Consider the following 288,358-nt stretch of genomic DNA (forward strand, 5'->3'; position numbering starts at 1 on the left):
TTATTTTATATATGTCAGGCAGCTGGTTAATTTGGGTATTGGCAATATAATTTAAGGACCTTACTCTAAATTTAGTAGTGTTTATCGGCTCCACATGTATTTTGTTATGTCCTCGTGTATTATGATTATGAATTTCTTTGTTAAAAATCAATATGGTGTTGCTGTGAGTCGTTTTAAACATTAATTGAAGTTTATGTATTAATTTTAAATCAAACACAGATTTTTTGAGTCTACTAACTTTGAAGTATTGTAGTTGTAATCTCATAAGTTGGTGGAATGTTAAAAGGTATTATGTTAGTGCTCACATAAATGTCTTTTACATGAGTGGTGCACGGTAGACGAAATATATTTCTAATAGCTCTATTTTGTATAAATTGTATTTCGGAAATTCTCTTCTTAGTTGTAAAACCCCATATACAGCAAAGGTATGACAGGTGGGAATGTATCATGGCAAAATATATTGATTGAAGCATCGATAAAGAGAGAATACCCTGCAATCGATATAATACTCCTGTTATCGGGACAATTTTTCTTTTAACATGATTAATGTGTTCCGACCATGAGAGCTGAGAGTCTACTACTAAACCCAAATATTTCGTCACATTTTTTTTGCTCTCGGCGATCATTTCCGATGTTTACATTTAAAGATATATTATTATGAAAGATATATTATTAATGTTGAATTGTCATATCTGGGAAAAAGTCCGTTTGTGGACTTCGACTTCGTTCCATAGTTATCATGAAATACCGTTTCACATAAATGCGACGTAGTAAATTAAAATAAAACGTGGGAGACCAAACAGATAATTTATCAAATAAGAATTTCAAACATGTTTGGCTTATAAGGCCAAACATGTTTGAAATTCTTTTAGAACATATAAAACCACTCCAGCTTTTCGCGAAACATCTATCAACTTTCCGCGAAACATATTTTCAGAAGTCCTGCCTTATACCTATGTTTTAACCTTACCATTTTGTATATCGCATGTTTGCTGCCTATGATGTTCAGTAGGAACACATTTTTTTTTCAATATGAACATATACCTAAGACTAGGGTCATAAAAAACTAAAATTGAACTTAGGATATATATGATGTAATCAATTATGTAAACAAAAAATTACTTTTTGTTGCACGATGTTTTCCAAGTTAAAATTAATCGTATTAATTATTATTTATTGTAACTGCATACAGTTGGTAGAATTCCATTTTAAATTTTTGGGTAACATATCCAAAATTAAATAAGGTTATTTCTTTGACTTCTACTTTTCTTAACAAATATGTGATAATATGTGACGCTTTTCATCTTTTTAAATCTTTATCAAACACCCAATTACGGGCGGTATTGATAATTTAATAATTAGTTTATTAAAACGAAACGTGCCAAATATTATTATATTTAAATATGTATATTTATATATATATATATATATATATATATATATATATATATATATATATATATATATATATATATATATATATATATATATATATATATATATATATATATATATATATATATATATATATATTATATATTTATATATTTATATATATATATATATATATATATATATATATATATATATATATATATATATATAATACATATATATTATAATTAAATCCAATAACCTTGCTTGATTTTGGATATATTACCTAAAAATTTAATCGTATTAAGTTGGGTTCAAAAAATTTCGAGTATCTTTTAAAAGTCGTCAACCATTTCTGACATGGTTTTGTATTGTACAAACGAAAGCTCATCTTATTCCGATTACCGTAGCTTTTTGGCTCCAATATTTCATAGCTTTCTTGGGATATAATTTGGTATCGCTTATTGTGTCGTATATTTTGGTTATCGCCAGGTTCCGCCCGTAATTGGACAGAATTCCCGAAAACATTTTCCCTTGGATGTCGCAATCGGCGAAGTTATCGCAACACGCGCGGAACTTTGCCAAACTTGGTCCTTTGAGGAAAACTGAGCAATTAGACCGAAAGCAATTGAGTTTATTTTTATTTTCTTTTTCGAACATTTTCTCATCAAAGAACCTGTCAATACTTCGGTGACGCTAGATTTCAGTTCGCAACACTGGCCAACTAAGTCCAATGAAGTGACTTTTCTTTAAAAAGGAATGAATGCTATGTATAGATAGGAGGGTAATGGATGCAAAGAAAAAAATATCTATTAAAATCAATAAAATAATGAATCGGGCTCTAAATCATTCTTAACCCTTATAACTCAACATTTGTCTGGCGGGCAACGCAATTAAAAACGTGGAACTTAATCAAAAGTATTTATTAACCTGTCCGGGAGTATGGGACGTAAATGAGCGTCAGTACAATTTTTTCTCAAAGGAGTATCGACGTTTATGAATGTCGAAGTCCGTCTGTCAGTAAGTATGGTGTAACTTGTATAGCAATGATATCTGTGGATATTTGGGTATAATTTTGTCATAATTGAAAAATATTTCGAATAGGTGTTTTTTTATTAAATTATTTTAACATAATTTCTATCTTCATAATACATCAATTTAATGAAAAAAATATTTATGTAAAAGAACCCACTACTCAATTTTTGTACTCCCGGAAAGGTTTAAAATAGGAACCGGTTACATGGCACTTATGTTTGGTTTATTAGGAATGAATATAAGAGACATTTAACAATAAATCACTGTTCCGCACAGCTACCATATATGTCAATATTGTGCGATCCACAAATGGCATTGTATCTACAAATATAGTTTAGTTATCTAGAGTTAATATTAATTTTGGTTTTTTTATCTTAAAACATCATTTTTGTCTCTAACGCCATATCTTAATAGCGGTTTCTTTTAATTACATATAAAAAATTTATACGTCATTCGCTTTTCAATAAAATATTCGAGTTTATTTTAAAATGTATTAAAATACCCCAAACTATACGCAGAACTCAGTGCGCCTATGCATGCTCTGGATTTCATTTGTAATTGTCGAGGTAACATTTCATGCTGAAAACAGATTTTGCTTATATGTGTCAGTCAAAACATTTGAACAAAATCGTATTCACATAAAAGGTCGACCAAAATTTAATTACTTTTTTGTCACCGTAAGCGCCATAATTCATACGTTAATCGGGTTATTATTTTTATGGATTTTAGGAATACACACTGTGATTATTTTTAAACAATCATAATACCGTAATCCACAGTCGTGTAATAGTTCGAACTACTAACTATCGAGCTGAAGATCTTGGGTTCGATTTCCAGTTAAAATATAGCCATTTTTTAACTTATATTTATTGATTTTTAATCAATTAATTTTCATCATTTGTGTTGAGTTGTGTTGCCGTGGGGAATCTTTTTAAAGTGTCAGAGTTTCTCGGTTCGAACCCACTCTACCACAATTTAATACCCATTTCTAATAATATTTGTGTTAATATTAAAAACTCAAATATTTATCCTTTACAATAAAAAAATTAAAATCACCCCTTTATGGATACCTTAGCGTAAGACTGATCACCATGCTTTAATGAAATCAACAATCATGATAAGACTGTGTAGATACTATGCAGTGTCTTATGCACCATATAGTGCGGATAAATAAGAGGACATATCGATAGTCCGGTTTTGACTTCCAAAATAACGTATAATGTATCCGGTTACCGTACCTGTCACACGTCACAATCTTTATTCAGAGTACCTGTCCTTCGAACTTCCGTTGTTAATGCAAATTAAAAAAATTGAAAAAGGATTAGAAGAAGAAGAATAATATATTTGGAATAGATTTATACATGCAAGACACTTCTTATACTTAAATATGTACAAACGCATAACTACAATGTATCATTAGTAAAAAATAAATTATATTTTTTATTGAGAAAAGTAAATACATTAAAATAAACTAACGTATTAGGCACAAACCTTCAGGGTTGCCTACGCAATCAAATGAAGGTACAATTAACAAAACGCTCGCGGCAACTTTTCTTTTGATGCGAGGAAATTTCACAAAAGCAAAAGTACCTCTCGTAGCCGGCTATACGTTTATACCGCTAAGTATATGACTACATGAGCATTATAAAGGACCTTTGATATAAACTTGTATAAGTCTCTTTTAATCGTTGACTTTCATAAACCTTTCAGACCTGTCCATTGAATTCTCAAGCTTAGGTCATAAAAAATATATTTGGGTCAAATATTATATTTTAGCCGTTTAACTTTGTGTTTCATTTTTTTTCATTGATCTTTATGCGAAATATTACCCTCCAATATACTTTTTCTTCTTCTTTTTATAGATACTCAGGATCTGTCAATGCCGCCACCTGTCGCTCTTGGGATGTTGACTGCCAGCTATCTCTCTTTTTGGAGTTCTGCTTAGGGGTCTACGTTCTACAGGGTTTCCTTGAAAGGCTAACTAACTAACTAACTAACCATCACGCCGCTTCCCCGCAGGGGTAGGCAGAGAGAATAGAGCGCCACACCACTCTGTCCTTGCAAACATTCTTCGCCTCTTCCGCGTTCATGCATCTCCTCATACATACCCGCCGATTGTTACGACTCCTAACCTGACCACTTTCAAGTATTTGGCATACCTGATCGTGCCATGTTTTTCTCGGTCTTCCTCTGTTTCTTTTCCCGCTAACATTCGCCTCATAAATTTGTTTTACCGTTCTTTCCTCACTCATTCGTTCTACATGTCCAAACCATCTCAACACACCTTTCTTAATGTTATCGATAATGCTTATCTCAGCTTTGCATTCCTTCCTTATTTCACTATTCGCACATCTATCATACATCGTTTTGTTAAACATTCTTCTGAGAGATCGCATTTCGACTGCATTCAGTCTGCTTTCATCCTTCTTTTGCCAACTCCATGTTGGAGTTGAAAGGCAATACTAGGAATTTTGTCTTCTGACATTCTGTTTACATGCTTATTCCAGTATTGCCTTCGTTGTCGTCCCCATCTCACGATATCTTCCGTCTTACACATGCTCCGGATATCAGTGTTTCTTACGCGGTCTCGCAACGTGTTTCCGGTTATAGATCGGAGAATTTTCATCTCAGAGATTCGAAGTCGAGATTTTGTTCTGGAAGTATCTGCTCTTGCCTCAATCCCATAAGTGGCTATTGGTCAAACACATGTTTTGTATATTTTCATTTTACTTTCTATTCTCATGTGTTTGTTCCTCCACACCGAGTTTCTGAGGCATCCGGATATAGCTACAGCCTTGTTGATTAGTTTTAGAGTCTCACCATAGAGATCACCGTTTACTCAAATATACGAGTGCAATTACAGTTAAAATAACCATACTGACATAAAATAACCATGAATCGTTCAAAACATACAAACACTATCGTTTGTTGTTTAAGTATCATCTACAGATATACAGGGTGGCACAAAATCAATCATCCTATCGCAAGACGTTATAATTTTTGCTAATGGATTCGTACTTCAATCATATTTGACATTAGTGAACTAGACAGCTGCAGTATTCAAACAGATTGATAAAATGGGCACAAATTTGTATCAACACTGGCAGCAGCTACTTGATGGATATCATCTTTTCCACTAAACAAAAAAAATGTATGGATCCAAATAAAGATTTCTACTACTCAATATTTATTTAGAAAAAAAGGTAATTCGAAAACAAAATTGGATGGATGATTTCGCACCACTCTGAATTTGTTTGTATACTGCATCTGTCTAGCTCACAAATTTCAAATATGGTAGACGTGCGATGCCATTTGCAAAATTTATAACATCTTTCGATAGGGTGATTAATTTCTGGCCACCCTGTACTAAACATCTAATTATAATATTTGTAGAATTTAAGTAAATATAACGCAAACATGGGTTAATATTATTTTTGGAAAATATAGATACGGTTTTGCGAAGAAACATCATATTCCTGAAGTCCTTGGGATGTTTTATTATGATGTTGCTAATAATATAGCTAATAATACATGTTCAATTTGTTCATAAAAACGATCGCAAAACTACCCTCGGGGAGAGACGTTATGTTTATAAAGCACATCTTATTGTATGTTGTAATAATAAAACATTTAGAATCTAAATATAATTGGCTTCACTTCAAGGGCATAGAATATTGCGGAAAAGTTTTAATGTATTGAAGAAATTGGACCAAAATGAAGCGTTTCAACTCAAATTACAAATTATATTCATAAGGAGAATAAAATTACATTTTGTGTACTAAAAGCATTGTACACATTGTGATATGGTAATATAACACACTCCTAGTCATCCACCGTTCACTTTGTGTAATACCACTTAAAAAACACTTCTTCGTGACTACCGGATTCGGAATAACTATTCCATTATCAGGTCAAATGTAGTCTACATTAGACCTTATGATGTTTTTTTTTAATATTTAATTTTTTTTTAATACTGTTCAAAAAACATGTTTTCATTTTTGATGAACATCTCACTAGACAGAACCTGTGACGAGACGTTTATTTACATTATAAAAAAATATTATTGTGAAATTACAAATAGTATAAGATTAATTATTAAATAAATTTATGTTAACAAAAAAGTACAGTTTAGTTCAGTGAGAAATTTATAAGTATGCAACAATAATTAAATGATTCGCTGAATTTTTTTAGATGGAGTGACCAATTTTATGTTTTTTTTATATAACCATTACATGATCGATGCAAGATTCACTGTCTTTGTATTTATATCATTATATGATGGATGGTTAATCCGAAAACCGTCATAAAGAAGTGTTTTTAAGTTGTATTACACAAAGTGAATGATGAATAATAAGGAGAATGTTAGAATAAAATTAGTTATATTTCTTGAAATACACAATGTAACACTATCTCATTATAAAACATTATGAATTTGTATTTGAATCGCTTTTAAGTATACAGGATAAAGTTGGATGGTAATTTTTTTAATGGATAAGGGTAGGATACATCAAAAGCATTCACCATATTTAAGGATTTGATGCAGAAGCTCTAGGCTTCCTAACGACCACTCTTGTAAAAAAATATGAACTTAGCAGCAAAAATTGTTTAAAAAAAACCTTTTAAAATTTAACTCGATTTTACTGTAAATTTACATTTAATACAACATTTTGAGTGTGTCCAAATACTTGTTCACAAATCTGGATTATCTCCAATTATAGAAGTATTTTTCGTATTATTTAACATAATCATTTTTTCTAAACCAGCCCATGACGGTCGTCAGCCCCGTAAATGCCCAGACTTCCATATTCTTCTTCATCTTCGATGAGATGTCAAAAAATAATATTACGTTTAATAGTTTTCAATGTCCCTGTCACTGTCGATCTAAATAAATACAAAATTGTAAAACTATCACCCAGTTTCGAGAAGTGCTCCAGTGTTGGCAGTGATAGGGATTAGTTGTTAGTTAATTCAGATTGTCATCCAGCTCTGAGTTTTAACCCAACGGTATTTGTACACAGATGCCTCCACAACCCCATATAGAGTAATGATAATTATTTTTTTTTGTGGCTTTTTAATTTTTATTACACGCCCAAGCCGTCAACATAATCACTGCATACCGCTAACACAAAGGTTTTAAAAATCAACTGATTTTTATTATTTTTTGACATCTCTACAAAGGTGAAGAAAATAGAAGTCTGGGCATTTACGGGGCTAAAGACTATCTAGGCTGGTTTAAGTGATCACTTTACACACGTGTAACATTCACCAAGTCTCCCCATGATTGACAACCACACTACCAAAATTCTTGGAACTTCTATATACATATATACGAGTTTTGATCGAAATTCGTAACATAGTATTTAAATTCACTAGAGACATATATGGTGAGATGAAAAAAGCTTTTTAATGAGCAGAAACTTTTTCATATGTATGTGAGGTCCGAATCCTGAATTATAATCACGTACTGAAACGCTAGAAAATATCCTTGTCATTTTATATTTATTTTAGCTTATAATTTGACTAGTAGAACACATTTCAAATGTTTTAAATTAATTGATTTCTTGTCAGTGTTATGCAAATATGTATGTTTTATAAATAGAAATCTCGTTTGTACGATTTACGCCCTACATATTGAAAATACAATATAATCGATTTGTTAGTTGTTATCGCACGATTCGTGTATTCGAATATTTACAGTATTACTTGAAGACGCCTTGACGTAAGGACCTTCGCACACAGCATCTTCAGAAATGTCTGAGAGCGAGAAGAGTGAAGCATGAATAAGGTTTTATCTTTAAATGTCTGAATTTAGAAACTGTTTTATTATATGATCTCAGCGAATAATATTATTTCAAATTGAGAACGGAGTGAATCCTTTAATGTTTTATAGTATCACGTGATTCTTTAAAGCAAACATTTTTTTATTTTATTTCGAGAACTAAAAATACTTTGTGTTTTGATCCACTCACATTTTTACTAACCAACTAGTTTCGGCAACAACCTGTTGCCCTCTTCAGGGTTTAATTAATGACTTTTTTTTAGTTTATTAAGATTTAACTCATATTCTTTGAAAGCATTTTGAGGCTTTCTAACTAATGCCATTGATTTTTTTTTCTTGAACGTTTTTCGCAGATACTTTGTGGCACATTTTATACACTTTGTAAAATGAAACTACTTTGTTTTAACCACTTTTTTTATTATAAGCACACTTTAACCTACCGGTTTCGACAAGAACCTTGTCATCATCAGGGTTTTTTAAATTCTAAAACATTAAAATACTCAATTTTAATTAATTACATTCCCTTACCAAAAAATTTACAAAAATGTCATTGATATTAGTTTTAAAATGCCATAACTAGGCAAAACAACCGTCACAATTTTTTTATATGTTTTTAATAATAAAATACAATATCTTATTTTTCAAACCCTTATCCGCACCCGATGGAGCATAGGGCACTGCATCCTATAAACGCAGTATTATCTTGATTGTTAACACATGAAAGAAAGGTGATAGCCAAGGAATGGTGAAAGGACACAGCCTTCCGCTTAGTATTGAATAAATATTAGAGTAAAAAAATCCCTTTTATTTATTTGACCCCATGAAAATTATTTTTAAAAAAATATATTCTTAATTTTTCCTTTTTTGTGTGTAGATTCAAATGGTTAAAAAAAAATTAAAAAAATATTCAAAAAGAACTCCACTGACAAGACACACAAGGTGGTTTGGTGGGTCTCTGGAAAAAAAATATGTTTCAAATTGTGATTTAAATAAATGCATCCAAATTATGTTATAAAAAGTAAAAGTTATGGCATTTTCAAACAAATGTTTGAAACTTCTTAAAATAAAAATGTTAGTTGCCTTCTCCGTGCTTTATAAGGTGGAATAAATAACAAAATGGTCGCAATAATTGTGAGTACGACGAATTTCTCAGAAGTTGGCATGCGCGTTAGAGTGGATGTGTGTAGTGAGTGGTGAGTGGTGAGTAGTGAGAAGGTACTACGTAGGGCAAAGTTTTTCCAGATCCTATCGGGGTTGGGGTAGTCGGCCGCTTTTCTCAGTAATTTCCTTATTTCATGCTGAAACTTGCGTTCCAATGGCAGCATAATAGTTTCCTATCCTACAGGATCGGCGGCTGATATATTTATCAAAACGCCGCCCAAAAATGTGTACTTCGGCTTATATAAAAACGATAAAGTAGCCATTATATCGTTCTAGGCAAACAAACTTACATAATTTATTTATCTTATTGATTAATTTGGCAGTCATTTCGTTGTAATATTTTAAATTTTACTGGTTTGAAGTTATTTAAATATAGCTTCAAAAATCAATTATTATGAAATTGATTTTTGATGCTAAATTTAAATAACTTCACGCCTTCACTTCATTCCCTCATCCACACCCGATGGTGCATAGGGCACTGTATCATATGAACGCTGTGTTATCTTGATTGTTACTAACACACGAAGGAAAGGTGATCACCCTCCGCTTCAGGTACCAGTCCAGGGTAATATTGAATAATCTAAAATCTTTATTTCGGCTTATATTCAAATAGAAAGTTGTTATTTCATCTTACTAGACAGTCAAACTTACATATTTAATTCTTCTTCTTCTATATCTTCTTCTTTTTTTAGGACTATGTCCTGTTATTCTCCGGTCCGGAAGTAGAAGACCAGCTATCCCTCCATCGTTTAGGTGGTCTTTCTGGGGGTCTGATCCTGCTTATGCTGCTGTCCGCTGCTATCCTCACCACTCGATCCAAACTCGCTCTTCCCTATTAAATTAATTTCATTAATGGATTCAACAGTCATTTTGTGGTTATATTATAATTTTCACTATGGAAACGGATTTTTGTAGGTGTTTTAAATAATGAACGGATAAATGTGGAACCATTGGTTGACAACTCCTCTTATCGGATAATTAAAACCTGGTCAATGGTCAAATATAATAAAAGTGGAAAAAACTTATACTTTAGAAATCAAGTTTTTAGTTGTAAAAGGAAAACCCGCAAAGCTTATTTTAGAGGAGTGCAACGTGGTTTCCTCCCAGCAATGAGCAAATGCTGAGAATTTCCTGTTTGGCCCACACTAGATTATCCCTCCTGTTCCCAACACAGATTCAAATAAAACATATTGAATTAGCTAGAAGAAACAAAAATCCACTAAATGATCTATAAGCCTTGTACATAATAAGCAAGGCAAATAATAGATTCATTCACAGATTCAGCAATTCCCATCTAAATAAAAAAATGCTTCTTCACCAGGACTGATTACTTGATAAAGAAACGGTTATCTTCGATACCGGTAGACATTACAATTAAGTTATTATAAAATATTTAGAGTGATTTTAAAACAAAGCTACATTTTTATTACATTTTTTTTTCTTTTTTAATTCGATCATTTCTGTAGAGTGATGGAGCGTGGTCGGCCGCGGCCCTGCGTTCGCGTGCCAAGTAAGCCTACAGAGGCTACCAAGCCCTAGAACAATTTGCGCTGATCACGAACCCCGAACCCCGAGTAGCGCCCACAACATTACACTTAATACGGCCGCACGCTGAACTCACCATTAACTCAAGCGATTTAATTACTTCCAGATAACTCGATTGAGCCGACGTTTATTGTTATTATTAGTACCTACTTTTGAAGCCTTCTTCATCTAATTGGCAAGCACGACTCTCGGCGTGTTACAAATGTGTACCAAAGGCATATATTTCGCTCACTCCTTTCAACAACGTCGTATATCAAAAATCGTCAATTTTCAGTTGTGCATGTTTTCGGAATGTACAGAAAATGTTCTATATCCCAGCAAAAGTGGCATATTTTTAACTTAATATTTACCCGCTATAGGGCAGAAAGTGTTGTTTTTGCATTTTGAAGAGGTATTGTATATATTTTTTTAATAAACTTAATATTTTTCAAATGGAGAAAAAACAGGTTTTACCTCAAAAGATATGTTGCACAGTTGAAAGTTCAATAAGTGGCTTGATATTTATTTTTAATACAATGTAATATATTTTTAAACTTTAAAAACGATCTACTGAAACAACAAGTTTTTTTTTATAAATGACGTTGTTGAAAGGAGTGAGTGATTTGTAATACACCGATACTCACTAATAGATGTCTCTAGTGAAATTCTAGTGATTCAAGTACTATGTTTCGAAATTGAACCAAATATATGGAAGCTCCAAGAATTTGAGTGATGTGGTTGTCAATCATGGGTAGATTTTTCTTAAAAGGAAAAACCCGCAAAGCGTCTATTTTAGATGCTTGTCGATGCACGGCGCCTGTCGCATTTGTGAATGTTACCTGTGTAAAGTGATCACTTAAACCAACCTATGACGGTCGTAAGTACCTTAATGCCCAGACCTCCATATTCTTTTTCATCTTTGTGGAGGTGTCAAAAAATAATATACCAAAGGTAATAGGTATAGAGGTTTTTACGCTTTTCTTAATTTTATCGATAATGCGTTACCACCATACAATTAACCATCAAGATAATACTACTTCAAAACGATACAGTACCTTATGCACCATTAAGTGCAGATAAGGGTTGGAAGAAGAGAAGAGAATTTTACATGTGTTTGTTGGTTTTGAACCCTTGGTTTTCATTATTATATTTTAGTATTTTTATTGCGGATTTTTATTACTATATTTAATTATTATATTATATCCCACTCATCACATGTTTGTGTAACAATATTGTTTAATCTGATAGAAAATAATTTCTAATAATCATAAGATGAAGATGGAATCTTTCTCAGAATTTCTGTTTTAAATGTGTCACTCTTCCAAGGAACTATTATACGAGTTCCATTCAAACTTTTCTTTAATTACAATTTATCATTTTCGTGTATTCTTCGTTGGAATAAAATTCTAAGAACTATCCTCTGATTTCTCATACTTACTACTTGCGTCTCGGGATATTATCATAAACTGTTATATTAACTCCCATCCCACACGCAGTCATATGATCTGACATTAATCACAGTTCTAGAAGACTGTCACCATTTAAATAATTACTTCAAACGGTTCGCAAAGATAATTTTTCATATAAGTAACGGAGATAAATGAAAATTCACATTCTGTAATAAAAAAATATATATTCTCAATATTATTCATATTTAAAGCATTAACCTTGTGGTCAGGCATTTTTACTTATTAAGTTAGTAATATTAGTATATTACTAACTTAATAAGTCAAACTTCACTACCATGGCACTATTTACATACTTAAAACTACACAAAACGTTTAGCTCGGTCTTCCTTTGCTTCTATTTTTAACTACATTCACATATTTTATCATTTTTTCTTCACTCATTCGTTCCACATATTCAATCCATCTAATCACACCTTTTTTATTATTGATAATGCATTATTTCCTCATTTTGCCACAAGAACATCTATAATACATCTTTTTGACGTAGATCCGTCCGAAAGATCGCATTTCAACTCCATTCAGACTACTTCTATCCTTCGTTTTCCAATTCCATGGTTTCTCTTTCACACAATATAACAAACTTTTTGAATAGCAGTTTAGACACTTTAGTCTCTAAGAGAAAAAAAAAAGACGCAAACCAATTATGATTAAAATAGAAATGGTGTCAGCTTTATATATGAAATACATAAATATTAAATATGATGAATAATCTTATTTGTACTTTTTAATAATAACACAAAATCAGTCTCTTAATGTTACTTTAATGCCGATGTCACGGGTATTTTTATAGCTGGTAATTTCTAGCTTTAGCTAAGATCCACGTCGTATCAGTCCCTGAAAATTTCCTCATTAGTTTTAATACTGAATCCGAAATGGTTTTCGTGAAAATACGCAATTACTTAAAAATTTCGTATTATCAATTAATGACGTATAATATCAACGTCGGTTCCTTTAATATCTTCCGTTTTTGATTAGTTAAATACAGAAAATTCCATCAATAAGTTCGACAGTAATTTTGTGGTAATATCTTTTTATTTTTTATTCAAATTTCACCTCGTTGATACCACTTTTTCTTAAAATCTAATACGACAACACGCGTTTTGATGTATTCCGTACCATTTGCATTTTTGAAAATGATGCGGAACGTATTGAAACACGTATCACAATAAATTTTAAGAGTAAGTGGTATTTACCAAGTTAAATTTAAATTAAAAAAGACTTAGAAAAGGCACGATCAGATCAATCAGAACCTGAAATCTGGTGGTGTCGAAAGTCTGCGCAATCGTCGGGCATGTATGACTAGTTGCATGGATGTGAAATAAGCGAGGAGTGTATCTCAGAGCAGAAGAGTGTGGCGTTCCATCCTCTCTGCCTACCCTTGCTGAGAAACAGTGTGATGGTAGTATTAATCATATTTTATTTTTATATTTAAAATATCATCTAGTTATATTTTTGTCGTACTTTTTGTTATTGATATTTGAGAAGTTTATTTCCATTCCATTAAGAAAAAATATTTATTTTAGTATATAATTATGTTAACCATATTTCCTTTTATCTCCCCAACAAAAACCTGTTCCTTATTATTTTCAACTCGCTACATGTTGGCAAATTCGGCTTTTTATGGAAATTCAATTTACAAGATCTGCCGACGCGATTCAAGACAGACTTAAACGCCGCAAATTAGTTTACAGGGCGGTGTTTTCATGTCTAGTAAATTTAATAAACATCAAAGTAGTCAGAGTATCGATCTAGAATAATGTAATTCTTCGGAAAACGCAAAAAATGGCCTAAAGGCGCAGCGTTATTTCATTATAAACTACATCAAAAGTACCTAACCACCTACCCTGTTTAATACACAATCAGTATAATTCGATCGACCTCCATCCGACCGCTGGGCTAGCTATATTCTCGATTTCAACTCCCCGCTGACTTTTATTAAAAATGTTTTTTATCGTTTTAATGAACCCAAACAAAATACATATTAAATGTTAAAATCAAATTCTTATTTTTTATGTCATCAAGTATACTTTTATTATATTGATACAAAACACATAACGCTTACTCCTTTCGAGAACGTCATAAATAAAAAAAACTTGATTTTTCAGGAGAAAGTTTTTAAATTTTAAAACTATAATACAATGTGTTAAAAATAAATATCAAGCTACTTATTAAACTTTTTTCTGTGCAACAGATCTTTTTAGGTAAAACCTGAAGGTTTTTTCTTCATTTGAAAAATATTTATTTTATTTATAAAAATAATTTAACAATACGTTTTCTTCAAAATGCTAAACACTTTCTGCCCTGTAGCGGGTAAATATTAAGTTAAAAATGTGCCTCTTTTGCTGGGATATAGTACATTGTCTGGGCATTCCGAAAACATGCACAACTGAAATTTGTCGATTTTTGATTTATGACGTTCTTGAAAGGAGTGAGCGATAAGTCAAATTTTCATTTGACATTCGTTTGAAAGTGCCATAACTGGGCAAAACAATTGTCGCAATTTTTTTATGTTTTTAAACAGTAAAATACAACTTAGTAGACTCAAAAAATTTGTGTTTGATTTTAACATTTTAAATATAAATTAAAAAGGAGTTTTACATATTACACGCCAAATCTTTATATAAAAGAACCCAAAAAACACAAAATCATTAAATAGATTACAATCTAATTGTTGGGTAATATATACAAAATTAACCACGGTTAATGGATTGAATTCTACTTTATGTATATATATGATATGTGACGCGTTTCGTCTTATTAAGACATTATCAAACACAGTGTTTGTATCATATCATTATTCATACCGTTTTTTGTTTTTTTTCGTATATTACTTTATTTTATAATATATCATCCCTCCTGTTCCCAACACAGATTCAAATAAAAACATATTTAATTAGCTAGAAGAAACAAAAATCCACTAAATGATAAACCTTGTACATATAAGCAAGGTAAATAATGAATGCTATTCCCATCTTAAAAAAATATAAAATATATTATCTTTTTTACATCGAAATCTGTGTTTGCTGTGAACGTTTCTATTACTTTATTCTAAATTCTTTTTCATTTCACAATATATTAAAATTACAAATACTAAAAATATTAAATATTAATACAAAAAAAGATCCCACAAAGGCATGTCCTGTGTGTGGGTAAACATTATATTTAAGATTATAATAAAGGGCTCTAGCAAGAACACAATAGATATTATCATAAATAAATTTGAATTAAAGTGCCAATATACACTACAAATATTTGATTTTAACAGAAAATTAAAAAATCAAATATATGAGAATAAAAAAATACACACATAAATGAATAAATCATCATGCATAATTAAGTGAGTAATCAAAGCTCTTTAAAACTCTGCTAAAATATCTGGAGAGGATTTACTTACTATTTTATATAAATTGCTCTGTTGCTTCAATCAAAGAGCAATCAGTATACATTATCTTTTAACGATTTCATCTCTTTCATTAATGTTACCAATTTGGTAGAAATTCAGCAAATTTACAGTTCGAGGAAAGCACCGAGCAAGGGAAGAGTATCATAATTTATTAATTTCTTAATAATTAGTGTATCAATTAAGAGAGATGAGAAGCTGCGGAAAGGCTGGAGGTTTATAAATAAATACTGGTAAAATGTGTAAAGGTTTACAAACCCTGGCGACCTTCGTGGGATGCCCTGGCAGCTGGCGGGAAGGAGAGAGAACCCACCCTCATATTTTGTTCATCACCTCGGGGCATAAAGTCGGGATGGTTTGTGTTACTGAGGTATTACTTTACATTACCAACGTTTTTACATCAGCGTTTCTTTTCAACCCTTGAGATCCTGCACCATAAAAAGACGAAATTTGAAGGCGGGCGCGTATTTTGATTAGGCAAAGCGAATACATAAAGATGGAACTCTTATTTATTTTCTATTTTTGGGGATATATGTAAGTCAGTGGTCAAGGGTTGTATGGAATTTCTCGAAGAAGCAAAAATCATGGTAGTGTACATTATAAAATTTGATTGATATTTCATTATAAATGAAGTTCATACATAACGACATATGGAAGCTTGGATATTTAAAAGTACCCAGACGCCCTCTCAATATCCAAATTTCCATATTTGCATCTCGATAATTTCTGTTGAGATATCAATAAAAATCTCGTTAATAACCTATGAGTGATGTAAAATTTACTTTCTCTTGACAAAAGTTTGGGAACACCAGAAATATATGAACGTTATTGTATAAAATTATTGTAAAAAGTATTTTTTGCAATTGCTCAAAAGACAGCCGAAATTTCGACTCCAATTTTTTTACAGTTACAATTTATTTAAAACGGATTAAAAATTTATATAATATCATAATAAAGACACTGTAATCAAATACAGATATTGTTATTATATCGTGCAAAAAATGTTAATAAATTGTATTAAACGTTAGCATGTGAGTATTTTGGCTCAACACAGGCTATGCCTAAACAGCAGATAAATTATACATAAATTACATTTGTATTTAAGAAATTTAAAAAAAAGACTTTAGAGAGACTGTACTTAAGTTTTACGCACAAATCTAGCGATATGATTTCTGCATTAAATGTCAGAAATACACATTTTTGGGTTAAGATTACACTAACCATCTGAAATATATGTTTCTAAATTACTACATAGATACTGAATCGTTGGGTTTTTACAGACTAAAAGCGAAAGTATAAAGAAAGTGTCACACCGCATACTCGTAGAAAGAAATGCCAGACCACATGTGGCCCACTGACCGTATATTTACCAGACCTGATCCACAGAGTGTATCTACTAGTTAAAGTGAGATGATACTGCTGAATCAAAGTTCAAATTCATGACAATAATACAAATTCCAACCGTGTATTTGGGAAATTTCGTCACAAACAAACATGGAAAACCCACTTCGTAGCGCAACATTACATTCTCGTATTACGTGTAACGAAAATATGTCATTAAAACTCGCAAACATTGTATCCTTTGTGACACGCGTAATTCACAACTGTCGTAACTACAGATATTTCCGGCCTATCTTACTGACATTTTAAAGGATTCAAGTAATATCGTCCGACATTCGCCGGGTGGACTATATGGGCGTTTGTGCACTACATGGCATTATACGGAATTTTACCGTCTGGCACGTCAGTTAGCGTTTTAAAACGATGATTGGCTTGTGTTTTTGTCCATCTTTCTTCGGATCGGTGCTCTTGACCGGTGCGTGAACACGTTGCGCGTAAATTCGACACCAATCCGAAAAAAGATGGACAACAGCACAAGCCAATTCAAGCCAATCGTCGATTTAAAACGCTAACTGACGTGTCAGACGGTAAAATTCCGTGTAATTCCGTGTAGTGGGCAAACCCCCTATCTCTGTAAATTCCTTAGGGGTGGGCATAACGCCGGTTGCGATACTGTAGCATTTCGTATTTAGTTATATTTTGCCTTACAACACATAACATTACATAATGTAAATAATCGATTTATATCTTAATACCGAATAAATAGTAAAATAACGAAATTGATAGTAATTTACATTAAATTAAGTACTATTTTCATATAGTATATGTTTTCCTTGTAATTTAGTTTTTACAAATGATCAAAAGTACAGGAAGACCGAGGAACATTTGGTATGATCAAGTATTTCAAATACTTGAAACTGGTCGGATCAAGAGTCAGAATATTCGGCGTGTATGAAGGTATGAAAAATTATGAATGTGGAAGAGCCGAAGGTTGTATGCAAAGGCAGATTGGTGTGCCGTTTTATTCTCTCTGCCTACCCCTGCGGATAAGTGGCTTGATTTTTAGTTAGTTAGTTAATGTACATTTTTACGTGTGGTATATTTTTAAATGTTCATTTTCATTTTTAACTTTATTGAAAGTATTTCAATGTGTTTTTAAATAATCACTTTAAGACTAAGTTGTAGTACGTGAAATTAAGGCAAATAATTTTAAAAATATATTCGAAACCATTTATAAAATACAAGCAAAAAAAAGTTTTGTTAATGGCTTGCTTCGAACAACGTTGCTAACTATAAAATATGAATGCCGACGTTAGTAAAAATGAAAAATTAGGGTCTAGAAACGTTTACAAAAGGAATAATAAGAACATCTATGAACGAAAATGTAAACGTCTCATAGAACCATTCAAAGTTCCATGTCTTCAAGCAAAATGCAATCGTTCTTCAGTAAACAAGTCTTCGGTATTTCAAATAAGGAATGAATTTTAGTACACAAGTTTTCCGCTAGAGTGCGGCGCATACAAGTAAAACCTTAAGAACACTTTTAAGGGGTAATATTGTATTTTTTATTTGATTTATCAAAGCTTTTTTAGTATGGGTATGTTAAGAATATATGTTTTATATGATATGGTATAATATTTATGCATATTTAAATGTGTATAAATATTATATTTTGTGTTGAATGAATGATTTTTATAAAATTTATATGGATAGTGAGTAATATAATAAAATTATATTTTCTTTAATAACAGATAGTGAATTTTGTAAAAAAATTATTTAAACAAATAAATCAACATGTAACATAAAAATCATTATTATATTTCATTTTTTACGTTTTAGAAAAAAAAAATTAAAATAAAAAACATTTATTGAAATTTCAGTAAAATATACAATTTTTTTAATTAATGTTCGGGTAAAACCAATCACCGTCTAGTATTACACAATAATTAAACTTAAATTTTCTGAAAACGTTGGACCACAAAGTTCAAGATTTAAATATTGAAAATATTTATCGTATTTAAATTATAGTTTAATCTGAAATGAGTTTCGAAGCGATCTAAAAATTATTTATATAATTTTATTTCATATGAAACAGTTGTATGTACTATTTATAATATGTTTTTTTTTATTATTTTTTACGATTGCGAAGTGTTCATGAAAGTCATATGCATATTTTCTTGTTTTTCTTGACATTTTTTACAGCACTTGTGATTGTTTAGTTTCTGTTGCAACCTTTTTATTTTCTGAAAATATACAAGAAAATCTAATAATTTTAAACTAAAAGAAAAAGCATTTTTGGAATGAAATTTCATTGGACTTTAAAAATTAGCACCTGAATCCAAGTATTTTAAGCAAAAATTCTACAACCAACAAAAAAGCACAATCAAGAGGTACCGATTTAATAATATTAAAATATTGTTAAAAATGGTAATAAACCTAAGATATAAACTAGTTTCTTTACCAATTATATAATAGCCTATGATACAACATTTTTTTTTATTTATCTTAAATTCTTTTGCATTATACAAACATGACATAAAATTCAAATACAAAAAATATAAATATAGTATAAATGCAAAAAAAGATCCTACAAAGGCATGGCCTGTGTGTGGGTATACACTATAATTTAGGTCATAGTAAAGGGTATAAGGGTAAAGGCATTATAAGTAGAACTAGAATAATAGTGTTAATAAATTGAAATTAAATTTTACTTTGATATTAGTAAAAGAATTTTCATAACATAGAGTATATATTAACTGCTTTTATATTTGAAAAAATATTAATCTTCTCTGCTTTTCACTTATAAATCTAAACTAAGGCAACCCAACCTGACAAATGCTATTCTTATATACGTCCAATCATTATTTTTTTCATCTTAATTGAAGTCTGTTCCTTACCAATAATATCAATTCTTGAGACTTCTCCTGTTCCCCATCTATATCCTCATCAAACCTTCTTACATTCCTTTTGTGTATCTCCCCCATCACCAACGATGTCAGCTTCTTCAGCCTCTTCCTTCGTCTCCTGATGCACCTGCATTTCCTTGGCTTGATGGTGGACAGCATTGCGTCCACAGCAGAAGTGAGGACTATCTCTGGATTCTTGGGATAGGAAAGGTGGGAAGTTATAAAATGCAACAGTAATACACATTTTTTTTCTAAAATCTTATTTTTATTCCATAAAATATGTATAGATGTTTTCGTACGCAAAGAGTTATTTGCCTCTTTTATTTGCCAGCGATTTTGTCAACTTATGTTGCTTTTATCTGCCAACTCCGCACAAGGTGGTCAACGTTGGTCAACATTAAAATTGCGTCAAAAAAATATAACACTCTCCGTATCATTCATCATTCACAAAGTAAAAGATAAATGATAAGGAGAGTGTTGTTTTGCTTTTAATATACAAAAAATTAGAGTATACATACAACACATCGCTCACTCCTTTCAAGAACGTCATTAATCAAAAAACCTGATTTTTCAGGAGAACGTTTTTAAAGTTTAAAAATATTATACAATGTATTAAAAATAAATATCAAGCCACTTTTAGAACATTTTACTGTGCAACAGATCTTTTTAGGTAAAACCTGAAGGTTTTTTCCCCATTTGAAAAAGATTTAGTACATTTAAAAAAAAAAAACATTTTCTTTCAAACCTTTTCTTCAAAATGCAAAAAACAACACTTTCCGCCATGTAGCGGGTAAATATTAAGTTAAAATGTGCCTCTTTTGCTGGGATGTAGTATATTTTCTGGGCATTCCAAAAACACGCACAACTGAAAATGGACGATTTTTGATTTACGAGTGAGCGTCATGTCCATCTGATATAAAAACTTTTGAAAACTCATAAAAAAAAAAATTAGCATTGAAACAAGATAAAAATAAAAGCCCCTTCTATTTTTTTTTATATTTAATAACATGCTCGGCTAGTGTTTTATTTGCTTATGGAACTTCTTGTACATTATAAATCCAATGAGTTTTAAAATATAAAGCAATATCGTTCAACCAACCAAAAACAAGACGAGTGTTACAGGTCAAAATATCTTATAAAGCTGTTTATTGAGTTGCAGTATGAATGACTGAGTAGTTAAAATATTTCATTCACCGCCACCGTACAAAATCTTTGACATTAGATTCTACAAAGTTGTCTATTAAATATTTTATTAATTATTTTTAAATTTAGCTTGTTTTCACCACCCAATTTCCTTCCACTCGCCGATCCTTGACCCTATTTTGCAAACACCCTTCGTTGGTCTTCGGTCCGACTTATAGCGCATGTGATATTTATTTTTGTTGATGCTATTGTATGTAAATGTTGTCGTGGTTGTGTTGCTTACATCCTGTTGTAGTAATTGTCCAAAGCAAGAGACTGATAGGTCACGAAACCAATAGATACATTATATATCTCTGTTAATGGTTATGGAATACAGTAACATTACTAAGAAATTATTAAGATTTGCTCGTGAAGTTGATACTGTATTTATTTAAATATTTGTATTACTGTACAAAATCAATTCATTATAGACATTAATATTTTGTATCTTATTTTAGCGGTGGGATTTTTTTAACATCAAAAATATATCATATTTTCGAATATAAATCTTAATCTTTATTTTTTGACACATTTTACAATATTATTATTTAATACCTATCTATATACATAAAGTGCAAAAGGCACCGGATTAAATTAATGCAGTGGTAACTTGATCTTAAATATATAAACGCAATGTCATCAGACTTGCACTAAAGATTTTGAGAAATAGGAGTAAGATGTTTTTAAAGGAATACATATGTGAGTGAAGGAGCTCAAGGTTTAATAAATTACTGAATATAATGAAAGATATGAAAAATTAAGAAGGAATAGTAGACAAGAAACGGAGAGTATCATAATTTTCAAGTGTAGGTACTACAGATTGTATTCCTGTACTTGTATTAAGATATGCACACGTTTGACTTGTACAAGTTCTTGTACAAAATCGGGTTGTGGTCCCGTGGTTAGTGTCGCGGACTCTTGAGTCAGAGTTTCTCGGTTCGAACCGACTCTACCACAATTCGACACCTATTTTTAATAATGATCCGCTTAGACTCACAGAAATAGTATGAAATTGAATTATTTTTATAAATAATAAAAACACAAGTATTTATTTTTATTTAAAAAAATAATAAAAGTTCATTGATGAAAAATTCCATAATGCATTGTCTTCGTCGTCTAATGTTGAAAAGTCACAGCGCGTCCACAACGCTGTCTAGGTACCGCGCGACGCTCAGGTCGTAGGCGCTCTCGACGTCGAGCGCCGGCGTGGAGACGCGCAGCGGCAGCGCGGCGCCAGCGCGCCCCCGGCGGCGCGGCAGGCGCAGCGGCGCCGGGGCGGGCGCGCGGCGCGCCGCGGCCGCGGCCAGGCGCCACCACAGGCGCGCGCGCGGGCCCGCCGGCGCGTGGTGGCGCGAGCACGCGCCGCAGTCCTGCGGGCAACCGGCGCCGCCCGGCCCGTGCGGCGGCGGCCGGCAGCCGCCCACGCGCAGCGCCCACGCGTGCGTCGGCGCGGCTATGCGCTCGATCTGCCCACACAGGGTGACAGGGTTTTTTTTTCAGTTAGGAAATGCATTGTTTACTTTGCTTATTATATACAAGGTTTATAGATCACTAAGCGGATTTTTGTTTCTTGTAAATAATTCCATATGTTTTTATTTGAATCTGTGTTGGGAACAGGAGGGATAATCTACTGTGGGCCAATCAGGAACTTCTCAGCTTTTGCTCATTGCTGGGAGGAAATCACGTTGCACTCCTCAGGAGAAGGAGGACTGTTGACTGTCATTAGTGGACCTTCTGTTCCACTAGAAGAGGGTTCGGGTGACAGAGTGACAGGGTAACAGGGTGACGATCCAAATATGGGAAAGATTCAAATTATGGAAATAGGGACTTTGGCATCATTCACACACAAGATTCATAGATATGGGGCTGGCATATGCTTGATGGAATACAGATAATGTAAATGAAAGAGTACAAAATTGCCATTTGGGAAAAGAAATTAAAGAGAAATAATAGATACTATCGTAAAGATATGAGAGAATTTCAATGGCTAGGACACTGGAAATTGCGTAAAAATGTGAATCAGCCTGATTAAAATCTAAAAAAGATTAACTTGCCATATTATTTAACAGAAAATAGAATTAAAATGGCTGGCATGATATAAATATAAATTAAGCATCTACATTGAGCTTGCACAGTTCCCACGGGAAATTATAGAGGAGTTTAAATGTTTCAGACTTTAGTAATTTGGGATATTAATCTTATTCTGTGTGGTGGTACGAGTACAATGCAAATTTTGAAATAAATGGCAACCTGCGAGGGAGACAGCTTCCTTGTGACCTTCTTCTCCTTTTCCTCTTTGGGCGCCTTGGCTCTGGTCAGGACCGGACGACGCGGCGCCGGGGTGTTCCCCCCAAACAGGCCTCGAGCTTCTGCCATCTTGATCATGTACTTGGCATTCAGGCGAATCATCTCCTGCAACAGGCGAGCAATGCGACTCAAAATAGATCATACACATGCTTCATGACCTAGAATGATCGCAAACTTCTTAGCCAAAAAGCCAAATATGCACATTTCAAAGATCAAAAAAAATCTTAAAAGCTAAATCTGTGTAATTCTTGTACAGCTTTGGTTTAATTTAAGACCTTTGTTTAATTACGGGTTTACCCAATAAATAAGATTTCACACTTAATTAAGGATTCCGTTCATTGATAAAAAATATTTGTTTTTAAAGTAAGGTATCCAAAAGAACTACTTTTTGCGAATAATGTCCTTGCATCTTCTTTGAAAGTTAGATCAAGTCAGGTTTGTATGTCGTTATTTTTGGTACGTTTCCAGGTTCTCGTTAATAAGATTGTTTCTTTTTGAGTGTTTGAAAGATTGTTTTTAATAAGGTTCATGCATCAAAAAAAATATTTTTATGAATACGTTAAGTCGAAAAGCTATCTTGTGGATTTTTGTACCTTTGCCACAAAGCACATTTTGCTGACCTAGAATCATAGAAGGATCAAATACCTTTCTTTTTATCAGGGCTAAATAACAGCCTTCACGTTCTTGAACTGTCAATCCTGCTAGGGGAGATGGGCAAGCCTCTTCAAACAAATCGCAGTCTGGAACCTATAAAGGTATTAAAATATCAGATGGAGGTATGGGTCTATTTGGAATAACCTGCTAAAAAAATATTTACCCTTATATCTGCAAACTCTGAATCAGGATTGACGGGAGCGGAAGATGGATGATCTACAGGCGGTAAATCACTCACAGTGGAATCAATTGTTCTATCAGTTTGGTCTCCTCTCGACATGGCATCGTCCATAATTTTTACACACTTTCCTGGACCACCTTTATCTTCTGTTCCCTTTATCACTTTCTTTGATGTCGGATCCTTTTGAATTCTGGGGGACTCTTTATCTTTCGATACGCTGTTTTCCGTAGACTTGGGTGATTTTTTTTTAGTTTTTGTCGTTTTGCTTTCCGAATCGCTAGATTTATTTTCACCCTTGGGGTTCTTTTCTTTCTTCGACTTTGATTTCTTTTTCAATTTACAATCGTCAGCCGGCTTCTCCGCACCATCTGAATCGACATATCTATCTTTTCCATTTTTCATTCTACCTTTTTCATTTGCTAAAACATTATCCACTTCTTCATCTTCTTCGCAAGAGGAATCACTATCGGCAGACTGGAAAAAAGTAAAAGAAATATAATTGAAAAATATAACTCGAATGGTGAAGTATAAATAACTAAATTTAACCGAATAAATAATATCCCGTCACGTCAACTTTTAGAAATACTTCGTGTCATTTTGGGTTATTGTACACAAAACTTTTACACGACAAAATAAGTTTTTAAATAAACAACAGTTATGGTATTATTTTGAATGGTCTTATCAAAACGACATCTCAAACTTTGTCAATTTAATACTCACGCAAGCTCAGTAACGTGCAACACCGCCTAGTCGGGAAATGGACATCGAACCTAGTTAGACGAATTTATTATCTATCCAAGGTCATAATATAATAGGAAAAGGTCATAGTAGTAAACGTTCATTATGTTTCATTACTTTACAAACCTAAAGGTTTTTTTTCCCGTTATATTTTCACTGAAAAGGAAATTAGGAACATGTTTTTGTATGAAAATGCTAAAAATGATGTGGGAAAATACCCTAGTATCATATAATATCGTGTAGATAAGTAAAAACTCCCTGATTTTCATTTGTTTGTGCAAAAAACGTAAATGCGCGTAAAGTTTACGTATTCAAATAATATTCTAAATGTGATGAAATCATTTTAAGGATACAAATTATTTTAGATGTCTCAGAAAGATGTTGAGAAGAAAAATTTGAAAAGATTTTTTTGGTAATTTACAAGCTTACGACCTGACAGAGGCGTACTTGAGTATACACTTGTGCAATGTTTACCATTCTTACCATGTTTTTCGATACCCAAACCACTTTTATTTGGAAGTTGTATATATACATACAATACAATATCGAAGCGAACCTTCATGCGGCAGTATAAAACAGATTTTAGAAAAACTCCTATGGAGTAATTACCAATTTCGTCTTTCCAAATTGTAAACACATACTAAGAGACCTTTCCATAGTTCTTATTGCTTTCCAAACGTTTAGTCTCAGTAAGTTATCTTTAATATTATTTATTGTATAAAAAATAAAATATTAAAAACTGTTTTATAAAATTTTTGGTATATACTTATATTACATACGTATATTACGAACCTATTTATAAAACGAACTTAGGATAAAATTACAAACTTTCCTTTAAAACGTTAATTTTGTTTTCATATATGTAATTCCGAATCACGTGAAACGTCAAATGAAATAATCGCCGGAGCTTCGTAAAATCGTTTTTTATTATTAATTTATTGTGTTGGGTGTCCAAAAGCATATAAAAAACTTCTTCATATTGCGGATAAAAGTTAGAACTGATTTATTTTACTCGCAACAAAAACGCTTAACGTTGATTTTATGATAACCGTCAAAAATCTCGCGTCATGTATTTCATCGACTTTTTGCTGTTTTTTGTTTTGTTCGAAACAATTACTGGTATTAATGGTCACGATAACAAAAACTGGTTTACAATGCAGTAGGGTATTTGAGGCCGAAAAAGTAAATTAAATTTTATTCCTCAATTATATATCTGCATCTTTTTCTCGTCCCTAAGGGACTCTTTAAATGACAACTTGACCGTTAATTATATTCGTATAATGGCAAGGTGATCAATTATGCACCCCATATTCTTGATCTAGGAGTGGAATTTAATTTTTTCAATAATGATTAATATGTATAAATGCATTATAAACTAACATTTAAAGCGTATACCTACATCAAAAATATAAATTAAATAAAGTAAGGAATGTATTTGAAGGTATACGTATGACGTAAGCAAAGGAACATAGGTTGGAGGACTTTGCTGATTTATGGGAAAAGAAGTGAGGAAGAATAGTAAGTACTGTTAATTATCGAGAGGAAGGGGGGAATAGAAGAAATGAAAAGAACTCTTGAAGTTGAAAAAGCATGTGTAGTTACACAAGTTTCGACTGTGTTTATGAATCCCTTAACCGTTTGAGTCGAAAATGTTTTTTTTTTCAAATTAAAAAAATCAGTTTTTTACCTACCAGATATCATATTTACGACATAAATCACAAAAAAATCCTTAAATAAATGTCACACACTTAAATTTTAAAGGTTTAAATAGTACATGTATTTAAACCTTTAAAAACAGTAATCGTACACTTCCCTATAACTTGATTCTCCCTTACAATTTAAAAATATTAAGCTCATAAGCTTAAATATTAAGCTTCCACGTATCGCCCTTCAAGGAAACCATGAAGGACGCAGCCCCCAGGCAGACCTCCAAAAAGGTGGAAAAATAGCAAAGAGTCAACATCCCAAGAGCCAAAGGCGGAGGCACAAACAGATTCTAAGGATCTACAAAAAGAAGAAGAAGAAGCTCCTATAACTTTCCCCCTAACGCGGAACCTATCTCAACGTTATAGGGGGCTTACTGAATTTATATATTTTTATCTGCTCGTGGAACATATTGTCACAACTTGTTTCTTACTCCGACGCCCCCAAAACAGGTTGATGTGCATTATTACCCGCGCCGGTTGAGTGGCAGGTGCGTTGGGCGCGGCGCCCGGGCCGGGCGCGGGTCCGGCGCCCGCCGCGGCGCACTTGGGCGCGCGCGCTACGCCCTCGCGCGCGCGCTGCTTGCGCACCGCGTGCAGCTCCCTCACGGCCCGGTTGGCCTCGGAGATGGCGCGCTTCACCATCTCGCTGTTCTCCGCGCTCAGCACGCTGTGCGTCTCGTACACTATCATCTGGATCTGAAATTCACACAGAAGGCTAAAAAAAAAACAATTCTGAAAAACAAATAATGTAAAATCTCATTTAAATTTCTTTTTCGTATTATTTATGCTTTTCACAATATTGCTTCATCAAAAGATTGTAAATTTTACGAAATTTACAAATGTATAGTATCAAATTTGAACTCAAAGGTATCATCTATCCATTCTGGCCATCTCAATGTAATAATGTCACCTTAATTTCACCTTTTTATTACAAAACACAATTAATATTTTAATAATGGGTCAAAATATTATTTCTAATTTAGTAAAAAACTAAATTCATAGTTATAATTTAAGGATTTATTATATCGAAATATTTATTTCCTTCGAAATATTAATTTCCTTCTTAGTTACTCATTGGTTTAATGGAAATGATTGGCTCGACTTGACAGATTCTTGTTTCTATTTATGTTTTATAACATACTTGTTTTTCATTTTAACTTACTTGGGGTTTCGACATGCAGAGACGTAAAACTTTCTTTTGCTCCTCCAATATTTTCATAACTCTTAGTTTTCCTTCCAAGCTTATCTCTGACTCTGTCAAAACCTTTAAAAAATATATTATTAGAAAGATGGACGTGTAAAACCGATCGCTACATATGAGATAGAGACCAGAGATCTCTTCTTATAACTTCATAAATAAGGACATTGACCTGCATAACCGGAAAAACGTTAAGAGACTGAATAAGGAACATGGAAATTCGGAAAATGTGTAGTACGGAGCATATAGTCAGATGGGGAAGACAGCGAAGGCGATTCTGGAAAGCCCATATCAATAAAATGCAAGAAAAAAGACGGTCTCGAATTTCTCTTCAAGAGAACCCAGACGAAAAAAGACCTCCAAAACGATGGCGTGACAGCTAACAGTGCACATCACAATATAAAATAATTAATGGGATAATTTTCAAAAAATAATAACATGACAAATTGGATTTTATCACAAAGCCTGTGTTAAAATTTTTAGTATTTTAGTAAATGAACCTAATAATTAAAAGTGGGGCCTGTTTAGGCCCTCAAAAATCCTAACTCGTCCCTGGAAAAATATTAGGCCTGTTTAATTTTATTGTAGCTGTTGGTAGGACTTGCCTCCAGGGTGCCCAGGTCCCCTCCCCTGCTGCAGACCAGGTCGATGGGGTCCAGCACGGCGGAGTAGGAGTTGGGGGGCGCCGCCAGCGCAGCCACGGCCCCCGCCCACACAGAGCCCCCCGCCTCCCCCGCCGCCTCGGAGAAGATACGCGCGTTGTTGACCCCCAAAGAGCGGAGAACGTTTTCGTATTCCGATTTCCTGGAAAACAAATCAAACAAGTAGTCTTAAATGTTATATTTTTCTACTGCCCCAATTACTACGCTTGGTATAATATTATTAATATTCAAAGTTAGTACTTTGTGGTCAGGCATTTCGACAAAATGTTTGTTAGATTAACGTATAACCCCTCACCGAGAAGTAGCCGTCTCTTCGTTAATATAGTCATAACACTAGCGTGCATACAACACTACGATACCACTAATTACACACTTACACCTACATAAAATATTAATCGCATGCGTTATTGGTCGAACCGAAACCAGTGCATTTGACAAACCGGTATATTAACATCTCGGTGAGTGTTAGTTTACTATTTTTGGTAATCAACGCTCAAGTTGACAGTGTAAACCATAAAATCATAACGACAAACATGAGGTGTTGTTAATGATAATTATTTCCATCGCAATTTACACAAAGGCAATGTATGCACTATTTGGTGTGGTTGGGGGTGTAGAGGTATTGTTTTTTTTGGGAATTGCATTTACTCTTTACCTTACTAATATGTACAACAATTTCGGATCATCAAGGGGAATTTTGTTTCTTCTAACTTTTTTATCAGTGTTGGGAACATGAGGTATAATTTAGTGTGGGCCAATCAGTAACTTCACAGCATCTGCTTATTACTGAGAAGAAACCACGAAAAACTCCTCAGAAGCAGCCGGCTTGTTGACTGTCGTAAACGGGCTATTTTTTCCACTAGAAAAGAGTTCGGCATTTTGTGTCCTAGCTTGGTTTATGGTCCCAAGTCCTCTATATATGATACCGGCTCTCGTGACAATTTCCTGTGAACTATCACGGATGGCGAGGTTGACTGTTAGGGCCTGTCGGGCTACCTGTCTCCGGCCCCGAAGACGAGCAGGCCGCCCGTGTCCTCGCCCTGGTCGCGCAGCTGCGAGGCCAGGTAGGCGGCGGCGCGCGGCGACGCGCTGTGCGTCTGCACCACGTCCCCGCGCAGGTGCGCCGCGCGCAGCGCCCGGCACAGCGCCGCGGCGCCCAGGCAGAACTCCCGCTCCTGCAACGCGGACCGATCTACTGTCATTGTCATCTCCACATGGATGAACAACAAATAGAAGTCTGGCCATATACAGTATTTAGCAGTATTTAGCTTTATTTACTAGTATTTAGCAGTATTTAGCTTTATTTACTAGTATTTAGCTTTTAAACATTAATTCTCTCACAATTCGGCTGTCCAAACTCAAAACACAGCAAGGGACATTTTTTTTGTTGTACGTTTTTTTTTGCATTTTTGGACTAAGTAGATTCTACTTAGTCCAGAAATGCAAAAAAAGATGTACCACAAAAAAATGTCCCTTTGTTTTGAGTTTTAAGTCACTAGATTCTTCCTTTCCCAGAAAATAAATATAAGTGTACGTACCTACATGCCCCATTAACAATTTTTGTCTCCCATAATTTATTCGAGGTCAGCACGCTCGGCTACCGTTCTGGAGGTCCCGGGTTCGATTCCCAAGGGGGGTAAAATAAAATATAAGTGATTTTTTCACTGTAATATTTAGTCAATATTACCATGGACTGGTACCCGAAGCGGAGGGCTGATCACCTTTCCTTCATGTGTAAACGATCAAGATAACACTGCGTTTATATGACACAGTGCCCTATGCACCATTGGGGTGCGGATAAGGGTTTTATTATTATTATTATTATAATTTATTACGCACATGTTAAATCCATTACTCAATTACCTAGAATTTTATAGCTTTATAAGGACTGTCAGTTCATTTAATGTTCAAATTCGTTTGAAAATGCCATAACTTGGAGAAACAATTGTCACAATATTAATTTTTATATGTTTTATAACAATAAAATATAACTTTGTTGACTCAAAAAATCTGTTTGATTTAACAATTAATACATAAACGACCACATAAATACCCAAACTTCCATATTCTTCTTCATCTATGTCGAGATGTATTATAAATAAAGATTTGGATGCACTGAAAGTATTGTGATATTTATTTATCTATTTTATAATTTTGCTTCAAAATAGGATATTTTATAATAAATTACTAAAATCGTGCGATTGATGAAATAATATTAATACTTAAATCGAGATATCTGATTAATAGATCCTTTCCCGTTTTCTTTTTAAAGCACACGAAGAATTGTAATGGCATTTACCTGCAGTACAATAATACTATCAGTCACCAGAGAACTGGATATAAAAGTAGACCTCCTTGGGGGACGCAAGGATATGAACTTAGGACAATGAGTGTCCAAGTGAAATTGGTTCATTTCCAGACACCGAGTACTGGAGTAACTGAATCCCATCTCATTTAATCTCTGTAGCAAGTCTGATATATTCCTGCGGAACAAATACAAATCAAATCAATAAAATGAAGAAATTGCGTCGATATTTTTTGTCACAATGCTGCAAAGGATCGTGTCCTACCTAGACTTGAAAACATTCACCCATCCAGTGATTACTTCGCGTTCTAGTGACGCTGTCATTCGTTCATCTCTCAGATGCTCCGGAAGTAATTCTGATAATCTGCAATCAAAAATCATAATTCAGTCAATAGTAATTTATATCAATCATATTATACAAAATGTTGTCATCAAATTAAACAAAACAAAATTTTAAAAAAAAACTCACGTAAGGGCCTGATTTCTTATTCGAATTTTTGCAATAGCCGCAGAAATCCGTACACGGTGGTCGTACAATGCATTATCCAAAGTTTTTAGTTCTGCTCCTATTTCCCCCGCTACCTCAACCATTATCTTCTGAATGTCGAGGCGGGACATGTCTCCGAGATTAAGATTTGAATCAGACTTTTCGGCTAATGTGATAGAGGAATCGGGTAATGTCACCGACGAACTAGGCTTTGTCGATGTCTTGGCAAATATTTCTCCAACTTTGATGGATCCCCTTCGGAGAGTGTTAGAAGGATTATCCCTGATATCCACGCTATTGCTAGATATTAAAGGTTTCTGGTTCTCTTTACTCTGTAGTCTTCTTAAATCAGGATGAGTTCCGACATTCGCGTCGGATTTGGGAATTTTGTTATGTTCGTCTTCCGAAAGTGGGGTTTCGTGTATTTTCTTAATGTCCAAGGAGTTTTTTCTCGGTTTGTTGAATATTTCCCCAGTTTCTTGCGATAGCTGTCTGATAGCTCTGCTCTTCGGTTTAATATTTGTTCTGTGGAACGTCGCTTCTTCAGATTCTTCTATTATCGAGGAATGGCGAGAGCTCGGATAGTATACCACGGAGTCTCCGAGTGTGCACGACGATGAGTTAGATGTGCCGGAACACGTTGAAAACTTTCTCTGCGCCGAGAATGAATCTTCGCTTTGTTCTAATGTTTGGAATGAACTTTTGCTAGTTTCTCTTTTAGCCCATCTTCGTCTTTGTTGATCGAGCAGGAGGAGCCACGCAATGTTTTTATGCTTGAAAGCCTGAAACGTTAGTAGTTTCATAATAGTAGGTAATGTCAATTTGGAACTACATTATCGATCGCAACATTCAGCTATCTCCGGAAAACACATTAAATCGACTATATCATTAACTTTTATTTTTTGCAAATGTTGTTGACCTTCATTAAGTCATATTGAAAAGAATTCTATCCATTCGGAGTATAATATGGGAAAATTTAATACAAGTTGATCACGCGATATGAGAAAGAATTCAGATATCGAATTCATGTAAATATAAAAAGATCGACATCAGTACTAGACAAGACGGAACAAAATGATTGACGACTAATAAAAATGGTATAAAATACAATACAGAGCTATCATAAAATGGATAAGGAATAGGGAACGTCTGTATTAAACTTCGATTCGAGAGTCGTCAAAGAGGTCATTTGCGTTAGTAATATTCATTCTAAGGCATTTCTGCAGGGATTCCGTATTTTTTATATCCTTTTAAAAGTCAAGGCCGAGCCAAATTGCCTGACAGTTTTCCTAATATATACAACGTCAATTTAAATATGGGCACAATCAATTTTCTCGTAGGCCTGTGTATTACATACCTTTGCGTCGGAAGGCTTCCATTCAGGCAAATTTTATGATCAAAGGTTATTTTTTTTAGAAAAGCCTTTGAATAAAAATGACAGTTTATTTCTATAATATCGTTCAAGCTCAGAAATATTTCCGATTTGTAACATATAGTATAACAATTGCATCATATTTTAAAATAATTTCAGAAGCATATCGATCTTTTTTCGTCAAAACGACATATTTTCAAACATATCAACATGAAGTTATACGCAATTCAAAGATATTACAATATATCCTTAACCTGGCAAAATTTCGTTTTGAAATAATCAAATATAAAGAGAATCTTACAAAATCCTTTTATACGTGAAGTGAGCTAAATCTGATGTTCCTACCGAGTGCAAAATATGGTTAGCGGTAATCGACCCCGCAATTCTAGCGCTAGTTTCAATGTCAATACCCAACTCAGTCGCGGTGTCGACATTAAGTTTTTATGTATATCATCAAAATAATTCTAATGTTTGCAGTGAACTAAATAACTATACACTGAATTCCCTTTTTACACGATTTCCAAATAGTACACAAAAAAGAGGAAGCAGAAATCATTCATTTAACAATGCGTGACAATTATTTGGAATTTCCTACATCCCTCTCGTGTACTCACTACTCAGTACTATGTGCAGAGAGGTATGCGGGTTCGTCTACTGTCTTATAGTGATATGAGAGAATGATAATATTGGCTACATTTGATTTTTGAAATAAAATTAAGAGAATAACAAAAATATTATTTTGGTATCCTGAATTGATTTCTTTGCAAGGAAACTCATCCCTCTATTTTATTCAATTTTAATATACAGTAATCCCCCTATAACGCTGAGATAGGTACCGGGTTATCGGAGGGAACGTCATAGAGAAATTAATGTTTAAAATTTGTATTTCAATTTTAAATTACTAATTTTCAGTAATTTCCGCTAGTTTAAATGTAAAAATACATTTTAAAATATTAACCCCTAATAAAATTCCCCAAGATAAAGGCGTACCTACCTAGGTCAACGTTGTAAGGGGATTTACTGTACTATTTTTACATAGTATCACGTGGAGCTGCCGTGTAAGCGGGGAGTTCATTGTAAAACAATTGTTTTTGATGTTGCACTATAAAATAATTTCCCTACTCATCTAAGACACACTAATCATTCCCCTTAATTTTACATTTACTATCGCCAACACTGTTTACTGCGAAGATACAGTTTGATTTTGATTTATGAGTTGGAAACTTTTCTAATTACACCATCGAAGAGATAAGATCAACTTAGAGCTTAACTGAAGCGTGAGATTCGAAAATAAATTAAATAGTTACTATAATTTACGAGAGGTAAATACTTTGTGAGAAGTGACTATTTACGATTTTGTCATTAATTTTTCAACAATACATTTATTCTATGATTATAGCTAAATTATAAATTCAATATTTTGTTTTTATTTCTTCTACTTTCTTACCTTATTCATATTTTTCTGTTCCTATAAGAAAAATCATGTGTCGTTAAATTATTTGAAAAAGTATTTAGCTAATTTGTTGTGAGAATGAATTATTTAAATTCAAATACGACTTCGAGTTTTGTTGGAAAGATTTTTTACATTCATACACAAGTCATCCCCAAACATCAATTTTAAGATGCAGTTTTGTAATGCAGTTTTACTATTACGTTTTCCGCGTTTATTAAGATTTTTCTAGAATACAACGCCTCTGTTCACATATAAGAGTTAATCGGTATTTTTTATTAAATCATATTTTTATTTAATCATATGTTTTTAAATGGAGCACAATATGAGTTTTCACAGAGGAGGCGGTTACATAAAACTGTTGATGATAGTTTAAAAAATATAACTTTTAAAATTTTAACTACGTTGAAAGCGAATGAAATTGTTAAAAGAAAAAAAATAAGCGGACACTAATCATGATTTTTAGCGTATACTTTGACTCTATATATTTCTTCTTCTAACCCTTACTCGCGCCCAATGTGCATAGGGCACTGCATCATATTGACGTATTGTTATTTTGATCGTTACTTACATGAAGGCAAATTGATCACTCCGCGCTTCAGGGACCAGTCCAGGGAGTGTAAAATCACTTATATTTATTTTTATCCCCCCCCTAGGAATCGAACCCGGGACCTCCAGAACGGTAGCTAAACATGCTTACCATTACACCACGGAGGCGGAGGTGTGTCTTAATGTTTAGGCGTTCATTTATATTTTTCCGACTAAAGATTCTAAGGCAAAACACTATTGTTATGAAATTTTCTCAGATGTATCAGATTTTAATTTTTAATAAACACAAGTAATTATTTACAACGATTTTCTACAAAAATATCGAATAAAAATTTTAATTCATCAATATTTTGCAAATTATCGTACGAATATGTTGCCTGTGATTTAATTTACCACAGTGGCATTGATATATCAGTACCATCCTTATTGTTTGGTGTTGATAAAATTAGATACTTTGTACATTTAAGATTTGAAAAGAAAATATTTCAAAAGGATATTAACTAAATATGAACAGTATTTTTTTTAAATTTCACACAAATCACACTTACGCTTTAAGACTTTAAATAATCAAAATTCTGAAAAAACAGTCTATTATAAATACAAAAAAGGTAAAATTAATCGATTAAAATAGTTCAATCCAAAAGGCAGACGAGTTAAAACACTAATACTTATTTACATATATACAATATACATTTGTATAATTTACATATACACAATAAACATATATACATATTTACACAAAATGAATAAATGCAACTCTCGTGGATAAATCTTACCTCATAAGAGATACCGTAGAATCCAACTTCCACCAACGCCTCTTCTAAAATGCTCTTATCTGAAAATAAAACTCCGAAATAAATCAAGTTTATTTGTTATTTCTTTTTTTTCATTATTTTTAGTACATTTTTATTACTTTGTTTACGTTCTAATCTTATATATTTAAGCCTTCTGTTATCCGTATTCACAAAATTCTGTTAAAATTTTACCGTATTACAAAAACGTCATACATTGAAAAACGGATAGGCCAGTCCTTACCCCAGTATATGTACATATGTTGTAGGTATATATGTGTATCCATTTTGTATTTCTTATCGATTAATAAATAATGTGTGTTGTTTTGCGTTTTACTGAACTAAAACATCGTAGTCAACATTTCCGCCTCCCTACCTCGTTCGACTACAGTTCTGAAGGTCCCGGGTTCGATTCCCAGGGGGGGCGGGGTCAAATATTAGTGATTTTTTCACACCAATATTTATTCAATATTACCCTAGACTGGAACCCGAAGCGGAGGGCTGATCTCTTTCCTTCATGTGTTAACGATCAAGATTACATTGCGTTTATATGATGTGGTGCCCTATGCACCATTGAGGTGCGGATAAGGGTTTGAAAAAGGAGTCAACATTTATTTGGTGAATAAGTCTTTCAAATTACAGTAATTATATATTTGCTAGCTAATGCAACAAAATCACCCATTCAGTTTAAATCGTTTCGGAATGACGCTATTTTTATGCCAAAGTAAAATTTGATATCAAGATTTAGAGTTATTTAAAATTCAATCCGTTTAAAAATATATGAATAAAATGTATCGATGCTTATTTTCGGTTCTACAAAAGGCTAATGGATTTAATATCACAATAGTAAAAATTTATGTTCGTCAAATCACTCATACGGTTATTTTATGGATCCGCCATATCGCTATCAAGTCAACAATGCGATAAATTGTATACCATTTTCCAAGACGAATGTCGTAAACAATGGCAACTAACTATGTAGCCTTCAGAGAAATAAATGTATACGATTGGAGACGTATTTGGTGGAAATAAAAATACGAAATGAATTGTATATTATACAATATGAAACGTCTCATAAAGTTACATGTAAAATGGCATCGATAACATAGAACAATCATACGAGTAGGATAATATTATTTTTGTAACATATTTTTTTAGTAAAAAGATATTGGTATCAATAAATACCAACTTCTAATATTTGTATGACATATCTCTTAACTAACCACCTAACTTATCATCACGCCATTTCACGTAACGGTAGGCAGAGAGAATTGAACGCCACACCACTCTTTGTCTTTGCAAACATTCATCGCCTCGTCCACATTCATGCATCTCCTCATACACACCTGACGATCATTCCAACTCCTGACCCGGCCGCTTTTAAGTATGTGACATACATGATTGTGCCAAGTTTTCCTCGGTCTTCCTCTGCTTCTATCACCGACCACATTCGAGTCATAAATTTGTTTCACTATCATTTCTTTACTCATTCGTTACACATGCCTAAACCATCTCAACACACCTTTCTTAATTTTATTGATAATGCTTATCTCAACCTTGCAATCTTTCCTTATTTCACCATTCGAACATCTATCATACATCGATTTGCCGCATATTAACCTTTTTTGTTAAGAAATACAGTCGAGTGTTTGTTAATTATTAATTTTTAATTGTACAAAAAAAAACAAAATATTTTTTTTATTCTCGGTAAAAAGAATGCGGTGTTAATCAATTTGCCTAACCTCAAAAAGGCATATTAGAATAAGAATTATTAAAATAGATAACCAATTTACGGGCTCCAGTTTTAAATTCCGTTGAAAATTTTTACTTAAAAATATTTTATGTGAATTTTATTCAAATATTTTCACCCCAGTAAATAAATTCTCTAAATAATAATGTTAATTCGAAGATAATGAAAACGACGCCATTATTTCCCTCCAACACGAAACTTCACATATATTTCGTGCCCTCTCTAGAAACTATTACGTTTTCGATTTAATTTGCATGCAAAATGTATTGAGACACGTCACAAACTCCTATCGGTGTGACGTGAAGCTCCCCCCCCCCTCCAGGGAAACCTCATGGGAACTATTATTTGCTGTTCGTTGTGTAAGTTTAACCTCAAGACTGAGTATTGAAGTTGCAACCGACGAAGTTCAAACATACTCAGACTATGTAACTTCAAGAAGTTGCACGTTCAAATATGATATAACAAGAGCTTTTGATTAAAACTTTAATTTCTTAACAAAATAATAGCATTATGAAAAACAAAATTAAACAAGTCCATTTACTACTTAAGGAGTAACCCATTAAATTTCTGCTTTAAGATATGACAGCATGTACCTACATATGTCGCTCACCTCACTCCTTTCAACAACTTTAAATATCCGTCAATTTTCAGTAGTGCATGTTTTCGGAATGTCCAGAAAATGTACTGTATCCCAGCAAAAGCGGCATATTTTTAACTTAATATTTACCCGCTACAGGGCAGAAAGTGTTGTTTTTGCATTTTGAAGAAAAGGTATTTCTTAATTATTTGTTTAAATATACTTAATGTTTTTCAAATGGAGAAAAAATATTCAGGCTTTACCTAAAAAGATCTGTTGCACAATCAAAAGTCCAATAAGTGACTTGATATTTATTTTTAATATATTTTTAAACTTTGAAAACGATCTCCTGAAAAATCAAGTTTTTTTATATATGACGTTGTTAAGGAGTGAGCGATATTTTAAAAAATATTAAGGCCCAGATCTCGAACGTTCAAATCAGAATGCACTCAGCCACGCCTAGTGCTCTCACACTCATTTTTTTTTATATAAGTATATTGAATATGTTTTAATTTTTTTAGAATAAATAGAAAAAAATCCTTACCTTTCAAGTACTCTTTTCTTTTCAAAACCATTTCATCATTTCAAAGAAAAACTTATTTTTCCATACAAATACGGTGTTTTAGTAAAAAAATTAATTACGTAAAATGTTACCTGGACATGGAGAAAATTAAGTTGCAACTTAACAAATACTTGGCCTTAATTCAATAAACATACATATTTTCAATTTATTATTCCGTAAACAACGTAAAAATTAATTTAAATTATTTACCTATGTTTGTATACTAACATCCTTATGTAACTATTTTATCGAATATGTTCGTTATATTTCCTTTCTTATCGCTGAATTTATCGACAGCACGCAACAAACGCCAATCAAGTTCTACGATAATAATTGATTTTGAACAATTCTAACTTTACACAGTAGTAACACCTATCCAAGTCTATCGATTTCAATATTAAAAGGAACTTAATCCCCTTGATAGTACGCTAATTTTCTATTCTTAATTAGAGTCAATCGATATTCGTATTCAAGCTGATATTCAATATTCATAGCTCAATTTGATATTTTCACCAAGGACATACAGGACCACACTTTATTCTGTTCTAAGTTTACTCCGCGAACTGCGCTAGTAACAAAAGGTTTGGCGAGTTGCCTGTAAGAACGATGGGCCTCCTTGCTCCGCTGGGCTCCTGATACCAGATTCAGGTTACTTTCCGGAAGATTTGGTGCTACGTCATAATAATCATATGGTCTTTCAATATAACCATATGTATTAGAAAACCAACAACATGCTTCATTATTCTTTTTTCTTTAATCCCTTATCCGCACCCCAATGGTGTATAGGGCACTGCATCATATAAACAGTGTTATCTTTATCGTTAACATATGGAGAAAAGATGATCAGCCCTCCGCTTCAGATACCAGTCCAGGGTAGTATTGAATAAATATTAAAGTGAAAAAATCATTTAAATTTATGTGACCCCCCCCCCTGGGAATCGAACCCGGGACCTCCAGAACGGTAACCGAGCATGCTGACCATTACACTACGGAGGCGGACAAACATGCTTCACCCGCTTTTTTATAGTAAAAAAAACGACGAAAACTGTTTTTTTCATATGTTTGTGTTAATATCCCCACAGGATCAAGGGAAAATACGACAATCCTGATTATTAATTCAAACATAAATTGCCACCTTATAAAAAGACGAATAAACTTTTACATTATTCCTTCTATGACATACGACATAGATACAAGAGCCGACACTACGAGAACGAAAAGCCTTCTTAAAATCACCAAAATGAAGACTCTACGACCCATTGCAGGTCTAGCACTTCGCGACAGAATAAGAAGAATCTGTGATTTCGAAGATGTTGTGCGATGGAGAAGAGTAAGAAGACGTTTCTGGAGAGATCATATGGGATGAGCGAGTTCGGATCGAGTGGTGAGGAGGTAACAGACCCCTAGAATAACAGCTGGTTTTCCACCTCCCAGGAACGGACTCCGAGAATTACAGGACACAGTCCTAGCCAAAGAAGAAGAAAAGGAAGAAGATAATTCCTTCATAAAAAAGCAACTATGGAGAACCCCTATTACCTTATTGGAAAGTAATTCTTACTAAAATCTTTTTTTCTTTCATTTTGTTCTCTCTTTCTACTAAAACCTTTTCTCATTCTGAAAAGTTCATTTTAATAATAAATATTGATACGAGAAGCTGTTTTGAACACGCTGAACCTTGTTAGCCTTTATTCACTTGCTAAACAATTTTCATTGCTGAAATGTTCCACATATTTCAGCTACTGAAACTAAATTACCAAAATAGGTGTACATGAACCATTTAGCAGTCAACTATGCGACTAAATCGTCCATTTATCTACCCACAAACATAAAATTAACTACATAAGTATGTACTTATCCCACAAAACAAGCATATAGGCAATTGAAATCTAACTATTATTTCTCATTTTATTATACCAAAAACCGTACTTAAAATGTTTTGGAATTCATTAAAAATAATGTGCGAACAAAGATAACCTACAATAAAATAAATAGTTTATGTAGTTTAATTAGTATAATTTATATTTGAAGCACTAACTTTGTGGTTTTCCACATTTTATTTAGTTAGATTCATTAGTTTAAGTAGTTTATGTAGTTTAAGTGGTTTAAGTAGTTTTAGTAGATTTAGTTGTTTATATACTTTATGCAGTTTAAGTAGTTTACGTAGTTTACGTAGTTTAAGTAATAGATTTATATTATCCACTGACACTTCGTGATGGAATTGCATTTTTAATTTATTATTAGATTAAAACCAATATTTTTAGCTTTTCCACTTTTTTATTTGACCAGCGACCGGGTTTCGTCGTTACCGACATCATCAGACTGGTGAGAGGCTTTACAAATTTGTATGTTATATATAAAAGAAGGCAGGAGTTGATAACCATGATTTGATATAATTTTATGAGAAATTAATTTAATTTTAGTGCAGTTAAGTATTGTATGATATTTTAAATATTTTTTTATAAAGGTTTTTTGTATTGAAAGCACGATTTTATATAAAGTTAAAATAGATTTGTATTTTTTGTAAATGAATTTAAATTATGTAACGAGGTATCAGGAAATGCTGGTTGACGGCTCCTTCCACTAAGCTGTGGTTGTCCGGGGGGAGTCCGAAGTTCTCTGAAATGTAAATTTCCCGGCAGTCATTTCTTATCGACAAGACATTAAGGCATCTATTGTTTCTTTTCTAATGGGTAAAGTAAGGGAGAATGAATGTGTGTTACTTGATCATTTAATATGTCTTTATTATGACAATTTTTTAATCTATTTATTTCCAAAATTTCGAGCCTATCTAATTTTTTACCTTTACTACATTTGTGTAAGATTTTTACATTAAAATTTTTATCGAAATCATGATTTGACTCTATCAAGTGGTTTGCAAAAGTGGAGTTTTCTTTTTTATTTCTCCAACTTTGGACATGTTCGTTTATTCTTATTTTAAACGATCGTCCTGTTTGCCCCACGTATTCAGCACTGCATGATCCACAACTTAATAAATATGAGCCTGAATTTGTTTCTTTTTCCCTTTTATCTTTATTATTAATTAGTATCTTCCCCAGATTTGAATTATTATAAAAGGCTATGGAACATTCATCTTTGTTCGCTAGTTTTCCGATTCTGTTGCTACTATCCCCTATAAAAGATAATTTAGCCCATTTTTTAACTACTTTTGAAGTCTCTGTAATGAGAGCTTTATTTAATTGAGATGTTGCAAGTCTCTTTTGTTTTTTCCTAATTAATTGATCAATTAAACCACATTCATAACCGTTATTGGAGGCTATCGTCTTTATGATATTAAGTTCAGAGTTGTAATTATCATTATTTAATGGGACATACAACAGCCTATGAATTAAACTATGAAATACAGCGAGTTTATGGGAAATATGATGCTTAGATTTGTTATGAATGATGTTATCGCTGTATGTGGGTTTTCTGTAAATCGCAAATTCTAATTTATTGTTTTCGATGCTAATTTTTAAATCAAGGAAATTTATTACTTTACCGCCCAGTTCCATAGTGAATTGAATTGATTTATTAATTTTATTTATTTCTGTTAGGAAAATGTCTAATTGTCTTTGGCTTCCTGACCATACAATTAGTATATCATCGACGTAGCGGCGATAAAATTTAACGTTTTTGAAAGATTTTAATTTTGTAATGGATTTTTCCATATGATCCATGAATATTTCAGCAAGGATCGGTGAAATGGGGCTTCCCATAGCTAAACCTGATTTTTGTACATAATATTTATTATCGAATTGAAAGTAGTTTTGATCTATACAGGTTTTAATTAAGTTACTAATATCTTTTTTCATTATTGGATTTTTTCCTTTTACATCCATAATATCATTAATTACTACTTTAAGTTCATCTGTTGGAACATTAGTGAATAAACTAACAACATCAAAAGACACGAGGGTAAGATTTTCTGAAATTGCTACGTTTTTAAGGTTATCTATTAATTCTAATGAATTTTGGATTCCATAACTAGGTTTAAATTTCAAAATATTTTTGATGACGTGGTTTCCAAATTTGGCTAATTTATAAGCAGGTGCTGAAGTATATGACACTACAGGTCTTACCGGCATATCTTTTTTGTGAACTTTCGGTTGTCCATAAAGGCGTGGACATTGAGGGTTCATGGCCGTGAGTCTACGGGCATGAAAATCATCTTTTATGAGCGTTATACAAGTTTTTAAGATAAATTTAACATCAGAGTTAAATTTTGGGGTTGGATCTTTACTACAAGGTATAGAATTGCTGGAATTTATAATTAATTGTACTTTTTGTAAGTAATCTTGTTTGTTTAAGATTACTGTTGAATTGCCTTTATCAGCTTTGGAAATAATAAGGTTATGTTCAGAAATTTTGGATTTTAACGACTTTATTGTATAAGAATCTAACGTATTAAAATTAGTTTTTTCTTTTTCGTGGTATTTTTTTAATAATTTTTGAACATTCATATTTTACCGCCATGTTTTTCGATATTGCTATGTCCGCATCAATAGCTAAGTTTTCAAAGTCTTTTGTTTTTAAAGGTACGTTTGGACAGTATTTTAACCCCTTTTCTAAGAGTTCAATCTCTTGATTGTTAAATTTCACTTTAGTCGTATTAATAACTTTATCATAAAAAGTTTTTTGCGGTATTGGGCATGAGTTTAATGTTTTTGTTTTTTGTTGTTGGGACCAAATTAAAAGTTTTTTACTCTGTTTTTTGTACGTTGCGTGGATTTTATTTTTAACTATATCCTGTGTATCTCGATGTAAAATATCAAATTCGATTTTATGTAACTGGTTGGTAAGTAACGTGTGAATGTGAAATAAGTATGTACTCACGTTATCTCGTATCGCGTACCATTTCTTCATTTCCATAGTGACCCATGTTTTGCAGGCCACTATGATGGCTCTCCTCGCTGCTGCAGAGTCCGCCTTTGTCCGGATGCTGACGTATCTCGGCACCAGGTTCCTCTTCTTACACTCCTTGTTGAACCACAAATGTTGGGTTGCCATTTGCCGTTTACAACATAACTTTATGTAAAGCTTTGTCAGTTGCACTACGCTAGCACTTTTTAATAGATTTATATTATCCACTGACACTTCGTGATGGAATTGCATTTTTAATTTATTATTAGATTAAAACCAATATTTTTAGCTTTTCCACTTTTTTATTTGACCAGCGACCGGGTTTCGTCGTTACCGACATCATCAGACTGGTGAGAGGCTTTACAAATTTGTATGTTATATATAAAAGAAGGCAGGAGTTGATAACCATGATTTGATATAATTTTATGAGAAATTAATTTAATTTTAGTGAATTTAAGTATTGTATGATATTTTAAATATTTTTTTATAAAGGTTTTTTGTATTGAAAGCACGATTTTATATAAAGTTAAAATAGATTTGTATTTTTTGTAAATGAATTTAAATTATGTAACGAGGTATCAGGAAATGCTGGTTGACGGCTCCTTCCACTAAGCTGTGGTTGTCCGGGGGGAGTCCGAAGTTCTCTGAAATGTAAATTTCCCGGCAGTCATTTCTTATCGACAAGACATTAAGGCATCTATTGTTTCTTTTCTAATGGGTAAAGTAAGGGAGAATGAATGTGTGTTACTTGATCATTTAATATGTCTTTATTATGACAATTTTTTAATCTATTTATTTCCAAAATTTCGAGCCTATCTAATTTTTTACCTTTACTACATTTGTGTAAGATTTTTACATTAAAATTTTTATCGAAATCATGATTTGACTCTATCAAGTGGTTTGCAAAAGTGGAGTTTTCTTTTTTATTTCTCCAACTTTGGACATGTTCGTTTATTCTTATTTTAAACGATCGTCCTGTTTGCCCCACGTATTCAGCACTGCATGATCCACAAGTCTCTTTTGTTTTTTCCTAATTAATTGATCAATTAAACCACATTCATAACCGTTATTGGAGGCTATCGTCTTTATGATATTAAGTTCAGAGTTGTAATTATCATTATTTAATGGGACATACAACAGCCTATGAATTAAACTATGAAATACAGCGAGTTTATGGGAAATATGATGCTTAGATTTGTTATGAATGATGTTATCGCTGTATGTGGGTTTTCTGTAAATCGCAAATTCTAATTTATTGTTTTCGATGCTAATTTTTAAATCAAGGAAATTTATTACTTTACCGCCCAGTTCCATAGTGAATTGAATTGATTTATTAATTTTATTTATTTCTGTTAGGAAAATGTCTAATTGTCTTTGGCTTCCTGACCATACAATTAGTATATCATCGACGTAGCGGCGATAAAATTTAACGTTTTTGAAAGATTTTAATTTTGTAATGGATTTTTCCATATGATCCTCATCCATATGAGGCTCATATTTATTAAGTTGTGGATCATGCAGTGCTGAATACGTGGGGCAAACAGGACGATCGTTTAAAATAAGAATAAACGAACATGTCCAAAGTTGGAGAAATAAAAAAGAAAACTCCACTTTTGCAAACCACTTGATAGAGTCAAATCATGATTTCGATAAAAATTTTAATGTAAAAATCTTACACAAATGTAGTAAAGGTAAAAAATTAGATAGGCTCGAAATTTTGGAAATAAATAGATTAAAAAATTGTCATAATAAAGACATATTAAATGATCAAGTAACACACATTCATTCTCCCTTACTTTACCCATTAGAAAAGAAACAATAGATGCCTTAATGTCTTGTCGATAAGAAATGACTGCCGGGAAATTTACATTTCAGAGAACTTCGGACTCCCCCCGGACAACCACAGCTTAGTGGAAGGAGCCGTCAACCAGCATTTCCTGATACCTCGTTACATAATTTAAATTCATTTACAAAAAATACAAATCTATTTTAACTTTATATAAAATCGTGCTTTCAATACAAAAAACCTTTATAAAAAAATATTTAAAATATCATACAATACTTAAATTCACTAAAATTAAATTAATTTCTCATAAAATTATATCAAATCATGGTTATCAACTCCTGCCTTCTTTTATATATAACATACAAATTTGTAAAGCCTCTCACCAGTCTGATGATGTCGGTAACGACGAAACCCGGTCGCTGGTCAAATAAAAAAGTGGAAAAGCTAAAAATATTGGTTTTAATCTAATAATAAATTAAAAATGCAATTCCATCACGAAGTGTCAGTGGATAATATAAATCTATTAAAAAGTGCTAGCGTAGTGCAACTGACAAAGCTTTACATAAAGTTATGTTGTAAACGGCAAATGGCAACCCAACATTTGTGGTTCAACAAGGAGTGTAAGAAGAGGAACCTGGTGCCGAGATACGTCAGCATCCGGACAAAGGCGGACTCTGCAGCAGCGAGGAGAGCCATCATAGTGGCCTGCAAAACATGGGTCACTATGGAAATGAAGAAATGGTACGCGATACGAGATAACGTGAGTACATACTTATTTCACATTCACACGTTACTTACCAACCAGTTACATAAAATCGAATTTGATATTTTACATCGAGATACACAGGATATAGTTAAAAATAAAATCCACGCAACGTACAAAAAACAGAGTAAAAAACTTTTAATTTGGTCCCAACAACAAAAAACAAAAACATTAAACTCATGCCCAATACCGCAAAAAACTTTTTATGATAAAGTTATTAATACGACTAAAGTGAAATTTAACAATCAAGAGATTGAACTCTTAGAAAAGGGGTTAAAATACTGTCCAAATGTACCTTTAAAAACAAAAGACTTTGAAAACTTAGCTATTGATGCGGACATAGCAATATCGAAAAACATGGCGGTAAAATATGAATGTTCAAAAATTATTAAAAAAATACCACGAAAAAGAAAAAACTAATTTTAATACGTTAGATTCTTATACAATAAAGTCGTTAAAATCCAAAATTTCTGAACATAACCTTATTATTTCCAAAGCTGATAAAGGCAATTCAACAGTAATCTTAAACAAACAAGATTACTTACAAAAAGTACAATTAATTATAAATTCCAGCAATTCTATACCTTGTAGTAAAGATCCAACCCCAAAATTTAACTCTGATGTTAAATTTATCTTAAAAACTTGTATAACGCTCATAAAAGATGATTTTCATGCCCGTAGACTCACGGCCATGAACCCTCAATGTCCACGCCTTTATGGACAACCGAAAGTTCACAAAAAAGATATGCCGGTAAGACCTGTAGTGTCATATACTTCAGCACCTGCTTATAAATTAGCCAAATTTGGAAACCACGTCATCAAAAATATTTTGAAATTTAAACCTAGTTATGGAATCCAAAATTCATTAGAATTAATAGATAACCTTAAAAACGTAGCAATTTCAGAAAATCTTACCCTCGTGTCTTTTGATGTTGTTAGTTTATTCACTAATGTTCCAACAGATGAACTTAAAGTAGTAATTAATGATATTATGGATGTAAAAGGAAAAAATCCAATAATGAAAAAAGATATTAGTAACTTAATTAAAACCTGTATAGATCAAAACTACTTTCAATTCGATAATAAATATTATGTACAAAAATCAGGTTTAGCTATGGGAAGCCCCATTTCACCGATCCTTGCTGAAATATTCATGGATCATATGGAAAAATCCATTACAAAATTAAAATCTTTCAAAAACGTTAAATTTTATCGCCGCTACGTCGATGATATACTAATTGTATGGTCAGGAAGCCAAAGACAATTAGACATTTTCCTAACAGAAATAAATAAAATTAATAAATCAATTCAATTCACTATGGAACTGGGCGGTAAAGTAATAAATTTCCTTGATTTAAAAATTAGCATCGAAAACAATAAATTAGAATTTGCGATTTACAGAAAACCCACATACAGCGATAACATCATTCATAACAAATCTAAGCATCATATTTCCCATAAACTCGCTGTATTTCATAGTTTAATTCATAGGCTGTTGTATGTCCCATTAAATAATGATAATTACAACTCTGAACTTAATATCATAAAGACGATAGCCTCCAATAACGGTTATGAATGTGGTTTAATTGATCAATTAATTAGGAAAAAACAAAAGAGACTTGCAACATCTCAATTAAATAAAGCTCTCATTACAGAGACTTCAAAAGTAGTTAAAAAATGGGCTAAATTATCTTTTATAGGGGATAGTAGCAACAGAATCGGAAAACTAGCGAACAAAGATGAATGTTCCATAGCCTTTTATAATAATTCAAATCTGGGGAAGATACTAATTAATAATAAAGATAAAAGGGAAAAAGAAACAAATTCAGGCTCATATTTATTAAGTTGTGGATCATGCAGTGCTGAATACGTGGGGCAAACAGGACGATCGTTTAAAATAAGAATAAACGAACATGTCCAAAGTTGGAGAAATAAAAAAGAAAACTCCACTTTTGCAAACCACTTGATAGAGTCAAATCATGATTTCGATAAAAATTTTAATGTAAAAATCTTACACAAATGTAGTAAAGGTAAAAAATTAGATAGGCTCGAAATTTTGGAAATAAATAGATTAAAAAATTGTCATAATAAAGACATATTAAATGATCAAGTAACACACATTCATTCTCCCTTACTTTACCCATTAGAAAAGAAACAATAGATGCCTTAATGTCTTGTCGATAAGAAATGACTGCCGGGAAATTTACATTTCAGAGAACTTCGGACTCCCCCCGGACAACCACAGCTTAGTGGAAGGAGCCGTCAACCAGCATTTCCTGATACCTCGTTACATAATTTAAATTCATTTACAAAAAATACAAATCTATTTTAACTTTATATAAAATCGTGCTTTCAATACAAAAAACCTTTATAAAAAAATATTTAAAATATCATACAATACTTAAATTCACTAAAATTAAATTAATTTCTCATAAAATTATATCAAATCATGGTTATCAACTCCTGCCTTCTTTTATATATAACATACAAATTTGTAAAGCCTCTCACCAGTCTGATGATGTCGGTAACGACGAAACCCGGTCGCTGGTCAAATAAAAAAGTGGAAAAGCTAAAAATATTGGTTTTAATCTAATAATAAATTAAAAAAGTAGTTTAAGTAGTTTAGGCAGATAAAGTAGTTTAAGTATTACAGTTTATCCAGTTATAAAAAATAATGTTTTTTTTCTCATTTTAATATTTATTCTATATTGTCTTTAACTAGTACCTGAAGTGTAGGCTTAATCACCTTGGGTACATGTAATAAATGATCAAATTAATATCGCATCGATTTCATGCAGTATTCTATGCACGGGTTAATAGTAATAGTGAGTAAACTAGATATATAATTTCCTCTGTATTAGAACAATTCAATAGATGCATGAAATGCATAAATGAAGACTCTAAGGAGTATATCTGGCAAGAGTCTACAAGATAGAATAAGGAACATTAGTATAAAAGAAATATGCGAAATCGAAGATGTCATTAGGTGGAGAAGGCAACAAAGAAGGCAATGGTATGAGCATATGAGTAGAATGAAACCATCCAGACTCCCCCACATTGCACACGGTCAACCATTAGGTAGACGACTCTCGGACAGACCACCAAAGAGGTGATTTTACAACTGGGAATTCAAATCGCAGGAAGTTGATCCCTCTTAAAAACAGGCCACAGAAGAAGAAGAAGAAGAGTTAAATGAAAAGAAAACACGCTGAACGCGATGTAAAACATTCTGTTTTTATATTCTCTTCTATTCCCGTGACAAATGAAAATAATACCGCTTGTTTTATAAGAGTGTTGTTTATTTTTTCAAATGTTCATGTTTCAATATTTGCAATCGCAATATTGCCATGCCCATGGTTGGGTTGGTCGAAAATGGAATTTAAAAATCGTATTTTACATTTTGCGTACAAATGAAGCTTTTTTCGTTTTCCACGTTTTATTTCATAGTGCCAACCTGTACCGCCTACTAATAAATTAAAATATATTATTGACATGGACATCCATGAGTAGGTACAATAGAATATGATTACAAACTTCGTCATAAAAAAAATTGTCTTTTGTAATATTTATTCATTATTTAAATATTGTCCGCCTCCGTAGTGTAATGGTCAGCACCCTTGGCTCCCGTACTACAGTTCCGGGTTTGATTCCCAGAAGGGAGGGGTTCAAATAAATATAAGTGATTTTTTCACTCTAAAATTTATTCAATACGACCCTGGACTGGTACCTGCAACGGAAAGCTGATCCTTTTCCTTCATGTGTTAACGATCAAGATAACACACCTTTTATATGATGCAGTGTCCTATGTGGATAAGAGTTTAAATATGAATATATGTTAGTATACATATATATATATATATATATATATATATATATATATATATATATATATATATATATATATATATATATATATATATATATATATATATATATATATATATATATATATATATATATACATATATAAATATATATATATAACATATTGTAGAAACTACTATATTCACATTTCCTTACCAGTAATAACAAAATGTAATACTATATTTCACATATCGGACGCAGCAATTTCGGAATGGATTCCTCCCGGGGTTTGAACATTCTAACCGACTGACTGGCTGAATAGAATGCAAAAAGCTTTTGTGATAAAGTTGGGTCAAAGTTGCCACAAAAATGGGCCCACAATGGGCTCTGTCGGCGAGTGGTTGCAATTATAATGAACGCATTATCCTTACCACATTTTGTGCGCCACAAACGAGCTTCAATGTGAAATTATAGCACAATGGATATTATTACCTTGATTTGTGAGTCGCGAAATTTATTTTATAATCAATTTCGTTCGAAAATAATATGAATGAACTTTGACAAAAGTCGTATTACGTTATACGAGTATTACTGGTAAAAATCAATATTTCATTTTACAATTGTACTGTATTATTTTTCTTATTAACAAAAAACCTTTATTTTAAACCGAACTTGAGACCTTTGCATGTAAGCCAAGAAGGCAGACCATTAATAAACTGCCAAAACACAAATAATGCCATTTTTTATAATATCTATCAATTTTTAATTTAAGTTTTACATAAATACCTACCGCTATTTCTTTAAACCCATTGTGACACGTGAACGGTGTTTGAAAATGGTGCGAAATACATCGAAACACGTGTCACAATATATTCTATATACCGGATTCAAGACGTACCCGTCTCTTCGTTATGACAATCGCTACTCCAGTATGCATTAAGACTATACGTCACTACCATGGCACTATTCACACACTTACAACCAGAAAAATTACCGTTTTTAAGCGTTTTTAGTCGACCCGAGGACCAACATGCACTAAGGATCGCAGAATTCTATTCAATTTCAATTCAATTTATTTATTTTAATTAATATATACATTACAAACTATAAAAAATTTAAATCGTATACATTAAAATAAAATATATGCAAGAACTATTGCTAAATGTGTAGAAGAATCCCGCTTAGGAAAACAACATGCACTGAAGGTCGAGGTCTGACATGCACTTTTTGTGCCGGTTTATATTAAGTGTCCTGACGAAGAGACAGGTACGTATTTAAACCGATAAATTGAAGTCTCGGTGATTGGTTATCAAAAAAAAAAGAATGAAAATTTTTCAAAATTCCCTCACATCTGAAGACGTCGTAGATGAGCGCGTACACCCTCCTCATCTCGTGGTCGTCGTCGAAGGCGACGCTGAGCGCCGGGCGCTCGAGCAGGCGCGCCGCCTTGGCGAGCTCGCGCGGGCCCCACGGAGGGCCGGCGCCCGCGGGCACGCGCGGCGAGGGCGCCGCCCCGGCGCCGGGCAGCGCGCGCGAGCCGCGCCGCGACGCGCCCGCCGCCTGGTTGAGCGCTGCCCACGGGTCCGTCGTGCTGTCCGCGCGCGACCAGCGCCGCACGGACTTGAGCTTGTCCAGGGCGGACACCTCGGCCTCCGTAGGCTGGCTGAAAGATAACAAAACATTTTTTGTTTCTTTTATCTTAAGAATTCTTTATTTACAGCCGTAGCCAATTTGTTCATAATTTTATTTTTATTTAAATATAAATGATAATATGTTATGCGTTTCGTCTTATTAAGACATTATCATACACACTAATGTCTTGGTAAGAGTAAACGCGTCACAAAGTATCATGTATATGTGAATAAAAGTAGAATTCAATCAAATAACCTTGTTTAATTATGGATATATTACTTTTTAAAAAAATATTCTGTTCCACATGTATGCATCTCCTCAAACAAACACGACGATTATTTCGACTATAAAAAACTATTTAACCTTTTATGTATCAAATATGAAATCAAAAACTGATTTTTTGAGTTTGCTAAGTTGTATTTTATTGTATAAAAAACACATAAATATCGTTTTTTACTATTATTTCGCCCAGTTGTGGCAAATACCATGACATAACATGATCTCTTTTTACATTTTGGGCATTACATTTAGGTGGTCAAACATACGAACAATTAGATACATAAAATTGACATCGTCAAGGTGTCTACTTCTAGAATTTTTCAGCTTTTTTATTAATTAAATCGAGTGTTTACTCACTTCAATATTACCATAATTCAAAACAAATTTCCAAAACGATATGCCACAATATTATCGTGAAAACTTTGCATAATTTTGATTGGATATCATTTCCATGAAAATCTTCGTAATCTTTTACATTTTATTGTTTTAAAACACTATTAATTTTCATTTCGCGTTCTCCAAATTCAAGACATTACAAGCAGAAACATCTCATGCCATTTTGACGTAAAAAGATATTGTTTATTACTTTTGTTTCGGTTTTGGCACTTAATGTTATTAATTTGAAATTAACTTTCGTAGGTACCTAGTGTTGCCATTTATATTTTTATATCATTTTCGCATGAAAGTTTCGATTCTTCCAAGTAGGTACCACTACCATGACCGTAAAATCGCAAATCGCAGTGTTTATTTTCAAAACTTACTATTTTTCGTATAAAATAATAAGGGAAACTAAATAATATCCTGAAGATAAATAAATCGACTTGTGCCTTTGAATCTCGTGTTTTCGTAACATTCTCTTAAAAGTATAAAACGAAAGAGTTCTAATAATTCCATCCGCTATAAAATTGTTCGTCATAGAATCACTGGCAGTTTACTGCGGTTAACATACAAATTCGCCGTAATATTTTTATTTGTTTTTGTAAGATATATATCTAAACGGTTATGTATGTGGCCCATGAAAAACATTTGTTCTGAGCATTACGCTATTTATCTCCGTGTTAAAGGGTTTTTCTACTATCTGCAGAGTAATATTATGAATTCATGCACCCCATTGCAGAGACAGGGTGAAACGTTCGGTATTTGCCTTTATCGGAAAGGGGAATAGTTGTTGATCACGAGAGAGCGTAGATAAAATACCCCAATAGACTTCGTGCTGCGTTCAAATTGCATATTCTGACATAGGAGGTCATGGACAAATATAAAACGTCAAAGTAAACCCTAGAACCACCTAGAACGACAAAGCTTACAGCCTAAAAAGATCTGTTGTACAGTAAAAAGTTCAATAAGTGGCTTGATATTTATTTTTAAAACATTGTGTTTTATTTTTAAACTTTAAAAACGTTCTCCTGAAAAATCAAGTTTTTTGATTTATGACGTTCTTGAAAGAAGTGAGCGATATGTTACCCAGAGAATTTGTCATTTTTCGTAAAATCGACTTACATGGATCTGGCAGATTTTGAAAGTAGGCGACACATATATAAAATAGAACCCAATCAAGGATCCAAAATAAATAAACTGAAAAAATACTTTATGGAAAGATACATGTGTTAGTGATAAGTTCTATTTTCTCGTGATTTTAACAATGTCATATATTTTATTCGTCTCATATCTTCGTTCGCTCATATATTTTCCTCCAGTACGGTAGCAGAGCGTGCTGACCATTACACTATGGAGGCGGACAAGACAAAATTTTAGAGTGAAAAAACACATATTTAATTATTTTGACCCTGTTTTGGGAATCGAACCCCGGACACCGTACTGAAAATCATACCAATACTTATAAATAACAATTTTACCATCGCGCATACTTTCCTTTTCCCGGTATGAGAGTAGTTCGGCTTATTATTGCATCAAAGTAAACAAGTTGTTTAGGGAACTTACATTTAATAATATAATAGTTACTGCCTTGGTAATGTTTTGTCCTAGTTACGAAGTCATGCTATCGAACATGAAACATGTAACCAAAATAATTCAAATTTTAACCTGATTATTGAAGTTAGAAACATCTGTTTTTAACTTCAATAATCATGTTGAAAACATCTGTTATTACAGGCTACAGTAGTGATATTATTCATTAGCCAAAAAAAACATAATTTTTGTCTAATAAAAAAAATAAACACTAAAATATTGTTAAATATTAAATAATAATCTACACCTAGGTATTTAGCTAAAACTTATGACGTCACAAAAAGTCTACCCTGACAAGGTTTCTCCCTCGGGCCATTCGTCTTTATTTATCTCGGTCATCCTGACAAGCTTGCTCCGCAGGAATACCGCATAATAAATTAAACACATAAATATTGTTAAATAATAAATAATAATCAATTATGTAACAATAACGTGCATACTATTGACGAAGGAAAGCAAAAAGTACCTAGATACGATACTATTTTGCAATAACGACAAAAATTTAACCGTAAATATCCTATTAATATTTTATATTAAAATTTCTTGATGAAGCCCCATTGTAATCCAGTATTTTCATTTAAAACACCGTTTTTTTTAGTATTCTAAATATATTTAAACAATTTTTACCTATAAAATCAATAATTCAGTGCCATTTCGTCAACTGGGTTTACTTTGCATCAAATAATAAGCAGTTTGAAAAAAGTCTGTTACTTAGATGTTTACTGATAAAATAAAATAGGAATAGATAGATCCATTTCAGATCCATTGACATTGAAAATAAATCTTTCTCGAATTCATTTTGCAATTGGCAGGAATCGAACCCGTGACGCCAATTTCCCAGTCGAGCGTCTAACCAACTACGCCACGGCGTGAGTGTGTTAAAAGGTGGGTGTGTGTAAAAGGTGGCTTTTTTTAAGTAAATTTACTCTATATTTCGTACATACTTTTCATCGTGATATTTATTATAATATTTTCATGAATTATTTTTAGCATCGTTATAAACCTCTTTCAACTGAACTTGTTATAGCATTTATGCAATATCACTTTTATCATTAGACTAGTTGGGTCCTAAAGCACCTATATTTATAAGAATACTTTTTAATAGGTCTTCCGGCAGTTTTCACGGACTTTCCAAGTTACAACATAAAACTTTTTTAGTTTTCTTCCTCGCGAGGTTTTAATGATATTCCCGTAGAGTAATGATGAACATAGGTTAAGTCAATTATTAGGTTATTAAAAATGATAACCCAAACTTTACTTTAAACTATAGGGTCGTTTATCAAATAGGTAATTATTATCGTAAATTATAGCTGTGTAGTTTTATACCGAAATCGACTAAAATGACAGGAGTAAAATAAGATGATGAAAAAAGTTTTTATTTATATACTTATTATTTTACCGCGTACGCGCATTATAGGGACCGTTTTATATAAGGTAATCATGTTTGTATGTAGTAAGTTGTTAAGGCGAGAACAAAATGAAAAGTTCAGTCTGCTTTTTTTTAGGTATCAGTTCCTATAACCAACGCATTTTGTCAAATTTACGTTTTTAAAGATACTTTATTTTTTAAATAAAACAAACATATCGGTATGCATAATAATTATGTTTAATAATAAAAATAATCGTGAAGAGTTAATTTATTTTTTTTTCAGTTATATAGGAATTTGGATTTCATTAGAAGCGGATGAAATTTATTATAGATGGCTCAACTTGGCATGAAATAACTATCGCTCCAGTTTATATGAAAAAAAAAACATAATAATCTGAGCATCTCAAGGCTTACGACCTGGCATTTGGTTGGCTTAAGCGATCATATAACGTTATACACCTGTGTAAAGTTCACTTTTCTGCCCATTATTGAAATATACGAAATCATCTACCCGTTCCAAAATTTCCCCATTTACTACTATTTTACATTCAGATCTTCATTAATCTATTTCGAAAACCATGACTTTCGATTTTTCAACATCAATTCTAGAAATTATTTCTAGAATTATTTTTTTATTATTTTAGGTCCCGTAGCTAGTATCACAGACTCTTGAGTCAGTTTCTGGGTTCGAACCCACTCTACCACAATTTGATACCTATTTTTAATAAAGAGAGCCGCTTAGGCTCAAAGAAATAGTATAAAATTGTATTTCATACTTTTTCTTTGAGCCTAAGCCTATATAAAAAAGAATTTTTGTATATTATAAATACACAAATATTTATATATTGTAACACCAGATAGTAAAATTCCATTTAAAATTTTCGGGTAATACATCCAAAATTAAACAAGGTTATTGGATTGAATTCTACTTTTATTATAATATACACAATGATGTATATTGTGACATGTTTCGTCTTATCAAGACATTATTAACTGCTATTTGAGAACGTCTTGATAAGACGAATCGCGTCACAATATATTATACATCATTGCGTTTATTTAAATAAAAGTAGAATTCAATCAAATAACCTTGTTTAATTTTGGACATGTTCCCCAAAAACACATATTTATATTTCTTTTTGAATACACCTTGGACACCATTGACGCGGTTTTGAGGTATTAAAAATAATGACAAGTTAATAGGGGTGAAAGTATGTGGTGGAACGGTAATATGGCACATTACCCTAGTTTAGTTTACTTACAACTGCCATGCTAAGTGGTTCTGTATACTGGTAATAGGTTGAGCTCACGCACGGCGTGAAGCTCACACTCCATCCATCACGCACGCCTGGAAACTGGAAACTTCGCGCAACTGTCAACTATTCACGGGATGGAAAATGCCTTCACGTGCCGATATTCGTGAAAAACTTGTAAAACTCGCAGGAGTTCGATTGAAAGTTTTGAATTTTTTCCGAAGGAATTTCGCCTTTGCCAACACGCCATAATCATGTTTAATTTCGACTGGCCAACGTCAAAAGTAAAAAGTTAAAGTAAAGAGAAAAACTCTAAAATTCTATCAGTCACTTGAAAGGTTATGAAAAGATTGCAATGGATAATCATATCTAAAAAAATCAACAGAATTTAGAAAATAAAGTGAATCATTTAATAGAAAATGCTAGGTTTGGATCATACCAAATAAGAAATTCATTCAAACCCTTTTCCGCACCCCAATGGTGCATAGGGCACTGCATTATAAACACAGTGTTATCTTGATCGTTAACACACGAAGGAAAGGTGATCAGCCTTCCGCTTCAGGTACCAGTCCAGGGTAATATTGAATAAATATTAGAGTGAAAAAATCACTTATATTCATTTGACCCCCCCCTGTGAATCGAACCCGGGACCTCCAGAACGGCAGAACGGAATTTACAGAGCTCTTTTTTTTAAATACTTATTTTAATTAAATTGATTTTATTGTAAATAATTTACCTACAAGTTCTCTTTCTAAAGATAAGACTCATAACTTGTATTGGTGCATATTAAACGAACCTAAATCTAGTATCGGTTTGTAATCTTGTATTTTTGTTCTGTTTGCAATCGTGTTTTAACTACAGCAACCATTATTTGCAAAGTTTGATATTTTCTAAAAAGAAAGTGAAGCTGAAAATGTGCATATTTTGTTTTAAATGGATTTATTTTTGCAAAACAAATAGATTTAATTGCTTTATTTATTCATATTCTTTTTTGACTTCTCAACATAGATGAAGAAGAATATGGAAGTCTAGATATTTTCGGGATTTACGACCGTCATACGCTGGTTTAAGTGATTACTTTACACACGTGTAACATTCACCGATTCTACCCATGATTGAGAAGTACACTATTCAAATTCTTGTAAGTTCTATATGATATATATGGTTCAATTTCGAATCACAATGCATGAATCAATAGAGTTTCACTAGATACACCTATTGGTGAGATGAAAAAAGCTTTTTTATTGAACAGAAACTCTTTCATTTGTATGTGAGGTATTTGGACACAATCAAAATGTTGTAAATGCTTTATTTGTAGAGGACAGGTCCGTTTGAAATGCGCCGACACACGATTTTCTAATTACTTATTAATTTCTGATATATCAAAAAATTGTTTCTTATGGACCTTACGAGTGTACTTAAATGCTTTAAAAACATTACTTAATACAATTAAAATATAACTTTGTTTTAAAATCACTATAAAAGATAATAGTAATTTTTAAATAATGTTACATTTTAATTATAAAATGGAAAATCATAAAGTTAGTGCTTCAAATAAAAATTATATTACTTTATCTGTCATAAATATAGAGCCTTACTCGTCCATCTCCCTCTGTTTTTCCACCAGCCTGAAGTAAATCTTGAGCCTGAACTCCATGTCACTGGGCAGCACCAGCGTGTCCAATTCCGGACGCTGCTCGTCTTCCCTCAGCAGTTCCTCCTGGCGGAAGATCTCCTCCAGGATCCTGGGATATATGGCGAATATATTCCCGTCTGCCAGCCCGCTCAGGTGGACCCAAAGCTGGTTGGTCTCGTCGCATGACTTCTCATTCATCGCCATTTTAATCGGACTTTACACCATTCACGCACTAACGTTTATAAATCGCTAATAATTGAGACTGTTAGTCATTTGAATTGTTTATCTACATATTTGTTATAATACACTGCCCAAATGATATTTTTCATTTCTATCCTAAAAACAGAACACAAAGAATTAAGCGCCTCAAAAAATGCGTAAAATATCGTTTTAAAACTTTTCTGCTTGAATTCCTAATAGGTAATTAAACTGTCCGCCTCCGTAATGTAATGGTCTGGAGATCCAGGGTTCGATTCCCTGGGGGGGTCAAATAAATATAAGTGATATCTTTACTTTCATTTTTTATATTATCCTGGATTGGTACCTCAAGTGGAGGGCTAATCACCTTTCATGCATGTGTTAACAATCAAGATAACACTGCTTTGATGCAGTGTCCTATGCACCATCGGAGTGCTAAAAGATTTGATGAATAAGAAATAAATTGAAAGAAAATTTTAAAAAATAAGGGGATCGTATATCACAAGTCGTTTTATAAAACAATGTAACAACAACTAAAAAAAACAGAAATTTCCCAGAATAATTATTTATTTATTCATATATTATAAATATTGGTTACTCGACACATTTACAGTTCATCGGTAGAAAATTACAATATCCAAATCACTATTTTTTTCCGTATAAACTGTTTACTGTATAAATATATTTCAATACTCCATTTCCATGGTAAGTGAGCCATTATTCTATTTTAGATAATATATTCGGACCATTACGATTTAGCATAATAATATGTACCTAATTATAAACGATAAAATAACCGTAAAAATGAATCATAGTCTGTGACAAGCCTCATAATAAAAATAGAACATATTTAATTCGTAATCAAGGGTAGGTATCTCAAAAGCAGCATTTATTCCATAGCTACAAGAAAAGCTAAAAAAAGTAATCTTATACTAGAGAAAGTCTTTTTGTTTTAATTAAAATACCAATCTAAATGTGTTTTCCTAAGTAAATAGTATAACATGTATTGTATGTTTTAATTCTATAATGTGTGTAGTTTTTTTTTCAATGCGATTAATGTAAATTAACTGTAAGTTCATCTAACCCTTATCCACACCCAATGGTGTATAGGGCACTGCATCGTATCGGCGTAATGTTATCTTGATCGAAACTTACATGAAGGCAAACTGATCAATCATGAGCCTTAGATTAAATAAAAACTGTACATTAGATAAAAAAACGATTGGAAAAATACGACTGATAAAAAAACAACCCCAAGGAGGTAATTATCAAACAAAACAAAAGAAAAACGTGGGCCGAAAAAAATTTTTTGAATTCTTGCAAAAATAATTTCTTCTAATTTTTTCTAAATTTTAAATAATTTTCTTCCGAAAAAGGCAATTTTTGGTTAACTATGTTCTAATTTCGATTTAAAAAATGCAATTTTGAGGCTCCATCGGTCTAATACTGAATTTGACAAAATTCAAAAGTTAAAATTTCAAATTTGATTATATCACATGCTAAAAAAAATGTATTACGATGAATTAAAGTCCTGGCATAAGCTTTGAAAATTTACATGAATAAAGAATAAAACTAATTCGATTTTTGAGAACGGTAATCACGGTAATATTATATAGAAAATATCATTGTCCACTCCCAAAAACGTGGCAAACTTTACGATGTTATTTCGTACGTAACGGCGGATCGCGAAGAAAATTCAAACTGATATCGATGAGAGAAATATCCCAACCCTTTCCTTGGAAAGTTTTCATAATACTAATCCCTCGGAAGTTCCTCGACTGCCTTTTCCTTATTTCATCTCAAAACAACAGGTGGGCGGTTAGCACAACAATGCAATTATGCATGTGTGTGGGTATTCGGCGCGCGCAATTCGTCCCAGAACATCAGTTTTTTTGTGCAGAGCGATTGCTAACGTGGGCTTACGTCCAAGTGACTCTGAAATCTAGCTGCAGCTTATGCAACACCCCTTATCATGGCCCTACTCAGGTATAAACTTTTTAAGTTTTATAGCCTCGTGACTGGATTTACTCTTTATTTTTATACTCGTAGTTACTATAATTTCATGTAATTTGTGAGTGAAAATTCTAGGCAAAAACACTCGCTATCTCTCTAGAGACATGAGTTTATACAATTGAGTGATTCTTAGTAAGCTAGTAGTGAAGTTACTTAGGTATACATATGATTTTAGTTCTATGGTAAGAGGGAGATCAACAGCCTATCTTCTCCTTCATTAAGGGGATATTCGCAAACACAGAATTTACTTCACCCCGGGCCGCATCGATGACCTAAAATTTTCCCAAGGGCCGCATACAGGCATTAGACGTTTTTTATAACAATGAATTTTATACTTAATGATTTTTTTGTTATGTATTAAAAATAATTTGAATGCAGCGGTCATCAGAAAGTACAATCAGGGTAATTGTAAACGAAAAAATATTACTACGCCCAGATGTGAGAAGAAAACACAAAACAACAACGAAAAATATATTCGTACAGTAATCGACATTTTGAAAAATTTTAACAACCAAAATTATTAATTATGACACATAAATCAAACAATATTACTAATTTTATTTTTAATGAAACTAATTTATCAATGGCCACTCAGTGCGAGATTTTAGTTTCTTTCTGCTTACTTAATTTTTCTAAATCTATTTCAATTGTTGAAGTTGCATACCTTAACTGGTTTTCGAGATTTTTTGAGATTGCCCCAAATTGGCGATTTCATTAATTGATTCGGCAGTCACTTTGTGGTAAAATCTATCCATTTTTAATTAATGTTTTACTTAGTAAATACTGTTTGAAAATGATGCGAAATGCATTGAAACACGTGTCACAGTAGATTTTAAGAAATAGTGGTATTTACTAAGTAAAACATTAATTAAAAATGGCTAAATTGGCGATGCTGAAGAGCGTGCAAACGGATTTAGTTCACTGTTTTTATAACATGCATGACCTTGGCTCATAGATAATACTTGAGCGCATTAATTTTGTTGATGTATCACATTTTTCAAGAACGTCATAAATCAAAAATCGTCAATTTTCACTTTTGGAATGCCCAGAAAATGTGCTATATCCCAGCAAAAAAGGCATAACTTAATATTTACCCGCTACAGGGCAGAAAGTGTTGTTTTTGCATTTTGAAGAAAAGGTTTTGTTTGATTATTTTTTTAAAATAAAATAGTTATTTTTCAAATGGAGAAAAAACCTTCAGGTTTAACCTAAAAAGATCTGTTGCACAGTAAAAAGTTTAATAAGTGGCTTGATATTTATTTTTAATAAATTGTATTATATTTATTAACTTTGAAAATGTTCTCCTGAAAAATTAACTTTTTTGATTTATGACATTCTTGAAAGAAGTGAGCGATATTTCACTGGTTTAAAAATATATTTGTCATACATGACCGCGGGACGCACGTAAGAGCGCCGTAGGTTGGCCACAGTTGCTTTAAAATGATGTTTAATAATACGAAGAAAAACAATAAAGCTGTATTTTTTTTTGATATGGGAATCTTATTTTATGATTGACCCTTGTATAAAAATTAAAAAATTATCAATCAAGACGTTAGATTCTGGAATTTATACAAAATTTCATTTATTATTCATCCAATTCATTGCAGATCAAATTACAGAATTTAACTGTAATAAGAATTTAAATATGGAGAGCACTTAATAAAACCAAATATTATTCATACAATTAATTTTTTTATTATCAAATTATTAAATAAAAATATATTACATGACACAGTAATAATTATTATCTAACGTTTCATCCGATTTCTGGAAACCGCTGGTTCTGTTTCATATTCTATCTCCACTCGTGGTTTCTTCAAGGTCCTCTTCTCCTTACTCTTTGTGAATTTAGTCGATGTTTCCTGCAATTGCAATAAAACAAAGTCCAGTAAAAAAAGTTACCGCAAATTTTCTAATCAATTCTGTATTCCAAAATTTGTAAAAATAAAAAATCTAAAATATTTGCATTCCTTGCCTCAATATACGTTTAATAAAAATTCTGGTTCAACAAATTACTTTATTTACAACATTTTGAGTGTATCCAAATACTTGTTCACAAAATCTGGATTATCTTTTCATTTCACCAATAGATATCTCTAGTGAAGTTATAGTGATTCAAGAACAATGTTTCACAATTGGTTAATATATATAGAACTTTCAAGAATTTGAGTAGTGTGGTTGTCAATAATGGGTAGAATTGGTAAATGTTACACGTGTGCAAAGTGATCACTTAAACCAGCCGATGACGGTCGTCAGCCCTGTAAATGCCTAGACTTCGATATTCTTCTTCATCTTTGATGAGATGTCAATAAAAACAACAAAAAAATAATAATAATATGTCCAAATACTTGTTCACAAATCTGGATTATCTCCAATAAGGAGTTATTTTTTACGTTAAGTTGTAAATAAATTATTTTAGCAAATGCAATGAATAAAGCATGGTCAACACCGAGATTTGAGGCTAAGAATTGATGTGAAAATCTTTTGTCTTTGGACCAATCGGATTTTACATATTTTCTACAAACCTCAATATCTGAAGTCTCAGATTCAAAGTCACTGGACACAGAAGCGGCTTCTTTCTTTCCAGAATCACTCTCCTGCAAATAAGTAAAAATTGTTAATAATGAATAAAAAATATATTCTAGTAAATTATATTTACGGGATAAAAATGTTTATTATTTTATTGATGTATCCAAAATAAAATATACAAACCTCGTCAGTTTCAATGTCACTATCAGCTTCAACAAACTCATTAACATCTCCCTTTCTCCTGAGTTCCCTTTCCAATTCTGGTTCCAACTCCTTTTCTTCTTCCTTTTCTGATTCATCCTCATCATCTTCGCTTTCACCGGATATTTCCTCCGCTTGCAAGGCGCTGTCGAATGCCATTTGCGGGAAGTTGTAAATATCATTATACTGCAACAAAAAGACAAAAATAGTATGAAAGTGTCGCTTAACTAAGTTCATTACATTTTTCAGCATTGACGTTATTGAAATATGTTTTTTTTTGTTGTGTTTTAAATGCAGTAGAAAAGGACAGAGTTTAAAACAACAATCTTTATTTTAACTAAATTAAACTAAAAAGCAGTCACTCTCCACAGACATCCAATCTCATATACCGCTCACTCCTTTCAAGAACGTCATAAATAAAAAATCGTCAATTTTCAGTTATGCATGTTTTTGGAATGCCCATAAAATCTACTAAATCCCAGCAAAAGAGGCATATTTTTAACTTAATATTTACCCGCTACAGGGCAGAAAGTGTTGTTTTTGCATTTTGAAGAAAAGGTATTGTTCAATTTTTTTTTTAAATACTTTTAATATTTTTCAAATGGAGAAAAACCCTTCAGGTTTTACCTAAAAAGATCTGTTTGCACAGTAAAGAGTTCAATAAGTGGCTTGATATTTATTTTAAATACATTGTTTTATATTTTAACACTTTAAAAACGTTCTCCTGAAAAATCAAGTTTTTTTATTTATGATGTTCTTGAAAGGAGTGAGCGATATGTGTCACAAGCATGTGTCATAGGTAAGTGAAGTTTTTCATTATAGCATTTGTAATAGTTATATGGATTTTTCATTTTACAGACCATCTTATAATTACTGCGGATAATAGACATTCTACTTTACATAATACTAAACATTGTAATTTGTGAAAAACATTATACTTACTGTTCCCTTTTTCAATCTGTCCAAGAGTTGTTTTTCAATAGCATTATCAATCCTCGCAGCGACAAGGGCCTTCTCTTCTCTACGCCTTTCTCTCCTTTCTATTTTGCGTTGTATTGGTATAATTTCCTTACTGCGAAAAAAAACAATACAATTGAATACATGGATTAACCTGTTCGTTGCCACAAGCGCGTTAACGCGCTCTCCAATTCTGTGCTCGCTAGGCCGGCCATACAAAATGAGAGTGTAAACGCTCTCATGTTTGAGCTTGTCGCAAGCCAATATCAAATCCAATTGCAATATTTTTTTTTCAGAATATATAGAAACATCTATTAGAAAGATCAAGAAATACTGAAATATTACAATTTACCGATATTATCAAAGTTAGTAATCTTTTTAAAAGCTTTAAAAATTTTGTTGAAAAAATCACGGCCTGCTGGGTATGGCCATATTAATACCTTCTGGCATCGAAAGGGTTAAACTACTTTTGTTGTTTGCTAGTCATTTTTTACATTCTGAAAAATACAAAAGTACAATACTTACACTCTTCTAAGTTTTATTTTCCTCATTCGTATCAAATACTGTGTTATTTTGAGAAGCCTCTGTTTACATTTGGATCTTATGAAACCAGGCCAGAAAAGAAGGTTCTCGTTTATTTGATGAATCGCTTTTTCAAAGTTACGTGATAATTTCACTTTCTCCCATGATTTTCCAGGAAACATGGACCTAAAAAATATGAAAATTTTCTAAATTCTGTCTGACAATTTAGAATTAGCTTCACATACGGTGTTTGAAAATGAAGGGGAATGCATCGAAACACATGTCACAATAGATTTTATGAATTAGTGGTATTTACTAAGTAAAACTTAAATTAAAAATTTATTTATTTTAATTATTGAAGAAATTACATAAATTTACACATACTTTTACTCGTGAATGTATGTAATCACATATTTATATATCGTAGTCATACTAGAGAAAGTGACCAACTGCATTGTTTTACAAAAACGTGATCATTGACTATTGGATGTCTTACTAGCTTAATATTGCCCTGAAAAAATCCCAAAGGATTTTAAACTTGGGAGTATATGTTGACTTGTTAAAAATGACTAACTGCATTTGTGTTTATTTTCTTTCCAAGCAGAAGTGACTTAAATCGCCCTCCTGAACATTTCACGTTTTGGTAGTTGGTCACTTTCTCCTGTACGACTACGATATGTAAGTAGTTATATGTCTATGAATGTTTATGCGGTATGCATTTATATTTATATGCATGGATAATTTTGGCTCTGTCTTGGAATGGATAAAAGCCTATTTCTCAGAAGCAGAAACTCCTATTTAAAATTGTATATTATATGTAAAAAATTAATAGTATGTATGTTACCTAAATTAATAAAAATTGGTTTCATTATTTTTTGTGTGTTATGGTAGGGACTGACTTCCACATTTCGTCATAACGTAATGTCGTAAAGGTGGAGACTGACCAGAGCATTTCGTCGTAACATCACTCGCGGCGAGCATCAGCGAGTATCCGAAACAATGGATGGAGCGTTCCGCTCGCTGTACTGACTACACGAATGCTCGCATCGTAACGTGTTACATTACGACGAAATGTTCCGGTCGTCTCCACCTTAACATAGCTCGCTGCGAGCGCTCTGACTATGGATGGAGCGCTCGGCTCGCTGTACTGACTATACGAATGCTCGCATAGTAACTTGTTACGTCACAACGAAATAGCTCCGGTCAGTCCCCACCATTATAAGACATGGTATTGTAACAAGCTATGCCTAAAAGTTCTCTCTTCCGAGCTATACACAAATAAGTGCATGATTAGACCTCGGCTCTTAATGCATGTTTGTGCTGCAACTCCTAGTGCATGTTGGTCTTCGGGTCGACCAAAATTGCATGTGTTAAACATTTTGTATAGTTTTAAGTGTGTAAATAAACATTTTTGTAAAACTAATATAAAAGTAAAAATGACTAACCACAAAGTAAATGCTTTAAATATTAATCATAATGAGAATAACAAACAAATGTTCCATTCACTTTACCTTTCTGCAGTCTTCATGTAAAGGTAAATGATTCCATTTTCTTCGCGAACAGTGGCGTACTTACTGTTTGCCAATGGACATGATGCCCTGTTGCATAGACCTGTCAAACTGTATTCATTTCGACAGAACTTTTGAGTTTTCGTGCTAAAAATAAAAAAAATATTTATAACTTATAAAGAGCCAGTACTAGGTTGATTGCTATTTATATAAATAAAAAAGGAAGACCTAGAAAAACTTGGCACGATCAGGCATGCCAAATACTTGCAAGCGGTCAGGTTAGGAGTCGAAACAATCGGCGGGTATGTAAGAGGAGATGCATGAACGTGGAAGAGGCAAAGAATGTTTGCAAAGACAGAGTGGTGTGGCGTTCTATTCTCTTTGCATACCCCTGCGGAGAAGCGGCGTGATGGTTAGTTAGTTAGTTAAAATCTAAACGTTCATGTGTTCGAAATATCCAAATATTATGTACCGGAATATGAATGGTATCATATCGGTTTTGGTTCATAAAAGTGCTAATCCATGTAAATATGACATAAAACATATTCAAGAAGCAAGAAATAATGATAACAAATCCATTGCCTGCACCATACTACAATATGTTCACAAATGAAGATGTAATGCACTTCTGTGTTCAGTTCAGATCCAAATATTTACTTTGGTTAGTCAAAAACATGAAAAGCTATCAAATTAGATGACAAGATCACAGAACTTTTGAATAATAAATTTTAAAAATAAATGTGAAGAGTGAGTTACAAGCAGTTAACCAATGTAAATTTAAGAATTTATCCTTCAGTTACAGTAATATGAATTTCCTATTCAAATATGCATTTTTTGGTAAGGGAATTTGTGACGCCTAAACGTAGTGCCTACTCGGCTCACTTATCGAGGACATCATAATAATAATAATTTTTGATAACTCATATAAGGCCATTTTCGTAAAATAACATCTGAGAAACGCTTTACGGTGGTTTCTCTGCACCACAAATTCAAAAAAAAAATGATATCTCTTCATTTGTCCCACCTAACAGCATCGTGGCCTAATTGTAAAGTAATAAAGAAATGACAATACTTACTTTACTTTGTGGGAACAAAATGTATTGTTAATAATACTCCAAACCACCTAGAACACAAGATGTATACAAAGTTAAAATTCCTGCTTTTATACTTAAACTTTATATTGATTTTATATTAAAATATTGCTTTGACACTTAAAAGTGAGTACGATTATACTAACGTCGTCGTGCTGCATTTTATTTTCTTTTCTTTGCAATCTAAGTATACAAAACGATACCAATCGTTTGACAACCGGAATTCCGCGTAACCATGCGCCACCAGAACATAACCACAATCTCCAACTTCCACTATACGTATTTCATTCCCTTTCTAGACCACAGATCAACTTCATACTTGTTAATACTGTCAAACTTAGCAGATAAGCCAACTTAACAGTTTTTAAACCTCAACGGTTAGAAACCATTGATAAATTAGGAGTTCTTATCTAGTTTCTTTTTTAAACAGCTTTTTATGTACGAACTAATATTCTCAGTTAAGTTTCTGGTAAATCGGAAATATTACTATAATATTTTAGCTCTTTATTCTGTTTTTCCAGTGCAATATTAACATTTTGTAATTTTATCAAAGAATGGTAAACATATTATATTTACCCATCAGCCATAAAAAAAGTTAGATTGTTTATTTTTAGATCATTAAGTTACATGCTTGATTTTCAAATTTCTAAAAATCGGCGTTCCCGTTGTTTTTCGTTTCTCAACCTCTCTTTCGGAGATTGAGTATCGCGAGCGATTCTTTTGAAAAGTGGGTAGAGAAAATATTTAATCGGCATGTAACATTTAAATGAATCTAAACGACGACTAATAGGGTAATTTACGAAAATGGCTGATAATATTAAAGTGGTAATCAAGGTGCGTCCGTTAATAAAACGTGAAATCGATGACAACCTTAAGAAACAATGGACTGTTTCTGAAAATACAATTTCTCAAATTGAACAATCTGGAAGAGAGGGAACGTTTACATTCGGTGGGTTTTGTTTATTTACGTAATTTTTGTTTTCTTGTGCTGTAAGTATTCCCTATAATCGTTACGTCTTATTGCAGATCATGTTTTTGACGATACGAGTCTTACACAAGACGTATATGAGAAGGTGGCTCGACCCATCGTTGAAGCTGCAGTCGATGGAATGAATGGCACCATATTTGCTTATGGACAGACGTCTTCGGGAAAAACATATACCATGATGGGAGATGCAGCTTCTCCTGGCATAATTCCTTTGGCCGTATCAAACGTATTCCAAACTATCGAATCGAAAGTTGACAGAGATTTTCTTCTGAGGTTTGTGTTTTTCATTCTTTAAGTGAATACAATATATATTGTGAGCCGCTCAAACCGGCTAAGTCGGCCTGCATTCTTCAATTTTATTAAATGTTACATCATGTTAATGTGTTAAAAATGTTGTAATTGCGACCCGTTTTACTTGCTGTAATTGTGTCCAATATTTTTTTTTAGAGTCTCGTACATAGAAATTTATAATGAAAAAATAAGAGATCTGTTGGATGTGAATAATATGGATTTGAAGATACATGAAGATTATAATGGACAAGTTATTGTCAAGTGTAAAGAAGAAGTAACAAGTAAACCAAACCAAGTTCTTGATCTAATGAAGAAGGTAATTGAATATCATTATTGGCCATTTAATCAGTTGAACCCATATGATTGTGTTTCCTAAATAACGAATGTGTTAATTACTACACATGTAAAAATTTATCTTATATCTGGTGTTTTTATCGTCATTTTTTTAAATGATGATGTTAACCTTTCTGGGAGTATGGACATAAATGAATGTCGGTGTGAATTTTCCTCAAAGGAGTATTGTCATTAATGAATGTTTTTTTTAATTACCTAACATCCAAGTGACTCTGAAATCTAGCTACGGCTTATGCAACACCGTTTATCATGTCCCTACTCAGGCTTCAACTTTATAAGTTTCATAGCCTATTCCTACTCGTGAGTGGATTTACTCTTTATGTTTAAAGTTACTATAATTTCATGTAATTCATGGGTGAAAATTCTATGCAAAAACACTCGCTATTAATGAACGTCGAAGTCTGTCTATCAGTTGGTATGATGTAACTTGTATAGCAATGACATCTGTGGTATTTGTATGTAACTTTGTCATCATTTAAAAATATTTCGAAGAAGTTTATGATTATATTTATTATTTATGCATAATTTAATTTTTTAAATTTAATCTTATGATACATACATTGATTTGGTGGATTTTTTTTTCAAATTCATTTAAAAAGAACCCACACCCCAGGGAAAGTCGAACATCAATTAATTTACTCCCGGAAAGGTTAAGAAATAGTGGTATTTTACCTAGTAAAACTTAAATTAAAAATTACTTTCATGTCTAAGCTACCTGACTGATAAAATAAACATGTTACATATTCACATAATTTCATTGATTATAGGGTAACCGCAATAGAAGTACAGGAGAGACACAGATGAATGAGATGAGTAGCCGATCGCATACTATTTTCATAATTGTAAGTATTTGCTTAAAAGTAATCAATCAATTTAATATTCACCAGAGAATTCAAAATGAAATTGTTTTTCCAAAATAAGTATTTAGTATGGAGTAAACTGTATAGCTCTAAAGATAAAATATCTAACCTATCTGAAAAACAGCAATCTAAAAATCTGATTATACAGCTTTTTTGTTTGTTTATCTTATTATAATATCGTGGGTATACTGGCTTTTCCGCATTTAACAGTATGAAGGCTGTCCGGAGATCGGATTTATACTCGGTGAAGATCAAATGCCGCCTGTACAATGCCTGCATTGCTCTTATATGGCTGTGAAACATTACACCTTACAAGGGCCCAGAGCAGCCGTGTACTAAGCTTTGAGAATAAGTGTCTGCGGAGAATTTTAGGCGTGCGGTAGTTTGACTGTGAGGAATGAAGAGATAAGGCGTAGGACGCAGCAAATTTTGGTCACAACTGTCGTCAAGAAAAGACGATTCAGTTGGCTTGGCCATGTACTCCGCATGCCTCCTGAGAGCCTTAATCAAGCTTGCCTCTTTTACAAGGCATCAGGTTCGCGCCGCCCAGGATGACCACTGCTGACAATTCGTCGGCAGTTCTCATTAGAACTTCGGGACCCAGATCTGACTTGGAAAGATGCAAGGGAGCTGGCATCCGACAGAAAAGTCTGGAGACAGTTTGTGGACTCCATATGCTCCACTTAGGGAGCGGATATGGTTTAGTAAAATAATAATACTAGCAAAAATCCTTTATTCTAAATTCCCTGTTTTAAGAATCCATTATTTAAAGCTTTTAGCTTGAATAAAATACCCGCAATTAAACTTAAAGTTGAATTTACTTTTAAAACCACATAAATATGACATTTCAAACTACTTAGTGTATATATTATTAGATTAAAACCAATATTTTTAGCTTTTCCACTTAATTTTTATTTGACCAGCGACCGGGTTTCGTCGTTACCGACATCATCAGACTGGTCACCAGTCACCAGTCTGATGATGTCGGTAACGACGAAACCCGGTCGCTGGTCAAATAAAAATAAAGTGGAAAAGCTAAAAATATTGGTTTTAATGTAATAAAATATTAAAAATGCAATTCAATCACGAAGTGTCAGTGGATAATATAAATCTACTTAGTGTATTGTGCCAGTTTATAGAACGTTGAAAACTTTATAATTTGCATTCATTAAGTCAAAATTGCATATTTTCGAGTTAACGTTTTAGGCCAATATACCCACCATATGTAATCAGGTTGATGAGAAGCACTTCAATACTACTTGCTTATGGAAACTAATGCAGATACGCTATTCCGAATCGTATTAAATATCATTATATTATCAGATAATTGAATCCCGCCGCCACGTATCGGAAGGAGAGGCGGAGGAGAACAGCGTGAATGTCTCTCAGCTGAACCTTGTAGACCTGGCGGGCTCGGAGCGAGCAGGGCAGACTGGGGCCACCCGCCAGAGGCTGCGGGAAGGGGGGCAGATAAACAAGTCCCTCTCCACCTTGGGGAATGTCATCCGCCAACTGGCTGATGCTCAGGGAGACACTACCAGGTAAACTTTAATATCTGTATAAAAAAATCTCACTAAAACTTTTTTCCATGTGGTAGTGTAGTTGAAGTTTTATAATTGAGAATGGGATTTAAAGATGGTCATGCTATTTATTGAATTATTTGTTTGACAAGTCGAATAGAGTATAGTAAAATGTTTACAAATATGTATACAATTTTACTAAAAGTACTGTAAATCATCAAAGGGAAGTATGCATTTCAACCATTCAATAATGTGCATCTAATTAACTTGATCTTCTTCTTCTTCTAACCCTTATCCGCACCCAATGTTGCATAGGGCACCGCATCATATTGACGCGGTGTTTTCTTGATCGTTACTTACACGAAGGCAAGGTGATCACTCCTGTGCTTCAGGGACCAGACTAGGGTAATATTAAATAAACATCACAGTGTAAAATCACCAATATTTATTTTCACCCCCCCCCCCCCCGGGAATCAAACCCAGAATCTCCAGCACGGTAGCTAAACACGCTAACCATTACACCACGGTGGCGGACAATAACTTGATAATGCATACAATTAACTTGATAATGCCATGTAATAAGTCCATCTAAGGTAGGTAATGACGGAACACCTGTATAAACAATTTCCACATATGTACAGCAAGAAGACACATTCATATTTGGACACTACCTTGTTGCTTTAGAGCAACAACATACTATCTGGTGAAACCAAAACATTTTCAAATAACCAATTTAAATATTTTATTTATTGTTTCGGCATTTACTTTGTGGTAAGACATGTCAAAATGATTAAGGAAACATTGTTTTTATACCACTTGAGTATAAAAACCAGTGTTACCTTAAACATTTTAACCAATATAAAATTGTACAAAATAAAAATTTTAATGAAATTATTACTTTGCAATATAAATTGCAATTTTAATGTAATCTTACTTGGTAAATATTTTTTTTCCTTTATTTTATTAATGCATTTTCTTACTTGTTCAATTTAGTTAGGAGAATGTTGTTGCATTCAATTTGTACTGAATTTATTATATAAATAATATTCTATTTCATTTATTATTTATTGAACAATATGATTCGCATCATGAGATGGATTTTATAGTTTTTCAATGATAATGAAGTATTTACTTAACCAAAATATTTTCCTCTCAATTCCTCTGAAAGAAAGAACTGTTATAAAATGCAAAACACATGGAGACACACAAAAATTAATAAAAACTACTCGGAACTTAAATATCTCAAAAACTAAATCAGTTTTTTTACATACATATTTAAATGCGAATGTGTAAAAAAAAATTGGAGAACAGTTTCTCATCAAAAAGTGATTTAGTGAAAAACATGCAGATAGGATGTTGTTGCCTCTGTCTTATGAATGTTTATCCAAAACTATATCCATGTACAACAATAGTTAGGCTTTAATTGGAACAGTTTCCAGTTAAGTTTACAGTAAGGAACATTGTTAGTAGATTGTGCCCGTCAGAGCAAGAAGCTTTAGATAAAATGATGTTAATAATGGTTATCTTTTGGTATTTTCATCATGAAAATCACTTGTTTAGTTTTATGTGAAGGTATTTATAATTATCGACTTTTTTATCATTTCATTTATACATATGTAATTTTTTCCCCTCCCTTCGTTTTGCACGTTTTAAGTAACCATTTTAACAATTTCATTCTTTAAAATGGTTTAATTGTTATTTTTGTTTTATGCAGATTGTGTTCATTTCTCTTTTGTTTGTCTTAATTTGTGCAATAGATTCAATACAGTTTGCACTAAATATTTTTATCCATTTTATGTTAACCAACTATATTTTGAAGGTTATATAGTGAATTTATATTATGTTGAAATACATATTTTTAGATTTATCAGTTTTCGAGACAGCAAACTCACTAGAATATTACAAACTTCCCTGGGTGGAAACGCTAAAACTGGAATCATATGCGCTGTCACACCCGCAGTTTTGGATGAAACAATTTCTACACTATCGTAAGTATATATGGAAACATTCTGTCTTTTCAAGGAAACTAAATAAGCTCACGTTTACTAAAGTGTTGTGTTGCCCTGTTCAGGTTTGCTTCGTGCGCTAAGACTATAGAAAACAAGCCCAAAGTAAATGCCGTGATGAGTGACGCAACGCAGATCAAGAGGCTGACCAGGGAGATGAAATCCTTGCAGGAAGAACTCGAATCTAAGAAACATGTGGAGGTTTGCAATAATCCATTTTGCATTAATAGATTTGGCGCTTAATTTGTAGAATTACTTTTTTAATTTATATATTTAAAGTTCAGTATAAAAATCAAACACTGATTTTTACAGTCTACTAAAATGTATTTTATTGATAAAAATAACTTAACTTAACTTAAAAATAGCGTAAATTATTACTGCACATGTTAAAACTATTTCTTAAGTACCTATAATTTTAAAACTATAGAAGGACTATCAGTCCATTTAATCTTCACATTGAAAATGCCATAACAAGGCGAAACAATTTTCACAAATTATATTATGTTGTAGGTGGACAATATGCGTCTGCAAGAAAAGCTTGCCATTCTGCAAGACAAGATCCTGATGGGGAACAGCGAAGAGAGCTCTGTGCAGCGGGCCGCAGCCTTGCGCAGGCGTACCTGGTGCGCCCCGCAGCGATCCACCCTCCCGCCCATCCTCGAGAACTCCACCCGCCCCGACTCGCAGTGGAATAGGTACCCATTCACTCAATATACAATAACCAATTTATTCTACAAATGTGGAGGTCCTCACCAAAAAGTCACATTTCCAATATTGCACGAATAATCCTTTAAATGCAAATCTGTTCTGTTTACTGTATTCTATCAATATCTTAAATAAAGTTGCGAGAAAACATGACCAATGCTGTGTTAAACCAATAAGAAATCATTAAATCGCACCAAAACCTAACAATTTTACAAGCTAGAATTCTTGTAATAATCGTCAGGTATGTATGAGGAGATGCATAAATGTAGAAGAGGCAAAGAATGTTTGCAAAGACAGAGTGGTGTGGTGTTCGATTATCTCTGCCTACCCCTGTGGGGAAGCGACGTGATGGCTAGATAGTTAGAATTCCTAATTGCTTAAAATCATTTATAATGGAAATGTAGTGTTTTGGTGAGCACTTCTTCGAATCATCAATTGTAAAAAAATTGGTTGATTGATTCTAGAATTGAATTGTAGAATCATTGATTTCTCTTGTTATTCTAGCATTTGGAGAATCCCAGAATAATTTCAGGATATGAATTTTTAACGAGTATTTCATTTTTTTTAGGAACAAATTGAAATTTGATAGACTATCAAACGTAACGGAGAGAGATGACGACAGCACCGTTGGAAGTCGAGATTCAACTTCGAGTCGAAGAGTGTCAGATACTCCTCATGGTTGGAAAGCGCAACGAGACAATGTCATATCCTTAGGTAAGAATCAAATAAACTCTGGCGTAGTGAGTTTTAAAATATTATTTGAAAAAAAAAAACTTAAAGCTTTTCACTGCTGATGAAGTAATCATGAATTGTGTATTGTAGATGATTCTGATGAGCTTGCTTCTGCGCTTTGCAAGACACCCCCCGCCTGTTCTCCAGATCATAAGTGTTTTGGTAAGCTATTTTTTGTTAAACCTCTGAATTAATCAATAATAACCTACAATATTTTGAGTGTGTCCAAATACTTGTTCACAAATCTGGATTATCTCCGATCATAGGAGTTCTTTTTCATATTATTTTTTTAAGCTAAAATAATAAAAATGAAAACGATATTTTCAGGCGTTTCTCAAGTATGTGATTCTGACCACATACATGAGGAAAGCCAGGATTCTGACCTCACATACTAATAAAAGAGTTTCTGCTCAATAAAAAGCTTTTTTTCATCTCACAAATAGATGTCTCTAGTGATTCAATAACAATGTATAAAAATTGGTTCATATATATATAGAATTTCCAAGAATTAGAGTAGTGTGGTTGTCAATAATGGGTAGAATTGGTGAATGTTACACGTGTGTATAGTGGTCGTCAGCCCCGTAAATGCCCAGACTTCCATATTCTTCTTCAACTTTGATGAGATGTCAAAAAATAATATGAAACAATAATGTAATAAAATCCTAGATACCAATGTAATTCCATAAATATTGTCTATTTATAAATTCTGATTTCGCAATCTTCTTACTGGCTACATCCCAACTTATCATCTTTGTAGACTGCTGGGGTCTGTTCTCCTCGTCCTCAGGTTGTAGGTCTGTCTGTCATGGACAACGTCACCTAGGCCATGTCATCGACCAAGTTCTCTCTTTGCAGCGTCCATGAATTTTTTAGTCTTCCTCTAGATATCTTTTGAGGAAGATCCATTGCTATTGACTAGTTTATGACACGCTCGGGTTCTCTGCGTCCTTTATGCCCATACCATCTCAATTGTCTTTTCTCTACCTTCCTACATATTTATATTACGCCCAGGCTTCCACGAATGCGTGAGCTCTTTATTCTGTCTCTGAGGGACACTTTCACTGACCATTTAAGCATTCGTATTTCAGCGGATTTTAGTTGCCTAGAAAAGGTGCTATACATCGTCCAGCATTCGGAGCCAAATAGAAGTGCGGGTCGGACAATTGATTGGACTTTCCCTTTTATTTGGATCGCAAAGAACTCCCGCCGCAATGTGTGTGAAAATTTAGGATTTTAACCTTGCAATTGATTCACTTTTCTGTCGCGATGTTTCAGATTATTGTTATTTGAAACATTAATTGTATCCAGTTTTTACAAAGGATTATAGTCATGTTTACCACATAAATATATAGTAAAATAACCCTTTTTTCATTTTACCTGTGACCAGGTTTCGTCATTACCGACATCATCAGACCGGTGTGAGGCTAAATAAAATGCTATGTTGTTTACACTTCAAGGCAGGGGTTGAAAACCCTGATTTTATATAATTCAACACACCAGTCTGATGATGTCGGTAATGACGAAATCCGGTCACTGGTCAAACAAAATATATGTGGAAAAAACTATAGAGTTGTTATTTTACTATATAAAGTTAAGTTCCGCCAATAAATGTCAGTACAAAACTTTAAAAATATAAATGGGTTTTGTTTTCAGATATTCATAATACTCCTCCTTGTGTGTTGCGCTACCGGGCACAGAATGCAGAAAAAGAAAGAAAAGAGATCGAAGAGCTAACTACTCTTGAAAATATGTACGCTCCTAATGAGGTAATATATGCATTGAACTATTATAGTGACTACTTTTTTCTTCTCTGTATCCCTAATATCTGCCCACTGTTCTCGCTTTTAAAATAAACCATAAAAAATACACTTTAGACACCATATTAATGTTATGGACTATCAATTGAATTTTACAAAACAATAGAATATTAATCATCTTTTTTTTATAGTTCAATTTTGACAAAAGTAAGTTTGTTATTTTAGAATAAAAATTTGATAAAACTATGGACATTTCACATTTTCTCTTACCAGCCTAGCCACCTTTACTGGGGCCTTCTTCAGGGGTCTGTGTATTAATGTAAAAGATCTACATTCATATTTAAATTTAATTTGTGAATGTTTTCAGGTGGAATTGATTACACATTTTAACTTCTTAAGGACACGACAGTTAGAGACACAATCTGAAAAGGAAGAAGCCGAGGAAAAATGCATTCAGTATAAGAAAAAAATAGAAGAACTTCAAGATAATCTTGGAATATCCAATAAGGAGCGAGATGAAGCTTTATCCCTTCAGGTATTTTTTCAATGATTTTCAACAAATTTTATCATATTTTGTGTTTTATAAAATCTTTAATATTGATGAACATTTTCAGAAAAAAATGCAAGAACAAGTTAATTCAATAAATAACATAAATACAGATTTGGAGTGGCAATTGGAGAATATAAAAATCCGAAACGAAAATAGAGAAAAGGAGCTATTGGCCTCATTAATGGAAGCTCGAGGTGAGAAAGAGAAGCAACACGGGACCCGGAGGAATTCCTCAGTTCTTCCATTCCTCAACATGTCGCGGGATATTTCTCTTCTGAGTAGCAGCAGCATCGGCGGAAATGATTCTGAAGAAAGTATGGTGAAACTGCACTCTATTATTTCGCAAAAAGATGTAATTATAGCCGATCTACAGGAAGCCCTCAAGAGGAACGCCCTAGAAATGGAATCCTTGAAATCAGAACTGGAAGGAAAGATCAGTTTAATCGAGGCTATGGAATTAAAAGCTATCGAGAAGTGTGACGTATTCTGCGAACAGACCAAACGGTATTCCGAGTTGGAATCTCAGTTTATCAAAGTATCTAATGAACTGGACGTGGCTACTGCTAAATTACTTCAATCAACGGAAGAAAATAAATGTTTGCCAAACTATCTAGAGGAAATCAGCGGATTAAAAGACCAGATTACCAAAACGGAACAAAAGATTATTGATTTACAATCAACCGAACATCCGACTGATTCCAACAAGTTAAGAGATCTGGAAACATCAAATGCCGATCTGAAAAATCAATTATCAAACTACCAACAGCAAGTTTCTGATAAAGATTTGCATATTCAGAGAGAATTTAAATTGAGATCATTGTCTGAAGGAGAAAACCTAAACCTTAAGGATGAGATTATCCAACTTAAAAAATCTTTGCTCATTTTAGAATCTGATAAAACGGAACTCCTCAATTGCTCCGCGTCACAAAAAACCCAAATTGACAAATTGACAACCGACCTCTCTGATTCCATTATTCAATTCTCTTCTATCTCCCAGATAAATGAACAATTACAGAAAAGTTTCGATGAGGTCGCTTCGGAAAAGATTTCTCTTATAGAGAGTTTGCAACTGAAGATCGCTCGGTTAGAAACTGAATTAAAGGATTCTCACGATATCTGTAATGATGTTCAATGTAAAATTGAGACTGAAAAATTACATTTTGAGACTATTATTAATGAAAAGGATTTTGAAATCACTCGTTTGAATGGAGGCTTAATGGACTTACAGAAAACTATAGACACGATGGAAGCTACAGTAGAGAGTCACAAAAACTGCAATGAAATTGCTATTCAAAATGCTGACAGAAATAAACTCGAGGCTGAGTTGCAACAAGCCAATTCAAATTACGCGGCTCTCTCTCATGAAAATGAAAAATTAGTAGCGGTGTTAGATGAAATGAAAGCTGAAAATGTCAATTTATCTCGAAATATTCAAGACTTGCAAAGGGATATGAAATTACAATTAGAAGAAATTGTTAAATCATCCGAGGAAATATCCCTTTTAAAAGGCGAATTAAAATCTCATTTAGTTGAATTGAATACAGTTACGTTGGAAAAAGCCAATTTGTCCGAAAATATTCTGCAACTTGAAGATGATTTAAAGTCTGAATTTGAAAAAACTAGTAAACTGTCTGAAGAAATATTGTGTCTAAAATCACAATCAACCTCTCCGATAAATGAATTAGTTAATGTGAAAGCGGAAAATGTTAGTTTAAATGAAAAAATTCTTCAATTACAAAACGACCTAACAGCAAAGGTGTCTGCAATCACCAAAATAATGGAAGATTTCAACTGTTTAAAAGACCAATTTGATTCATCTAAAGTAGAAGTGAGTAGATTGAGCGTGGAAAATGAGGCACTAACTCAGCAAAATTTACAGTTGGATGAAAAATATTCTTCAAAAGTAAGTGAAGTAGACCAACTTTTTGTTGAAATAAATTCATTTAAAAATCAACTGAACTCGTCTATTACTGATTTGGCTTCTGTCAAATTGGAAAATATTGCTTTATCAGAAAACATTGTGCAATTAAAAGACAATTTACAAAAGAATGGGGATGAAATTGGTCATCTAACATCCGAATTGACCTCTCTCAAGTCAGAAAATGTTGTATTATCGGACAGCCATTTTACTTTGAATCACAACTTGACAAATGCGGAAAATGAAAAATCCAAATTATTGGAAGAAATTAATTCTTTAAAAATTGAATTAAACTCTGCGGTATCCGAGCTGAGCGCTGTCAGCGCAGAAAAGACTTCATTATCGGAAAACATTATTCACCTGGAAGCCAATTTGAATGCAAAATTAGAAGATGTCCGTAAATTAACAGAAGTTATTACCTCTCTTGAGAGCCAAGTAGAATACGATCTCGGTAATGTTCAGAGTTTGGAGACACAACTAGAGGAAGCATTATCGGAAAATAGGATCATCAATAACAATATTCAGAGATTACTACTCCAAATCTCAAAAGTTGCCTCATTTTTAAAAGATGATGAGCAATTCAGTATTTACTACTCTGAAAATGGAGACTCAAACCCGGATTATATTATTGTTGAAAGTGAAAACACGGATATCAACTATATTAGTAATGTTTTATTGTCGTTGAAAACTCATTTATCCGAAATGGAAAGTTTAAACCCAGCACATTCCTCTCATAAAGATTTTGAAGCTGCAAATTTGGAATTATACAAGTCAGAGTTATCTAAATTAAAAAATATTATCGAAGCACAAAAACAAGATGTAGAAAAATATAACTCTCTGCAAAAAGAGTACGAAGACCTTCAGCGTCTTAATAAAGATCCTTTCGACAACAAAGAAAATATCAATAGCACATTGGATGCAGTTACTCCGCTGAGAAGGAAAAAAGATGAATCGCAGTTATCTACTTCTACTTTCTCTTTTACTCCGATCACCCGAGATACACCTAAACTGAAGGACACTCCCAAAACTGGGAAATGTAAACCGTCCCCTTGCAAAATAAAAAATGTTGTCAAAAACATATTCGAGGTCATAATAAATGAAGTTAATTCTACTGAATCTAACAGCATCATTAACGTAGATATTCCTGAGCTCAAAGTTATCTTGGAAAAACTCAGAGACTTGAAAATGGCACTTAAAGTCTCTCTGGAAACAAACAGTTCACTTAAAGAAAAAATCTTAAACTTAGAAAATGCTAATAATGAGCTGAAAACGCTATTACAAAATACATTTGTCAGCGTTAGTAAATTAGAAGAAATTAATTGCGAAAAATATTCCTGCGGAGACATGACATTATCTGGTGGTGTAATGGAAAATTACATGGATGGTCTGAAAACCGCTATAAACGATATTGTCTCTTTTAAATATATTTTACAGCAAAATATGGGTTGTGCGATGAATAAAGACATCAGTTTCAGCATTGATGACACTTCTGTAATTGAAATGAAACCCGTATTAGAGAGGGCCGAAATGAAAAATGAGGTATTGTCCTTATCAGATGAAGACATTTGTATTGAATACGAAGCACCTTCCGCACCTGTCCTCCAAAATATGGAATATTTAATAACGCGTTTAGAAAGTAACATGTCCGAAGCTTACTTGCTGCTGGAGATGCCGACCGACTTCACTCCCGATATTCTTGCGACTGATACGGACTGCTTGGAAACTAAATTATTAAAAGTAATTAATACCCAAAACTTAATGAACAATAGTCTTCAAAACTTCATATGTTCCAAAAATACTCTTTGCGACAAACTGAGTAATGAAAATGCATCATTAATAGCCGAGATGCAACAAAATGAAATGGATGTTAGAGAGTTAGTGAGGGAAGCGGAAGAACTGCAGAAGAGAGTTTTATGTGTAAGGAGTGAAAATAAAGTCAATCACGCAGAATACAGTTTGCTGAACTCTCAGTACACGGCCATCCAACATTATCATTCCAATCTTCGTACTTCCTGCGTTTCTACCGCAAACTACATGAAACTGCAGCTTGCGCATCTTCAATCGCTTCTCGAAAACCCCGAGAATACAGGGAGAGAAGATACGGAAACTTCTTTTTATGATGTATACACTCCAAAAAAATCATCAGGTAAAACCCTTTCTTTTGTTGATCTTCAAGAAACTCCCGAAAGACCGAGTACAAGTCCGATGTCAACAGTAGTAGATAGAGCTGAATGCTTTGATTCCAACAATGTCCTCCAAAATCCTGAAATGGCAGTGAGTTTTAGTGAAGTTTCAATGGTAGATCTATCACAATGCACGGAGCAAAGTGAAATTATTTATAAGGAAACTCAAACATCCAAATTTGAAAATCCTCTGGCGATTGATAAATCTCAATTCATAGATTTTAGTGAAAATGAAGAAATTGACCGACTCAAACTGACTTGTGAGAATCTGCATTCTGATTTAACTGTAAAATGTTCAGAAATCAAACGCCTATCAGATCTACTTGCGGAACATGAATCCATAAAGCATCACTACCACAAACTGCAGAAGGAATATGACTCTGTTTCGAATGAGCTGATCGATTCTCTCGAGGAGACGGATAATGTCAAAGAAAAATATAAATGTCTTCAAAATGAAATGCATGTTGTAAGTGAAAGCATCAGTTTAATCAAGCAAACCCTTTGCTCTAAAGGAGAAGTTATTCCGGAGAAGGAATGCAATTTACTGGATTTGCTTAAACTTTTTATTGATTCTTTTGAAAAACAATTACAAAATACCAACGGTGAATTAACCATTATGGCAGAATCTATGAAGAGGTTAGAATCTGAAATAGCTATCAAACAAAAGGTATTAGATGACTACGAGTTGAAAACATCTGCCCCTAATATTACAGAATTACAAAAAGAACTGGAGGGTAAGCGCTATGAAATTTCTGTTCTGCATTCTGAACAGCTAAGATTCAAGGCGGACCTTGAAGATATATCGCAAAATCTTCAGGATTCTAATAAACAAAATCAAAAGTATTTATTGGACATTGAAAGATTAGAAAAAGACATTTGTAATTTTGTCAATAATACTGAAAAATTGCAAAATTCAGAATCGTTACTTACCTCTGAAATAAAACAATTGGCTGAAGAAAAAGATCAACTGCGGTCATGTATCGTTACCCATGAAAATGAAAACCTAATTTTACTAGACAGAGTAACTAATTTAGAGAAAAAGTGTAGTGATAGCGATTTTGAATATTCGGGTAAGCTTTCTTCGCTCCAAAATCTGGTGGATGTTCAAGTATCAGAGATTGAATCGTTGAAAGATTGTATCAATAATAAACAAAACAGTTTAAACACGTTGACTGAAAAATATGAATGTCTCTGTGAGACCTTATCTAACAAAACTATGGATACAGAAATGCAGCGAAAACTTGCTAGTGACAATTTATCTCTCACGCAAACAATTGCCGAAAATTCAGAACAACTTCTACTTGTAAACCAACAAGTCGCCAATCATCTAGAAACGATAAATCAGCTCAATGAAAATGTATTATTGAAATCAAAGGAGATAGATAGTTTACTAGAGCAAAAGAGAGATCTGATCGCTAAAGAAGCAAAACTCTCCGGATCTTTGGACGAGTTGAATAAAAAATACCACCAACAAGAGAATGACATTCAAAATATGAATTGTACTGTTTCTGAACTGCAGTCCCAACTTGTTAGCGTTTTAAATGAGAAAAGTAGCCTCTGTAATGAAATCAAATCTCTTCAAAATGAAATACAAACATCCAGTTTACAAATTCAGAAATACAAAGACGAATCTGAAATTGCAAAGGAACATGCGAAGGTATTACTAGAAAGTAATGAAGCTTTTAAACTGACCACAACTGAATTCGAAGAAGCGTTGGATAAGGCAAAAAAAGATTTTAGCGAATTTAATGTTGATTCTCAAAACAGGGAAAAATGTCTAAAAGAGGAAATTGCTCATCTTTATGAGCAACTGAAATCCAATCAAGACATCATTAAAGGATGTGAAATGAAAATATCTGCTGTAGATCTTCTTGCAAAGCAAAAAGAAGAATTATTGGATAATGTTTCCCAAAAATACGAAGACGAGAAAAAGAAATTCGCCTTACAGCTGACATCTCTAGAAGAAGAAGTCGGTAACCTGAATGTTGAGAAAAAGCTTAATGAAGAAGAGCGGTGTTCGCTGGTCTCCAATATAGACCAGCTGTCCTGTTTGTTAAATGAAAAGGATCAAGAAATTCAAGACATGGCCCGAGAAATAAGCAAGTTAAGGGCAATGTCGAGATCTTCCACCAGGTATGCAGCCCAAATATATTATGTTGCCTCTGATATTACTTATGTGTGTAACATGTCCGCCCCCGTAGTGTAATGGTCAGCACGCTCGGCTACCGTTCTGGAGGTCCCGGGTTCGATTCCCAAGGGGGGTAAAATAAATAAAAGTGATTTTTTCACTGTCATATTTATTCAATATTACCCTGGACTGGTACCTGAAGCGGAGGGCTGATCACCTTTCCTTCATGTGTAAACGATCAAGATAACACTGCGTTTATATGACGCAGTGCCCTATGCACCATTGGGTGAGGATAAGGGTTTTATTATATTATTATTATTAGTAACATGTAGACAATTTGTGTATTCTTTTTTTCTAGTCTCGATTTTGAGAACCAGAGATTAATCAAGGAATCGCATGACCAAAAGGAATCCATAAAAAGTCTTCAGACGAAATTTGAAGACATGGCGACAACAGGAAAAGAGTTGAAAAATCGCCTTCAGGAACTAGAATCAATCAATTCCCAACTGTCATCGACCAACTTTATTTTAGAGGTATATATAACATGTTGCTTAAATATTTAGAAAGGAATGCATATTATAGAAATAAAGAGTAAACTCAATTAATATTTTCTAGCCTTTATTCTAAAGGAGAAAAATTAAAGAATCACTGAGTCAAACTAAAGAATCAATAATACATGGGGTAATTGTATCTGCCTCCGTGGTGTAATGCTAAGTGTGTTTAGCTACCGTGCTGGAGGTCCTGGGTTCGATTCCCAGAGGTGGGGATAATAATAAACATTAGTGATTTCACACTCTTTTATTTAATATTATCCTGGTCCCTGAAGCGCAGGAGTGATCACCTTGCATTCACGTAAATAACAGTCAAGATAACACTGCGTCAATATGATGCAGTGCCCTATGCACCATTGGGTGCGGATAAGGGTTAGAAGAAGAATTTTGAAGCAACCGTCATATATTCTTAGATTATAACCCTATTTATGAGTCATATATTAGTCAGGAATAAAAAAAGGGTTTATAAATAATCCCATCAAACATTTTTTTAATCATGGTAAATAGCATTATACCGTATATTAAATCATAACCTTACATTTTGACTATTTGTATAAACTCCAATAACATAAAGCTCTTGCCAGTGTGATGTTTATAATTAAATTGACTAATAGAAAAGCAAATACACCAGAAACAATTCTTGAAATATTGCACAGGTAAGTACTGACATACATTTTCATTTAAAATCTCATTTTGATTGACGACCAGGGTTACGTCCGCTTTGGTGTTTTAGACACATGGGTCCTAAGCACCGGTAATTTACCAAAGAATTTGATGATTAAACTAATTAAACCCAGATGAGATTTTTCGGGTCATCGGTACAGAGGTTTACTGATCTTGAATCCGATATTAGTGACTCGCAAAATAATTCTATTATCTCCTTAATAACTCCTGATACACAAAATTTTAAATTATCTATCATACCCAAACATGTGACTTTTTTCCTGTGTGTAAAGGTAACTTAGTTTAAGATAACGAAAAACATTATGGTAATATTCATATAGTTACCAAGATATTAACTATTTAAGTACTATATTGGCTACATCACGGCTACTGGCGGGTTATTCAAACGATTATTTATTTTGAAATGCGTACACTGAAAAATATGCTTAATTGACAGGTTTCTCAACTGTATACATTAAGAAAAAATATTTGTCTTTTCAGAATCGAGTTTCTGACCTCCAAATGGAATTGGACTCCCTGTTAAAATCCAGTCCCAAGATTAGAAATGATTTGCATGTTAGAAGACAAAGTTTACACGATTTGCAGAGAAATTTGGCAGGGAAAATCACCCATAGAATTGTCGAAGGTCAGTACTTACATATGTTTTGCTTTTGAAACTACTACATATCTGTATAAATATAATTAAATGTGTGTGCTTTTTTTAAAAATATCTTCACAAACAATATCAACAACATTCCTGTAGTTATGATTTTTACATTCAATGGAAAAACTAATTAATTTGAACAACAGCAATTTGGCAAAATAAATCTCCATAATTCAAAACAAATTTTAAAAAAATTATTCCTTTTACTTTTTTTTTAGAATTATTTTCATAATTAAAAAATTTATAAAGTATTTAAAAAAACATATTACCCTCCATTTTTATTGTTTTTTTTTCATTCATTGAAATGATCATTTATGTTATTTTATCAACAAAATTTAAACGCTGCGCCTAGAAAATGAGTTCATTTTTTCAATATGCTAATAAATAAAATAAAATAATTGAGATGATTGGTTCCTTCTGTTTAAATAATTGACCTTTAACAATTTACACCGTGTTCATGTTTTATGATCTTTAATAATTAAAGTTTTCGACAGATAATAACGATATATCTATGGAAGACTGCTCTAATTCAAACAAAGGTGCGGAATACCTAGATAAAATGAAATCATTGGAATCTCAGATCCAATTCGCCGAAGAGAGGAGCAGACAACTGGAGCAAGCACTCGCCATCAGCGAACAAAGGTTTCAACAAAAGACCGATGAATATTCACAAGTCATGGTGGCATATGAAAAGTTGCATAAAATGGAGGTAAATTGAAACATAAACAATATACATGATGCATTGTAATTGAAAGTATCAGCTCACCTTTTTTATTTCATTCATTATATAAAAGATTCTCATTTTTTTATGAAAAAATAAATCTACATAAATGTATTTCCAGGCTCACAGCAAGCCCAAACAAGATGCATCTACTAATACTAATCCAGGTAAAGAATCCATTTTTTTTTTAGTCTTTACCAACACGACTCAACTGACTGTATGAAGCGATTTCTAAAATCAATCTGCTTGATGTAAATATTAAAAATAAAAGTAAATGTATTGTGGCATAAATAATTTGTAGAATAAAAAAACAATAATCTAGTACGAGGCATTGATTTTCAATCGAACATCTTTGCAATCAATTATTTTACAGAAGTTTTTCTTCATCACCCGCAACACCCGTGCCGGAAGGTACCAAATGCTTTTGGCAGGTTTTTTATAATGTTTTCGTACATACATATTTCATTCACATGTTATTACATAACAATCATGAACATTATGGTGGCCACCCCCTGAAAGACTATTTCTTTATTGAAGGGGCAGCATTACCTTACCAAATTACATTTAAATTATAGAAAATGTCCTTTTCATGACGATTTTTAGACCACGCCCCACCCTGTGTACACAAAATGACATCGCTAACACTCTTCTTTGCACCCCCACGAGAGATTCCATAGTGGGTGATGAGCTTCTCTGCTACTTAATGGTATTCTCTCGTTCAACTTCCAGCACTTACACATTTACTTTTAAAAAAAACTCATACTGCCACTTTTCTTACTAACATATGGTTAGATTAGAGTTCACAGTAAACTAAATTATTTAATATCCACTTATCATATATCACTTAACATATACTGAAGTTTATGACCTAACTGACATGTTAACAGGAAACTATAAATATTGTTTGTTTATAATATATATATCGCTCACTCCTTTCAAGAACGTTATAAATTGAAAATCGACAATTTTCAGTTGTGCATGTTTTCGGAATGCCCAGAAAATGTACTATATCCCAGCAAAAGCGGCATATTTTTAACTTAATATTTACCCGCTACAGTGCAGAAAGTGTTGTTTTTGCATTTTAAAGAAAAGGTATTGTTTGATAATTTTTTTAAGTATGCTTAATATTTTTCAAATGGAGAAAAAACATTCAGGTTTTACTTAAAAAGATCTGTTGCACAGTAAAAAGTTCAATAAGTGGCTTGATATTTATTTTTAATACATTGTATTATATTTTTAAACTTTAAAAACGTTCTCCTGAAAAATCTAATTTTTTGATTTATGACGTTCTTGAAAGGAGTGAGCGATATGTGAAAATTTTTGTTTAATTCTGGGATGAATGTCTAAAATAAAATGTTAATTTCTTGTATTATATGCAGACGACAAGGCTCCCCTGATGTCTCTCTTTGTGGATAAGATGACCCACGACTTCCTGAATGAGAAATACAAGTCCCTACAGAAAGTGAACGAGGATCTGAGGATGAAAACTAAAGAGCAGGCCACTGAATTGCGTCGCCTGGGGCATTCCCTTCAAAACAACACTATCCACAATTTACTACCGGGAGAAGGGTAAATATTCCATCAGCATTCATTTACTGTTTACTTCCTCGATCCATATGGAGCCCGGGCGCTTTTGTCAACTTTGCACCTTCCAAAAACAGACTGGAAGAGTACTGCTGATGTATATCAAAATTCCTCACAATGGCTGAGAAACACGTGTACATAACAATTCCGTTCTGAGCCCTTTTTATGTACCGTGTTTCTCAGCCGTATGGGATAGTAGGTATGTTGCAGATATTGAGTATTTTCTGGTCGTCACTTATATAGTTACACCTCCTTTTTACTTTCCTCATTTTTACACCAATAAATTTATTCCTAATTTCATATCCATACATTCTCAAACAAATTTTTCCTTCAATTAATGCTAACAAAAAATAATCACCACCTCGGTTATAAAAGCACTAGCACAATTTTTTACACACTTAATGGAATTTCATCAACATTCCATAATCTATATTATTCCATAATTCATAATAAATATTATACAAAAAACATGATATAGATATGCGACTTACATATAAAACATATTCGTCATGTTGCCTGCTATTATAAATTGCCATAAAAATAAAACAATATTCTCGATATTGCTCATATTCCCATTCATATAAGGCCAGTAACGCAACGTTTCAGAAATTCCGAGTGATACAGATATAATATACACAACAACCTCTCCTTTACATTGTGACTCCCTCAGATCTAGGATTTTATAAACATTTGTGATTCGAGTGGCGTGAATATTCTTTCTGTAGAGCCATTTTGTACGCACATTATAGGTGCCAATGCGAAAAGAAGAGCTAGAGCACAATATCTAACAAAGTATTTATTCGCCATGAATCTATTTGAGCTATATTTATCTTATATTTTATGATATAATGAAAAATTACAGTATGCATATTGTTGAGCGCTAAACAAAGAGAAAATGTTGTTTGTTATCTTTATAGATCGATGAACTCCAAGGTGTTGCAACAAAAATTAGAAGCCAAAGAGCAGGAATTAGCAAAGCTCAGTGAAAAGGTAAAGGAACAGGAGAACTTGGAAAATAAATATAGAGAGTTGGAAACCATGTACAAAGATATGGATGCAGAGTATGACGTGTGCGCTGACGACCTCAGAGAAACTATAGACAGCTATAACAAAGTGTGCGGCGAGAAAGCGGATCTAGAAGTGAGTACATATTATAAATTTACTTGTAAATGGCAACCAATTTCTCTGTAATATGTTTACATCCAGTATTTTGGTAATTGTCCATTTGAAGGCCTTAAGGTGGAGACTGACCGGAGCATTTCGTCGTAACGTAACACGTTACGATGCGAGCTTTCAGGCAGTCAGTACACCGAGCCGAGCGCTCCATCCATAGTTTCGGATGCTCGCCGCGAGCGATGTTACGTTACGACAAAATGCTCCGGTCAGTCTCCATCTTTATGTTAGCGATGCGACTGACTTTACATGTAATTAATAATAGAAAAATTGAAATGCGAGCGGCATTCTGTAAAATGATTGTACAAAAATTACACTACATTGATAACTGACGCTTTTGTAGAATTTACCCACTTGTGTTATTTTAGTCACTTAAATTACGTCCAATATGTATAAATATTTAAAAATACGCTAGTACATGTATCAATATGTGAAGAGATATGCTTATTGTACTGGTGAAGTTTTCTGGTTGACCTCCTTTGATGGAAATCCGATAGCCCATTATTATGAATGCTCTTTTTAATTACAGAGAGAAGTGAAATATCTGAAAGGGAAAGTGGAAGAGATGAAGGAAAGAAGCCCAAGTTCGGAGATCAGGAAGAAGCGACAGAGCTTGCATGACACTCGACGCGGTACCAGCCTGACTACTGTGGAGGCTTCAACCATTACCGGTTAGTATTATATGTACATACTTTATCTTTAAAAAGTTTCCTTTTTTATTATTTTAACGGAAATTTACATAGCACGGAGTATCTTTCATCGATGAATGTAAGCGCCATCGAGAGAATTAGTTGACGGCGATTGCCAATGAAAGACATCTCCCATGCTACATTATTATTGACAAGAAATAATAGGTAAATACTCATTAACAAACGGTACCTACACGCTGTGTATATTTTAATGTTCAGTTGATATTATTTTATGTAATTTATTTTTAGTAAATTAATTGAAATTTTTTTCTTCTTCAGATGAAACATATCTCGACCCGATAGTCAGATTAAAACCCTGCGAAGAATGTGCATCCCGTGCGCTGGTTAGTTTAATTTAGTTTTCTCACATTAACTTACCTTGGCACCACCGGGTCTTTTTAAATGAATGATATGTACTGTTTTAGAGTTTCCAAGGACTGCAAGCGAGAATCCACGAGTTAGAGTTACAAAGAGCGAGCATGCACCATCCTCCTATTGTCCAGGTAGCGGGATCTCCCGCTTACTTTGCCAGTGGAATTATTCAGGTACAATATCATTGTGACTTGTTTTTCAAAAGGCTCGAAAACATTCTTTAAATATAATATATGGTGGGTGTACTGGCAAAAAACATTAACCAGAAAATATGTAATTTTAACTATCCAGTCATCAGCTAATTATGTATAAAATTTTCAACATTCTATAAACTGGCAAAATTGAGTTTAATAGCGTTTAGTTTTTTTTTTCATCACTCATATTTCCTTAATACTATTACACTCAAAGAATCCTCTTGTTTATTGTTTACCTAATTCGAATTTTTCTTCCAGAACCAGAAACTCAATGAGTATATGAAGGAGAATGAAATACTCAGGAATAGGGTTGAAAAGTACAAAGATTTCTACATGAAACACAGACCTCACCAGAAACGTTCTGTAGACCACAAATAGTACACTACTAGCTGCAATAACTTAACTACTAAAATAAATCTACGTGAATACAATTACAGAATGTTTTTCATGTAACATATGTATGTACAAAAAATCACTTTGTTAGTTTAAATATTTATTGTAAAAAATATATTTCAGTAATATTATTCAGATGTTATATTATTATGTGCCTATTTTTCTTAAAGCGGTCTTGTTAAAGTTAAATTACATTTACTCTTTAAATTTATTAATTTAAATATCAAGTATTTAATTCAAATTTATAAGTATTTGCCTCACATTGTCAAGTCTCACAAATATTTCAAATAGTTAACAACTTCTTCTAACCCCTATTCGCACCCAATGGTGCATAGGGCACTTCATCATATTGATGCAGTGTTAACACATGAAGGGAAAGTGATCAGCCCTCCACTTCAGGGACCAGTCCAGGGTAATATTAAATAAATATCTATATTCTCTGTAAAAACCCTAATATTTATTTTCAATACCCCCTGGGAATCGAACCCAGGTCGTCTAGCACGGTAGCTAAACACGCTTACCTAATGGTTTGATGATATGTTGTAATACCACGGAGACAGATAGTTAAAAAATGTACCTTAAAAATAGAAATTGACTGACTTTAATTATTTTGATTTATTTTATCAAACAATAAATTATGTGACCTTTGTAACATAAAAATATAAATAATTTTTAAGTACAATTACAGTTTTTCTTTTGAAAAGAAGCATACAAAAGTTACCTCATAATTGAAATGTTATGTTCGAAATATGAAAACATCCAATTGCTGACACACGTACTTGTCATAACAGCTCAAGAACTTTGTCAAATGCTGTATTAAAAAGATATGTAATATATTTCTTTTTTAAATCGACATAAAATATTTATTGATCTATTATCCTGCAAATCAAAGAATGTTTTATTTTCTGCATTTTTTTTTAATATATATTTTACATCACTTGTCTAAAAATAGTACTTTTTTATTATAATAAAATAATATTATAATTATAACAAAATTACTTTATTGTACGTTTTTTAACCCTTTTGTTCACTGTAACATATTAGGGGTATCGGAGAGCTAGTTAGTTTTTTGTTTAAATGAAAGAAAATAAAAAAATCGAAGAAAAATAAAACTTTATTGAGTGATATAGTTTCCCTCGTTATTTATAACTTATTGCCACCTTGGAGGAAGAGAAAAGACGTCAGTTCTATAAAAATATTGACTGGGTGTGGAAAAAAACATCTAGTCATTTTTACATGGTACATATACATCTCATAGCTAATGCTCTGAGCTGCATGTATTCCTCCAGATATATTCCAGTGATCAAAACCAATAGTAGTTCTATAGTGTGATGTCTGGTAAGTAGGGAGGATGTTGTAGAGAAGCGAACAAACTCTCCGATACCCCTAATATAACGGAAATGTGAGCAGTAGCATTTTCTGACTTTCACACCTAATTAGTTTTAATACTTAGTTTATTGATATTATTTTAAATTTGTCTCCCATGTGTGAAAAGTAGAACAATGGCATATGTACAAAATTGTAAGGCAAACGTGTAAAACTTGAGAAGCGCCCAAATATTTGTATTTTACCATGTTGTGTATCCAAAACATCAAATGTTCATGTAAGATGAATGAAATAAAAAATAATAACTTTTTGCTGTCAGTAAACTGAAAGAAAGTAGTCAAGATCATTGAACATGATATAAATAAACTACTGAAAATAATATTATTCAATAATTGTTTGTTTACTTACACTTAAAACTGGCAGAGATTCACCTAATTCTCTCTCCTGAACATTTACCATTGTTTGCCTTTGATATTGCAGTAAAAATTAAATCACTATGAAAATGTGATCCCCATTTTTTAAACTTATTTATAATATTAATATCACACTATGTATATTATTATTATTATTGTTGGTTTGTTCTTTATTTTAATATTTTATTTAAACTTTAAAAAAAATATATTTTTTCCTTACAAATATCATAATTTCCCATTTATTCAAATACCTTTGACATCTCGTAATTTAAAACTTGTGTAAATTAATTAAATATTTTGCTTGTTTTTGTAATAATATTTAATAATAAATTTATCGAATAAATTATTCTTTTTTTTAAGGTTGCATATCAATAATTCTCCCCAAGTCGTTAAAGCTATTCACATATTGTGTTATCATTCACTGTAGATCCATATGTAGCAGGCAGACTAAAGCTTATGGGCGCTTGTCCACTACCCGGAATTCCATGTAATTTTACTGTCCAGCAAGTCAATTAGCGTTTTAAAACGACGATTGGCTTGTGCTTTTGTCCATCTTTCTTCGGATCGGAGCTCTTGATCGGTGCGTGAACACGTTGCGCGTAAAATCGTCGTTTTAAAACGCTAACTGACGTGCCGGACGGTAAAATTCTGTGTAATTCCGTGTAGTGGACAAACGCCCTAGGTGTTCCAAGGTTTTACTAGTAAATTCTAGGAATAACAAAACTTAGCAGTCAAAGTTAAAACTAAAAAAATACGAGGGTTATTTGTCACATAAGGTTCCCATATATATTTTTCAAATATACAGCTTTATTGTTTTCCTTAGCATTATACATCATTTTAAAGCTTAGAACCTACTCTATTTTTCTACATAATTGCCGTTTCTATCCAACTTTTGTTTCCCAAGTTATAAAGTTCTGCCGCCGGTAATTATGTAGAAAAATAGAGTAGGTTTTAAGCTTTAAAATCATGTATAATGCTAAGGAAAACAATAAAGCTGTATATTTTTTTAAAATATGGGAACCTTTTTTTACGAATGACCCTCGTATATTTCGGTCTAGGCTACCCCACTGTTTCATTCACGTGGCTAAGCAGCCTGCTCCCATTGCCACCCCGTTTAAGTGACTTCTCGGCTAGACTGCCAACGTCTCTATGATTAGTCAAATCATACTATTTTTTTTAGTTCTGACCTTTGGCTGATGGATTTACTCTCATCAAGGACTAGTCAAACCTAGAAGCAGTTAAACTTTGCTCTTTGAATATGACATGTAACCATTTTTTTGTATTAGAAAAAGATTTTTTGTTAAAAGCATATTTTATTCTTTTAAATATTACAATTTACATAGACAACAAACATGTGATGGTTTTGAGTATTGGGACAAAAAGTAATTACTGACTGGAATTGTCTGAAGTGACTGCTGCATACTTTGCCATTTCTGCTGCCAGAGCCAAGTCCTCCTCATCATTGGACTTCCCTAAAACGGCTGCTGCTTCCATCACTTCGTTCAGAGCGAGATAACTATAAAATAAACAATACAAATTCAGCATCATACATGTATTAACGTGGAATGTCACAAGTGCGGGTATACCCCTACGTAAACAAGTTTTGTGAATCAGAAATAAAATACCAGATGTTTTATGTTTTATAGCTAATAATAAAGGAAGATATTCAGAAACCATCAATTTCACTTATAGAACTACATACTTCTTCGAACCCTTATCCATACCTGATGGTGCATAGGGCACTGCATCATATAAATGCAGTGTTATCTTAATCGTTAATACATGAAGGAAAGGTGATTAGCCCTCCGCTTCAGGTACCAGTCCAGGGTAATATTGAATAAATATTACAGTGAAAAATCACTTATATTTATTTGACCCCCCCCCTGGGAATTGAACCCGGGACTTCCAATACGGTAGCCGAATGAGCTGACCATTACACTACGGAGGCGGACTTCTAGATACTGACTTCTTATCCTGACCTGAGGCCTCAAACAGTTTCAAATTATTATTTTAAATCAAAATACGCATACAAAATTTTTGAAAAGTCAAAATACACAGAGGTTTTCTAAACCTCTGTAGAAGCGTTCAAGATTGAAATCGTTCTAGGTAAAATTTCAATATTAAGAAACTACAGACAGGAAAGGTATTTTTGAACGTTCGGTCAATGAATGCATAGTGGCAAGAAGGGTATTATTTTCTTCTGCGCTTGCATCATTTCAAAGGCAGTAAAAAAGAAGTAATTATCCAAGCGTTTTATATGAATATTACTAACCAATCTCTTTATTAAGGTCTAGTTTGTGTAGCTTTGACACTACTAATTTTTATGAGTCTGTCGAGCTTATTTATTGGGGGCAAGAGAAGTATGGAAAATATTATCTGAGACCGACACTCGGCACTATCGAGTTTAGCCTAAAAAACTGGGCCATGGACAAGAGCCAAGAAATCTGGTCCAACAGCCTAGGGATGAAACACGCAAAGGAACTGATCATGGGGTACTTGCGGAAATTCACCACAGAAGCTCTAAAGCTTAACAAGAAACAAATAAGGATCCTAACTAGTACCTTGACAGGACACTGCAGACTGAAGAAACACATGAGAAAAGTTGGACTACATGACTCCCCAGTATGCAGATTTTGTATGGAGGATAATGAAACACCAATCCACATTCTCTATAATTGTGACGCACTCGCTCGCAAACGAAATCACATCCTTGAAGGACCACTACTAGACTCTGAGAAGGTAAAGCTCTTACCACCAAGACAGGTTGTGAGCTACATGACTCATGTAGGTCTTTGAGAGTGAGCTTTGATACAGAGGGAGGTCACAATAGAGTTACAATGCGTGCATTCAGACAGTCAGTACACCGAGCCGAGCGCTCCATCCATATTTTCGGATGCTCGGTGATGCTCGCCGCGAGCGATGTTACGACGAAATGCTCCGGTCAGTCTCCACCTTAATATGGTTGCAGTGACATAAGGGATGCAAGATCCCTTGACCTCATAATAAAAAATAAAAAAAGAGAAGTATGGAAAATATTATCTGGGAGGAGACTCACCATTCTGCAGCATACGATAGCCTACCCAGTCGAACATTGTCTGCGGCCCAGTGGCGGAAGCATCCCGGGACAAGGTGGTCGGCAAGGCGCACGCGTGCCACGGCCACCGCCTCGGCCATGAGCCCCACCCTGCACAGGTATGCGCAAGCCTCCTCCACCCCCCCATTGCACAGCATCAGCACCGCGCGCCAGCACACTGACCTCCACACCAGACCGATAGCTAGGGAACGACAATCCTTCTCTTTAAAACTGTCACTTTACCTTTGGTATCAAAATCACATCACATCTTCTTCATTCTTCAAACCCTCATCCGTACCCGATGGTACATAGGGCACTGCATCATAAACGCAGTGTTATCTTGATCGTTAACACATGAAGGAAAGGTGATCAGCCCTCTGTTCCAGGTACCAGTCCAGGGTGATATTGAATAAATATTAGAGTGAAAAAATCACTTATATTTATTTGACCCTGGGAATCGAACCCGGGACCTCCAGTACAGTAGCCGAGCATGCTGACAATTACACTACGGAGGCGAACATTTATCTATCCATGCCTAAATTAACGTTTTGGCCCAAATATTGCGCCCTGTTTTCATGGTATATACAAGTTATCAATTTTTTTTTTCATTAATTGATTCGGCAGTCACTTTGTGGTAAAATCTATCCATTATTAATTTACGTTTTACTTAGTAAATACCACTATTTCTTAAAATCAATTGTGACACAATATGACAATGACTAAGGCCACCCCCTATTGTCTATGCTCCCACTGATAAGAAATAAAATATAATAAATAAGAAACACCTTCTACCCTCTCTTCAACAATCAACGTCCCAAGGACCCAACTCTAAAATTTAGAATTAGCTTAAAATAGGGTGTTTGAAAATGATGCGTAATGCATTGAAAGTTTGTGTCACAATGGATATTAAGAAATAGTGGTGTTTACTAAGTAAAACTTAAATTAAAAATAAATGATTTTTAAATGAGTTTGTGCAAAATGCATTATTTCCATGCAAAATCATGGTTTGAGAATTTTGTCTCATTTTATATTTGCGGATAGATCTGCAAAATGATACACAAATAAGAGAAAATGTAGTTTTGTAATTCTCTGCTGGGTATCTAAGCTATATCAGAGCCAAGAACGGAAAGTAACATACCATTTTTAGCATCATTATTAGTCTCCAATTGGTCAGCAAATGCAGTTGTCATCTCTTTCCAAAATCTGAAAATCAAAATATAATTTAAATAAAAGCTTGTTTATTTTAAATTTTTTTTTTTTTTATATACATATTTCAAACTACCAAAAATATTTAGAAAGGATAAATAACAAGGACAATAACTATCCATATACAATAATGCAGTGCCCTATGCACCATTGGGGTGCGGATAAGGGTTTAAAGAAGAAGAAGAATATACAAAGTGACATTTCGAAAGAAAATAATATTTTTTAATGACAAAATAAGAAAAACAGTAAGTCAAACAGGAATTTGATTGAAAGATTTTTTTCCGTCTATTATCATAGTTTTTTTTTAATAAATTATTTTTCAATCATCACAGGAACCGGGGTATTATTAAAATTAAGAATGTATATCTCCTATATGATTATGAGTTACCTGTGCGACACAGAGGGAGCGACGGATAATAATGAAGGACACAACTTCTGTCCTTCTTTAGCCTTCTCCAAAACAGTCTTAGTGTCTCCCCGCAGTAACCCAACCATCACCCAACCATCCCAATTAAGTGTTTCTTCGTGTCTTTGCTCTGAAATAAGATAAAAATATGATAAAAGAAAGGGAACAACTAATTTCATAAACAATTACGTGTTTCCCTTTAAAGGGTGATTCATTATAACCTTTTCTATCAATAGACTTTCATTGACAGATCACGCTTGAGTGGTGTTGAACTATCATGGTAATTATGTTCAGTATTATTTGACGTATCATCATGGAAAGACTTACACCACAACAACGTTTACAAACTATTCAATTTCATCATTCATCCTGTAATGAGGTGAATTTTCTTTAAAAAAAAATTTTAAAAAATATATATATATATATATATATATATATATATATATATATATATATATATATTTTTAAAAAAATAAAAAAGTAAAATATATATATATATATATATATATATATATATATATTTATATATATATATATATATATATATATATATATATATATATATATTAAAAATATATATATAATCTGGACAGTCATACCCTTTGGAATCTTTAAAAAATTTCAAGTACATACGATACATACATACTTACATGAACATGCTTAAAATAATTGGTTTAAGTTTAAGTTATTTGGCGTAGAAAATTCTTTTACCAACTAATTAACTAACCATCACGCCGCTTTCCGCAGGGGTAGGCAGAGAGATTAGAACACCACACCACTGTCTTTGCAAAAATTCTTCGCTTCTTCCACATTCATGCATCTTCTCATACACACCCGCCGATTATTCCGAGTCTTTTACTATCAAAGTCTTTTAAAAAGACTTTCCGAGTCTTTTAAAATGTTTTACTTACGTTCTAAATCCAGCAACTCCATTACTTTATCGTAGGTTCCATAGATTCTCAGGAAATCATAGCCCCCCGTGTAGTCGGGGGTAGTAGTGTTCTCGGGGCTCTTGATGGCCTGGAACAGCCTCTTGCACCCCTCCAGCGGGCCGGCCCCCGTGAGGCGCTTGCGGTACTGCTTGCACAGCAGTAGCAGCGGCGACTGTGCCCGAGATTCCTTCTTCTTCAGCTTCTTGTGCACGACGGCCATCTGCTCCGCCGAGAAGCCCCGCATATCTTCCGGCACCTGCTCTTCGCCGCTGACTCTGCTCTCTATAGACGGGCTCTCCACATGCTCATTTTCTACTTCTTTCACATCGCTGTCTTCTAAAAATGCTAATTTCATCTTTTTTTTCTCTGAAAAAAGAAAATAAATGTTTGCATTAAAAACTTTAGTAAACACAAAGGGGGGGAAGGGGTAAATGACATTCTCAGGTGATAAACTAGGTTTTATTATTTAAATGAGAAGTCAGAATATTGTGAGAAGAATGATTTAAATATTCAATTATTTATTTCTTTGCACATATGAATCGAATATTATTTTGCATAAAGTAAAAATTCATTATTTGTGAGACATTTATTGATTCGAGACTACCAATAGCAATAAATCTGGCAGAATCACAATACTGGATATGCTGATTACAGCAGACAGTGGTTGTAAGAGTTGGAGTCTTACGTCTGTTTTTCTTGATGGAGTGTTCCTGCGGCGGGTGATTGGCGATGTTCCAGACTCTTAGGGAGTTGTCCTCGGATCCGGAGATGACGACCAGCGGGTTCACGGGACACCAGATACAGCAGAGCACCGGGTCGTTGTGTCCCACCAGGGTGTGGAGTAGACGCTTTTCCACCACGTCTACTATCTGCGGATACCGACAACTTTACTAACATGTGCAGGACTTGCAGGAAACTTGACCGATAATTCAATTCATCCCCTCCTGTCTTCTCCCATGAAAGATAGTGGACCTATGTTGATTAGCACATATGTTTTAATTGTTTGTATGTCTTTTTTATTGCACTTAAACACTGAATTTAACCATATATCAAGATATAGAGTAAAACCCTTATGTTTTATATTTTTTTTAAAACATGTTAAACTGTCCTTCACCTAATAATAATAATAAGTGATCATTCAAGTCGGTGAAGTCCTGTAAATCAGTGGTCCCCAAACTTTTTAACGCTGCAGACCGGTTAATGTTTGATAATTTTACCGCGGCCCACTGAGGGAGGAGTGTTTTTTTTTTTTTTTTTTTTTTATTCATTTAATATATTTACATTTTTATTTATAACATAATAACATTTGAATCATTTATACATATGTAGAACTTTTATATTTCGATTCGCTGTGCCTCTCCATAAAAGAGTCTGTGCTCTTGTGCTTGGAAAGGGACTTACACTCGTGGTTTAATGTTATATAATAAAAGATATAATAGTTTTTTTAATATATTTTTTTAAAGATTTAAATGTATAGAGCTTTAATTTTTTTCTTGAGGATTTTTATATCATCTATTTTTTTTATTTCTTTAGGGAGTTTATTGAAATGTTTGATTGCCAAATATTTGAAGTTTTGCTGAAATTGCTTGGTGTTGCATTTTGGAATAGAAAAATCGTTTGAGAATCTCGATGATAAATTCTTTGTTAAATTTAAATAGTTGTCACCCTTTAGTATTTGAAAAACTGCGGTTTTTTTATAAATGGATTCTATATTTGGGACTTGAAATTTTTTAAATAATAATTTTGTTGGAAATATGTTTTTTTTTTTCAAGATGACTTTAATTATGGTTTTCTGTACTATTTTCACTGAGTTCAGTATGTTGTTGTATGAGCCTCCCCATGCAATAATGCCATACTGTAGTAGTGAGTGAACGATAGCATAGTAAACTCTTTTTAGGTTGTCGATGGTTAGTATGTTTCGGATTCTAATGAATATATATATGCATTTTCTTATTCGTTTTACTAGTTCATTAATGTGACTATGGTAATTGGTTGATTGTTTCATTTTAATAATTTCAATCTAATTGTATTTAAACATGTGTTCAAAATAAAATACAGTTATACCAAAAAATTTATATATGTCACTACATCTAATCACTATTTGAACTCACTAGTAACTAACTAATGAATGGGAACCTGAGCTTGTATGTTTGCAATGAGATGGTCTCATCTGAATGACACCTGAAGTGTGTTACTTATGTATAGTTTATTACGTTGTTATGTTTTGATCACTGCATATTTTGTAGATTTTTTTTTATTGAGTATGTTCGATTTTTATATCTGAACTTTGTTAACTTAGTAACTTAATTTAATTTTTAAGCAGGGCCTTGGGCGGCCCAGTATCATTTGATCCACGGACCCCTGCTGTAAATGACCAGACTTCCATATTCTCTTTGTATAAAAAGACATTGTCACTATGAGACATCTATAATAATTTTACGCCAGCTTATTGTTTTTGCTTTGTTTAAAATCAAAAGGTTTTTTATGCATAATTAAGCTGTTCTGGCTAAAATGTCTTAATTTGTGATAATACAACTTAAGTATACATTTCATCAATAAAGAGATAAAATAGGAAACAACATACTTGAATGGTGGAGTCATGTGACACGGATAATAGCCTTCCATTATGGTGGGGACTCCAACACAACTTGTTCACGCGGAGTTGGTGGTGAGAAAACTCCTCATATAATTCTAATTTTACAACATCTGAAAACAAAATCTAGTGTTTAAAATATGATCTGTAATTAAAAGATGTGAAAAATTATTTGGAAACATTTGAAGAACAAAAACCTCTTCTTTAAAATTTATGTAATACTTTTGTCTAGAAGTTCAAGTAATTTATGCCTGTACTGCATATTGTACATTTTGGCTGCCTCTGTAGTGTAATGGTCAGCACGCTCGGCTACCGTTCTGGAGATTCCGGGTTCGATTCCCAGGAAAGATCAAATAAATATAAGTGATTTTTTCACTCTTAATATTTATTCAATATGTATTACCCTGGACTGGTACCTGAATCTGAGGGCTGATCACCTTTCCTTCATGTGTTAACGATTAAGATAACAATGATTTTATATGATGCAGTGCCCTATGCACTATTGGGGTGCGGATAAGGGGTTGAAGACATATCGTACCCTCCAAAGTAGTACACTATGTAGGTACATATCCCTACATAGTGTACCTACTTCTACCCTACATAGTGTACCCTCCCTAAGTCCACACCGGACAATAGGTGTTGAATGTCTGTTTTCTAGAAAACTTATCCTATGATGGATTTTACTAACCATCATCCCTAGTAACCTTCATGACGACTACAATTGGCGTCGCTGCAGAGATGGCTACAAAATCAGAATAAGGAGAGAGGCCATCTTCAGAGGAAACTGCCAGCGGATGCCACGCTACGCACTGAATACTCTTTCTGAAAGAAAAAATTGAGAGCCTTAACAAAAATAATCCGTAATTTTACTACTGAGAATCAAAACTACAATTTTAAGAATTTAATGTTATATCAGTATTATGTACCTATGTGGGAACGTAGAGGTGATCATGTCGTATGGGTACTCTGGTTTCAGTAGCCCTACTTCTCCCTCTATGGAACCGACGGTCAAATAATCTTCACTCCACACCGCGCAAGAGACGTCCCACTTCTTACCGCCAGATGACACCAGCATCTTCTCCGGATCTAAAATAACAAACATTCGCTGCTTTTGGTGGAAGAACTCGCTCACCAACAATCTCACTATGTATAAATGCATAAATGCAATTTGGAAGTAATAGTTATTTATTAAAAATATATGAATTTATATTATTAAAGTGATTTTTCTATACGAATTGTGATATCAGATGCATATCCACACAGATTGGTTATAAAATAAGCGTGTTTTATTAACTGTGCAATTTTGTACTTAGCTAAGGTGTAATATAATAAGTACCTACCTATTTTAATTTGAATTTAGATTTTTTATACTCGCATGCCTTTGAATGCACCAAGAGTGAAGAATTTACTTTATGAACACAAATACATATGCTATTACAATATTTTTCAAGTCCCAATGGCAGACCCACGCCTTGGTAATATAAAATGTCAAAAATAAGATGTTAAATATTATTTGAAATAAAACTTAGACACATTAGACAATGCTGTTTAATGATGACAAAGTTGTTCATATTTATGTGCTTACTTTTTTTCACCTGGGATCGCAATCCAGAACACACTTTATATAGGTGATATTTTGCGCTAATTATTACACTAATCACTACTTCATCACAATTCATGTATATACACATATGTATTAAGAAATTTAATGCCTTAAATACCGCTAAAAAGGTTAATAAGTCATACCCACGGTGTGTCTGAAAAGAATTAAGTTTCATTTTCCCGTTGTACATTACTTATTCTGCCAATGGATAAGAATGCCAAAATGTTGAGTGACAAAATGATGCAGTTAACCCCCTCTCGGTGATATGTATTTATTACAACTCGACTTTTAAAATGAGAATATCAATATAAAATATAATAGATATGGGCTCAGAATTTTTTATATTCCTCCGTAACATAAGTACGTATTACATGAAAGTATTATAATATAAAGTTATTCATTTGCAGCGACGGAAATAAATAATTTGTGAAAAATCGGGTATTAAATCACCAATACACAAACGTTTCTCAGTGTGTTTCTGAAATTTTCTGAGATTTTCGTTTCTGAGATCACTACGCTAGCTATTGCGGCTACTTGCAATGTATTTTTTTCTCATTTTCAGATACTAACGAGATCGGCTGAAAATTGTTACTTTCCAACTTCAGCTTTGGTCAATAAAAGCAAATTTAAGAATATTCACATTTTTCCCGTTTTTAAACCACATTTTCATATGCTGTACAAAATACATATCACAGTTGCACGCGGAAGTTTTTTAACACTGAAAGGGAAAGGTTAATAACCTCTGTTAATGTGATTGGTGTTGTAGACAACCAGATCTCCTCCCCCGTTGGCAAATAAAACGTTCCTCGGCCCCCAGCAGATGGAAAATGCTCCGAGGGGCAGGCCGGGCGGCAGCACTTTGGCCGGGTTCATGGAGCTCGCGTCCAACAGCCCGACCTGCGGAGCAAGATGAACACAGTTAGTGTAATGAAACAGACACGAAAGATAGAAGGACGCCGAGGACCTGGCAGAAAACAACATCATGGCTTCGCAACATTCACAACTGGACCGGGATAAGAGGAGTGGAAGAGTTGTTCCGGATGGCGTAGGACCGCGAAGCCTTTGCCATAGTGATTGCCGAAGTTGTGGGGACCTAACAATTGCTTTATTGTGTTTAATAAAAGCATGGTGGCAATCTTCTATTCAAGTATGTAGTCGAGTCTAGATTATGTAGTCGAGTCTAGATTATGCGCGAATGAGGTCACAGAAGGATAAGTTGATTATTAGCTGTTTGTGTCCACTGTAAATACACATATCAGCCAAAAAGAGCGGGACCACTTTACCAATAAATAGTCATAAGAAGCGACTCACCCTCCCCTCGGAATTGGCAAAGGCGAGGCAGTTCTCACGGGTGGGGTGCCACGCTACGGCTTGCACCTTTCCCTGCACCCCGTTCCAGTAGTGTCGCATGCCCGACTCCCCGCCCTCCGCGCCCTCCCCGCCTTCCCCGCGCTCCCACACGCGCACCATGCCGTCCCCGGCACCTATAGCCAACCTAAGCCCAAACACCGATTAACAAAAATATCTCATAGACAAAACATGGATCGTTTATGGTACCTATTCATCTCACTTATGAATAGGTACCATAAACGATCAAATAATTTGTTTAATTCTTTGAGAAATTTAAATCCGTATTCAATGTAGTTTCAAATAAATGGTTCATTAACTACATATTTTAGGAAACCACAAAATTATTTAAACACTGTTATTGTGCAGAATGTAAAAATGCTTTGTTAGAAATTGATACACACTCATCTGGTACTCTCAAAACCTACAAATTGGAATCTGATAGATATTTTCTAATTATTTTATTTCACTCATTCCCTTCCCAAACTGCTTACGAAGGGAACAGTGAAAGGACATTCCATTTTAAAATATAGAATGAAAGTACTCTTGATGATGTGGGATGGAGTGGATTAAAAATAACAAGATTCATTAAATATTCAGTAATCCAGACATTTTTATTGTCGAATACATCATTTAAAACACTTTACTTTTTGAAAAAAAATCCTATTAAAACTCTATATTTTCTGGGAAGAAAAAAGGCAACGAATCTATTTTATTAAGATCATAATTTCCTCAAACTTTTTAGTGTCACAAATTTAAAAAAAAACTTTATGACCATGCAATTACAAACGTATTTTACCGTTTACTTAAGTATTCCCTTACTAAGATGACAATTACGTTTTTCTGCTTGCAATTATTCAGACTGCAGCAAAAAGAAAGGATGAAATTCTTAGAGGGACTTACGAAAAGTTATATGTATATGTACTGATATAAAAATATATGTACTCTATACTCCGGAGTACAGTAGAAGATAAATAAATTAGTAAAAGGTACTTCAAGATGAGCAAATAAAATAAATAAAAACACACGCTACACATATTCATTATTAGCTTGTTAATTTCACATATTTAATAAATACCTGGATGGATCTATTGACGACACAGTAATATCATAGATAAAACCGCCAAAAGTTGTAATGTTGGCTATGACTTTATTATCATCTATGGAATATCCCACCAGCAGTCGGTCTTGGGCAACACTCCATATGGTAGGGGTAGAGACAGGTACTCTCCAGTTATCATTACTACTGCAACTTGTATTGGCGACAATAGTGTACAATCCTCGTTGATGCACTTCATGTATAATAGAAAACCCAAAAGTCTTTGATCTCCTACAAATGAAATTCAATTGTCTTATTTAAATCACAGAATTAATGATCAAATGTAGAGATATTGGTCAGGCAATTGGAATTTATGGAAAAATCAGTAAATCTCATTCAAACACCCAATGGCTATTCCGTGTGTATCAAGATATGCGACAGTCGCTTCATGCCTATAAGGTGATATACTAAGTATTTTAAACATTCCAAAAGGATCTCTATATAAAATCTGTATTGTAATAATTTTGTCAATTTTATCACATTTACCATACAATTATATTAATCATATTGCATTTGAATAGTTATATTATCACATTTAGTTTTGGTCCTTATCTATTATATACCTACCAGTAAGTACGTTTAGCCGTTGTGGGTCAATATTAAAATTCGGGTATAAACTAATTTTACAAAACCAATTAACATCAAAAGGGTCATTCATAAGAAGCAACACCTTTCAGTAAAATAATGAAATGGGGCCAAGAAAGTGTCATTTGATAGTAAGTAACAAAGATAGACTTACGAGTAACACTGGAAATTAGTTCGCATTAATTGGGCCGCCTTTGATGAAGTAAGGAGCAGTTTTGGGGTTGGCCAGAAGATGACGCCCCACGGATGTCCCATCTTCTTTACCTTCTCATCCTTCCCCTTGTCCGGCGCCATGATGTGTCCAGAGGAGACGAGACCCCCTCCCCAACGCCATATAGTCACTTTACTGCAAATGTACAACAAAAACATGTATTCAATACTAGGATAGTGATAAAACAAGGTAATAATTTAATTTATTATCAGTCAAAACCACTGCCCACATTGTCTGTAACAGATAATAAAAAATATAGTATAATAAATACACACTAATTAGGGTGAACAATATAATTACCCTTTTTTGCAACAGGTGGCAAAAAAAATGGTTCCATCCTTCCCCTCTCCTTCAACTAAATTGGAGCATTCTTCAGTTTTATCGGGGCTATCAACGGGAACATCCAATTCTAGCTTTTTCACATTACTGGAAAGCTCAGATACCTCATTCTCCGATGAATTCTCATCACTTTTACCGACCATTTCTTTCAACTTGGCACACTCTTTCAGGAAGTCCGAAGATAGTTTAACTCTAGGTTTCTCAATTTCTCCTTCGTTATCGGAATGACTGGGAACATATTTAGAATGACCAAATTCATACATGGGGGGTTCCTTATAAATGTCGAATATGTCAGACTCGTCCGCTGGATTTACGGTACTTTCATTTTTCAAACTGCTATCTAAGAAGTCATCATCCGTGTTCGCATCATCAGTGGATCTATTCAAGACTTTTTCTGATTCTTTATCACTTTCTTTTTTGACCCCACAATCATCTTTACTATCCTGAGCCCCCTTTGGCGAAATCTGTTTTTTCCTTCGCATGAAATCTTGTAATCTTTTGCATTCTTCTAGGAAATCTGGACTCTGCACCTCTTTCGATCCGTCGCTGCTCGTTTGACGATCGAGGAATTTAGATTTCACACAATCCTCTTCATTATCTGACTTTCCAGGTACATATTTAGAGTGACCAAATTCATCGAATGAATTTTCCTTATAAATGTCAAATATATCGGAATCATCCGCTGGATTTGTTTCGCCCGTTTCATTCAAGGTTTCATTGACACATTCAGCTACAGAGTCATTGGCAACTGTAATAGATTTGTCAGCTAAGATACTGCTATTAAATGGCGTCTTTATTGGCATTTTCTTGGATTGCATTATATTTTGCATTTTTTTACACACTTCGAGAAACTCTTCATTATGTGAAGTATCTGTAATTTCTTGAGAGGAATCAAGCTTCACCGCCCCCATTGCGGCTGTGAGACTTGTATCAGGTTCTTTTGGATTATTCTCAAACTTTTCGGATCTAATATTTTTTCGCCGTAGCATGGAAGGGGTGTATTTTGTTTTTTCAATATCTTTCTCGGAATCCGAGCGAGGATGATAGCCGAATTCTTTATAGGAACATTCCTTATACACATCAAATATATCCGACTCGTCCGCTTCTTCACCGGAAGATTGCTCGTAAAGTCCGTATTCGGTGTTAAGGACAGCTTTATCATCATCCGGAAGGTCAACTGTCTGTCCATTTTTCAACGTCACTTCTGTTTTCTTGGTAGGAACTTTGCGAACCTTCAGAGATTTTTTCTTGGGATTTTTTAAAGCGAGTAAATTCTCTAAAGGTTCACAATGAGTCGAAGGACACCAACAAATTGAGGTCACTTCAGTTTCGTGACCGTGCACTTTGAATGCAATTTTGAATGTTTCTGAAATTTCAAAGGAGATTTGTAATTGGGTATGTAAAAAACCATTATAGAAATTCAAATGAAAATATGAAAAATACACATTTTTACAAACCATTGTATTCAAGAACAAGCACAACTCCTTGTTTAGTTCCGATGGCTATAGTATTGGGCCTGTGCGGGCAGACTGAAAGGCAAATAGGCTTGAAAGACCGTGTCAGTTTGTTTTCAACCTTCACACTATTCTGTTTAATATTCCACAACACTAAAACGCCCAGACTTCCTATTGAGACCACATACTTCTTATCCAGAAATGCGACGCCCATAAGTGTCTGAAGAAAAAAATATTTACAGGTTAAAAATATTTTGGTTTAAAATATTACAGGTTACATAGATACAACAGATTTATTTACATTTTTTTTTTTTTAATAAAAAGAAAAGTTGCATTCTTATGACATACATAAATAATTCAATTCTATACTATTTTCAGATAAGTCCAATGTTTAAGGGTTAAGTGGTTAGCATTTAAGAATAGGAATCAAGTTATGGCAGAGTGAGGTCGAGTCTAGAAACTCTGACTAATCACGGGACTGTAACTTAACTCAATTTTGAATATAGTTTTTTTAATTCACAAAACTCATTCATTACAAAATATTACATTATTCTAACTACTTAATAAGCTGGATTATAGCAGTAACTAAATTTATAAGAGTCGGAGAATGTTTTTCATATGTAAGCATATGTATAATAAGTACTAAGAAGTCCTATATAATAAAATTTTATAAAAAGCAAAAGTCTATTCTAAAGATCATTAGGTTTTTCAATAAGATGTATTATATTGGTATTTACAATTTTCAAATACGATAAATACCTCCTTAGATTCAAAGTGAATATTATGGCCTATAGCAAATGAGAGTGTTTCCGCACTCCACAACTTCACGATTCCATCATCAGCTCCGGAAACAAATAAACGAGAGTTTATCCAATCGGGGCACAGGGCTATGCATGTTACCCTAAAATAAACAGAAGAAAATCAGAAATACATATATTGTAGTCGTACAGGAGAAAGTGACCAACTAACAAAATGTAAAATGTTCAGGGAGCCATTTAACCATTTTTACACTTTTGTCATCAATGCAGTTAGTCATTTTTAACAAGTCAATATATTATACTTCCAAGTTTAAAATCCCTTTGGGATTTTTTCTAGGTCAACATTAAGCTAGTTAGATGTCAAATAGTCAATAATCACGTTTTTGGAAAAAATGCACTTGGTCATTTTCTCCTGTATGAGGACGATATAAATAAATATTATATTTGCTTTCCCCATGTCACATTTCAAAGGTAGTACATATATTGTTATCGTTTCAGTAGGAATTCATCCGCCCTATCAACAATGAAATTTAACTTTTTTATTTGCTTTATACATACCTACTCTACTTTATACATACCTACTTTACTTTAACTTTTGATTTTTAAATAACTTTTTATTTAGACTGACTAAGGCAGTGGTTTTTAAATTTGTTTTATCTATCGGCCACTTTGAAAATCAATTGTATTTCAGCGCCTTCCAATTTTTTTTACTTTACCACATCTTTAATTGTAGTGAATTTAAAAATATTAAGATGAAATTACAATTCAGCCATAGCCCCCCTAAACCACTTCAACACCCCCCATTTGTTTCTGGGCCCCTTACCGCTCCCTCTAGGCCACCAGTGCCCAAAGGGGCATTATCGCCTACTTCAAAAAAGACTGGGCTAAGGGATTATCACCCTTTGGTCAAAAAATATAAATTTTGTCCCACTTATCTTCGTTACCTTTGAATCTACTAAAAGTTTCGCACACTCATCTATTTTTGTTTAAAATTTATAAAACTGAATTTTTTGCAATTCCAGTGGAAAAAAAACATAGTAAGATGTATCCATATGGCGGTGTAAAAGTTTTTTATTTCTTAATGGCAACATATTTTCAAACAGTGAATTCAAAACACCGCTAAATATTGTGATTGTGTACAATTAAAAAATATATATATATTATTTATTTAATATGGTTACAAAAGTTTTTTTTATAATTGTAATTCATTTTCTAGATATTTCTAGTTTTACAATCTTAAAATAATAACGCAGTTCTCTCTTATAAAGAGACTAAGCTCTTATGCTTGAAGAGGGACTTTTTATTGTTTGTGTTTGTTGATAATAAAATTTATCTAAAAGCTGCATACCTGAGGACAATATGCTAGCACATACCTGTATTTGTGTGCAATATTAATGATCTTTATGTTGAATGGTTTCCTTGTTGATTCCGCTATTGCAGGCGTAAGGATGGTGATATGATTGGAACAGGAACCATAAACGATGCATCCATCAGCCCCCACACAAAGTACACTGGTTAAATACCAGTTAGGAGATGGAGGAAACACTGTCTCAAACATATTGTCTAAAACAAACAAAAATATAAGTATAAGAATTATTTAGTAGATATCTAATTGAATTATCTAGAGATAAACGTTGAACAAGAAACGAAGAGTGGGTATAAAGAGACAAAAACTCATAGAGATACAATGACATCGAAAAAAAATATCCTCAGTATTTTTCCTATTTAATCCACGATATATAAGTTCATCATCTAACAATGATAATATCGGCAGTATGATATAATAAAATACCAAAGATAGTATCGTTGTAATATATTAAATCAAGAATACTGCACAAAATTAAATGTTAATACAATATTACAAAATCGATTCTGCGTCAACGCACTTGGCAAAAATGATTTGCCCTGTAAAATTGTTAGTATTAAATAAAATAACAGATAAATCGTAACATTCAGCGTATGAATATGCAATCGAAAGTAAAATATTGCAATAAATACACAGATATGATTATAATACCTGAGGACCCCAAAGGACAAATAAACGTGATCTTGCGAAAAAAAAACACCGGTAAACGGAGCGGCAAAATCTGTCAAATTTCAAAACAACTTCTTCTTTTTATTTCTTATTTAGGCTATTAACGTCGTGTATAATGCACATAGTACTTAATCAGCGATATCGAGTGTTGAACCACATATGTTTCGGTGTTCCTCGGAGGATTTTTTCGAAATGTAAGCAAATTCAACGAAGAAGCGAAGTGAAACAATCAATATCTTATTTGTGAACGGGAATATGCTTTTGGTTCAAGAAAGGACCGTATACTAAGGTTAAAGAGTACATGTTTTACTCACGTAAATATAATAATATTTACATGAGTAAAGCATGTACTCTGACATAATATACGTGTTTCAAGTTTTAACAATAAATCGAGCAAATGTTTGAAAAGAGGATCTCGTTTAAAACATTAGGAATAATTATAATAGCCAAGAATACAAACGCCTCGGACACCTAAGAGGTAAACATTCGAAAGAGATTTTCAACTTGTAGACGGGTCCTGCAGTTTTTTCGAATCACCTCCAGAAGTCTGATAGCCTGGAGAAAACTATATTAATGAAAATTTTTGGGAGTTAAAACCAACTAGATGGAGCAATCTTGCCATGGAGCCAATGGAGTGGCACAGGAATCATTCTTGATCGACATTCTAAGTCATGGAATATGGACTCAAAAAGTAATAAGCAAAGTCACACTTCTTATTCGCAATCTGACGTAATTTCATATATGGCAAGTCAGTTATCAAATGTCATTGAAGCACCTTGGTCAAGCAACACATGTCAAGCACTTCGCACCTAGAGGCGCGATTACTTTTCGTATTTTAATCATAGAGGTTAGGAGTCTTCACAGTATTTTCGAGAAGATTTATAAAATAATTTCAAAATGAGTTCTCTTTCACAACTTAAAAATATGACCTTAGTGGTGGCTGATACCGGAGATTTCGAAGGTTTGTTGTTCATATATATATATTTTTTAAATTGTGACAAAATAACCAATGTTTCTTTAAAAAAATCAAGACCTTAAACTCATATTGTAAGTGTTACGACTTCAAGGTGCCCTTGATTCATAATCGTAATACATAATATATTGAATTATTTCAAATCTGTAATACCGTTTTATATGTTATATTTGTTTCTGCTTTTGACTAGTTTCAAAACTGGGAGAATTGGCATCAATACCACAATAATTTTGTCACTTTTGTTCCTTTACTATTTTTGAATACTTACTTTTATTTTTTGTTGTTTTATTTACTTTTCTTTGCTTATGTTAATCTTTCTGTAGTTTTTTATTCTTTTTCAGTTTTTACTTCTACTCGCGCTTGTGATTTTTATTTTTTTATTTTCATTTGTTAAAAATTAACCCATGGCCTAAGGTCTCATAAAATTAGGTCACGTATTAACTATGTATGTTTAATTTATTTGAAATAAATAATATAAATTAAAGATTTTTTTACCCATTTGGAGGATTTAAATGAAACTGGCTCAATAATTTACCTTCCATAAAACACTTATTACAATTCATGCCTAAACGAGATAATATTTATCCAAAAACATCGACTGTCAATTTTGTAAATCACATAATAATGTTAGTAATAATATTGTGTTAGGTATTTTAATGTTCACTTACTAAAAAAATGGAGATTTCTAAGTAATCACTAATTCGCCTCCTGAAAATTTTACATTTTATGTTGAGAAAAGATAAAATGCCACAATTCATAATTCTTACAAATGGATTTTACTTCTTCTGTATTCTTACATGTTGTCATATACAAATTGTCCCTGAAAAATATTACTCCAAATAACGCTTTCATTGTGTTATTATCTGTTGAATGATAAGATCATGTCTTCAATCCGCATCATTATAAAATCCTAGAAGGAAGCATAGCTCCACTGTATGGGTTTTTATCAGATCCTTTTAACTTGATTAGCTTCAAGCATCTGATATTACCTTCCAAACAATAACACTTTTTTAATTTAAAAGAAATAATGAATTAAAATTGATTTTGATGTTTTTCTTATGTTTTCTTTGTTTATTTTTAAACAAGACTATGGACATTCATTGTTTTGTGTAGAATTTCCATTCTAAAGTATTGTTATAAAGAACCATTTTCTAAGGTCCAAAACAATTGTTTCTGGTTAAACAGTTTTATGGAACAAATTAACTTGAAGTTTCACTGTGCATATTTCGTCTTGTATTGGTATTATAGTTATAGTGAAATAAAAAATATGTCGGAATTAATTGCTATATCGCTTACTCCTTTCAACAACATCATATATCAAAACTCGTCAATTTTCAGTTGTTCATGTTTTCGGAATGCCCAGAAAATGTACTATATCCCAGCAAAAGCGCTATATTTTTAACTTAATATTTACCCGCTACAGGGCAGAAAGTGTTGTTTTTGCATTTTGAAGAAAAGGTATTATTTGATTATTTTTTTTAAATATACTAAATATTTTTCAAATGGAGAAAAAACCTTCAGGTTTAACCTAAAAAGATCTGTTGCATAGAAAAAATTTCAATAAGTGGCTTGATATTTATTTTAAATACATTTTATTAAATTCTTAAAATTTAAAAAAGATCTGAAAAATCAAGTTTTTTTTTAAATATATGAGGTTGTTGAAAGGAGTGAGCGATATATTAGCTACAAGACCCTTGACCTTGAATAGAAAAAGTAAGAGGTACATAAATGAGGTCAACATTGAACTTTACAGTTATATAATTGGCATTAATGATAAGACATACTCTACTATACACATCAGGTTCAGGTTCAGGTTCAGTGCTGCAGAACAGCGTTTATTATTTAATATAATTTTGTACTTAAGTTATACATATTTATATATAAACATATATTTATTAATTTTTTTTTATTGGACACTGTCTATATACTAGTAATTAAAAAAAATTATGTAATAAATAAAAAATAATTCGGTCTCGTATAAATTATTGAATAAAAATTATAATCCTTATTACACTAGTAGCATTATAAGGCGAGGTGAGGTGGAATATATTTTTGGATATAAATGAAGAAATCAATGGAGTTGAGAGTGTAGGTCATTTCTACTATGTGGGAAAGAATAGTGGGAAGGAAAGAAAAATAGTAGTAATTGCTAGGATTCTCGGGGCAATTGCTAATAAGTATAAGTATTACGTATAAGTCATTTGAGGTCAAATTACACCTAAATGTATTTTGAAAATTTAAAATAATCTTTTACAAAGTGAAAAAAATGCAAACATATGTTGGGGCGTACATTCTAAGTTAGTTAACTTTTTTTCAAATGCTTATAAATATTACAATTTCTGAAAAAAAAATGTTCATGATAATTCATGAGAGTACATTTTTTGTTGTTTTGTTTTTGTTACAGCTATGAAAGCATATAAGCCGAGAGATGCCACCACAAATCCTTCCCTCATCTTATCAGCTGCAGGCATGGAACAATATCGACCACTTGTAGATAAAGCTATTCAATATGGATGTTCTAAGGGATCGTAAGTTGTAATTATTCCTTAAGTAGTTTATTCAATTGACTCGTTGACTCTTAACTACGAGATAACTTGTAGATTGCGTTCTTTGCTAGGACGCCGACTACGAGTTATCCTGTACTGTGTTTACTTGCCATATTCATGCAGCTACGATGGAATTCGTAGTATATCAGTGCCAATATGGATAGATGGCTTCTGGAAAGAGAACAAAAATCTATGCTGGCTTACATGAACAGAAATTTAAAAAAAAAATTGACAGAAAATATAATTACGTACTATAATTAGAGTTTTTAATAATATAATATGATTAAATAAAATAGGCTTTTTCGACCGGAATTCTGAAAATTTCCAGGGCAGTCAACTTGTTAAGACTAAAATTGAGACTATACAGTTAAACTGCAAAAATGAATATAGTATCCGACTGGTTTTAAATAGTATTTTTATCACATGAACCAGTAAAGCATAGCTGAAATACAGAAATTGGAATTCGGTGCCAATTAACCATGTAATAATGTATTAGTTTACTGTTTAACATGAGAAAATATATTTGTTTTAGTACTCAAGAAGAAAAGATATCGGAAACCATGGATATGCTGTGTGTTACGTTTGGCTGTGAAATATTGAAAATTATTCCCGGAAGAGTTTCTACCGAAGTAGATGCCAGGTACTCGTTTTAATTTTGTAAAACATTTTCCATATCATAAGTATGAAAAACGCAATAAATGCATATCTGTTATAATCAAGTATCTGATCAAATTATACTAATCAATGTTAATGAAACACAACCTTATTAGTTAATGACGCAAATTAATTCCAGGTTGTCCTTTAACAAAGAAGCCAGTGTAGCCAAGGCGCTAAAACTAATCAATTTGTTCAATGATAATGGGATACCAAAGGAAAGAGTGTTAATAAAACTGGCTTCAACTTGGGAAGGCATTCAGGCTGCCAGGTAGTAATCCTCATTTTAAAAAAATATTATAAGTAAGAAAGAAAATGTACATTATTTTGTTATGCATAAAATTTCAACAATTTTTTCCGTTAATACAAATACATATACCCCTCCTCCAATATAACTATTATTAATAACCTTACATGAAGTACATAATAATTATTCTCTAAATGACATGTTTTATGTGGGATATTTTACCATTTGAAGAAATGAACCTTAACAAATCAGAATGCTGCTATAGCTCATGAGACTTTCATAAGTATAGTTCTTAAATGACAATAATAAATTCATTAAATTTTGCATTTCACGATTTACATTTTTTATGCCTTCACTCATTTACTGTGTGATACTTTACTTTGAATTTAAGCAATTTGATTTCTTCACAAGATACTTTAATTCAGAATTAAATTTGGTATTGCAGAGAACTGGAGAAAAAACACGGAATCCACTGCAATCTGACGCTACTGTTCTCCTTTGCTCAAGCGGTGGCATGTGCTGAAGCGGGAGTAACCCTCATCTCCCCTTTTGTGGGCCGTATCATGGATTGGTTAGTAAATACATCAATTAAGCATACAAACAAGTAACTCTTTAAGATAATGACAAAAACACAGATTTACTGAAAATATTGCTCATTTAGTTCTTATTTGAAAGTAAATGCAGCATAGGAAGAAGACATCGAAAGTTGTTTCACTAAGTCACTGTTTAGAGTGGTTGCAGACAATGTGAAAATTGCCATGATTGCCAACCTTCAGCTGCATTATTAGGGTTTTTTTAATGTTAAGGTCCTGCATTGTGTTGTCTTTCTGTGTCGTGGTTAGGCTTTGTGAGGGTGTGAGTTGGGTTGGATTTCGATTGTTTGTTAGGGTGAAGACTGACCGGAGCATTTCTTCGTAACGTAACATGTTACAATGCGAGCATTCAGGGAGTCAGTTCAGCAAGCCGAGCTGCTCGCTGCTCGTTCCGAATGCTCCATCCGAAGTCAGATGTAATTTTAGGTCAGTACCAGGGTTGTCAATCTGTGGGAAATTGAAAGGGATCTGTGAAAAATGTTTGTGGGAAATTTTGAAAAGGAAAATGCTTCACAAAAAAAACCACTCCGTGTCTGTCTGCGTGCTCGTCAGAGTTGTGGAGGGGTCTGCTACCAATCACCAACGGATTGGAACTCGAATCAAGCTGTCTAATTGAACTAACTAGCTACTAAACTTGTAGGTGGTTTTCTAAATTTTTAGATTGGCAGTGAAAGGGACATACAAAGCAATCAAATATGAATTCCCTGTAAAATCGGGATATAATTACAATAGTTTATCATTTATCAATAATTTCACCACTTAGTTTATACAATATATATTTTTTTAAATTAGCAATAGTGGTCTGTCAAGAAGCTTAAAGCTTCTGTATTAGATTCAGGTATGTGGTGGGTGTTTTCAATACCAACCTCCAGCTTGGAGAGGTAAAATAAGAACAAATTCTAATACATACTAACACAACACCAAATCAATCACATCACCATCCTCTTTATCCCATTATCGGTAGCAAATAGACTTAAATGTTAAGATGTGTTGAGTACTGAGCAAATAGCCATCCAGTTGAGCATCATTAATCCAGTTCATTTATCAATCATTGCTGTATGCACAATCATATTGGTGTGATTGAACATGGTGTTAAGTGAGTACTGGATGTTGATGCATCCACCTTTTAAGGTGGAGACTGACCGGCGCATTTCGTCGTAACATAACGTAACATCGCTCGCGGCGAGCATCCGAAACTATTGATGGAGCGTTCGGTTTGGTGTACTGACTGCCTGAATGCTCGCGTCGTAACGTGTTACGTCATGACGAAATGCTCCGGTCAGTCTCCACCTTTAGAGTAGTAGTTAGCAATTTGTCCATCATGTATATGTTCCTGATTATGCCACTAAGAAAATTGATATGTAGTTATGTACAAATAACTAAAATATTTATCGTTAAAAACATATACGTTATTTTAAAAGCTTGTCTGCAATTAGGATAAGTGGAAAGGTGATTTGAAAAATATGTCGCTCAACACCAAGCCAATTAAAAATAAATATATAGTGAAAATAATTTTTTTTGTCAGAAATTGAACCTACAATGCCAGTTTTGCAGTTGGACCGCTACCCAACTACAATGTCATGTATGTCAGTTGAAAATTATTAAAGTAGGTATCTAAATAAATGAGAGTTAAAAATAGCAATATTAAATATTTGTTATCTCCTCTCCTTGTAATTTTCCTTATCTGTTTATTGCTAAGTGAAGAAATCGCAAATAAATAATTTTAGGATGCTGAGTTATTATCTCATATACACGTTATAATTATTAATATGTACCACAAAATACGAAATAATTAATATAAAAAATGAACATTTTTGAGTGTTTATTTATTAAATTACTAGATTCATGATTATACATACATTTTATAACACTAACAAAAAGAAAAATCTTCTCGTTTTAAAAGGTATTATCTAGTATTTCTTTTCAATAATATTGACCCTTTCCTGAAAAAATATCATAAATGCCAGTTAGGGAATGATCATTTTGTTTTAGTAAATCTACTCAAAATAAATGTATATTTACTTCATTTTATGCATTTGCGTGATCTGGAAATAGTCAAACACTGTGCAATGTTCCAAGATTTTTTCCTAATCATGTTATATTGAGTAGATTTATTAAACGGAAATTATCTTTGCCTTACTGGTGTCAACAATATTTAGCCGGGAAAGAGTTTATATTAGCTCGTAATTGTATGTACCTGCATACAACAGTAAAAACAAGGTAACTGAAAAGTTGGCACTATGAGTTTGGTTTTTGTCAGCCCTTATATTACATATATTAAAAGTTTTCATGAATATGAGATCAATAATTCCCAACTTATCAACTGAAAATTGTCACAAGTCCTTGAGATTTAATTTTAAATTCAAAGTTAGTACACAATTTTTTTATTATAATGAATATTATAACATACAATTGAATAATTTTTTATTTGTGTTTCGTGTGTAATTATTACCTATTTTATTGTCTTGCTTATATGTTTTAATTTATAGCTTATAGAAAGAAGGTTATTTACTATCATAGCAAATTCGTACATTCGTATTAGCCTTGTTCTTGAATATTTTTACAGGTATGTAGCTAACACTTCGCAGAAATCATTTACTCCGAAAGAAGATCCCGGAGTGATCAGCGTGACACAGATATACAACTACTACAAGAAGTTTGGGTACAAGACGGAAGTGATGGGAGCCTCCTTCAGGAACTGCGGGGAAATCCGTGCCCTTGCCGGCTGTGACCTGCTCACCATCAGCCCCAAGCTGCTGCAGGAACTTGAGGACTCCACTGAACCAATAGTCAAGGTGACCTTACATGTCATGTTATAGGGTGGTACAGATCCCACATTACCATTTAATAAATTGATAATTTTTTTGTCTATTTTTTTATTATTATTATATTGTGATTGGTTTTGATGTACTGGGACGTGTTGCCACAACGCAAAAAAAAAAAAAGTTTTTATTCCAAAAATGGTATGTACATCGTCAACATTTTCATATTCGAAAGCCACCCATTATTCTAGCATTAGAAATGGACATTTCTAACGCTAAAATCATGGGTGTCTTTTTCGATATATGAAAATGAGTTTAATTTTCTTTATTTTACATTGTGGCCTTGTGTCATTTAACCAGCGATATATACCTACATAGGTATTTTTTATGGATGTTTCTCATAGATTTCTAATTTAATCATACTGGTGCATGGTTTCCCCAGAGTAATTAATATGTGCATACTTACAACCCACATAAAATATTTTCAATAGAACTAATTTAGTGATGCAATGAATGAATAGTATTTCTAAAATGAAAAGTTTTACATTTGTAAAATATTTTTTTTGCAGGCTTTAGATGCAACTACATCTGGTAAACTAGCTATGGAGAAAGTAACTCTCTCAGAAACAGATTTCCGTTGGCAACTTAATGAAGATCAAATGGCGACTGAAAAGCTTTCTGACGGAATCAGAAAATTTGCCGCAGATTCTCGCAAGCTGGAATCCATGCTCAAAACCATGATTTCCAAAGCTTGAATATCACAAAATCTTTATATGTAATATACATTTCGTAGCCTTAGTTTTTCTATTATTTCTACAGAGAAAAAAAATATTTACATTCCAAATTAAGACATTTTTATATACTTTTACATTTCCTGGTGCAGTTTTTGTATGTTTTCTATGTAATTTGTAAGAAATAAATCGGTTGAAGGATCATAGTGTTTTTATTTTATTTATTTATTAGGCTTTTAAAATAATATTTTATTGTTAAAAAGAAGTAAATTCTAAAGAAAATTTAAGTTAATACATATAGTAAAAAATATAAATGCATTTTTATGACTTAGTAAGTATGTATCTAAATCAGATCACATAATACATAATTAGTAAAAAAAAGTTCCATTGTAAAGTGAAATATTTTTTTGTGCAATTTTTTACAATTTTTCAAATTTTAAATTTACTTATAAAAGCTATTTTTCAGTCCCAAAATATATGTCTTTTGTGAAATAATATTTAAATATATTCTAAAGGAATACTGATATAGCCGAGTTATATTTATAATAATAAGATCTAACTATGTATATATATCATGTGACGATCATTGTACTGAGTTTATTTACTGGAAAGCCAAAAGGCGCAATGAATAACAATTTATTTATCACTGGCTTAATATATTATCAAACTGCGTACATTTGAGCAAATTGTCTTGATTTATTATTTTTTCTTGATCGCATAAATTTTTAATCAAGCATGTTGATATTTAAACTGTTCATATTTATCCATAGAATCCACTTAAGAATATGTTCATAGAAGTGCTTTGGTCAATTTTGATTGGTAAAAAATTGGGAATTTATAAAAAAATCTCTGGCAACCAGTGAAAAATAAATTTAACGACCATTGTTTCCTTTTTACTTTCCTCGATATTATGTATGTAGTTTCTGCGCTCTCAGACATATTTTATTAAGAAAATTATAAAAATTGTATTAACCTCAAGATACATTAACCTAACATACACAGTGATATGTTCTTAAATTATTGGGCATATAAATAATTACTATACAGCAATAAAATTATATAAATTCAAATTGAGTACCGTCCGGTATCAATAAAGACTATCAAAAACAAGTACATACAAAACTAAAGCGAGCAAATGAATATTTAAAAAAAATACTGGCAGTATATAGAAGCATTCACAAAGTGAAAATCATATTTTAAACTTTCAAAGGAACATTGTCAGTTTTTTTCGGCTCATAGCTGTAGAGAAATATCGAACTGATGACCATCATTGTTCCCAGCGAAAATTGTATGGTAAGATTAAAGTTAAATAGATATATGGACGCTATGCATGAGATAACGATGGCTAGGGATGTGGCAAATCCTTTAAGAATGTTATCAGCATACTTGACTACGACTGCAACTATAAGACCTCCCCCGGCTTGGAGGAAAACCAAATACCAGACAAATGAGTCAAATCCGACGAGAAGATTCCCAAAACTCCCACCACCGAGGGAATAAGTGATGAAACCAAATGGTAGAGACAGGAAACTCAGCTGGACATTTCGCATCCAAACCTAGAAATTAATAAAAAGGAATTGCATAAAGTAGGTTTTTTTATTATCCTTTGTAAATAAACTATTTTCGCGGCAAAGGATAACTTTATGTCTTATTAATGCCATTATTATTTGAATACAACTGACAACATTTAGGGATGAACATGTCCCATGAGACGCTTAGATAATCTGGTGTAAAATTATTTGAAACATATAAAGAGAGTGCTGCATTGCAAAACTAGTAAATACAACCTATATTAATATCTAAATGAATTGAACGGATGTCTCTTTTCAGTAGAGATATCCACGAGGTGCAAATGCATTGCCAATTAGATGCAAAATTAGACATGTGATGTCGCAGGTACTGCAGTTGCAAGCAATTTATTAAAAAACTTGAACCAGATTTTTAATTATCTTAAGTTGTAATTGTGACTCTCCTAAACAATATGTACTTTTCTTTCACTTCTAGTGTAATCAATTCTCAGTACAATAAAGATTTTTTTATTCATATCTTTTTTAACTAAATTTTGGGAATGGATTGAATTTCAGTTAAGTAAGTATGACAATATACATTTTTCTATAATTGTCAGGCTCTCGAGAATGTATCAATGATGAATTTAGAGGTTCTAATGTGTCTTATTGCATTTAGTCAATTACTTACAGATATGTCGGAGCCTTTCAACATTTTCTCAAAATATATTCCCGCAAAGCCAGATATGAAACATGCGGCTAGTGCTGCAGAAAATCCAATCAGTTTAGATTGGGCGGGAGCATTCAGATTAGAGACTGCTGCTGGAGAAGAAGACAGCTGCACCATGGCAACGCCAATAGCCAGGAGTGCGAGAGCTAACCATTGCCATTTTTTTAATACCCTTCGTAAAACCAAAACTGCGAAAAATGCAGTAGTCAAAATCTTCAATTGATAGGTCACCTAAAAAAATATGTACATACTTGTAAGAAAAATTAACAAAGATATTAAAGCTCGAAGTTAGAATTTTAGAATATGGAAAAGATATAAATGCACAAGTAAAATACTGAATATGTAATATTGTATTGTAAAGTAATGACTACAACTCGGTAATTTCGAAATCCATGTTTATGAATGGTCTACTAAAATTATAATTTTAAATTCTGATTTGCTGTGTAGCAAATAAATATCATAATGAGTTGAAATGATTAATAATTTTGATGATATTTTTACATATTATAAAAATGCAAAAACTGATTTATGAATCTGCTCACAACCTTGTATGTATTTAAATTTCCCAATAAAACTTATTTTAGAGTTACCTAATTGTAATTTTTACCCTGTGACATAACATGATTTAAACTGAGACGTTGCAAACATTTGTGATTTTAACTTTATGAGGAGAGTAAAAAATATTAACAATTTTAAGTATTCAAAGCATTGTGGTCCAATATTTAAAAATAATGAAAAATCATCAATAAAAAATGGTACCAATTAAAAAGAATACCTGCTAGAACAAGACAGCAAAAATGTGTCTATTTGACACACTAAAAATGTTACAAAACTTACTTGATACGTGGCTGCATCCAAGTTAGAAGCAGATATGTAAAGTAGGTTGTTTTGTAAGATGTAGAGAACAGAGGGAACACAGATACGGAGAGTGTCATAGGGATGTCCAAAGACTGTTGATCTGATGGACTTTATTCCTTGATATGTACTGCCTGACTCCAAGATTACTAATCCGATACATACAAAAAGTTTCACCACCTCTGCTAATAAAACAGCTGGAAAATAAATAGTAAAAATACCCTTTTGTAAAACAACTCAATACAAAAACAATAAAAAAAAACATGTTGCCTTTATTAAACTATCAAAATTTACCAGTTTCTCTGATATAATAACTATCACTTTCTAGTTGCGAATGGAAACATACACTATCTTTTAACTGGTTCTCTACCTTAAGCGCATTTACAATGCCATGCTCTCCAGGCCGGCCATACATTTGCTTGTTTCTTTGTGCCTGTTTCTAGCCTATATCAAGAACTAATTTTAATAATTTAAAATATGGAACACATATCGCTCACTCCTTTCAAGAACGTCATAAATAAAAAATTGACAATTTTCAGTTGTGCATGTTTTCGGAATGCCCAGAAAATGTACTATATCCCAGCAAAAGAGGCATATTTTTAACTTAATATTTACCCGCTACAGGGCAGAAAGTGTTGTTTTTGCATTTTGAAGAAAAGGTATTGTTTTATTATTTTTTTAAATATACTAAATATTTTTCAAATGGATAAAAAACCTTCAGGTTTTACCTAAAAAGATCTGTTGCACAGTAAAAAGTTCAATAAGTGGCTTGATATTTATTTTTAATACATTGTATTATATTTTTAAACTTTAAAAATGTTCTCCTGAGTAATCAAGTTTTTTGATTTATGACGTTCTTGAAAGGAGTGAGCGATATGTACATTTTTAAAACCACATAGTGTACATATTTGGTAAGTATTCAAAATATCCTCTAAATATACATGTATAAAAAAATATCGTTCATTTAGGTTTTAATTTTCTTAACACATTGTTGTCGGGCAGATCTGCGCTGTAATTAGTGCAAGGAGTGGGCGTTTTTCACGTATTTTTCAAAAATTATATAGTTGTACATAAATTATCATATCTTCGAAAATATTTGATATTTTGTGATGAAAGTTTATACGTACATTGTTTGAAAATTTATTCATAAAATACAAAAATATTATATTATTTCGAGAAATAAAAATACTTTGCGTATTGATCCACTCACATTTTTATTAACCAACTAGTTTCGGCAACAACCTGTTGCTCTCTTCAGGGTTTAATATATATATATATCCACAAAGATAATGCTTTCAATATTCAAAACAAAATTATATCCATATGATAATATAATAAGTGGAATATGATCCACAAAGTTAATGCTTTCAATATTCAAAACAAAATTCAAAACATTCAAAATACAAAAATATTTTTTACTTTTGTATTACACTCTCATAATTCATCAAATTTAAACATAACTACATATTACTTTAAAATAGAATGATAAATGGCACCAGCAGTGTGCAAACAATAATCTAACACGTAAGATGACCGACATCAGACTAAAATAATCAAGAAAGCAATTTAGCTTCAAATGTTTATGAAATTCACCAGTTTGACTACTTGGGCTACTTTTTTTTGGCTACAGCTACTATTGAGCTTCAATATTTGTGATACTATTGACAGTCTGATTACATGGCATACCTGAACCTGAATAGAGTGTTTCGATTGGAAGTTATCGCTTGAATCATTACTTGTGATGTGGTATTATATGTGCTCCGCTTTCTACGCACAATATAGAAAAAAAAATTATAAATGTCCCGACAACACTATGTTAAAATGTTATGGCCAACCGGGAACAGCCATACTAACACCTCCTGGCACTCAAAGGGGTAGTAATTTAAACTACATTTTATGTTCATTGCCTACCAATAAATAAATCCATAAAATGAAATATGTTACCTGCGGCTGAAGAAAACATCTCCACATCTCGCGTGCGAGCGTATCGCATACTGAGCCCGAGAACAGCATTCTGAACTGTCAAGATGACCAAGCTAACATATTTTATAAAATCTGAAACAAAAAATTAACTATTTTAATACTTTTAATTTAAATGTCAACCCAGTAAAACTTATTTCCATAGGTTACTTAAATACCGAGACAAGCCAAAATTCAAATAATAATAATAATAATTTAGGAAAATTTATATAGAAACATTTTCATAAAATATTACCTCAAGGGTGCTTAAAATAAGTAAATAATGTGGTATGCTTAATAGTAAGTCGTAAAACAATTGTGGTATACTTGTAATTCAACATGTAGATAAGTAAACTATAGCTAGACTTAAAATTAGCTAGGCATATTTGGCTTCTTTCTGTATTGAATAAAAACAAACCAGCATTGTAAAGTGATATGTATCATCAACTCAATTTTGATCATTTTTGGCTTGTCCCTATTGAGTGTCAGGTTGTGGTCCTGTTCTTAAGGCAGGGACTGACCGGAGCATTTCGTCGTAACGTAACGTCGTAACATCGCTCGCGGCGAGCATCAGAAACTATGGATGGAGCGCTCGGCTCGCTGTACTGACTATACGAATGCTCGCATCGTAACGTGCTACGTTACGACGAAATGGCTTGGGTCAGTCACCATCCTAATAGTAGTCGCAGACTCTTAAGTCAGAGTTTCACGATTCGAACTCACTCTACCACAATTTGATACCTATTTCTAATGAGCCGCTTAGGCTCACAGAAATACTATGAAATTGAAGTATTTTTATTAATAATAAAAATACAAATACTTATTTCTTTTTTCTTTAAAAAAAAGTAGGCCAGCGCTATGGCAATCAATGTAAATAATAAGCTTACTATTTGGAGTCGGCATGACGCGAATTGCAGGTTCAGTTGTCATCTTGTACCATCATCATCTAAAATAAATTAACAATTCTTCAATATAGGTTATAATAACACTTAACAAAACCGAATCTAAACTAAAAAAAAAGGTAAGATATATGGGGATATTTTTACAAATAAAATAAGACCAATGAATGAATCAAAAGAAAAATACTTTATGATATTGTGAGTTATAGTTTTATTAATAACTACAGAATTATGATAATAATAAAAAACATAAGAAAACTAATTTCCCTTTATTAGTTGACAAGTTAACGTTAAATAAGCAAATCAACTTAACATACTAAATAAACGTTAGGTGCTGGTACTAACTAGGTAACTAATTTAATAATTTTTACTAAGAGAGTTAATCAGAAAAACAATCCTTTCTCTGCAGGAATTGATAGTCAAACAACAAATAAAAACTCAACTACATACGAACATGACTTAAAAATAAATAACGCACTTTTTCATAATGTGTTTAATTGAAACATATTCAATTAATCCATACAAAAGAAAAAATATTTTTTAAAGAGCACAGCCCCCACGTCAACATTTCAAATCTGACATTGATGACGTGATATTATTTTTTTCTATGGTAATGTATTGTTATTTTCAATTTTATGGCTGAATACTGTAAATCTTTTTAGTCGTTAGATGAACATCTAGTCTCGTAGTTGAAAAGTATCTACTCTTTGATTTTTGAATGTTAGATAATAGTCTTTATTGTGTTTTGTTTTTAAGCTTATTTTCAATTGAATATTTTTCGTAACATATAAACACCTAGCAATATGTTAAATGTCATCATTCGAATGACTACATTAGTATATAATCTTTGGATTTCATATTCCGTAAATCAAATAGGCGGTCCATAGAAGATTCTGCAATTTCGCTTGTATTGTGCTGGTGCTTCGGTTTACTGTTTGTCGTAAAGAATACAGTCTAAATATAGTTTTTGTTTAAATAAATCCTCGCAATATGGGTACCACAAATTACGACTTCAGCGGTTTCTACGAGCAGCGACCTCAAATAGCGCAATACCATTTTGGATCATGTAAAGCTGAAGCGGCGCGTGGCAACCATTCTTCCAACCACGGAACTAAGGAAATTAACGGGGCTCAGAGGATTCATATCTCCAATAACACATACTATGGCCATCATCAGCTGAAACCCCAAAATGCAGCCCCCCACGATGTCGATGACACCAGATTCATGGATTGCGAAATGGCCTCGATTTCGCCACACTGTATGCCGGAACGGACACTTGGCAGAAAAAGAGCTAGCGATGACGTCAGTTATGCAAGTTTCAAGCGATTCCGACAAGAAGGTATGTTATATAAACAAACTGTTTCGGTTTACACGAGTAAAAGTGATTGCGACCGGTTTCCGCGTTCTTATTTCGCACGCTCCTTTGTGTTACATTGCCTTCCAAATTCTGCAATAATAACACTTATTAGCCTTAATGAGTTCAATGCACTAAAATGTGCTAATTCACCGCGTCGATCACTACTACACGATGTAAATAACCGATTTTTATTTTAATGTAAGGGTGTTGTTATATTTTGCTGATTTCTTTTAAGTGGAGATAAGTGATTTAAAAATGCCAATTTTGATATTAAATAATTCATATATTATGTTTATTTTCCTTCCCCTACTAGAAAATATTAAATACCAAATAGAACTATAATTGGCAAAATGTATGTGTGTAAATCCAATGATATATTTTTTTAATCTCAATATACAACCCAATTGGTTTATTGTATCTTTTTTCGTTACCCTTATTTCAAACCGTTACTATTTTTTACACTGTATTTCGTGGTACTTTAGGAATTTTAAAAAGAAACACAAGTTAATGAAAGTTTGCCCACATTTGAAACAAAAATTTACCTCCTCATATTTCACACACATTGATAGTGTCTATTAATCTATATTTTATTTTTAATAATTTTCCTCTTCAATGCCCCAACAGCGTTTTGTTAACTAAATGTCTAAAAATATAAACTTGAAAACTAAAGATTGACCCATTTTGTAGGTGAATATACACAACTATGTACCTAGTAACATTTTTTAATAATTCGTGTCTTCAATATGTACACCCAATGCCGGCTTTTGCCTTCTTTAAACATCCATCCACAAAATTTCGAGTTTGTTACGCCCAAATTATGTATTGGCAGTGAGAAACTGCGATCGTAGTTTTGTCAAGTGTTAACTTTTCAGTTAAATATTAATTAGTTTGAATTTTGGAAATTTCAGAAATCGTTAAGTTACTTTGAAATGGACTTTATTCCATAGGAATCTTAAATAAGATTCTTTTACCTTTTCGAAGTAACTTCATAACAGAATGTCATAATGATTAGGTTGTGGCTATTCATAGCTCAACTGATTTTTGTTGAGGTTTTCTGGTCGATTCCATGATTATAAAATTTATTAACAAATTTATTTATTACAAAACTTATCATTATTGAGGTAAAACAGCCTAATTTGATGATAAGAAAGTAATGTTATTACCACACAAATTACTGTTGTCATAACAATTTACGTTTTATCGCATGATTTCTAAGGAATCATGTCAATAAACATGTTTATTTAATAAACCATACTTATATAAAATAAATAATTGTTTATAGAAAAAACACAAGTAGTTTAATCATCAGAATATTTACATAATTAGAATGAACACAAGGAATATTTCAAAAAAGGATTATCACTTTAGTAAATTTCTTAGTAAATTTTATTCAGTAAATTTCTTAGTATGCTCTTAGTAAATTTAGTCCCTTTTTTTAGGGACTAAATTTACTACTTACTTTTACAACTTTACTTTTGATAATTAATATTCTTTAAATATTAATTAAAATATTAATATTTTATAATTAATATTCTTTAAAGAAAAATATTCTTCAAACTATTTTCGAGATTCAAAGAAAAAATAAATCAAATTCTACAAAATTAATAACATTACCGCTGCACATAAAATAAATATAGTGTACCGTTAAATTTTAGAAAAATTAAAAGAAATTTTTTAAAAACTAACTTTTAACTGTTTTACTTATTATTAAAAAAATACATGTATTTGCTTCATTTCAAATGCATTTAAAAAAATTGATCATCACTGTTTTAACGTAAAATACATAATTAACTGTATTTTAAGCATTAATAATTTTAACCATAAACCATAATTGTCACAGAATCTATTCTACTGTGAGCAATAACAAAAAAGCGTTTGCACCCATCTGTTTTAAATAAATTATTTTTTCTTCCTTCTACTTTTGAATGAGGTCTAAAAAAAATTAATAAATGTATTTACAATAAGAAGTTTTAATTGAAATTAAATGCAATAATTTAATGTAAAAAGCATGTTATCTGAAAGACCTATCGAAATAAATTATTTTTTCTTTTATCCTGTTATCGAAATAAATTATTTTTTCTTCCTTCTACTTTTGAATGAGGTCTAAAAAAAATTAATAAATGTATTTACAATAAGAAGTTTTAATTGAAATTAAATGCAATAATTTAATGTAAAAAGCATGTTATCTGAAAAGAAATGTCCAATTGGTAAAAGGATAATTTTATTATTCGACATGTTATTTAAGTGCAGACCTTTTTTTGTCGCTCACCGTATACACGTATTCTGTATATGTATATGTATATACAGTCGAACTTGGTTATTATGAGCACGGATATAGCGAAATCTCGAATATAACGAGGAAACATTTGTAGACATTTTAGTTTGTGATTTTCTCCATACATTTGTTCACGGTTATAACGAGCTGCTTCTCGGCAATATTGAGCAAAAAATTATTAAAACAGTTAATGTGTCAATTTTTTAAAAACACCTTTATCGACCCTAAGCATAGTGCATAGTAAAAATTACGAGGTGGGGAATGTCATATTAATTCTAGTTCAAGTCAGTTAAAAAAAACCCTCGAATTATAAACATGTCTAATAATGTCTCTCAGTTCGTGAAAAGTTGGAAATTACTTGTGAAATAACGTAGCGTGAAAAATGTTGAAGTGTATAAAAAGTTTTCATCATCCACAGTGTCAACATTTTTTAAAAATCTATATTTGATAAGAATATCACGGACCCAAAAAAAATAGGACCTGTGATTGTACAAATGTATATAAAACTTTGCAACAATGGTTTCGTACGAAAGAAGCGTAGGATTTTCCAAATTTTATATGAAAAATTGATCGACAGAAAAATATGACATGTGTGTATGACAGGTTAATTGTGTATTTTGTTTGAATTGTGACTATTCCAGATTCTTAATATCTTCATGTGATACGTATGTTCATAAAAAAATACCTATTCTTGGATATAACGAGTAACAGTTATGACAAGCAAATTTAGTCAGTCCTGTCTTCCTCGTTATAACCGAGTTCGGCTGTATTTATATAATTTATCCATATACCAGTTCTATCATACAAATTAGTATGATGATTTACCGTATTACAAATTTAGCAGGAAATGTCTTTAAGCACACAAACCATAAATTATTTTGGTTATCGACGCATCGCCTGTTTGCTGAATTGTTATTTGAATACTTCTTAAAACATATTTAAACAAGTTTTTTTAAAGACTGTAAACAATACATATTGAGGTTGCCTAAACAGCAGTATTTGGAATGAGGTCTCAATACCAGAATACTTGAATAAACTGAACCAATTGACATGGTTAAACAAAGCTATTTAAAAAATATTAATAATGATGTTAATTTTGGTCAAATTCACCCACATTGTCTGAAACCGAAACGAATAAAATAATAAATATTAAATATGACCCAATATTAACTGTATAAATGTTTATGTTGTATATTTCATTTAATAATACCACCCAAGGAAAGTCAAGTGTGCTTTTTTACTTGAGATGTTCTTTTTTTGTCATCTATGCTTTAAGTAGTGTTAAATTAATATTCTGGTATTGTTTTAAAAAATCTACATAATTTTTACATTCTAATGATACTTTTATTCATAACTGTATTCATCTGGTGTTGGTATAAGGGTAAGTGGGGTAGTTATTGGCTCCTTAAGCTATTTTTTAAATCTTTGAATAGCTTTAAATGTATTAAAAATTATAAATTAACAGATCTCGCAAGTACAATCATATTTAAAGAGTTGTTTTTATCAATATCGAAGTTTGAAGTCTACAAAATTTTATTCGAAAATACAGTTGACCTTTTTCAATTGTAGCGTAAATATAACTTACCGAAATTTGAGTTAAGAGCTGTACAGTGTATAAAATGGTCACTTAAACCAGCCAATGCAAAGCCGTAAGCCCTGTAAATGCCCAGAGTATGTTGAGATATCCATAGAAATATTAAAACTCTTTATGAAAAAACTTTGTTTAAAAAATATAAAATGCCTTTAACACGTTCTGTGTATTGAACATGGCTCCCTTGTCCATACAAATATTAGAGCCACGCATTGATGGGAGTGGTGTTGAATAAAAATAAGTTTTCATAGCCGATTTTATGTGATTTGAAAACACGGAGGAATACACTTATTTATGATGTTTAAATACAAAGTAGAATCTGATTTTGAACAAAGTTATGGATTTTCAAAATTTCACAAATTTGACAATATTTTATACACATTCAATGTGTCAAGGGATACTTATTAGACCCATAGTAAAATTATTTACATTTTGGAGTTTATATAACACTTGACATTGTTAAATTTTATTCTACATATTATACTTTCCGTTAATATACATATTATGCCAGTTGTAAAATTACATTTTACTTTTTTACTCTATATCTGTAAAAAAGACAAAATGAATCATTAAAAAAAACGCATACGAGTGCATAGTTTACATTTCAGATCAATTTTAGTCAATCAATGCTCTCGCGTTAAATTTGTGTAAAAGCAGATACGACAGGGAGTGACAATATGGTTATATTACTTGTTTTTAACATTTCATAAATGTAAGTTTTTTTTAACGATCAAATCTACGACTAACAGAAGCATTTGTACAATGTCATTGATATTATACAGAGTATTGTCCAAGCACAAAAACAAGCTACTCAAATTCCAATATGCGTACAAACCAGATGATATTCACTTAAAAAATTAGTACTGGAGGGTGGGGTGCCAACAACTTCCCTTTTTACCCTACTTTTATTTTTGTAATTCTGTGATTTTTTTGTAAGAAGTGTATTATTCAATTTCTAGGTTTTTAAGATTGTCATAATGCTTATACCATTTTTTCCTGGTTATTATGTCATGTCACCTGCATTTGTTACTGGCGTTTTATATAGCATTGGGATTATCTCGTCCAGATGTCGGACACTGCAATGCATAATAACCCAATTTCAGAGTGATCTGCGCCTTTTCATGTTTATATATGCTTTACGTATGGATTAGTGCAACTATACCTTTAAAAAATCATCATGTATATTCAGAATTTATGTGGAAATCCAGTAAACAATGTTGCTGGGGGTTTTGCCCTTTAATTAAAGAACTGTATTTTATTAATTATTTCAACAAGCTCGTCGCAAACTAAAAAGGTAAATTGAAGATATTTACTATACATTCTTCATCAAAATTACAGAAATGCAAAAAAAATGGTTACTTATATTCTGCGCATTTGGTTTTTTGAAGAGTCAGTAATTGGAATTGCATGAGGTATTTAGTACCTTCGAATCACGGATTGGTTAATTTTACTTTATTATACAATCACCTCTTTTGTTGTTTTGGGGTTTCGTTTGCTTGCTGTGAATTACAGCAAATAAAATGTTATTATTTCTTGCTGTACTCTTCACATCACCTTTTGTTAAAGATGTTGAAATAAGAATTTTGAGCAAATCATAAGGTGATCAGAAGTGAAAGAATTAATAATTTATTAATGTATGGAAACCGCGGTGGGGCTGGTCTTGCTGAAATGACAAAAACACTACTGAGTGCGCTGAATATACTTTTTAAAATACTTAAAATAATGCTGTCACATTTTGTGACACTACTAATGCGGTACAGAGGATTGTGGATTGGATTTGCAGAAGGCCAGCCCCACATGAAGTTCAGGGGTCTGTTCACCTTATGATTGCGGAGAGCGGCATCACTTATCTCCACTTGTGGTCCAGGATGGGTATTGTCACCATCTGTGGCTTGCCTTTCAGAGCTGGCGCCCCCTCCTCAGGGAGCCCCGGGCGCCCCCGTGCAGCCCTTTGCCCGCCCGACCCACTGCAACCCGGACGTAACTCGCTGTCTCATGGCACACATGATCTAATCTCGCCGTCTCTTCTCTAACGGAGCGTTGTTTTCTGCAGACAACGAATGCAAGCGGAAAGTAGTAGAACGACGTTGTCCACCCTATGCCTCCGTTGCGCCGCGGACGGACATCAGCTTGGAAGAACTCCTCGCCGGAACTCACGGCTGCCACATGTTCCACTTCATCCAGTAGCATCGTGTTGTGCCAGTCTTGTATTTTTCTTATTTCATATTAAGACTTATTCTAATTTTTCTATTAATAATTTTAAGTGATTTGACATTGTACCTTATCAATCAATTATATTGTGACTATTACGTATTTCTACCAATAAATATTTACATTCTTAAAAACGCTGTTTCATTTAATAAAACGAGTTATTCCTGGTTTAAAAAATTTATTAGGCATTTCGAATACACGCAAATATTTTAAGTATAAATAAGTGGATTGTTGGCGATCCGGGTGACGCTAACGGGGCCTCGTCCTCACGCTTGACTAGAATCTGTAACATTTCATAAACATTTTACTAAAGTATTTATTTGTTTCAGGTTGTCTGCGGAACTTCACATTGCTAATGCTAACATTTGTTCCAGGGAACGCCGGGGGCGGAGTTTCACCCCTTATGGCTATAGGGAGTGCTGAAACTCCATCCCCGGCGTGTGAATAGCCAATGCAACTTACTAATACTTACCGCTTTGATTTCCAGGGTTGTCCTCCATTTGCAGACGTGTCGGAACCCGGTCTAATCCGAGCCATTCGGCTTCAGCCTTTAAACACAAACAAATATTGTATTAGTCCTACACTTTTACACTCTAACTAATGTATAATGTTCAATTCATCTGTGATAAATCTGTGATCCAAATTGTTATTTACAACTATTTTTTTTAAATAAATTTGTTATAAAGATATACTTTTTTTATTTATATCCCCCACTCTATCAATCTGATGTAGTGCCCTTCTCATAGATAAGTGTGGAAAAGAAATTAAAATAATAGGAAAAATACATAGTTACATATCAAAGTTGAAAGATGCAATTCAGTAAAAGGTATGTATGGATAAATATAAATATTCATGGTAGAAATTAAAAGTCACCGGCATTATTTTAAAATCTTTTAACTCCAAAGAGAAATATTGAATTTTTTTTTTAACATTCTAAAAAAAATCAAGTACGCCTTTAGTTTTTGGCTGCTATATTTGTCGGGGGTCCCGGGTTCTATTACCAGGAGGGACAAAATAAATAGAAGTGATTTTTCCACTAATACTATCTAATATTTAAAATTATCAAGATAACTCTGCTTTTATACAAAGCAGTGCTCTAAGCACCATTGAATGTGGATAAGGATTAGAAGAACAGTATTTTCCTGGGATTCCATTGGACCATAAAAAAGATACTCCACTACTATAAATTTGTTGACATAATATTTTAATTAATAATTACTGAACAATATATTTTTTACATAAAATATAGAAAGTGATTTAGGAAGATTATTGTTATACGATCTTCCTCGAAAGATATATCGAGGAACCAAAAAATCATGGATGCTGCAAAGAGAGAACATGGTTCGAAGACATGGCCTAGGTGACGTTGTCCATGACAGACAGACCTACAACCTGAGGACGAGGAGAGCTGACCCCAGCAGTCTACAAAGACGATAAGTTGGGATATAGCCAGGAAGAAGATTGCAAAATCAGAATTTGTAAATAAACTATATTTATGGAATTACATTTGTATTTAAGTTATTGTTTCATTTTTTTTTTTACTTCTTAAAGATGAAGAAGAATATGGAAGTAAAATAATGGGAAAAAACGGAAAATTAAAAACCACTTACCAGGAAACATCATCGCTCCCATATTTTTTTTACTTCTTAAAGATGAAGAAGAATATGGAAGTCTGGGCATTTAGGATGTAGCCAGGAAGAAGATTGTTATACGATGCAGTGCAGTGCGGCCCGCCATACTATGCGCGAGCCTTCAGAATATTTAGGTACTCTATATTTAGGTAGTTATTTCTTAATATCATTAGTGACTTTTTGTCACAATTGGCCGCCCTAGGCCCGGGCCTACGGGGCTTTAAGGCAAATCCGCCACTGCTCGGCACACTGAGGGTTAAGCCTTCAACCAAATATAATATTTTTGATTTCCAATTTAGATAAAGCTAAAATATCTCAACATAGATGTTGAAGAGTACGGAAGTCTGAGCATTGAAGGGGCTTACCACCGTCATAGATAATCCAGATGTGTGAACAAGTATTAGGACACACTCAAAATGTTGTCAATAAATTATCTGGTCAAATTATAAGCTAAAATAATAAATTGAAAAGGATATTTTCTGGCGTTTCTCATGTATGTGATTATAATCCAGGATCCGACCTCACATACAAGTGAAAGAGTTTCTAAAAGCTTTCCTCATCCCACCATAGATGTCTTTAGTGACTCTCGCACACTGTTTCGAGTTTGATCAATATATCTAGAAGTTTCTAGAATTTGAGTAGTGTGGTTGTCAATCGTGGGTAGAATTGGTGAATGTTACACGCGTGTACAGTGATCACTTAAACCATCCTATGACGGTCGTGACCCCCGTAAATGCCCAGACTTCCATATAATTCTTCATCTTTGTTGAGATGTCAAAAAATAACATGGTAACTCCTATAATTGGAGATGATCCAGATTTGTGAACAAGTATTTGGACACACTCAAAATGTTGCTAAAATATCTAATTATAAATATAAAATAAGTCTAATTCTTTCTAACCCTTTATAATATAGAATAATACTGAGATAAATAATGGAAAGTGAGCTACCTCAGTTGGCGTCTGTTCCTCCGTGTCCACCACATCGGGGAGACCATCTCCAGAGGCCGCAGTAGTCTCGGAGCCGTGGCGACTCTGATCCGCCTCAGCCAAATCTCCATTGTATGTCTCTACACTTTCAATCAGATCTATTTTTGACTCTCCCATATTCATAAATCGTTTTGGCGGTTCGTGAGATGAATTGCCCAGAGCGGGATATAAACACGCCGCTTCATTTTGAGTGGCAATCATCCCGGACGCGCAAGCCAACCCCTCCATGTGGCCACTCGCAGATTCCATTTCGGAGTTTTCCAACACTTGCTGCCCAAACTGCCTGTCGTTTGCTGCATTTTCTTGGTAAGAGACAGCATTCCGTTCGGAGTGTAAAGCTTCCGCAATTTCCCCAGAAATCTCGGATCCCAGCGCGTTGTTTGCGTCCGCGGTTGAAATGGCTCTGGTTATTGTTATTACCAAGTCATCGCTTATGTCCTCGAGCTTGCGTCCCCTAAATTTGCTAAAACAATCGCCAAGATTTTGATCGAGGACCGTGTGGTTGTTTTGGTTGGCCATCGTCGACATCACTACATTGCGCAATGATTCCAATAATTCTTCGCTGCAAGTTTCCGAGTGATGCGAGATGATAAACCTTACAATTTCATTGTCTACGTCTGCCGATAAAATAGCGTCATTGGACTGCGAGTTCTGAATCATTCCCGAGTTGTCATCGGCTATCGGAATCCTGCGCAAGTTCCTTCTGTCCTCGTTTGCTTCGTAGGACTCCGTTTCTACGGCTGATAAATACTGCGTGACTAATTCCTGGATGGATTGTAGCGCTCTCTGTCTCAGCGTATCCGAGCTTATTTGCTGCAGATCTCTAAAGAGCTGAATGAGAAAATGCGGACGAGATTCATTCGCGCTGATAAGAGCCGTCACTTCGGAATAAACATTTTCACGGAGTAGATCGAACAGTTTTGTGGTTGATTTTTCTCTGTCGTTGGAAGTACTCGCCGTAGCGAGGTTCGGGTTGAAAACATCGTTTCCCGTATTAGCTTCGACATTTCTATTGTGAGTATAATCCGAAGAGTAATTTCCCGCATTAGAAGAATTTTTAGCGGGAAGTTTAGAGGAGGATTTCTTTTTGTGAGCGCCATTAGACCTCGGGAGATTCAGATTATTGGAATGAGCTTGTATAATTTCGGGAATAGGGTTAGTACCGAGCCTGTTGACGTTAACATTGACAGAACTGTGGAATCTGTTGATGGCGGGAGGTTCATCGGCGCCGGACAATAAGCTAGTCAGCAGCTGATTGGGATCGGAATCGACGTTCTGGTTTACATTGAGAACGTCGGGAGGAGCGGTGAAGTACTCTGTTTCCTGCGACAAGTTCCTTCTGCCTCTGCGCTGAACGCTGTCCGAGCTAGCTTCGGGGACATTGTTGACATTACGTTTCGGAGTGTTGGAAGCTTGAGCGGCAGCCGGTACACAAGGAGGTGTTCCCGAGTGCAGAGAATTATGCGACCTCTCCACCAGCGGATGAGGTCCATGAGTCGACAAGGCGGGATCCGTGTTACTCTTGCTGCTTCCTGACAACAGGTTCTGTCTCGAGTAACTGGAAACCAAAAATACACATTTTTGTAATAATCCAATGGAAAAATATATTTTTTTTAAGAATAGTGGAATGTTTCTAATAAAACAATATTTTTATGTTTATTTTAAATATTTATTATGTCAAACAAAATTTTACATTTTAATTTATGTAAAGTAACAGGATATAAGAAAAGTTTCCGAGAATAATAATAATTACAATATAATCACATATTGTTTTCAAAAGATTTGTGGAAAGGAGAATAAAAAGGATCGTGTAAAATATACTACTAGGCAATCGTATATTTAATACATATATATATATATATATATGTATTTTTATTTAATTGACAAAAAACAACACACTGAAAAAAAATCAAGCTTAATCTTTTAGTGCTTTCACAAAAACATATTGTTATATGTAGGTTACAAACGCTGACTCTTCCAGAAGATAATCATTAAGTATGTAGGTATCATGATTTAATTTGATGAATAAATAGCAAATATGTAGTTATCACACTATGAACTTGATTCTATAACGACTGATGTATATTTATGATAAAAAGCAATGTTCTAAAACCTAGTAGTTTGATTGTTGGCTTAAAAAATGTTAAATTAATAAGCATAGATACATAATCGTTCATTGTAAAATATGTCGATTATAACGGAAAAAGTTTTAATCAAATATTTTACATAAAAAACCAAAATTTATTTATTTGACTTTTAAAATGTGACCGAAATATTTAATTTTAGCTTATTTACAGTAAGAGTAAGTATTTAATTCAAATTTCGACATAATTTGAGAAATTTGGTCCTTCTCTGTGATTTTTCTGAACTGATTGAAAATAAAGTATTTTCATACAATCCTCTTCTCAGTTTAAACAACCATTTGAACCATTATGACCGACCAAATAAACGTGCAAAGTATGGAGAAGAGCGCTAGAATGAATGAATGCCTACCTCCTGAAATTGTCCCAGTAATTGTTGGCCCGATTGCCGGGGGGCACTTGGTTATTGAGTGCCGGGCTCTGTCCCGTTAGAGTTTGGCTCGCCATCGGATGAGGGTTACTCATCGCCACATGCGGTGTTAGGTTAAGCAGGCAGTTTGGGTTCCGGTTGTTCTGCACGGGCTGCGCTGCGGCGGGAGGAAGGCAGCCGTTGTACGCCGTCGCCGGATCGCTCATCTGCTCGCTCTGGTAAACGTTGGACGGCAGAATGAAGTTGGCCGGCAGCTGATTGCCGAAATGCTCAGCGGGGAACGGAGGGATGTGGGGCGCTTTGGGTAGTCTGGATTGCGGGTTGGTAGCGTCGCTAGAGGCTAGATTAGCTTGCGATTGTATGTTCCAGTACTGTGATTGAGCGGAATTGGCCCGGGCTCCGTGCGCGACAGGAGTGTTCTCCTGGAAGTGATGCGGCGGAGTGGACTGTGCCCGCGGCATGTTCAGATTCATCATCTGTAGCCTCTCTTCCAACTGAAACAAACGCAAATGACGAACGTCATTTAACATTTCATAAATATTATCATTAAAGATATTATCTCGGGAAGAATTCAGATGACTCACATTGCTGACAGTGGTCCTGAGTGAGGATAATTCTCTCTGCTGACAGAGTAGATGGTGGATGCAGTGAGCGCTCCCCCATGCGGTGGCCGCCTGTTGCTGCTGTATAGCCCACAGTTGACTGCCCATCATGTCCATACCTGGAACACATGCTACTATCAGCACATAGTTGGTAGTGCATTTAGCTAATCCAGCTGATTCTTAGGGGCAAGATAGAAGAGAGACGTAGCATTAGCAGGAGCTGTTCTGGAAAGTGCTGAACACAGAGGGCTTAGCCACGGGATCGCTAACACCCGGGAGACCAGAAGGGAAAAATTCAGCTACCGTGCGTGAGGTCCGGGGTTTTATTGCCAAGGAGGTTATAATAAACATTTGCAATTTCTACACTCTAATGATAAAATAAGCTTGGACTGATACTCGAAGTGCAGAACGATAGTCTTGCCTTTGTATAATTAACAATCTAGTCCGCACTGAATCAATCCAACTCAGTGCCCTATGCACTATTAGGTGTGGACAAGAATCAGAAGGAAGAAAAAATCTAACAAAGCACAGCCATTTGTAACATTATGAAATGATTACAGTAATGTAAACATGATACTTGCTAGATTTTGCAGAAAAACTGAAGAAGTAGTTGGGAATTGAAAACAAAACTATCTTGAATGTATGAACATAATCGTAGTTAGTAAAATAATGGGAAAAAACGGAAAATTAAAAACCACTTACCAGGAAACATCATCGCTCCCATATTTGGGTTCGGCATCATCATAGGATTGGGGGGATAACCCTGGAAGGGATTTCCGTAGTTGGGAAACATGGCTTGGTTCGCATAGTTGGGAAAAGTCATAGCGTTGCTTTGATAGTTGGGGAGAAGGATGGAACTCGGCGCTTGCGTCGTTTGCGAGGAATTGTTCAGGGTTGAAGGTGTCATTTGGCCAGTGCGCTTGTCTTGAAGCAGTGACTGGCAGAAGTTACTGGTCATCTCCAATTGATGCTGCAACTGAAATTTCATGAGTAGATTTAATATTATTCGAGGAATCGGGATGACAACAAAATATTAATTGGAAAATCCAACAATAATATAACATGATTTCAATATCTGCTAAATCTATTTGATATTGTCAAAAAAAATTGTAACAATCTAAAAATTACATTCTATTCAAAAAAAATTTTTTTTCTCGGTTGTGATCTGTGAAGTCTTAAACTATTCTACACTACAATATTTGTCTAATTTCCATTGTGATTTAGCAATGTGAAAAGATCCTCGTACGGATCAAAGCTTCATAATATTGTATGAATTGTGGAAGAATTATAATAATTATTGTCTGAATCCAGGGCTTTTTTTTAAACAAAAAAGGTCCCGGAACACTTTTTACTAAAAAAAATATCTACTTCAAACCCTTATCCGCACCCCAATGGTGCATAGGGCACTGCATCATATAAACACAGTGTTATCTTGATCGTTGACACATGAAGGAAAGGTGATCAGCCCTCCGCTTCAGGTACCAGTCCAGGGTAATATTTAATAAATATTGGAGTGAAAAAATCACTTGTATTTATTTGACCCTCCCTGGGAATCGAACCCGGGACCTCCAGTACGGTAGCCGAGCCTGCTCACCATTACACTACGGAGGCGGACAAAAAAATATATACACATTCAAATATCATTTAAATATTCATTACAATACCATATTTTATAATTTTGACAAATTATATAAATAAAGATTGTAATTACGTAAGGGCCAACATTATTTTGTCTAATTGATTTTGAAAAATGAAAATTAAATTATCCGTGAATAAATATGCCGGAAGGCCGTTCAACCACATTACATGGAAAAAAAGCCCTATTTAATTCAATAAGATTTTACTGTAAATATTGCCTGTCTTATGAGACAATATGATTCTTCAAACTTCACATTATGTAAAAATTTTACGTAAATCTACATTCTTCCTTCCGAGCAGTTTTTAGTTTATTCTCGACAGCATTTAAAAGTTCTGCTGGGAATAATTGTTATTTTGTGGCAATTCATTACCTGGTTAGCTTTGTTGTGCCACCACATTGTCATCTGGGACTCCGAGTGAGGGTTGTGCCACTGCGGAGGCACCATGTCCGGATCGGAGTTGGATTCTAAAAATAATTCAACATCACATTTGTTATTTTATTTATTGTTTCGGCATTAACTTTGTGGTAAGACATGTTACAATGATTAAAGAAAACACTTGTTTTTTACCACTTGAGTTTTATTATAGACTACATGTTTCAGAAGTTAAACTTCCATCATTCAGGTCTGTATATACAGACCTGAATGATGGAAGTTTAACTTCTGAAACATGTAGTCTATAATAAAACTCAAGTGGTAAAAAACAAGTGTTTTCTTTAATCATTATCACATTTGTTACATTTCCATTATTAATGATTTTAAGTAATCAGGAAAATAGCTTGTAAAATTGTAACATTTTGGTGTGATTTAATGATTCCATATTGGTTTAACACAGGGTTGGTCACGTTTTGTCGCAACTTTAATAATGATTTCAATAGAATACAGTAAAAAGAACAGATTTGCATTTAAATAATTTTTGTATGCAATATTGAAAATGTAACTATTTGGTGAGGACTACCACATTTATACTACAAGTACTAATGAAGGGGGTGTCGGGGAAGGTTTGATTTCCCTTTTTTAAAAAAATCAGGAATGATAAATAAAATGCTTGTATGTATATGTATAATATTTTGGCAGCTGTCAATTAACACGCCGTGAGCAATGTTAAGTATTGCGTGTGTTTTTAGTACGTTCAATAGATGGCGGTGCCATTACGGTAAAAAAAACTGGTTTAAAAAAAACATGTTTTTACCTGTCACAGGTGTATACAAACATGCAGGTATTCAAATGAAACATTGTGTCAAAATTTCAAAGCAATCGATAAATATCTTTTTTTTTTATTCATATAGATACAGTTATAAATTTACTCACGGGGGAGGACCTTCATTATTTATTTAAATTCAAAACAACTTATTTCTTTAATTAATTTTAGAAATAGATCATTTTATGGGAGCGCAAGAAAAATACTGTCAACGTTTATCAAGAACAATCTAGACTACTTTATCGAGAAGACAAATAACAAACCAAATAAGACGACAGGTGTTAGAGCAATTCATATTTGAAATTAAAAGCAGATCCAAAAATGAAAAATAAGATTATGCAAACTTAAAATATAGTGTTGCATTCATTGTATTACAATATTTAATAAATGATTTTTTTCAAATCATAAATGCATGTATACATTTCACAAGTAATATTATGGTTATGAACATTTGAATAATATTTTGGGTTCGTACACATGGGTGACTGTTGCGTATTTTATGTATATGAATGAGAAATAAATTTAAGTATGTGATACTTTTGTACTGTACAAAACATTATTACAGAAGATAAGAAAAAAATCTGTAAAATGATGCAAACATGACAAAAAATAGAATCCCCTGTATTAATTATGTCAAAACCAAGATCAAAATGTAAATGGACATCACCGTGTAAACTTTGCATACAATTGGCTTGGCATTTTTATGATTATTATTGGATTGGCATTTTTATGAACTAAATATCCTAATGCGCACTAACCACCACATGGAGGCAGACAAAATAGGCTACCATGCTGGAGGTCCCGGGTTCGATTCCCAAGAGGGTTAAAATAAATATTGGTGATTTTTCACTATGATATTTATTCAATATTACCCTGGACTGGTACATGAAGCGGAGGGCAGATCACCCTTCCTTCATGTGTTAACGGTCAAGATAACACTGTGTTTATATGATGCAGTGCCTTGTGCACCATTAGGTTTAAAAAAAATCTTATTGTATACTCTACCAGCTATTAGAGAGAATAATTTCCCAGGTGAAACATATCGGTTTTTACCCAGATGGATTGTATTAAAAAATTTAAACTGTCTACATTTCTGGGTATGCCCCACCACCATTGGGCATTCAACAATATTTTTATTTATTTATTTAATATAGTTACATTTTTTTAATACAATTTCTATATATTTGTACGCAATACAATCTTATAATTTTAGCTACGCTGAGTTTAAATATTACATTGATTTCATCTGAGGGAATCGATTAAGGGAAGGAGTTAACCGATAAATTATTAAAGCTGTAATAAATTACATTTCCATACCAAAGAGAGTTTTACAATATTATAAATCAGCTAGTTATTAACCCTTATAGTGCTGAGCTTATTTTCACATATTTTGCATAAATTGCTAATTGCTTTTCATCATGACTACTTGACGAATTTGACATTTTGTAGGTAGAAATAAAAAACTTTTACTTAAAAAAATACAAAAATCAATATTCAATTCACAGCAAAATAATTTTGAATGTTTTTTTATAAATGTTATTAACTTATTAAAAACGTTATACATGCGCGCGCTTAGACACATCCGTATAGGTCGATACCTTAATCAAATTGCGCAATAGTCGGTATTCCGACGTTCCGCACTTTATACTCAAAAGAGAGTCGATCTATCGACGGTTAGCACTCTAAGGGTTAAGTTAGATAATGCCATACCATGATTATTTTTGTCATTATGTTGTCTGTGGTGTCGAGGGGGCAGGGAAGCCATGGGAGGGGGAACGGGGTCCCGGTCACCCTCGCTCGAAGTCTCGCTGCTTGCGTTAGACACGTTGCTCACATCGCACACATCCTGCTGGAAGAAAACACCTTTTTAAGAAACACATAATATTATTTGAATTCACAAACAAACCCATTTCTAACCATCTCTTCCACGTTCATCCATCTCCTTATACATACCCGCTGATTGTTTCAACTCCTTACCTGACCACTATTAAGTATTGGCAAACTTGATCATGCCAAGTTTTTGCTCTTTTTTCCAATTACATTCGCCTCATAAATTTGTTTTACCGTTCTTTCCTCACTCATTCGTTCTACATGTCCAAACCATCTCAACACACCTTTCTTAATTTTATCGATAATAACTCATTAAATTTAAATTCATTTTATCAGAAAAATTATATAAAATCATGGTTTTCAACTCCTACCTTGTTGTGTATATAATACAGAATTTTATCTAGCCTCACACCAGTCTGATGATGTCGGTTATGACGAAACCCGATTGATGGTCAAATAAAATTAATGTGGAAAAAATTACATTATTTTATTTTACAAAATACATAACATTTATTCTACTTGTTTGTTGTACACATATATGGTAATCCCTCAATAATCAACAATTTTTTTAAATTTACTAATTAACATTTGAATTTTTTTCTCTTCTTTAACCCATCGGCCTATCAGCCGCCAACCGTTGGCGGTAGGTATGTTTTTACATTTGTAAATCAGCCGCCGTTTAAGCCACACCCCCTTTCGTGGTAGTTCATTTTATAAAGATACTTTCGTGTGATATCTACAAATCAGTAAAGAAAGCTTTTTGTAATGCATTATTTCTTGTAATTTTAATACAAATTTATTGACGACACTTGACCAAAGATGTCCCTGTAAGAAAAGAATTATCCTTTTGATTGAAATATCAACTAAAATCAGTGAGAAATCAAAACTTTACATCCCAGGAGTAATGTTTTATTCAGTTATTTTTACATGTTTTCATGTTAATTTATCACATTTCTGATCTAAACACATAATAAAATACGTGCATAGTAGTTATATGTACCATATTTATTGGTAAAACAGTAAAAGTTATAATTTTATGAGATAGTTTATTTTTATAATTCGGTTGGATTTGAACGCCGTTGACGCCACGCGCGCGGTGTTATTGGTCGGCTGTTAGACCGCGCACTAAACAGCACATGAAGGTCACAACAAGAAGACAAAAGGTGCAGTAGACGGATTAAATAAAGCCATACCTTATTTCTGGCAGAGGGTGGCTCGTCGTTGCTGACGGGCAGCGTGAGGAAGGCCCCGGCGACTGCGTCCGGGGGAGGCGACGAGGGGACCAGAGGAGGGCGATTGTGCAACTTGCCGGAGCCGCTAGCGCCCGCCCCCTGCCCCGGAACGGCGGGCTTGTTGCCCCCCTGCGACGCATACGACCCATCTAGGGACTGGGTGGAGTCACCGAAGTAACACGCATCCTGTTAGGAAGATAACAATAAGCATAATTATCATAGTTTGAAAAGCAGTCTGTAAAGCAAATTTTAAAGGTGAAGCTAAAATCATAAGAGTTAATGTTTTAAAATGATTTTTTCAATTTAAGTTTTACTTAGTAAGTACCACTATTTCTTAAAATCTACCGTGACATGTGTTTCGATGTTTTCCGCATCATTTGTTTGAAAATAGTGCGGAATGCATCGAAACACGTGTCTCCATAGATTTTATGAAATAGTAGTATTTACTGAGTAAAACATAAATTAAAAATGGATAGATTTTACCACAATGTGACTGCCAAATCAATTCATCAAATTATTTTTTAAATGATAAGTATACAAATAAAAAGTCATTTTACAATCATAAGATGGGACTTACTTTGTGCCAAGTGCGATTTTTTTCTACAATTTGTGACTATACAAAGTGTAATTTTCCAAAAATTTATTAGTAAGGTGTAGTATATCAGATGCAGCAAATGGTGTGTCAGACTGAAGCGTTAATTAAAAAAAAATAAGGTATGAAATACTACTAACCAAATAAAGTACTATTGGCTAACTTAAATTTATACATCTGTCAATTTTCAGTTGTTTCAGCTTGCAACAAATTGTGTATAAATATGTCACACATGTATAAATATGTCACAGTTCTTTCAGAAGAGGCATTGACCTACTAAAATGTGGTCCGTACATTTTTTAATATTTTACAAAATGTGCAATAAAATACACAAGTCGAGTTTTTAGTACATAATTAGTGAAAGGAATATAAAACTCTGTCATAAATCGTGTTCTCATTTTGCATACAAATATTGAGAATACACAAATAAATTAAATAACACAATTGACTGCAGAGTGTTATTATTATACTGAATCCATAATGTGTTATTGTGATAATATAAAACAAGAATACATATTTACTGAAATAGATATTTACATTTAATAAATCATTTTTAAAATCATTGAGGATGTAGGCCAAAAAGGTGAACAACTTGAATTTGTAGGTCAACAGTGCTGGAAAATTATGAATAAAAGCTAATTTATTTTAATTGAATTTCTTCAATTGCCCAAAATTAAAAGTACCAATTTTTTTTAAAATTATTATTAAGCCTCCACTCATTTACGAGTGAAATTATCTTAATTCACCTTAAAATTATCAATAGAAGATCCTCTGCATGGCAACTTGTGGGAAAGCCCTCCGCTCATCCTGTTTATGTTCAACTGATTCCGGGAAGGAGAGACGTAAGCTTCATCATCATCCTGGTCACTGCAAAATTAAAGGTCGATATTTGGTATTTTAGATTGAAAAAATAAACTTTAATTATCACAAAACATTAACTAAACGATGACACTCTTGTCACAAGTATTTCTCTAAATTATAGTTTAAATATCTGAGTGTAGACCTGTGTTTTGCTGTTATAATTAATGACTTCGTCGAGGGTCTTCAATTAATTGTCAACAGGGTACATAGGTACTCTACGCACATGGGGCTTACAATAAATGTTGCAAAAAACCCATGTGTTATGCAACAGCTCATGCCTAGATGCCCAACAACCCTTAACGTTGAGTAACCAGCGCATCGAAAGGGTCGAGAGTTTCAAGTACTTGGGAGTGTATGCGACTGAAAATGGCAGGCGGAGAATTTTAGGCGTGCGGTGGTTTGACTTTGTGAGGAATGAAGAGATAAGGCGTAGGACGCAGCAAATCTTGGTCACATCTGTCGTCAAGAAAAGGCGATTCAGTTGGCTTGGCGATGTACTCCGCATGCCTCCTGAGAGCCTTAATCAAGCTTGCCTCTTTTACAAGGCAACAGGTTCGCGCCGCCCAGGACGACCACTGCTGACAATTCGTCGGCAGTTTTCGTCAGAACTTCGGGACGCGGATCTGACTTGGGAAGATGCAAGGGAGCTGGCAGCCGACAGAAAAGGCTGGAGACAGTTTGTGGACTCCATATGCTCCACCTAGGGAGCGGATATGGTTTAATATAATAGACCTGTGTAGTCAAACAGATCTTCGATGTGAAGTGATGGGGCAAGTAAACAATGCTGCAGTCATCTCAGGATGGAAAAACCCTGACATAAAGATCCACAGCAAAATTAAAATATATCAAACTTGTGTGCGACTCATCATGACATGTGGCATGGAATGCAGAGCAGACACCGCAATGACAAAAAACGCGCTAAGAGTGTCAACATCAAATAATTCCTTCATTTCTATTTTTTAAATTAGGCCGGCGCAGACGGTAAAAATACACTTCCTGTTCTTAAGCATCAATCGACCGAACAGCTAGAAATATCTTTCCCGTCTTTAGTGAGTTAAAATGTGCATATCTTATGAAAGGTATGATGGTTTTTTTGTGTGGAGAAATGTACAATATTTGAAACATACCTGGAATAGCCGTTGTCAATGTCTGTCCTCATGGTGAGCGCAGAGCATGCGCAGTCATCTTCCGCCACTGCAGCGCCGGGGACGGCAGGCGGCGGCAGGGGGTGCGGGAGAGAGGCTTCCTCAGCACCGGGGGCCGGAGCCTTGGAGGCCGCCGATTGGTCCAGAGCCAGAGATTGCTGGTTGGTCCGATGATCCACCTGAAATTGTATTTTTTTTTGTTATTTTATTCTTAAAAATAAACAACTTTTTCCAATTATTGAAAGTTATGTTTGAAAAGCCATTAGAGGGACCAGAAAATGTACATTTTTAAAATGATGGGAATATTCAAATTAACGAGATATCAACACACTATAGACAGGAAAGGTATTTCTACCTGTTCAGTCGATTGATGCTTATGGACGGGAAAGGTATTTTTATCTTCTGCGACATCTTCATTTCAAAGTCAGAAAAAAAGGAATTTCATTTTTAATGCTTTTTATATGAATATTATGTACCAATCTCATTGTTTAGGTTTTAACTATATGTACAAAATTATCTTAATCCAATCCCATTGCCAGCGGTCCGCAGGCGTAAAAAACACCTGTCTGAATTGTGTTGAGAATTAACAAATTTTTCTAATTATTGAAAGCTTTGTATAAAAAATCGTTAGAGGAACCAGAAATTAAACATTTTTCAAATTATGGGAATATTCAAATTAATGAATCCGAAACATACTAACCATCGACAACCTAAAAAGAGTTTACTATGCTATCGTTCACTCACTACTACAGTATGGCATTATTGCATGGGGAGGCTCATACAACAACATACTGAACTCAGTGAAAATAGTACAGAAAACCATAATTAAAGTCATCTTGAAAAAAAAAAACATATTTCCAACAAAATTATTATTTAAAAAATTTCAAGTCCCAAATATAGAATCCATTTATAAAAAAACCGCAGTTTTTCAAATACTAAAGGGTGACAACTATTTAAATTTAACAAAGAATTTATCATCGAGATTCTCAAACGATTTTTCTATTCCAAAATGCAACACCAAGCAATTTCAGCAAAACTTCAAATATTTGGCAATCAAACATTTCAATAAACTCCCTAAAGAAATAAAAAAAATAGATGATATAAAAATCCTCAAGAAAAAAATTAAAGCTCTATACATTTAAATCTTTAAAAAAATATATTAAAAAAACTATTATATCTTTTATTATATAACATTAAACCACGAGTGTAAGTCCCTTTCCAAGCACAAGAGCACAGACTCTTTTATGGAGAGGCACAGCGAATCGAAATATAAAAGTTCTACATATGTATAAATGATTCAAATGTTATTATGTTATAAATAAAAATGTAAATATATTAAATGAATAAAAAAAAAAAATAAAAAAAAATGAGGCATAATAATGTAGCATGGTGCATTTTGATAGTTAATAACATAAAGGCAACAAGATCTGTGCTTCAGGTCTGGGTGTTATTAAATAAATATTAGAATGAAAAATGTTTTAATTTGAAAATTTTGTGAAATGTTTTTTTATTTGTGAAAATGAACATTTTGACACCCAAGAAATCGAGTTTGGGACCACTAGAACAGTAGACAAACGCCTTAACCTACAATATCTTGTCATTTATGTTGTGGTTTCTAGTTGAATACCACTTTAATTTATCAGAAGGGAAGCAAGATGAAAGCGGATTACTTTTAACACAAATTTATTCAGTTCTATAAAATTACAATCAAGAAAATACTTAAGAATAATCGTGTGATTCTAATATGAGAACAGTTGAAATACGTGTCGATCTGAGGACGGGCGGCGGCGAAGTGTAACGGGCTCGTTTCCGTTCGTTGCGGGCTTTGTGTAGGATGTTCGTTATTTCACTCGATTTGAGTTGCCATAGTGGAAGTGTGGGTTGCCCACAATGTGACGAATTGTTGTGAAAATCTATTGTTTTGTATTTAATCTATAATATTGTATGACAGTGATAATTATTGTATGTGATGATTTTTAGTAATAGTAATATGTATGTAGTAATAGTGTTTTCTTAATTATTATTGCACTTATTTTTGTTAATATTGTTAACCTGTTAACCGGGAGGTCCGCTGTCCAATTACGCAACTTGTAACGGGCGCGAACTCTTTCACGAAAATAGGTAGGTAAGTTTAAGTACGCACCCGTCACTGCTCACCCAGAACACGTCTACCACTTTCAATAGCGAAATGATAATGATTCACTCCGTGTCTTAAATTCATGTCGAGACATGTATGGATGACTAATACCTTTGTTGTTGGAAAAATATACATCCCGCCCGTTCCAGGGCGCAACATATATTTGACGCGGATCCAGCAACTATAATGGGCGCTTTATTGTAGATAGTTTTTTTTCTACATTAAATGTTTATTTTGAGTAACTTACGTCCTTGCTCATTAAACGCTCCAGCTGCCTCTTCTTGGCCTCCAGCTCGGCCTTGAGGGCCAGCTGTCTCCTCTCCACGGGACCACCACTCCTCGGGAGGTACCCGGCAGCAGCGTGACCACCACCCGTGCTGTTGGTGCGCTTCTTATCCTCCGACTTGATGGAAGATCCACTTGATGTGCAGATATCTGGAAATGAGGATTATAAACATGTATACTTCAAATTTAAGCGGAGGGCTGATCACCTTTCTAGACGGCCTCATTTCAAAGTCAGAAAAGAAGGAACGATTTAATGTTTTTATTTGAATATTATAATATATACCAATCTCTTTGTTAAGGTCTAAACTGTATGTCCACAACTATTAAATCCCTTTGCGAGTGATCCTCAGGCGTAAAAAACACCCGTCCGAAATGTGTTTAAGATTTTTTTTAAATAGAGAATGTATAATATAAAAGAGGATTTGGATCAAGATTTTAAACAGCAAAAAAAAAATACAATTGAAAACGAATAATTTTTACCTCTGTTGCTAGCGTGCTTTAAACGACGCCGTTCTTCGCTTAAGCCTTGAGCTGCCTGTTTCAGTTCGTGCGTTAGCTGCTGTATAGCGGCAAGTCCAGACCCCATGTTGTCTCCTGGAATAGTACAATTATTTCCATAAATCAAAACCCTAAAGGATACGTATTTACATTATCAAATTGCTACATCATATACTAACTGCTGACGAGTGATGACATTTTTTGTTTTTAGCCTCAAATCAATATGATGACCTATCTGGGGGTGAGAGATAGATGAGGATCAATCAATTCAAACCCTTATCTGCACCCAAGTGTGCATAGAGCACTGCATTGTTTTGATGCAGTATTATCTTGATGTTACTTACATGAAGGCTAGGTTACTGCGTTTCAGGGACTAGTGCAGGGTAATATTAAATAAATATTAGAGCGTAAATCGGTAATATTTATTTTCACCCCCCCTGGGAATCGAACCTGGGACCTCTAGCACGGTAGCTAAACACGCTAACCATTAGACCATGAAGACGGATAGATGAAGATGGGTCACCAAATTTGAAAAGTTTGAATGGAGAGAATGTATTGAGATGGTTTGGACATGAACAACTAATGAGTGAGGAAAGAACGGTAAAACAAATTTATGAGGCGAATGTAATTGGAAAAAGGAGCAGAGGAAGACCAAGAAAAAGTTGGCATGATCAGGTATGCCAAATACTTGAAGGTGGTCAGGTTAGGAGTCGAAAGAATCGGCGGGTATGTATGAGGAGATGCATGAAGGTGGAAGAGGCGAAGAATGTTTGCAAAGACAGAGGGGTGTGGCGTTCTATTCTCTCTGCCTACCCCTGCGGTGAAGCGGCGTGATGGTTAGTTAGAATGGAGAGAAATATACTTAAATGGTGGAATTACCAATGGACTGGTGATTCTGTTCGCTGACATTTGTGCACTTGTTAGAGCCGGAGGATATACAATTCTGCAATCTGGACAGACCGAGAGGAGTATTTTGGTTTTTAGAGTTAGCACCGCTGCTCTGTGATGCGGCTTGTCCGTCCTTTATCAATTTGGATGAAGAATTTGAGTCAGTTCTGCAGAGAGGTACATTGTTCACAGACGATTCGGACACCCTGAAAAATCCAAGAATAATTAATTTTATAGAATTCTCTTAGTATTTAAAACATCATTTATACGGAAACATTTACTAAATTAACCTTTGAATGCATGATTTTTTATTTTTTTATTTTAAAAAAATCTGACCACAATAACTGAATGTCAAGAAAGCACTCACAGCGCCATCTAGTTATAAAAAGCTGACTTAATTCTAACGCCTAGGTGTGTGATGAATAAGTAACAGTGTGAATTATAACAAATCCTAGCGACTAAAGGATGTTTCAACTGATGTGAAATTGTTGTTGCAGAATCGCAACGGTATGCATTCAAGGGTTAAGATAGAATATAAATTTACCTGTTCCGATTCCTATTTTGGTTCTCCTGCTGTATTTGTGAGTGAGAATTGTCATATATATTTTCATCTTCAAATGTTGAATTGACTCCGAAATTGTTTTGTATGGAATCAACTGTCCTTAGCATACCTGAAATAATATTTATGGTAAGAATATTGCTACAATATTAAAAAGGTAATTTGTATTAAAAGCTTTCTCTCAACATTCTAGTAGCTCTCAGGAGACTTAAAAGAGAGAAATTCTTCACCTCCAACAAAAAAAATTCTATGGACTGGATTCTCTTCTTCACCTCTCTTTAACCAGTTTGCTGCCATAAGGACGTTAACGCGCTCTCCATTGAGCTTGTCACAAGCCAATACCAAATCCGATTGGAATATTTTTTTCATTAAAATATATAGAGACATCTATTGGAAAGATCAAGAAATACTATAATATTACAATTTACCGATATTATCAAAGTTACAGTCATCTTTCTAAAAGCTTTCACTGGTAGTCTCCGATACAAGGTTACTGACTACAGTTTTTTAAAATGACTTATTATTTTCGGGCAACATTAACATTTAATTTGTTCCTTTTCTAATTTAAGTTAACATAAATAAATAAATGAATAAACATATTTTATGAACACAGTTATATTCTGCAATATTTAAGTAAATGTGTTGTATGTAAACTGTGTTTTTCAAAGTAAATGGCAGTTCAAACGCCACAGGATGTATATATTTGGTAAGTTTTCATAATATCCTTTACATCTGTATGCAAAAAATTTACTTTTTTAGGTTTTATTTTTGTTGAAAAAAATCACGGCCTGCTGGGTACGGCCATATTAATACTTTCCGGCATTGAAAGGGGTTATGGCTTTTAACACTTCAAGATTGCTTTGGCGAGTGTTAATACAACAAGTTAGGAAGATGATGTACTTACTCTTCAGTCTCTCGAGTTCCACCTTCATGACGTTGACTGCCGCCACCTTGCTCCGAATGGTGGCCTCCACGGAGCCGGCTTCGTCCTCGCTGGCCGCCCCCTCGGAGCCCCCCCAGGCGCCCCCCGCCGCACCGGCCGCTCCGTCTGCGCTCGGGGGGCACGACACGGCGTCCGCGAGAGACGACGTCGCCGCATGCAGGTTCTGTATCTTGGCCACCTGCAATGCCTGAGACATGTTAAGATCTTAGAAGACCTAGAAAAGATCGCTGATGGTAAACCGCAGCAAATGTCGAGACAGCTCAGTCAATTAGTCACCCTTCTGCAAACATTATTGCTAAGAAAAGCAGTCGCTCCAAGTGGCCATATTGCCAAGTGCATTTGCTTTATTTTTATTACTGTATTTATTTTTTATTTTTTTATTTATATTTCTACTTAAAATAGCTTCTAGTTCAATTGACTGTCCCGAACTACTTTCTAAGCTCTCTTTTTATATTACTCCAATAGCACTTAATAGCACTTTTCACACTCCTCTTGTTTTACAGACAGAATTCATATTTATGGTGAACTTTTTCCAATTTTCACGCAATCTCTAAAACTTTTAACATAGACTTGTTTGAGAATAACTACAGTAGTGTGCGGCGCTTGCTCTCCAAATTATGGTTAGTTGTGCATTTGTATGTGTATGTGTGGGTGCATGTGTGTCCATGTGAGCGTATGTGTGTAGTGTGTTTGTTTGCGAATGAATGTTTTTATATATCATGTATCTATTTGTGAAGACCTGTAATTGGCTTTGTGTTAATTGTTTTGTTTACTGTTTTGTATTTGTAGCTGTTGGTTTCCTAAAAATAAAAATTACAGTCGGTTTAGTTCTTTTTTATAACTACATTCTATATAACATACATAACTATAAGACTTTATACCATATTGTGTAATTTTACTGTCTATTTTTGGGACTTATTATGGTTTAAATATCTCTACGGTCTTTCTGCATTTTGTTTCAAGATGGAAAGGAGTGTATAACCCAATCGGAGTTACCTGGCTCTCGAGGTGTTGTCTCCTCATCTGCAGGTCGCGCAGCATGTCCATCTCGACCTGGTCGGGGGGGCCTCCAGCTGGAGGGGGCTCGCGTGCCCCAGGAAGGGGTTCACGGGATCGAGAGCTCGACGCACGCTTGTGAGCCCCCTGGTTCATCCAATTGTACTGTAATGAAATGCATACATTGCTTATCTTCAATTCTGCATACCTGTTAATTTTGTTAACCTCTTAACTGGTTACTGCCAAAAGCGTCTTAAGACGCATAATTTTCTGTGCACGGAGCGCCACTCATACAAAAATTACGTCTTAAGACGCGCCGTTTTAAATGGGCTTTTACTAAAGAAAATCAATTATTTAAAATGTACAAATATATTGAACGCATAGTGACATCTATTGAGAATATCTTTGCATACTTAGAATTGAAACAGAATTTGTTTTTACCACTTTAAAAGTAAATTAAAGAGAGCTTTGTCGTCGGATCAACTAATGGCGCTCAGAGTTGTCCAATAATCCCCGAGTTGCCGTCACTGCCGAAACTGATGATTTTTTATTTTAAATTTTTTAAAATCATAGTGTGTGTGTGTATACTTTTAATATTAAACTAACATAAACAATTACTTTTGACATATAATTTAGTTTTCATATTTACTATGACTAATTTTGTGACAACCCTGCACCATGAACAATTAATTTTATGATTATGGATAAATGACTGCACGCTACCACCATACATGTACCTGGCGGCAGTTAAAAGGTTAAAGATCTCCTTACAGGCATTATATACCAAGACATTCTGACATGACTCACATTATTGTTATGTTGGTTTCCTTCAGTCACGTGAGGTAGTGTGGTGGCCACCCCGATCTGGTTGCTGCCGTACACCCTGCCTGCCCCCTGGTACACGGGGAGCGCGGCGGGATGGGAGGGGGGGTCGTGCATGTCTCCAGTAGCACCCCCAAAGTGCTCCAAGTGGCTGTTTCTGGCAACATTCATCTCGGCTAGCTGTTCCTTCGCTTCCGCCTAAAACATACACAACTTGAAGATGGTCCTACAAATTCATTACGATAAATGATATTTCAACATTTATTCTATGTAGTTATCTCTTATTTATTATATCGTAGTCATACAGGAGAAAGTGACCAAGTGCATTGTTTTACAAAAACGTGATCATTGACTATTTGATATCTTACTTGCTTAATACATATTGCCCTGAAAAAATCCCAAAGGATTTTAAATTTGGATGTATAATATATTGACTTGTTAAAAATGACTAACTGCATTGATGTTTATTTCCTTGCCAAGCAACAGTGACTTAAATGGCCCTCCAGAACATTTTACGTTTTGGTAGTTGGTCACTTTTTCCTGTACGACAACGATATCGCGCACTCCTTTCAAGAACGTCATAAATCAAAAAACTTGATTTTTCAGGAGAACGTTTTTAAAGTTTAAAAATATAATACAATGTATTAAAAATAAATATCAAGCCACTTATTGAACTTTTTTCTGAGCAACAGATATTTTTAAGTAAAACCTAAAGGTTTTTTCTCCATTTGAAAAATATTTAGTTTATTTAAAAAAATAATTAAACAATACCTTTTCTACAAAATTAAAAAACAACATTTTCTTCCCTCTAGCGGGTAAATATTAAGTTAAAAATATGATTATTTTTCTGGGGTATAGTACATTTTCTAGGCATTCTGAAAACATGCATAACTCAAAATTGACAATATTTGATTTATGACGTTCTTGAAAGGAGTGAGCGATATGTGTATACCCCAGAGAATATATTAAATCGACAAACAATGTGAAAATGAGTTATGATATGTACATACAATTTGTTAGTATTCCCAACATCATTAGTATTTTTAATGCTTATTGCGAGATAAATCTGAAGCGGAGACAACCACACTAATACTAATCATACTCGGGTGTGAGAATATAAAATATCTATTTACAAATTAACAAACATGACTCGTAGCTAATCAAGGTTATAGGCAGGAATGGGTTTATCCATTTCTCTCTCTGCTAACACTTTGCCAGTTACGGACAGTTATTTTATCAACACCTTCCAGACTTCTCTTTCTAACAAACATTTTTCACAACCGATACAACTCATCCTGCAAAAAAATGTGTAGTATGTCACCATGTGAACCTTGCCCAACAAGATGGACAAGATACAGAGACTGTAACCCCATATGTATAATAATTTATTTAGTATTTTTTTTATCTTATATTAACACTATTATTCTAGTTCTACGTATAATACCTATACCCTTATACCCTTTACTATGACCTAAATTATATTGTACACCCACACACAGGCCATGCCTTTGTGGGATCTTTTTTTGTATTTATGTTTATATTTTATTTTATATTAAAAATAAAGAAAAAAACATATATAATATAAAACTGGATCGGATAGTATAGGTTTATATGATTATAAGAATCTTTTATATTGTTTATGCGCCATGTACGTTACGCCGTTGTATAGGACAATCCGGCAAGCCTAGAGACGTTGAAATGTTTTGTGACACTTATGAACCAATTTAATATTATTTCTATGTTTCCAAGCCATTCGCACACTGGATTGGCTTGTCTATTGGCCTTATGTGAGCCCACTTTTTAGCCAAAGGCAACATAAAATATATCTGTCAAATAAGTAGTCAAACTGCCTATGTTATTGTCCCGCTACAGTCTTATGACAAGATTTCATTGGTAGTCAATGACTTGTTTTCTGACGCTTGAATGGACTCTATTCGGAATTTATCACATATATACATAATTGACATTACGTTTTAACTTGTATATTTTTGCACATTCTACTGTAAAAATATTATTTTGTTTATAAAATGATGTTTAACTTGTAGCCGTCTGGCCACGCCATTTGGTGTTGTCAGGTTGACAACACTGAATTATACTGCTACTGTCAGGTTGACAACACTGAGCGGATTCAACAAAAGCAGCCAACCGGAGCGCGGGGGCGAGAATCGCCTGCCATCGCTTGATTGTTAAAGAACGTATATTTTAGCTTCATATTTCATTCAAAGTTCAATAATCAATTAGATAAATTATAATAAGTTAATATCAAATCGTAATCAAAGCGTAAGAATTTATTCAAGAAACAAACTGTAAGTACGCATTTCTTTAAATCATCCTACTCTGGCTTTCCGTCACCAACACTCACACTTGTTTACCATAAACTTAATGTTTGCTTGACAAAGATGAGATAAGAAACAAGAATAAATTAAACAAAATACCTGATATTTCAGCAATCTTTTCTGCTCCTGAAGAGCAGCCGCCAGTCTCAACTGCGATATTTCCATATTGGCCTTGAGCTCATTTTGCCAAATCTCGTTATCGCTATAGGCCGATACGCTACTTTGTGCAGAAGGAGGCCGCGGAAGGGGCTCCTGTATTTGCAACAATATGGAAATTCAATATATTTTTATAAATATTCAAAACAGTACAATGTCTAGATGGCATTTTGTAGTATTTTCTGTTAGATTAATATTTTAATCAATTTTTTAACTAATAATGAATTTCATTGCTCGTTGGTGGGTTTGAAAATTAATTACAGAAAGAGAAATTTATGCATAAAAGGGGGTGTGCACACATTTGTTTTTTTAAAAGTGGTTAAGGAGAATATGCATTTATTAGGTAATTTTTTTTTATGGTTTATTATCTTTATTGTTTTTTTTTTAATTATTGTGTTTTTATACTTTGAAAACATATGTGCATTTCAACATTCTTCAAATTATTATTATGATTATGATGTTTTATTAGATGAATAGCAAATATACGAAAAAGCTGTAAAAAAAACCTAGTTTTTCATCAGGTATAGTTTTAAAAGTACACATACACAAGGTGACATTCTGGACATGATGGAAAATTGTGGTATGTACATATGTGGTTTCAATCATACATCAAGCAACCGAGCAAAGCGCAATATGTAGCTTACTTACATATTTACCATATAAGAAGGTTTAGTACATGAGTATATATATATCTATAAATCAAAAAACATGTAATCAATTTTTGCAATATGCTATGGTAGAGATATACTTTTTATGAGAATTTGTAGATATCTGTCAAAGTGTTGCAGTTACCACTACACAAAGTCATCATGCTCATAATCCAGTATTGCATATGCAAAAAAAAACAGTTTGTTAAAGTTTTTAAAAAATCTCAACAGGGGTGTACAATAATAACGCTCCAGATTTGTTGATTGTTGGGGATATTTTTTTTTTACATTTTTTTTTTAAATACTTGTACACCCCTCAGTTAGCGCACAAAACACAACTCCATGAAAACCAAGGCGTAACACTTTTTTCACACAGATTTTTCACCTGGTTTTGAGAGACAGATTTCGCAAGGTCTTCCGAAACAATCCTTGGTGTTTCAACATTCTTCGGTGTTCTAGTTGAATCGTTCGAAATGGCCTGTTCTTCGTTTGTACGATTTTGGGAAGACTCCGTAGAATCGCAGGAATTTTCATCAACACCCTCGACTTCATCAGTCACGCTTTGTATTGTAACACTTTCTTCATCATCGCCGGTGTTATGGTCGCGATTTCTTAAAATTCCCTCCAGTTTCTTCTCACTGTCCTTCAGTTGAGCCAATGTTTGCATTAACTCGGCCACATCATCCGTGGGTTCCTCCGGCTCCTGGCAAACACTCCCCAATAACAAATCGTTACTCCGCCTCAACGACGTGAGACGCTTTCGCAACTGCATATACAACATCATTTATTTCACTAACAGCGCACACGGATGGTAGATTTGACAACATAGGCAAGTATAGAAAAAGTGCAGAGAAACAACAAAAAAACAAAGTTCCCTCCTAAAGATATTGAGACAATCAAATAAAATCATTATGAATCAAAAAAGTCTTTAAACATTTATATACGTATTTTGGACTTTGGATTGGATCTTACCTCATCTTCGGAATTGCGCACACTGTCTACGAGTGTAGAAGTAACTCGGATGAACTCCCTAATCTGTCCCAATCTCTGTTCTACGCGAGCGGAATCAGGGCAGGCAGCTACCATGTTTTCTCCAGTCGTTCGAGCTGCTTCTGTACGTGGAAGCTGAAACAATAATAACCTCAAATATATATTTTTAAAGACATAAACGTAGAGATTTGCTTTTGAATTTTTATTCTGCAAGGATTTACAAGGAGTTGAATTGTGTGTTTCACACCATGTTTTTTGTTTGTTTGTTTCCTCTGAAAAATCTCATCAACTAACATTAGTTATATTTGCTGACAAGTTTCGCGGTTGGAATTACATTCCATACACTGCAATGCCTCTCGCAATATATGAAGTAATAAAGAGTACTGTGACATTCCTAAGGAATTACATTAGGCAGTCAAAAAGTATTTATTTCATGTAATTTACAACCAGTTAGGTTTACATTGTACTCTTCACCCAATTGAGCAGCAATAATACATATAAGCATTTTTATCTATCGTGAATTTCCAAAGTACTTCACTTATGAGTTATAGTGAAACCCGGATTTTACGTCCCCGGATTCAAAGTTTTCCCGTCAACTGCGGGTAATTATTTCATTCCCGATATATTTTAGCATATTTATTAACCGCATTTACGTTTTTTTTTCCAAATTACGTTGAAAATACTGTCATTCGATTTTTTACTCGATCTGTAATGCCTCCTTTTTTTGACATTACATGCGATCATCATTTACGTGCAGTTTTTTACATTTTTTGTTTGTTTAATTCGTTATGTCATTACAATTTTAAGGATGAAAATAAATTTAAAATGCTTTTTTTTAATAATTTATATGTTCCCTCCATTTAAGTTTATTTTCTTCAATCTGTTGAAAAAACTTAATATGAGGATGTCACTGTACATATCGTAGTCATACAGGAAAAAGTGACCAAGTGCATTTTTTACAAAAACGTAATCATTGACTATTTGATATCTTACTAGCTTAATTTTGTCCGCCTCCGTAGTGTAATGGTCAGCACGCTCAGCTACCGTTCTGGAGGTCCCGGGTTCGATTCCCAGAGGGGGGTCTATTAAATATAAATGTTTTTTCACTCTAATATTTATTCAATATTACCCTGGACTGGTACCCGAAGCGGAGGGCTGATCACCTTTCCTTCGTGTGTTAACGATCAAGATAACACTGCGTTTATATGATGCCGTGCCCTATGCACCATTGGGGTGCGGATAAGGGTTCTACTAGCTTAATAATGCTCAGAAAAAAATCCCAAAGGATTTTAAACGTGGAAGTATAATATATTAGAAGTATAAAAAATTACTAAGTGCATTGATGTTTATTTTCTTGCCAAGTAAAAGTGACTTAAATGGCCCTCCTGAACATTTTACGTTTTGTCAGTTGGTCACTTTCTCCTGTACGACTACGATATATACTTATAAAAAATAACAGCTTACCATATGATCCGTTTGGTGATGTTGTCCAATATTTTCATTGCTATAGTTGTGGCTTGTTCCATTTTGGTATATGGAGTCATGATGGTCGTGGGAGATGTTTGTAGGTTTGGGATTGTTATTGTTGACTGGGTGCGGGCACACGGGAGCGGTATTATTGGAATAGCCATCGCGACCCACTGACCCGCCCCTGGCGTTGTTTCTTCCACTGGACCCCGCGCAATTCTGGAATAGGGGAATATAACCGTCACACTGCGAATATCGAAGATAACTTCATACTTGTTTTATTCTTTTAACTCAAAAATTAAACAACTTGGGATTCGAGTGTTGGTTTTTAAATACTGTAATTTTTTAGTGTTGGAATATTGAGTGTCGGGATTTTGAGCACTAGGCTATGAATGTTGGGATTCTGAGTGTTTAGAATTTGATTTAAATGTCAGAGTTTTGAACATTGGAATTCTTAGTGTCAAGATATTGAACGTCTGTAATTTTGAGTGTCGGAATTTCTATTATTGGGTTTTTTTAATCTTAGAATTATGACGCCTGACAAAATGAGCTCCACAAATCATTTGCATTAACTTTAAACATTGTGCAGGCTGCCGAATAGTGTAGGTTACAAACATAAAGTTATTTACATATTATTTTTTGACATCTCAACAAAGATGAAGAAGAATATGGAAGTTTGGGCATTTAGATTTAAGAAATCACTTTTAACATTCACACGTGTAACATTCACCAATTCCACCCGTTATTGACAACCACACTACTCAAATTCTTGGAAGATCTATATACATGAACCAATTTCTAAACGTTGTTCTTGAATCACTAGAACTTCACTAGACATCTATTGATGAGATGAAAAGACGCTTTTTACTGAGCAGAAACTATTTTATTAGTATTTGAGGTCCGAATCCTCGATTATAATCACATACATGAGAAACGCCAGAAAATATCATTTTAATTTTTATTATTTTAGCTTATAATTTGACCAGTTAATTTATTTACAACATTTTGAGTGTGTCATCATATGAAACATAACTCTTATAATTGGAAATAATCCAGATTTGTGAACAAGTATTTAGACACACTCAAAATGTTGTGTTAGATACATATATGTTTTTTTTAAATTATTTACCATATTCTGGTTTTGGTTGGAGTTTGGTGTTGTAGGATTAACTATCATAATAGCAGTGTGACTCGTGTGGGGACTGTGTCCACCGAGGATGCCGCCGTAAGAAGCGTTGTCCTCCGCGCTGTCCAGCAGATTGTCCCTCTGTCGGAGCACCAGGGTCCTGGGTTGGGGCCGCACGGGCACAAACCTACTGCCGCCTTCGTGGGGTGTACTGGAATCTGAAAATTTCAAAATCAACACCTATTTTACACCTGTGGACTACTCAATTCAATATCTGAAGGGGTTTTATTGCAATGAAATGTAAATATATATGTAATTAGGGATAAAAATATGTGTAACGTAATATCAATTATTTCACAAGGTATAACATGATATTATTGTATTATTTTTTGACATCTCATCAAAGATGAAGAAGAATATGGAAGTCTGGGCATTTACGGGGCTAACGACCATCATAGGCTGGTTTAAGTGATCAATTTACACACGTGTAACATTCACCGATTCTACCCATTATTGACAACCACACTACTCAAATTGTTGGAAGTTCTATACATATGAACCAATTCAGAAACATATTTTTGAATCACTAGAACTTCACTAGAGACATCTATTGGTGAGATGAAAAGAAGCTTTTAATTGAGCAGAAACTCTTATATCAGTATGTGAGGTCCGAATCCTGGATTATAATCGCATACATGTTGTAAATGATATTATTGGTTTAAAGGTAGAGCTCACCATGCACAGAATGGTGACCCAGATTTTAAACCACCATTTAAAAATAAAAAAATTAAAATCTTCTTATAATAATTTTGTTTCAGAAAAATATATAAGTGAAAAATCGACTAAAATATGTATGACAAAAAGTGAATAATTTTTAAATGGTTAAGTGCGATCTAGGCCCCCATTCTGTAAATGATGAGTTTTACCTTTAAACTGACAGTACTATAAATATTACATATCGGAAACAAACAATCATTTTGCAGTACCACAAAAAGGACAATTTAATCTATCAAAGGACTATTATTTTGATGACATTTTTAAGCTATATTTCATAAAATTAGTTTGACAATAATAATAAAAATAATAAAACCCTTATCCGCACCCCAATGATGCATAGGGCACTGCGTCATATAAACGCAGTGTTATCTTGATCGTTTACACATGAAGGAAAGGTGATCAGCCCTCCGCTTCAGGTACCAGTCCAGGGTAATAATATTGAATAAATATTACAGTGAAAAAATCACTTATATTTATTTTACCCCCCTTGGGAATCGAACCCGGGAACTCCAGAACGGTAGCCGAGCGTGCTGACCATTACACTACGGAGGCGGAGTTTGGCAATATGATGATTTATTTTAAAGGAATAACTTGCGAAGCCTTTATTTTTGGGGAGGCTTGGCTGCAGGGTGGATAGTAAGGATAGGCTAAGATAGGGTAAGATATATGATAAATACATAAACATCCGGACCAATTGAATACAATATTTTGTTAACTAATTTTGCGATTGACGTGAATCGAACCTGCGACGCAAGTTTCACAGTCGAGCATCTACCCAACTACGCCACGGCGCATATTCTGAATATCCATGAATTTTGAAATATCGATAATATTACCAATGACTATCAACAAGTGATCCGTTAAATGAAGAGTGTAAAAGCAAATTGAAACAACAGATCCAAATAAAAGGTATAAGTACAAACCTAGTTCTGCAAAATCATGCTCCGTTGGGATGTTGGTCGGTTTTCGGGACTTGTTCTGCGATGGTCGGGTATTGTGCTCAGACACAGGTAACCAGTCCATACACGTCTAGAAAACATATCCGATAGCACTTTAAACATAAACAATAAATAAAACTTATTTATTGTAACTGCAGGCAGTTGGTAGCATTACATATTGAATTGTTGGGTAATATATCCAAAATAAAACAAGGTTTGTTGGATTGAATTCTACATTTATTTATGTATATCGTAGTCGTACAGGAGAAAGTGACTAACTAACAAAACGTAAAATGTTCAGGAGGGCCATTTAAGTCACTTTTCACTTGGCAAGAAAATAAACATCAATGCAGTTGGTCATTTTTAACAAGTCAGTATATATTATACTTCTAATCTTTGGAAATTTTTTTCAGGGCAATATTAAGCTAGTAAGATATCAAATAGTCAATGATCACGTTTTTGTAAAAAAATGCACTTGGTCACTTTCTCTTGTATGACTACGATATGTTAATACGTGACGCGTTTCGTCTTCTAAGGACATTATCAAACACTGACCTGTTTGATAATGTCAGTGTTTGATAATGCCCTAAGAAGACGAAACGCGTCACGTAATAACATATATATAAATAAATGTAGAATTCAATCCAACAAACCTTGTTTTATTTTGGATAAATTACCCAACAATAAATAAAACACTGACATCTTGTATTTGTAACATTTCATTAAATTTTCATTTGCGATTATTTAGGTCAAAATGTATCAATAGAACCTCAAAATGTTCTGAAATAAATTAAATATTTTGGTGAAATGCACTCTGTGTTATTTTTAACTTCGATAGATCGAGAAGCGTCCAAAGGCCCGTAAATTTACGCATTAAAACTCGCATGACACATCAATAATCTAAGTGGAAATGAAGGCAGAGAAAATGGTGATGCAGCCCTTAAGTGTCATCAAACGCAAATGACATGTGGCATAGCAATACTTTGACCAGACTTCATGTCAACATAAGTGGTTAGGTTAAAGATGACATGGGTTTATTTTTTATATTTTTTTATGATTTTAAGCGCTCTAATGATATTTCTATACTCCCAAGTTTCTGTCTCTCTGCCAAACTAAAAGTCTAAATAAAAAAATATATAAAGTAATACTTCAACTATATTAATTCAATCATAAGCTCTCATGAAGTTTTATAAAGTTTGTGCCGACACCAATAGTTAAATAACAAACAGTTAATTGATTTTTAGAATATTTCACAAGATTAATATAGATACGTATAATATTTTATAATGATACCGGGTTTAACAATTTTAACACTTGCATTACACTTGAGATAACATTGATATTTTACGGACGATTCAGAATAAGAAATTAGAGTATATGCGTAAATATTACAAATATTTACCTGGACAAATTAAATATTTATTAATATATCTCTATAGCTACACATGTGAGGATTTTTTTGGGAGATTAGTAATATAGAACTTCTTTGTTGTTAAGTGAGAAATAATAATCGTTATATCTAAAAATGTAGGTAAGAATTCTACAACATAAACAACTGAAAAAGTATACCCCTCATATCGCTAGAACCTTCTATTTAATTAAACAAGAACCGGCGATTCTAGAAGCCCCTAATCACAGTAAAGAAGTCATCTATGCATTGCGGAACTAATTTTAGAACATCTTGAGCAAACTGTTCTATAATTAGAAAACCAATGTGGTCAGTGAAAGATGGTCCAGTATTAATTTCTTAATTCTGAACAGGTACTCCGATACTTTAACAAAAACCGAGACGGTTGCACAAATATTTAAAGATAAACTAAAAATTAAGTTGAGAGATTGAATACAATATATGTGAAGCCTAATTACCAGATAACTTTTGCAAATGGTGTACTCACTGTCATAATATTTGTGGGGTTCATATCCCTTCGGGTGGGTGTTACTACTTCTTGAGGAACATTGCAATTGTTTCGGGCCTTTTTTTTAGGCACCGTGCCTGTTTGGCGATCACTCCCTCCAGAGGCCATAATAGGTTTCTGAAAGTAACTGCTCGAGCAAATTATTCACTTGCATCCATGAAAAGGAGATACAATTTTTACATTTATTTAAGTCGCATTGCGGGCGGCTTACGAAACGCTTAAAACAGTACAACCATAACTTGTTTTAGAAAATTTTCAACATGTTGGCGCAAATTAGAACGCCACACAAAAAACCAACTGTCAAGCGACCACAAAATCAAAATAAGACAAAAATTTATCAATTCACGATGTTGCCTTATATGGAAGAAATGAAAAGAATAAATCCTTGATAAAATTACCTGCCTAGCAATATTGCAGATTAAAAAAAAAATATTTATTACATTTTACTTTTTAAATAAATCAACTTTATTTATAATTTCATTGACATTTTTCAATATCACCAACTTTTCAATTATTTTTAGGGTTATTACATTAGATTGAGCATCAAGTGGTCATTTTCTTCAAACCCTCCACGGCACCCGATGATGCATAGGGCGCTGCATCATATAAATGCAGTGTTATCTTGATCGTTAACACAGGAAGGAAAGGTGATCAACCTTCCTCTTCACGTACCAGTCCAGGGTAATATTGAATACAACTTAGAGTGGAAAATAATTTTATATATATTTGACCCCTGGGAATCGAACCCTGGGACCTCCAGTATGCTAGCCTAGCGTGCTGACCATTACACTATCGAGGCAGACTTTGAAATATTTACAGACACTTTATTTATAATTTTACTGACATTTTATACTTTTGAATTATTTTTAGAATTTTTATTTTAAAGTTGCAAATAAATTACCCATGGTGTTCTGTTACAAGTTTAAAAGCTTCATTTATTTTTTTGATATTTGCATTTCGCTGCCAGTTTTGGGTTTGCGTGATGGGTGGTAGGTACTCTTGTCAGTAATTCAAAATAGATACCAAATACCAACACGCAGCACGCACGCAGTTAAAGATTTTTTTAATATTGTCACATTGATTTTCATTTGAAAATAAGCGCCAATGTGTGCTGGCTTGATTGTTTACAAAAAAAACTGAAATCTACTATCATTATCATACATAAAAAATATATTTTTATCTCGGCCAAACATTGAAATTTATATCAAGTTAATTTAATTAGATTGGACCCCGATAAGATATTGTTATTTACGTAAATCATTTTCATAGTCGCCAAACAAAGCTGGTCCCTCAGCGGCCGTCATCTGTCAAAATCATTTTAAAAAAATAGAAATGTTTTTTCCAAGGCAGTTGCTGTTTTTTATAATTTTACTTTTATATTCTAATTTAACCGCCGCAAATTTACAAGGTTCGTAGAAAACATGCGTTTAATGTAATAAATACCACATTTATTTACGTTTCTAGTGTAGTATATAATCTTGAATTGACATTTCAACGTGAACGGCATTTTGTTTTTATTGTTATAGATCCTTTTTATCACCTTAACAAGGTCTATTCCGAAACTCCTGCAGATATACAGGCTGAAGCAGCGAGAGAAGTTGTTAAGCGAACATTACCTGAGAAATATGATCTATTCAAAATATCAGTAGACACAACTCTATTAATCGATGGCAAAGATACATTTTCCGTTTGTATTATTATTACTATTACAATTACTTTACTATTACAATATCTTTATTACATATTTTTACAGTCAGTTAAATTGTTTCTTTATTTTGTAGATATTAAACAATGGAGGAATTATTGAAGTTTCTGGTAGTAGCGGAGTTGCCGCTGTTTGGGGTTTCCATCATTTCCTAAAGAATTATTGCAACTGCCATATCGGCTGGCAAGTAAAACAGTTATTTTTACCCAATGATCTACCACCTGTGAACATAAGTGTTGTTGCAAAGGATAGGTATGTATATTGAATACACATAAATAGTTTTGATTACATTTATTGTAATTTAATTATTTATCCCGGGGCTATAAAAATTCAATAACGGGATCCCAAGACTGATCTTAGGATTAGACAAGAAAGTTTTTGGTGTTAATTTTTCTTTGTCTTTCACAGAATGTTTTTTTTTTTAAATATAAATTAGGATCACTGGGGATGTTCAAGGACGGAGGGTAAGAGGTCGGAATTCAATAAAATGGACCAAACCCGTCCGAGATATGAAGTCTATGCTTCACATCACACTAAACAATGCCCAGGATCACATGGAGATGGGGCGTTAAATATCAAATATTAAAATACACTAATAGAGAAACAAAAAGTCTTGAACATAATGTAAAAATAAAATAAAAAAAAGTAAACACTGGTACACGTCTCCTTCACACACTATCAGCGAGCAGCGAGAGAGAGAAACACAACGTTTAAATTTATCCATTATAACATGGAGAAGAAATGCTGACCTTAATTATATTGTATACCCACACACAGGCATGCCTTTTGTGGGATCTATTTTATATTTATATTATATATTTTTTGTATGTGTATTTTTATTATGTTGTATAATGCAAAAGAATTTCAAATGAAAAAAAAAATGGTTTCAGATTTCGTTACTACCAAAATGTGTGTACAACATCGTACAGCTTTGTGTGGTGGGATATGGAGGAGTGGAGGAAACACATCGACTGGATGGCCCTTAACGGGATCAACATGGCTCTGGCATCCCACGGCCAGGAAGCTATATGGGAGAGGGTCTACAAGAAACTCAACCTTACTGAAAAAGAGATACAAGAGCACTTTGCTGGCCCCGCATTCTTGTCGTGGTATTTTATATTTCTTACCTACTCAATCATATTTGTGGTCAGTTTCTGAATTGATCAGGAGGAAAAATAGTATACTGAAGTATGTTAGTCTTCGTAGTGTAATGGTTTACCGGGTTTGGTTACAGTTCAAGAAGTTCTGGTTTCTAGGTAATAAACATGACCGTTTTTTTTTCATTTAATATTTATTTAATATCACCCTGATCTAGGAGCTGAAGTGCAGGGTTGATCACCTTGACTTATGACTTATACATTTATATAATTATGTGAATGAATAATGGTCAGAGAGAATTATGTATCACTCAATTTTGGGTGCTTTGCCAATAAAATAAAAAAATGGTCAGAGAGAATTTTTTTCATTAATTGATCCGGCAGTCACATTGAATTTTTTCCTTAATATTTATTTAACCTTCCCCTCCCAGTGATATGTATTTACTATAACTTGACTTCAAAAATGAGAATATCAATATAATATAATAGATAGGGCTCAGAATTTTTGTATTCCTCCGTAATACTATTACGTGTTACATAAAAGTATTATAGTATAAAGTTGTTCATTTGCAGCAATGGAAATAAATAAAAAATCGGGGATAGAATCACCAATACACAAACGTTTCCCAGAGTCTGCGTGCGTGTTGCACTTTACGTACACGCGCACGTGGCTTCATACTGTTTCCAACAATCTCACTTTAGTTGCGCACAAGTCGTTGTTCAGGGTGGTCGTGCCGTTACGCTAGCTATGGCGGCTACTTGTGATATATTTTTTTCTCTTTTTTTTTATACTTACCAGAGCTAACATTACAAAATAATACATTTCAACTTCAACAATGGTCAATTATAGCAACATTTAGGAATATTTACATTTTTCCCGTTTTTAAATTACATTTTCATATGGTGTACAAAATACATATCACCGGTGCCGCGGAAATTTCAGCACTGTAAAGGAAGGGTTAATATTACTCTGGATTGGTACCAGTGCACATGACGTTCACCTTGCCTTCGTGTTATTGATGATCAAGTTGGCTGTGGTGGTCCGATTCAGCGCCCATGTAGAGGAGGATTTTAATGTACCACCTTTTATCTATTATAAACCCACTTGACTTTAAAGTGTTAATTTGTGTAATCGATGTACCATGAGAAGGACAGTGTGTATTTAAAAATTTGAAAAAACCATTAATGTGGTGTTTTGCAATGTTATAAATCCTTTTAGGTGCTTTTTCTTCTTTTATTATTGAGGTTAACTTTTGTTGAGTTCACATATATGTTAAGTATGTGTAGTTCAGTAATATTCTGATTCCAGGCAACGGATGGGCAATATTCGAGGTTGGGGTGGTCCCCTCAGTTTCCATTGGCACTCCCACTCCCTCAACTTGGAACACTTTGTTATAACTTCCATGAGGAATTTGGGAATGATTCCGGTACTGCCTGCTTTTGCAGGTCACGTTCCAAAAGCTTTTAAAAGGTTTGTAAGTATGTACATTGAAACAACTGCATACATATTACAAATTTGTGAAATGAATGCAATTGTACCATTTTTTGGTATATACATATCTCAAACCCATAAACTCTAAGTCCAAGAGACTACAGCCTGACTTATTTGGGTATTGCTGTCCCAAAGTATGTTACATAGTTACATACTGAATGTTACATAGTTCACACCGTGACTTAGTTGGTTTTTGTTTTGCTTCTTTTATAGACTTTTCCCTGATGCACAAATGATAGAGGTAGAACCATGGAATAATTTTAAGGATGATTATTGCTGCCCATTATACTTGCAACCGAATGATCCCTTGTTTGGGGTTGTTGGGAAACTCTTCCTAACCGAAGTATGAATTTTAATTATTATTCTTAAAAAAATTATAAATTATTTATTTTAAGTATTTACATCAAATATATGTATTTTTTTAAGATGATTCAGGAGTTCGGGGCATCCCACATTTATAACAGTGATCCATTTAATGAAAATGAGCCGTCTTCCGATGATCCAGAGTTCCTTAAAAATGTCGGAATGGCTATTCACCAGTCAATGACTAGTGTAGATCCCGATGCTATTTGGTAAGCTGATAGTGCATGTCTATTTAGTAAGTCCTTACTTTTTAAGCCCCTTTTTTCAAAGAATTAAATGGCCATTATGAAAATTTTGGTCAGTCTTTAATTGTATCTTGAATGTCGATTGTTGTTGGTTGGATTCTAACACGTCATTGTTAGACATTCATTGCTCATTTGGTGCAACAATGACGTAATTACACTTTTTTTAAAACAAATTAAATATGTCAAAATGTGTGGAAAGATTATTTACATTGGGAGAAACATCGACATAATTGATTTTGTGGAGAAATGCTGCGTGATGGCGTGAGTGTCATTGTAGAATTGAGTAAAATGGGGCCATTTCTGTTGCTATATTATCTGAATGGCATCTCCTGTAATATTTCTAAAAAAGTAATTATTTTATTTTATTTTATTTTATTTTAATTATTGTAATTACGCCATTGTTGCACCAAATGAGCGATATGTTTTTAATTCAATATTTTTGCAATATGGTCGAATTAAAATATTTTTATCAATGAACGCTTTTACCCAATGACAGGCATCTTTATCGGATGAGCCCGACATTAGTTGAAGGCGCTCACTGATCAAAAAACAACTGAAGGTGTTGTATTTTTTAATTTTTATTTGTACAATAGTACAAATAAATATCATCAATAAAGAACCATAAAAAAACATTAATATAACCTCCGAGTTTCCGCTAATTGAAGAATTGATAGTTACTGTACTGGTATATCTACAGTAATTATAAGGCGAAATGACAATAATATTTTTTATAAACTACAAAACATACAATGTTATATGCCGAGAAGAATACTTTACCGGTAAAATAATCAAATTACCAATTTAGGTTGCTACAAAGCTGGATGTTTTTACATGAAGTATTTTACTGGAGTCCTCATAAAGTGGAGGCATTCCTTACTTCTGTTCCTGCGGTGAGTTCTACATCCTCCCTTGAGGCCGCTACTGCTAATAGCTTTTCAATACCAACTCTGTATAACAACATAACTTATCTATGTATATGCTGCAATTAATAATTTACAACTATATATACTAACCTCGTTTGGCTATGACTGCATGCTTACAATGAAGAAATCTCTATTTCTACAACTATCGTGGGCTCCAATATGAAACACAGTTTTTTTTTTAAATAATACATACATTGTTTAATGCTTATAGGTGTTTTGTTTTTGGATATAAAAGGAAATCTTCAGGGAAAATTTATAGTCAATAATTATTTTTTTAATAATCGTTATCATAATCGCATTACCATTCATGTTCCCTTAAAATTTACAAATCAGCTCTATTTCAATACTTGGGAGATATTTTTTTAGTGATGATTGCCATACTAAATTTACTAATCTAACAATTCGACTGTTTGTAAATATAGATGTGGTTTTTTATAATTAGTTTTGGCAGGGGGACATTTTTTGTAATCTTGCCCGTGTACATACTATTGGAAACACAATTGAGAGCTAATGCACAATACAAGACCAACAAAAATCTTTCACTAGTCCCTTTTGATGACTGGTAAAATTTCAGCCCATAATTTTCCGCATAATAATTTCCGATGTTCAATTAATGATATTGTTTATTGTTTTGGTAGTAACTTTGTGGAATAACATGATGATTTAAATATAAAAAATTAGTTTTTAAAACTCAGTTTGTATTTTCTTCTGTTGATTAGAACATCTGTAGTTGTCAAAACTAGCCATGTTTACATTAATAAATCCAAATGTGGTCTTTTGCAAGTGTTTTATTTTTATATTAAAATTCATTTAAATAATTTCGAAATGATTTCGCTTTGTGTACAACAGGATAAAAACAATGAGAATAGTAACAATGAAATTATCATGATGGTTAAATTTTAATGGATGCAAAAAATATTTGTAATTTTACATGAAAATTAAAGTAAAAATGACATCGAATGGTATATAAAAGGTGTAATTTTTGTCGTTTGGTTTAAAAATATAGATACAATATAATAAGGGTTCCTGTAAACTTGGTAATTCACATGGGTCCTAGTTCTATGATCATGACAAGATATTAACTACTTTCATATGGGTATTATATCGCTCACTCCTTTCAAGAACGTCATAAATCAAAAATCGTCAATTTTCAGTTACGCATGTTTTCGGGATGCCCAGAAAATGTACTATATCCCAGCAAAAGAGGCATATTTTTATCTTAATATTTACCCGCTACAGGGCAGAAAGTGTTGTTTTTGCATTTTGAAGAAAAGGTATTGTTTACTTATTTTTTTAAATACACTAAATATTTTTCAAATGGAGAAAAAACCTTCAGGTTTTACCTAAAAAGATCTGCTGCGCAGTAAAAAGTTCAATAAGTGGCTTGATATTTATTTTTAATACATTGTATTATATTCTTGAACTTTAAAAACGTTCTCCTGAAAAATCAAGTATTTTGATTTATGACATTCTTGAAAGGAGTGAGCGATATATGTATTTAAATATGCTCTCTTTATAAGTTTTTGCTTGTAATATCTTTATGTCTTGCATCTTCCTAGGTTATTACAAGGTTGGATGTTCATCGATACTTACTGGACCCCTCCCAAAGTTCATGCACTTCTTAGCAGTATTCCCATTGTAAGATAATATATTTATAATAACTAAATCTCATTATATATTCAATATTACGATATAACATAGCATGGCTTTAATATTTGGTATGTTTATTTGTGTACAATATGTTTATCTTGAGATGTTGAAATGTGACTGAGTTAATCCATGTAAATTTGACATACAGTTATAAATTCTGTTATAATATTGCTCTATCATTCTAGTCAAGTTCTTAAATCTTTTTACTGAACTTAAAATCTCGACTCAAAACGTTTAGTTGTGCCAACTGTTGTGTCAGGTTGTGGTCCCGTGATTAGTGTCGCGGACTCTTAAGTCAGAGTTTCTCGGTTCGAACCCACTCTAGCACAATTTGATACCTATTTCGAATAATGAACTGCTTAGGCTCACAGAAATAGTATAAAAATGAAATATTTTTTGTAAATAATAAAAACGCAAATAGGTCTCTTTTTCATTTAAAAAATCAATAAAAAGATTATCTCCAGAAATGTGAAAAATTATGTTAAAGAAATATATATATATACAACTGAAGTAATAATATGGTGGTTCAATCATGGCTGGAATAGTGAATACATATTACAATACAGCATCTTCAATGATCACTTGTATGACAGGTTGTAAACCCTGAATATGCTCAGACTTCCGTACTGCTGTATCAAATTATTTGCCTCTATTTAGATAAATTTTTTAAAAATAATAATATACTTTTAAGCTACATATTCCTTTAAATAAGTAAAAATAAGCACACACCCCTGCAATAATTGTATGCTTTAAAACAGGGATGTTTGGTTGTAATTTTGATGAATTCACTTTTATAATTCTTATAATTATGCATAAATTTTACTTTCAATATACTTTCCTATTCGCATATACATTTTTAAATAAAATGATAAGAAAGCCTCTAAATATGGTGTGTAATTAAGATTTAAATTTTTCATTGTAATTCTTTTTTTCTAAATACTAATTTTTTTCAATTTTTAGGGAAAAATTCTTATATTAGATCTTCAATCGGAGCAGTGGCCTCAATATGATAGATTCGAGATGTACTACGGCCAACCATTTATCTGGTGCATGCTTCACAATTTTGGAGCAACTCTGGGAATGTTTGGTGACTCGCAGAGTGTCAACACGGTTAGTTTACTTGTGTTTGTGAAAATGATTCGAAGTAAATTAAGCTCCAGTAGGCCCATATTATCTATTTAAAATATACAAATGTATTAGTATATAGGTTTTTTTTTTAAAGGTTTGGTTTTTAAACTGGCAAAATTGTTTCTATAGACTGTCAATTTGACAGTTGATGGTTTCACCATGAAAAGACTGAATGACCTTTATGCGCGTCGTAAGTTTCGAGAATGGGCCGAAAATAATAATCAGCTTGATCATCTTTTTCAACGCAAAATTTTGCTCACCGATGAGGCAAATTTTTGGTTAAATGGCTATGTCAATTATAATTGCCGAATTCGGAATGAAGAGAACTCAGAAGCCTTTGTCGAGATGCCCCTACATCCATTAAAAGTCACTGTGTGGTGTCCTTTATGGGTAGGTGGATTCATTGGCCCATATTTTTTTAAGACGATGCCGGCCAGAATGTTACGGTCAATGGAGAGCGCTACAGAACCATGATTACTGAGTTCTTCGTACCTCAATTGAAGGGCATTGATGTGACAACAGCTGTGAATTTCGAATGTCTTGAATAGAAAATAAAAATAAAATTGAATTTGCTGCTCTTTTATCAAATAAGTTTGCAAAAATAGCGATAATATTGAAACATACATCATCCTTAAATACAAAATACCATAAATAATATATCCACAAATATGACTTTATTTTAGGAATACTATTCACTCTTACCACTCTGTAGGCCAGACATTCTGGCCCGTATAATTCTAGTAAGCCAGCTCCGTGGGCCACAATGTCTGGCCTGGCGGAGGTATAACTTTAATCACTGATTTCTCTGTCACCCAAGTATATTCTACCAAAAAATATTTCAGATAAATACAGTTAATCTTAATTAACATGGTCATTCGAATTGCCAGACAGAGTGTCCCAAAATTAGGGAACCAAAATATTTATTTTAATGGTAGAAAAACGTCGCATTTCTTTGATTAGAGTAGCTGATCAGTTATGAGAAAAAATGGTCAGAGTGGAAAGTACCATAGTGGCTTTAAGTACTATTCATATAAATATGTTTTTTTTTATTATGTCAGGATGTGTATGCGGCGAGGTTGGATCCTAATAGTACGATGGTGGGTGTCGGCCTCACTCCCGAGGGAATCAACCAGAACTACGTTATGTATGATCTGATGCTCGAGTCAGCACTGCGTGAGAACTCGGTGGATATTAAGTCGTGGGTCAGGAACTACACCGTGCGAAGGTACGGGGCGAGAGATGAAAACGCCATGGAAGCTTGGACCACTCTGATGGTCAGTAAACACATAACTTTCAAACGACATCCGAAATATTGCTATCTTGATCATTAGCTTCTTTTTTGTACTTTCACCTCTCAGCTTTATTTCGCTTTTAATAATTTTGAACATATTTATTTTATTTTACTCAAGACCCATATTTATTTTACTCAAGACCATTTATTCTTTATTGATAAGGTTAAGTGTATTTTAATTTATTTCTTTATTTTTATATTAATATTGCTACAATTCTCAAAGTTGGAACACAAAAGGGGGTAGAATCCCTTAATGAAATTAATGCTTTCAGAATTTTCTCTATTAATTATATCACATTGCGTTCCAGGGTAAATACTGCTTCATTTCAAAAACAATTATTGTATACTTTTCTTTTTACTGTTTTCCAGAAAAGTGTATACAATTTTACGGGATTAAACAAAATTAGAGGAAAATATGCCATAACACGACGCCCTAATTTAGACGTACAGATGTGGGTATGTACTGCTATTTCAATTATTGCTCAAATTTATTAATGTTTGTAGGGAATAAGCTTTAAAATTTTAAATTTATATCAGATCACAACAATGTTTTGTTTTCGTAAAAGCTATGTTTATTTTCATAAATGTATTTTAAAATTTACTTATTTTTTATTTAAGACATGGTACTCTAGTTCGGATCTCTTCAAGTCTTGGAAACTGCTGATTGATGCGCACACAAAGTTGAATTCCTCACAAGGATACAAACACGACCTAGTTGACTTGACCCGACAGGTTTTGCAATATAAAGGAGATCAGATCTATCCTTTGCTCATGGAAGCTTTCCAGCTTAAGGACCTGATAGGATTTGAGTAAGTCTACTTATCAGTTTCATAATTACAAAAAATATTAAATCTGAAATAATAAAAATGCTAATTTTTGGAGAGAAAACATTGTTATGCTCGCATAATACAAATTTTGACTTATTATGTGGATTGATTTTCCGCAGAAAGTATTCTGATATCTTTATGGACATATTTGCCGATCTGCAAGAAATCTTGTCATCAAGTGAAGATTTCTTGTTGGGAAAATGGTTAGAATCAGCTCGTGCAGTCGGGTACAATGAAGAGGTACTGAACTTATTTGTTTATTTAAACTATTTTCATGAATTTATTACGTATATCTTTCTGCTAAACCTTATTTCTCCGTGAAAGACATCTTATTTATTAATACATTTCGGATGGGTGTTTTTTTACGCCCGCAGCCCGCTGGTGTCGGGATTTGATAATTGCCTACACATAGTTTAGACGTTAACAAAGAGATTGGTACATAATATTAATATAAAAACATCTTTTCTGACTTTGAAATGAGGCTGGCGCAGAAGGTTAAAATACCCTTCCCGTCCTTATGCATCAATGGACCGAATGGGTAGAAATACCTTTCCCGCCTTTTTAGTGTGTTAAGATTTAATATAGTAAAACAACAATTATTTATTTTATCTACGCCTATTTAATTTGACTAGTTACTGAGTTAGTCGTTACCGACACCACCAGACTGAAACTTGAAATAAAATAAAATGAAAGTGTAAAAAAACTACATACATATGTAGTTGTTGTTTTATCATATAAAATGCAGATATGTCAGTACAAAACACAAATCTGATAATGATAATATTTTTTACAGGATATGCAACAATTTGAATATAATGCAAGAAATCAAATAACCCTTTGGGGACCCAATGGAGAAATTATTGACTATGCAAATAAGCAGTGGGCAGGTCTGTAATCTGCAAATATAACGTTGTTATGAGTTACGCTTATTTGTGTTTTTTTTATCATTTTAGTTTTTAATTCCAGGAATTGTATCGGATTTCTTCGCGCCTCGATGGAAAGGCTTCATATCAGCCATGCACAATTCACTAGAGAATAATTACAAGTTCAATAAAACGGCTGTGCAGAATGCTATTTTCACTACAGTAGAGAGACCTTTTACATTTGATACCAAGGCTTATCCTACTTATGCGATTGGTGAGTTTTTAACATTGCAGTAATTAAAGTTACTCAGAATCAGGTTCCCTGGGATGATGTAGAATATTGACGACATACAAATGACAGGCGTGGCTTCTCTTCGCTTCTTATGGGTCATCTAAAATTCTTATCACAAAAACAAAGAAAAGTTATATTATTCCTATCAAAAATACTTAGATGATACCCATGGTTTTATTTACTATTTTGTTCAATCTGTTGTATAAAAAATGTGGTCTGGAAAATAAATAAAGTATTTAATCTGTTAGCGGCTTCTTTTATTTAACAAATGTATACATATTTAGAAATTCATTTAATTATAGTTAATATTATTTCACTTTTACGAACAATAAAGATTTTATTCTTTCTGGTTTTTTAAATGTTCGTAGGTTTTTACTAGCTCTTTTTACTAGCTCTTTCTAGGCTCTTCCAGTTTTTCATAAATAAATACTTTTTTTTTCAGGAAACCCAGTGGAAATAGCCAAGAACTTATACCTGAAATATCAGAATGATAATTTCCCTGATGTCCCTATCAATATTATCCCTAAAAATGTTGAGAGATCCCAAATAGCGTACAAAAAACTCTTATTTAGGCAACAGAGAGAAACAGAATCGGATTGTCCCAAAGATGACATCCTATACAATGTTATACTTACTCCATAACTCATTTATAATTATGTGCACATACATATTTTATAATAATAACTTTTTAAAATAAAATGATATTTTTATTTCATATAAATGGTGTTTTTATTGCTCAAATATGGTATATATTTTTTTATCACAGACTACATACATGAAATAAAAATTATTCTTTGGCTAAGATCGTTTTTGTTATTTATCATACAAATGTAAGCAATTCAAATAAAAATTGATAAACTTATCTGCACAATGGCAAAAAACTTGAACCAAAAAAATACATATAAAGTTTTCGATGGTCTAAAAATAGTTTTTAAATCTGAAAAAAGTGTGAAAAAAATCCACCTATTCTACAAATAAGTAAGTCAAAGTGTACTGTAATATTTTCAATATTGGATATTGGATCCATGACCAATTTGCAGAAGAATCCTATAGATATGAAATATTACGTTATCATTTTCACCGCTATTAACAATGAATAATGATTTTCCATGTTATAATGACAAATATTAATTTTCTTGTGTCAATTTTTGATAATGTAAAATATTTATCATCTAGTCATTATAAAAACTAAGCACATTAAACTAAATACTGAATATCCATATACATATATTGAAAAAGTAGTACTGATTTGGATGAAAAAAGGTTTTAATTAAAATAAAAGTTTTGATTTTTAATTTAAAACATCACAAAATTAAATAAATCAAAAAGTACCTAAATAGTTAAGGTATTTTTTGTTATGGTAACTCTAGACGTACAAAGGTGCATGGGCTTGGACTTGATCTGCATGGGCTGGATCTGCATAGAAATTCCAACTTCCATATAAATGATTTTTTCGAGTCACAGAGTAGAGTTATGAGATTACGGTTGGTTTTCAAATTCAGTGGGAAGATAGCATCCCCTGGCCCCGCACCTGTTCTTGCAACACTTGTGCTTCCCTCGACAGTCACTATCGGTAGAGCATGTGTTGGAACAATACCAGGGACCACCAGGTACAAGCGGGCAAGTTCCCGGTTTCACTGAAAATATAAATGTAATTATTTATTACTTCATTTATACATTAAATTTTGTTAGAAAAAACTTTTTTTAAATTTATGCTTTAGAATAATCGGCCTCCTGTAATAATTTATTGTAATAATAGTCTAATGTAATAATTTCTTAATCTCGGGGTCACGAGGAGGTATATAAATGTGGAAAACTTTATTGTCACCTAATACTGGCAAATGGTGTATAATTAGGGGATAAAAAGGTTTTTTTTATATATTTCTATTTAAATTTTTTCACTGTTTATTTCAACCTTTACACATTAATTTGACAGTAAGCATAAAAGGCATTGATTCATAGGGCACTGAAATAAATTAGTAGAGTGTTCTTTCTCACCTTCTTCAACACATATCCGTACCCCGATGGTGCATAGGGCACTGCATCATATAAATGCAGTGTTATCTTTATCATTAACCCATGAAGGAAAGGTTATCAGCGCTCCGCTTCAGGTACCAGTAAAGGGTAATATTGAGTAAATATAAGATTTTATTTGATCCTCCCCCCTGGGAATCGAACCCGGGACCTCCAGTAACACTGCTGACCATTACAAGAGTTTCTTTAGGTTATAAAAATGGCCTACCTAAGCGCGGGTTCTTGACCAGGGTAACAGGACGGGTGCAGAGCTGTCCCCCGCACTCGGTGCCACAGCACTTAGCATTGTCAGGGCAGTCTTGGTCTTGCTGACACGTGGACCAGCAAACCCGTCGCGGGAGCGGCGGCGGACACGACCCGGCTTTCTGCACCAGCAGGTACGGAGAGTCTTGGGCTACGTTGCCAACTAAAATAAATGCAGAATGATGTCGTTGCTTTTTCTGATGATGGATACTAAAACCCAACTCGAAATACTGTTGATTCACTCTGATATATCTGTTAATGAGGAGATAGATCACACACCCACAGAGTTAAAGCATTCAATAATCCATTGGTCCATGAAAACACTCATTTAATCTACTCTATTTGCATTTATGAGTTCACCACATCAGATCGCCGGGGACACAAATTTAAACAAAAGTTAATAATATACATAACTTTTATCCTTTCTGCCTACCCTCAAGGCAGAAAGGGCACAATGGTAGTTGAAGGGGAAAATAATAAAGCTTTTGTTTTCATACATCAATATGGCCTACTTTTTCCATGTTTTTTTTTCAAGATTTTAGAAAAAAGACAATAACATCTTTTGAAAAAAATTAATAACTTTAATTTACCTGGATTTTTTTATTATTTTTAATTTAATTTGGATTAATTAATCAAAACATCACATGATTCGTAATTTCACTAGTTTTTTATTTGAGAAGAATGTTCTGTATGTTATCAGAGCTTACTAAGGATTCAACGAGATCTCAGAAGAAACCCTTCCACGATTTAAAAAAAAATAGCGTAGGTACTAACAAACCAATTATTGACTTTTTTGTTAGTTTGTATAAAGTGTGTTCAACATTGATCTCAATAAACTAGTATATAAAACAACGAACTAAATTAAAAATTCAAAGATAGTTCCTTATAACCACTTTTTGAGTCATCAGTGTTTCTGAAATAATAATTCAGTAATATAATATTTTATTTGAACTCCACGTCTAACTCACATTTACAAGTTCAAGGACAAAGGATCTGTAGAGTTGTGGTTTTAGTAAAAATGGCCCGTGCAATATATGTATGTATCCTATAGATACACATGTATGTATTGTATTTGTGAATCTACAATACGTCAACATTCGGTCAACAACATCGCTTCTTTTTACAAATTTGTGTTGTTCACTCATGTATCACGAACCAAAACTAATTATAACCAATAACCATAATGAAAAATAAGTATCCAAACCAAAGGACAATAAAAATAATTGAAAAATCCAGTTTCGACTCGAACTTTTTTTTCCGAGTTCATTTAAATAAATCTATTGTAATTTTAATAAGGTCCTGCGTTTATTTTTACTAAACCTGATAAAATTTTAAAGACTTTGGAAAATAACAAAAAAAAAGTCTAATACTTATCAGTTTTTTCTTCTTCCTAAATTTATAAATTCGTGTTTAATTACACAACACTTTGGAAATGATTTATTTTTCAATTTATCGCTTATGCAGATGCTAGTCATTATATTATAAAACAAGAATTGAATAATAATATATTTTTCAAACTACATACCAATAAAATAAGTCACTAGAACTGTGAACACAAGCAAACTGAAAGATGAACTCATTTTGCAAGTAACATTCGCTTTCTGATTGAAAACTCGATGCAGAACAACCTTCCTTCGTTTACGAATCACTTTAAGCGAATGTAAGGTAGTTTTCAAGTGATGTGATTAATATAAAGCGAATGAGGCATACATATTAAATACTAATAATAATAATAATGCCGGTTTCTGACCACAAGGTTTTTGCTAAACAAAGATGGGAAAATAACGCGTTATGTCCACTGGCAGAAAGATAACCCAACTCGAATCATCTAGAAGCAGCAATATTAATTTTAATTCACAGTGAATCATTATACCTACAACGCGTTATTAATCATAAATATGTTAGGCTTAGTCGACAAAAACCCAAACTTATATATTTTATAAGTTTGGGGTTAACCAAAACTAATACATGGCAATATATAAAACAATAAACAGGTGTAATAAATAGGCATATAAAAATAAGATAAGGTAAAAAGCATATTTAAAAGAAACATGAAAACACATAAGGTAAGAAGCATATTTAATAGAAACAAATGAGAAAACATAAAGAATGAAGCTTGTTTAAAATAAACAAATTAGAGTATAACTGAGAATATAAATGAAATACAAATGAGCAAATAAAAAAAACATGAGGTAAGAAGCACGTTCAAAAGAAATTAATGAGAAAAAAACATATGATAACTTTAGATGTTTAATTTTTAGGGATTAAGAATCCAAGCTTCGATCGAATGATTTTCTCAGATATAATATTATTTTGTACGTTTATTCAATTTTATACATTCCAAATAAACGGTATCACTCACTATATGCTTTCAAATTAAAAGTGTAATTATTTCGAAGAAAAATTAAGTTGTAATAAAAAATAGGGAGTTTTATACTGTTTATATTTCCTTTGTCCAGTACGCAGACATTTCCTAATACGTGAGAGGCAATTAAATAATCCTCATAAATAATTTAAAGATATAGGATACAATGTGTTATTTATTAATCTCACATGTAATTTTCTTAAACTGTAATAAATTAAAACACCTAGGTATATTATTAAATACTTAGCAAAGATAATAGGACAATTAACGTTATATTGCGATTGAACATAATAATATAAATTATTATAGTAATTTTTTACAGGTAGGTACACAAACACCTACGGGAAAAATAATAGAAATTTTGATTAACATTGAAAACTAATAATGGTTTTATGTTCATATTTTATCTTACTGGTACCAGAACTATTTAAGGGTCTATGCTCCTGCTTAAAATACGGGAATGTCAGAAATCAGTTTAAAATGATATTAGTTTACTTCTGTATGGTGCATAAGTAAAACTATGTATTTTATGTTCGTGCTCTTAAATTTTATATTTATTTCTTCTTGAAACGTTTTTATGATAGCGCATCATAAAAACGCAGTGTTATCTTGATCGTTACACGTGAAGGAAAGGTGATCAGCCCACCGCTTCAGGTACCAGTCCAGGGTAGTATTAAATAAATATCATAGTGAAAAATAATTACTTATATATTTATTTGACCCTCCTGGGAATCTTCTTCTGTGACATCTCATGCAATTAACTCTATAATGTACAATTAATATATTATATGTATCACTCAATTTTGGGTGCTTTGCCAATAAAAAATAATTATAATTATAATATATGTATATACCATTGTTTAAATCAAAACTAGAAAATATTGTATATCAAAACATTAATAAATGCATATCCCGTTACTTTTTTTCATGCCTGTATTAATCGCAGGATAATGTGGTCCGTGTTACAATATTCGCGTGTATAATTAGCGGTGTTTTATTAAATTCCCCACCTCTAGAAAATCAGGAAGGATTTTATCAGCAGAAAATGGTGATATTGGTTACCTTTACCTAGGTGAGTATTATTTCAAGCCACAAACAGGATGTATTAAATTATATATATGTACAATATATAAACATAAATAAATATATATAATATATATATATATATATATATATATATATATATATATATATATATATATATATATATATATATATATATATATATATATATATATATATATATATATATTATATATCTAACACACATTATTTTATTATTTGTACCCATGATTGACAACCACACTACTCAAATTCTTGAAACTTCTAGATATATTGATTAAACTCGAAACATTATTCACTACAACTTCGCAAGAGACATCTATGGTAGGACGAGAGAAGCTTTTTATTGAGCAGAAATTCTTTTTTTTGTATGTGAAGTCCGAATTCTAAATGCCCAGACTTTCATATTCTTCTTCATCTATGTTGAGAAGTCAAAAATAGTATAAAAAATAACCCCTAATTGGAGATAATCCAGATTAGTGAACTAGTATTTGGACACACTCAAAATGTTGTGCGTATACCCTGTACAAGTTAAAATAAATAAATATTATATGGCAAGAAAATACTTTTTTTAATATGAAAAAAATGTAACATTTCCACATCATAGCCGAGCTATCTTTTTTGAAATACCATAAATTATTTAGTAATCAAATCACGTAAGCGATAATTTCGTGTCTTGTCGCAAAAGTTCACATCCTTAACGGGTTCTTTTGTTTCCTAGAACGGTGCATGAATGTGTATGACGACATTATCCTCAATAGGAGAGCCAAGGATGACGGGTTCGCAGCCCGTGTATTTCATCATGCCGCGCCGGAATATGGCTACACACTCGCGTATGTCATGATACATCACAGAGGCGTAAGACATCCGCTCATCAAGTGAGAAGCGAGACTCTATATGATTTTCATTTATTTTTATCCGGACAAGCGTTCATTCAATTATGGAATGATTAGTGCGAAAAGAAAAATTGCGGATTAACACCTATTTATTTAAAAAAAAAACCTTATCCGCACCAAATGGTGCATAGGACACTGCATCATATAAACGCAGTGTTATCTTGATCGTTAACACATGAAGGAAAGGTGATCAGCCCTCCGTTTCAGGTACCGGTCCAGGGTAATATTGAATAAATACTAGAGTGAAAAATCACTTATATTCATTTGCCCCCCCCTCCTGGGAATCGAACGCGGGACCTCCAGCACGGCAGCCGAGCGAGCTGACCATTACACTAGGGAGGCGGACTTATATTTATAATGATATATTTTAACAATTTAACTATCAGACGCTAGATTATTCACCATACTGATGATATATCAATGTTTCAACTAGATATGAAATATCCATCGTTTTTTTCTTCTTTTATATGAGAGATCAAACGCAGTGCCCTTTGCACCCCTAGGGTGTGGACATAAATAATGCAAATATTATTATCATGCAGACGATCGTAGAAATTGTGGATAGAGGAAATCGAACATATGTGTATAACTGTATTGTATTGTATATAACATACATATGCTCTCTATAGTCTATAGCAGTGCAGTGTTCCGCAAAGTGTGTGCCGCGGCACACTGATGTACCGTGGTGATTAGTTGCCGCGGAAAAACACAATTGCTTCAAATTTTGATTGCCTGCGTTCAGTTAAGTAGACTCACATTTCGCATTATACATAATATGTTAAATATGGACCTCTGAAACTTCTGTAGGTGTACCTTGAATAGAAAAAGTTTTTGGAACACTGGTCTATAGTACCGAAAGGGTATTGATCGCACGGTGTTAATGAATATGTAATTGAATCACCAAGAGCGAAATGGACGGATGTTCTACTAATTAATCTGTCGTTCAATCTCATTTATTAAGCCTGCGCCTTCTGGACCCGTGCGTTCATTTGCAATGGAAATCGGTAATATAGTCAATATATAGGTATTTCTTGAATGTTTTTCGCAGATACTTTGTGGCACATTTTATAAACTTAATAAAATAAAACAACTTAGTTTTAGCCACTTTTTATTGGTAGACTTTTTTCCAACCGGTTTCGACAAGAACCTTGTCATCCTCAGGGTTTATGTACTAATTCTAAAACATTGAAATACTCATAGTTAGGTTAAAGTTAATTACCCTTCCCTCACGATACCAAAAACTTCCACAAACGGTTGGAAAAAGTGTACCAATAAAAAGTGGTTAAAACAAAGATGTTTTATTTTATAAAATATATAGGTAAGTTGTAGCATCTCCAATACTATTGCCATAGTAAAAAGGAGTACGGTAGCAATACCAACTATATTATAACCCTGGTGAATACATTTTACTATGAAAAATTCAAGAACATCTATAAACAAATGTAATCATAGCTCAGGTATCTCAAGTGTATGCGTCCGTTGCTTAAAAAAAAATAATAAAACCCTTATCCGCACCCCAATGGTGCATAGGGCACTGCATCGTATAGAAGCAGTGTTATCTTGATCGTTAAATACACGAAGGAAAGGTGATCAGCCTTCCGCTTCAGGTACTAGTCCAGGGTCATATTAAATAAATATTAGACTGAAAAATCACTAATATTTATTTTGATCCTATTGGGAATCGAACCCGGGACCTCCAGCATGGTAGCCTGGTGTGCTAACCATTACACTACAGAGACGGACAAATAATAAATTAAAAATAATAAATTATTATTTTTAAAAATATTATTATTAAAAATAATAAAAATAATAAATTATTATTTTTAGGCAGCCTGCGACAGGTCGACTTGACCGGTCTATGACAGGTCATAAGCCTTGTAAATATTAAGACTTGAATATTCTTCTTCATCTATGTTGAGATATCAAAAAAGTTGTTATCTTAATCTGGATAACGACAATAGTAATATGACATATAAAAATGAAAAATGATCTATATAAGTAATTCTATAGAATGATGTCAACAAAATGTAAATAATAACATATTTTTCAACTCTTGCATCCAGCTTTAATCATAGCATAATTTTAGTTTTCTTTCATTGTTCAATAATGTTGTCCGCCACTACTGTGCTGAAAGTCCTGGATTCTATTCCCAAGGAGTTCAAAATAAATAAAAGTACTAAATACTTACATATATTTTTTTACTTCTAAACAGTCATTCATTTATACTTACATACATATACATATAAAAGAATAAAAATAAAGCTTAGCGTGCGCCAAAGAGGTACTAGGCAAAAATCTGTATTCGCAGTATTTGTACATAATGCAAACTATGCCATGTTCTCTCCGATTCCGCGGTTTCACATGTTAGCCAATGCTTTTGAAAGCATAGATTTATTTAATATAAGTATTGTTATCCTCCTTGAAATCTGTACTTTGTCAGCATTTCTTCTCCATGTTATAATGGATAAATTTAAACGTTGTGTTTCACTCTCTCTTACTGCTCACCGATAGTGTTTGAAGGACACGTGTATTTACTAGTGCTTACTACTTGTTATTTTATTTTTTTAATTATGATTTTATGTTATAAGACTGTTTGTTACAAGACTTTTTGTTTCTCTTTTAGTGTATTCATTAGTGTATTTTTTTATTAGATACTGTATATATGTATTATATGTATTAATAGATTTTTATTATCCACTGACACTTCGTGATGGAATTGCATTTTTAATATATTATTAGAATAAAACCAATATTTTTAGCTTTTCCACTTTTTTTTTATTTGATCAGCGACCGGGTTTCGTCGTTACCGACATCATCAGACTGGTGATGTCGGTAACGACGAAACCCGGTCGCTGGTCAAATAAAAAAAAGTGGAAAAGCTAAAAATATTGGTTTTAATCTAATAATATATTATATGTATTACTTTAAAGGCTTCAGCCGTTCAATAAATAAATAAATAAATATGTTTTATGAATAAAAATAAATCTCTCGGCGAAATCAGTAGGGATTATTTTTTTATTGACTACGCATCATTATACAATTTCAATAACAAATTAATTGTATCGACTTTAACAATGATTATTGTATATATCTACCATCTATATTTATTTAATTATAAGCACCTTGTTGATATTCACAATACAATGGATCGTTAATTTAAAGACGTGTATTCAATGTATTGATTGCAAAATTACATAATGTAAGTATGCACGTATGAGATTAATAATCTTTTAGGTATGTTATTCTGCCATCTGATGGCTCTTTTATTGCATTTCACATTACGTGGGAGCTCATTGAAAAGAGTTTAATAATAATAATCAATTAATTAATATCAAATAATTATACAGACATCGCGTAGAGTAATAAAACGATCATAATGAATCACATGATATTGGGTGGAAGATTTATTTGATTTAGTCTGAAAATGAAGTGTTGTAAAAATATATTTTTAAAGTGCTTTAAAAGGGTTTTAGTTTATCAAATATCGTTGTCGTACTGGAGAAAGTGACTAACTAACACAACGTAAAATGTTCATGAGGGCCACTTAAGTCACTTTTGCTTTGCAAGAAAATAAACATCAATGCAGTTAGTCATTTTCAACAAGTCAATATATTATACTTACAAGTTTAAAATCCTTTAGGATTTGTTTCAGGGCAATATTAAGCTAGTAAGATATCAAATAGTCAATGATCACGTTTTTGTAAACAATGCACTTGGTCACTTTTTCCTGTATGACTACGATGTATTCATAGAGTATAAAAATTTACAAATCAGTAAATTCTTGTTATTACATAGTGAAAATTAACACCAAATATCAATAATATGTGAAGTGTAAATGTGAAAGTTTACAAGATCTACGTTCGACCATAATTTTGTATGGAATCGTAACACATACAGATACGTAGAGGACTAAAACATTTTTTGGGTTTTGGAGACGAAAATCTGAAGAAACTTCTAGGGAAAGACAGTAAGGGACATAGTCTTAAACACGTAGAAACAATGGGGGATGAAAAATTCCTGCCACGGGCCGCCTTCCTGGACGATCCACCGAGAAATGGAAGCTGGAATTCCTTCATCACGGACCATCATACGGGTGGTACCATCGTCTAAATACGTAGCTACCCAAGAAGTAGAAAGACAGTATTAATGATGTAATGAGATGTAATTTCATATAATATTGATACTACTTATCAATATATGAATAGCTACGTATCTGTTGCGTATGTTTTCTGTTTCATGTGTTTACTGTTTTTTTGCTGTTGTCTTATAGCACTTATTTTTACTTTATTGCTCTTCTCAACTTGTACATCTTATAACTGTTTATGTTTTTTTTTATTATTATTTTTACTTTGTCTCTAAATTAAGTCTGCCTGTTAATCTTTTATATTGTTTCATTTGTTATTCATTATTGTAAATGTATTTATGTTAAAGTTCTGTTAAATTTATATACTAATAAATAAATGAGGTAAGAACTTTTTTTTCGATAGGGAGAATAAAGAAAAAGAAAAAGATGTCACAACTGATAAAGTACCTGAGAATAATATTCCTAATTTTAGAAGTAAGGTTTTGAGTAGATTAGTTTTAAATAACCAGTATATGCTACGTATGCCATGGAATAAATTTACCAATATTAAGTATATGTATATGTACATATATATAGTATTATAATAAATGTACCAAGTTGCAATGATATCATTTTTAACGTTAGTGACATACTTGATTACAACGTGATGAATAAACTGAGTGAATAAAGGTTATGTATTAATAAATATTACATAATACATAATAACATATATTTATGTCGAAAATCGACAAGATCATTTAATTTTAAATTTAAGTTTTACTTGGTATATAAATAACACTGTTTCATAAAATATAACACAGGTTTCGATGCATTCCGCATCATTTTCAAATAATAAAGTGTTTGAAAATGATGCGGAATGCATCGAAACATGTTTCACGATAGATTTTGTAGAAATAGTGGTATTTATCAAGGAAAAGATAAATTAAAAATGGATAGATTTTACCACAAAGTGACTGCCGAATCAATTAATGAGAAGATAATTTAATTAAAAATCGGTGTGCTTTTAAATACACCCAATCTCCCTACTGAACTTTTTTAAAGATGAAAAATATGCATTATAATTTAGTATATAATGAGGGGAAAATAGACATTTTTATACCCGTTCCACTGACAGTTTAGTGGCTTTCAATAAGCTTATTTTTTGTTGGAAATATATCCGAGGTTATGAGAAGCCTTAAATTTTCGTACAAAGTAGCTGCCAAGACATCCCCCGTTCCTCCCTCGAGCGAGCCTACAGAATAGTATTATGTTTCACTCTCGGCCTAAAAGCCACCTTACAATATTATCTCCATTCTCCAGTTTCAATACTTAAGTGCATTATGAAATTGGTGATTTTTTCAGAGGAAATTTCGCGCGTGATGTTATACAAAAGAATTACAATATTTCAACGAATATTTATACGTAAATCCCATTTTGATGTAACGAATATGTAAAACGCACTTCAAGGAAACGGTGTTGATATTTTTATTTTCATATACTTATTTATGAAATACTAGTTCCTAATCATAGAATTTATGGGTACATATATTGTGGTTTTTTAGGCATACTCACGGTCCGTGTCGAGAAAATAATCTATGAACCAGGAAATATTTTTCTTGAATGTTTTTCGCAGATACTTTATGAAATATAACTTTATAAAATAAAATTTTGTACGTTGTTTTTAACCACTTTTTATCGGCACTTTTTCTCCAACCGTTTTCGACAATATCCATTGTCATTATCACGGCTAAGCATGTACATAAACAAGTATGATGACATGGTTCTTGTCGAAACCGGTTGGAGAAAAAGTACCAATAAAAAGTGGTTAAAAAATAAAGTAGTTTTATTTTATAACGTTCAATAAATATTTTATAGTATTTACAAAAATACTTTAGAGTTATATACATACGCACTCGTAGATGAATAGTATCCCGAGCAATCGGGTTTCGTCGTTACCGACATCATCAGACTGGTCATCAGACCATAAAAAGGAGTTCCACCAAGAAATGTCAGCACAATACTTAAATCTCATAAATATTTACTATGCACATTTATATTTATGTTAAAATTGAATTAAAATATTAATAAACATATTTATATTATCCTAGAAATTCGATTCGTTCGACTTGGTCAGATAAAAAAAGAAGACGATGTCGCTCACTCCTTTCAACAACGTCATATATCAAAAATCGTCAATTTTCAGTTGTGCATGTTTTCGGAATGCCCAGAAAATGTACTTCGAGTATATCCCAGCAAAAGCGGCATATTTTAAACTTAATATTTACCCGCTACTGGGCAGAAAGTGTTGTTTTTGCATTTTGAAGAAAAGGTATTGTTTAATTATTTTTTTTAAATATGCTAAATATTTTTCAAATGGAGAATAAACATTCAGGTTTTACCTAAAAAGATCTGTTGCACAGTGAAAATTCAATAAGTGGCTTGATATTTATTTTTATTATAATACATTTCATTATATTTTTAAACTTTAAAAACGATCTCCTGATTTTTTATATATATATTACGTTGTTAAAAGGAGTGAGCGATGTGTTATCCCTAACAATGAATCCGTGTATCACGATATCTAAGCAATTATTGTCTATAATTAGATCAAGTAGAGTACAATGCGTGGCCCATGCCCCATGGTGAAGATTCCCACATGCTTAATGGGACCTGTCAAGTCAGATTGTTGTCCTCTGATCTCATTTGTACCTATTTGTGGAACCCACCCCAATCCCAGTGACTCAGCGAAATTCGAGAGTATTTATGTCGCAACAATGTTTCCTGCAACATTACATGAGATGTATTTCCTAGGATGCTTATAATTAATAATGCATACGTCATAAGATGAACGATGCGTTGGACGCCATAGTAACATGTTATTAACTCTTACCACTCTGTAGGCCAGACATTCTGGCCCGTGTGATTCTAGTAGGCAGCTCCGTGGGCCACAATGTCTGGCCCGGCGCAGGTATAACATAAATCACTGATTTCTCTATCACCCAAGTATATTCTACCAAAAAATATTTCAGATAAATACAGTTAATCTTAATCAACCTGGTCATACGAATTGCCAGACAGTGTGTCCCAAAATTAGGGAACCAAAATATTTATTTTAATGGTAGAAAAACGTCGCATTTTTTTTATCAGAGTAACTGATCAGTTATGAGAAAAAATGGTCAGAGTGGAAAGGGTTAAATATTGGATTCAAAAACTGAAGAAGAAAAACAAAACATTTTTATGTTTTTATCCATCTCCGTACTGGAAGTCCCGGTTTTTAGAATCCATGAATGAAAAAATGTTTATTTATAAATATTTTTTCACTCATGGATTCTAAAAAACTTATGAAATAATAAATAAAAATAATTCAGCACTGGTAAATTGCGCCTCTCGTGATCAAGATAACGCTGCGTCGAAACGATGTAGTGCTATATGCACCGGATGCAGATAAAGGTAAGAAGAATATTTGTTTTATGTAATGAACGAGTATTTTCAAATCCTTTGGTTTTATATGATTGCGAATTTAAAAAGGATCATTATGTAACTTATTTGCAGTACTCTTGTCAACACGACCAAAAACAGTTTTGTATAACAAAATACCAAAAGAGGACGAAAAAATTATTCACAATCTTTTCTTATGTACATATAAGAAGTAACGCCTGCAATAATTTACTAGGCAATCAGTATTACTTTGTACTAAGCGCATAAAATAATTAAGTGTATCATACATAATGTTATTATGATTCCACATAAACCAAAGTTTCTCCTATATTATAGTGACAATTAATGGTTGAATATCTTACAATACCTGTGAATTATTTAAAATACATATTATAAAACAAAATTAGTATATGATGACAATAAAACTAGAAGATGCCAACAATATGTACTAATTTGTTAAAAAATATTTGCATGCAAATAATAAATAAAAAAACTCCTGGTTATATGCAAACTGTTTAACTCTCTTGAAACCTCGTTGATGCATCATCCACTTCGTAACACATTCAGTCCCAAAAAATATTTTTTTTTACTTTTATGTATTTTTCTTCTTTTAACCCCTATACGCATCCAAATGGTGCATTAGGAACTACTTCGTAAAGATACAGTGTTATCTTGATCTTTAATTACAATTTCAGTCGGGAGTAATAAATGTTACGGTAAAAAATCCCTCACATTAATTTTGAACAACCTAAGAATCGAACCCGATATCGAACCCGATAAATTTTATGTGGAAAAAACTATGAAGTTGATATTTTATTATATAAAATGCATTTCCACCAAGAAATGTTAGTAAAAAACTTAAATTACTACATTTATGTGGCGAATGTGAGCAAAAAACCGAACGAGAACGACCGAAAAAGACTTGGCACGATCAGATCAACCAGAACCTAAAATCTGGTGGTGTCAAAAGTCTGCGTAATCGGAGGGCATTTATGACTAGATGTATGGATGTGAAGGAGGCGAGGGGTGTATGTCAGGACAGAAGAGTATGGCGTTCCGTCTTTTCTGCCTACCCCTGCGGGGAAACGGCGTAATGGTAGTAGTAGTAGTAGTAGTACAAAACTTAAAATTATGTGAACTTGTTTAAAACGTTTTGCTTGTGGGTATTAAGGGGATATTCGCTAATACAGAATTCATTCCACCTGAGTCGAACGGAGAGGTCGCATGTCTGTTCACGCTCGATTTTTTCAAAGAATGAAAATTTTATTTTTTGGCTTTTTAGAAAATACATAGATTTTTTTAAAACTCTTTTGAAACCCATATAATTATAACGAAGAAAAACTTATTTTGTTCAATGTAACAACCGTGTTTTAAGAAAAAAATCAATTACGTAAAATAAATTAATACCTGGATTTAGAGAAAATTAAGTTGCCACTTAAAGAATACTGGGACTTGAAGGGTTATTATTATTTTTACTTTTTTAATCCAAACTCCATGGCGTCCGATCCGAGTCCGTTTACGCGGTAAAAACTATCCAATATCCGGACAAAGAAAAAATAAAATAGTAACATTGCCAGAGCAAAAAGAAACACCCTTGTCCGAGTACCAATTCCTCAAACGCTTTGTATCTTACTTTTTCCTTTTTACTGAGAGTACAAAAAATTGCTTGCCTTTCACGGTAGAGCGACTGTTTTAGTAGACTGGCCACACCAGTTGCTTTTCGTCGCACGCCCCGTGAGCACGCGTCCCACTCCGCCGGGTTAGAAATTAGCGGCGCGCATTTGTTTTCCCGTTAGTGCTTTTTTTCAAATTCCATTTTCAAAACTGTTTTTGTAATTTATCTGCCTTAAAATACCTCCCTTTTAGGCTTGTTAAAATATATTCTTATTTAATTTATATATATTTTTTATTTACCGGTTTTCTTTATTTTATTTGTGACGTGTTTTTAAGAGCATGTGTTTGACACTTTATTTTTCGTGAAGAATTATTTTTCCTCTTTTTTATGGTTTACATACTAGTTTTGTGCGAGGAATATTTTCGTTCGTTTTTATTTCAGTCAATATCTTGTGTTGGTTTTTCAAGTTTATTATTTTTAGATTTCAATTATTGATTTGTGTTTCAGGATATTTTTCGAAGTGATTTTACGAATCCAGTGTTGTGTGAAGTATCAAATAAGTGAAAAAAGGCTTTATTTTATTGATTATTCGACATAAGCAGTATTTATTGTAAGTATTTTTTTTATTTAGAAATTTTATATATAAATATGCATTATGAAACATTTTCACTGTTTTTGTATTCTCATTTACAATATTTGACGCTGTAAAAAAAATATTGGCGGTAATCTAAAATGTAAAATACAAACTAATCGTTATAATGTAGATGAAGTAAGTTAATTTTTAGGTTGACCCGTCTAGAAATCGAACCCCAGACATCAGTTAACTCGAAACCAGTCAATGCATATTTTGTTGTAATGTTTTAGTTGACTACTATACCACCGATGTATGATAGATGTGCGAATAGTGAAATAAGGAAGGAATGCAAAGCTGAGATAAGCATTATCGATAAAATTAAGAAAGGTGTGTTGAGATGGTTTGGACATGTGGAACGAATGAGTGAGGAAAGAACGGTAAAACAAATTTATGAGGCGAATGTTAGTGGGAAAAGAAGCAGAGGAAGACCGAGAAAAACATGGCACGATCAGGCATGCATGGCATGCCAAATACTTGAAAGTGGTCAGGTTAGGAGTCGTAACAATCGGCGGGTATGTATGAGGAGATGCATGAACGTGGAAGAGGCGAAGAATGTTTGCAAGGACAGAGTGGTGTGGCGCTCTATTCTCTCTGCCTACCCCTGCGGGGAAGTGGCGTGATGGTTAGTTAGTTAGTTACTATACCACCGTCATTGTAACATTAATACCTAATATCAGTTTTTAATAATTGTAGGCAATAGGGTTGGGTAAGGATAAGGCATAGTAGGCACTGGTCGTGTTTCTATATGGAACGCGAGTAATCCAGGGTAGGCATTGCTTTTCTGCCTATATAGAATGCACGCCTCTACCTAGTGACAAATAGTGATACTAGGTAAACAGTACTTGGTATGTTTAGTTAGCTTCCATGCAAGTATTGAGCCAAAATTGTTACTTTGATTTGCTACCTGAAGCGAATGCTGATTTTCATGCTACTTACAATCAAGATATCATTACATCAATTTAATGAGACAATAGGTGCGGGTGGAGAGAAGGAAATAAAAAGCATGTACTCTTAATTAAATATTTTAGCACTCGTGAATAGCACTCGGGAGGAATATCTAACCTAACTACATACTTAACGTATAAAGGATTTTGCAAGACGCGTTTTCTGTTTATAACAGCCGATGTAATCGATATTTTCATTCATCATTTTCTTTTGCAATATTCGCCTTAGTAAAAACGTTGTTTTCGTAAGTTGGTAACGAATGACGTCACAGAAACGAATCCACACTACTACTATTACAGCTGTATAAAGCAGATACATAAAGGGATACGCCTCATAACTCACCCGATGACATAAATTTGATGACGTATACGGACGTCCGTTTTTCGTTTTAATAAAATATCTAAAGCTTAAACCTTCATCTCTACAGATTTCAATAAGAATGTTACCGATTGTCTTGTGATTTTTCATATTAATTTATTAGCCAATAATAACACATCATGAAAATGATCCATTGCGCCTCTCGTGATCATACTGACGTTAGGGAGAAAGAACAAGTGAACTAACTAACTAACCGTCACGCCGCTTCCCCGCAGGGGTAGGCAGAGAGAATAGAACGCCACACCACTCTGTCTTTGCAAACATTCCTCGCCTCTTCCACCTTCATGCATCTCCTCGTACACACCCGCCGATTGTTTTGACTCCTAACCTGACCTATTTCAAGTATTTGTTAAGAACAAGTGCTTTGCAATTTTTTTAAAGAAACTTCCGACAGTTTGTTTTAAAAATCATTATTTTGTGTCTAGAACTAGTAGCACATTTTGGACGCCATTATTTCACAAGGTTAGAAGTGAGAATATGAATAATATTTTACTTCTCCAGTAGATGACTCACGCTTTAAAACGGTGTGAACTAACTTGAGATGAATAACATAATATGTACATTATTCAAAAACGTTTATTTGAGTCTCGGTTCAGCAGACTCGACTAACCACGTTCTATCCAGCTTCGAATGTACCGGAACTAACCGAAACTAATATTATATTTTCACATAAAAAGTGTATAATCTTGTCTGACCATTCCATAGTCGAAAAATAATTGATACCCTTGTCCCAATGCCCGCCGGTATAACGAGATGACGAGGAAGTTGGTAATATTTCCATGAAATGACATCACTTTTGTACAATACAAATAATTTATACCTGATGCTGTAATCGGAAACTCGTTTCGCATAGAAATTTATGCATTCATACGAGTTCATACAAAAAAAATATATATTATTTTTTGACATCTCACCAAAGATTCAAGAATATGGAAGTCTGGGCATTTTCGGGGCTGACGACCGTCATAGGCTGGTTTAAGTGATCACTTTCTTTCCCAAGAATTTGAGTAGTGTGGTTGTCAATAATGGGTAGAATTGGTGAATGTTACACGTGTGTTAAGTGATCACTTAAACCAGCCTATGACGGTCGTCAGACCCGTAAATGCCCAGACTTTCATATTCGTCTTCATCTTTGATGAGATGTCAAAAAATAATATGAAAATAACTCCTTTAATTGGAGATAATCCAGATTTTATGAACAAGTATTTGGACACACTCAAAATGTTGTAAAAAAATATATATTCGATTATATTTTTGCTGCTGATGCTATATGGCAAATATCTGGTTTATGTGTGCCAACGTCATTTGCTGGTATACCGATTATTCCTTCATGTGGTATTTTTTCTTTGGTAGCATCACACTTCTTTTGAAAGCGTTTTCGAAACGTTGTAAACATTTTGGCGACGAGACTGAATGATATTATTATAGGAATCGTTCTCAGTAAAACTAGGAAGAGAAATATTAGGAATTTTAAAATGCTAATTATTATAAAATTAAGAAAGGTGTGTTGAGATGGTTTGGGCATGAATCGAATGAGTGAAGAAAGAGCAGCAAGATAAATTTACTAGCCAAACGTAGTTGGAAATAGGAGCAGAGAAAGACCGAGGTAAACGTGGCATGATCAAGTATTTCAATTTTTTAATAATGATCAGTTCAGGAGTCAGAATAATCGGCGGATATGTACGAGGATATGCACGAATGTGGAAGTGGCGAAGATTGTTAGCAAAGACAGATTGGTGTGGCGTTCTATTCTCTCTGTCTATCGCTACGTGAAGTGGCGTAATAGTTTCAAAATATTATCTGCACAAACGTTCCTGTTAAGTAGGTACCTAATAATACCCCCATATGTATGATTACCGTAATATATTTGTACTAAATCGCTTGAATAGGAAATTAATTGGATTATCCACCTGCCGTGGTTTTTTTTACGTATCTATTTTTGCTCACGAACCACCTGCTTATACAGGTGGTCCGCGTATATTTATGGTGTAAAAATTCGTGCAAAATATTTGCAATAGTTTAAAATGATTTTTTTTTACAAAAATTAGGAACATTTTACCAAAAGAAGAGTTCCTCATTATGTGGGTCATGTAGGTAAACATATTAAAAATTAATATTACAGGTGTCTCAACTTGAGATGAGACATAAAATATATCGTTTTTTTATGAAGGAAGATGGAAGACTGGGGCTTACGTCTTGGCATTCACTTTATTCCCTTATGTAACGTTTACCATTCTGCCCATTATTGAACGTCCATATTGCATTATGAAATTAACACATTAAACAATGAACCATATTATTTTTTGACATCTCATCAAAGATGAAGAAGAATATGGAATTGTGATAAGATGTCAAAAAATAATATGAAAAATACTCCTAAAATTGGAGATAATCCAGATTTGTGAACAAGTATTTAGGCACGCTCAATATGTTGTAAACAACGAACCGGTATTAAAAAAAGTCGGTTTCTAGCATAGCAACCAAAACAACCATTTTAAAGAAGTTCAAACAAACGCTATAGTAGCGAAATACGTCGAATGTAAAGTGTAATTCTCAAAATAAAATCTATTTAAAACAATGGTGAAATAGACCTTAAAATGAGATTGAAATGTTTATTTGATACGATTTTAATTCGGAAGACTTTTTACCGATCTCTTATCTTCAACATCGAGAATTTCAAAAGATAGGTAGAAAAATCCCACCGTGCTGTTGATCCTAGACGAAATCTTTACAATGCTCATTTTTTACTTCGTTTTTTTTTCTTCCATCGGCTACAAAAGCGACTCACCTCAATGCTAGTCTGAAGTGGTCGAATGTATTCATTACCGGCTTATACACCAACCACGCCCCCCACGGACTCAAATCTCGACGTCTCCTACCTGACCGAGTTGAGTAAAAATGTCAGTATTCTTAATACGTTACAAGAAAACTTACATTTTAATTACACATATCTTTTTATAAAGTATACTGATTTAGGTTGCCTTTACCTGTTTTTTTTTTAATGAAAATGTGGCTCAGGAAGATTATTAACGGATTAGGCTAGAAAATAAATGAATTTTTATTATACGACGTTATTGTTAATCAAAAAATACGTTTGTATTTAATTTATCATTTACAATAAATAATTATCAATGAAAATTTTGTAAAGACATAATTAAAATGTATTTTCTATAACTTGAATCCACGCAAAATAATAGTTTTTTTACTAAATCAATTAAATAAAAGTGAAAAATATTTGTGTTATTGATTTGTGTTTTAGAATATTTTTCAAAGTGATTTAACGAAACTACTGTTGTGTAAAGTTTAAAATAATAAGTGAGAAAAAAATTTAAACTAATGAATGATTTTTAATCTAATTTTATTTCTGATAACATCTATTGTATTTTTGCCTTTACTACAACCTAAAATATAATGCATACTCACACAGGCTATGCCTTTGTGGGATCTTTTTTTTTGTATTATACATACATTTTTTGTACTTTTATTAATAGTATATTGTGAAATGCAAAATAATTTAAAATAAATAAAAAAATAACACAAAAGTACCTATTAGAGGGCTTGAATTTTTTTAAATAAAAGCGAAAGACATTCGTCAGCATCCATACAAAAGATGCAGCCGTGTTGAATCTGTCTCTATTAATAACTATAACTGATGATACAATTACACACAATGTCATAGTTTACTGTGTCACTGGAAATGTTGATACAATCTGCAGTTTGTTAGTACATACTTTACTCAGTTATGAATGAAGTGAGTAATGAATTGACCCAGAGTTTATACATTCCACATTTATTCTGTGCTATGTGAGCTCACCATGGGTCATGCCACGATTTAGTAATTTAGTTACTATACTATCTACTCGTGGAAATATTAGATACTAGATAACAGTACCTAGCTATAGACATCATTCAGTATGTAATAATCGTTTTCGCTCCCGCATCTGAAAATAATTAAATTGTAAATGAAAAACACTTGTTTTGAGTATTTTATTTCATTCTTGTTAAAATAGAATAAATATAATTCAAGGGAAAAAACAAGTGTTATTCTTTACAATTTCTTCATGTCTTACCACAAAATGAATACCGAAACAATAAAAAATATGTAAATAATTTGTTGTTAATACAATATATGTATTTGAAATGTTGGTAAAATCATTTTACAAGAAACTACTCCGACTAGCCTAAACCTAATCTAACCTAAATTAAAAAAATATATATTTACATACATACATAAAAATATATCATGGATCATAAAAAAATACGGTACATACTCTGAATGATACAGAATCAAAATCAACGGCAAAAATTTAAAAAAAACTCTTGAAATATTGTTCAAAAGTAGTGTCCTTTTTTATATAATAATTGCCCGATTCATAGTACTTGATTGACAATACAGGAATATTACATTTTTCTGTTTTTGACTAAAAAAGTTTCTTTTAGACTGCTTCTATTTAAAAAATATTATTAAAGCCAATGCATTTTCTTTGTCTTATACCGGTATAAAAGGCGGTGTGACGCGGTAACTTCGAACTACAAAGGCTGACTACACGTACCAATAGTTTATTATATCTAATTGTTTATCACCTTAATAGGAAAGTGAGTTCTGAAGAAAGCTATCTTGTACATGATGCACAATGTTCGTACCGTTAGGAAACGCGTGAGAACTTTCCGGAATGCCCCATTACTTATTATTATTTTTTATTTTAATCAGCTATCAATCTCCTTAATCTTAAAAAAAAAATGTTGACGACATTTATTCAATAACTATTGTGGTGAAAAACATTTTGGCTATGTAAGAGTTTCTGTGTTGGATTAAAAACTCCATATTTTTTATTTTTTATTTAATACTATATGTACCTGACCACGCGTTGCTGTAGCTCAGTATAATTAAATGGAAAAGAAAGAAGAGGGCATAAAAAACACGCCAATGCGTGCGATTTGTGTAAAATTTTCAAAGCAATCGATGATTCAATGAGATTTACAATTTTTAACAAAAGAACAATTATATACTAATTTTTATAGGTGTATATATTCTATTCTCTAGTAATGAGAAAAGTAATAAAGCAATAATTGCGGAAAACGGAAACCTTAGATTTGTTCAGAGCCTTTTTCAAGAGGGTGGAAATATATAAGTATGTACATAGTACATACACACAAGTACTTACAGCAAATATATTGATTTATGTACCCTCGTGATACAGTCTTTGACAGTTAGAGTAGTATCTAAAGTTTTATGGAGAAGAAATTCATTCTGTATTTCGTGATGCGTCTCACCCGCAATAGAATAATATATTTAAGGTTTAGGGAGGATTTTCAATCAATAAATTCATCAGTTTCAAATTACTTATACTTTTAGTTTGACTTTCCATTTTTGGCTATTGCATTTACAAAACGTGTGATTTATTTATGTATTTATTTAAATGCTAAAAAATAATTTTAATGAATTATATACATGTTAATATAATAAAGAAATATAACAAAAAATATTGTAATAAAAATAAATTAATTTTAAGATTGTGAAAGAAGAAAAGTCTAGAAAATGAGTAAAAAATATTTTTTTTAAACCATATTGAATTATATATATATATATTTTTTAAACATATTACATACTTAAGTCACATATATAATATTCCCAATGAGTAACTTCCATTACTCATTTTGGAACATGTGATTAAGGTTGACAAGACTGAAAAACTGATAAGAAAGTAACAAACAGGAAAACACAGGGCAAAATGTAAAACATGAAGCAATAAAAGGCACAGTTAATAGTAATTTAATTCACTCTCCTATGATCCAAACTATTTGTCAAATTAAATCATATTTTGGCGCTGTGTTCAATCATGCGTTAGATTTCTCTTTGTTGTGACGAATTATAAAATACGTGACAAATAAACGCAAGTAAATTAATAACAGGGCTAAAACACACCTGCTGCAATAGGAAAATGTTATTTATAAAACATTAGCTTGCTTGGAGCGAGTGCAAAAAACAGGTCACACGTTTCACTTAATGGCATATTGTCGTGTTTACTAGTGAGAGGAAATTCAGTTGTCACATTACAATAAATTTAAATAACGCAACATGCTGTAACCACTCTAACTATGTCATACCTATTTCTAGAATCACTCCAATTCTCGTATTTCCTTCTTCTTCCCAGTGCGAGCAAAATGGTCGCCGGTGTTTAATCGTTAAAGAACGACAGGGGTGGAAAATAAAGTAATATTAAATTGATCAAATGTTGTCTAGGTTATTTTTTTTATTCCTTTTATTCTCTTTTATTATCTTGTCTACACAATGAACACAGAGTACTTCTCCCTAAACTTATTTACAATAAAACTTATACAAATTTACTAGTCATATACAATATTAATAATATAAATGTTTTTAGAAATTAACGTAAAAAATATATCAATTATGGAGGTATATAGTCCGTCAAAATGAAGTTGTAGCGGTAAAAAACAACAGGAAAATAATATTTTTTTATTACCTTTAAAATAATCAAATTATGAATAGAAATAAAGATGGTTTAAAATTAAACGAGTAGCATTTAAAATTAGTTTATTTTTTATAATTGTGATTTATCTTCAATTGGTCTCCGTTTTTGTGATTTTTTGTGATACATTTACCTTCCCAATCCTTACTATCCTACCTGCAGACAAGCCTCTAAAAGTAAAGGCTTTACGTGTTAAGTGTTTTTCCATAGAAAAAATAATATATTTTGAATAAATAGATAGTAAAATAAATAAACTCACAGTACCTACCTGCGCAGTAAAAACGATATTTCTCGAAAATGATATTCATATATTCTGCAGTGACCGATAAAATGAGAAAAAGGCGATAAAATACAGATTTTTCCGTGTTACAAGTTGCGAAATAAGTTTGGTCCAATGTTTGCGTCCAGCGCCGCGGCGCCGGTGATAGATTCGTGTTATGAATTCATGTTAAAAATAGCAAACTCGGATAAACAATAATGTGATCTGGGATCCGGTTGGGCGGTGATCAAAGCAGTTTGTGTCTCGTCTATTAACGAGAATTAGATCATTTTCAAATCTGCTCCAAATAACTTTCTCGGAAATATTCATTTCAAAAATATTTTTCACAGTATTTTGTGTTTATCTTTTAGTATAGGTATCAGTGTAATGGCGTAATATATTATTCGATATTTTGATTAGCATCATCAAATAATGACATGGAATTGTGCGTACTGCGAGTATAGTCGCTGGAAGATGTCTGGTACCTAATTTCACGCTCGGTTTTCAATGGATACTTACTTTTATTTTTCGTAGTTTTCCTAGTCCACATTTCATAGTTTCGTTTAAGGTAACAATATTTTGACCGTCCACATTTTAGTATGATTTACTCAATAAAGATAATTTATTTTATATTTTCCTTAATTTCAGTTAATTGTTGTAACTATTTATTATTACTATATGTTATTTCTCTTCTCTCTATCTTCTCTTTTATCTTTTTTTGTTATTATTCAATGTATTTTGTTTGTAAAAGCCAAAATCACGAGAGGAGGCTTTTACGAGTTTTTATAAAATAAATAAAAACACGTAAAAGTTTGGGCGAGTTATAGAGGCAGTTGAAAAAGTAAAATTAAATGATTTCATGGTGTAAATATTAAAAATTGTATCGTTCCTCAAGAAGTGTGTTCCCATGGATTTGGCCTCAATATACAGGTTTTGAAGGCCGCGTGGATGATGCTCGTATCGCTTTTGTCCAATAAACGCAAGGTTAAGTGTAAGCACATAATGTTAAAATATTTGTAAAATACAAATTCCTCCACGGCATAGGCGCATAAAATCACAATCTTAGACTTTGACTACATAAACATTGAACAAATATTCTTTACCAAAAACTGTAACCCTAGTTAAAACTGTAGTTATCTACAATATTAATAATCTTCTATCAGCGATGTCAATCATGATTTTATATTCTTTTTGCAATTCTACTGACTTGCCAAGTATCGATAACACACTGAAATTAACGTTTAAACTATGTATGTTGTGTAGATAACTCGAACTTTGCCCTTATTTCTAAATAAGGTCATTTATAATAAAATAATATTTAATATTGATTTTAAAATATCATTAATTATCATTACTAAATCGTTGTCGATCCGTACTGTAAGAAAGTTATAGCTACCGAATATTTTTGATGAATATTTGTTTTTATCTAATAAAAGTAAATTTAATATTATCTGCACTACTTAGTTTAAACATGAATTTCCGTTTGTTATATATTATGCCCTAATTGGATCAGTGTTCAATTGAATTCAATTATATTTATATATATATATATATATATATATATATATATATATATATATATATATATATATATATATATATATATATATATATATATATATATATATATATATATGTATATATATATGTATATATGTATATATATATATATATATATATATATATATATATATATATATATATATATATATATATATATATATATATATATATATATATATATATATATATATATATATATATATATATATATATATATATATATATATATATATATATATAATATATAAACATATATATATATATATATATATACATTTTTTTTTTCAAAGTTACCGTTACCGTTTTTTTTATTTCTGCCTAGACGTTGAAGTTATTATTTTAACTAGATATGTATATTTTTAGTAAAAATGTTTAGTGTTACATTTAGGAATTTTACTTTAGAATCTTACAGATACAATTGTTGTATTTTTTTCTCTCTGATTAATTGAATAATTAATAATTTAAAAAACGAGGTTAATTGTTGTGATAATTGTTCTCTATACTACTTTTATGGTGTTCACTATGTTACCGTATGCTCCTCCCACACTATAATCATAAACTAAACTAAGCGGAAACTACTTTTTTACTTGTAGTATATTAGTTTTTTTCCATACTAATTTTTAACGTAACAAATAATTTTCTAAGACTTCGTAGACGGGTTTTATTTAAAGGCTTCGGATTCGTGCAATATAACAATAAATAGTAATTAAAAAATATTAATTATATGTTGTATTTTGCTCCGTTTTCTTAAAATATTACCTCAATGACTCATGAAAACCTAAAAGTAAGGTGTTTTCAATGTAAAAGTTTTTGTTTAATATTTTCTTTTAAAAAAACTATAATATTTTACAACCTATTTTCATAAACGGGTACATACCATATGACTCGATCATGTCCTTTCAAAAATAATAGTTATAAGTATTCGATAGCTTTAATTGCCACTATATTCATCCTCCAAAAACATGGAAAATATTATTTTTAGAGAATTTGTCCTAATGAAAAATTGTCACGGAAATATTAAAAGCTGATTTTACTAGTAGATATACCTTAAAAAACAAAGATTAATCTAGGATGAATTTTCTTCATCATTTATATGTATTATGACCTCGGAAAATGGTAGAAAATTAAATAAAAGCGAACGCAGGTAAAATACATAGTATGCTTGATGTTTTCCCTAAATATAATTATTATTGGCAATATACCTTTCAAACTGAAATGAGTCTAAGATGAATCTTCTTCATCATTCATATATATTATGACCTCGGAAAATGGTACAAAATTAAATAAAAGCGAACGCAGGTAATTACATAATATGCTTGTTGTTTTCCCTAAATATAATTATTATTGGCAATATACATTTCAAACTGAAATGAGTCTAAGATGAATCTTCTTCATCATTTATATATATTATGACCTCGGAAAATGGTACAAAATTAAATAAAAGCGAACGCAGGTAATTACATAATATACTTGTTGTTTTCCCTAAATATAATTATTATTGGCAATATACCTTTCAAACTGAAATGAGTCTAGGATGAATCTTCTTCATTATTTTTATATTATGACCCAGGAAAATGGTACAAAATTAAATAGAAGCGAACGTAGGAAAATTGGAAAGTATGCTTGTTGTTTTCCCTAAATATAATTATTATTGGCAATATACCTTTCAAACAAAAATGAGTCTAGGATGAATCTTCTTCATTATTTTTATATTATGAACCAGGAAAATGGTACAAAATTAAATAAAAGCGAACGTAGGAAAATTACAGAGTATGGTTGATGTTTTCCCTGAATATAATTATCATTGGCATTGATTATTCTGTGTTGACACAGTTGCTACCCACTTTCCCGGAAGTGGCGGAAAATGGTGGAAAGCTTCGGGTTCATGTCAAACAATATTATACTCAGACCAACCCACAGCCGCTCCCGTTAACTTTTAATTAAAATGTACGCAATGGATAAACTGCGGGAAAATTATTACGACCCATGGGTTCGGGTGCCTACATTTAACATAGTTATTCATTTATTATCTATTAAGTTATTATAAGGCAAAACTGACTGAGCTACGAGCACATAGCGTGGCTCGCAACTGGTATTCGCCGAACTTTAGATTTCAAGTTTTAATATAAGTGTAAATAATAATTTAACAATACAAAACTACTAATTGACTAACACACTACTTCCGCACAGGGGTGGGCAGAGGGAATAGAACACCACACCGCTCTGTCTTTGCAAAAATTCTTCGCCTCTTCCACGTTCATGCATCTCCTCATACATACCTGCCGATTATGGCTCCTGACCTGACTTCTTTCAAGTATTTAAAATACTTAAACAAGCCAAGTTTTCCTTGGTTAAATTTGTTTTGCCGTTCTTTCCTCACTCATTCGTTCCGCATTCTCAAACCATCTCAACGCTCCTTTCAAAATTTAATATGTTTATCTAATTTTATATGTTTCAGCCTTGCATTATTCTCATCTGACCTTAGTCCATCGAGTTTATTCTTTTTTCAGATTTTTTCTACTATTCAGTGTATTACGAATGCACAGCAGATTTCTCAACTGAAAAAAACTGGCATAATAGTAATAATTTTAGAAATTATTACTATTATGTTAAAAATTTAGTTCTTGAATATTACATAACTATAGTAGGTATACACCCCTTTTCATCCGAAGTAGTCCATTAAATCAAGGTTTTACTGGCTTTATTTACATAATTTTATGCATGATTATATTATTTAATTCCATTGATTAAATTGATTTCCCAGTAATGTAATTTCATTTGATGTTAATTTTCCTGAAAGCTTATCGACTTTCCCAAAATTCAATGTCACCAAAACAGCCATCTGGTAACGCAATGAAATTACACATTGTATATACATAAATAACGTGCATACGTTGAAACAGAACTTACTGTATTTTTATGTTATAATTCAAACATGGAAACTAAAAAAATGCTATTCAATTAAATTTTACATTTTTTATTACTAGTACAGTAATAAACTAATGGTTTCTGGTGAAAATGAAACTTTAGTTTGGTTTATAATGGGTGAATAAGTACAGTCGAACCGTGATATAAGATTGCTAAAGGGGCAGACATTTTCTTCTTATAAATAGGTCTCTCTTATATCCATGCTTTCCTTTACAGAGAGGTAAAATGATAGGACCTTAAGCCAGCTCTCTTTTTTAGAGGCTTATGAGTTACATGGTTCCACAAAAACCCGTGTTATACAAGGTTTGAAGTTCGTACAAAATTAGGGTTTGCATTCCAAAAAAATCTAAGATAGTTTATATGAAAACGTACTTTATTATTTTTAATAACAAACATATTATTTTATTTATTTATTTTTCTAAATGCGTGTACAATACATGTGTATACAAAAAATATGGCACAATTTATACATCCGTGTTATACGAAGCCTAAGTGTATATATATATATATATATATATATATATATATATATATATATATATATATATATATATATATATATATATATATATATATATATATATATATATGTATACTTATTAGTGAATTTAGTTCCATCAACGTTTACTTTTAAAATTTGTATTATTTCATTTCAAAGTATTTTATATTTGCATTGTGAAGAACATAGAAAATACGTACTTTAATTATTCTGCATTAATTGTGTCTACTTTTATAAATAAATAAATAAAATAATTTAATCGTTAAAACCTGATAAAATAAAGAAGTAGAAAAGGCTATTTTATATAAGTATATACTAATTATGTAAAATGCGGTTCAATTTAAAAATGTCGAAAGATAATATAAATCATATATGAAATGATATATGTATATGAAAATATTGCATTGCGTTGTCCATAAATTTCCTAATAAAAGCGTTATTTTTCGTCATAAATTGACGAATGTAGGATTATATGGAAATAAGGGAACAGAAATACAAAACTCAATACGGTATGAAGCGTATACAATAGTCAGTTATTTTTATCATACATTATTTTTGTTCTTGGGGTGTAACGATAGATATCCATATGTGTGTGTTCTTTGTACAATGACATGTATACACGCATTCTATAAAAGTAATGGTATAATCTACACTACACGTACCATACACCGTGGCATGGTGGCTGCTATAGCAGTCATATATGCCTGTAAAGTGCACACTATACGTGTAGTAAGGTAGGTTGGCAGTTCGTGACAAAATGTGACCTTAAACCATTGTCAAACCAGGCAGAAACACAAAACCCCACATGCGGTATGAATTTCGTAATCCGTATAAGGATATATTCAAAGAAATATTTAAAAATATTTACATTAATATTTTCGTTATAAAATTACTATTCATCTTCAAACCCTTATCCGCTCCCGATGGTGCAAAGGACACTGCATAATATATACGCAGTGTTATCTTGGTCGTTAACACATGAAGGAAAGGTGATCAGCCCTCCGCTTCAGGTACCAGGGTAATAATATTTTTTAAATATTAGAGTGAAAAATCACTCGTATTTATTTGACCCCCCACTGGGAATCGAACCCGGGACCATTACACTATGGAGGCGAACAATTGGGTAAAATATCTAACTTTAAAAAATAAAGGAATCAAGATATTGATCACGTGGTTCATTAAGATTCATAGTAATCTATGCACATCTTATTTTTCATAACAGGTAATTTAAATGTAAAACTAATGTATGAGGCGAATGTGCTTGCTAATAGAAGCAGAGGTAGACTGAGGAAAACATGGAATGATAAAGTATTTCAAATACTCAAATGCGGTCAGGTATGAAGGGTGGTGCAAGCATCATGCCGTATTTTTTTCTCCTGTTTTAAATTTATTACTAGAGATATAAATAGAAATTCGCAGTTATTTAAACTACTTTTTTGATGTGGCATTTAAATTATTTATCGTGCCAAGGGTTCAGTTTTGTAATTTCCCTTTACCATTTTAATGGGCTCGTAAAACGGCGCGGAAAGGAACAAAAACAGAAAAGCATTTGCAAATATGACGCATATAATTTGGCATTTCAAATTATTATATTTACTTCGCTTGCATTTATTTCTATCTTCGACGCCATAATATACGCCGTAATATTTTAACGTCTAAAATTTACGTAATGAGCAAACGTTGATGTTTCATAAATCGGTCCAAAGAATTGAAATCAAATTAATTAATTTCAGATTAATTTAAATAATCGAATCCAAAAAAACGAATTAAATAATGACTTATAAAGACGTCGTTATTAAATTCGTTATTTTAATTCGATCACCATGTCTACTTGAAAGATAGTTTTCTTCATGGATACAGATCATAATCGTGAGGACAAAAAATCGTGGGGTTCTTTGGTAGACGTTATCCGTTTTATCAAGCGTCATGTCTGATGTTATAATAAACAAAATTCGTAGAAGTATCCCCCATGCCGCATACGACATAATATCATAAAATTACTCCCACGTCCGAAGGCACAACACGCGGCCAAATGTGTCGGTTAATACACAATTCTCCTCACGGCAACCAGCTACTCCAAAGCTAAAAGCGATGATGTCATCTCTCGCGGCCGCCATTTTGTGCCATGATGTCATATTCAAATCAAAATTAAATTCTAGAACGAAGATTTTTTTTTAAATTTTCGAATGCGACACCAGCGCCGCCGTAATTAAACCATTCACAATATGGCTGATGGTTAGTTAATTCGGAGGCCACAAGATTGGAGATAATAGTAATTAACGTGTGGACAATTGAGTAGTCCACTTGCAAACCACGTTTTGTTAAAATATTAAGTTTTTTAGTCAATGGCGCCAACCGGTAGAAAATTTAAAATATTTACGTCCATATTTAACATAATCTGGCAAAACTCGTTAAGTTAGCAATAAAATGGAATAGAAAAATCAATACTTTTGCAAAACTCGCTATGTCGAATAACGATCGACAGTTCACTTTCTAAAATCTCTCAAAAAACCGAAAATCGGAAGAAGAAAAAAAAACTAACTAACCATCACGCCGCTTCGCCGCAGGGGTAGGCAGAGAGAATAGAACGCTACACCACTCTGTCCTTGTAAACATTCATGCCAAAAATCGGTAGAAGATTTAATATTCTATAGCTAATGGCGGCAACTAAAAATTAAAAAAAAATAACATGACTTGGTTTGCAAGTGGACTACTCAATTCTCTGTTCGGTATTGAACTCACATTTGACAGAATTTATTTCACAGACAATTCGTGTAGCAATTACATTATTTTCGTATGTGTGATGCGTATTGCAGATAATATTTTCTGACATCTCAACATAGATGAAGAAGAATATGGAAGTCTGGGCATTTACGGGGCTTACGACCGTCATAGGCTGGTTTAAATGATCAATTAACGCACATGTAACATTCACCAATTCTACTAATGATTGACAACCATACTACTCAATTTTATATTTGAAATTTTCATTTAACACGAGAAACGAATTTGATATGTATTATGTTTTAAGTTTTTAGGCACATAAAATCTTGAGCTGCAGTGAATATGATGAATTTTTAAAAGAATAAGGGTAGCATAAAGGTGATTTTTTTCTTATGAACATTTGTTAATACGTTAAAATTTTAACTGGATCACTGAATACCGCCAAAAGCATGCTTACGACTAGTATGAACAGCTTGTTGATGATATAGAAATTTTCATTCACACATGATAATTCACCTTGAATATGTGCTTGCTCTCACGGGTAATTTAGTAAGCATATAATTAACATACGATTCGCCATAAACGATGAAAAAAGCAAGTGTTATTTTAAAATAATTATTATTCATAACAGTTAATTATTTGGTTATATTTACTCAGTTGTTCAACAAACTGCTGTGTCCTCAAAACGCGAGTAGTGTATTGAGCTATTAGTGTTGTATAGATTTTTTTTGGTTTTGTGTTTTAAAAAATAAGCAGAAAGGTACTCAAATATTTTAGTTTTTTCTTACTTCTAGAAAATTTGGTAGTGATTTTGTAAACTTTTTTATTTAGATTAGCAGTGACAGGGATATTGAAAGCTTTTAAATGTAAATGCACAATAAAATTGGGTTACAATATTGTTTCACATTTTCTATAAATTTCGCAATTTAGTTCATAAAACAAAAACAAAAACAAAACAAAAAGCTTTGTAAGAAGTCTGTCAGAAAGCCTAGATGCTTCTGTATCAGATTTGGGAATGCGGTGGGACAGCTTTCAATAGTACTTTTTTAAATGACACACAAAGTTATGAAATCCAACTAATTATTAAATTACAGTAAAATTATTATTTATTGTACGGAATATTTATTTTATTAACGATAGCCATATTTTTATGAAGCGTTATTATTGTAAATAAAAAAATATTCTTAAGTGTAAAAGGTAGCTTAGGAATAGAATTTACTAGAAAATTATGATTTCAAATGGATAAAGGTAAGATACAAAGGTTGAGGATCAGCCTAGTCTCTTTTTTAAGTTCACTTTTCGTCACAAAGTCGAACTGTAACAGGATTACATAACGCAACATATCCAACACTATATAACTTTTTTTAGTCTATCTCAATATTGGCAGCTATTATTTTTGCAATCAGGTTTTGTATGCTATTCCTTTTAAAAATATAATGGTGCATATAACTGTAACTTCATACATATTTATAAAAATATAATATGAATAATGTATTTTTTTGCATATAGCAACACAACACAGAGAAACATACATTAGCCACGCGTATCTGGTGACCAAATAATAAAAAAATATCTGGTACCTGCACTAGTACCGTGCTACTGATATATCTCAGGTTGTTTTTTGATTTTTATTTGTACAATATCTTCATTTTTATATATTATTATAATGAAAAAAAATACAGTTCCTTTCTCTTCAACTAATTAATAACTTCAAAATCTAAATCTCTTTATGATTCCCAAATTGTAACCAAGAATTTTGATAAAAATGTGAACGAGAATGCGTAGAAAATATTTATGAAATATGGTATTCTGATCTTTGTTTCATAATGAAAAAGTCATGAATCTGTTGATAGACAGAAGCAAAAAAGCGCGATACAAAACGCTTGGTTGCCTTATGCCATTTGGCCTTCGGTGCTTTTTTTAGTCTTGCGATTCACAAATCGTTTTAGTTTGAAAGGCTGTGTATAATTTTTCCTCATAATGAATTCAGCTCGATATAGAGTGTGTTTTATTTTCAAACGGTTAAAATATGTAGGTTGTATTCATCGCAAATAAATATGGAGAACGACGTCGTCAATTGTTGACATACATATTTTTGAAAAATCGTTTTAATCTGAAAATCACTTGCGATACCTACACTAAAAATTGCGGAAATTGTTGGCACAATGCCAGTTGAGTGACATAACACAGCATTGCGTTTTCTGACTGTTTATGTTAAAAATCAGCCGTTGATTGCTTTTGTAGAATAGACCCATCAGAGTAAATGTTAAGTATTGTATAATTTTAAAATTGATGCCGTCTCTGCCATGAGTAACAAAAATAGCCGGGTTTTCCAATCGTCCTGTTATGGCTTGGGGCGTAGTAAAATTAGTCGGCTAAAAATAATTACGAGCTATTCATTTCATAACGTAATGTTTTGTAGATATTAAGTGAATCCTTAGCGATTGAATGAACTGCACCCACGCGGTAGTAAAATCAATCGGCCGTGGCGTTATTTCATTCGTATGGCATCTTCAGTTGCTCCAGACGCCACCTACCGAGACCAGACGACATTTTGACAATTTTGACATATCCAAGTGTTACTCTAACCCACTATCCAATTTATTAGACTGAAACGAACAATAATGTTATTAGGCCAAAAAACGTGGATTCGAAACATTCATTTGGTCAATTTATTTAATAATAAGATGATCAGAAACGAGATTATAAGGTAAAATTCGCCTAGAAAGGTTTAATGAAAGCGTAGGCGAACTAAAATTAAAACATATTATGTTATAAACGGTAATCAGCAGTCAGTTGATCAGTCTCGCGCTTCAGGTGACATATCAGGATTACAGTTAAATAATTTTCAAATACATGTTCCCTATGAACATTAATTTAAAGGTGTTCATATAAAGAAATGCAAAATATTGTATGCCCACATAATAATTTATGTACACAATTTTTGAGGTTAGTAAAAACCCGGCAAATAAAGTAGACTTCAACTTATAAATATCAAATATACTAGTTGAATAAATAAACCGTTTTATTTTTCAACATAAATAGTCATTGAAAGCTATCCCATCGCATTCTCAGATCTGAAACAGATACATCTAGGCTTCGTGACAGACCTTTTCAGTCAAATTTTTTTTAAATGAACATAGTTACGAAATTTGTAAAAAAATGTGAAACAAAATTGCATCCCGATTTTACTGTGAATTTACATTTAAAAGTTTTAATATGAGTAGTAAATTGTTGTAAATTGCCAACAAAAATATGGGTAGTATTTTTTTATTTAGAGATCAAGAAGTGAAAACTATATCACATTTTTCAAATCCTTAGAAACGAGACGACACTTTATAAAAATGGCGCTACATAAATTAGCCAAATTATTTATTATAAACTGGTTGTTATTGTATTTTTTTTCAATTTATTCATTAGTTTTTTATTCATGTCTTTATTAAATAACACACCATGAATAGTCATTCGTTATTGCTAAAAAGCACGTCAGAAGGAGGCCAATAATGTTTAGACTGTCAATGAATTTGATGCGAGGATAGGTTGACTGTCAGTTATGTTACACGAGACGTACGAGTACTGACAGCTGAATTGGAAGTTTGATTGAGCGACCAGTCACGAACCCACTAAAATAGAACGAATTTTAATCAAAACCGATTTATATAAAGAATAGAATTCGTAGCTTTTTTTAATCTCCCCTTCATATTTTTGCCTCTACTGATATTAACACTAATTGTTAAAAAAAATAACGCCTCTTTTACGAAGGAAAACATAGTGTTTTACGTCAATTGCTACCAAGAGATAACATATTATTTGTGATAAGTTTTAACTAAACGGAATGATTAATTTATGGTTTGAAATGGTTGAAAAACATGCAGCTTTTAAATGCTATTTTCTGATATTTTTAATGTTTACACTAAAATCGTGTGCATGACAGGCTCCCTAGCGCAGTAGGTAGATGTTTGACTGTAAAAGTAGGGTCGCGGGTTCGATTGTTGATTCGGTTCGAATTGCAAGATAAATTCAATAAATATTATTTTCAATCGGTCTACCAAAAATGATTAATTATTATTTCATTCGTCAATATTCGCAGACGATGGTTCATATGGCACTGCCTTAGACTGATACGGTGTTAACTTGATGTTTTGTTATTTGAAGGCAAAGTGATCTAGGAGTGAAGTATATTAGATGGGATACAGATGACGTAAGTGAAGGACATTACTGTTATATGGGATAATAAATGGAGGATAAATATAACGTAGTTGTAGGAAAATAACAGCACTGTCTTAGACCTCGGGGTTTTATACCCGCACTCGTACAAGCTTGTGAAATTTGTTCGTGAACTTTCAAATCTTCTAATAGTTTTTTAATTTATTAATGCTTTTTCTTTATATTTTAACATTGATCAAGTATAAGCTAGTGCCTGAATATTTCTTCATCAGATAATTCAAAGCTTGTTTTAGAAGACTCTTCCTGTTTTTATTTTATTATTTCATTTTATGAAGTCGTTTCGATAAAAAATATCAGGTCATCTATTTCTGAACACTGCAGTGTTACTGGGGGGGGGACTGAAATATTCTCCGCTAGATCCAGTTTTTTTACATCCATTATATTTACGAACGTGCTATTCCAATGATGAAGACAAAAAACATGATACGTCACTTCTAGATGCAAAACAGCGGTAACTGTTTTACATATTTATATAATATGTGTGTATATAAATATATATGTATATGTATATTTATATATATATATATATATATATATATATATATATATATATATATATATATATATGTATATATACACATATATATATATATATATATATATATATATATATATATATATATATATATATATATATATATATATATATATATATATATATATAAGTAGTAAACGGATTGAAAAAGCCCAAATTAGAGAAGTCTGGGAGGTATTAGAAGAGACTGTGGAGATACTGCTGGTTTTTGGTAATGTACAGGTATTTTGTAGCAGCGAATAAATTTTTAAATACAAGGGTGTACCCCATTTATTTGTCTGTTAATAAACTTCTAAAAAGCATCCTTTAACACAATTAGATCGTATATATTCTACATACTCTAAATTGACATAACAAGGCTTCTATTGCTCTCGTGTTTTACAATGTGCTTTTATTGGCCCATGTTTTTATTTGATACAGTGCGGTGCTCATATACTGTGAATTCGTATATCTGCTGCCTAACCTAGACGCACTTATCTCTCACAACATCATTGAGTTTTAATGATGATGACTGGAGTACGAGATACGTTACAATGAATAATTACTCCACTTTCCTATGTTCCATCTATCCGTGGTTGTATTATCTAAATACTGTATAGTATAAAAACTGCATCCTGTTTTAACACTACAGTGACCATCATTTTGGGAACTAACTACGAGTATATATTATTACATATACTATAAGTTTGTACTTATATCTATTTTCTATTAACGATAAACCCACTTTGAATTAGGTTTATTTCTTTTTTCCTTCATGATGCAGCAGATTGTAAGGAAATGAGTTCAGTGACTTAGTATATAGTCCGTAGAAACGTAATACGTGAATAATTTACCGTTGTCAAAAAATATTTCTACAAAAAAGTTTTATAATTCAATTAAATTCAATTCAGTTTCAACAACCTAGGACTCTATACTAACCAGTAGGTACACTGTACTTACAAATCTCTGTAAATTGAAACCCGACAAAATATACATCGTACATAAAACATACTTCACCGTTCTATAATTCCTTATAAATACTGTTCGCACCTAATTATAATTTTATGTAACACAAAGTACATTGCTGTTTTTATTATCGTGTATTTTTTTCTGATCAGAATTGGCAATAGGATAATTAATAACATCAATATTGAAAGTTTGCAAATCTTATTATTTTGATACTGTTAACAGCTTTTATAAAAGTGCTAATAAATGTAATGTCTATCTAAACTTCACTGAAAAATGAGTTGGGTCAATTTGTTGATACTAGTATAAATTTGTACTTTTTTTTATTAAAATTACGTGAAATCTCTTACAAAACATTAGCTAAACATGGTTTAAATTTATGAATAAAAATATATATCTATGATAAAAAAAACTTTAAATTGGATATTGTTGATAGAGCGATCGTCCCAAATAGTACATAACAATTTATTCTTAACTTTACTTAACTTAGTAAAGGTATTTATTTTATCACCATTATAATTATAATTATGTATGATGTTACTATCATAATTTAAATTCCATGGGAGAAATGTAAAACAATACCATAGTTTTTAAAGTGCATATTATTTTTAAGATCATCAATCTTGAGCAACTCAACGCTACTATTGTGTGGAGGTTTTAGCTAAAGCTATATTTGCGGTAGCTTTAATCGTACGAACAATTATTGTATAACTAGACTTTTATGTATTTCAAATTAACTAGTTAGTTTCAAAAATCCTTGGATATTGGTCTTCCTGATTAGAGGCATAGTTATTTATCATCCACTCGTTCTTCATTCCGTGAAATCGTTCCTTTTTTTCACTTCGTATTCTTTGTAACGTCTGAGTACGTGCATATACTTTTCTAACTAGGCATCTATTCTGACTTTTAGACGCATTAATGATACCTAGAGTCTAGAGTTTTGTAGACTCGTAATATAAATATAATACGAGTTTATTAATGACATGGGGTTCGTTATGTCGTCATTTTTCACAAATCCTTATATAATTTCTTACAAAAAATTTCAATAGAATGGTGAAGTTCTCCTAAAATGGCTTGGTATTTTAATTTATTAATTTTATTTCGTCTACTTTAGGTCGTACTGTAGTGAAGAGTACATTTGGTAACCATGTACAAGGTCTGTTGCTCGTTTCCTGTCGAAATTATTAATAAATGTAAATATTAAAGATAATGCCAACAAATTATTCACAGTTAATTTTACACAGCTATGTAATTTGATATTTACCTAGTGTTTAATTACATTGAAAAGTTGGGGAATTAACTACGTAGTGTAGATAACTTTGACTTTATATACTTCTGGACTGTTGTTTCTTACGACTTTGATACTTTGAAATGGGCCAGTATTGTTAAAATAATTGATACCGATAGTAAAATGAATTAAGGATTTTTTATCGAATAGATCTAAAGTTAAAATTATGTTTATTACGTAGTTAAAAACTTAACTTCCGCATGTAATCGATGCCATCGATCAACATCCGAAAAATACTCCTGATGGCCGTTCCTTAGTCTATTTTTTAATTAGGAAAACACAGCATTGAATCAGTAAAAATACGCATACGAACTAACGGGTCGAAAGAATGGAGAGAATATAATAATATTTAGTTGCCGAACAATTGCAAAAAATATAAAATAACATGTTCATAAATAAGTTCTTATCGTCGGATGTCTCACCAGGTTACTGCCAATGATCTTTGACATGTTAGTGTTAATCTGTCGAAGCGGTGACATGATAAATAAATAAAATGTTCAAATGTTTTTTTCTTCATTTAATCGAGAAGTAGTTTGCATCACGTATAAAAATACATTCAATTACCTCAGCAACTATGATATCATCTTCGTCTTATGCAAATACATTATTGTAAAATTCTAAATAATCTGTTGAAGTTATGCCAAGTGTAAAAGTAAGTCAGGTTTAAAATACGTCTCTCAATATATCTGTTTTCTCGGGGTAAATACATAGTTCTATATTCCACTGATCCGTTGATCTAAATTTTTGCTGAATACCGTGTTGTCCTAGATCCTATACACTAGGTTTAAAGTTATGAAGGATGATTAAAACAGATGATCGGATCTCAGGGATAAATTCAATAACGCTGCCGTAACATCACGACCCATATTTTAATTGAGAGAATATATCGGTGTTTAAACGGAGAAACGAAAGTAAGTACATATTACAGCGATAGTGAGTAACGATATTTTTTTGCATTATTGCAAATTTCTTTAGTGTTTTTGTTAAAACGCATACTTTTTCTTTTCAATATTTATTATGTATATGTAATCGGAGAATAAATACTATTTCCTAATTTCTCTCTATTTTTATCCTCCTCTAAAACTTTTCAAAAACTCTCCAAGGAATATGGTAATTATGGAGTAAGATTTTTTGCTTAGGCAACAATATTGCACGTAGTATGACTAAAATAGTAAATGCTTTGATTGATTGTTTCCAATCATCATAAATTATTAAGCAGGCATGTTTCTTGTTGCAAGAGACCTTTCATTTGTAGCCATAGAAGATAGGTCTCTATAAATTTACAATTTACCGTCCTCGTTACTTAATCAATGATATTTATTATATAATGGCAATATCTATGTATTTAAGAAAACAATTTTGTTTTAAATAACGGGTAGAAAAGAAATAAACAACTTTTTCAATATTTTTACATTGCTGTTTGTAACTTTTACGAAATACGAGACCATTAAATTTAATGTAAAATCAATATTTTTTTGCAAATCTTAATCTCACTTTTGCGTGTTTAGGTAACGTAAAAACGTCTCTACATCGGGAGGTGCTCAAATTCGATAAATCTACAAAATGTAAAACTAATGTCAAATAAACAATGAAATTTAGTCAAAATTGCATTCAAAATATTTTTTGACATTTACGGTTTAATAATATCACTATAGATGGTATTATGGGAAGAGCAAGTTCGGATCGATTGGTGAGGATAGCAGTAGATAGCAGCATAAGAGGTAACAGACGCCCATGAAGACCACCTAAACGATGGAAAGACAGCTGGTCTTCCACCTCCCAGGAGCGGACTCCGAGAATCGCAGGACACAGTCCTAGCTAAAGAAAAAGAAGAAATACTATGGAACCGATCCTCCATATTTGATCCAGTCATGATAAATTAATTAATAATGCTATTGGGTAACTAAATAATTCACGTTGTTTTTACTCAACACCTCGGTCGGCAATCAAATTAAATACTTACCAATCTACATAAAACTACATTAATAAATTTAATATCCTGATGACTGTTACATGCAGAAGAAAACTTATTTCATTACAATTGTGTATGTTAGACGTATAACTCCTGTCATGCAAGCAATTTAATTTAAAAGTAACAGAGTGATTTGCAAAAAATGTATTTTGTAGAGGACATCTGCAGTCGTTGAAAACTAAGCCGGGAATCGAGCAGATGGTATATTTTATTTTATTAATTTCATTCCGGTTTTTTAATATACTTTTAAAAATATTCGCTAATCTAATTTGTAAAAATGGTTCACAGTAGGTGAAGCCAACAACGAAATCATTATGTATATTTTTATTATTCAATACATACTAAAAATTATTTAAAAATGTCAACTCGAAAATGTTATTCACTTGTGAAAAATGGAAAAAAAATGTAATCCCTTTTAGAAAATACAAAATAATTTCATTTATTTAGATGGAAAACAAAATATCAAAGGTTAAAATTATGAGGTCATCACCACTGAAGTACTCGCTGAAAACGGGGCAGTGTTGCCACCCTTATATCGATGTGTGGGTGGTAGGTAGGTGTCTTTATTATAATCGTAATATAAGTATAGCAATATTACGTACCTACCTATGTACGAAGCATACCTTCATATTTCACCTCGGTCGGTAAGTGTACGCTTAGGTATTGTTCGTAGCAAGAGGGCATTGATCGGGTCAGTTGGTAATCTATGGGGTCGCTGCTCCACAACAAGGTGTGTATAATGGATAATGGTTGCCATACTCTCTAAATGATAATATTCCCTGCTATTTCCCGCACACAAATTAACTACCTATTATTTTATTAAAATTAATGCCGAATCAATAAATAATATAACTATCTATTCATTACATACCACTAAAGTTATAATCTTTGAAAAAGTAGTGTCTCAATGTTAAATGAACGCGCGTCAAAAAAAGTGCCATAAATTCATTTTCTTAGATTCATACAAAAAAATAACGTTTTCCTAACACTACCAGTGTTTTGTTCGCCTCCGTAGTGTAATGGTTACCGTATTTGGCTACCGTTCTGGAGCTCCCGGGTTCGATTCCCAAGGGGGGGGGGTGAAAATAAATATTAGTGATTTTAGCACTCAAATATTTATTTAATATTACCCTGGACTCCCTAAAGCGCAGGAGTGATCACCTTGCCTTCATGGAAAGTATCGATAAAAATAACACTGCGTTAATGCGATGCAGTGCCCTATGCTCCATTGGGTGCGGATAGAGGTTAAAAGAAGAATGCCTTTGTTTTAATCCATTTTTAAAACTCAAGAGTGTTGAAACGTCGTCATAGTTGTAATTTTGTATTTTCGTGATGGTAACCCTCAGTTGTATTTATTTTTATGCAAATTTTACTTCCGTTTTAATTATCATAAGAATGTTCTTTCATCCGCGTTACTGAAAGAAAGACTAAGCTTTTTAATAAAGCTGACATGACTAAGAAGCTTATTTAAATGCTGCTACTTATTATTTTTATACTTTAAGAAGTAGTAGGCAAAGGTGTTAACATTTTTTTGTTTGATATTACGTGCTTTTAGAAATAATGAGGGTAGGGCAGGCGCTCTTATGGCGTCCTAAAAAAGTACAATAATCATGGTATTTTAATAAAGTTCACACTGACGAATTTAAATGCCCTTACATGAGTATCTTAGTTTATAATAGTATTTCTATTATATGGAGCCAGAGATTTGACTTGTAGTCTAAATAATGTTTGTGTATGACGGCTTCAAAAAATTGTAACGTGTCAAATGCTACAAAAATCTATTAAAAAAAAAACAAGTTTGCTTAGATCATCCACACACTACTTATTATGTGCAATTTAGGATGTCTACATATATTTAGGGCATTTTTATTTTTATTAGTTGCCTTGAATATTCTCCTTGCCAACATGTACTAGGATTTATAGCATATATAGTTAATGTCTTAAAGATGATAATGAATGTGGATAGTTCATTATTAATGAATAAAGTTGATCCCTATAAACAATACAAAAGATACAACAATACAATAGACACAATGGATTCAATATCTTATTTCAATTAAGACTTGTCACATAGCTCATTATTTGTCTTATTCGTCTAGTCACATTTTCTAAATAAGACACCACTAAATCCGATAGATCTTTATGTTCTATTGCCTCATCAATTTTTGTCAACTGAATACATTCTTTTGCACATTCTGTTTCCAATTTAAATCTCTCTTTTTAAAAAAATTGACAAACCCACAATAAATGAGGGACATCTTATGATCATCTCATCATATTCACAAGTAGAGTTTTGTCGAATTTTGAAACGGAAGAGGTTTTACGAAAGGCCCTAAATATTTTTATAGAGCATTAAATTCATAACGTTGAACCGCGTTATTAGACACTAATGTATACTCGCATACAGGTTAATAATTTTGGATATTACTTATGTGGAAGGTACATTACAGTACAGTTTGCATGCAAATTGCCTTTTGAATCAGCAATACTTATTGGTTTCCAAGTATGTAATGGATCGACATACTAAGCGATTCGCTGTAGTTTGGGTAGCAAGACCGCGGGGAATTAATAATTATTTCACTGAGTCCAGTCATTTTTCCTTCGTATATGGAGCTATAAAGAAATGCGCCGCTCACTATTTAATGAACAGTTAATCCGCTTAGTGAATACATTACAGCTTACTAAAGCGCTATTTTTTTAAAGCAACTATAAAATTAAAATTTTTATGACTTCCTGTGACATATATGGCCATATTTTTACAGGATCGTGGCACGCAAATTTTAATTGTAATAATTCAAAACAAATTATGGTAGAATAAAGACTTTCTAGCTAAGGGAATACATATTATATATTGTACTATTATAATAATTTTAAAGTAAGACTTTTTTTATTTGTGCCAGCTGCATGTACAGTAGTATATTTTTTGTAACATTTTAAAATACATAGGTACATAGTATAATAAACATCTATCCATAAATGTATTATATTTGCTCCATACAGGCGGACCTCGTCTTTTGCATATTCGACTTTCGCACAATTCGCTATTTCGCACATTAAAAATGTTTTTTTTTTGGCAATAATGCAATTTTTTTTTTCCATGTTGATTCCCTTTCACACTATGAAATGCATATGAACCACGTCCGTACTGTGAAAGTGATATGCACGTACTGAATTTAATGTGATCCCAATGGAGAACGCATATCTCAAGTGCGTAGGGCGATCCATATTAGTACTACATAAATGTTAACTCTCTATGACGAAAAGAAAAAAATAGTAAAATACAACTCTTGACAAGGTTATCAAGAAAATATAATTTCTATTCAATATGTACTTTGTAGTAGTTTTTTTTTTAATAAAAAAAAAAACAAATTATAATGTACAATTGTTGGTGTTTTAAAAAAAATATCCCTCTACTTTCGAATATTTAACTTTCGCACACATTTTCAGGAACCAATCATGTGCGAAAGTTGAGGTATTAACCTGTATTAACTTTGGTCATATTTACTTATTATTATAACATTACACCCAATATTTGAAAACACTTAATACGTTACAAATTTAAAGGTTCTTACATGTGACCAGATGTGACCATAATATATTCTATAATTTTTCAACTAGTTTCGTTGTTCTTTTGTATGCATGATGGCGTAATGGCCCCCTCCTTTCCAGTTATACCGCACTCTGTTCTTATGATCTTACAATATTGCAACCCCTAAATCAAAAATAGTTTATCGAATCTGAGAACAGTACGTAATATATTTTGTTAAACGACCGCATAAAGGAATATCTGGAATCTCTCGGATAATTTAACAAATTTGATCTGCAATATCCCTTTAGTACATAAATCCGAACAATTGTGTTGTGTAAACAGTAATAATTTAAAAACGCGGATTTGCAAAGTTAAGCTTGCGATTTGTTTATTTTGGTTTGTGTAAAATAAGCCAGAACAAAATTTATTACCTTTAAATAAATAGGGTTGAATTTAAATTATTATTTCTACCATATACTCGTAGATATATTTTTATATAAAGATTCGAATTCGAAATATTTTATTCAATTTTAGTATATTTATCTTCTTCTTCTAACCCTTATCCGTACCCAATGGAGCATAGGGTACTGCATCGTATTGACGCAGTGTTATCTTGATCGTTGTTTACATGAAGGCAAGGTGATCACTCCTGCGCTCCAGGAACCAGTCCAGGGTAATATTAAACAAATATTATAGTGTAAAATCACTAATATTTATTTTCAATCCCCCTGGGAATCAAACCCGGGACCTCCAGCACAGTAGCTAAACGCGCTAATCATTACACCATGGAGGCGGACAATACATAGTACTTACTATTTTCGTTTTATTTTTATAACTCGTAGTGGTAATACCATTCGCCTTAAAAACCTTCACTGACTCTTTCCGTATCCCATGAAATATATTTAATACTAGATTATCCAAAATTATTATTATCATTGTCTTACGACTAAAAACTTATAACTAAATAAAACTAAATAAATACTAAACTGAACCATTTACTTAAATAAATTTTAGTGGACTTACTTATAGAAAACAATTTCCCTCTCATTCAATTTCGTATTTTGTCTCCATATAAGTCTGCTTTTGTCTTGTCTTTGTAATAAATTAATAATAATAAATTCGATTGCCGTCTTACAAATCGAATAAATGACATGATTCTTTATTTTATTGTATCAATTAGGCGTTATTATGGTTCCTACTGAACCGCTTGGATTGGTACGGGGTATTTAGGGAGTCTTCAAATTACGTACCACTCTCTCCCCTCTCAGTACTAAATGCAAACGATGACAGTTATTACCAGTGCATATAATTTATAATTTTATACCATTATTATATAATAGAGACAATGGCTATTGTTAGAAAAAAGTATAACAAATAGCATTGTAGTTGCGTAGGTATAGGAAAATAATTTTTAACGAATTTTCAGTGAAATAAAGAGGTTAGATTTATATAATTCTAATAATATTATTTTATTTTAATTTTATTTATTATGGTACAGTAATTTTCTAGCGAACAAGTATTATATACGTTCTCAAATAACGCATATAATATCTAGGTATTTCTTAGAGTTTAATCTGACAATTATTATGATAAAATCATTGCAATTGTTTCACTGCGTAAAAAAACTTTTTTACAATCTCTAAGGTTATATATATATATATATATATATATATATATATATATATATATATATATATATATATATATATATATATATATATATATATATATATATATATATATATATATATATATATATATATATATATATATATATATATATATATATATATATATATATATATATATATATATATATATATATATATATATATATATATATATATATATATATATATATATATATATATATATATATATATATATATATATATACATATGTATTAGAGATCTTTACTACCAATTACTTTACATGGGGTATTAGGACATTTATTATTTACTTTTAATCCCTTGTTAATTGGTAAAAGAGATACCATGAGTCTAGTGTCGGTATTCATAGTTTTTTTTTCATTTCATATTTGTAATTATTCATAAATACTGTCTGTACTATAGTAGTTTATTGTATGTAAAACTCGAATTTATACAGAATTTTTATAAAATTTTGTATTTTATTTATTTTAATAACAATGAGTATTTTCGCTTATTTTTTATTTTATTACTACAACAATTTCATTCTTCGTTTGATTATAATTTTACTTCTAATTGAATTGTGTAACTTTTATTGTAAAAAGCTTGTATCATTGACGGTATAAATAGGGGGAATTGTAAGGGGTTTGCCCCTTCGCAGGTTTTTAACCCTAGTTAAATTATTATTATTTCTTTGACAAATGCATGGCGGGTGATAGATAACCCGTAAGATTTATGGGGTGCTTTAAGTGATAATTTCATTTCAAATTGAAATTTATTATGTAGCGGTAACCCTCAGTTCTTATTCTATGTGAATCTAGCATCTATTTGTAATGGTAGGTATGTCAAGGTATGGAAATATATTTTTTAGAAATGGCAAAGAAGTTGCTTATTTTGGGCAACTAACGTTTTAAGTGATTTCTTATTTACATACATAGATTTGAATTTTAACGTCAATGGGAGTAGAAGATTTTTCATAAATTTAACACAACCTTTAAGAAATAAAATGTTTTTAAAGAACAGTATCACGTTTTTTATAACAGTTTATAATTAAAGATTGTTTACAGCTTACAACGTAAATAATAGTTTTTTTAAAGTATTATTGTTGCGCTGTAACAGGTCTGATTTTATTTTTGCTAGATTGTTCAACAAAAAAAACACATTTCATCTTTAAATTTTTAACAAAAACGAAACAAATACAATTACATACCACTATATATGTCGCACAACTAACACCCTTAAAATTCAGGACCTGTAAAATGTATAATTAGGTACGACCGTACGATTGTAATCCATACTTTTAACATTACAGAAATATAATTGGTATTAGTTGTCTCCATATATGTGTTGTCTTTTCCAAATATGGGAATAATCATCTAACGACACAAATGTCAAGAACTCCGACGCAGTAAGTAAAGAGCTACTACCAATATATACTGAGTACTACTACTCGTGACGTGTGTAAAAGTTAATATGGTGGCCAGACACGAGGATATGTAAACGGTTTAATCGAACGGGTTCTATAGCCTTCTCCGCGCACGGCCTCCTCATTCATATTCTTGTAATAGTTTAATTACGTAATAAATCATGTTACGATGTCACGATGAACATCAATCTAAGAAACCATATTTGAACAGGCTCTGTATATAAAATATTCATTCATTGTTCTGACAATAAGATAGATAACAATTTACGACATCATCCACAAAGCTATAATAATATATTCGACTAAATGTCGAACATTGTGGTCCCGTGGTTAGTATCGTGGACTCTTGAGACAGAGTATCTGGGTTCGAACCCACTGTACCACAATTTGATACCTATTTTTAATAATGAGCCGCTTAGGCTCACAGAAATAGTATGATATGGAAGTATTTTTGTAAATAATAAAAACACTTATATTTGTACTTTTAAAATAAATGAAAAATAATAATAATAAACATTTCATTTGTCCGCCTCCGTAGTGTAATGGTCAGCACGCTCGGCTACCGTTCTGGAGGTCCCGGGTTCGATTCCCAGGGGGGGTCAAATAAATATAAGTGATTTTTTCACTCTAATATTTATTCAATATTACCCTGGACTGGTACCCGAAGCGGAAGGCTGATCACCTTTCCTTCGTGTGTTAACGATCAAGATAACACTGTGTTTATAATGCAGTGCCCTATGCACCATTGGGGTGCGGAAAAGGGTTTGTCTGAAAACATTTCATTACATCAAAAACACTAAACATTGGCGGGTAACGTTCTTTTTAACAGCTGCTTTAATGTTTTCGGTTGCATTAATATTTCATAGATTTGTAATATTTGTATTGCTTCGCAAGCATTGTGAATTCAAACATATTAGGAATATGTGTTTTCTATTTTCTTTCTTTTCCATTTAACAAGACTGAGTTACAGCAACTCGTGGTCAGGGAACAGCTAGTAAATTATAAATCGTTTAAATTACGCATTCGTGAAAAGTAATTTTTTTTATTTATTCTAAAAGCTTTCTAAATTGTTGTATTTTTGAAATGGAAAATATTTATAATTTAAAATGTAACCAACCAAAAAACTTATTTTCACGTTTTTTTTTATTTTTATTTTTTAAATATTCTTATTTTGGGTGACGAGAAATTATTACGTTTTAACAAATTAATTTTTAAATAATTGTTTCTCATTTACATGTAATTATTATTTTAATTTTGCTGTTTAAAAAAATTCTTTCAACTTGGCATGTTTACATCTCACGAGTTTCTTGCTTTATGATGCATCAGATGGTACAAGTAAGGATTTTATGACCACTTTAAAAATATAAATATTATCATTTCGAGTCAATACTTGAGCACTAAGCTCTCCATTACGTCAGAAGATATTAATTAATTACTTGAAGTGTAAAGTAGCTTACGACTTCAATAAATGAGGTAATAAATATTTATTTACTTAAAAAAACACTTTTTTATCACTAATATCTGTAAAAAAATTAAAATGGTACGTCATGGGTAGGTGCGCCTTAATCATTTATCGGTTTTACAATTTGTCTATGCTGTGTCTAGGTGGTATAAGATAGCTTGGATGACTTCAGCATCATTATTAAGATCTTACCTTTATATTGCCATAATACAATAACTATTGTGTAGGTGCATTGTGAAATTTATCCATCTCCGAGTATAGTGGTTAGCGGGTTTGGCTGCCGCGGCGGAAATCCCATGTTCGATTCCCAAGGGGTAAAAAAAACATTTAAAAATATTATTTTATACTATCTTGTACTGCTTGTTTCTGACGCGCAAGACTCACCTTGCCTTCATGTAATTAACCATTAAAATAACACTGCTTTGATACGTTGCAGTGACCTATGAACCATTAGGCGTAGATAGGGGTAAGAAAAATAGGTTTATTTTTATTTTGTAACAAAATTTGCATAAAATATTGTAATATGTTTTTTTTACAATCACAACGTCACTACGAATATGTGAGTAATTTGCAATACCATAAAGCATAAAATGTTTCGTCTGTGTGATTCTGAAAAACGCTTCATGAAACAACGAACAGAAAAATTCATATCTCTTTGGTCTGAAAAATCTGAAAATATCAAGAGTTTAGGCCTGTTTCAGCTCCCGTCTGGCAGAATAAAAACAGAAACTTTTTGTATTGTGCTCGGTACTAGCGGTGAAAGAGCTTTTGATACAACGTATGTACTTGCGTCAGACAGCAGACTGCAATTTTCATTTACGTTCATGTTAAGCATTTAAGTTGTGCTGGTAGATGCATGTAATGGCCAACTTCAAATGTTTTCATGCTTTTAAGTATAGTGGATAAAAATATATATATTTAAATAATATCAGCACGAGAGCAAAAAGGGTTGCCAGTCTCAAAAAATTAAAATAAAGATTCTATTGATTTAATTTTTTATAGTACAATCCAGAATTTTCCGAGTAGAAAAATTTTATGAAACTTTGAGTGTTGTAAAATAATAAAGAGTTATAAATAATGCATTTTTTATCAAATCATAAATAATCGATTGCAAGTGATTGCTAGGTAACTTGGGGGCGATAAAGTCATTAAAATATTATTAATAGTTATAACTACGGAGTTATAGCTATAGAATTAATTTGGTGACCAGACATTTCAACAAAATGTAAGTTTTGTTGATATAAAACTATACCGAGATTTCGTCTACCGGTTTCGATAAACCCGTCTCTTCGCAAGGACAACAGACGGGTACATCTCGAAACCGGTAGACTAAAATCTCGGCGACTTAGTATATTTATTAAGCTAACTTATCTAAGATTTTGTTAAATTAATTCAAAATTCGTTCTGTAAGTTTAAATGGGTGAAATAAGTTTAATCGATACGCATAATGGTTGATGATTTACAATAAAGGCTTATAAAGTCCGGACAATTTATTTGAGCTTACATCAAGGCTTAAATCATTTTTTTTATTTGACAACACATTGAATACTAATGGGTCTTTAAGCCTTTTCAACATCCTATATTGATGTGTTTTAACGGTTACTTAGATAATTTATATTTTGATTATTAATTAGAGATTGAAAATGAAAAACTCTGCCGTCATTATGTATCCAGCAAGCATCTAAGTTTTGTCAAAAATCCCTCCCATCAAACTATTTTTATTTTCATATTATCATTGAACCCATGTCTAAATCTAAAGGGTCTTGTTCAATATGTTTAATAACGTTGATTTGATGCTGGGTTTATTCCCTATTGGGTGCTTCTCTACCTCCGGATATCCTGCTCCTAACTTCCTGCTTCCTACTTTGTACTTCCAGTAATAACGATTCAATGCACCCCGGGCTTAGACCTTAGAGACCAATGCTGAACAAATTCATACAAATTACTAATAAAACGGGATAGGGTAGTAAAGTATACAATTGATTTTATAAGGAATTAAATAAATTCTACCTTTTTTGTACGCTAGTTTGGAAACTGAACGCAAAGCTTGAGGCTCATTTGGTTCAAATAAAACGTTTCTGACCGCATTCCACTATCTCTCTTCCAGGGACAACACACACTAAACAATGTGATTACTTTAAATTATTTGCCCTCTGAAACGGTTGAGTATTGCTGGCTCTATAATATATTATCTTATATTTTATTTATTTATTACGATCGACGTCAATTTTATACAAAATATAACATATCGTAGTCATATAGGAGAAAGTGACCAAGTGCATTTAAAAAAAACCGTGATCATTTACTATTTGATATCTAACTAGCTTAACATTGCCCTAAAAAATCCCAAAGGATTTTAATCTTGAAAGTATATTATATTGACTTGTTGAAAATGACTAACTGCATTGACGTTTATTTTCTTGCCAAGCAAAAGTGACTTAAATGGCCCTCCTAAACATTTTACGTTTTGGTATTTGGTCACTTTCTCCTGTACGAATACGAAATATTAGTCAAAGCATACATCAAACAGAAAATATAAAGATATATAGTACGTATACATAACACTCTCTTTATCATTCATCGTTTACTTTATGTAATACCTCTTTAAAGTAGTATTACACAAAGGGAACGATGAATGATAAGCAGAGTGTTATATTAACACACCACAAAGTTAACAATGCTTTCGGCGCGAGGAGCAAATATAATTTTTGTTTTGAAATAGCAGAAACCTACTAGAATCGCTTCAAACCAGTGCATTTCCCGGGTAATTTTATTTTGATATTTTTCCATGAAAAAATAGCGAGCTTTTTGCAGCCCCATTTTGCAAAGTAGTCTGTCTGAAGATGCCACGGAGACTGCACCCGGCGCGGCCACTTCGATCCCTCGTTCCCCTTGTTTGCTCACTTCCCCTATACCCAAACTTCCTTCCTTCATACTTCCCGGGGCTCTCATTAGCCCTAATACATATTGCATTATTTGCGAGCAAACGTCTCATTTGAGCTTTTTTATCTTTCGGATTCTAAACACGACACTTTCAAGCTATTCACTTGATTATTTATGTATTCCCGTTTTATTTTTCAACCCCTCATAAATATTCTCATATAAATAAAAAATAAGTAAAATCGTTGATTGTAATATTATAAAATGTTGATTTTTTATTAAACTTTTTCATCATGTCATCGGAATATAATAATTTACTTAAATGAATAAATATATGTTATCGATCAGAATAATTTATTAAATTAATATTTGGAATTTTAATGTTAGTTATTGACAATTTTAATTGAAAATATATATAGATATATATATATATATATATATATATATATATATATATATATATATATATATATATATATATATATATATATATATATATATATATATATATATATATATATATATAAATATATATATATAGATATATATATATATGAATATATAGATATATATATACATAGATATATATATATATGAAAATATATATAGATATATATATATATATATATATATATATATATATATATATATGAAAATATATATAGATATATATATATATATATATATATATATATATATATATATATATATATATATATATATATATATATATATATATATATATATATATATATATATATATATATATATATATATATATATATATATATATATATATATATATATATATATATATATATATATATATATATATATATATATATATATATATATATTATATATATATATATATATATATATATATATATATATATATATATATATATATATATATATATATATATATATATATATATATATATTATCACGATGTGACCGGCGAATCGATAAATGAAATAAAGTTATTTTATTAACAACTTAAGGTTTCTCAATAATGTTATTTAAAACACGGTATTAAAAAAGAATAAATGAATAAATAAAAATGGAAAAAAATAATTTTTAACCTGAAGCTACTCGTAATCCCTTCATGCCCTATGCACCACTTCAGTGCGGATAGGGACCTGAAGAAGAAATGCGCCTTGAATATTTTTATTTTTATTTGTTCGGGAATTGTACAGCTTTGCATTTAAAAAAGTATATAATAAATAATAGTTACATTGACAATAATAAACATTACATAATATTAACAAAAATAGTTATACTAATAAAAATAAAGCCAATCAAACAATTCCACAGTTATGATATGATAACTATTAAAAACATTAAGAGATAAAAAAAGGTATGGTATAACAAATAGATTTTGCAGGAAGGAGAAGGAAAGGAGAGGAATTAATGAGAGTGGTTAAAGGTTCGAGGTAAGAAGAGTAAAAATAAGAATATATTTATAAATATACATAAATACGTATACGTACACATATTTACATATATATATATTTATATATATATATATATATATATATATATATATATATATATATATATATATATATATATATATATATAAATATATATATATATATATATATATATATATATATATATATTATATATATATATATATATATATATATATATATATATATATATATATATATATATATATATATATATATATATATATATATATATATATATATATATATATATATATATATATATATATATATATATATATATATATATACACACATATATACATACACATACAAACATGTACATATAATATTCAGTAGGTATAATAAAATACAGACAAAAATTTATATGACTCACATGCTCTTATCAAGAATCTTAATTATCTGACTAAAGCGTTGCTGTGTACCAAATTTGCAGTTGGTATAAAATCTTATCCCACATTTACATTCCTCCTCATTCCCGCCAATTCCTCTCGCTAATCTCCCACATAACAAATGACACAATCCATTATCGTGGCGGGAAATCCACGCCATAACAAGATTAATTTTAGTTAAGGGCATCCTAAAGCATTTTTGAAATGTGCGTTTTAGTGACGAACGGAAATATAAAATATGTTTTATTTTTAGTTTTAATTTAGCTTTAAAAGAATATTGGTTATCCAAAACGTTTAAACAGATGATGATAAAGATCCAATGAAAAATTTAAACGCAATAAGCGCATAACATAATCAGTAGTCAGTCGCATACAAAATAAATAATTACCGAAACCAAAACCTGTTTATTTAAAAACAAGAGAAGACAGATTTCAAAGTGCAGATCAACATGAAAAAAGTTGTAGCTCAAAATCTACTTCGCACGAAATACGTGAGCTTATTCTTAATGTCTTACCAACCAATTTAGGAATTTTACAGAAAATATTATTTTGATGACCATTGTTGATAATTTTTTGCTGATTTCTTACTAAACTAAGAAAATAAAATAAGAAATATTACCATGACAATCGCGATTTTTAACTTAAGATTTTCTTAGGGCTGAGACCTCAAACGTACATATTCAGAATGCGACCGGCTGCGCAAGGGGCCACACGTGTCTCCGAGATCATATTTTTTTTTAAAAAAGTATATTGTGTCGGGTTGTGGTCCTTGTGGTGTGTGGTTAGTTTCGCGGACTCTTAAGTCAGAGTTTCTCGGTTCGAACCCACTCTGCCACAATTTGATACCTTTTTGTAATAACGAACCGCTTAGGCTCACAGAAATAAATAGTATGAAATTGAAATATTTGTGTTAGTAATAAAAACACAAATATTTCTCTTTATATAAAAAAAAATATATTTAGGTATATACTTATGTATAATCAAATTTTGGAAATTAGATTTTTATAATTCTTTAACTCCTTGCCTTTCAATGACTATTTTTTGCAAAACATTACATTTATATCTGAGAAAAACTTATTTTGTTCAATACAAAAACAGTGTTTTAATAGATTCATATTATCCACTGACACTTCGTGATGGAATTGCATTTTAATATATTATTAGATTAAAACCAATATTTTTAGCTTTTCCACTTTTTTTTATTTTTTATTTGACCAGCGACCGGGTTTCGTCGTTACCGACATCATCAGACTGGTCCATAACTGGACATAACCAGTCTGATGATGTCGGTAACGACGAAACCCGGTCGCTGGTCAAATAAAAATAAAGTGGAAAAGCTAAAAATATTGGTTTTAATCTAATAATATATTAACAGTGTTTTAAGCAATGAATTCAATTTCGTTAAATGTTACCTAGGTTTAAAGAATATCCCGCCTTAATGTCGTACCAACAATTTTAGGAATTTTTAAACAATATTATTATGATGACCATAAATGATGATTATTTGCTGTTTTTAAACTAAGAAAATAATATTAGAAATATTTCCCTGACAATCGTGTAAATAGGGATTTTTTTTTAATTGCCGAGGCAAATACTTTTGGGTGGGAATGTATTATACATATCTATATCTTAAAATTTATACCATGCGTCGCGTGTCTTATACGATACAATGTGAATCAATTTGTCAGTTTAGAAGTGTATAATTCCAAAATATGCTAATAAACATAATTCATGTCTCCGCTCTTCTCGGCACACTGTTTTATAAATTAAAGTTTAATGGCGCTGCCTGTCACGAAGCAGCCCAGACGTTCCTTATTCCCCAGTCCCGACCGATGACAACCTAGGTCACGTGTACGTGGACGGAATTATTACTGAAGCGACTGCTCTACTATGTAAGATGGCTGGCTGCTCGTGATCATGGTTAGTTTATTATGAGCCTCCTAGATACAATGCCATGCTGCAGGAGACATCTGTCAACATCCTACGCAATGCGTAACTATAACAAACAGGGCTTTAAAAAAAAGGTCCCAGAACTCACTTCATGTCAAACTTTTTACTAAAAAAAAGCTTTTCTTCATCTCAGCAATAGATGTCTCTAGTGAAGTTTTAGTGATTCAAGAACAATGCTTCTAAATTGCTATATATATATATACATATATATATATATATACATATATATATATATATATATATATATATATATATATATATATATATATATATATATATGTATATATATATATATATATATATATATATATATATATATATATATATATATATATATATATATATATATATATATATATATATATATATATATATATATATATATATATATATATATATATATATATATATATATATATATATATATATATATATATATATATATATATATAGAACTTCCAAGAATTTGAGTAGTGTGGTTGTCAATAATGGGTACAATTGGTGAATGTTACACGTGTGTAAAGTGATCACTTAAACCAGCCTATGACGTTCGTCAGCCCCGTAAATGCCCAGACTTCCATATTCTTCTTCATCTTTGATGAGATGTCAAAAAATAATATTAATAAAATATGTTTTGAAATATCATTGAAATATTCATTATAATACCATATTTTATCATTTTACGAATTATATAAATAAAGATTATGATAACATAAGCGCAAACATTGTTAAGTCTAATTGATTTTCAAAATTAAAAAAAAAACAGTGAAAAAGGTGCCGGAACGCCGTTCCACCGCGTTACATGGAAAAAAGCATTGATAACAACTATTTGCAATATTTTTAGTTTGTCCGAATCTTTGTGAGTTATTTAAATCATGATTATTGATATAAATATAAATACTCATAAGTGGAGTTTAACTATGAATTTGTGAACAAAATAACTTGTCAAAATATAAGTTTAATTAAAATTCAAAATGATATTTTCAGGCATCTCCTAGTATGTACAATAATTTGGGAAGAATCTGACATGCATTTCATGAAGGGAAACTTAAATTCAACCATAGATGGTCCCTAAGAAGTAGCATGAGCAAGGTGTTTTCAGTTGAAGCATAAATATAATCGAAATTGGAGTAGCGTGACTGTCAACCATGGGTAGAATGGTGAATTTCACACGTGTATAATGTGATTACTTAAATCAGCATTTGATAGGTTGCAAGCCCTGTAAATGCCCAGACTTCCATATTCTTCTTCACGTATGTTGAGATATCAATAGAACCACCATTATTCATGAAAAATGTGATGTTTATTTTGGAAAACATAACTTACAAGGAACCACACCTCCCCCCCACATACTTATACATACGAGTATGTATTATAATACCATAGACAAAAATGATGTTCCTCGATCATCATAAAACAAATTTAGGTTTTAATGGCCCTATATCTTGTCAACTCGACATAGGATCTGGACTTCTTCGGTGGAAATCTGACAAGATTTAAACGACCACTTTATGAGAAGGCCAGACCTTTTCCGTGTTGTTGTGGCTTTGTTATAGCTTTGTTTTGATTTTTTGTTTTTAGTAATTAAAAATAATTGTTAATTTTTAATTTGTTTCAGAATTTGTTTGCAAAAGAAGTTCATCGTCCACCATTTTCAGCAGAAGGAAACTACTTATACGCTGCTAAAGACAAATTCATATTTCAAGTAAGTCTAGTACGATTTTTTTCTACCTTACCTAATTTGGTTTTTCAATTACTGAAATCAGCAAATTAGAGCTATTTTTAATCAACGCCTTGTTTAGCAGCAATTTAAAAATTGAGAATAATGTTTTTTTTTAATTTATTATTTTCTTTTCTTTTCATACTAAGAGTTTTCTATGGTGAATAAAAATTGGGAATATTCTTTTGAAATTAAATGTTTTGAAGTTGCCGACCATAGAATTTACTATTCCATCACAGTTTCTTTAATGGTCTTCGTTTTAAGGTGTTAAAGCTTCCGCCTTATTTCACAGTAACAAAAGAGACCTACATACACGCACAAACTGCTAAACAGAAGACTGAAATGAAAACTTTCATTATGAAAATGATTTATTAGAGTTCTGATTTATTATTATAACACACAGAGAAATAATAAGAAAATGAAACACTCCTCGCTAATAGAAACTCCAATAAACTTTTTCGAAATCCATACATGTATAGGTAGATGTATGTTTTTTCTGAAGAGAAATATTCATTTTTATTGTTCTTATAAAAACGCAATTTTTTAATTTCATAATCTTCGAAATCAAAAGCGGTCCGTTAATAAAAATAGGAATAAAGTTGGGGTAGAGTAGGCTCGACCCGGAAACTCCGAATCAGACTTCGCGACACTTACCATTTAATCAGTTAGGTTTATAAATATATTAGTCAATACCATGTAATATTGCCTCCTACTGGCGTTTTCATACCTTTAGACACACTGTTCATTTAAAACGTTTAAAATGAATCATGAATATATCGTAGTCGTACAGGAGAAAGTGACTAACTAACAAAACTTAAAATGTTTAGGAGGGTCATTTAAATCACTTTTGCTTGGCAAGGAAATAAACATCAATGCAGTTAGTCATTTTAAACAAGTCAATATATTATACTTCCAAGTTTAAAATCCATAGAGATTTTTTTTCAGGACAATATTAAGATAGTAAGATATCAAATAGTCAGAGATCACGTTTTTGTACAAAATTCACTTGGTCACTTTCTCCTGTATGACTACATAAAATATAGACATAAAGCATTTGAAAATTCATGTTAATTTTAAATACTAATTTTATTTTTTCATTCAGAGTGAAAAAGGAAGTTGTCGGCGTTTAACAGTTTTGTAAGTTTACCGGGTTGTACTTTTTAAATTGCTGTTCCCGTTACCACTTAAAGTATTGTCAACAATGTATGTTTTTTTATCCCACGAAATTCAAGAATGATGGCAGCTGCACGCTGATATCTTAAAGCTATTATAGAAGTAATTAAATTAAATGCACCAGCCATGTAAAGTTACCGCGCATTGTGTAGTTTTATTGACTTGACACACTTAAGGCGTAGCACCCAGTAATGACCACGAATTTCTCAGAACACTGATGTAGCACAGGCTTTATGGCGAAAATAAAATATCGATCAATAGGAACTGTGTTCAAGTTCCACAGTTACTACGTAATACGTAATGCGATGGATTCCGGGGCGATATGCGTGAATTGGTCTCAGAACACCGATTATATTTCGTTGAACGAGTGCTTTTCCAATGTTTATGACTTTTTTAGACTTATATTACTACATATACATTTTTGATCATTGAAACGGTTCAACATGACGTTCCCTTTTCTTAAGTGGGGTACCTACCAAACCAAGCAGAATTTAGTTTAAACAACAACAAAAAAGTACAGTAAAAGTAAAGTGATCCCAATCGAAATACCAATGATAATAATCCAAACGTTTTGTATAATGAAACGAGGTAATGGTTTTGTATCATTATTTATTTATTCAAATATGTCAAAAATACAGATATTTTATTACCATATAAGTATATATTATACTTATTTCTCCAAAGCTTTAAGTTTTACTCGTATAAAGTGAATTATACTAAGAATTGGTAATTTAGAAAGACAATATGAGTATAATAGTAATTGCCATGTTTGTTTTATATGTATAATTATTTTTTTTAATATCAAAAAATCTTGTTTTTTTTTTCATCTTGCAGTGCAATATAACGAATATTTCAATAACTCATAATTACGAGTATACATTGTGCTTAGTTTATCGTCGAATTTAAAAATCGAATGTCATATATATATATATATATATATATATATATATATATATATATATATATATATATATATATATATATATATATATATATATATATATATATATATATATATATATATATATATATATATATATATATATATATATATATATATATATATATATATATATATATATATCTTACACTTTGATGACGTTTTTTTTAAATATTGTTTTGTTTTTATCAATATTCTTTTCATATCACAATACACATCTGTATAAGCGCCATTGAGGTGGTATTTTACGAAAATTGCGCTATATAAATTATTATTATTATATACCTCATGGACAGTAACCAAACAAGCTAAACATTACATTGCGGAACCTCGTAAAAACTCCCGCCTCAGATATTTTATTTAAAAGTTTTTGTTTAGTTTGACGTTGTGCATATCGTTTAGTATCGACATGTTTTCTAAAAATAATCGCGACTTTAGCCCTCCCTTCGTTCTATCGATCTGAAATTTGGCATACTTGTGTATTTTTGGCTGAAATTTCTTTTGGAATAAAAACTAAATTCAAAACAAAGGTAGCTGTGGTCTGACGTTGGCTTGCTTACGGGCGCGGGGTTGCCAACGCAGATTCGATTTTTAAATTCGAAACATATTGCTTGAATTGACTAGAATTTCACTAGAGACATCTATTGTGAGTGAGTATGTGAGGTCCGAATCCTGGATTATATTCACATAGACAAAAAATGCTAGAAAATATCCTTAATTTTTTTTTTGGCTTATAATTTAACATGTCAAATTATAAAATGGTTTGTTGCCATTAGTTTTAATTAAAATAGCTTTGATTTTTTTAAAATCAGATGTTTGATTGTCCGCCACTGTAGTGTAATGGTTTCTACGTTTGGCTATCATACTAGAGGTCCCTGGTTCGATTCGTTGGAAGGTGGGTCCAAATAAAATATAAAAAGTGTTTTTTCACTCTTATATCTATTTGAACTGGTGCCTCTAATACCGATCACCTTGTTCTCATATGATTAACGATCAACTTAGCATTGCGTCAATTTAATGCGGTGCCATATGTACCATTGGGTATAGATGAGAGTAAAAAGAAAGAAAATAAGAAATTCTACGTATTTTGTATGTAAGGATAAGCTAAAGACATCGTAAAAATGTCGTTGGCTCGTACGCTTCGTTAATTTTCATGCATCGTAAGATTTTAAATTAATGTTCTAAACCACAGATAAAAAAACACAAGCTAATTGTGCCCAGTCCGCGGATGTTACAAGAAGTACGCGAGTTTTGGTTTTCGCGACGGGGCACATTGTAAACAACAAGAACGGCGGGAGATCTGATTTATATTTAAACTGGACCAGTGACTCAATGGGACGCCCACATATCAGTTGCAGCGACCAGCGACCCATATTGTGCAACACCGCGTAGTAAAACATTCCAGGGAACGTAAGGTAACCCAATTCCATAGAAGTTGACTGATCTACTGTTAAAAAAATAACGTTGTGATAATACAATTTTCCACCATTTATTTGGCTGATCTTAATAATACCCATTTTTAATAATTAGGTTCTTTGATAATAATTGTTTGAGTTGTATTTTAACGCATCCCAGTAAATCTTCGATCATTCGATTTGCTACTCTTCCGATAAACTATATTAATTATTATAATACATATAATTAGTTTAATATAACCAAAATTTAATGTTTTTGGAATTGTTTTAATTTGATAAACACCATATTAATCCCGGTCATTGGCAGGTTCATTAAATTAATTACTTCATTTTCTAATTAATTATATACGTATAAAAATGTATTTAAGAGATACACACGAAAAACTCCACAGACGAAAGGATCAGAAACCAATTTTCTAGTCACCCCAAAATAGGTTTTCCTTTTTTTTATGAGACAACATAGCTACAAAACATGTTTATTTTAGTTCTACCTAGGTATTTAGAAAATTAAGTGATTAAGGTAGGTACTTACCAATTATTCGTTTCAACTGGTTTGAACTTAAAGCGCTTTCTGGTTCATTGAACATTGTTCACGGTAGCTGCCATTGAACTTAGTATCTACCTACAAAGGAAATATATTTATAAGAATCGTTCGATAAATTTCGTTCATGGATCCATTTTTTTAATTGAACGCGTATTTAAGTACCTACGCTCAGTATCCCTAAAATTACTTTATTTTTCCCAATGATGGCGCTTAAAAAATGTAAAATATGGTGGTGATTGTAAATTCAACAAGGATTTTTGTCGTAATTTAATATTTTGTTTATTTGTCAATTTCTACTAAATTTATTATCTACTTGTTTTTGCCACTATTTGTTTATTTTATATGGAAATTAGTGCTAGACGGAAGCAATATAGTTCGCCAAATCGTTTTTTATACTTACTTTTTTATGTATACTTTAAACATTCGTGAAGATGATAGAGAATAAGCTAGATAGAGGAACTGGCTTGAGTGCATCGAGCCGTTAATTTTCCGGAATTCCCTCTGCATGCTCAACTAACAGCTGGCAGATGGAAATACCTGTAGATGGTTTGTTGGGATACGTAAAACTCGTGGATGTGGAGATGTATCATCAAGCAAATAAATTATCTGACGTTTACACAACTGCGATATATCATTATTAATAGAATAGTACGTAGCCTTGGAACGCATAAATTTGCAATGACTCATTATCAGAACTATCCAACAATTACTACCATTTTGGTTTTATAATAATATCTTATAATATTTAAACACATATTGTGAATAATAAGAAAATTATTCAATAGTAAAAATTTAATCACAGAAATAATCGTATTGACTTTTGAATCATAATAATATGTACTTATTGTATACAACCAGCAGCTATTACACAGTTAATGCCGTATCTACATAACATATTATTAGGCCGGCAATAAACGAACTCAGTGGCTATCTGAATTCAGTTCCGGAATTAGACCGATTCTGAATTCATAAAGCTATTCCGTTTGACTATTGATTATGAATTTCGGATGCACATCGCTGGCATTCTATCAAAACACCCTGACAAAATCAGAATCCTAATATCTCAGAAGAGTTTGGTAGCAGAAACACATTGTAAAATATCCCGGGTTTTCTGACTCCAGAAAGCTATTACTTTCATCTAATACGTATCCAAATATTTTATGATGTGAACACTAAGTTAACACTCTATGAAAACGTTTATTATTAAATCTGATTAAAGATTAGCATCCACTTATACTGAAATATCAACAGCCGTTATTTTCGGATCATCATCTCCTCAACAAATTGAGTTTAGTAATTTATTACAAGTTTTATGAACTCTCAAACTTCAAGTATCAACTGAAATAGCTTTAAGCGCTTTCTAAAAGGCAATTTACTTCCATCCGTGACAGTGGCGTGGAGTGCAGCTATCTCCGAGATTCCTATCCAACACCATGTCTCTGCAGTTGGCAGATGGAACCAGGCTCGGGTTATTTCTGTTCGATTGCCTTTACAAACATGTAGTTATTAAAATTCTCTCCAAACTGTGCGACAACCGTGACATAAATAAGTAATATATTTGCTTTCAACATTTTTATTTTTTTTTTCAAAATACATATTTAAAAATACAAAATAGTTGGTAAATATACAAAATATTGAAAATATAACGTTTCTACCTCTCTAATAAAGTAGATACTTGTGTTACAATTATTTTTTTTTAAAACAAAGCAAATTATAACAAAGAAAATTAAATGAATAAAAATATATTCCTCGGTATGGAGTTTAGGTTGGGTGAGTCTTATATGTTTTTTTAAAATTTAGAATTAAAATTATTTTTTTTTATAGATTTTAAGTTTTCCGGAAGTTTATTTAAGTGTTACCGGAATGTTTTCAGTCATAATTCTTAACAGGATAGGTTCAAATTCGTTTGTGAAGTTTTGTGGTATATGTTAATAGAAATTCATTAATTATTGGTTAAATGACGGCTTGATGCTTTAATCCATTTAGTTTTGTAGACCAATATTTTTTTCTATCCAAATCTAGTAAAATTAGTCCACAAATCCACCCATATGGATATAATCAATGCCTTAATGATTGTAGTTTAAAAATCTTAAAAGTAATCATTTAAAAAAATACTTCAAACTTTTAAATTATATATAGATACATTTTGTTAAAAATATAGAACGAGAAATAGTATGGGTATTTTAAAGACCAAGTAAGTGACGTCATATCTGGAGATTCGTTTGAATAAATACGAGTAGCTAAGATATTTTGAAAATTTCATGATACATTCTTCCAAATTATTAACACATTTTAGCAGACGTCAGAAAATAAAAATAAAAATATATCTATATTCTTTTCTTTTAACAGTGAATTTATAAATATAATTTTTATAAATACAGATACTGTGAAAACATCTAAAATATATCTTGAAAACATTTGAACTTTTACTTAACAGTATTGAAGTGCAAAAAATGGATAAACATACGTTTGTATATACTTATTCCTTTTTTAAATTGATTTATTTAGGTAGGTAAACATAAGATTTAAGAAACATTAAAAATAATTCTATTAATCAAATATTGAACGTTATAAACGCACACACTAGTATTATCAGAGGCCGTTAAAATTCAGGATTATTCTAAACATGCTCAAAGGAATTTACAATTTAAACAGATTGGTTAGAGTCTATAACAGGTCAACGGAAATCGACTCGGGCAATGCTCCTGTCATATATTTTTTCTTCTTAAGATTAATCTTTGTTTCATGGTATTATCTGTGTCTTACAATGAATAATGCAGTGTTTAGACTGGGGCTTGACGAGATTCTAATTTATAGAATAAATTTTAGTAATACTTTTTCGCTTCTTGGTTTCTGAACTGAAACGACTAAAGTGGCCTGTAAATTGGATAAGCTACGGTGATTAACTGAATTCTATTTTCAATATTAACATAAGAACGATCTATGTTTTTTCTGGCTTAGATTTCGTTTTGCTTGGAATTCTCCAGCTGACGATATGTTTAAATATATTTAATCTAATTGAATTTAGAGATACGAATGTATTTTATATAAAAAAACGATTTTAGTTTGATTATATTAAGATAATTCTATATTCTTATTTGACATCTCAACATAGGTGAAGAATATGGAAGCCTGGGCATTTACGGGACATTTTTTGGACCTCACATACAAATTAAAGAGTTTCTGCTCAATAAAAAGCTTCTTTCATCTCACCAATAGATGTCTCTAGTGAAATTCTAGTAATTCAAGCACAATGTCTCGAAATTGGATCACAAAATATAGAAATTCCAAGAATTTAGTAGCGTGGTTGTCAATCATGGGTAGAATTGGTGAATGTTATACGTGTGTAAAGTGATCACTTAAACCAACCTATGACGGTCGTAGGCCCCGAAAATGCCCAGACTTCCATATTCTTCTTCATCTATGTTGAGATGTCAAAAAAACTCCTATACTTGGAGATAATAAAGATTTGTGAACAATTATTTGGACACACTCAAAATGTTGTATGATAATTCTTCACATAAAAAACGAGTACTAGTAAAACTATGATGCGTTTGGGTCACATACTTCAGTTTAAGTGAAAACATCGTGTGTGTATGTAGTGTTGTCCAGGATTCATATACGAGTATGTATGTAAAAAAAACTATTTGCGCCGGTTTCTTGTTGTTTCCCCCCCAAATACCACTACACATGTAATATTTTCTCAGGAGTGATTTGACTATAATGGGCTTAAGACGTTTATAGAACGATATCGTTAGTGTTTTCAATAATAACTTCTTTATTTCTATTTATCGTTCGAGGTGGTGCTGAATACCATTTTCTAAATCATTCATTGTTGCCTGTTGTAAATTACCATCATTATGTTATTATCGCTCTATGCAAAGCTCCCTAGTGTATACAGTAGCTATCTGTGTATTTGATATACACAGATAGGTACTGTATTTTGAAGGTGCATACGTCATTATTATGATCATAAAATATTTACGTGTGAAAACTCTCATTTGCCAGGAGAAACAAGCATGTAATAACGAGGAGTGGTTTCTTTATGGGCACTAGAATCTAGAACAATCGATATTACAGAGGGGAGTTGTAAGTGTAGGTACATGTACAATGTATAAAAATAAAAATATTCATATTTACTTTATACCCTACGCAGTACAGCGGAACTGATGGTAGGTACTGTTTTTATTGCACTTGAACTCTTGAATTTTTCTACTCTTTTAATTAGGTAACAGGCACGTGCTAGTGAGTAATTGTAATACAGTTTAGAGCTGTAGTTCGTTATTCGTCCGTCTTTTTATTCGTCATTTGTAAAATAATAATAATCTGCTCATTATTCGAGCGTTTGCACTACTGTTCGTGGTCCATCCCACACAAAATCACGCAGCCTGGTGAGAAAATATTGTTCTAATGTTGTATCAGTAAAAAAAACTTCATCAACTGGTTCAATGACAGTTGAAGGATTTAAATTAAGAGAGGCCTTTACATGCACATATCCGAATTACAGAAGTTTTTTTAGACGCTATGTATACTAGGAATGCATAGAACAAAAGGTTTTATGTAGCTACTTATGTTCATGTGAAATCCTGTTTAAAAAAATCTAATATGAGTGTTTTTATCTTATATTGAACATATCTACGCTACCTTGATCTAACTTTATTTAAAAAAATGGATTCGATATTCGTACAACCCATAATTGAGTTTTTTAATTTAAGTTTTACATAGTAAATATCACTATTACCTCTAAATAGTGGTATTTACTAAGTAAAACTTTAAATAAAAATTGATCAATTTTTCCACAAAGTTACTGCCGAATCGATAAATAAACCCCATAATTTTAGTTACAACGAATTGAATACGGATAGCGGCGTTTAACTCTACATGAATTATATATTTTACTGTGAGGTCAATGCCTCATATTGTTATCTGAAATCTTTTGATTAGCAATGAAGTGTGTATTCAGGTATCCGAGAAAAAGCTCCGAAAGACTTTCCCTCCTCTTCGCACACTCCCTCTTCGTAATTCAAACACCAAATATCCTCACCCTCTGCCGGCCACTGCCAGTTATGGTGACCGGTCACGCACCGTGTTGTACCTACTGTACATATGTACCTACCGTACATTACTCTTTCCTACCCACTTCTAGTCACAGATCGTGACGGTCGTTCTTAACCCTTATTCTGCTCGACAACCACATTATGTAGATTAGTCAGGACTGCTTTAAAATAGTATAGCTCCATTTCTACTTCACAATATTTTGATTGTGTCCAAATCAAACATTACTCTCTCCTACCCACTTCTAGCCACAGATCGTGACGGTCATTTTTAACCCTTATTCCGCTCGACAACCACATTATGTAGATTAGTCAGGACAGTCAAATAGCATAGCTTCACTTCAATTTCACAATATTTTTAATGTGTCCAAATCATTGTTCACAAATCAAGGTTTGTCCACTTAAGTGTGACTTTTATATTGATATTTGAACGTAGATGAAGAAGAATATGGATGTCTCGGTAAATGGTAGAATCATTGGTAGAATGGTGAATGTTACACTTGTATAAAGTGATCACTTACGCCAGCGCATAATAGGTCGTAAGCCCTGTAAATACCCAGACTTATTCTTCTTCATCTATGTTGAGATATCAATCATTTTTTACTTTACATTTACTTGGTGGAATTCATTTATGGACATATGCAACTTCAATTAAAGAATGGAGACCCAAATAAATTTGGTGTCATGAAACTATATATACCGAGTTGATTTAAAAAATTATGGAATATAATGTTCTCAATATTATTAATATTTAAAGCATTTATGGTTACTCATTTTTACTTTTTTTTCAAAAAGGTTAGTAATATTAGTATATAACCGTAATATTCTGTAATATTAGTCTACCGGTGGAATATACATATTTCGACCGTTTTAATCTCGCTTAATTCTTTTTTGATCGACTTTTTTATTATCAGTTAAAAATCAATATAGCAGTACAAAATCAATATAGCAGTAGCATATACAAAAGTTAAATAACGAATATTTCTACACAGTTTACACCCTTTTATATTATCGGCCACAGTTTTAATCTCCACATAGTTATTTTTTTTATTTGGATAAATATTTCAAAATAAGGTACAAGAATAGGTTGGAAACCACGGTGATTTTGTAGAAGTATTTCAATATTGTTCGATGTAATATTTCAACTTGTCTTTTTATAATTACTGGGCAGCTTTATATTTTCCCTCGCCCCGGAGCAGCCCCACCCGTGTCAGGTTCAGGCCTATATTTCCTGGTTGGCACGCAAGGTGCGTGATGTTTACCTGTGAACTAGTTCTGAACTTGGGATTTTAGATTATGTCTCTGAATTATCGTATTCATTTTGATCGAAGTTTCGTAAACTGTCTCTAAACTCGCAACCATTTAATAAACAGCACTTTCGTAGAAAAATAAACAACGAACATTATCATCAAGAAATTACTTTACATAATTAAAAATAATTCACGGTATATATTATAGTACGAGTATACACCATGATAATGTCAGATAGAATGGTGGACTGTAGTGAAATCGGTCGGTTCTTTTTTACGGCTGAGATCTCAAACGTATAAATTTAGAACGCGACACTCGAGAAGCTACATCTTCGTACATACTTTTTTTTATTAATATGTATTGAAAAATATTTTTTATCATTTTTTAACTCCTTACCTTCAATAAATTTTATCTTTTCAAAACCATCTCCTTATTTTAAATAAAAACTCTTTTTTTCAATACAAAACAGTGCTTTAATTTAAAAAAAAAATCAATTATGTTAAAGGTTTTTATTAATTAGGCTAAAATCTTAAAGTTTTTCTTAGTAAATATCTACTACTATTTCTTAAAATCTACTACGGTGTTTGAAAATGATGCGAAATGCATCGAAACGCGTGTCACAGTAGATTTTAAGAAATAGTGGTAATTACAAAGTAAAACTTAAATTAAAAATGTCAAATGTAACCTGGGTTTAAAAAAAGTTGAGGGCTATGGAGTAAATATTCCACCTTAAGGCCCAATTATTAATAGCTCGCAAAGCCAATTAAATTTTCGTTAGATCTAGCTATCAAACGTTTTGCTCTTGTGACTTTTGCTGTTGTGAATTCAAACGATCAACGAATTCGTCAGCTAAATCTACATTATTTTTTGTGCGTTGATATTTATGTATAGTATAGCGGACACATTTACTGGCAACATATGTCGTGTTGTGATAGTATACAACATAGCGGGATATTGTTTACACTCAGTATTACAATATTTATATTATATTTTGTTTCTAACTCGTATATAGGTTACCTACTAATTTTTCCTAAATATACATTTTATCAATTTTAAGGGACCTGCCCACATAGAGTTATTCTAAAATAGTTCCCCCACAAAACGTCCCTTGCTCTTAAATAAGAAAGATATCAAGTAAATATATCACATACATCAAGTAAAGTTAACTAACATAATGTTCCCCATAATGATAATAAAATATAATTATGGAAAATTAAAGGAAAAAAATCTCAAGTACTTTTCGTAACGATATAAAATTAGTAAATCATGATCCAATTTGTATCTAATTTTAAAAGCAGTTACTAAAAGCGAAATTTGTGACTAAAATAAACAATTAAAATCGCCTTTAACTATGCCCGATACATCTGTATTATCATGGCCCAACTCTACAGTATTATACCGACTATTTAAACAATTAAAATTGTAGCAGAAATCGAGTGTCACGCCTCTAAAATAACGCTTACTGTAAACGTGACAGTTATCTAACACATCAGAAATAGAGATGAACAGCATGCAATATTTTTATAACGTGTAGCCAATAGCAAGCGTCATCTCATGGCGAGACCAATTCTAGATTACAAGGTCTCCTGACCTGTGTGAACTCAAACAAGTGTTCGTAGTGAATCCATTGTAGCGTTGGCGTCCAGCCATCCGAATTCCATTCACTACATCTCTTTACTAATCATATTGTATTGTGTTGATCTAAATAATTGTATAATGTTACCAGTATGTAGGTGACTCTTCATCTTCTTAGCGAGTACTGCGTGGGATGCACTCTCCCTTTCGCCGCACGGTTCTTCCGTGATTCATGATGCATTCCATTTTATATTGAGTATACTCGAGTACTTAACTGTTTTGGTCCAGAAGAGCGCAATCGCGCTCATAGACAGTTCTATCAAAAATGTATGTTACTAAAACGTTTTATTATAAATCATTTTTAGCTATAATTGACCGCCACAGTTGGTCTTAGAAATATTTATCTGGGCATATACGTATATATACGGTATAAATAAATCTTATTAATAGTAAATCAAGCATTGATATCGTCATTTCTAACTAACTAACTAACCATCACGCCACTTCCTCGCAGGGATCGGCAGAGAGAATAGAATGCCACACCACTGTCTCTTTGCAAATTTTCTTCGCCGCTTCCACATTCATGCATCTCCTCATACATAACCGCAGATTATTTCGACTCCTGACCTGACCACTTTCAAGTATTTGACGTACCTGATCCTGCCGAATTGGATTTAGTTTTTCTCAGTCGTCCTGTGTTCTTTTTTCCAACTACATATCGTCATTTCCCATTTGTTAGGTTTTTTTTTTAATTTTGTGCCATTAAATACAATTTTGAATTTCTTATCGATTTGCGTAAATGTACGTATATTTTTGTTCAAGAGATTGTTCAAGTGAGATCTATATAAGCGCCTCCAGCTGGTAAGCAAAGATGCCTCCGAAATGCTTAGTATAGCTTAAGTTTAAAAGATTTTCGGTTTTTTATACTACAAAATTAGAAGCTTTGTAGAAGACAAACATATCGTAGTCGTACAGGAGAAAGTGACCAAATAACATAACGTAAAATGTTTAGGAGGGCCATTCAAATCTCTTTTGCTTGGCAAGAAAATAAACATCGATGCAGTTAGTCATTTTTAAGATGTCAATATATTATACTTCCTAGTTTAAAATCCTTTGGCATTTTTTTCAGGGCAATATTAAGCTAGTAAGATATCAAATAGTCAAGGATCACATTTTTGTTAAAAATGCACTTGGTCACTTTCTCCTGTATGACTACGATATTTGCATTTGTGCTTGCGACGTACCACCAAAAAGTAATGCATGAGCGCTTCCCACCTTGTAATTTTGTTTATTACAGTTTTGGTCGTCAGGAGTGGTATTTTTTGCTGTAAAAGTCAGGATATTCATTTGTAGCATTTTAAGGATAAAAAAAGTGCCATTTATTTGTATTAAAATATAATAATATAATACAATCAAGTAAATAGATAACCTAATCACGTGGTAATCACTTTCTAATCGCTTTTTACGTACGGTTTTCTCCTGCCAAGTATCAACCATTTTTAACCGTGTTCTGGGTAGGCATTCTATTGAAATCTTAACCATATGTTTATGTCGCTTCATTTTATACGTACATATATGTGAATGATTTCAACACTCAGAATTCGGAATATTGATTACCGCTTTGCCTAAATTATAGATTAGTTACATCGATTTTTAGTTGCGTTATGCAGTGTTGATATTTATCGGCTATCAATGAAAAAACTATAATTTTAGTGATAAACTTTATGTGACAAATATCAATTTATTATAATAGGTGTCTCAACTTGATATGAAACATCTATCGTTATTTATTATATGAAAGGAGATGGAAGTCTGAATATGCCAGCATTTGGCTTTTTATACACTTGTGTAACGTTCACCATTCTCCCCATTATTGAACTCCATATTGTGTTAATTTTTGAAACCTGTATATATATATATATATATATATATATATATATATATATATATATATATATATATATATATATATATATATATATATATATATATATATATATATATATATATATATATATATATATATATATATATATATATATATATATATATATATATATATATATATATATATATATATATATATATATATATATATATATATATATATATATATATATATATATATATATATATATATATATATATATATATATAAATATATATCCCTAAAATGCACACCAAGTCCAGCCAAAATTCATTTTTAAATCGAGCCTGCGATATGTTCAATGAAATGCTTAATGAAATCATTTTGTCATCTTTTTTATGTTTAAGTTTTAATTAAAAAAAAAATAAAATAAAAAATTGCTCACTGAGAGTCAAGTATTTTTATTTTTATTTTTTTTGTATTTAATTTAAGTTTTTTGTATTTTGTATTAACTAATTATACTTAGAAACCTATACCCTTATACCCTGTACTATGACTATTTATTTTGTATACCCACACACAGGCCATGCCTTTGTGGTATCTTTTTTTGTATTTATTTTTATTTTTTATAAATATTTTTTGTTTTTGAATTTATGTAATGCAAAAGAATTTTAAATAAAGAAAAAAAAATAGACACCAATAATGTTTCTTTTAATACGTTTAAAAGAAATATTCTTGATGTCTATTTGACCAGTTGATAAAGAAATGTTCTATTTAATTTTACTTTTATGACAGTTTATTTAAATTGTTTTATTTTTAGATTACATAGGTGGAAACCTATAATTGGAATTGTTATTTTTTTGTATTTTATCATATTATGTTATTTTTGTCGAAATATTCTGTTGTTTTTCCACTAAAAAAAATAATAAAATAAAAAATATGCATGGTTTCGGTTACCTTCTACGTGCTGGCTAAAATTTTAATTAAAGTATGTCTGATTGTGGCGCTACCAATTGAGAAATTTGCGAAATTTGTTTAGCTTGCTGGGGTATACCATAATATAATGTAATAATCTAGTGTCTAACATAATAAATTATATTAATACGAGTATTATCAATTTATTTCGTTCGATCTTTATATTTTCTAAAGATTATTTATTACATTGCTATATGTGATTTACTAGCAAGAATTTTCAGCTGACTAAAATTAATTGTTTACATATTAAAATCGAATATTAAGAATTAAATATGTTTACAGGGAAAATACTGTCCGATTCAAATATCAAATCAAAAATAGAAAATAAAATTTTATACCCACATGTCAAATTAGAAATACACATCAAAATGACATCACCTTATCGACTGCAGCCGTTGGCAAGGTTCGAGGTGACTTAATTCAACGTGGGAGACCGTAGTGTAACGTAGTAAATTGAGGTATGAACTCAACGTTTGGTTATTCTACCTGGACTCAATACCCACTTCAATAAGTTGCACAAGGACGCGGAGAAAATATTAATTTAAAAAAAACAGCTGTTTTTCAAAGGTTAAACACACCATGTATACGGTAAAACATTTTGAGTTTTACCTTTAAGGCCCCATGTACAAAAAATCGCAACTTAATTAATTAATTAACATTTGTCGTAATTGATTTTTCTTTTCTTAAAACACCGTTTTTGTATTGAAAAATTAATATTTCTTCGAAATAAATATACGGTTTTAAAAAGAAAACAGTAATTGAAAGGTAAGGGGTTATTTTTTTTTCAATATATGCTCTTAATAAAAAAATTAGCAAAGATTTTAAAAAAAATCGTCGGTGGAGATGATTTTTTTTAGTGCGACGTCCTGTGCGGACGCAACTGTTATACACCTCTATAGACAGCCTTGGATGTTCCCATTAAATTTGGTTAATATTGATATACATATGTATGTTTATGTAAGTCAAAAGGAAAACATATGTTTTTTTTTTTCGTTGGCTATATAAGAACATGGTATTCCTAGATATTCTAAATCTATCAATGTCAATTTCAAATACATCCGAGAGATGTAATTTATCAGTCATGAAAAAACACGATAAATTTATGTTTGGTCTTTGTTCTTTCCCTCGGGCTTGTATACTTTATTATCCTCCATCTAATTTTGCAATAATCATAAATCAGTTTCCACTGCGTTACAAATAATAACACGGAACACTTTTTATTACGACGAAACTACTTTTTTATGCTTTTATTAGCAGTTTGGATTCAGGATTCCTTCCGTCCAATGCAAGAATGAGTTGCGAGGCTCTTATTATATTCATGCAAATCGGCTCCAACGAATCGTAGTGTACAACTTTACGACTTTGAGTTAGGAAACTCAAAGAAAACTTCGTTTTCCCCCATCTTCGAGTGTAACATTGCATACATTGTAATGATACAAGAATAATGATGTATTACATATTACGACATTGTTTTGCGTAACAATCTACTCCAGTTTTTTATAGGTCATAAAATCAGACTATTTTCATATCCAAAACTGAATAAATTGAAAAAGACATACACTTTAATAGCTATATAGAGGTAAATATGCGTGTTCGCTTATATTTTATTAGACCTCTTTTATTTGTTTTTTATTTTATTTATTATATAATATTGGATTGGTATTTGTGACAACAGCACCATAGGTAGAAAACAACCCCAGGACCTCAGAGCTAAAGTTTATACCAAAACAACTGGATTTCTATTAAAATATTCTTTCCAATTGTATAAAAATCAAAAACAATAAAACGTAAAATAGACATGTTTACATCCTTTTTTAACTGAGTGATGTGTTTTGAAACGCCCTGTATTACTGTATTCTAAACTAGAGTAAAGATTAAAATAATAATAATAATTATAACATAGCGTGCAATGTTTAATTTTAAGAACTTAGACTTATTTTTCATGATTAAAGTTTTTACAGAAGACACTTGTTTGAAATGTTGACATGAAATACGTATTGGGAAGAATTTTATTATGGCGTCAACTGGCTCTATTTGATAGAAAAATTATCGTAAAACTTTTTGGATTTGCACGTCATTTAGTAATTTATTATTATTGTCAATGCCTTTCTTAGGAAATATTCTATCAGCACATTGCATTGTAACTGGTATACGAATAGAAACATGGACATTATTCATTCATAGATTTTTTTACTGTACTATTTTAATTTTTGGTTATCTAACATTGAATTATCACAATGGAAACCTGTTATTGTAATGTACATTTTTTGTTGGGTGAGTTGGAAATTAACAGTAATCGTTTATATTTTTTGTGTGTAGCTTTGAATTGTGAATAACTCGCGATAAAAAATAATTAAAAATTATAAAGTATGTATATTTTAACTCGTAATACATGACAAATAAAAAAAATGCATCCAGAATAAATATTGCTGGAAGTCTTACGTTTTTGTTGTTGTTGTTTTTTGTCAAAGCACACACATTTGTGGCCCACTTCTGACTTGTATACATATATTTTATGATAGAGTGCTTTTGTGACGTTGTCTAAAACTACGCATGTTGAAAATGCTGATATCTAAAACTATTTAAATTGAGATTTTTTTTAATAAATTTTAATTTAAGTAAGTAATAGTTGACAAATTAAATAACATGTAAAATCTACTGCATACTTCCTAGTATCCGACATAACTGGAGACTAGTACAGATCTTATATTAATATCTGAAAGAAGCTTTAAGAAAAGATTTACATCTCAAATCTAAAAAAAATGTAGAGCGGTCAAAATTAGCTGGTGTAACTAGCGTTAAGCATATTATTTTACAAAAATACCAACCGTCAAACTTGTTTGTGTCAAATGGAGATATACATTGTCAACTGTGTCTTCTTCGCGCTCGAAAATGACACAAGACAAAACTAAAACAAACATGCCTGCTAGACATACTTCATGGCTGTCAGAGTTTATCTTAACTTCGTGAGCAGATGCAACATGAAGCTGTCACAACTGGCGCAGTATCCCACCCAAGGGAGAAGTCTTGATTTCAAATATCATGCTTGTGAAACAAAACGACACACTTAAGGCCTTACGTACGTTAGCAACTTAATTTTCCTTAAACCCAGGTAACATTTGACGTAATTGTTTTATTTTTATTTTTTATTAAAACACAATTATTGTATTTAAAAAATAAGTTTTTCTTCGAAATAAATATATGGTCTTCAAAAGAAAAGTGTTATTGAAAGGCAAGGAGTTAAAAAACAAAGTAAAATATGTTTTCTATATATTTTCCAAAAAAATAGTCCAATTCTAAATATATACTTGAATATATATTTCTTAATCGCGTGCGAAAGAATGACTGACCTCTTGCGTGGTCGTCCGCGTTCTGTAATTAAGTTTTGAGAATTCCCCTTTTAGAAATATAGTAAAATGATTAGTGAAAATTGTATTGCATAATTACACTTAATGGTACGTAATAAACATTACTTAAAGCTATCAATTTTCAGTCATGTTTGACTTCCAATAGTTAACTGGTTTATCTTGCAACCCTTTTCATTCATTCCGAATACCTAAACTATCAAATCACACCTTTCCTAATATTTTGGATATTACTGTCTTAGGCTTGCAGTATTTTTTTTGTTTCTTTGTCTACCAATCATTGTTTTGTCTCACATCTGCCCGAGGACTCCATTCAATCTGTTATTGACTCATGCAATATTTATAAAATGCATAACCCATTCATATAAATTGTTACTACATGTGCTATTATTATAACGTGTGTATCTCGATTTGGCATACATATTACATTGTCTCAGCTGGAGTATCCCAATCCCAACACAACCTGCGGCGTAATACTGCATAAGACCCTAAACTTTCCTTCCCTTATTCTTCTCTTAGTCTAAGTCTTCTCCCCTCAGAATACATACCCAATATGAACTTAAAAGGTAGCATTCGGTACTAAAGTTGTGTGTAAGGGTTGGATCCCCCCACGGTATCATTTATTTACACTTAGCTCCATTAGCATTTCTCACGTTCTATGACACCATCGACTTCTTATTAACTTTAGGTTTAAATAAGTTTACACAATTGAGCATTAATAAGCGCGAAATGATTTTGAAAACTGTAAAATATTAATTACGTAAATTTTAACAAGGTTTCCTTACTAATAATTATATAATTAGCTTATTTTTATTCCACAAAAAATAATCAAATGTCACTTTTCACTTTTTTTGCGCATTTTCTACCCTCTCGAACTCGCTTTAATTCACTTCGATTGTATTAAAACTTTGTTCTTCCGTTATTGAAATACATATTATAAGTGTTATGAATTGAAATAAGACATTTTATAACATTCTTAATATACTGTTTTAATATGAATTTTTACTTTACTTTACTTTTACTTTATTTCATATATCGCTCACTCCTTTCAAGAACGTCATAAATAAAAAATCGTCAATTTTCAGTTGTACATGTTTTCGGAATGCCCAGAAAATGTTCTATATCCCAGCAAAAGAGGCATATTTTCAACTTAATATTTACCCGCTACAGGACAGAATGTGTTGTTTTTGCATTTTGGAGAAAATGTATTTTTTAATTATTTTTTTTAAATGTACTAAATATTTTTCAAATGGAGAAAAAATCTTCAGGTTTTACCTAAAAAGATCTGTTGCATAGTAAAAAGTTCAATAAGTGGCTTGATATTTATTTTTAATACATTGTATTATATTTTTAAACTTTAAAACGTTCTCCTGAAAAATCAAGTTTTTTGATTTATGACGTTCTTGAAAGGAGTGAGCGATATAATCTCAATAAATTGTATAAAAATATTTAGTAGAAGACAAAACAAACCTGCTTATCACATTTCTCCTCATGCAAGATAGGGACAAAATATTATCAGCAACTCAAAATTAAATACATATTTTATTATATTATATTAAATTAGTACTATCGGTGCAAAATTTTACGTATCTCAGAATATATAGGGTCCGCCATCTAAAGTTTTTTTTTTCAACTAGTGCTTATTTCGTGAATGGTAACACTTAGCTCATGTCTGATTTGACAGATAATTAGTTTTATCCTTCCGCTGAGCGAATATGGTTGTGTATACGCTTGAACAACGCTGGGAAATATTGCGACATTACTTTGAAAATCATAGTAATGTTGCAGAATGTGTGCGAAAATTGCGTACGGTTTTTGGAAGAAGAGAAGCACCGTCAGCTCCGTATGTTCGTTATCTTGTGAAAAAAGTGAAAGAAACTGGCATCCTCATCGATAAACCAAAGCGTGAAAAGCCAAAAACAGTGCGTACACCCGAGAATATCGATGTTGTGGCAGAAAGTGTGCGTGAAGCGCCATCAACATCAATTCACCGTCGTTCTCAACAATTGAACATTTCGGAGACATCATTGAGACGAATTTTGCATAAAGACCTTGGTATGACGCCATACAAAGTCCAATTGGTTCAGGAGTTGAAGCCAACTGACCATCCAATGCGTTTTCGCTTCGCTGAGTGGGCCTGCGATCGACTTACAGAAGATGCCGATTTTGCCAAAAAAATCATCTTTTCGGATGAAGCTCATTTTGATCTTGGCGGGTATGTAAACAAGCAAAATTGTCGTATTTGGGGCACAGAAAACCCGCACGCATACATTGAAAAGCCGGTACACCCAAAACGAGTCACTGTTTGGTGCGGATTTTGGTCCAGAGGCATAATTGGGCCATTTTTCTTTGAAAATGAGCAAGGAGTGGCCGTTACAGTCAATGGCGATCGTTATCGGGCCATGTTGAACGGATTTTTGTTCACAAAAATTGAAGAGGAGGATATTGGCAACATTTGGTTTCAACAGGACGGCGCTACGTGCCACACAGCCGAAGCTACACTCGATGTTTTTTATAGCATTTTCAAAAAAAAAAAGTTATTTGGCGGACCCTTTATAAATATATATATTTTTTTATTTAAAACAATTTCATGTCAGTAGTATTTTTTTTCGTTACTAGCACTCAACAATTATTTGAAATATCCAACAAATTAGTTTCAGAGTTACAACAACTTTAGTTATCTGAAGCAGGTTTTTTCATTAACTCGTTACATTCCAAAACATTTAAAGTGTTTTTGTAATCGATCCTGTTATAACAACTTTATGATATATGTACACAAGAACCTTCACACGTACTTTCAAACGTTGATAAATTATTTACATTTAAATTTTATCGCAGTATTTTATTGACTGTCACTATTTTCTTTAATGAACGCAAATAAAATATATTCAAAATTGACTATTAATCAATTTGCATTTATATTTACGCCAATCAGATATTTTACTGTTATTATCATGTATGTATGGTAATAACAGTAAAATACATTTTTATTTATATTTACATTTTTTATATATTATCATTTTACCATATGAAAATATATTTAAAAAAAAATACTTTGGCGGGAAGCTGTCGAAAAAATTTTTTTTTTACATAATAGTCAAAAAAATTATGAATATAAATCATATTGAAATATTACTATTGCCAGGACTATAAAATTCTCGTTTCACACGAACTGGCTACAAATGGAAGTATGTACATATATAATACGGCGATCAAATAATTATTATGGTGATAGATCCCTCCAAGTAACGCGAAGTCCTTTGAACTAGGAAAAATTAATAAATCAAATAAAAAAAATAAATGCTTAAGATATGAAGATATAAATAGCATGTGATAATTATATTATAATTAAGGTATTCGAAAAAATAATGGTTAAAGAAACCGATGGATAACAGATATACGAGTAGGATAGCCAATAAGATGTGATTGAGCTACAAATCTTCATGAACTTTTACGGTATATAGAGTCTTTATTTCAACTTTTCTGCAAGAATCCCCCGCGGCACTTACAGCTCGAAAATGTTACCTTCTTTATTCATTTTTTTTATGTTGGTACACATGTACACACGTCCCTATAAAGCTTTCAAAATCAACCCTTAGACGTGAATATGTTAACACCACTTAAAACTTTAAACAGAGACTTATACGAAGTATATACACAACATATATATATATATATATATATATATATATATATATATATATATATATATATATATATATATATATATATATATATATATTATATATATATATATATATATATATATATATATATATATATATATATATATATATATATATATATATATATATATATGTGTGTGTGTGTGTGTGTGTGTGTGTGTGTGTGTGTGTGTGTGTGTGTGTGTGTGTGCATGAGTGCGTGCATGTGTGTATTTTGGCTCTTAATTAGCCAATATATTTTAAATCAATGCAAATCAAATCTAAGTAAACACTACCGCACGTAAATCAACCCAATCAAATAGGGGTTGATATGAACAATATTATACCAGGATTAATGGTAAAGTAAAGCCGCTTGTGCACTACACGGAATTTCACCGTCCGGCAGTCCGGTTTTGAAAAATGAAAGCGACCACAACAGTTTAGCGTGATCGAATTTACGCGCAACGTGTTCACGCACCGATCAAGAGCACCGATCCGAAGAAAGATGGACAAAAGCACAAGCCAATCCAAGTCAATCATCGTTTTAAAATGCTAACTGACGTGCCGGACGGTAAAATTCCGTGTAGTGCACAATCGCCCTAACAGGCACTACACCGGACGCCGGACAAACAGACGTTTTGAACGAAAAGGGGACTCTAGATAAACTTTACTCCGGGCGAAGCTGAAACTTTTTCCTCCTTGCGCAGCCCTAATCTAGCTTTTTAATTTATTTCGTTATATCGAGTTACACCAATGTGTGTTTATACATACTCTATTTTCCAGCTCCGCTATCATAGTAAACTGCGACAATCACAATATTTTAGCATAAGTTATCATTATATGTATAGATGTGACATGTAACGTATCATATTTAGGACGTTATGTATAAAAACTGTTCTCATATCAACGGCGACGTCTGTAGTTTTTTTTAAGGATTTACCCACAAAGCCTCTACTTTTTGGGGGCTTGTCTGCAGGTTGGATTGTAAAGATAGGAAGGTAAATGTGAAAAACACATCACAAACACCCAGACCAATTAATATTTCAATAAATATTTCTTGCATTTATTTTGCAATTGGCGGAAATCGAACTGCCTATTTTATGTTTTTGCCAGTATTTCTCTGTTTTTTCTTTCTTCATCCTTATCCTAATTAAGACAGAGTTATTTCATTGTGCCGATGTGAGCAATATAATGTATGCCACGGCAGCAAAACAATAGATACATGGGCCACGAGCACGATATACAATATTCGGAAATGTTTATTCACTTTTCACACAGCGTGTGGTGAGGCCTTTATGTCATTCACTTCCGGCCATTAAGCCCTCCTCATTACACACACATGGTCCCGACAATTCCGTTTACAATTATTATTATCATCATCAATTTATTAATGGCGAACATCAAACAAACAAAAAAAAACTTTTGGCCATTTTGTTTATGACTTCCGATTACGATGCGTAACGGGTAAAAAGTAAATATGTAGTAGCTATTTTAACTTCTTAATGTTGAAAAACTGAAGCGACTTTGAAACAGTATTTGAATTTTTTACAGTATATATATATATATATATATATATATATATATATATATATATATATATATATATATATATATATATATATATATATATATATATATATGCTCGTATATAGTGATTGTAAATAAAAATATGCTCATGGAAGCTTAACTGGCGGTTCACAACGAAGTGCTGGTACGGACACTGATGTGTGGAAGCGAAACATGGAATTGGCAAAAGAAGGATGAAAGTAGAACGAACGTCGTTGAAATGCGTCCCTCTGACGAATGTGTGGAAAATCGTTATACGACAGAATTAAAAATTGAGATATTAGAATGTAAGGCTGAACTAGGGATAATTGAAATTTGGTTCGGATATGTGGAGCGAATGGATAGTAAAAGAATGGTAAAGACAGTGAATTTGGCAAAAATCAAATTTAATGATCATTACCTAAAATATAGTGGTCTTAAATGTGTACGTTATCTGAGGGCTTGTATATGATATGTATGTATATGTAGGAAGTTCGGAGTGTATACCAGAACAGAGTAGTGTGGCGTTCAATCCTCTCTGTCTACCCCTGCAGAAACGACGTGATGGTAGTAGTAGTAAATAATTAAGTTTGCTAAAACTTGTATGTAAAATGATGTTTGCAATGATACCTGTTCTAGCAGCAGTTTTAACGCCCATACACACGTGCTTACTTTACACAGGTGTGTTAAATAAGCACGTGTGTATGGAATCTATCTGCAAAATAATTTACACAGGTAAGCACGAAGTTATGTTTGCACGTGTAACCGGGCTTCCAGGGTCTGTTCCTTGAACTACCAAGGAGTAAACTTTTGAAAAACGTATTTTTATCGATATTTCTTAACTTTTTTATTTAGTTCAGTAACTACACTAATAATTACAATATTATACCATACATCCTCCTGCAAAGTACTCCATGTCCTTGCTAATTCCATACAACGTAGCACGTAAGTCGTAAACCTGTTGGCCCTCCTGGATCCTAATATCGCATTATCCACTCTAATTCGTGGTTACAGTTTGCTGTAAAGTCCGCTATAAATCTTTAGGGACGTAAACGCGAAATACTGAACATGGCGCTATTCCGGAGACAAACACAGATTACAACAACGAAACAATACCTACGCTAGTACAGCCTAGTCTAGTAAACTTTTTTTACAATGTATTTTTTTATTTTAACTTCATTTACAGAAGAAAAAAATTACATTGGCGGGCTTATTGCTAAGAAACAATGTCTCCCAACTAATCAAAAACAGACTATTGATATTGGTCAAAACGTTTGATACCTTATAACATCTTGGCCATGCTCCAGCCCAAGAAGACCGAGAAAAAGGCGCAATAATATGGCGGCTCCACTTTCCCCCCTTCAGACTCAGCCGATGGACTACGTTTTTCTTTAATATTTTTTTTAATCTATCGATATCATTTTCATATAATAATCCATATTTAAATAAGTGCCCTTGAGCTAGTATTTTACGAATATATAAAAAGAAATTATAAGAAGAAGAAAAATCACAAATTACAATTTACTGCATTATTCATGAAGCAACTACTTTATGTTTAATATTTATGGAAATTACAAATTGATGATAATAAGGAAGGCAAAGGAAGAAGGGAATTTAGGGACGGAGGTAGAGGAAAAAACTAAGGAACGAGGATTGATGGACAGTTAGGATTCTAATGATAGATATATAGTTTGACTGACTGATTTTTCAGCACTCAAATGAATTGCAGATTTTATGGATATAAATCATTTTGCGTTTTGTATTTCGACGCGTTTTCAGAAAATTTTGTTCTGATTTATATTTGTAGTTTTTAATGATCCATGCACCCTATAAAAACCATTTGATTCACTCAAGACCGACTGACATAATGCGGTTAAATGACTAGAGCATGTACAAAAATAATGATCTACATTTCTACATAGTATGTATATAAAAAATTATCACACTTTCAGAAGTTATTTATGGCTTGATTTTAACGAGAACTTAAAAGTGTAATATTTTAATAGTGATTTTTATAATTATTTATAGGCTAAAAGTAAACGTTATATAGGATGCCCGTTAAATAAAATTATTTTGAAATACTATGCATGAGACATTATCGAACCATTAAAAATATATTACAAACGGTAAGGGAGTTGCGGCAGCTCCCCGAACCGGCGATATTAAATTTTAAGGTCAAATTTTATATCTGTAATAAACTTAATTCATTTTGTTACCTACTTTAAAACAATCGTAATTACGTGTTGTGTAATTTATTTTGATCTGCACCTTTTTGGAAATTTCATTCAATATAACGATCTGGGTTGCGTTTTTATGTATAAAAGCTCATGACGTACAAAGTCAAGGTAATTTTATAGAAAAAATATAATTTAACCTGGATGAGGGTAGGATACAGAGATCTATTTTTTCAATGGACTTTTCGTTACAAGGTCAAATTCGTAACAGGATTTGAGAATATGGGGGTTAAACATGTATTTATGTAAAATGTACCAATGATGATAAACTTATTTTTATTATTTTATTTTTATTTCTCAAGTTAGCTTATATTACATTACTAAATGTATACTAATACAAACTATTATTTACACTTAAATTAACATCATATTTATTTACATCTTCTCATAAAAAAATATTATTTACTTTTAAATTCATCCGTTCTCTTTTCATTCTTCATATATTCAGGCATCTCATCTTACATTTTTAAGACTTTATACATTATGAAATTTTGCGTCAATTTGTTACATAATCATTAATGCGGCCAGATTTTTGTTTGTCATACCCTGTAACTAGGGGTCCTATAATATGTATTCATCCATCGCACCTATAATATATGTATCACGGATGTAATTAGAAAGCTATTGTTTCCGGATCAATGGGTGATAATCTACATAGAATTCATCCCAGGCGATTCTCCATAGATATTACTGAATTTACATACATTACGTCAGGCCTTCAGGCATCGAGGTCATTGAGACCGAATCTATACTCTACATGATACTACATATGTAATATACAATATAAGTTATATAGTATTATGACATAAAGCTCTAATGCCATGGGCGTGCCTTGTTTTCCTACCTAACTATTAGGAAATAATAAATAACGCATTATTTATATCTACATAACCTTTCCCCACATATTATATTTAGAATAGGAATTTCTTAACCAGGGCTGATATCCAGTCGGTTGTTAAAAAATCAAATAAATATTTGGTACCGGTTATTAAAATATTTTCTTACCGGTTATTAACGAATGTGTGTGAAAATAAACCGTACGTATTTATGGTCTTCTTTGATATTACCGTAGTCCTTATTTGGCGACAAGTCGGTAAAATGTGGTACTAGGTTTTTACCATTGATCGGTAGTGTAATGCCAAAGGGGTATGTATATCTGTCAAATTTTTCATTTTCTACGTTTGTTCCACAAAATGTCTAAAATAATGTATTCCATAATCTGGCAAAAGGATATAGCTATAGTCGCAATACTTATTTAGTTTTATTAAGATATGTACATATAAAAATACATAAAACAAATTAATTATTTAATTTCACAAGTTTGTTTTTGCTCTCCTGTAAAATTTGGTCTGAGACAGATATACCCCTTTGCCTTTACACTACCGAGATAATGTGCAAACATTCTTTGATTCGTTCGAAAACTTCAACAAGATAATCATATCGTCCGTATTAGATAGGTAGGTACTCCGTTTTGTGTTTCATGACTATCAAGAGTGCGTAGCATGTGCTATGAGTCGCGTGAGTGCTTATGTCGCTAAAGATCATAACTACCTAAATTTAATGTAATGTCATGATAAATGGAGCATCGGAGATGGTTACGCGTTTACCTAAATGTTGCTTAAACATCGGCCCTGACCTTAGGCAGTTAGTGTGTTAGTTTACTAGAATAGCTTAGATTTGTGGCCGATAGCAAAATTAGCGTATTGTAAGAGATAAACAAAGTTTTCGCAGTAAGTTACGATACTATTTCCGTGCCAGGAACTAGAGGGCTATCGACGAAGAAAACAGTCGGTAACCATACCTTCTTGCTGGAAATCCTCCGGTAAAGATTAATATCGGATATTTAGTTTACAAAACACGCATCGATATGAACTCTAGCAAGACGGCGGGTCATAGCAAAATACAAATAAAAATATGTTAACCCCTGAAGATCAACGCATAAACCCTAGAATACCTCAATTTTAAACTTGGGTACTTTAAAAAATACATTGAAATTTTATTTTTTGTCCTCTTCTTTGGTCCGATCTCCATTACATGGCATTATTTTTAGGTTAATTGAACGAATATTTAATCAATAATACTTTTCTCGTATGTTAAACAAAAATATATTTAATATTTTTTGTAAAGGGCTTTTTGAGTTAATCTTGGACGTATTTAGGCTTAACAGCATCTAAATGATAATTTTTCAATTTATTGTCTTCTTACGACCATAACGACCATTTCGAAACATGCCCAGTACTCTTTACTAGGATCTACAACTATTTTATAGTGTTTTTTTTGGTAACGACTGTTTACTATCATTAAAAGGTGTTTTTTTGTAATCATGTAAATTTTTTCAAATAATTTTTAAGATGTACTAACATTATACCTGCTTTGTAGTTTCTTTTAATTAGAAGCAAAAAATCTTATAAAAATGATATTCATATATATATTTTTTAATTTATAGTGTAATCGGTAAAAATGACAAAATATTATTCTATATTGTGTCCAGCGTTTCGATGCATTCAACATGATTATAAAATCAATATTCAAAAAATTGAGTATATGGCAGCTCGTGTTAAAATGATTAGGTGCAAACTACGTAATAATAATTAGCAAAATTTAACAACTTAACTTAGAATTTTTAAATTGATATGTTATTTATATTTGATTCTCTTATACGAATTAAAAATCGTACAAGAATTATTTTCAAAGGCACCGCTATAACCGGTCGCTCACATATTTATATTGATACTAAGCATAATGTATGTAGGCATGTGGAATGTACCTAAATTAAATATGCATAATATTACAGTACCGGAATGCTTCAGTGTTCACGTGATAACCGTCACACGAAAACGAAAAGGTAAATCGGTTAGGGTAGACTTTCGGTTACAGGCTTTCTGATAGTAACTGTTAAATATTTTGTGTATTAAAAGCATTGGTAACTTTGTGGTATGTGAACAATGAATGATAAGTAACTATTTCAGTTATTTTTTTCTGCTAGTTATAGCACAAAATAAATGAAATTAAAATTAAGAGAATTTCATATTGCTAAAGAATTCTTACTTCTGGATGCAACGTTTTTATTTGATATATTGTAATTAACAGTCGTTTGTTTTCAAAAAGATTTATATGTATTTTTTTTCAATTACGTTACGATTTAAAGAATACGTGGGAATTTTTATTGTTTTATTTTATATTTGAAAATAATTTCGTTTAATATTCTGTAATTCAATTGAGGAGGAAGCAATCATCAAAAAATCATTGAAGCATCATTAAAAAATACTAATTTTAGGGTGGCAAATAACTGTATTGTATCGACCCCTTTTCCTGTAAAATATCGTAAATATCGATTCTTGGAGTAATTTTGATGCCTCCAAAATATTTAAATTTTCAGATCATGCTTATATTAATTTTGATATGATTTACTTTAACAAAACTATCTTAATCAAATTGACGATATTTGCCAAGAAAGATATTATTTGAATTAATTTTTCTAGTTATAAATTTAATTCTCTACATTTATTTGTTTTTATTTAGAATTTAAAAAGAATAAAATAAATCCTTATTCGTTTGTAAATAACTTTTCAAATATACAAATCAAATCAAATACTTTCAGAAGTTTTATTGAGCGTTTAAAAACCTATAATATCATATCCTATTTGTGCAAATTAGTTTAGCGGTTACTGAGATAATCGATAAAATCTGACACCAAGAAACGCTATTTTCGTGACCTCACACCTACTGTTTCCACATCCTAAGAAAGTGACAGCCGGCTTTTTAATACTTACGTGACGACGCCGACGCTGCTTACGACGGCACTAGTTAATACTTAGTTAACTTAGTATAATGTTCGATGAAAATACTTTTTTGATCTTTTGGTGTCTTATATTTTTGCCCTGCTAAATTTCCAAGAGACTCCGTTTCGGTTTAAACTTTAAAGCTATTTTTAATACACGGAATGATCTTTTGAAATTATTTTTAGATACACACTCGTTACCTAATTATAATAATATTTTGTCCGAGCCTGGAAAATTTGGTAAATTCCTATTTAAACTAAAATGTATATAACTACTCGCCGAGATTTTTTGTCTTTCGGTTTTGAGACGTACCCATCTCTTCGTTAAGGCAATCACTACAACAGCATGCAAACCATTGTCCTGAAGAAGAGACGGGTACATCTCAAAACCGGTAGACAAAAAATCTCGATGAGTGGTTAAGTACTAATATTTTTTGTAAAAAAATATAATAGTAAAAATGACTAACCCACAATGTGAGTACTTTAAATATTAATAATATTGAGAATATAAAATTGTGAACCGTCGTAATTATGAAATCGAAATGCAGCAAATGTTTTTTTTTTTGCCTTTCACAGTATTTTGATTCATTTTTAATTGTGTTCCTAATACGGGACTGTTCTGTTTTATGACACTCTAAAGTCAAATACATTTACAATTTACATTGCACTATATTACGTTGTATTACACATATCGCTCACTCCTTTCAAGAACGTCATAAATCAAAATTCGTCAATTTTCAGTTATGCATATTTTCGGAATGCCCAAAAAATGTACTATATCCCAGCAAAAGCAGCATATTTTCAACTTAATATTTACCCGCTACAGGGCAGAAAGTGTTGTTTTTGCATTTTGAAGAAAATGTATTGTTAATTTTTTTTTTCAATATTATAAATATTTTTCAAATGGAGAAAACACCTTCAGATTTTACCTAAAAAGGTCTGTTGCACAGTAAAAAGTTCAATAAGTGGCTTGATATTTATTTTTAATACATTGTATTATATTTTTAAACTTTAAAAACGATCTCCTGAAAAATCAAGTATTTTGATTTATGACGTTCTTGAAAGGAGTGAGCGATATGTAGTATGTAATATATCCAACTCGCCACGTGGGCCATTAATGAATTTGTTAGTAAAAAATCAACGTTGAGTTCCATATCATTATAACACTAATGCCCATCTCCACTCGCCACTCACCACATGGAAATGTTCTACTCGTTACAATAATGAAATAACATCAACAAACTAGACCACAAGATAATGGCTCTAAGCTCATAATAACATACATACTCGTACATCATTCAATCCGATGGTAATAAAGATTCGATTCGATCGTTGGTACGTGATTCTGTTATCGATTACATTTAAATTTATCTAATAAATTAAACGGTTTTGAGTTAGGTACGGTAAATTGTATACAATTACGTAAGTATTTAATGGGTAAATGATTTTTGGTGTTAAACTACTCTTAGAACTTATGAGAGGACCATTGCAATAGTGCCCTAACTTTCTAGTAAATTAGCAAATGCAAAGCTGAAATAAGCATTATCAATAAAATTAAGAAAGGTGTGTTGAGATGGTTTGAACAGAACGAATGAATGAGGAAAGAACGGTAAAACAAATTTATGAGGCGAATGTTATTAGGAAAAAGAGCAGAGGAAGACCGAGAAAAACATGGCACGATCAGGTTTGCCAAATACATGAAAGTGGTTTGGTTAGGAGTCGTAATAATGTATGAGGAGATGCATGAACGTGGAAGAGGCGAAGAATGTTTGCAAAGACAGAGTGGTGTGACGTTCTATTCTCTCTGCCGGGGAAGCGGCGTGATGGTAAGTTAGTTTAGTTTAGATCTTCTTAACAATCTGGTTTGATATTATATACGTATACTATTTTAAAGAATTTTTAATTTTATTTAGTAATTTTTCTCGCTTATTCCCTGTATTTTTGTCCACTGACAGTTACTAATTTTCGCTTAAATATACAATACAAAAACTACATTAGTCTGGTAATAAATAGGTGGTAAGGATTTGCCACCTTTATCCTACCTTCATGTTAGAGTCATCATATACTCAAGAAAATAGACTGCGCCTAGGACCCGTGTGCCAAAAAAATCAAAACAAACGCAACATCAATCGTTACATTTCATTAAAAATTTAAAGACAATCAACTAAACTATTTAAAGTACAAGTAACTATCTACCAAGTATTAATAATGTGTGTAAAATATACTCACCTAACAAATCTGCAGAGGCGCGCAATCTATAATATACATATACTGTATGTAGAAAAGCAGTGCCTACCCTGGTTTACTCGCATTCCATATTAAAAAACGACCAGTGCCTACTATGCCCTATCCTTACCCTACCCTACTGCCTACACTGATTAAAAACTCTGTGCACGCCACTGAACATCTGTCATGGTTTTGACCTGACATATCGTTAAACATACTTCTTATTACGGTTTGTTATTTTTTTGCTTATTTATTTTTTACTATTTATTTACTTTTTTATTGGTTAGATGGAAAATATGATCCAATACAAAATCCATCAGAAAAGTAAGAATACCCATAATATTCCGTAAAACGGAATTCTTAAAAAGCTTTTATTCGTGTATTTATTTTTGTCCACCTCCGTAGTGTAATGGTCAGCACGCTCGGCTACGAGGTCCCGGGTTCGATTCCCAAGGGGGGTAAAATAAATATTAGTGATTTTTTCACTGTCATATTTATTCAATATTACCCTGGACTGGTACCTGAAGCGGAGGGCTGATCACCTTTCTTTCATGTGTAAACGATCAAGATAACACTGCGTTTATATGACGCAGTGTTATGTGCCCTATGCACCATTGGGGTGCGGATAAGGGTTTTATTATTATTATTATTTATAAATATACATGTATACATAACCTAGCTACCACTTTTGCCCTAGAACCATTTGATTACAAAAGTGTATAAAAAATATCTACTGTTCTCAAAACCGTTTTTAATCTTCACATTGTGTTTTTTTTTTAAATGAATAAACTGAAATTTGTTTTAAGTGTAAAAAAGTGTGTTTAAAAAGTTATTTTTTATTTGTATTTTTACCGTGATTATTCTCAAACCGAAATTAAAAATGAAATTTGAGGTTTCTAGTTACAAATAAATGAACACATTTGAAGTGACATATGAAGTATTTAGTAAAATATGTTTTTTTCAAAATTATTGGAGGTCAAGAACCGTCGCACTTGCCTACCTCTCGAGTCCAACTACACAGGTATTATTAAAGTCATATAACTTGTTTCAAGAAAACAATGGTACGGCAATTAGGTGCATTCCTTTGTGTTCCACCAGGAACAACTATGATTTCTCCAGATCTTATCTCATTTCTATTATAAAATGCTGAAAGAAATACAACACGTTCTCCGAACGTTTGAACGCAGGATTAAATAATTACTTTAATTTTTTTTACTTTAAAAAAATAGTGAATACAAATTTAAAAAAAATGTATGTATCTAATAATATACTTTACAAGAGGACTGTCACTAGGTTTTATATTTTCGGTTTCTTATTTTTTTAAGATACATTTTATACTATCGATTTAATTTCGTCATTAAAGCATTACTTTTTGGAATTTTTCAGAGCTTAATGAGATACAAGCTAAAACATGGAATTATGAATTAAGAAAAAATATCAATAAAACAATTCTTACGATACAGTATAGCGGGGGACTCGTCATATCATTAATTTTAAAACATTTTTTAAAATGTTATTTATAGTAATGGTTTTAAAACCTTTTTGAAAATGATAAATTTATTGTTTAGGCCAATTTTTTGTGGTAGGTCTCAAGTGTTTTTGACTCGGCGCCTTCTTGCCTCCTTTCTACTTCTAACCGACACGACATCTGGATGCAATGGTGAGTAGGGCACTGCACGCAGTGTTATCTCGATCACTCATTATCGAGTTGATCAGTTTTGCACTTCAGGTCAAGTCAAATTTGGACCAGTCCAGGGTGATATTAAATAAAAATTATAATAAAAAATCACTTATATTTGTTTTGAACTCCTTGGGAATCGAACCTGAGACCTCCAGCAAGAAAGCCAAACGCTAAAATCTTGCGATAAATATGTCTTGTGACGAACTAGGAAATTTTAAAAAATCAGTACTGCAAACTCTAAATACCTTTTATAGCGCTGTTTGCTTTGATTTTATCGTTGGTGGGACCTAAGAACATCAGCAACAGCGTCGCGTCGTCTGTTGCCTTACTATCAGTTGTTTTTCAGTGCCTCCAGCGAAGCGATAAAGTCGCACACTTTGGGAAACAGTGGAAAAGAGTATTGAGGGTTAATCTATTTGTCCAAAGAGGCGACTGTCCTTTGGATTCCGTCACGTTTGTGTTCGAAAAGCGCACACGATAAAAAATGTGCGTCTCTTCGTCGCAGTCTTATAGGGTAGGTGTATCAGTTGGTACATATAGGTAATGAGTGTTTTATGAACGTGTCGTTATTTTTGCAGTAGCATGTCGCGAGCCGCACCCGTCATTCAACTTCTGGAATTTTTTTTGTAATTTCCTAACATTCCATTATTGTAAGCACAAAAGCAGTGCCATCCTACTTAAGGCCCAGTATTCGTTAAGTCGCAACTTAATATTCCCTTAATCCAGGTAACATTTGACGTAATTGATTGATCAAAAAAATTCCCATTTATGTATTTTCTAAAAAAAATCGGGCGTGAATAGACGTGTGGCCTCTCCGCAGCCAGCCGCTTATTAAATTCTGTGTTTGTGAGTAAGGCTTTAACATATATATAATATATATACTTCTCCGCCATTCATTTGTGTGAATACCAGCCATCAAACTCGATAGAATGCAAACTTAATTCGTAATAATAATTGAATATTCAATTCGGCAATTCAGGAACTTCGGGCATTGTTTTTTTTTGTATTTTCTGTATCAGAGTATATTTGCTGAAATACTGGTTAAACCAGCTCAGGAGCTGAATGGAGAAATAAGTACTTAAAATACATTTATATTCCTCCAGTTTTTAGGCCTCATTAATTCCAACCAACCTGACGGAGAGCTGCTGAATTAAACAGCATCCAACATCCAACCCGCCTTGTTTCCAACATTTTTTGTTAAATTCTCCTTTCTTATTCTTGTATCTCGGTCTCAAAAGGAGAGCGGCATTCCTTTTTATTTGATTATATCATAAATTATATATGTGTTATTTATGAGCATTTCGGTAAAAATGTTCAGCACTTAATTACAGCGCAGTAAAAATATTTTAGGCAGGTATTTAAAAAAGGATAATAATGTTTAATTAAAGTTTAAAGAATAAAAGTACCAAAAAAGCTTTAAAAACTATTATGGTATATTATATTTCCGTAGATTGACAAAAATTACACTGAATCGATTGAAGTGGACTGCCATTTACACCATTTCTGGAAGATACGAAGAAACTCATAAATTAATTACAATACATACAATTTATGTTCATAAGTACTGCGCTTCTCATTTTACTAAAGAATAGCAACAATTTTCTAATGGCCTAATATATTTTTCTATAGTACTTCACCTATCAGTACAGTACCTGCCTATTTAAAATTTTCAATGTTGTCACTATCAAAAAAACTTTTTTTTAAATAATAAATTGCTGTGTTGCTATATTCTACCTAGCTATGTATTATAATGAATTAGTAGGTTGGTACTGAAATTATGTTTGTAATACTCTTTTAATGTTGTCACTAATAAAAATATAAATTTGTTTCAGATAAAACTAGAAGTACCTACTCATGCAGAATGGGGAGATAGCGTAAGGAGCCTTTAAACTTATCTATCATCATCCTTTCATCGCCTTTCTGCTGGTTCTGCACTGCCCCAGAGAAGCCAAATTCGAGGGTTTATATTTCGATGAAGAGAGCAAAACCTAATTCAAAATGAGGCAGTTCTTCAACAAGAATCTTATAGGGCTAAAATGGGTCCTTTTCACATTTTTTGCCGGTTTGTATATATTTTTTAAAAATATTTTATATACATATTTATATTTTTTGGATTGTAGATTTTCCGCCTTTTGTCTGCCTCCGTAGTGTAACGGTAAGCACGCTCTGCTACCGTACTGGAGGTCCCGGGTTCGACCCCAGGGGGGGGGTTCAAACAAATATTTTTTCACTCTAATATTTATTCAATACCTTAGACTGGTACTTGAAGCGGGGGGCTGATCAGCTAGAATGACTTGAATATTTATGATTTTTACTTGAGATTTCGAAAATTATATGAACTGTCGAATTTTGTATGAAAAATTGTCGTATGAAAGGACCAACATTTCAACAAAATTTTGAAATTATGAATTCAAGAGCTATTTATTTCTTTGTCTTTTCTGATTAATTTAATACATTTTTTAAATTTTTATGTTTTATTATTTCCAGGAATCGGCTGCCTATTCCCCTTCATGACAGCCCACATCAAAGCTGTAGGACTTACATTTGATGATGCTCGCATTATTTCCATAGTAGCGTCATTCCTTGCTATTCTCGGACCACTCATATTCGGACCCTTGGCTGACAAGTAATATATCAAATATTTTACATACTGTCACCACTTTTATGTATTGGAAAGTTCACAAGTAGAGGCTTGTTGTATATATCATTCACAATCACACTTCTTATAAAATCTGTGATTGCTACATCAATGGCTTCCAGAGTAATCAAACGAAGGAACCCGCCACTTCCTTTGTTTGTGGTACAAATTGTATGCGATGGATTACCTGTTTATCAGATTATTTGATTAATTATATTTATAGGTGAATTTGTACAGTTTTCTGGTGTTGCCTGATGTAGAATACTTATTCCATTGAATTGAATCTTGTGCCTACACCACACAAGTAATGAAATATTTGTTGTTCAATAGAATTTTAGAGGATATTTATCAAAAATGCAATATATTTAATTTTTATTTTCTCAGACTTTCTGTTGGTCGTGGGTGTGATACTACAATTGCAAATGGAAAATCTGACAACCCAAATGCAAGCATAATTCAATCCAGCAATAATGGCGTCCTTAGATTCATGATCGCAGTGTGTTTACTCTGTGCTGCATTGTTCTATGGCTTACTCATGGCAGTTCCATATGCGGAGTCATTAGAGGTAAATAAATATTTGTTTTAAGTGGTTTATGCTATCCCTCATCATCCCTTGTTCTGGCAACTTAAATATAAAATACTTGGTTTCTAAACAAAAGCAGATGCTATATTCTATGCTTCCACAAATATCAGATCATATAATTCAGCAAAATTTATTATGGCATTATAACCAAGAAAATGACATCAACATTTAATATAATGCACTAGTAAATATTTTTCTATTTGCAGCCTCGAAGACCATCTGTCAGTTTTATGTGCGATGCCAACGGTGCAACAGTTTACCAAGAAATGTGCACAGAAGAAAAAACATGTAACCATTGGAGCAATGAAAAGGTATGCTATCAATAGAAAACACAAAATATCTTTGTATAAGAAGGGAATATAGAATTCTAGGCATTCACAGGATCGACCTGGTATTACCTGACTCGAGTGATTACTTTAAGCTCAACATTGTTAACTTCACAATTCTGCCCATTATGGAACATCCATATTATTTAAAATCTTGGAAGTTGTATGTATACTTAAAGTATGTACTACATAAATACCACTTTCATATTGAGACTGCCATCTATTGAGAATTTTTTGTAATAAATATCTTTACACTTCGTCTCTCTTGAGACATCTAATACATATATATCTTGATGTTTCACCCCTAGGGGCTAAATGCAGCTTTTAAGTCCAGTCTTTGCAATATTAAAAATACATATTAAAAAAATAACAATGGTTGAAAATGATAAACATTTTATGTACAACATTTTTTCTTAATAGGGGAATCATTAAAATAATATGAAATAATAATAGAAGCCTAATAGAATAATAATAATAGAATCCTAATAGAATAATAAACCTCTGAATAGAAGTAATTGCCTACTTCGGAAGAGCAAGAGCAGTGGACACAACAACCGAGGGTTTGTGTCGGTAATAGGCAAGTTACTTTCTCTGAGATACAATTATGCATATTTTTTAAATTGTTTCCTCTTTTAAATAAAAATTGTCAAAATTAATCAAAATATGCCCCTTTTTTATTTGCTTATGTAGATCTGTTACATTTATTAGATTGGTTCACTACTCCTGTCTGACTGCCAATATGCCTGCGAGAAGCCTCCAATAGCCCGACCTTTGTTTCTGGAATCTGCCTCTACTTCGGAGAGCCCGGAAGAAGCAGATTACGGCAGTTATGACAATGAAAAAGAGACAGACTTGGATGTTGAACCCGAAGCTACAATCAAAGTAAGATATTTCATAATATTCATATATATGTAGCTTATTCGCCTTTATAGATGTCGGGTTACAAAATTAATTTGTTCCATTAAACATATTTTCTCTTAAGATACAGTGTAAAACGAATATCCCAAAAAAAACAGTTTTTAACAACAATAATTTATGATACAAACCTAAATAAAACAATGAAAAGGAATAATTTATGACATGAAATGAAACAATGTTTATAGCCCGAATTTCTATTCACAGACTGAGACATTTTTATACTGGGGTTTTCCTTTATAACTCGAGGTTCTACTGTAGCTCTGATTTGCAGTATACAAAATTATGCTTACACCAATGTTTGTTCAGGATGACGGGGATGATTCCCGACGTCGACGTGACTCAATCTACCCCCCGAATGTTGAGCCTCCGCACCTCTGCTACAGCACCAAGATCCACCCGACATTGTGTGAAGCCTTCACAGAAGACACCAAGATCTTGAAGATAGAAGCCAATTTACTGTCTGCTATAAATGAAGACCGTAGCACGGATGAGGAGCAGGAACCAGAAAATGGAACCATCTGGTGCAAATACCCCATGGGTATGTTATGAAATTAATTCTTACACATAAAAAATCATACTTTATTTTCTCACAATATTCTGTATTTATCGATTATCTTTACTTGTCACATTAGTGGACAAAACTTTGTGTTGAAAAAATAAATTTAGAGTAGTATGGGAGTTTAATAATTTTAGACTTCATAAATAAATCATATTTATATAAAAACTTTACTTTTTTCAGGAGGAAACTTCCAGTGCCTGGTACCTCCAAATCAAGTTACATGGATGGCTGCCCAAGAAGAGAACGGAACATGTAACCCTGTTATCCAATGCAATGTCGAGGATCCATACGATTCACCTGATAGTGTCCTTGCTGAGTCTCAGTGCAAGTTGTTTATCGGAGATCCTTCTTTTAGCTTTTGGATGTACTTGATATTAAGGTGCGTACATTTTGAACAGAATTAAAATTAAACTAACTAAAATTGATAAGTAACTTGCTGTTGGTTGAAACCAAAGCATTGATTTTATTTAATCTTCCTAAAGATATATACGTCGGCCTCCGTAGTGTAATAGTCAGCACGCTCGGCTACCGTACTGGAGGTCCCAGGTTCGATTTCCAGGGGGGTATAAGTGATTTTTTCACACTTATATTTATTCAATATTACCTTGGACTGTTACCGGATTCGGAAGGCTGATCACCTTTCCTTCATGTGTTAACAATTAAGATAACACTGCATTTATATGATGCAGTGCCCTATGCACCATTGGGGTGCGGATAAGGGTTTGAATGAATGAAAGATATAAAAAAAAATGAAGACAGTGAAATGCTAAAAAATTAATTTTATGAATTATATATGTGTAATCTAAGAAAGAAAAAACACAAAAAAATATAAAAATAAAAATAAATTAAACATATTACCAACAAACATAAACAATAAATAATAAGTGTAAGTCCCTCTCCAAGCACAAGTTTTATTGAAGAGAACTGTGTTATTAATTTTATGTTTGTAATATTAGAAATGTATAGAAAATGAATTAAAGTTATTTTAAAAAAAAACCTATTTTTTACCATATTAAATAAAAATGAACGTTCTTTCATGATGACGGTTTCATTAACAATATTGATCAATCAATGTTTATCGTTTCCAGATCTCTGGGAGACATATTCACCACCGCAGCCCTCTGCCTGCTATGTACGGCATGCGTGATTGCCACCCGAGAGACCTCTGTGGGACGCGGAGACGTGGGTCACCAGCTCGTATGTGGAGCTATCGGAATCACCCTCATCCCTCCCTTGGTTGGGTTGATCAATCTGCAATTCGAAGACTCTTCTCCGGCCTATGTTGTTCCCATCGTATCGGCAGTTATATTGTTCTTCATAGCTGCCGTTATCATGGTGTTTGCCAAGTAGGTTTGAATGAAAATGTTATAAATAAATACTGTATATTATTCATCTATTTTCTAAAACCCAATATGTTAATTTGCGAAACTCCGCACAACCACAACGAGACCAACTGAATATTCAAGAATGTTAGTGAGAAGCAGAAAGAGTTTAAGTCCTGAAAAATTCTTTCTGGTATGTGCCAACACTAGAAGTTTTGGCGCGGAATTTAAAAATTACAAAACATTGAAAAATCGCAGCGATGTTTATTGTTTTAGCTTGGTAGATGTTTGTTGTTTTGTAATAAATAAACATTTGTAGATGTCTAGTAATAAATAAAAAACTACTAAAAAACACTAAACTTCCTCAAAACTATGTTTGCAAATATCTACTATTACTTACTAATGCCTACACCAGTTGACAGTCAATGGAAATAATACCTGATGTTGGCAGTCTACTGGTATCATTTTGCGGTTTCATACAGAACCATATAAATTGACATACATATTTTCTAACACTATAACTTTTTGTATATAACTACTTTTAAAACTTATGTAAATGTTCCTTTAAGAAAAAATAATAAAGGATTAATTTTCTGAGGGTTATTAAAATTTTGCAATAACCATAAAAGAGGAAAAAAACTTGCTTGCACCAATTTCCCAAACAATTGTGTTCTAAAACACTACTTTATTGTGTTGACTATTTCTACAATATTTTTTATTGCATTTTTTTCATCTTTCAGAGATATCCCTCTCTCTCCTCCTGAGTGGTGGTGGCACACCAAGTCAGGGCTATTGGCCCTCCCTATGAACACCGTGCGTCGCTATGGACTGGAGATTGTCGGAGTTATGCTCGTACTCACTGTTCTTGGCATTTTCTGGAGTGCGCTCAACACCTACCTGCCTTGGTAAGATTTTTATAGATATAAATAATGCAATCCAAATATTATATTATATAATGGTGTACAGTGCTTACCTAGGATTCGAATGAAATTATAATAACTTAAATCTACTTAAACTAGGAAGATTATAACTAGTGTTACACAAGCCATACCTAGATTGTAGTTTCATGAACGTTAAGAATGAAAAAATCAAAACATAAAACAAAGTAAACACCCACCTATAACGTTGAGATAGATACCTCGTTTATCAATTGGAACGTTGTAGGGAGTTGTTTTTCAATTGAATTTTAATTTTAAATGCCTCATTTCAGTATTTTCCGTTGGTTAACATGTAAGAATATAATTTTAAAAATTCACCACTTAAAACATTCCCTCTGATAATGCGGGGTTCAACATTATAGGGGGTTTTACTGTATAACGTACTCACTCAAAACAAAAACAAGAAAAAATCTCACTAACCAAAGTTATGTTTCAGTTGGCTCCTGTTCATTCTAAGCCCCCATTCAGTGTCAAAAATTGAAACATTTTTTAAAATTAATTTTAGAATTGACACCAAAATATGATTAAAATCAATGTCGTGTAAAAAAACATCATAATTTCTTCATTACATCATTATAATGATAATTTAGGTATTGTGGCAGTGTCTTATTATTACAATGCGGTATTTTTGTATGTTAATACCTATTATTTTACAGGGCCGTGAAGGAAATGTACGGAAATAACATGATACTAAGCCTCACAATGTCAGTTGGTGCTCTGCTGGCTATTCCAGTGTTACTGAAAGCTGAACGTCTGGTGGACTATTGCGGCCACTCCAATGTCTTCATTGCTGCCTTCACTTTCTATATTCTCAAATATACAGGTAACCATTAGATTATTTCAACGCTAATTAAACTTGAATAAATCATCATCAAATACTACCATAAAATATATAAATTAAATTATCGATAACAATTGGCCAAATTAAAAGTATGGAAATTCAAATACATAATATTTTAAGCATCTTAAAATATTATTTGAATTAGCTAATAGCTAAAAATAAATTTGAAAGAATTCTCACCTGCAGACAGAAGGGAAAACCTATTTAATTCATAAAGTATTCAACAGATGGCAGTTTCATATTTCGATCCCAAGGATCCATAACATGGTTATTCAATAATAGTCAGAATCGTGAATGTTACACAGTGTATAAAATAATCACATAAGCCAGCCAATGTCAGGCCATATTTCCTTTGTAAAAAAAATGCAGTTCATAAATTATGTAAATAATGATACACTAAAAATTAGCTTTTATGAGGTAGTATTTTTTTATTACTTAACCTTTTCATAGCCGCAAATAAATTACGCCGCAGTGCTCACCAGGCCAAGTATTTTTTTGAAAAAAAAAAGTTGTCTAAAGAATTTTTTTTTTGTTGTTTTTATTAAATTATAATTTACTTACCAAATATTTTATCTCGCATCGATTGTTAGAGTTTTATTTTTGAAGTTAAACCAGTTTCAAATTTTCATCTCAGACAGGGTTGTCACACTGAGTCGCACACGCAAGTTTTTATTAAATTTAATATTAACACAAAACTATTATTTATCAATAGAATATAGTTTGAAATGTAAAAAAATAGTAAATTTAATATTAACACTTAACTATTATTTATCAGGTATCTTAGAATGAAGTATAGATAGAAATGTGATAAATTAGTAATTTTCCATTGTGTGGTACTTCTCAAAGCATGGTATAACACAAAGAGCCATCTTGCATTGTTTGCACCTATAACTAGACTCTTTTTTTAGTTTTTTGCTAGTACACACAATACACTTCGCAGTCGGGGATGATTTTTTTTCGGTCCGTGGTAGTTTTTCCAAAAAATGTCTTTCTGTAAGTCGCGATGGAAATTCTGCCTTCCGTTTTCTGCCATGAGAAGTACCGGGTTGTTCTTTTTTATGAGTATACACTAACTGCTTTATGACTTGTAATTAAAAGGTGGCAAGAGGAACCCTTTTCCCGGTTTTTTCCGTGTACAGGATATGCGCGTTGAGCAGAGATAGGTCCATAAGGTGCATAAATAATTTTATGTACCACCTCAAAGTCTTCCTTGAAGAATGGACAGATGATAATACCATATCACATTTATCTACAGCCCCCATATTTGTATTGTAATCCTGTACAGATTGTGGTTTTATAACCTCCTCCCCTCGAAATGTTTTGTTCCCAATTCTCAATTCTCAAATCATCCAATTCTACATCGCTTTCATCCGACTCTAATGTAATTCCAAGATCTTGTTATAATTCGCTCAAAAAATCTTCTGGGTCCATTTTTAGAGGAATATCGTAAATAAATAATAAATGTTATTTTTATATAGAATAAATACCAAAAATAGCTATACTCACAAACACTTCACTAGAAAGAAGAACTTAGAACAAAGAAATTAATTCTTTTTGAAGAGTTGTAAAACACTTAGTACGAAGAAGAACAAAGAACTTAGCACAAAGAAATAATTTATTTACTAAAAAGTTGTGAAAAGAAACCAATATCACTAGCAAAACACTGATAAAATCGGAGTAAATATAACGCGAAAGGTAATAACAAATATTTTCATAATAATATTTTAAAATAATAAGAAAAACACAAAAAATTTGAGCAAAATAAAAACCCCTGGCGTTCAAAACAATCGATAAAAATAATCAATATTTCAAGTAGTTTGAGTGGTAGCCCTAATGACATCTGTCAACTGTCAGCTGAAAGTGATACCGATAAATCACTTAAAAATATTTAAAAACTTTATAAAATATTTTGTGAGAACTTCAACAGATGGCAATGTATGTTCCGTTTTTGACAGATTGTCAATATGAGTTAAAACTGCGGAGTAATACGTCATCAAAAGTACTTACGAGATATCTCGTCTCTGGCAATACGGGCACTCCGCCATTTGCCGAGATATCTCGTCTGTGGCAACCATCGGGTTAAAAAATAATGTTTAAAATCACTTTATAACTTATTATAACTTTATTATAATGTTGACTGGTGTTGAACAAAACAGCTTCTTCCTTAGCACACTTGACAAGAAAGGTATTTCTATCCGTTTGGCCGATTGATAGAACAGGAAGGGTTTTTACCTTCTGCGTCGGCCTCATTTCAAAGTCAGAGAAGAAGGAATTATTTAATGTTTTTAAATTAATATTATGTTCCAACTTCTTTACTGAGTTCGAAACTATATGTACACAATTATTGAATTCCATCACCAGCGGTCCGCAGGCATAAAAAACATCCGTCCGAAATATGTTAAGACTAATTGATACTTGTGGATGAAGCTTTGCTTTGAAATCACTTGACATTACAATTTAGTCAGCAGTGATTTTAAACAAAGTTATTTTAAAGTTTTAAAAAAGAAAATCGCTTTAGGGCTAAGTTAGTGCATCAATTATTGATTGTAATGTACTTTTTTTTTAATAAGACAATGCAAGCGTCTTGTGTCGCTAAGAGTGCCAGAAATGAAGACTCTAAAGCCGCTTGTACATTACACGGAATTTTACCGTCCGGTTAGTTCAGTTTCGAAAAATAAAAGTGAACACGACAGTTGATCACACAAGCGTGATCGAATATACGCGCAACGTGTTCACGCACCGATCAAGAGCACCGTTCCGAAGAAAGATGGACAAAAGCACAAGCCAATCCAAGCCAATCATTGTTTTATCACGCTAACTGAAGTGTTGTACGGTAAAATTCTGTGTAGTGCACAAACACCCTAAGGAGCATATCTGGCAAGAGTCTACGAGATAGAATAAGGAACACCAGGATAAGAGAAATATTCGAGATCTAAGATGTTGTTAGGTGGGAAGACAACAAAGAAGATAATGGTATGCACATATGAGGAGAATGAAAGCATCCAGACTCCCCCACATTGCCCTACACAGCCAACCACCAAACCCAGGCAGACCACCAAAGAGATGGATTGACAGCAGGGAAATGACATCGCAGGAAGCCAATCCATCTTAAAAACAGGCAACAAGGCCTACACCAAACAGAAGAAGAAGAAACGTCTTGTCTTTTTATTCATAACCAAATGTTGTATGTTTACAGTTATGGCCATCCTAAACAACCCGTGGTGGGTACTTCTCTGTGAGGCCTTCGAAGTATTTACTCTATGCCTCATGTGGGTCACCGCAGTCCTCTACTTCAGGCACCTGGTTCCCAGGAAGTTCACCAGCACAGGACAAGCACTGCCCGTCATCGCTCACTTCTGTCTAGGTAACTTTTTTTACTTTAACTACACATATCGCTCACTCCTTTCAAGAACGTCATAAATCAAAAATTGTGAATTTTCAGTTATACATGTTTTCGAAATGCCCAAAAAATGTACTATATCCCAGCAAAAGAGGCATATTTTCAACTTGACATTTACCCGCTACAGGGCAGAAAGTGTTGTTTTTGCATTTTGAAGAAAAGGCATTGTTTAATTTTTATTTTAAAGAAACTAGTTATTTTTCTGTAAAAGATCTGTTGCACAGTAAAAAGTTCAATGAGTGGCTTGATATTTATTTTTAATAAATTGTATTATATTTTTAAACCTTAAAAACATTCTCCTGAAAAATCACGTTTTTTGATTTATGACGTTCTTGAAAGGAGTGAGCGATATGTGTACTAAAGTATTAACCAATTGTAATATTGAGTAGTGATTATGTTGCATTCCCATAGATTTAAGTTATTTCTTGGATCAATTTTGGTGTTCTGCCAAAACTCGTCAACCATCATAAAAAGAAAGAAATTAAATTCACTAACTAACTGATGAAAAACATTTTTTTTGGTCAAATTTTGGACTTATTAAAGAAGCATAACAAAAAATATTTGGATGCATTATCATAAATGCACATTTGATAATTAATGTTGACTTAAACAATTTTGAGCTTCTTTATTCTACTTATAATTATCACTTAACTAAAATTACAGTCTCTAACAGAAAAAAAAACAATTTTTTTTATAAAATAAATATTTGTGTTTTGACTATTTACAAAAATTCATCAATTTCATACTATTTCTGTGAGCCTAAGCAGCTCATTATTAAAAATAGGTATCAAATTGTGGTTGAATGGGTTCGAGCTCATAAACTCTGACTCAAGAGTCCGCGACACTAACCACGGGACCATAGCCTGACAAGTTGAAGTTTTTTTACAAACATTACTTGGTGGAACTGCACTTTACAAAAGGTGATGCCAGTATTGATCAAACCCAGTCACTGGTCAAATAAATAAACATACAATAAGTTATATAGTTGTGGTTTTATTTCTTATATAGATACATAAATATAAATATGTCTATACTTTATAGGTCGGTGTTTCGGAGCCTTGATCGGTCTGGCAGTGAAGAAGAGCCCCCTAGTCCTAAAGCTGCAGTCCATCTACGAGATAATGGCCATCTCCGCCTGTGTTCTGGGGACAGTGTACCTGGCGCTATACCACCTCCTGCTGGCTCCCTGGTGCAGAGCTTCCACCACTGGACCACCCAATGCAACAGCCATGCAAGGTAAGGCTTGTCCTCCCCTGAACTCGTGAATCTAGAGAAAGGTTGCATTCTAGATTGCATCAATAACAATTAAAAATTTCGATTATCTGGATTGTATGACTTGGTTAATTGAACTGGAAGAATCTAACTCAAGACAACTTATGTGTGTCAAAAGTATATGATTTAGCAAACAAGAAAAGGACAACTAGTTTTGAACAAAAAATTACAATTTAATTTGATAAAAAACAACTATTTTCTGTGCATATGTAATTACATATCATATCCAAGTACGAGTATATGTAACATTGGCATGAGAACCTATATACCAATAAAATATCCTTTTTGATTATACATCGAAAATGGAGGTTCTACTCCAATTGTTACATTTATATTATCATGACAAATACTAATACATACATACCATTATTATGAGTTTTGCCGTATGTGTTTTAAGCACTTCTTGACTATGTTTAGAACAGCAGCTCTATTGGTGAATCCAGAAAATTTTTAAGAGCAATAAAATATGTAACTGTTTAAGAAGTCCAGGTTTTAATCAATGAATAATTAACAAAATCCAAAATACCAGTATGACAGTGTCAGTTATGAAAAAACCCAATTGCGTGTTTTATTGTAATAAAGTATCTATTTATAATTTTTACAAATGAATATAATTTTAGGCATTGCATATAACAATCTAAGAGAAAAATATAATTTATATAATACAAATTCATTATATCTCAGGAAAAATAAATAAATAATTATTTAATTCAATCATAAAACAAGTAATATTATATCAAATCGTTCATCCCAATGTCAGACAAATTTTACATGACTGGTCACATAAACAGAGCCACAGAAATACTGAACCATATAGATAACTTGCATGCCTGATATGTACTTAATTTTGCGCTTTCCAACAATAACATTAGTCAAAATTTACTCCTTATAAGGAGGAGGGGTATACCCCTCCTAACATTTCTGGTCTCTGTGGTGGTTAATATAGTCGCAGAGCCCCAAAAATGTGCTTTGTGACCATCTTAGCTGTCACCACGCCCGGAAATTATTCATATCAAAAGGTATTCATAGGCCACAAAAATATAAATTTTGTAAAAATAATGTTATTTCAGCTATCAATCTTGCAGTATTCTTCAAGTGCTAAACCTCTCCAGTCTACAGCTATCAGGATGAATTCTCCTGAACCTAAAATGAAGTTACTTACTGTTTTGTTTGGTATTAATTAGTGATTATTTTTTCCATGCATTTAAGCAAGCACTGTGGAAACTGAAATGAGAGGTAAAATTAATAGTGAAAAAAAAACAATTATATTACAGCACTTTACAACTGCACAGCAAGAAATTGCATGGCTGCGAAAATGCACAATATATTATGTGACACATTTATACGAAAATAGAGTACGCACAAAATCTTAATTATATAATTTTCACCTGGAAAACTGAAAGTTAAATTTAAAAAAAACTTGTCATTGTGTGCCCCCTCACTATCAGTAAAACAATTAGGTTTTTGTTTTGTAATAGCTGGCAATCTTTTCTCAAACTATTATGTGTATTTTTCTGTCGGGTTGCAATCACTTTCGCCCAAAGCATAATTTTGACAGTTGTGAAATCACCTACTCCTTCACACATTAATTTACTCTCAATACATTTGAGTAAATCAAGAACATATTTTTTGTTTTATACACGCCTTACACTTTCTAAAAAATCTATGACAAAAAAATCTTTTTCACACATCGTTATTGATATTATAAAATATTTTAATTTAAACAAGATCAATAGGAGTTTGAAGTATTAAAAAAAATCATATGGAAAACGATATAATTTTTTGAGCTTTTTTGTAGATGTAATAATATATTTCCTATAGTTTTATTGCTTAATGTTTTGTTGAATTATTTTCTTTACGTTTATAGCTCATGAAAATTTTCCTTTTTTTAGGTAACTTTGAATGTTTTTTCGCAATATTAAAATTTATCAATGTTTTGAGAAAAAAAATCTGTAAAAGTACGATTTAATCTATTGACCGTACTTTTTTTCAAATAATTTAATAGATTTTTGCATCAGCTTCCAAAAAAAATAACAAAATGATGGAATGTATTTTTTTAGTACAATTTTTTTTCTCATTTGTCACTTTTGGGCAGACTGAAATATGGACACAGATGAGGGAACAATAATTTAACTTAGTAATTAGGTACTCTTCTTTACGTGAAGGTACTAAAGTAAAAATTCATATAAAATAACAGTAAAATGTAAATTTTTCAGACAGCGTACTTAATGAGAGCAAGTTAATTTTCAACAATAATTAGGTTTAATGATTAGCATTATATTCCTGTAAAGTAAAATGTTTACTAACTCTATAAAAGTAGCAGTAAATAATCAAACATATATTTATTTCAGGACTGAGCGGAAATGGAGCGTCGAATGGCAGCTACACACCTCTGCGAGTTTACCATAACGAACGAGGAAGAAAGGGTCAATTCAGATATTAGACATTATTAAAATTGTTTACAAAACTATTTCCTTCTATTTATATTTTTCCATTAATAACTCCCCACTCTTTTTTAAAGTTAATCACAGAAGAGAAGAGATTTATTTCTGTTTAAAAAATATATTTTATAGGAAAGAAAATATTTTTTTATACTTACGCATGTACTCTTACTAGTGAATATTATACTATCATTGAATCTCTATATATTTTTTACAGTAAGGCTTGCCTAGCAAAATATTATTCAATTCATTTTATTGATATTATGGTACGTATTTTAATTAATTATATTTTTTGACACCAAGTGGTATTTTTCATTGGTATGATTTATGTTTCTGAAATGTGTTTGTGATAATATGTTCGTCTTATGTACAAATTAATTCAAATGTCAATGACAAAGAATCTTAATTTTTAATGCTTCAATAATTTTGTAGAATGTGTAATAGTTTTTTTTATTCAACTCAAAAAAAAACAATTGTTAGTTGTCTATGTATTGTGAAAAATTACGTAAAGAAATATATATCATCATTTGGCATCTTAATGTGTAAACATTTTTTTTATGATAAGAATATATATTTATTTGAAATTCATTATTATTTTTTTGTAATTTCTTCATTTGCCAAAATAATGATACAGTCGACCTTTCATATAAACAACTCTTACATATTAAGCCAAGTTATCCCAATAAAAAAATTATATTTGGACTGGAGATAAAACATTTAGGATATTCATCATGTATTTTATCTCCTATATAACGAACAACAATTTCCATTTTACAGAGATTTTTTTCCTAGATTTGTTTCTAATAATACCCATTTAGAATTTCATAAAATTAACTAATTGTTGGAGTTAAATCCTAGAATTTGTATAGTATAAAAATGACAATGTTCATCTTTTGGTTAAATAGATATATTTATTCCGGAACAATAATATTTAGCATTGTACTTTACGTACATGTTTAAACTGTAAAAAATATTCACAAATGTGTACAAACAAATATAAATAATTGACAGCATTATTAATTTTCTATGATTTATTAAATTTATGTAAATACGGTTCATTTTCACCAATTCCATAAATTCGGCACAATGCTTATTTTTTCTTACCAGTGATATCAGTACATAATTTTAATGTTGTTAACCTTCAGTTTTATATCATTCAATTGCATCTCGTTTTCGCATTCTTTGCAACTTAATTATATTTTTTGTCAAATATGATCTATACTAACAATTAAGTCACTTGAATAGATATAATATTAATTTAATTTTAATATTACAGTTGATGAATGTTCATGTTTGTGATAACTAATGACAGCTTTCGATCGATTCACTTTAGTTAAGTTTTCGGCAACTAAATGTTCACTGACCAATTTATATTCGATGTATACAGAAAGGGTAGAGTAAAAAATTCTAATGCATGTGCCTCGTGGTTTATTTAATTTTAACTCATTTTTTTTAATTATAGGAATGTACCTGTTATATTTATATCGAAATATAATTGTGTGTTCCTCGGGTGTTCTAGCATTGTTTAACAATCTCAATGTGTCCATATTAATTTGATGACTAAGAACTTTTCACTGCCTCTCTATGTTTAAGAATGCATTTATGAATCTATAAAACATTGTTTTTATTTTATTTTACTCTACATATGTAATTTTTTTAAATTAAGAATGTAAAGGTTTAAAATATCGTCAGCTTAATTATCAAAGGGCCATCTAAACTTTGTCTTTATGATAAATCAAAATATGCTACAAATAAAATAATAAATGTGCTCATGGTTGACTTGTTTTATCAAAGTAACTTCTCATTCATTTACATATATTTAATATACACACACACATATATATATATATATATATATATATATATATATATATATATATATATATATATATATATATATATATATATATGGGCATATAGCCAGTGCGTGGATATATATACTTGTACACTATATGTATTATGAAGGTAATTATAATAATTTTAAACCAGAAAAATAGGTGGAAAAATAAGATAGAGAAAACACATAACATGAAAACTATGTATATACATGTTTACATTTATTGTCACTTTATTCAGTGGCTAGTGAAGTGATTGGGCATTAATTGCATCAAAACAAATAAAGTGAAAATACATGACATATATTCGAAACTGGGTATTCATATTATTCAATATTTATTATGCTTAATAAAAAAAAATAGTGCTAAAATTTGACACGTGTATTTAAAGATGGTTATTCAGTTGTTTTGTTTTTAGCCTGGCTGCATTTTGCTAGTTACGCTGACGATATGCTTGTATATGTATGCATTACCTATTGTGTTGGAAACAAATGGAACACATTATTTATATGTATTGATTGATTTTTAAGTGTATGGCAACAATTAGATTTTAAATAAATGGTTTCATTTTTAACAAATGTGTTTTATTACAAAATGGAAGTCAAATAAGAACAAAGTTTGTATATCCTCAAAACCGTATAATTAATAGTAGGTATTAAATTACAATATTTAAGATCTAATTTCCCTTAAAATAACTTATGTACTAAATAAAAAATATTTAGGAAAACTCTACCCCCTCACAATATATATTAATTTGTAAACTATTCCAAAGTAGGTATATTCTAATTCAATAAATTATAATGTCTTAAACCCTTTAACTGGTGGATAAGTATTATTTAATACGGTGGCGGTTGGCATACTGCAGTTTTTTTAAAGCAAAAATGGTTGCAACTGAGGGTTATGATTATCCAAAGAAACTTTCGTACATGTTTCAAAATTGAAACGGTCAAAATTAACTTTTATAAAATATTTACCAAAATTGTACTTGTAAACATGGAAATTTTGTATGACCGGCATTGAGAGCGCGGAAACATGATTGTGACGATCAAAAGATTGAGTTCAGTAAGATTTTTGTCAACAAGCAGCGCCTTCTATCATATCAAACAAGGAAGGACTAGGTTCCTATAGTAAAGGGAAAGAAAATACTGATATTTATTTCTAAAACTATGTATTTCAATAATGAATTGGATACATGACAGCATAGATCACATTTCGGATGACGCTCCAACCCGATACAAGTTGCACAAAATTATAGTGGATTAAACAAAATCAAATATTTAATTTACAATTCGTTCTGGCTTTGGAATGTACATGATCGGAACAGGATTGGGGGAATTCTGCAGCTGTTTTGGATAGCCAAGGACAGGGAGGCTGAAGCCACGGTGATCAAGAGGACCAGACAAGGCATTTGAAGAAGTATTTACCATCATAAAAAAAGAGAGTTTAAAATGGTTAAATATTGAAAAAGTTATAGTTTCAGATACAGTCGAGAAATGTGTAACAAAATATTATATAAAAAAGGATGATTGAATGTGTAAAATGTAATCAAAATTGATGGGTAACAAAAGTCAATATATGTAGAATGATACGTATTTCATACAGCAAATGCGATTGAGAGGGTAGAAGCACCAAAACTAAATCCCTAATTTTCGTCACATCCAACTACGTAAGCAAATAATTATCATTATTTACAATGTAACAATAAGAATTCAATAGATTTTCAACACACATAGTGTTATGTGTGAGTTTAACATACAATTAAAACACAAAAATAGATTATTTAATAATTAGAATGTACAAATTGTCACTGGGAGTCACAAGTGACCATCTTGTCTTATCTCACTAGTTCACTGAGGAAATTACACTTGCATATTAATTGTTCTGATTTTTTTCCTCTCCGGGAATTTCTGATAAAGATTTCTCTGTAAATTTCTGTAATTCTTCTAACCCAGAATCTATGTCCATCGGTTCGGCGTCATTGTTCCACAACTTCTCCATCATTTCTTCACTCACCGAGTCGTCTATTGTTTTGGAATCATTTTCCGTAGTGTTCCTAACCTCCCCAGTCTTGTCAGGTGATAGTTTGCCGTTAGAAAGAGCATCTTCATTATTTGCACTGTCTTCTGCATTGCTTGCCATATCGTCCGCATTACTGACGCTCTCCTCCGCGACATTGTCATCCGCATTACCCATGCTCTCCTCCCCGGTATTATCATCTGCGTTGCCGACGCTTCCCTCCTCAGTATTATCATCTGCGTTACCGACGCTCCCCTCTCCTTCTCTGGCATTATCATCTGCGATACTGACGCTCCCCTCCACAGTATTATCATCCGCATTACTGATGCTTCCTTCCCCGGTATTATCATCCGCATTACCGATACTCCCCTCCGCAGTATTATCATCCGTATTGCTGACACTCTCCTCCATATTGGTAGTATCTACATTACTAACATTCTCTTCCAAATGATTAGTATTATCATCCATATTACTACCGCCATCTCCAGCATTACAATTATCCTTTTCGAGGTCTCTGTCCTGGGATTCAGGGGAGTGAGGACATTCTTTATTATCATTATTGCTTTCAGGGAGAATACTTTCCTCGGTGTTTGTAGCGTTTGCATCATCACCATTGTTCATTTCGGAAGAATCGTCAACCTTAGAATCTCCTTCCGACTTGTCTTCATTTTTAACATCATTTTCCGAGATATGAGAATCTCCATCAGTGGACTTAGCGGGTGACTCTTTAATGGTCGCCCCCTTTGAATCTTTAGAGGTCGCGGAATCTACAACTTCTTCTTCTTTAGAATCATCCAGAGGATCAGCCGACACATCTCCGTCATCTTGTGGTTTTGAGGAATCATTTGAATTTTCATCAATAAAAATGGGTTCATCATTGACGGTAGCCTTTTTAGGCACAGCATTTACCTTGGGTGTGGGTGGATTTATGTTAGATGATAAAATTTGTACTTCATCTTCGTCATCACTCAAAACATTGGCGCAATTCTTTTCTTTAAGCCAGTTCTTGTACCCTTGATCCAAGGTTTCGCGTACTTCCGTAAATCTTTTGCAGGATGTTTTCAGGATTTGATCAAAGTTTGTGTGCATTTCCTTCATATCTTCTATACTCTTGTTCCTCAATTCCTGAGAAGATGTTTTTATTCTATTGAGTTTCTGTAGAACGTAATTCATAATATCTATGGCGTCGGTTACGTTAAACTTGAACCATTCCACGGAACCCGCCGGAGCAGACAAGTCCACCGAGGTTTTGGGAGGAAGAATAACGGACGATGAGGAGACTCGCGAAGCATTGGCGGGTGTTTTTTTTTTAGCTACAACAGGCGTGGTCCAACTGTGTAGTTTAGGCGGTTGCGGAGAAGGTTTATCGGGTTGCGCTTGCCTCTGCATCCGTTGTATTCGCTGAAGTCGATTTTGCGCATGACTGCTCCGGGCTAAACTGGCTTCATCTATGGCGACAATGGTAGCCGAGTAACCTCCGGGCATGTTGGGGTTGTTGTTGACGGCAAATATGCGGCCATCGGGGAGCTTGTACATTTTACTGGAAGAGAGCGTGGACGGGTCAACCTTAAACTTGAGTCCTCCGGTCACTTCGTTGATGGTGACGTCATTTTCTGTCATCTGAATAATATTTGAGAAAGCGGTAGAGGGAAGCACGGAAGGATACTGTCGCGGTTTGGGTTCCGTGAGAGCGGAGAGCGGCTTGGGCACGATCTTGGGAGTGGGAGTGAGACACTGGACGTCGTCATCCGCTTTAGAGTTAGTCGGCTCCTCCTGGTCATCCGACACATCCATGGGTAGGTCGGGAGTGCACACCACTGTGTCATCCTCGTTCTGCGAACTCATAGTCGGAAGCGGAGTTATGTCTACTCCCTGAAATATGACAAGGACAATCCGTTAACGACAATTTAATAAGAACAATTTTGCGGATAGATACTAATAAAACATTTAAAAGAGAAACAAACCTGAGTTAAGCTATCCAGCGAAATATTAAGACTGTCATTATTTAGCAAATTGCTGTAAATATCTCTCACAGAGGTATTATAGGATCCCTGCTGCATATATCCATTGTACATTCCGGCATTAGGGGTGGACCTCCTGGCCTTCTTCTCCTGGCGCACCACGGTGACCTGGTTCCCGGGGAACCTCGGCACCAGCGGGGGCGGCAGCGGCTGGATCATTATGGGGGAGCTCATCCTCATCCTCTTCCCTCCCATGCCCTGCGACATGGGGTTGATGGACAGCTGCGGCAGGGGCAACTTGACAGGCTGCACGGCGGCCGAGGGCGCGGCCGGCACCGTCACCTTCTTAATGCTCACGGGAGAGCCCAACCTCTTGATGGCCTGGCGAGCTTCCGAGATAGAGAGAGCTTTCTTGGCATCCATCGCCAGTGGCTTGGCGGGCGGTGTGAGTTCCACTTTCTTGACATCTGCGACTCTTTTCTTAATATCCACAACAGTCGGCATGGAATGTCGCTGCCGCCCCACCGGCTTCTTGCAGCACTCTGACTCGTCCACTTGGCACTTCCTCAGCAGAATCACTTTCTGAGAGCTGTCTGTACAGTCTTGGGCTTGCCTAAAATTCATGTATTTACTTATTCCAGGGATTATATTTCACTAAATAGTCGATGTTTATACCCCTGTAGGTCATATGAAAACAATCTATAAAAGTATATAATACATAAAGTAATATTTAAGAAATTTCTTTAAGGCAATTTTTGGTTGATTAATTTTCAATTGAAGTTTTATTTTATAATACAATTTGTCAAAAAACTTTTAAGATTTATTGAATAAAAAACTTTAAAAATATTAATTTAAATTTATTATGTCTCATTTAAAATAGTTTTTCTTTGAAGTACATACATTACATTACATACAGCAGCGAGACTAATTTTTGGAATTTCTAAATTCAGTCACATCACCCCACTACTTCACAAACTCCACTGGTTACGCTTTCCCGAAAGGGTTGAGTATAAACTCTGCCTACTCATGTATAAATCAATACACAATATGGCTCCAGAGTATCTTAAGGAGCTGTGTATTCCAGATGAATTGGTTGATAGACGTCTCACGCTTCGATCGGCTACAACATCTGCAATGGGCAAAGTTATCTTACCAGCTCGCAACCAACGCACTAAATTTGGCGAGCGTGCCTTTGCTGTTGCAGGACCGACGGCGTGGAATGCTCTTCCACCAATGGTTAGAAATAGTGAGAGTGAGATGATCTTTAGAAAAAGACTAAAAACACATTTGTTTGCTAAATCATTTCCACCATAATATTTTCCCCAATTCATTCACAGTGAAGCGCCCTTGAGGTATTTTTTTACGAAAATGGCGCTATATAAGTTATCCAATTTTATTATTATTATTATAATACACTTTCTCCAATGAACAATCCAATCATCTAAGCACTTTTTGATGTCATATTCTGGTATATATTGGGTCTTTATGTCATGAATCTAATTTCTTGAATCGACAATTTAACTATTATAAATAAGAAAGTCATACGGAGCGAAATATATGAATATGTTAGTTTTTAAAAAATGGTGTTCGTGGTGTTAAAAAAATTCCTTCACAATGAAGGATTTGTGAGAAAATGTATTGTCATTTCACATTGCATTGGTCCATAATCCATGAATTGTTCCTCCAAAGATACAATATTTTTTTACGAATATTATCTCTGAAACAGTTCATAGCACCTAAGTAATTTTGTTT

General features: G+C 32.4%; 12 protein-coding genes across 30 annotated transcripts in view; 5 read left to right on the plus strand and 7 right to left on the minus strand.

The window, feature by feature from the left end:
• Window positions 1-18,935: 18,935 nt before the first annotated feature.
• On the minus strand, window positions 18,936-52,146 carry LOC148310646 (uncharacterized). The gene is made up of 15 exons (XM_088258122.1): window positions 51,942-52,146; window positions 51,023-51,336; window positions 35,557-35,615; window positions 31,392-32,191; window positions 31,188-31,286; window positions 30,917-31,100; window positions 29,614-29,792; window positions 28,561-28,759; window positions 27,920-28,021; window positions 27,226-27,453; window positions 24,296-24,787; window positions 24,124-24,225; window positions 23,422-23,583; window positions 19,981-20,184; window positions 18,936-19,326 (listed from the first exon to the last, which is right to left on the minus strand). The coding sequence occupies exons 1-15, from the start codon at window positions 51,953-51,955 to the stop codon at window positions 19,219-19,221; spliced, it is 3,246 nt and encodes a 1,081-aa protein (XP_088114248.1). The 5' UTR covers window positions 51,956-52,146; the 3' UTR covers window positions 18,936-19,218.
• A 9,552-nt stretch (window positions 52,147-61,698) lies between these two features.
• Rbm13 (RNA-binding motif protein 13) lies at window positions 61,699-67,175 on the minus strand. Its single transcript, XM_088258026.1, has 8 exons — window positions 66,976-67,175; window positions 66,815-66,861; window positions 65,742-65,885; window positions 64,234-64,416; window positions 63,694-63,823; window positions 62,734-62,937; window positions 62,547-62,618; window positions 61,699-61,883 (listed from the first exon to the last, which is right to left on the minus strand). Exons 1-8 carry the CDS (start codon window positions 66,988-66,990, stop codon window positions 61,770-61,772), a joined length of 909 nt encoding a protein of 302 aa, XP_088114152.1. The 5' UTR covers window positions 66,991-67,175; the 3' UTR covers window positions 61,699-61,769.
• Window positions 67,176-67,469: 294 nt separating this feature from the next.
• LOC148310648 (uncharacterized) lies at window positions 67,470-91,997 on the plus strand. The gene is made up of 23 exons (XM_088258058.1): window positions 67,470-67,778; window positions 67,856-68,090; window positions 68,265-68,424; window positions 69,230-69,304; window positions 70,646-70,863; window positions 72,705-72,830; window positions 72,914-73,049; window positions 73,359-73,543; window positions 74,122-74,267; window positions 74,376-74,447; window positions 75,939-76,051; window positions 76,410-76,577; window positions 76,657-82,826; window positions 83,180-83,354; window positions 84,537-84,681; window positions 85,194-85,408; window positions 85,542-85,587; window positions 86,800-86,989; window positions 87,922-88,144; window positions 88,707-88,848; window positions 89,146-89,210; window positions 89,292-89,411; window positions 89,691-91,997. The coding sequence occupies exons 1-23, from the start codon at window positions 67,634-67,636 to the stop codon at window positions 89,808-89,810; spliced, it is 9,390 nt and encodes a 3,129-aa protein (XP_088114184.1). The 5' UTR covers window positions 67,470-67,633; the 3' UTR covers window positions 89,811-91,997.
• A 723-nt stretch (window positions 91,998-92,720) lies between these two features.
• LOC148310649 (gem-associated protein 5-like) lies at window positions 92,721-109,269 on the minus strand. 2 transcript variants are annotated; one of them, XM_088258059.1, is made up of 18 exons: window positions 109,188-109,269; window positions 108,544-108,733; window positions 107,172-107,313; window positions 106,416-106,632; window positions 104,920-106,324; window positions 104,563-104,754; window positions 103,803-104,054; window positions 102,689-102,872; window positions 102,118-102,274; window positions 100,701-100,860; window positions 100,463-100,596; window positions 99,766-99,887; window positions 97,867-98,050; window positions 97,161-97,547; window positions 96,232-96,379; window positions 95,776-95,840; window positions 94,620-94,839; window positions 92,721-93,080 (listed from the first exon to the last, which is right to left on the minus strand). In XM_088258059.1, exons 2-18 carry the CDS (start codon window positions 108,726-108,728, stop codon window positions 92,951-92,953), a joined length of 4,284 nt encoding a protein of 1,427 aa, XP_088114185.1. In that variant the 5' UTR covers window positions 108,729-108,733; window positions 109,188-109,269; the 3' UTR covers window positions 92,721-92,950. The 2 variants fall into 2 exon arrangements, with proteins under 2 accessions (XP_088114185.1, XP_088114186.1); XM_088258060.1 differs by lacking the exon at window positions 109,188-109,269 and adding an exon at window positions 109,025-109,040.
• A 759-nt stretch (window positions 109,270-110,028) lies between these two features.
• On the plus strand, window positions 110,029-117,913 carry Taldo (transaldolase). The gene is made up of 7 exons (XM_088258078.1): window positions 110,029-110,166; window positions 112,583-112,706; window positions 113,257-113,364; window positions 113,518-113,649; window positions 114,071-114,196; window positions 116,785-117,013; window positions 117,550-117,913. The coding sequence occupies exons 1-7, from the start codon at window positions 110,103-110,105 to the stop codon at window positions 117,733-117,735; spliced, it is 969 nt and encodes a 322-aa protein (XP_088114204.1). The 5' UTR covers window positions 110,029-110,102; the 3' UTR covers window positions 117,736-117,913.
• Ugalt (UDP-galactose transporter) lies at window positions 117,905-124,250 on the minus strand. Of its 3 annotated transcripts, none has more exons than XM_088258075.1 (6): window positions 124,138-124,250; window positions 123,648-123,706; window positions 122,746-122,856; window positions 120,784-120,998; window positions 119,908-120,177; window positions 117,905-119,267 (listed from the first exon to the last, which is right to left on the minus strand). In XM_088258075.1, exons 2-6 carry the CDS (start codon window positions 123,688-123,690, stop codon window positions 118,908-118,910), a joined length of 999 nt encoding a protein of 332 aa, XP_088114201.1. In that variant the 5' UTR covers window positions 123,691-123,706; window positions 124,138-124,250; the 3' UTR covers window positions 117,905-118,907. The 3 variants fall into 3 exon arrangements, with proteins under 3 accessions (XP_088114201.1, XP_088114203.1, XP_088114202.1); XM_088258077.1 differs by having other exon boundaries at window positions 117,908-119,267; window positions 124,114-124,250; XM_088258076.1 differs by having other exon boundaries at window positions 117,908-119,267; window positions 124,110-124,250.
• A 260-nt stretch (window positions 124,251-124,510) lies between these two features.
• LOC148310652 (uncharacterized) lies at window positions 124,511-131,227 on the plus strand. Of its 2 annotated transcripts, none has more exons than XM_088258080.1 (2): window positions 124,511-124,998; window positions 130,786-131,227. In XM_088258080.1, the coding sequence occupies exons 1-2, from the start codon at window positions 124,650-124,652 to the stop codon at window positions 130,893-130,895; spliced, it is 459 nt and encodes a 152-aa protein (XP_088114206.1). In that variant the 5' UTR covers window positions 124,511-124,649; the 3' UTR covers window positions 130,896-131,227. The 2 variants fall into 2 exon arrangements, with proteins under 2 accessions (XP_088114206.1, XP_088114205.1); XM_088258079.1 differs by having other exon boundaries at window positions 130,936-131,227.
• Window positions 131,223-163,133, minus strand: LOC148310653 (uncharacterized). Of its 12 annotated transcripts, none has more exons than XM_088258067.1 (25): window positions 162,785-163,133; window positions 160,875-160,980; window positions 159,178-159,392; window positions 158,046-158,267; window positions 156,564-156,716; window positions 155,977-156,294; window positions 154,888-155,040; window positions 152,438-152,650; window positions 151,631-151,795; window positions 150,596-150,821; window positions 149,677-149,803; window positions 149,124-149,338; window positions 148,227-148,340; window positions 147,709-147,896; window positions 145,307-145,503; window positions 144,065-144,185; window positions 142,688-142,912; window positions 141,375-141,513; window positions 138,836-138,930; window positions 137,529-137,802; window positions 136,809-136,945; window positions 136,207-136,718; window positions 133,675-135,271; window positions 131,566-131,641; window positions 131,223-131,376 (listed from the first exon to the last, which is right to left on the minus strand). In XM_088258067.1, the coding sequence occupies exons 1-25, from the start codon at window positions 162,911-162,913 to the stop codon at window positions 131,360-131,362; spliced, it is 5,934 nt and encodes a 1,977-aa protein (XP_088114193.1). In that variant the 5' UTR covers window positions 162,914-163,133; the 3' UTR covers window positions 131,223-131,359. The 12 variants fall into 12 exon arrangements, with proteins under 12 accessions (XP_088114193.1, XP_088114191.1, XP_088114189.1 ...); XM_088258065.1 differs by having other exon boundaries at window positions 150,596-150,812; window positions 155,977-156,357; XM_088258063.1 differs by having other exon boundaries at window positions 141,375-141,510; window positions 155,977-156,357.
• Window positions 163,134-163,873: 740 nt separating this feature from the next.
• On the plus strand, window positions 163,874-175,402 carry Naglu (N-acetyl-alpha-glucosaminidase). Of its 2 annotated transcripts, none has more exons than XM_088258081.1 (16): window positions 163,874-164,213; window positions 164,332-164,492; window positions 164,587-164,762; window positions 165,401-165,619; window positions 166,917-167,078; window positions 167,313-167,442; window positions 167,526-167,671; window positions 168,513-168,597; window positions 171,241-171,390; window positions 172,467-172,682; window positions 173,069-173,155; window positions 173,318-173,508; window positions 173,646-173,766; window positions 174,320-174,413; window positions 174,493-174,663; window positions 175,124-175,402. In XM_088258081.1, exons 1-16 carry the CDS (start codon window positions 164,138-164,140, stop codon window positions 175,321-175,323), a joined length of 2,385 nt encoding a protein of 794 aa, XP_088114207.1. In that variant the 5' UTR covers window positions 163,874-164,137; the 3' UTR covers window positions 175,324-175,402. The 2 variants fall into 2 exon arrangements, with proteins under 2 accessions (XP_088114207.1, XP_088114208.1); XM_088258082.1 differs by lacking the exon at window positions 168,513-168,597 and adding an exon at window positions 170,190-170,268.
• LOC148310655 (antileukoproteinase-like) lies at window positions 174,917-178,620 on the minus strand. Its single transcript, XM_088258083.1, has 3 exons — window positions 178,484-178,620; window positions 176,924-177,121; window positions 174,917-176,318 (listed from the first exon to the last, which is right to left on the minus strand). Exons 1-3 carry the CDS (start codon window positions 178,536-178,538, stop codon window positions 176,161-176,163), a joined length of 411 nt encoding a protein of 136 aa, XP_088114209.1. The 5' UTR covers window positions 178,539-178,620; the 3' UTR covers window positions 174,917-176,160.
• Window positions 178,621-190,493: 11,873 nt separating this feature from the next.
• On the plus strand, window positions 190,494-281,295 carry SP1173 (major facilitator superfamily domain-containing protein SP1173). Of its 3 annotated transcripts, none has more exons than XM_088258086.1 (16): window positions 190,494-190,573; window positions 190,905-191,007; window positions 232,164-232,250; window positions 267,389-267,618; window positions 268,044-268,182; window positions 268,579-268,759; window positions 268,984-269,088; window positions 269,812-269,985; window positions 270,328-270,559; window positions 270,761-270,959; window positions 271,669-271,926; window positions 272,643-272,807; window positions 273,497-273,663; window positions 276,878-277,045; window positions 278,123-278,317; window positions 280,705-281,295. In XM_088258086.1, the coding sequence occupies exons 4-16, from the start codon at window positions 267,555-267,557 to the stop codon at window positions 280,794-280,796; spliced, it is 2,139 nt and encodes a 712-aa protein (XP_088114212.1). In that variant the 5' UTR covers window positions 190,494-190,573; window positions 190,905-191,007; window positions 232,164-232,250; window positions 267,389-267,554; the 3' UTR covers window positions 280,797-281,295. The 3 variants fall into 3 exon arrangements, with proteins under 3 accessions (XP_088114212.1, XP_088114213.1, XP_088114214.1); XM_088258087.1 differs by having other exon boundaries at window positions 232,164-232,223; XM_088258088.1 differs by lacking the exons at window positions 190,494-190,573; window positions 190,905-191,007; window positions 232,164-232,250 and adding an exon at window positions 265,461-265,535.
• Window positions 281,296-283,246: 1,951 nt separating this feature from the next.
• The window catches only part of ADD1 (ADD domain-containing protein 1), a 9,779-nt gene continuing 4,667 nt past the window's right edge, over window positions 283,247-288,358 (minus strand). Inside the window, exons 5-6 of the mRNA XM_088258084.1 lie at window positions 286,610-287,219; window positions 283,247-286,517 (exon numbers count right to left, since the gene is read on the minus strand). Of these exons, the coding sequence (XP_088114210.1) occupies window positions 284,502-286,517; window positions 286,610-287,219 (2,626 nt within the window). The 3' untranslated portion in view covers window positions 283,247-284,501. The remainder of the gene's footprint in view (window positions 286,518-286,609; window positions 287,220-288,358) is intronic.

Source organism: Brachycentrus maculatus, unplaced genomic scaffold (genome assembly GCF_059751285.1).
Source record: "Brachycentrus maculatus isolate JH-2025_06_01 unplaced genomic scaffold, ASM5975128v1 h1tg000090l, whole genome shotgun sequence".
Classification (NCBI taxonomy): domain Eukaryota; kingdom Metazoa; phylum Arthropoda; class Insecta; order Trichoptera; family Brachycentridae; genus Brachycentrus; species Brachycentrus maculatus.

Bases quoted from the DNA above. Each gene is read 5' to 3' on its own strand.
- LOC148310646 (XM_088258122.1), bottom strand. The intron at 28,022-28,560 runs GCAAGTCCTACC...TATTTTTTAAAG, and splicing joins GGGACCTGGGCACCCTGGAG to GTTTTGACAGAGTCAGAGAT. The intron at 20,185-23,421 runs GTTGCCATTTAT...TCCTATCCCAAG, and splicing joins GGAAGCTGTCTCCCTCGCAG to AATCCAGAGATAGTCCTCAC.
- Rbm13 (XM_088258026.1), bottom strand. The intron at 65,886-66,814 runs GTAAGTATTGTC...TTTTATTTTTAG, and splicing joins TTTTGTTCCCACAAAGTAAA to CACGAAAACTCAAAAGTTCT. The intron at 61,884-62,546 runs GTTTGTAGAAAA...TTGCAATTGCAG, and splicing joins CTGAGACTTCAGATATTGAG to GAAACATCGACTAAATTCAC.
- LOC148310648 (XM_088258058.1), top strand. From the start codon at position 67,634: ATGGCTGATAATATTAAAGTGGTAATCAAGGTGCGTCCGTTAATAAAA. The intron at 69,305-70,645 runs GTAAGTATTTGC...TTATATTATCAG, and splicing joins CGCATACTATTTTCATAATT to ATAATTGAATCCCGCCGCCA. The intron at 88,849-89,145 runs GTTAGTATTATA...TTTCTTCTTCAG, and splicing joins GGAGGCTTCAACCATTACCG to ATGAAACATATCTCGACCCG.
- LOC148310649 (XM_088258059.1), bottom strand. From the start codon at position 108,728: ATGTTTGAGACAGTGTTTCCTCCATCTCCTAACTGGTATTTAACCAGT. The intron at 102,275-102,688 runs GTGAGTCGCTTC...CTTGCTCCGCAG, and splicing joins TTGCCAATTCCGAGGGGAGG to GTCGGGCTGTTGGACGCGAG. The intron at 100,597-100,700 runs GTACATAATACT...TTTTTCTTTCAG, and splicing joins ACCTCTACGTTCCCACATAG to AAAGAGTATTCAGTGCGTAG.
- Taldo (XM_088258078.1), top strand. From the start codon at position 110,103: ATGAGTTCTCTTTCACAACTTAAAAATATGACCTTAGTGGTGGCTGAT. The intron at 113,365-113,517 runs GTACTCGTTTTA...AATTAATTCCAG, and splicing joins TCTACCGAAGTAGATGCCAG to GTTGTCCTTTAACAAAGAAG. The intron at 113,650-114,070 runs GTAGTAATCCTC...TTGGTATTGCAG, and splicing joins GAAGGCATTCAGGCTGCCAG to AGAACTGGAGAAAAAACACG.
- Ugalt (XM_088258075.1), bottom strand. From the start codon at position 123,690: ATGACAACTGAACCTGCAATTCGCGTCATGCCGACTCCAAATA. The intron at 120,178-120,783 runs GTAAGTTTTGTA...ATATTTTTTTAG, and splicing joins TGGATGCAGCCACGTATCAA to GTGACCTATCAATTGAAGAT. The intron at 119,268-119,907 runs GTAAGTAATTGA...ATTAATTTCTAG, and splicing joins TGAAAGGCTCCGACATATCT to GTTTGGATGCGAAATGTCCA.
- LOC148310652 (XM_088258079.1), top strand. From the start codon at position 124,650: ATGGGTACCACAAATTACGACTTCAGCGGTTTCTACGAGCAGCGACCT. The intron at 124,999-130,935 runs GTATGTTATATA...TGTTTTCTGCAG, and splicing joins CAAGCGATTCCGACAAGAAG to ACAACGAATGCAAGCGGAAA.
- LOC148310653 (XM_088258061.1), bottom strand. From the start codon at position 162,913: ATGGCCTCTGGAGGGAGTGATCGCCAAACAGGCACGGTGCCTAAAAAA. The intron at 144,186-145,306 runs GTATGTTTCAAA...TTAATTTTGCAG, and splicing joins ATTGACAACGGCTATTCCAG to TGACCAGGATGATGATGAAG. The intron at 142,913-144,064 runs GTGAATTAAGAT...TCTTCCTAACAG, and splicing joins CTTCTATTGATAATTTTAAG to GATGCGTGTTACTTCGGTGA.
- Naglu (XM_088258081.1), top strand. From the start codon at position 164,138: ATGTTTTTTCCAAGGCAGTTGCTGTTTTTTATAATTTTACTTTTATAT. The intron at 165,620-166,916 runs GTATTTTATATT...TTCTGATTCCAG, and splicing joins GGCCCCGCATTCTTGTCGTG to GCAACGGATGGGCAATATTC. The intron at 173,156-173,317 runs GTATGTACTGCT...TTTTTATTTAAG, and splicing joins ATTTAGACGTACAGATGTGG to ACATGGTACTCTAGTTCGGA.
- LOC148310655 (XM_088258083.1), bottom strand. From the start codon at position 178,538: ATGAGTTCATCTTTCAGTTTGCTTGTGTTCACAGTTCTAGTGACTTAT. The intron at 177,122-178,483 runs GTATGTAGTTTG...CATTTATTTTAG, and splicing joins TCTAGTGACTTATTTTATTG to TTGGCAACGTAGCCCAAGAC. The intron at 176,319-176,923 runs GTAGGCCATTTT...TTATATTTTCAG, and splicing joins GGTCAAGAACCCGCGCTTAG to TGAAACCGGGAACTTGCCCG.
- SP1173 (XM_088258086.1), top strand. From the start codon at position 267,555: ATGAGGCAGTTCTTCAACAAGAATCTTATAGGGCTAAAATGGGTCCTT. The intron at 270,960-271,668 runs GTGCGTACATTT...TATCGTTTCCAG, and splicing joins TGGATGTACTTGATATTAAG to ATCTCTGGGAGACATATTCA. The intron at 273,664-276,877 runs GTAACCATTAGA...GTATGTTTACAG, and splicing joins CTATATTCTCAAATATACAG to TTATGGCCATCCTAAACAAC.